Here is a 240,309-nt window from a genome sequence, read left to right as displayed (position 1 = left end):
AATGGAAAAATTGAGATTGCTTACTCTGGGGAAAGCTGCAGAAGAGAGGACGTGATTAAAAAATAGACATAAAGAATATTGATGAGAGAGACCTTATACAAGGGCCAAATGATGAAAAGAATAAAATTCAGGGTCTGACACTGTTAACAAAAATAGCTGCAGTTGTAGAATAATGTAATAATCAGGAAATGAAATGAAATTATGTGCTGTGAGGCTTAGCCAAACCTGAGGCTAACACCAGTTCCAAGCAGATCAATTCCCTGTGAGCTTCTTCTTTGCCCCTTCTTCTGAAGCCTACTGCCCTCAGTGGGTCTCAGACTACCTCAGTCCAATGAGCCCAAATTCCTAGAAAAGCTCTCCAGTGCTCACTGGGACATAGTAAAAGGCACTGAGGCAAGGCACAAGGTGAAATCCGAGCAATTTCTTAGCAAGGCTACTAACAGGCACTGGGTGAGGCTTCCCTAGGAGACTGGTCTCTGACAGGACAGGAGGAAAAAAAAAAGGTCACATATCGCCCACTCTTCAGTGAAACATGATTAATGCATCAGACATCAAACACACTAGCAAGCTGTCTCTTATGCTTGTCAGACCCAGATATTCTTCTTAAGAACTTATGATTTGGAACTAAATTTTTAAACAGATCAGTTGGAGTTCAAGACTTCACGTTTTCAGCTTTGTGTTAACTATGAATAGCCCAAACACTCTCCCTTTCAAGGCCAGTTTGCAAGGCAGCAATAGGAAAAATTACACTAGTCAGTCAACAAAACACTTGAAGCCAACCAAGCACAGTTCCATTTGCTGTGAACCCAGCACAGCTAGTCATCAGGAAACACAGCCAGCCGTAAAGCCATTTCTGCGCTTGATATCGTGTGCAGAATTCATTACAGAATGATCCCAGCAGAGGCCGGTAAAATTCAACATGACATGCAAACATACTGACATTTTATTTTTGTCTATATATAGTTAGATCCAACCACTTCAAAACAATCTTTGCACTTTCTTTTAATAAAATATTCTAGCTCATTTCATGTGTAGAAAATTCATTAGTAGTTTGTTTTTAAATTACAAGAATAAGCATGTTTTAATAGGAATTAATTTAAATATTGTGCTTCAGCAATTAATTATTTCAGAGTTCTGCAACCATGCTTCTTTGCATCATCCGGCCTTTTGGAAGTTTAGCCTGGTGAATTCATACCAGCTTCCATGATACACTTCAGAAGGCAGTTTGTAATGCTGTATGCAAAAAGAGGATGGTGCTGTGCACAGACCTGTCACTGCCTGTGACACTGGTACTTGCCCTGTCCAGTCCCTGGTGTGTTCAGCCTCACCACAGGCAAGAAAGCTACATTTCACGTCTAAAGTTCCAGGTCCTGCAGATCTCCCCAGCTAGGTCCGATTTTCACTTTAACGTTCAGTTTTACTGAGAGTTTGACGGCGTTTTCCATCTCGTGCTTGACAATCTGAGCTACCTACAAGGAAAGGTATAACATTAGGGCCTACAGCGGTCTGTGCAAGGAGCAATACACACAATCTCTGTATCTGGGCTGGCCAGACACCTGGAGCACTTTGCTGCATTTACACTGATTTAACAAACACAGGAAGGAATGTGACCGAACCTTTTAATTCTGATTACAGTTTATGAATGGAGAAACTGTTTGGAGCAAGCAACGTTTTATACATTACAGAGCTGTGACTGGTGCCACATTGTTGAAAACTACTTAGAAAAAAGACAAGTGTAAATTTCCATTAAACACTTGACTCCTGCAGAGTCCCTCCCCATTCACACAGCTGCATAATTGTAAGTATTTTATGGAGTCTGTTCTGAAAACATCAATGTCCTCAAAGCAAGGCAAGAAAATTCACAAAACAGAGGCAAAAAAAAATGTGCTCCTCACTCTATCAGTGAGAGGCCCTCAAACACAAACTACAAATGCTGGGAAAGCAGATCATAATTTAATGCAGGTGTTAGATACCTCCCTGGCTCACTCTCACAATTTTGTTGAGACAGCTCCAGTAATTGCTGCTCTCAAAAGGTGTTTTTAAGAAAACACTCTTTGAAGCACACAGTTAGGGGTCCATATGATATTTTTACCTGTGACTTTTTGGATCATGGAGAGACTGTATTTCTTCCTGCCTATCAACACCTACCTTGGATAAAAGGACCCTCTTTCCTACCCCAAGACCCTCACAGTCCAGCCTGTCCTGGTTTGCTTGTATGAGTGAATCTTTCTGTCCACACTCATCCTGTGAGCCTTTCCACAGCAGAGTAAAAAAAGGAAACCTTTGAAACGATTGAGGCCCTTCATCTCAGCTAGAGGGTTAAAATGGGAACTATTTAAGCCTTCTAACCCCCCAGTGCCTTCCTGTAATTTCTTCACAGGTACCCACAGCAGAAAATTCTCCATAATTTTTACTGGGAAAATGGAGGAGGGAGATTGAGGAGATCAGAATAGAAGAAAAGTTTACAACCATGCTAAGAACAAGATGTGCCTTCCAAAACATTATACCTTTACACACCTCGTTTCAAAATGATCATGACAACCTAGAAAAATGCTTTGAAACAGGATTTAATTCAGACAAGTACAAAGTAGGATAGAAAGCAGCACAGAAAACCAGGATAGAAATAACGTACTATTCAAATACAAGATGAAGAGTAACTGGCTAGACAGGGAAAAAAAAAAGTATCAGAGATTAAAAACTGAACAGAGTTAAAGCAAGGCATACTGTTATGAAAAGAAAACATACATGATGCTGGAATGCGGAAGAAGAAAGTGTTGCCTGTGCAACACACAAATTAATCTTTCACTCTATTCAACACTGCCATGGCCTCAACTGGAAATTTTGGTCCTGGTATCTTAAAAGAAATGCGAACTGTTCAGAGAAGATTCTTGGCGAGCGGTCAGAGGCCCAGCACAGACAGTCAGTGAGGAACATCACATTAGGGCTGCTGCACCCAGAGTAAGGGAAGTTTCATCTACCAGAAAAGGCTGCAGGGGGGACACAAAACCTGGCAAAAAGTTCCTGGGGAAGCTGATGCAATGGCCACACACCAAAATTGTGACCTGGGGTTTGAGCTCTCAATTTCCTGAATGCTGAGCAAACTACCATTTCCCAGTGTTCTCAACACCCATCCAAAGCACACTGGACAGCTTAAAGGCATAAATGCAATTCTGTTGAGAACAAGCAAGCAGCTAGAGAGCATCTAGCCTTTGATTTCTAGACCAGTCCATAGTTCTGCTTTCCTACCTGACACTTCATTGCCAGGATCAGCTCAACCAGTGCAGTCAAGCTACCTTCTGCTGTCTTTGGCAATGTGGCAATGACACAGCTTCGCTGTAAGCCAACAACCTAAAACACAGCTAAGAGCAGCTGTGAAATCTCCTAACCATGCTAAGATCATCTAGAAGACTTCAAAACAGGGAGATTTCCTTGCAAAAAAACATGCAGCTAAAGTAAAATGGAAAAAGGTACGCTTAATTTAAAGCCTTACTTAATACACCACATTAGAAATGATTCAGCTATTTTGACCCCTGCTTTCCTTCTGACACTCTGCACTAATGAAAGCCCTGATATTCAAAGCTTTTCACACCTCTGACAGAAGGAAAAAAAACATATTACCTCAATTTGGTCTTCTAGAAGAAGCAAAGCTATCTTACTGATTGACTGCAAGTGAAAAGACAAAGATCACTAGAATTGTCTCTTACAAACCATTTGTAAGGATGCTCTGTTGACTGGAACATAAATCCGTAGACATACTGAAAGATATTTTTAGTTTTCTTGTATGCAATTTAACAGCTGGAAATAAGCTAGAGCCAGCATCAAGCATGTGACCAAACTGACCTGTCAGACTAAGAATTGCTGCTGCAGCCAATACTTGATTTACTGTGTAATAAGACTTTCATGCCACTAGGATGGAAAAAAATAATCTCTCCCATACACAAACCAAAAATTGCCCACGTTTTCACTAAAAGGTACTGTAGCGAGGGAGACCTCAAGAGATCTTTTCTGAACTGTATCTTTCTACTATAGGATAATTCTGAGTCTGCATTAGAAAGGAGGGCAGGCAATATTTTCACAAAGATCTTTCCTGAGCATAAAAACAATTAATCAAAAGGATTAGAAGTGAATTTCTGTCTCAGTTAGAAAGAAATCCTCAAGCAATAATCAAATTAATCCTGGAACAGAAATGGAAAGAATGAGACTAGGAAATATGCCTTGCGCATACACGCTATTTTAAGTGACTGCTCAGAAAAATCTACAGGCAGAAATGTATGTGAAGGAAGTTAGAGAAGCTGGTAATAATTCCCATTGAAGCTGAGGCTGTTCTGAATCACATAAATAATAATAATAAATATTAAGGAAATCCATGTGGTCTCAGTTCTTCTAGAGACACTATGACATCCTGGATCCAGTGTCTGAAGAAGCAAAAGTCTATACTCTCATAGGATTTCAGCCTTCTACAGAATGAAAATTAGGAGGCTTTTCATCTCTGAAACAGCCTCCCTAAACTGAAGCAGCATACATCTCAACAGCATTGGCAAAAATCAACAAATGCCAGAGGCAAGAGAAAAATATTAAACCTTTTGTTTTTAAAGAAATTACCGGAAAAAAAATGTTCGCACAAGTCACTATTATTAAAAGGTCTCTCAGTACAGCAGTTACTGTCTGCTATCAGGAAATGACCTGGTGGTGTTTCAGACATGTACCTAGAAAACAGAAGCAGAGGAAAGTAACTGCCAAGGTATGTAAACATACCTTGAGAGCCCCATTTCTGGATCTGGGCTCAGGACTTAGGCAGACACTTAGCTGCCAACATATAATGCTTCCTACTGGAAGTTGTCTCATGGAAACCAGTACATCCAGGTGCAGCAGCATCGATACAGTGGAAGAACACACACAGGGATATAATGGCACCTCTGAGGTGTATGTAAGTCCATACAGTATCTTTCTCGTACCTACCACGCTGCTAACTGCATGAAACGCTGCCAGAGAAAGACAGGTAGGTAGGGAATGAGAAAATAAGTACTGAAAGCAAAGAGTCCTCCTTACCCTAGGCAGGGTACAAACCACAGCAGTGACAACAGCAGGACTGAGATAGGCACAGAAAGACAGGCGCAAAATAGCGCAACAAAAGTACCTTGGAATAAACCCTGGGAATTCCCAAATGAGAAAAAAAAATTTCCACCTACAGTATCAACAGTCATCAAGACTTGCACAGATGTTCCACGAACTGCTGTTATAAGCAGCAAAGGACACATTTGGAACAGAAACTACGAACTTCTTCCTTGGAAATGGCTCAAGTCCAAAAATAACGGGCTCGAACATACAGACATAGTTTTTCATCCCATTTAACATTGTTTCCACAGACCTTTTGGTATGCGTCCATAGAGGATCCAGAGACCAAAAGCCAAGCCCTCAGAAGGAGGGCTTGTTTGAAACACCGCAATGCAGTAGATGGCTTAAAAAGCAACCGCACAACTGTACCTGGATGACATCGTCCTCCACAACTTCATAGAGAAGCTCATCGTGGAGCTGGAGAATAAAGAAACCTCCACTGATGGGAGGTAACATGCCTCTGCTTCTCTTCCTCTCTAGCCTTCCTACACAGGTGAAGAGCACAGTTTGTTAGATACCATTGTGTAAAGACATATTTCTTGTAATCAAAAAAGACATACACATATGCATAATGATGAGAAAAAGAACCTGAGGAACCTTAAAATGAAGAAGCCTGGGCATACAGATAAAAACACAAAACATTACTATTCTATCAACATTTGTACAGCTACTGGGGGAAAAACGTTAATGAAAAGCAATTTGGATATAAATATTTCAGCCTTAAATTATAAAGATGTGAATCAGAACAGAAACAGGACAGACAGTTGCGCCTCCTGAACCATCTGTTTTAAAAGTAAATTTTAAACAAAATTATGTCAAGTTTAATCAGAACTTGGTTTATAACATTCTCTCTGGCAACAAATTAGGATTCTGCTTTTCTTCCAAAATCATTTTAACAGCTAGTTCTAAAGAGCCAGTAAGACCCCTTCAATCCAGCCAAATACTGTTGTCTGAAACTGTAGCTACTACTTTTTGATATAAATGAGTAGTCTTTGAATAAGTAGTAAACAGCTGGCAAAACAGGATCCTGGTAGGTCATGTCTGCCAAAGACATAATGGAACAAATTATTCTATGGTAAAAACCTTTAAAAAGAAAAGAAAAGAAAAAAAAAAAACCACCATCCCCCCCCACACACACACTGAAGGTATTTATCAGGTTAGCAAACAGCAGGATTCCAGTTCACAGTTGCAGGAAGGGCTTTACTGCACCATCAACTCCTAAAATAAACCTCACACTGAGGCAGAGCAACACTGAAGAAGCCACACGCTTCAGCACACGCCTCTGTTGGGATAGGCATCTATAAATTGCTGAAAGGGAATTCTTTCAAATTCTTGAAACAGACATTATTAGAGGAGGAAAAAATCTGCCAAACGCAGATGCTCTCCTTCCTACAATGATGCTGGACAAAGCTTCTGGTTCTGGGGAAGGTGGGAAGCTCCTTCAAGCACATGCCTTCTGCTTATAGCAAAGGTGAATCCTTTGCAGACCTTTGAATCTTGCCTCTCTAAAACAAAACTTCCTGGTATATTCCTAGAGGCTCTACAATTAATTACTGTTTTCTTTCCCAGACCTAAGAATCAGATTCTTTAAGATAGCTTCACGTTACAAGTTGAAGCACATGAACTGTCAAACAAATGCAGCACTCTATCCCTTAAATTATCTTTCTAAAAATATATGACAGATGATGATGCTATGCTACAGAAGGTCTTCAGAGCAATCCTCTAGGAATGAGTATCCCAGCATAGCTCTGCTAACTGCATCCAGAACAAATTCATGCTGATAAACACTTCATATATTATTATCATGGAGTCTCTGAATATAGGTCAATCAATATAGGTCAACAAATTCCAGACTTAATTCTAACAAAAAACGTGCTGTTTGGAATAAGAAGTTGTTCCACTATCTTCTCACTGCCTTTGAAGCCAGAGCATCTGGCTCAATTTCTCGTTCTTATTTTTGAAAGAATCTGTAGTGGCATCACAGAGTATCACACACATACTCCAATTACCAACTTCTGTAAAATGTACTTTGAGGCAGCTGGGGTTTTTGATCAAGCATTTGCTTTAGTTTGTGTGTTGAGTGGACATTCTCCCTTCCTCCTTCCCTCCCTCAGACTGCTCTGCCTGTTCAACAAGACTTACTGCTGTCAGGAAATAAAATCTGTCTTCCACCCCTAGCCCAAAGCCCCTAGCTTTGGGGGGCACTTTTCTTTTAATTTGTAACATCAGCAGTTTTACTCTGGGGCACATGGTAGAGGTGAGCATACCAGTCTTATCTCTCCAGAATGAGCTCTCCAGATGTCCATGAGACTTGATCACAGAGGAGAAACCTTCTAGGCGCCTTTGAATGTTCACGGTAGCTGTTTTGACAATGTCAGCAGCAGATCCCTGAACAGCAGTATTCACAGCCTGTCGCTCTGCCTAAACAGAGATACTTGTTCTCAACATCCACCCAAAAAACTAAATCCAGCATTTCACATATAATTCATCAATAAAATCAATCCCTGGCCAAGTGCAGGCACACTAAAACGTCCAGAAAAAAGGTTAATTACATCTGCTCGAGAGGAAAAGACATAATAGTTTCATATACAATTTTTTTCCAGGTGAATAAGAAAAAAAGGATTTCCACAAATTTAAAATGTACTAATATCACAAGCAATAACCTGTAAAAGTCACAAGATGGAGAAGCCTATGTCCATGATAACAGAATTTCATGAACACAGGAAAAAACACAGTCAATCCAAGTATCATGAGACACTTCTTTCAAAGTGTCTCACTTTGAGAGTCTTTTCAAAACTATCAGGAATGGACCAAAGGCAAGAAGTTGGAATTCACAGACTAATAATCTGAAATACTGCAGTAAATCTTGACTGTCAGATCATTACAGCTGTGCAAAAACACACCATACTACACTATTACACAATGACATTTTTCCCCACACAAGAAATCTCTCTACCAGTCTTCTCCTCAGAGAAGTAAACTGTCTTGAGAGGTTCTTCCTTCTCCAGCTTACAACTGAAACATATGCAATAAAGTTAGGAGGAAGCTGAAAGAAAATTCATTAACTGGTCTTCAACATAATTTTAAAGAATAAATGGAAGTTAAACAAAAGGTGCATTCATGAAGCCTTATGTTGTAGTATCCTTCAGATTAAATAACCAAATCTCGAAAAAAAACATTATTTTGAAAGTCTTCTGATTCACTTTTCAATAGCTTGAGGTACAAATTCCTCCACCTCTTCCCTCTTCTTTAATTCCACATATTCTGATTCAGCTGCATACTGAGAAGTACAACGTATCCTCCCCACAGAAATATACCATCTCCCCAGGAAGTCAATTTGTTCACCGCATCTGACAGACGCATCCAAAATGACCTTGAAAAAAAAATAATAATGCCAATGCATAGGTGTATATTAAGTAAATACTTATCTCATCGGTTACACCATTTTTCCTTTAAGGGAAAATGGGAAAAAAGAAAGAATAAATTCTCAAAAAACAGGACTTAAAATGCCCTTTCTTGTTCAAGTGCTGACAACATAACATGCAAAGACTGCTGAGTGGGAGCAACTCAGCCTGAAGAGTTAAAAACATTGCTAGGTGGAGGCTTTTTAAAATCATGTCCACTTACATCAATACATTACTCATTCCAGTTCCAATGTGGGTGTTATGAAGTGAGGTTAGAACAGTGATGACAGCTGTACACCAAGTCACGGAAGACTTACGTCAAACAAATCACGACAAAAAGCTTTGTTACTCAGAGAACAACCGGGAGAATGGTGAATTAAGTGAGAAGTGGAAGGTCATGACTAAAATGGGCAACAGACCCTGTAAAGCTGCAGTTAAGGATATGCAAAAATGGATGCTTAGAAAAAAAAGTGCAGAGTTCAACACACATGAGCTTTACTGTAGGGGTTTGGATCTCTGATAGCTGGCAGGTATCTCCGTCTACCAAGAATGGTCTGCACAAACCCATCTCTTCTGCAGCTCCTCACTGTCTCCCTCAAGAATTTTTGAATCCCTGTGAAAGGAAAGAGGAAAATATTCACCAATACAGCTGATGTTTCACGTTAACTCTTCACCAGGGTCCCTGGAAGAGGTCTGGAAAACCTAGAAAGGACAGAAGTAGGTAATGCTTTACATTTTCTAGACCCTGTCAATGAAGGAGACAAAGCACAGGATCACTCACTCAGCCTATTCTCCGCTCTGCTGGATAAACACAGTAAGACTTTGAGGTGTAAGAAAATATGCAGAGTGTCAGTGTATCTGACTGTGCACAAGGTGGTAGGAAGTCAGTTCTGCAGTGGCCAGACACAGAGCATTATAGAAGTATTGCTGATAATGGAGAGGTCAGGACCCAGAGCAGCACTGGAAAGGCAAGTAGTAGGAAGGGAGTAAGTTGAAAGTAGAAGTCAGAGGCCTTGATGCCTCAGGCTGCCCGACTTCAGACTGTCAGTTCAGATTCCAGGATGAAACAAACTCACCCAGCTGTGTTTTGTAAGGAGAAGAGCAAATACATCAAGGGTGTTAAAAAGAAACATAGGTCAAAGTATGGTGAGACAGGGAAAAATCCTTTTCATTGTAAATTCAGATAATAACTGCACTGAAGTAGAAAAAGTTAACTTCAGATAGTTTCTTTCCAAGGCTTACAAAATGTAAAGTATAAAAGAAGCTATTCAATACCGACAGCGTTAGTTAATTTCTTAGGTATGGAATTTAGTATGTCAGCCAGGCATTATATACAAGTGAAAATTAACAGGAAGAGAAGTTGCAATACAGTGGTCCTTTCACACTGCAGAGTGTGTACTCACGAGTGTGCACATGCTAAAATGGGGGAGAAGGCAGGAAGTAATTTCTAACGGTCTTCAATGGCAAGCCTATCGAGAAGTTACTGGAGACTAAACAGACTCTTCATGGGACAGCATTTCTCACTTGAACAAACAAAGCCAGAATCTTCAGAATTGTATTTTCCAGCTCTTTACCAAGTTTTACAATTAGAGTTTGACCTCCGTTCATTTTCTGATTGCAACCGTTCTCTTTCTGTAGCTTTCATAGAGAAAGCTAACAGTCTTCTTAGAAATGCAACGATGTCTTTTTACAAAGTATTGCAGAGCTACTCTGAGTAGTTGGGTAAAAATGTAAGGGTTATATAAAAAACATTTTCAAATTCAATGAAAGTAGAAGACAAGAACAGAAGAGATAAATGGTTGTACTTAAAACAATAACAACTTTGGTGCAAAGACCTATTACACATCCTTTAAAGCCATGTGCTTTAATTAAAAAAAAGAATGTTTCTTATCCAGAAAGCTGAATACTTTAAAATTAACCCCCCCAGGTTGATTAATTATTGAACAAAACAACAAGATTATTAATTTATTGAGCATAATTTATTATTTATTGACATAATGATGTCCTAAAGATGAATAAAATAAGACTTAGAGAACAACATCATGGCGTACCAAATAGCTCTGTTCATGCATAGGACCTTTTCAAAACTTCCTAAAAAATGGGGGAAAAAAAAAAAAAAAAAGGCAGAGGGTAGAGACGAATTTAGGATTTGAAGACATGTGAAGGGGGAAGGAGCCCAACTCCTAAACACCCATATCCTAACCTGTGTATCTGGATTTGAAGGATTCAATGTAGTTGGCAGCTTCATTTTCGTCAATCCCCATCTGCTCGCCCAAAGATTTTGCACCTATTCCATAGATGATTCCATAGCAAATCTGCCAGAGGACAATCAGAAGAACCACAATCATATGGTGAGCCATGCAGAGAAGCAGAGCCAAAACAAAATGAGAATCACTGGAAGACAAACATGTTGGGGCAAACGCATGCACTGAAGAAGGGACACTGCCTCCAAGTACAAGCCATTCCTCCTTCCACCCTTATCCCTCAAAACCTAGTCACAGCATTAATTGAAACTTGCTGAGACTGGCAGGACATATAAAGCAACTACTAAACAGCTACTGGCCTGAACAACTGCAGTCACACCTGAACTCAAACAGAAAATCTTACTCTTGTGATTCCCTGATGTTTTAATCACTAAACCTTCCTGCTCTGCAAGTTGGTGCATAATTACTTTTCCTAAAAATTACCTGCTTAGCTTGTTGCCTGATGTTATCTCCAACAGCCTCAGGATCCATCATTTTCCATTCTGCTGCAATCCTTTTAAAGACATCAATACCTCCATTTAAGGCTTGAATGAGTCGGCAGTCACCAGACAAGTGAGCAAGGATCCTCAGTTCAAGCTGAGAGTAATCAGCAGCCAAGATTAAGCCACCTGAAGTCAACAACAAGTTAGCCTGAAGCAATATTATTTCAGAAATTACTCCAAACACACTCCAACCACATGATCATCCATCCCCTGAGAAACAGAAAGCCTGAATCCCATCTTCTTGACTGTTGCCATCATTTATGTCTGCGTGATAAGAGTGCAAATAGGATATAGCCCATGCTTCTAAACCAGAACTCTCTCTCACACATCGGAAGTAGCTTCACACAGGCATAAACAGCTACACACAGCGAAAGGGACTAAAACTTCCTAGGTGCTCTACTTGAGACCTTCTGCTCTCAAAGTTTTCCACATCCATTTCTACGCAACTTTCTACATGCACACCTGGAAATGCATGACATGGGATGAAAACTCTTACTTCAGCAAGTCTCAATCTGTTTTCTTGTGAAAACCTTATGGGTTGCTTCTGCCACTACTGAAAGTCTTGCCAAAGAGCAGTAAAAATGAGTCTTGCCTGTTTCCCCAAAGCCTGAGCCTGCCTGCTTACCATCTAGCCCCTACATCTAGGCCCCATCAAGTACTGCCAGATGGGGGTCTGTTCAGGCTTCTGTGAAAGACTCTAGAATCTCATACAAATGATCAGCACAGGGATCAGATCAGCAGACTTGTGCTGAGCCAGGACAGGCAATGTGACCAACATTAGGAACATTTCAACAAACATTAGGTAAGACTGCAATGTGTCTTATTGGCTGCGTAAGTATCGCTCCTTAAAAACTATATTCTTAAAGAGAGAATGAAAGTGCAAGCATTTGAATTATAATATTTGAATGCTTTTCCCAGTTGAAATGCTCTCCTTTGCAGTCTCGTTGAATAACTCTGAGGGCAAACCATGTAACTACAGCATTGGTTTTCCAGATAGGTGGCTTAAACAGATGTATTGCTACTTTCTTTCATTCTTCATCTGATCTAAATTTTTGTTAGCTATATTCTTAACAAATAGCTGGCACTATTTAGCCAGCTGACACGGAGCAGAATCTGGGCATTACCTGGGAAGGGAACAAAAGCATGCCTCATGCTAACAGAAAACGGGATTCCTCTTTCTTCAGCCTGAGCCTTGGGGCTATTAGGCAAAACACTCGAATGCTTTCTACCTCTGTGGAGAAAAAGAGAATGACTGTACTTCACTGCATTCAGAAACTTTAAAGTATTTAAAGATGTTTAATCGTTTTTTTCCACAAAGAATTAGTGAAGACAGAGATAATAGCCTCTATTCCATTCTTCTGGACAATCCATACCTAATCTGACCATGGGAGAAGTAGATGGAGGCTGCAGGCACATTTGAAGGGAATTACTGATTCTGAATAGATTTAGGGGTAAGTTTTCCTAGTATATTCAGTGTTTGGCCCAAAATTGGATAATTCCACTCCAGAACAGATAAGATGAAAGTTTGCAAACCTGTAGTGGGTACAGTCCAGAAAGGTAGTTAAGGAGTCCTACAGGAATTCTAAAAATTCAACACCCCAGCTTGAGTGCCAAGTCTTCTCCCAATATTGTTTCCATGCTATTACCCACATCAAACCATACCTAGTTGAGTTAGAAAAGATTTCCCCACAACACCAGACAGTGCGCACACACACACACACATACTTGCAGAACTTGTAAAAAACGTTTAGAATATATTGTACTTCTTTTCTCGAAAGACTGAGCAAAGTTTCCTCAAAGCCAGCTGATTTTCTTCTGACCTCAAGTAGCCATTCCAGTTTAGCTGGATGAATAAGAGCTTTTTACAATGATATAATTCAGCTACACTCCCTTGGTCAGAAGCTTCTTAAAACAAGAGGAAGGTGAAGGGTCACTGACAGCTGGGCATGTTACCAAGACAAACAACAGTTGGGACTGAAGTTTGGAAGGTGCTTGTCAGCTGCACACTTGGGCTGGTGACTACACAACAGCTTCTTTTGTGCTAGCAGTTAGTTTGGTACCCAAGGAGTACAGCTAGCACTCCACTTCTCCAGTGGACTGCTTCTCTTCAGGGAAGTCTCTAAGAACCTAACACACTCTCCACTCATCCTACAAAGCTGCTGCAAGCTTGACCACTGCCAGAGTAATTCCTCTGACACTTTTGCCTACACGGCCAGGTCTTGTTCTTCTCCTGAAGAATAGAGACAACAGACAAGATCCTATTACTATTGCATTCCCTTCCTTGACCCGTTCAAGGCATGAGGATGCACAGGGCACATAGCGGTAGGAGAAAAGATACAAAAATTCATCTTGATAGATCACCAGACTGCTATGCAATCCTTCAGGTATTTGCATGTAATGCTGTCAAAACAGGGTGCTTGTTTAGCAGAAACCAGATTTAGAACTGCTTTGCAATCTGGCTGCTTTTGCAGGAGGTGCTTTATAACAAGAAAGATTATTAACAGAGAACAAAAAATACATTCACCCATGCTCTCTGACACCGGAAACTGCACTGTACAAAACAGCTGTACTTTCTTCTGCAAAATATTCCCATCTGCTTTCAGAGGAAGTCCTAAAAGGTGGAACTAGATTCTGACTTCAGTTTAGATTTTCTTCACTCTCAGGCTTTCCATTCAGTAACAGGGAATATACTGCTAATTTCATCTCTGTAGAATTTCATAAAGAACTTCAAAAAGCAAACGGCAACATGGAGCCACGCACTGTTATTTAGTCTTATTAGGCCTTTCATGTGTTGCTGATACTTAGGTATTTCTTCCTCTGAAATTGTAAGAGAAACATTGAGTAATGAGTCACACAGACATGACCACAGTTGTCGGAGAAGTCAGAAAAAAAAATGTGACAATTCAACAAAATTAAGACGAGCAGAGCAAACAGAGGCTTTGCCAAGATCCTCCTACCTGCCCCTAGAAACAGCAAGAGAATAACCATTTCCCTGGGCTCGGGAGGGTGGGCTCTCTTCCACCACAGTCGGCATTTCGATCTCAAAATCTCTTGGCACATTCTGGATATTTGGCTCCGTGAAGGTTATTCGACCTGAGCAGTAAGACAAGGCAGAATTAAGAAAGGGCCCAAAGGAGCCTCTCTAATCTAATATAGCAGAGCACATACCTGCATCTTCAACAGCCAAGTGGGCAAAAACAAAAACTGAGGAAATAGAAGTATTGTTCCCAATGTGCTGATTTGTGAGGTAAGAAATTTGCTGAGAGAAGCAAGACCAAAAACACTGCCTGTCAAGCACCTTTAAAAACAAATCCATTTTCCTGCCTTACTATGCTATGCTTTCATTCTAAACCAGAATGTCTTTCTCTGGTGATGGATGCTTTGCAGTTTTGCTTTTTCCACAGAGAATTACAGCTATAACAGCCTCCTGGATTCTGTTTTTACTTAGCCAGTATCTTTACCCATGTTGTCATAATTCTGTCCCTCTTTTGCCTTACTTTAAGGCAAGGATATGTTTTTGTTATTTCTCCATAAGATAGTGAGCAAATTTAATTTGGATTTAATGGGTTTGAGATGGTTTCCCCTGCAGCATATTCATATCATTAATAAGAAACCCCAAAAGCCTGGACCTGTTCTGAGATCAAAGATCTACATGCCAATATGCGCAAAGAATTAGTAATACTACTCCAGGAAAACAAAAGCCATGGATTATAATGCATCTGGACTTTTAGGGCAGATTAGCGTGATACAGCTGTTTTAGTATTGTCACTCGGTTTGAAAGACAATAGGCTTCATTTCTTGTCCTTCCCCCTTAGGAAAGCTGCCAAAAAACAAAGAATCAATGACAAGGGAAGATTTTACACATAAAAGACATCTCTTTACCTGTAGCTGTGTGAGTCTGTGACATTGGATATATCCTCTCCATTCCTAGTGCAGAATTGAAACGCTTTTCCCTCTGTAGTGGGAACACCACTTTAGCAATAGCATTGTTGATCCTTCTCCATTCTAGTATCAGCCCTGGCAATGGGTGAAATGCCTTTAATTTCTCCAAAATATCCTTGAAAGGAAAAAGGGCTATAATTAGCTACCTTAAAAGCTTAATAATTAAATACAGTTTTTGCAGTTCTGCAGGGAAAAGCAACTTCTCCATCCACGGTGAATTTCCAAAGTCATTGCTTCAATATCAAACAGAGATTCCCCCACTTACACTGCCTACACCTGGGCAATGAAAGCACTGTACGAAAGACATAACTGCAGTATATCACACACAGTAAGGCAATCACCTCTCTCCGGACTTTTGAGACCTTATCACCATTCTTAGTCTGCACCAACAAATAAGTCACGTGAAACGGTCAAATAAAGTATCACTTGCCATAGGTCCCCTACGTTGTCTCCTCTCACTCAATGCTAACGCTGCTCCTCCTCCATCTTCTTGCATATCTCTCTCCCTGTTCTCTCCTATCCGTAAGCTAGGAATACATAGAATAAAACCCTCGACCATGCTCCTTGCAAGACAAAGCTAGCAATAGAACTGTTTTAGTTAACAACAGAAATATGAAGGGATTAATAAGAATTTCAATCATTTGCACAAGATCATTTCTCAGAATAACCTTTTGTATACAACAGGTAGCTAAAGCCTCAGTGCTCCACATTGCAAAGAGAAGGAATCTTCACTTTGCCTCTTGCTCCCTGCTATGCCAACACTACACGCTCACTCCTTCACTGCCACTTGCGTTTGAGATCAATACTTGCCTTCCAACCACTAACTATATTGAACAAGGGAAAAACTAAGAAAAAAACATAAATGAGTGAGTCCTGAAAACAGCAACCTTAAATGCATCTGCTAATATCACCTGTCTGACAACAGCAGCCATTAGCCTGAGGTAATTGGTACTAACATACCAATATTAATATATTTAGTAACTGGCAAGCATGTTGATGGCTTTCAGATATATACAAGCTTCCGATATGTTGAATTTTGTAGGTCAGATTAACCATTCTGAAAACAGATTTTCTGAAGCATAAAACATAGATACAGTACTAACAGCCAAGGAAAATATTGTATTTAATGACCTTATTTAAGTATCTTTCAAGCTGATGTTGAAAAATTCTTCTGCTATTGGCTTTACAAAATTACTGTGCTATTTTGGTCTTATACTTTGTTCTGCAAACCAAATTCTGTCTGATTTATTCTTACTGAAACCCTCTATTTATAGTTATGTCCTCACTACTTTCAGGCCTCTGAAGAGTAGGAGGAGTTAGTAACTCCACTAACAGAGAAGGCAAAATTCAGTTTGGATTTTCAAGGCTATCTGGAGGAGCAGAATGCAGCAAGAGTTTGCTATCATTTAAATCAGCAAATCTAACTCCAATGTACCCAGGGAGCAGATGTGTGAATTAAGAGGTAGTTATTTTTACAGTCACTTTCAGACTAGATTGAGACTTTACTGTACCTTGGTTGTACTGAATTGCTTGCTCAACCTAACCCTGCTCCCATTAGCAGTCGCTCTTCTGGCACAACCCAGAGTTTTCTTGTTCCCTTTAACTTTCACATCTCCATTTTGCGGTAACTTCAGCTCCAGGAACAAAACCTGAAAAAGGGCAGCATTTCCAATCATTTTCTGTATGCTGCTCTCTGGAGAAAACAAAGTGTGACTGAGCATTTAAACAGCTTGTATTCTAACCAAAGGACAGTATTAATCCTTCAGGTAATTAAAAAGCTGATTAAAGATCTGTTCTATCAAAGTCATTCCTCCTCCTTTTAATTAACTACAAAACACAATCTAAAATCTCATTTTCTAAATACTGTAAGTTTGAGTTCAGATATATGTTTTTAGAAAAAGTAATTAACTCCATCCAGTAAGTGAGGTTACTGCTGAAAGCCAAATGTGATGAAGTATGGAGTTAAAAATGACTGAAAATGGGAAAAAAGTTCACAGAGAAGAGAAATCTTAGTAGGGAACAGGCTTCAGAGCAACTCAAATGGCACAGAAGAAAGTGGTCACACATTTTTTTCAAAATAACGTGAATATTAGTTTTTCTAGCAATTTGTCAGGAAATAGAAAATGAAGAATATGTTTACTTGTCAACAGATACAATACAGATCTTCATTTCTCAGGCTATGTTTGTGTGTAGCATAATACACTATTTAACATCTATTCTATTTCATTTCACAAGTGGCAGAAGGGAACAGTAGTTATCCTCTCATACAACTGCATAGCACAGAAGTTTTACAGACACAAAATTAGAAGAGGATAAAGCTCTACTAATTGATACAAGATTCATCACACGGTTCCTAACAAAATTTCTATATGAAAACAAGCTTTCACACTTCAGAGAACAGCATTCCAGAAAAGCTTTTCTTCCCCTTTTCCACGAAGCAGAGAAATTAGAGCACTACTTCAAGAGGTCCAAACAGTCTTAGACTAATGTTATGGAGCAAAACTTCTGCATTTATATTGAAGGAGGAATATTTTTGTGGAACTTCTAGCAATAGCTGCTTGTAAACTTTGCCTGCTTGGAAGCAAAAGCAAAAAGGGCGCATAAGGAGGTACCAAAAAAAAAAAAAAAAAAAAAAAGGGGCCCTCAGAGAAGCTGTTACAGAGAATTGAACCATACCTGTCACAACACCTGTAAAACAATTCTAATTTATTGCTATAAACAGTATACATATATATGTGTGTGTGTGTGTATGTATTATATATGTCATATATACATATGTATGTGTGTATTTTTAGGAAAAAAGAAATAGAAGTATTAATTTTAATACAAATGTATCTGTTTCTTAGGCTAGTTTTAAAGAATTCAGTTCAATACCCAAGTCCACAGGTTCTTAAAGACAGACAGTACTTGATTCAAAACTTTTAAATTAATCTTTCCTTCTCTTTCATGCCTGCGCAAGGACAGGAGCAACAAAGCAATTTATTCAGAACAATTACTTTTAGGCTCAAATCGTGCAATGTTGCAGCTCATGTATGCAAAATACTGATGTTGCAACACAGCAGCTCCAATCTTGTCCTGTTAACTCAAAATATTCCAAAAGCCATACAACTGGTAGATCTCATGTACCACCAGAAGCCAAGGTCCTAGAAAAACAACATATTTAAGTTCAATGCTTCCCCTCTTCTTTATTTCTGGTGAAGTTAGTGGAAACTGCAATGATCAAAAACAGGCAGGAAATGCCCTGCACTTTGCAAGTGAGAGGCTCATCATGAGTATAGAGAGAAAGCTTGGAGGAGAGTTAAATTTGGATTTTGTCTTTTCTTCTCCGCCCTCTAGGGTTTTCTGAACAAAGGCCTCATCAGGGAAACTTCTCAGAAAGTTACTCCTTCCCCCTCCCCGCCCCCCTTCATCTTCACATACCTCTGCAACATCATCAGGGCTGGTTAAGGAGAAGCTGTGGCCGGCCAGCTGATACGCCTTGGTCTCGATCTCATTCAGTTTAGCTTGCATGACTTGTTTCTGAGTTTCATATGCTGCTGTGCTAAAACCAATGCCATTCAGCTCCAGCAGAGCCAGGCAATAATGGGTGGGCATCTCCACTTTAGAAAACACATCTGCAGTAAGTGCAAAACCCAAGAAAAAGTTTATGGCATCAAAGCCAGGTCAGTTATAGCAGATTCATAAAATGCAGTTGGGGAATCCACCTAAATTTTAAAAACCTGAATGTCCTGGCACATTGAAATCTTAATACAGATTTAAGTTAAATACTTTTGTTTTCAGAATATTTTAGAACAACAGCTTGTGCCAAAAATGTTTTAGCTAAGAAATACCCATTTCCTTGGATCTGAACATCTTATAAACTGCAGACCAGTCTAATATAAGGCTTTCTAACTTATACATTTTCATTCCAGCACTAGTAACATTCCATCATCTTTTAAAGACCGACCAAGATTTATATATAATGACCACGAACGACATTGTAAACTGGTGGTATAAGCCTTTAGTGAGCCTGGACCTTAACCTCAGGGGTTAGATACAATCTAGTGGAAATAAAAATCACAAGGTTCAAGAATAAGGTACTTTTTTAAAAAAAACAAAACAAAACAAAAAAAAACAGGGACAAGCAGCCAACAAATTTTAGTGGAAGAGTGCTGGACCATTCACTATGGGATCACAGAAGTTTCATGGATACAATGCACACAGAGCAAGGAATGCCACATGAGCAGGCCAAAGAACAAAAAAAAAAATCTCCTTCTGAAAACATTTGTGGACTTTAGAAATTTCTTCTGACAAGGAAAAGCAACAGCTTTTGAAAGTGGTCATGAGAAACCACAGAGACACCCACAAATCCCCTCAGAGCGGTCAGAGCATTTGTTCGGGAGGTGGGAGTCCAAGTCTTTGCTCTCCTTAATTAAGAGACTTAAAATAGGCTGTGCTACTACCTAACCTAAGCAGATGCCTTAACCAATAGAACTGTTCAGTACTTGGGGCAGAAACACCTCTTAAATCCTCTCCTGAACCCACAAACCATCCCCCATTTAATTTTTTGACAAATCAGATGTACTTCCAAAGGAAATTCCCTTTTTCTTCAAAAAGGGCCAGCATTTTGCAGTACAGTACACTTAGATAAAAACTCCCAAATTTCCTCCTTTCCCCACTGGTCGTTCAACTTGTGGTAGCATAGCTCCCCTTACCCTCCACCTGTGCCCTTAAGCAGAAGGGCTCTCTTTACCTGTCAGATTTTCCTTCTGTAATTCACTACGGAGTTGGTTCATGACATTGAAGATAAGCACAGACTCTATAGCTGCTCTGTACCGCCCAGAACGATCTGTAGTGGCACTAAGCCCCAGGCTCTGCACCCCTTGGCCAGTGCCTACCCCTTCTAGGAGAGGTAGCTCATGGGGCAGAAAGTTTGTCACCATGTTGTGAAGTGTACGTTCCTTAGAGCCAGAATCAAGCAGCCAACACGCAACCTTAAAAGAGAGACCTTCCATGAGACCTTTCTGCCATTTTAATCATAGTACAGTATAAATAAGCAATGGTAGATTCATGCTAGGTTATAGAGCAGACCACTTTTCTTAATCTGCCAGCCAGATTGGAATCATTCGTGAAAAAAAAGTTACATCATTTCAGACATAAACTTCAGGAGGGTATAAGTCACTGAAAAGCTTCATTCTCACTGAAAGTTAATTCTGCACATTTAAAAACTTTATCCTCAGGTCAACTAAGAAGTGTTGCCCTTGGTTTTTCGTATATTAAAACTTGCACGAAAGGGGTTAAATATGAAAATCAGGATTAAAACATGTTTAGTCTGAAAATTGACCTTGTAAAAATCTGGATTTGCTTTCAATTTAGAATACCAGTCAGGCTGGGCTCTCCTCCTATTTTTTACATATCAGCACTAGCAGTAAGAATTCTGCTAGGAAAGTTTTACTCTTTGTAAGCACCATACCTCCCACCATCTTCAAAGTGATTTGGCTCTTCACTATATTTCAATTTCCTGAGTCAAAACAGTTCAAAGCACAGCTTGCTACATTGTTTCTGCCATGCAGGCAAAAGAAAAACCACATACGTGTATGTAATATACACATACACATGCATATATTTGTGTGTGTATGTGTATATACATGTAATATACATAGAAGTATATATATACACACACATGCACATATATGGAAGTACATTCCATCACTAAAATGATCAAATATGTCTCAATTTCATACATGGAAAACAGTATGGGAAACAGTGCTACTTTTCTTTATTTTTATCCTAAAACAAGATCTCTTCAAATTCTGAGCTTTTTCTTTTATTGAACAACTTAGATACTTACCTGCAGACTTCAATACTGCAATCACGCTACTCAGCACGTGTGATACAAGCTTTAAAAACCACCACCAGTAATTTCTATGCCTCTAAAGCTTTTCTTAACCAGGACTAGAAGGTGTTTTCACTCTTTCTAGTGCTTCATTGACTTACAAATGGTATCCCTACCTCTTAAATTGTATGCAAATTTAATTTTGTTTTGAGGGACTTGTGCTGGTAAGGGATAGCCACACATATAGCAGATAAATTTTGTTGTCACAAAGTCCTCTCCTCTCATAATCAATAATCTGGCCTGAAGCACTTTTGCCATTTCAGTCCCAGGCTCCTTACAGCAGCAAAATAGGAGTTCAGCCCTGTCCACTCGGACAGGGAGAGATTCAAACTCATCCTCCTCATCCAAGTATTCAAGTGTAAGAGATTAACATGTTAATATACCACTAAACCCGCTCCATTTATTTTGCGGATATCACAGACACATAGCAGAAGTCTTCTCTAAATACTGTTCTAGATTTCCCAATGAAAGAAAATTTCACTTAATTTCCTGATAGATGTGTGTAATCAATTTAAATAACGCAAACAAAACACTAAATAATACTCTCCTGTCTTTCCACTTGTGTGTTTAAAATAGGAAATTGCTTGGGCAAAATTGCTAATCCTACAAACCTTTGGGTCCTCAAAGCTTCCTTCCAGGGAGATGCCACAAGCCATCACCAGGGTCTTGTAGTGCTGAATGAAGTTATACATGACAAGTGAGCGGTCTTGCTTTGTTGTCTTCTGCAGGTACAACTGCAGATGATACAGTCTCTCTGTTACAGACAGATTTTCATCCAAAGGTGGTGGTGCCAAACTCGTACTGATTTCTGACGCAGGAAATACAAGTAAAAATCATCTGTTCACCCATTATAAGGTAGGAAAGGTGAGAGAAAATCTTTAATTCAATCAACTAAAACACAAAACAAAATACTGTTGGACTGTGAACAAATAACAAGAAAACTACGCTGATTTTATGTAATTCACCAAACCAGACATAGCACTCAAAAAAAAAAAAAAGAAAAAAAAAAAACATGCTGTATCTATACTACTAAATAAAGAAGGTACAGGAAGCAAACGCTAGCCATGAGGCTAAGTAGCACAGATGAGGTGATGCCCGGCATGCTAGTAATCCCCAAAGACCCCTCATTCCCACAAGCAGATTTGTTCCTGAAGAGAGAAAGTTGGAAGACGTTGAAAGAGAACAAGGGCGTAAATTAACATTTAAGCAGTATGTATGATAAGAAGCCTAGTGCTTGAGCTCATTATATGCCCCTCTTGTATAGCAGTACAGATACACCCACAGCCATTGGTTCAAGGGTGTTGAACACTTAAGAGCGTTGAACAAGTAATATAGCTAATCACTCCATCGCACAACAGAGCTGTGGTAGGGACATTCAGAACACTTCAAAAGAATCCACCTCCTGCAGCTTCTTTCCTGAAACATAGCTTCATGAAGTGCAGCACAGCCCGTCTGTTCACTTACCTGTCTGGTCTTGCTTTTGCTGCAAAGAGATATAGTAGGCATCTTTCCCACCCCAACACACTGCCAGTCCAACTACTAAGATGTCTTCACAGCCTTGGACAGGAAATCCGTCATCTTTAACTTGCGTCCACTGAGGAGATTTTACTAAGGGAATATTTTTTGTTACAATTATAAAATGACATCTGTAAATACAAAGTTGGATTCTGAAAATTTAAATATATACAGTTGTGTCTAACTTCCTTATAAATGAATATATATCCTTCATTTTTATCTATACAGAGAAATTTGTGCTTCTTTCTGAAAGAAAGATGTTTAGAATAGCAAGATCTTCTCTTATACTTTAACAATCACTGGTACAGTGTACCCGATAAATTCTGGCCTTCTCTAGCAATCTCTTGAAGAGTTGAAACATAATTGTATTCCCTCCTTTCACTCTGTAAAAAGCTTCTTATTTGTTCATCAAGATTATATTTTCATAGCAAAGATTTGTTTTTGTTGTTATAACTATATAATAGCAAGTAATCTAACTCTGCTTAACCTTGTTATTTTACAGGAAGAGTATGTTTATATAGCAGCAGCAGGGAGCAATACAAGAACACGTCTGGCAGCAAAGAAATGAAGTAGTGTTAAAAAAAATCCAGGGACTGATCTTAATTTCATACACAGATGAATTATGAATTAACTTCTTGCAGACTGGAAAGTATTTAACCTGGTCTCAGATAGCTATCCTATAAGTAACACTGCTTGACGGAAACCCTGGACAATCTGTATAGTATATCATCAAATGTACTATTGATTTAAAAATAACTTATTACATGGAAAGAAAAAACACAATAAAGGGACTGCACAACACTCTTCCAATTCAAAGTCAGAGATACAATGAAACTTGTACGTTCAGATGCTCCCTGACAAGCAAACAAGCTTCACTTCACTGTCATGACCGAAGACTAGCAAGACAGACTTACTCTTCTCAACTCTATCCTACCAGTGCAACGCTTGACCCCAATTCATCCTCTGCCAAGACCCAGCTCTTTTGCTTTACAGGGACCAAAAACATTCAATTACCATCAGTAATTTTCCTCCTTTTTTTCTTTCCTTTTTTTTTTTTTTTTTTTTTAAACAAATCCTTTCCTTCTTCACTCTCCTGTCTTAAGCTGAAGAAGCCACCCTGCTGCTTGGGAAGTAACACACCGGAACGTGCAACTGACCTTGTTTGAATCTGCCACCAATTGTTGATCCAGGAGACAAAAGACGCTTTGTTCTTTCACATGCTACCGAGATGGAGAATCTGCTTTTCTCTCTCCATTCTGCAATAAAAGTCTGGAAAAGTGCTTTGTCACTTGCTACATCAATAATAGTGAAGCTTTCAGCACTTGATGGAATGAGTGGCAAAACATCCTGAGACAGCTGCAGTGAAAAGCCTTGGTCTATAATGGAATCATCTTTTACATCATCCTCAACTGGGTCTGCACTCACAGCATTCAGCTGAAGCGCTTCTACCTGCTGCTCTGCATCCTCCTTCCAATTCTGCTTTGACTGAATCCGCTGTTCCTCATCTGTGGAGGTGACATGTTGCTTCTTTCCCGATTTCACAGAGAGGGACACAGAAGTCTTTGGAAAAGGTTCTTTGGGGGGCGTTGGAGGAATAAACCCATTAACACTATCCAGTAGTGGATCAGATGTTCTGTTGCTCCTCTTGAGCGGAAGGGTGATACAGTCTAATTTCTGAGCATCCAAGGCTCCCATTTTGTTTTCTTTAACCTTGAAACAGTTTTTTAAGTCTTGGCCTGTGGGCAAAGGCTCTGGCTGACAATGGTCAAATTCAAAAACCGGAACTGCCTCTTGATTAGCATTAGAATCAACTAACTTTCCTTTCAAACAGGAGCTTCTTGAACTTGCTGAAACTAGTTCAATGCCTGAAGGGCTAGGCCATTTGTCTAATACATCCTGCAGTCCTGGGCTTAGTTCACACGCGCAGTCAGTCCACAACACTGGATGGATTTTCTTGTCTAAAGCTTGTTGGCTTTTCTGGAGCATCTCACTTTGATCCCCCACTAAATCCATTGATTTGGGGTCATCATTACATATCACTGGGTTTCTTAATCCTGACTGAGCATGAATTGTAGAAGGAAGATCTCCATGAAAAGATGGGGAATTTGCATGATCTAAAACTTCATCTATTAGATCAGAGAATGCTAGAGACACATTGTTACACTGTGCAGGATCCTCATCATCTTTCCGATTGACATCGACATCAAGTTTATTCTGAACAGGCCATGGGTTCTGTAAAAGACTATCTGGGGGAAGCAAAGTCCTCTGCTTTCCCACAGGTTCTTCTCTGTCAACATCCATGACAGGAATAGCTGAAAGATCATTGTCATTGCTGAAGCTATCATCAAACAGCAAGCTATCACTCATGTTCAGGCTTGTTTCAGGGACAGGATGGCATTCTACTTGTACAAGGTGCTGTCTACTAACAGGAGAGGTCATTTTATTAAGGCCTTTAGAAGTACACTCCCCTTTCACTGAATTTTGGGTCTGGTAATCCTGTAGAAAACTGTGCAGTTGGGAGTCAGTCACTGAGAAATCATTTCCTTTAAGGCAAGGTGCAGATTCTGTTTCTTTTGCCACAGGCTGTAAATTAAGGCTTCCAGACTCCATAATTTTGTTACTGCAGTGGTGATCTGTGGTTTTTATAATGTTATTTGTTACGGCAAGACTGGATAAGCCCAGTTTCCTAACTGCGGCAGCCAGCCTTTCGTCAGTAGCATTTTCAGTTCGTGAAGTGCTAACACAGCTCAGTTTCTTGGCTATTTCCTGCAGTGGTAATGCTGCCTGCTCTGAACCTTGCTCTCCCTGCTCTCCTGCAATTCCAACTGCTATCTCCTGTTTTATTATCCTCTCAGTCTGAGTATCCAACTGGAAGCTGTCTTCAAAGTCTCTAGAACCAGAGAAGGGGTCAGAGAACGGACCATTCTGAACATTCTCTGCATCACAAGCAGCTCTGGATTTTAATAGAGAGTCTTTCAGAAAATCCTCAGAACGACTGTCAGCTTTCTGCACTCCCCCAGCTTGTAACAATATTCCACTGGGCTTTTTGCTCCTATTTTTGCCACTGTTCTGAATCTGAAAGTGGCAGGATTTATCCTTACTAGGACAAAAATGCACAGACTTCTGTTTCCTGCTATCATTATGGATATGTTCATCTCCAGAACAGGTAGCAGTTACATTGCAGTGATCTGTGTCTAGAGCAGTCTGCTGCTCACCAACCATCTTGTCAGTACAGCTCTTACCTGCTTGTATTTTACTGATTTTATTCCACTTATCAATATTTTCATTTTTCAGTGTCCTAGGAATAGTAGATATTACTGGACTTTCTATGATATCATCTGTCTCCATATTGACATGTGAAGTATCTTGCATTATAATGGCTGCCTGAAAACATGCTCTCTCCTTAGGCATGCCTTCACTAGTAGTGGAAGGCTCTGTAAATAATTTTGCCATTTCATTTCTGTTCCCAAAGTTAACTTCCCCTATCTGTATAGAATTTGAGGCTTTATGAGTCACAGACCCTTTTTCTATAAATTCCTTATTATTTTGGTCATGAGAAAAAAGATCTTTAGAAACACGGTGGTAGAAAGTAGAAGGTTCCTGTACACCTGTGCTAAGCATATTTGAATCTTCAAGCAGTGACCTTCGCAGTTTTGATGCAGTTTTTGAATTAGTTTTGTTCCTAGTCTGGTTTAAATGTGTGTCCGTGCTTCTTATCAATCTAGAAGCTGAAGACATTTTTCTCAATGCTGGTGTCTCTCCCTGCTCAGTAGGGAGTTGTAGAACTGCTCTGCTGGAATCTGTCTTGGTTTTGAGCTGACAAACACCTTCCATGTTTTCCTTATCTTGACTCATATTTGGCCTTTTTCTAGCACTCTGCACAACATCACCACTTCCTTCCTCTGCCTGAACCTGTTCACTGCCTCGGGCTTTGCTCTGAAAACTGGTGGTTGCTGTACTACCACTTAGTCGCCTTTTATATCCCTTTTTAATATTTGATAAGTTCCCAGCCTCAGAACCAGGGCCATTACACCACTGAATTCTGTGCCACTGTTTGTTTAGTGCCCTAAAAGACTGAGAAGGCCGTTCTCCATTTGATCCACACTGTCTGTCTTCCAGCTCCAATTCATTGCTGGTCACAGAGGATGTATCAGACTCAAGAAAAGACTGTGGGTTCCACCACACTCCCATCAGCGCCAAGTCCTGTTGAAGAAGTCCCCGGGCTTCCTCCACAATGAGGGAAGCTGCTTCACTTTCACTTAAGCCCTTCATTCCAGCCATCCAGATGCTGCATATAGTCCGACGTTCCTCTGCTGATTCTTCATCTTCATCCACAGCCCTACGAACACTACAGGAAAGGTAACACAGGTGTAAACATTCATACAGGTAATAGCAAACAATGAAAGGAATTGGCACTATTCTGCTCCACTCCTATTCCAATTAGTATGATAGTTTCACAGAAGCATGACCAAAACATACTACACTTAAGAGTAAATGAATACTGTAGTTTTGTAAATGTTACAATGGTGTCAATGAAAGCTATCAATAGCTATATCTAGACTGCATACCCTAAAAGCACTCCCAAATTTTTTTCATCCAAATATGTCCCCCAGATGAGTTCTAACTCCCTACTAGTGCAAGATGCAGGTCTGAATCAAGCACCCTCCATGCATTAGTTACCTAGGAAAGGAAACCTCAGGAGTGAGAGTCAGACAGGTGTCATGGCACACCCTGAAAGGTACTCAGTCCTGGAAGTTTGTCATTGCACTAACTCAAGATCATAAGAGAACCTCAAATGATATACTGCAATACTTCATGAATTCATTTGATCAAATGGAGGAGCAGAAAAGCATTAACTCTTCTTTAGAGGCAGCAAAAAGTCTGCAGAAAGTTTTAACAATTTGCCTGGGACGAAGCAATAGGTCAAAAGGAGGAGCAACAAGAAAATGCAGACCTCCCAAAGTTATGCTGCAAATACAATATGCTTGTATTAATTTCAAAATAATCATAGAATTACTGTGAACAGTCACAGTGAGCTACATATTATTTTTAGTTAGCATTTGGCACGAAGTCCCAAAAGGCGCAATACTTAATTACAGGTTTCTTCCCGTAATCCTTCACCTTACAAACAAAGTTCTTTGAGTCCTGGACTGATCTCTCACCTTTTAAATGGCACTGAATTCTTCAGAGCAGTTGCCACATCACCAGCACTGGCTTTAGCAAGATCAGCCACTGTGACAAAGCCAGCGTTGTAAAGCATCCTAGCACACTGTGCATTCAGCAGAGAGATGCGTACCAAGTCACATAGCTCCCTGTGAACACCAAAAGTGAGTCGACTCTGGAACTGTGAAAGCAATTGTTCCATGTTGTGCCAGCCCAGTCGATTAGAGAAAACTGTTACCATTCCTAGAACATAAAAGTTGCAGAGACTTAACTCTAGGTTCAGTTCTACTAAGATAGATCCATTCTCTCCCCGCATCTGAATAGATATTATCTTTACATTTTTCACCCACCCAGTACATATGAGAAGTGCTACCATTCCCTAACACATTCATATTATGTCTCAGGCTAAGAGCTGCTCTTGTAGAATTCAGTTTAAGGTAGAATTAATGTCTTTACAAGCAAGGCAAAAATTCTGAATGATATTGCTGGTTTTTCTACTTTCTTTTCCTCACTGAGTTTTGTTCATGTGGATCCTGTTATAGAACATGCATAGATTTCATACTTGCAAGATTAAGATCCTCAGAAAAGCCATGAAAGGCACTAAAAGGAACCACAGATCTTTGAGGAAGGTAGCCACTGATTTCCAGCAGAACTTGGCCTGCATAACTTCAGTTACTGAGAGTACCGTAGGAGATGGCAAAAACTATGATACATATTACAGCTGTAGTCCCCACACCATGGGAGGAGGAGGGAAAAAAAATAGAAAAAAAGTTTCATACTCACAGTTTCTACCTACGGAATATGAAAATAACTGAAAGACACAGTATCCCTCAACTCCACTTTTTTAATAGTGATTATAGAATACAACTTTTATCATACCTCTTAACTATATCTCATATCAACAGATGAACTTTAGTACCCATATTATTTTTGTTCCTGTACTAATCCACCTGACTACTGAAAATGATTAACACGGGGAAGAGAGAATTGTGAAACCACTACAACAAAAAGTTATTTATACTGCCAGAATTAATTTAAACAACTCTGCATCAGTTGGCGTGGCCTTTTCATTTTGGGCCTTTGACTCATGCTGCAACCCACATATGGGGTTTGGCAAGTTGAGCTAAAACTGTCTTCCAAATTGAAGACCCAGTTACAGAGTAATGGAAGACTTAGGTGACAGAAAAACACTCTTAGTCATACGGTTGTGTTGTTACCTCTCTTCCTGCATAGTTCCCTTTAATAAGTTAAGTTAAAGGTCAAAGTGCTCTGATCTCTCAATAGGTGGAAACAAATAACCTGGAAACTACCTACTCTGTTTTGAAACTTCAAACTTTCTGGCCAATAAACTTTGTAACTGGGAAACAGCTATGGTGAGGCTTAGAGACCCCGAAATTCACCCATTCTGAAGGTACTTTTTGCTGTATAGCAAAGCTTCAGAATGGACTTGTACTTAGTTTGCATACTTAATATTGAACAAAATACATTCCTGCATGATAAACAAAAATCGTTTACACAGACCTCAGCATGCTACAACACTGCCTGATTCCTCTCAGCTCATCCCCATTCCCATAGCACACTCTGTAATTCCATCTCACAGTTTAAGTTACAAAACTGCAAGTGGTTTTACAAGACCTATTGTTGTTCATACCACACTGCAGCCATCTTATCCTAATTTGAAAAGAAAAAAGACTAGCTCAAGATTCCTAAGAGTTTTGCTCATACAATTCACCTGCATAGGTAGCGGCAGACTGCTGTAAGGACTGAAGCTGGCCACGACTACAACCATATTTCTTGGTCATATCTTTTAAGGGAACCTCACTGACTAAATCCAGGAGGGCAAGACTGGTGAAAAACCTGTAGAAAAAGCACACATAGACATAAAATCATCATCCAGGGCAGGTTAGCGCATGGGCAAAATGCACTGTGATAATACAGGACAGAAGGGCAGTAAAGGGCAGCACACAGAAGGAACACAGAAGATGGCTTCCAATAGTATCAACAGAAACATCTTAAGACAGCACCATTAGTCCAGAGCAGATCAGGCCCAGGTTCTCTGCAAATGCACCTGAGCAACTAGCTCACTCAGCAAGAGGGCTAGTTCCAGAAAACAGGCAGACACAGAACCTGTCCTCTCCATGTGTTACAGCTTCTGGTCTTCGTGCATTCGTGTTCAGCTGTAGCTACCTTTTGTGGATGGCCATTTGTCTGTGCTGTTTCTCTGTTTTAGCTATGATTTTGCCCTTTACAGAGCGAGCCAGAAAGCCTTCTTCAATTCCCACCAGCTCAGCTACACGTTTCATTGAGGCAGGCAGCTTCTCCCATAGGCAGAAAAACTGGTACCAGTCAATTGTGGTCCACTCCTCATACACGGGGGTAACCTAAAGAAAACAGAACAGTGCAAAAATTACTTCAGAGAAACAAACAGAGCAGAACTTTCAAATATGAGGGTGAATAAAACCATGATCTAGGGAATGTGGTTAGAGCATCCTACATGCTACTCAGAGGCACTGAATCATAACTATGTATCCTGAAGAAAGTAAAAGCTTTTCTAACCCAGCTTTTTTATATTTGTACTGATATGATCTGACTCATGTGGGTATACTCTAACGATTAACCAGTTTGGAATCTTTCTCAGATTGCTCCCTAAATGCAAGCACTAAAAGATTGTTTTTAAACTATCTTTATTTATTTCCCTGTAACAAAACTGACTAACATCTGTCAGCCTATTAAAACCGATGTCAAGAAGATATTTTTCCTGTACATTGTGGGAAATAAACAAATAAATAAATAAAACATCCAATAATAGCTACCACACTAACCACTGCCATGACTTCTGATCAAGCAGAAGGGAATATAGGTTTTCTGCCAGGGTTTACTGAAACTTGCATTCATCTTCAGCATAAGAAATCACAGCTTTTGCTAACTAAAGTGACTAAAGTCACCCAAAGCATTCACACAATTCTAGATAGACAAACAACTCTGTTATTATTCAATCAGTACAGAGTCAGATTCAGCACAAGACAAAGTATCTTTGTGACACACTGCAAGATTAGTTATTCTGTTAATTACTTATTTCAGTTCTCTGGGAACATTTAATAGAAGGTAGATTATCAGATGCCTGGACAGTTGCAAATTGTCCATCCTCTTATCTGCTGATATCTTGCTGAAGAACAAGAGTTACTGAAAGTTTTGTGTTTTTTTAAAAAAGAAAATCCTTATGCTAATTCAACAAATATTTCATCTTTTTAGCCAACTTTGCTAAAACACAAAGCCTTGAAATTCAGTCTCATACTTGTATAGATAAAAGATTCAAGCCTAAGGGAACTGAAAAACTTTATACTAGATAATTTCTCTGTAATCCATCTAGAGAATAATTCTTAAAAATAAATAAATAAAATCTTCCTTAAAAATGAACAGACTTTGCAAGGAAGTGTTTTAGGCTAGGTTAATAGAAGAGAATGAGAATCTCAAGAACATTTTGTTCAACAATGTACTTGACACTAACATTAGTCAGGCAGTGCTATGATTAAAAGTCCAGGGCAAAAAATAAGTTACCATCATTGTCACTACCATAGAACATGAACAAAATTCATCTTTTTTCCCTTTTTGGAGATGCAGACAGAGAAAAATTCTCTGCTGCATGAGACAAAACATTTCACTCTGCCTAGGAGGAGCAGAACAACATAAGGGAAGGTGCCAAGGGGATGGGGCTAAACTCTTTTCAGCTGTCCCATGTGACAGGACAAGAGGCGATGGGCAGAAACTGAACCACAGGAAGTTCCACCTGAATGTGAGGGGGAATTTCTTCACTGTGAGAGTGATGGAGCACTGGAAGAGGTTGCCCAGAGAGGTTGTGGAGTCTCCTCCTCTGGAGATATTCAAGGCCCACCTGGATGCAACCCTGTCTAACATGCTCTAGGTGACCCTGCCTGAGCAGGTGGTTGGACTAGATGATCTCCAGAGGTCCCTTCCAACCTCACCGATTCTGTGATAAAATGTCATCTTCTGGAATATAGACACATCAGCAGCTCCATAAAAAAAAAGATATCAGTCAGCAACCAGGTTAATGAACACAGTAAGCAGAGACATACAGAGGCAGGCATACTCAATCCCGCACACGCCCTTCCCCAAAGATTCCTGCACATTCCCTTTGGAACAAACATTTTTTTCAGGTAAGATTCACAAATTTTGTTTTTTAATGTATCAGCCTAATAAAGAAAAAAACGTATTTACGGAGGCTAAAGACAATCCAAATTTTGTATGATGTTTGAATGATAGGCCTGTCAGCCTGTGACTCTCAAGATGTTCAGGGGAACTCCATTTTGTTTCCTCACTAATCTTCACAGGTTCATGACTTCCTCTCCATAGGTCTTAGACAGCATTGGTTAACTTTTCAAGTGTATACGCACATAAATCTTAACCAAATTCCCCCTCAAAAGACTTAGCATACTCCTTTCTTTAGCCACGGTAGGATCCTCAGACACAAATAAGCTAAATCAGAGAGATTTTCAGTATTACAGAACCCAAGATTCATAGGAAGAAAGTGGTATAGTTCTGCAAGGCTTTCTGTAGGCAAAACAGATGCTAAAACTGCAAAAGTTTTCTGAGCCTCCAGAGGCTACCTGAAATGCAGCCTGCTGAGCCCAAACTTTGACACAAATCAAAATCAACCTGACTGGTCCACTTCAAATACTTGATAAAAATGATCATTATCCTACATTTAAACTTACAAACTTCTGAAATCTTTTTTCTGAGGTTTGGAGTAACAAAAATGGGTTTAGATAGACATGATGCACCTGCCTAGATACTACAGGAACAGACTGATTCAAAAGAACATTCAGTTCAGAAACTTTTCTTCAGGAAGGATTATCTAGACAAAGCACAAAAAGATAAAATCCTGGAGCCTTCGAGTCCCCTGAGCTGTGCTTTCTCTCCTTTCTTTAAATCAGCTTATACTACAAAAGTTAAGGGAAAAAAAAAAAAAAAAGAAAAAAAAAAAAAGGACTGAGGAACCTACCAAATAAACAATATGTAGATCATTCTCCAGAACGAAGCTTTTCATAGCTCGCTGCAGGTCAGCAAAGATTCCCATGGCTTCAGTAGGTGAAAGAGAAGAGGAAAGAGTAGCCGAGCCAAGATGTGTTGGACGATAAACTTTTGCTATTAAAAAGAAAGAAAGAAAGAAAGAAAGAAGAAAAATATATTTAAATGCAAGCTTGTATCTCACTTTCAGGTTGCAAGGCATAACTTGCCTAAGTCTAAGTTAATCTTTTCGAGAGGTTGGTTCACAAATTTGGCTCCCTTAAAACTGTACTCAGAGTAATACTTAACAACAGTTATTTAAACTAGAAACACTGGAATCCTATCTGCCATCCTAAGTCCACAAGTTATCATGTTCAGTATTTCTCTCCTAAGAGAATCAAATATCTCATATCGTCTTTTCTTATCAGAAGATACAAAACTGATCTTTAATGGGAGGTTCTTACTATTACTGTAAGAGCATCATCCTGAGACACTTTAAGAAAATAGTCAAAAATAAGAAAAAGCACAACCATGTGCACCACAGTTCTAAAAGTAACTGTCCTCTCTCAGAATGTACCAGTTTCTCTTCAGAAAAAACAAAAATTATAGCCTACAGTCAATGCGCACAAATCTTGTAGTATTAGTTCACCTTCTTTAAACACAGTTTGGGAATTTGTAGACTAGGACACATCAGTCTTAGAGATGACCTCCAGAGTCCTTCCAAAGAGAAGGTGTGCAAATAACAATGTTAAAGCAAGAATAAAGACACCCCTTAAAACGCTAAAAAATTCCTGATACACAATTTAAAACAAAAAACAAGCAAAAAAAACACAGCAGAGGTCTTCATCACAAAATTACATTCAGCATCAGTTGCAGAAGACTAGTTGATTCAAAAGCATTAATTGCAATCATTGGAAAAAAGACAGAATATTGAGCACCAGTGTTACCTTTCTCTTCGTTGCCAGAGTCCAGAACCTGAATGAATTCATTCTCCAGCAGCCATTCCACACAAGCCTCAATAGCTCCAGTTTGCGTTTTATCTCGATCCTTCTCATTTCCCCATTTACTATCTTTCAAGCTAGACGCAAGAAGAGTGCAAGCAGCATAGGTCTGTACATCATCCGGAGTGCTGGCCACTCCCCCCACGATGATCTGTTGAAGAAAATATCCTGATCATAATGCAAGAGAAACAGTAAAATGGAACATCAGATCTGAGAAACAGAGATCGATCCATCCAACCCACCAAGTTTTAAAGAACCAGTACAAGACAGGAAGACGCAAGCAAAGCAACTGTTAACTTTTAAGGACACACAGAAAAAAATATTTTCACACTTGTCTCAGCAAAGAGTTAGACACTATAAGTAGCAGTAAAATGACAAAGCTACGGGAAAAAAGTAATTTTTAATACTTTGAAATAATTTTAATACTTTGAAAGCAGAAATACACAGAGAGGCAATTTAGAATTAAGAGACTAGCCATCAGCATTTTGCTTAACCAACACTGAAATACCTTTAAAAGTTTAAAATATGGACTGTGATTTTCTGAAGATTAAAAAAAATAGGAAAGAGTTGTCCCACAGCTCTCCAACCTACTGAAGCTTTTTCTAAGTAAATGCGAATGCTATAACCCATCATTGCTTTCCTGGTTTGGAGCAATTTTTCCCTTAGGCTTTCTGTTTTGCTTTTGTTTTTCAGATAATTGCTTTTTTTCTTGTAAATCAGTTACAAGGACTAACAGCACAAGCCTTTCTTAGCTGAACAAGATAGCAAGACGCATAAATAAAAATTTCTTTCAAGCTTTCAGTGGATTTTTTTTTCATGTAATAAAGCACTGCCACCAGGAGAGAAGCCATCTTTTATACAGCTCCTGTGTAGGAAAGTGCATTTAGAAATTACATTGGTCTGGTAAAAATTCACGATCTATGAATCACAACCAAGCTCTAAGTACAACAAGAGCTTCCACAAAAGACTATCAGTAGCACAACTAACAGAAAAACTAGATTTAAAAAGAAGTCTAAGCTCAGTTCAAGCCCAAAAGCAACTCTGGAGAAGTAGATAAGCTCACCTACATGGAATAACATCCTCTTCTTACTTTTTACTCCTGGAAACCCTATAGAGCAGGATCAGCTAGAGTGATCAAATGGGATTCCATGCCTGTTTCTTCACCAAAAACTTATTTACAAAGCGTCAATCACTTCTAGGCAGAAGAGGTAGACAAGCTGAGGTGTAAAAAGAGGACCACAAGGTTCTACAAATGTCATTATGGCCCAATTCAGTCTATAAAGTCTCAAGAATCGGTAATATACACGCATCTCCCAGTTAGACTGTCAGATCACACATAAAGATTAAGAATTATGCATGCTTTTGCCTGCAGTGTGAGTACACATTGAGACAAAAAGCAAGCTTAGTAGCTTTTTTTGAGCTGTGCTCATGCTGTATCTCCCAACAAGCGCATGCTGCAACATACAAATCAAAATGCTAAATACTAAAGCAAGCTGGTAGACTCGTATAATTTTCTTTGAAGCTGCTTGTGATGGCAAGAGAGGAAAACAAGGAACAAGAAAGTGCACAGAAAGCATCTGATGATATAATTGTAGAATGATTTCTTTTGTGATAAGAGCATGAGTACAGTTCCACTTCCTCTCCACATGTCCCATACCTCAAGTATTGCTCGTTTCATGCTAGAAGCAACACCTTCCCCTTCCCTTCTAAGCAAGCAACTGCAAACAGGCTTGAGAGATCCCTGAAGTAGAGCAGTTCCTTTTGATCTTTCTGAGGGCTTGCAAACCAAAATGCTCTCACCTATACAGAAAACAAAAGAAAGTTAAACATTAATGAGCTTTAGCATTCCATCTTAGCTCTGTAATAGCTACATATATCCCACTGAGAACATATTATTGGAAGAGAATCGTGGGGATTTTGGGGGAAAAAATTAAAAATATAAAAACCATTTGCTCTTTGCAAACTTCAGCAGCATATAGTCATTGCTATGTAAGAACTCCGTATATGTGTAACATTTAAGAACTGAAAGTTCAGAGAAGGACAAGCCTTGAAGTTACATTAAGCAGTTTAGGGTCTTGTCAAATCGACTTCTGAATATCTCCACAGACTGAGATTCCAGAGTCTCTCAGCACATGTTCTAGAGCTGGACTCCTCTCATTTCTAGTTATGGCATTGACTGGAGGAAATACAGGCAGTTATTTTCTTCTGAACTACATTGTTAAAATGAAAGGATTCTCAAAATCATGAAGAAAAATACAAACTGCATGGCACATTGTAAGTTTGCATCATGTTAATCAGCTTCAGTTTCCAAAATAAAATAATAGATACCAAAGCAATACAGAAATAAAAAGATTAATCCAAGTAATTATGCATTCTCTGAACTTTCATTTATGTGTGTATATAAATGCACACATACAAAATTCTAAGTATTCTGAATGGTTTCCACTGGAAGAACATCTAAATGCATCTAACCTGACACTCCTGATATAGGATTTAAAAGTTAATTCCGAATACTGAAATTCTGTGAGAGACAAAAAAAGATCCCAAAGCTATGAAACAAACAAAAATGGCTGCCAACATAAAGGAGGGTTTTTTTCAACAAAGCTATTACAGAGAAATTAAGTTCCTGAGAGGCCTAGTTAGTTGGAAGCTTTGCCAAATGGTGCAAGATAAATGAATTATGAGTAGGACAAACTTGCCTTTGACAACGAAGAGAACATTATGTCTGGATTTGGTGGACAGTGAATGCCAGTTTTATGATAACTTGCTAGATTTAAACATGTGTAGCCTGAATACCATATTATTTTGGTACTGTGTATTAATAGGATCCTAGAAATGTTAAGTTATGATAAAATTGTAGCCATGGTAATGCTGCTAATCCAGAAGTAATGAAAACACAACTACATTTAAATTTAATGAATGTAATAAATACAAGTGTACTGCGTGTGAGTAATCATACACAGCTTAAACATGATTACATTAATGAATGACAGGATAAGAGATATGCTCAGAGAATGTCTCTTGGAAATTTTTTACACTGTCATGTAAAATCTTTGACATCTGTGGGCCATCTACTTCAGCCAAAGCTGGAGTACATAAGTTATGACAAACTGCCAGCAAGTATCATTTTGTGAAAAGAAAACTTACCTTGATTTTAGCAATAAAGAACATGAACTCATTTCTTACATGATTCTCTATATGATCCACAATTCCCTGTGATAACTTTGACTACTCAATGTGATAAAAGTAACAAAAGACAAGTATCCACTTGACCAGACCTTATCTGACAGACATTAGGGTATGGGGGGGGACCCTTCCCCAAGATGTCAGTGAGAATTTAAAGGCAGTAATTATAACCTGTCGAAGAGTTTTTAAAAAATAAAAGGAGAGCAAGACACAGACAGACAGAGCAAGACACAGACTAACCTGTATTATCTAATATGTTTCTTCTTTGATTTTGCACATACTGCTATATCTAACACCCTCAATCTACAGGAAAAGAACTTAATCTGCAGCCTGGTTTCTAGCTTTGGTTCAGCAACATTGAACAGTTTTCCTTTTTTTACCCTAGAAACATGATGATTTTGATGAAATCAAAAATAAAAATAGCTCAATTTTACTTCCTAAAATAATATTTTTCAGTTTTCATCAAATCAGAAAAAAAATCAAAACCTGAGACAATTCAACAATACAATATTTGGAGGAGAAAAAAAATCACCTAATAGCAATTATCTTCTGCCTGTCAACTGAATTTTGTATTCATACACAGCTGCCTATTTTTTTTTTCCTATCCTGAAGTTGCTTTTCTCTGGTATCCCTACTCTGTGGAAAAAGTAGCAGCTGGTTATGTAGTTTTATGCTCTCATCCAAAAGACTCTTCAGAGTGGAAAAAATTGAACATTTATGAAGCTCATCAGCATAAAAATCAACTGCTTACTGTGCAAAACATACAATCACATCAAATCTGTCAAAAAAGTACTACTACTTGTAACTTGAGGGGGTGAAGGGAGAAAACTTCGGCAACGATGTAACTTTTACACCTGCCAGCTACATTCAAATGATAAGAAGTCCAGTAAATTTTAAAATGTAGTATGCAACTGCCCTTTTCTTTAAACACACAGGGATAGTTCACAGGGATATAGGTTGCAAAATGCAGGGCTGCTGTGTTACTCTAGTAAAGATAGAATGTTAAATACAATTACAGTCTGCTTACGAAGGGTTCCAGCCAGCATCAATCAAGCCATCAGTAGAACAGTCTGCCTTCCTGCATCTGTTGAACTTTATAATTTCTCCAAATGTCATTCACAAACATAAATTTTCATTACAAATTAAACTAACAGGCAGCGTTAGTTTGTTGGACATCAGTTAGTGCCACTGGCCTCACAAAGATAGCATATTAGCTATGATCTACTGTTTATATTCCTATGCACCTCTACAACATCACTACTTTCAGGATCCAAAAGTATTATTGTTTAGTAGAAATTTAATAAATCCAAGTTAGAACTTCAGAAGCAACTTTCAAATTATTATTGTAGGCTTTAAAATTTCTCAAAATTTTAAGCATGTCCAGTGGGAGTTTACTATAAATTTTCAAACTAAAAACTGTAAATGCTTTAGTATATTAACCATATACCACAAAATTAAGGCAAATAAGCAAGGTCTTAGAAGCTACCGAGAATTTAAGGAAGAAAACAGACTCTTCCCAAAGTAACTGACATGCAAATATCAAAACAAGCCTCATGCAGTGAAAAAGAATCCCCTGGGAATTAAAAATTTTACTCCATTAGTACCAAACAAATTCATCTTGATTAACTTAATCATACTGAATACCAAAGGAATTCATCATCATTAGTCACTAATTGCAAAGCACTGTCCTGGATTTAATTAGGTTAACATCATTCTTGGAGAATGTTAATAAAGCCTCCACTTACCCACTGTGTCTACTCCTTTCCTGCCAGCCCTTCCAGCCATCTGCTTGTAAGTGAGGATGTCCAGCAGTTTGCCACCAAACACAGGAGTTCGTATAATTACTCGGCGTGCAGGCAAGTTCACTCCAGATGAAAGCGTGGAGGTTGCTGCTAGAACTCTAATCAAGCCCTGGCGAAAGGCTCCTTCAATGATGTCTCGTTCATCAAAAGTAAGACCTGGGAAAAGATGGCTTTTAGTGAACCACTAATGATAAGATTGCATTTAAAAGCTAACAGTATTACTGTCAAGCAAGAAGAGGAACAAACAGACTTAATGAACCATTTACCATTCAGTTTTTTGAAATACAGTCACAACACTAATCTCAGTTACTTCTTCCGAAACATTACCAAAGCGAACTTTCCATGAAGGTTTCATCATTTAGTCAACTATAACATTTACAAACTAGCTCTTCTACTTACACAAATTGTAGCAAGATGAACAAATATTTCTACATGTTTATAAATGAAATAAAATAACATACTGGATGTAGCAATCACAGTAGGGAACTAGGATTATCCTTCAGAGTTTCAGGTCAAGTTCATTCTTGAGGAAAAAGCCCATATCCCAGGAGCATTTTTGGTTTTTCCCCGCCTGTATTCAATATCATTGCTACTGCTCTTTCTTCCACTAGTTAGTCCTTCTTCCTCCATGGATGAACAGGTGACATACACTGATACTTAAAGTCAGAAAGAAAAGATCTAGCCAGAAGTGCTAACATCACGTTTTTCTTTTATTTCTTCATTGTAATATTGCTTCTATTTACTCATCTATTTCAGAATTAAGTTGAGGAAATTTGCTCCAAGAAGCCTAGCAGCTTTAGGACAGCTTGAAAATGCTTTGGCTGTAAATTAGTTCATATTTCCAGGATTTCACAAAGATTTTTAAATTATATTTAGAAAATTACTGTTATCCCACATAACAGAAGATTTTTCATTACAATTAGTTAAGTCTTTGGCCAACAAAGAATTTCAAGTTTACTTTTGTGAAATACTCAAAGTATCTTAATTCAGTCATAAGCTAGAGAAGGCTTCAAAAAGCAACTGGTAAATACAAACCTCATGACAGCATTAAGAATCCATATAACCCGACCATTACAAAATTCCAGACCAATATACACAGGAATACCTGCATGATGAAATGCTACTCCCCATGGTAAAGTACGTTGGAGCACAGAGTCCAGGCCTGAGAGAGAATGCTTTAGCTGATTCAGAACATCGTTTATCCCTTCTCTGTCCACAACAACTGGAGAAAGGGCTGAGTTTTTTGCAGAACCTTGAAAGAAAATATTTTTATAGCTTGTATTAAAAATACTTTGCATTAAAACACCGTGCAGGTTACAGTCTTCTATTAACTGCTTCCTCTTACTCTCAGCTTGCTGCAAATTGTAGAACTCCCTGGCAATGACATCTGCCAGCTTCTCACACCAGTTCTTGGATGGACAGAAGAGCAAAACTGAATGACCATCACAAACAGTCTCATAACACAGGCTCACAACGTGGTCTTCATCTCCCTGAATTGAGACAAAATATTTTCAGAGCACTGTAACACTGAATAGAGTTTGTAAATGCTGTCACTGTTCTCTAACATAGGAATCATCTTCAATCAGACAGAGGAGCAAATGAAGATGAAGCACTGTCATCTTAGGTTTTTTTCTTATTTTAGGAAGTCTAGGCACTAGTATGACTATATTGTTGATGGCAGCCCTAGATCTACACATGAATAAATAAGGTTTTATGTCTTGGTTTCATAAATCTATAAATCTGAAAGAAGGCCACACAGTAAACAAAGTCAATGCAACCTCCACACTGCAGCCTGCCATAGAGGAAAAAGAACTAGGCATATCATAGAGGGTTTTACAGGTTGTGGAGTCTCTATCCTTGGAGATATTCAAAAACAGAGTAGACATGGCCCTGAGCAGCCTACTCTAGCTGGCCCTGCTTGAGCGGGGTGCTGGACCACATGATCTCCAGAGGTCCCTTCCAAACCCAACTATTCTACGATTCTGTGAAAGACTCCACAGAAAAGAAACTAGAAATGGGAAATGCAAATTCTTCATTTCTACCTGTTTAGTACTTCCCTTTGTGTGGGATTCAAGTCGTTATAATACATTACCCTTAACTCTTCATATCCTTTTCGGTACTTGAAAGTACTGAATACTGAAGATAAGCTAAGAAGAATAAGAAGGGACATCTGTCTTCTAACTACTGACAAAAATATTTAGCAGTTTAACATAAGCAAGTTCAGCACCATATTGTAACGCAAATGCATTAATTGTTGGGAGAATGTAAATTCCTCAACCTAACTAGGAATCATTCACCGTTATTTATAAAAATGAAGTAGATTTGAGGACACAGCACTGGATAGAGGGCTGGGGGGTGGGGAGAGGGAATTTCAGATACAAGAAACATCAAGAACTCAAATTCATGAGTTTGCGTATTTTTAAGCTTCGAGTCAAAAGGCAAAAAAAAAAAAATAGAACGTTGTCCTTGGTTTGAGTATACAGTCTGTGAAATAAAAAAAATGAAGTTGGAAATATCACCTAATCAAAAAGCTAAAAACATATCAGTACATATGTCATTTTACATTTAATGGTAGAAAAGCTGTTATCCCAAAGCCGCTTACTTAGTTTTATTACCTTCAGTTGAAGCTTGGGCTGGAATTCTCGCACTAGATTCATGGAAGAGTCATAGATGTTGCTGCCAATTTTCACCCACTCCATGAGGGGCACAGGACGAAAGTCTGTACAATACAGTTCTGCATCCAACCATGAGGCTAGGAGTCCCAAGTTAGGGAGGGTAGCACTCATGCCTACTATCTGTATCCCACTAAAACCAGGACTGGTCATCTTTGCTTGTCTGTAAGTGGTTGAAAGAAAATAAAATTAATAACTACACAGGCTACTGTCCTAGAAAACAGCAATCAGACAAACACAATCTATTTTTGGTGTGCAAAGCTATTCTTTGCGCTCCTTGAAAAAGTAGTCAGGCACACTCTACTTTTTGCAAAAACAATGACAAGTTATAAATTAATCACAAGATATTCTAAGCTTTTGATCATTTTGAATCTAACTTCAAGTTTCTTTAGGTAACAACAGCCGTAAACTGGCTGCATATTTGAAGAAACTGTAAAACAAAAACAAATAACTATTTCCTCACCATTAACAAGCACATGGAAATAAAGGAATGGATCTGTCTCCACTGCTATCTTCCTAAACTTAAATGCCTCAATTAAGTCACCTCCATTTGTTTCAATTTCAGAACAAATAACCCTAGACTAAGTTTTTCCTATAGTTGGGAACCAAAGTATTTAGTTCAGCAAAAAAGAAATCAGCTTTAATTTCCAAAGTGCTGAGCAGCAGGTTCCACTAAATTCAGTGGGAATTAATCGACTCTTAACAGTCCTGAAAACTCAAACTAATTTAGATGCCTAAATGTGGATGTTGAAGCCTGAATTAAAATATACATGATCTTTCTTTATTCTCTTACGCTTACAACAAATCGTCTACAGTTCCTATCCACACCCCTAGCCATAGAATGGGACTCAAAAAAAGGGGAGGGGGAGACACGAAAAAATACAATTTCTTGTACACCTCTTATTTATACTTCACTATTCTTCCTGAAAGAGGGGTTATCTGCTTGTATGCCCAGTTGGCCACTGAATCTTTAACACAGACAATGCTATATAAGCATGAGACTGGAAAAAAAAATTGTCTTTACAGTATCCATTGGAGCCACATTCATGCCCTGTCCTCCTTTTAGTATGTAAAGCAGAGATCACTCGAGTTTCCTCTCAATTGCAAACTGCCAAACACTAGATTTCTGAAAGAACTCCAAGATAGGCAAGTTAAAGTACACGGAGACGACACATGCCAAAGATCCCAGCTTCAGCAGCTTCTTCAAGGCAGCTGAGACAGAATATTCCAGCAGTCTCTTCCAGCCACGGTGAGCAAATGTGGCAGCAAGGTGCACTCTCCCCAGAGAAAGAATATAAACACTTTAAACTCTAAAAAGTAAACTAGTCAAACCAACAAAAACACCCAGGCTTGGGGAGAGTGATTTGGATTATCAGGGCAAAAGCCTAACCAATTTAGCCAAGCAAATCTTTGTCATAGAGGCCAGTACGCAACTAAAATAAAACTTCTGTTACCTGGGAGAAGGAGAATGCTCTGGCAAATAGCCAGCTAGCATACACAACGCGAAGCGGAGCACGATATAATAGCGTTTAGTTCCAATTCAGCATGTCTAGGAAGAGAGCGAGCTCTCAGACTCCTTGAGTCAGAAGGAAGAAAAATTTCTAAGACAAGAACCACTTGGGCCAACCCAAATCAATGAAGTTACCTATAATTCCTCTTGCTTTGCTTTGAGCAGAATTTGAAATCAGAAGAAACAGCCCTGGAGTTACCTAGACAGTGTCAGCAAAAGGTAGGTGTTCAATGCAGATTTGCTAGTCCATCAGAAAACTGAAGAATTTCAGCCAGGAGGAATACTGCAGCAACATGGTCAGATGTTCTTCAAATTGTCACCTATGTGCTATCTGCAAAAATGTCTGAGAAATCGATGTGAACTCAGGGACTGTCTGAACCTTCCCAAAAGATATTGCTAGAGGCAAGACAGAGGAAACAAGACTTCCCAGAAGACAGAGTAAAAAAGCCTGGTCATCAGCAAGACAGAAACAAGGAAGACAGGAAAAGACAGACTCTTACCCAAGCCATTCAAGCGTTTGTTAGTACAGCTCCCAAGTCTTAGTTGCCAGCTTTTTCCCTAAAGCAACATTAATCATGAAAAGAAGGAAAAAAAAAAATGCAGTTCCAGATCACTTCTTCTCAATGGAGAGGATAGAAATCTGCTGCAGAATTTTGGCTAGCCTGCAGAAGTCTCATTGGAAAACAAGGGCACCCACATTGGCAATGGCTCTCAAAAACATTTTGCTGGTATGCTGGTACAAAGACACAGTCCCCTATTTCAGTGAGATGTCCAGCTAACCACTTAAAGTGCTTAAAAGCACTGCTGGTCATTCTGATAACAGGCAAGGCAGGACAATCTTTAAAGAATTTGGATAAAGGGTCTCTCAGTTTAAAAAATAAAAATAAATTTTTATAAAAGGCTTAGGAGGATGTTTGAGAGAAATAGTCTTAAACACTAGGAGTCTCAAGTGAGTACCAAAACCAAGAATTGGACATCTCATTCCCCTTACTACTTACTGGCATGAAGGATGGTCAGTCTGATCACAACAGAGAAGAAGTATCTGAGCCCTAGTACCTATATTGTGAAGGCTGAAGTATCCTGTCTTCCCAGGAGCACTCCTTGATGCATCTGTCACTTTTTCCCTGATAGATGTTTTCTCCCTCATGCTTCTCAAGCGTATGGCAGGAAAGCAGAAACAGTACAGCGTCTGTGTTACAACTCCAAGATAAGCCAATGGTAGATGGAATGGCAAAGTAACTCACACTGCTCTGAAGTGCAGTGGCTTGCTGGAGTTATGGGGAGAGAACCAGAATAAGAGCTGATTAGACACAGAATGCTGCTAGGTCCTGGAAATCAGCATGGAAAATATTGGCTAGAAGATCCAGTGGAGAGCCAAGTGTGAAAACGGCAGTTCCCCCAGAACTAAATGGGGGGTCTGTGCTTAACCCAGCACTAATATGACTCACCAAACAGGAAGCATCAGAGAAAAGTTGGAGAAATCTGGCTTTTAGCGCTCAGAGAACATTTGATGTAGACTCTTCTCTCAGCGTCACTAGTAAAGATTAAGAAGATCAATGCACCATGCCCTGCATTTGTCTCTGGCTGTGTTCTGGCACTGTAGAACAGCTGCATGGTTTGGTGTTTAGGATCTAGACACTGAATTCTTATGAGCCTCTAGAGTTGTCATTAACATCTACAAGATCTCATGTCAGCTGACCAGAGCAGCAAGGAGAAACAAGGACTATACCATGACAGGTATGTCTGTGAAGCAGCCTGCAGCTCCATCTGTAGTCTGGTACCAGAGAATAAGCAGGTAGTAAGTACAGTGCAGTGGGATCAAAAGACGACAATGTTGTCTACTAAAAAATAAATTATTGGCACTTAAACTCTCTTTCTCCCTACCCTGCCCTTCCCCTTTTCTGTCTCTCCCCCGAAATGGCCTTCAACGACTTGTAGATCATGCAACAGTAAAGAACATATCCTTCATCTACACAATAAAGACTCCTGGAGCCTAACCCTGGTGGAATGGGACCAGTTGCATAAAGTGCTGAGCCAAAAGATGATCTTTGGTGTAGCTACTGGGATAAAGACATTTAACAAGAACTTCAAAGAAAAAGCAAGAAAAAGTAAAAACTACCAGACAAGTAGCGTAAGTAATCATACAGTGAAACATTCAATTTTACCAGCTGGTAAGAGAAACCAAACCATTACTATGTGCTCTCTGATTAGTAAACCCACAGACTGAACAAAAGGGAGAGCAGGGAATAAGAACACTCTCTATAGGGAATGCTGTTTAGGAAACTTAACTAACATCACTGAAATTAGAGTAGCTTCCCAATTTGCAACTTGGTCCAACATTACAATCTAGTTCTGAAACATTTAATCAGCTTCCCAGGATAAAATCAGCTGTGCTAAAGGTGAGAAGCCATGCAACCACATGGCTATCACATGGCACAACTAAGAACACATATCACCCTCAGCAATACTAATTAACCCAAGTTTTAAAAAAATTAAATAGGTTAAAAAAAGTAAACGAAAGTTTCATCCTTATTTCTGCTCCTGAGAGAATTGAATCCCATGGCAGAACACAAATTAAAAACACAATGAAAAGAAGTTTTGACTACAATGGCAGCCTCCAGAGAGGTGGTATGCTGAGACCTTAATAACCAAAATATTCTAGGTCATCGCTCTCATAAAAACCCTGAAGCTAACCCAAATTTCCAGTCACCCAGGTAACAAAATATTTAAGCCATCCATAACTCAGAACTGTTAGAAGACAAATATCCTGGTCTACCCACCGCTTTGCAACCTTCTCTGTAAGATATCGAACTTTGGTCAGAAGGAGTTCCAACAGATATCCTCGATGAGAGTCTCCCAGCATATGCAACTCATCCACAACCACTATTCCTGATTAAAAAAAAGCAGCACACAGGTTATATTTGTCAATGTCTTTTCACATTCCACATGATAAATTGAATTCTAAATGCATAAATCCAATGGTGCTTACCAAAACCTGTTATGGCTTCATTCTGTCACAGATTCTTTTAAGAGACGAATCATAATCAACATCATGACATCTCACCCCCCAGCCCACCACTGGTTTTAAAATAAATAAATAAATAAGATGAGTTATTAGAATTTGGCCACGTCCCAAAAGAGTATCACTGCATCTTTACCACAACCTGTTGGCAAGTAACACCCTCCCCCCCAACAGGCCTCAGAGTATCTGGGAATGAACATTACAGTACTCTTACAACCCAGTCAAAACTTCTGTTGAGATCGCTATCTTGGTAAAACACGACTCCTTGCCAGTTCCGTGAGGACAGAAAAATAAAGCCTAGAGCAGATGCAATTACACTGGCATAGAGTGCTCTGCGAATACTTCTCCGCCTCTACCCCCACTTACCAAACCAGGATAAGCTTTACTATTTAACTTTGGCTTCTTGTAAAAAAAAAAAAAAAAAAAAAAACTAAAGAGACCACTCTATCTGTTGTTACCCTGTCTCCTTCAAACAATCCTTAAATCTATCAGCTGCCTCCATGAAACCTGCAAGATGAGTAGAAATACTGAAGAGAATAGTTTCTAAAAAGTTTTGTGAATATCAGCAGCGGGGTATCACATTCCAGAGGAGGTGTCAACCCCCCGGGGGGCGAAAACAGCCACTGCAACTCAGCCATTACATGTTCCCTCTGGCAGTAACAACCCAGCACACCTAGCAGAAACATGTACTTTCTCTGGCCATCTGGCAGTTTCAAAGGGACATGGTCTTCCATGGCTGAGGGAAAATTAAAAAAAAAAATTAAAAAAAAAAAAAAAGGCAGAGAATAGAGGACAGTAGGCTTCATTAGTGTTGCTTCTGTAGATTTTTTTTCCTTTGGTATAGCTATATAAAAAGATCTTTCCGGTACTTCAAAAATAGCAGGAGCTTAAGGGTAAACCTGACCTTATATTATCTATCTCAATGCAACTTTTCATTCTGTTTTTTTTTCCTCTCCTTCCTATATACATTCTTTCTCTCTCTGTCCATCTTCTTCTTTTAATTTCAAGGCACGCAAATTAGAAGAGAGCACAGCACTGCCTCATCAGTCTCTTGTACAAACTCCCACCCCTTCCGCTCCTCCACCTTCCTATATTTTCCGCTATTCTGTGCTTCCTTATAAAGATCAGTAATGCGTTAGTAGACAGCGAATTATTCAGCTGTCAGAAAAAGTTTCTCCCTGCTTCCCCATTGAACAATCTGACTGAACACTTCCAGCAACTGAGACAGGGCAGGGTAATGGGATGTCTACCAAAGAGAAATGCATAGAACGTATCTTTCAGTCTTTGCAGCCAAAAATACTGCATTTTACTTCCTAAAATAAAGTTTAGGACACTAGTGGTATCTACAGGCCAAAACCCAGGGAATGTCACTATTTTTTGGACGGGCAACGTTTCTAAACTTTGTATTGCTACTCAGCTATAATAAATACTCAAACCCACACAACATCTGTCCGTATTCCCCTGACTGCATCACCCTGAGCAGACTCCAAGCTCACAAGAGCTGACTGTCACACACGCACAGTGCTTTCCTCTCTTCAAGCAGTCTTCTCAGAAGACATGCTGGGATAGCATAGCTGGAGAAAGCAGGCAGCCAGTACTGTTCACAAACATATCCTCACCTTAAGATGGAAGTGCAGCCAAGGAGGACTACAGGTCCCAGCATACAGTTGTCTTTTTGACTCAGCAACAAGCTCAGGACTGTGAGTAGGGTTGTAATTTCATGGTACCGCATCGCTACTGAAAATGAGCCTAGCTTTGATCTCCTCCCTCTGCCTGCAAATTAGGCATGACCCCAGAAGGCTGCTGAAAACCTAATAAAAAGTACTGACAGCTTTTGCATATGTTTATTTGAGAATAACTAGGCTGCTTTAAATCCGCATTCTATTTAAATCTAAACAGCTCTTAATAGCAGGCAGAGAGGACTTTCTTTTTTTAAAATACAATGAAGCCAGCAATTTCTTTACTTCAAGTTTAAATTAAGAAAAAGAAGAGGTTTAAATTTCACGACTGACTGCACATTACAAATCCATTCCCAGCTGACATGTTGCGAAAGTAGATTCTTCCCTAATATGCCTTCCTAAAAACATCTTCAGCATTAGTGTCAAGAAACAAGGTTGAATAAAAGAACAGGAGGAATACCTTTCCTATCTACCTGGATGTTCAAAACCAATACACGTTACACGATAATTAGCAAAATCAAATCGCTTTGAACTGCTTCATACAGCAAGAGAGCTCTGCCAGGCATATGATCTGAATTACTCTCAACAGTTTCCAAAGGCGATCTGAGTTAACAGCAGGAGGTTGACACCAATAAAAGGAACAGCTCAGGCTTGAGATGGAATTCAGCCAGACTTGCAGTCATCTCCCAATAATTCATCTCAAAACATAAAACATCCTCATTATAAAGTGGTCTAAATTTAGAATTAATTAGGAGACAAGATACAGTCTTGCAGTATCAGACAAGCTTGCTTATCTGATAGTTAAAAGGCACTTCCAGTCCATTCCTGTATTTTGCAGCTTTAAAAAAAAAAAATATATCGCCAAAGAGGAAACTTGTCATCTTTTTTGCTTAGAATATTTTTTTTTAATTTGAAATAAGCAAAAAAAGATAATTAATTTACTCTTATTTCAATTACATAGTCATATTGGGGAGCAAGGGAAAAAGTTGCAGCAGAGAACATTTCAAATGGTGAAAGAAAATGTCATGCTTTAAAGAGATATCAGTGCTGGGGACACATTCCAACTCAAATCTTGTATTCACTTAACTGTTTACACTTATACGACTCATCTCAGGCATCTTCCTCTTACAGAGCCCAGCAGAACATAGGGGTGGATGTACCAACCAAAAGGATCTGGCATAGTTCCACCTTCTGAAAGATGTTAATATTAGACAACATATTTTAATACATTGGGTATGATTCCAAGGTATGCAAGCCGACCTAAACAAGAGTAACTTGTTTCTTTCTCTTATGCTGGCACTACAGCTTGTACACTGTGGTGACCTAACCTCATACAAATCCTGTTTAAAACAAACCAGTGAACCTACAAATAGTACCAAGCTTTGAGCTGTATCCTGAAACAATTCACTGCATCACCACCATTTCTCTTGTGAGGGAAGGGATGAAAACAACAGTCAACAATAGAGCTGGACTGCATCATTTCAGCTCACATGAACTTGAAATGCTGCACAACCACGGTCATCTACTTCTCCTCCAACCTGCTGAAAGTCTTCAGCATTCATGGTAAGCAAACCACCTGAGATCCACAGGTGAATGGGTTATCCCATGATCTTACATTCTGAGAAAACCTGCAACATTTTCTTTCGCTTATTCCCTTCTGTCTTTAAAAGCAACCGGTATATAACGCTACAGAAAATTGTGACAACAGGTGCATACCAAACAGCAGTTTTAATGTTGGAAGTCTCAGAACAGTTTGATATTCATCTAGGTTTTTTTGACTTCTATAAACTTGAAATTGCATATGCTACAGGTCAGATGGGAGGGACTGCTACACAGAATAAAGTAGGATATAGCTTTATTGAGAAAGCAAAGAGAACAAACTTTTGATTGTACTAGGAAAACAAGTCTACCTTAAAGTGCACAATAGAAACAGGTTCTTCTCCTGGTTTGATATCTCTTCTCAAACACTAAATGAATACCATCATTATCTAGTGGCCATCAGGGGCATGGTGACCCAAAAGCATATACTACAAGGACAGAAGGCTTTTGAGCAAATTGTAAGAGAGAAACAAACGTCACAGCCCTACCAGTCACCACATCTACCAAGAAGAACACTAACAGTTCATTCCACTTATCTGGACCCAGACCAAATGCTGCTCCTTCTCTTCCTTGAGCTAAGTGAAGGTTAAGAACAGACGCCATACAGAGTCCTCCGTCCCAACCCAGAAAAAAGACACGTCCTTGGACTTAGACATCCCAGATCTCTAACTCAATTTCATTAATTTATAAGACATTGTCCAGCTATGGGAATCATTGCTCATTGCAACTTATCACTATCCATGGACTGTCATCCATATCAGACAAACTAAAGCTGCAACTTTGACTTACTCACTCCCCAGTTACTGAGCTATGTATAGAAGTCCTGACTGGGTTCCTAAATCCAAAGCTGTGGTGATTGCAAGGAAGAAAAGTTGCTCAGCTTTCCTATATGACATGTCAGTCGCATACAGACCTGAACAAATATCTCGTTTCCCATGATTCTCACAAACACTCATATTATTTAATAATCCTCATCCCTCCAGTGGTCAAGCCCTAGCATTTTACCCAGTAAGTCCATTTGGTTTTCTTCTATGAGTCTATTGATTAGACTATTGGCTTTCTCAATGGTGCAGACAGCAACATCCAGGGCAGAGAAACGTCCAGCAGGAGAAATGCTTCCCATGTAGCCTTCAACTTGCACACCCACCTCCTGAAACAGGGCCTGTTTTCCAAGGAGACAGAATGTCGTGCCAAGAGTCAGAACCCTGAAATTTTCTGAAATCACTTCAAAGCCTGCATCCTATAACCACAACTCATGGTACTTGTAATGCCAGCTAATCATATTAAAATCATAGCTCAGCCAGTTATTATTAATTGTTCCCTATTCCACTGTATTTTTTTTTTTTTTATGTCTACAGCCAGAAGCCATACAGTCCATAATTGCAAGATAAAGTGCGTATAACTAAGCAATAAATGGGGAGCACTACTGGGCTATATAGCAGCTTAAGTTTACTATTAAGAAGCTCAGAGAGCATGCAGTGCAACATTTTACGATACCAGTGGGTTATGTACAAAGAAGCCTTGCTCTTGGAAAATCTGAGGCAAAATTCAAATGGTGGATCCCAAATACCATGATGCTAAGCTTCCCAATAAAAAGACAAGAAACAGTGACTACTATAGTGCCAAAGTTTTGGCAAATTATACACTGCATTAAAAAGAAGTATAAATATTTGAACAAGATGGCCAGGATCCCATACGACTTCAAGCATGTGCAGCTAAAGCCAAACACTAGGCCAGGAGTAGTAAAACACAGCATCACAAATGCCCCTGCCCTGTGAGATTAAAGCAAAAGTGTATCTTTTCCCATTATCAATCATGACAAAATAGCTTTTGCATTCAACTTGTAGCATTTCCTAGCAATCTGTGAGGTTAAGATACCATCTCAGTTTATTAACATCCAGTATTTCTCAAATGTCAGAAACTACAACAAAATACTTGCTATTTTTACATTTGCTTTTAGTAATTGTTACTACTTTATCACATTACCTAATGAAAGCAATTATTTGATACGAAAGTCTTCCAAGGAAAAGAGTTTTGTTTTAAAAAGGCTGTTTCCATTGCAATTTTGTTTTTAAAAAGCTGAGGTGAGGAAATCAAGACAACCACATACTGCCAAAACATATTTTTAGCAAAATCCAAGTGAAAGCAAAAAGCACAAAATTCTGCTGGAACAGCCCAAGGAAAGCTAAAATAAAGATTATTTCTGATAATGATGAAATCTCCCCTTTGTAGGTTTTCAGACACAAACTCTTATTTGAAAATTACTTCTAAGTTCTTATAATATAAAACATACAAATAAATGCAAATAATCCTTTAAAAGTCAAAATAAAATGTTTTAATCAACTTAAAATTTTTCTGAGTTTCTCTTTTTGGTTAAAGCTCTCAATTTTTTTTAACTTACAATGCAATCACATTTTAAATTATCTACAAATCCTTTCAGAAACAATTCACCTCCTGCAAAATTATTTTTTCCTTATATCCATACAAAGACTAACTGTTTAAAAAACGCAACTCAAAAACTATAATCCATATATTCTCCCTCCTGAATGCTACTTACCTGCAGATAGCGTTTCTTCTCTTTGGCCACAGAGACAAAGGGGAGGATCAGAAGAGCTTTCTTACGAGTCTCCAAGACTCGCTTCAAAATGAGCAATTCAGCAACAAGAGTCTTGCCAGCACTGGTAGGAGCTGGAAGAAAATTTTTGTAATTATTTTTATTAAAAAAAAAAAAAAAAAAAAAAAAAGAAAAAGTTAAAGAAAAAAATCTAAAGGACAAGCATCATAAAACTAGTATAAGAAAACAGTTACTGGAGAGCTTGGGCCAGGGGTCTTCAAGTAATGCCACCTCCCACAGCCACAACTACATTTGCAATTAACTCCACAAAGGGCCATGGAGGCAACTGTAGAGTATTTCTCTGAAACACTCTTCCAATCTGCTACCAAGACCTGTGTTTTCACATACGTTGCAGAAGAAACAGCAGCTCTGCAAGCAAGGAGAAAAAAAATAAAAAAAAAAAGCATGCTATAGTTTTCTGGTTAGATAGGAAAGTGTAGCTACCACACTACTGACCCAGCTGCTGAATATTTTAGTCTCTACTGCTTTCTGACAATTGCTGTTTGCTATCTGTCATTCACTGAGAACTGTGGAGCAGATACAACATCCTAAGGCCACAGCAAGGAATAGCCATCAGCTGGCATTAAGGTCCCATGTTTTCATGAACTAAGTAAATAAAGTGCAGATCCAAGCCCAAGAAACTCACTCCTCAGAGCTCTCCATCATCCCAGTGCCACTCTGAGACCACCTTCTTCACAGGCAGAGTACACAGATTTCTAGTCCAACTTTCCTACATTCCCCACCCCCATAAACAAGGTGAAGAGCAATGATGAAGGGGTTGAAAACATCAGATAAATAAAATTTTCAAAAGTATATATATTATTTAACATTGCTGGTGTCATTCAGTTTCTGCTTGACATATAACTGACTGATAATTATCAGTCTCAAAAGGAATACTAACAGAGAAAGTGGAAAGAAGTTTCTCATATCTGAAAAGGAGACCATCAAGCCAGGTCTACAATACACTGACAGGACAGAAAAGAGAAATTTGCACTTAACGTGGTCTCTCCAAAATAAAGAATATGTTGACTTTTGTATCTAGCAGATCAGCACCATTCTGCAGCAATATGTCTCTTGAATGGTGCTGGGAAAGTTAGAAGTACTGGTTCTGTCAGATGTTTGCATACCTGAGTAAACTAGGTTCTTCCCTTCCAGAACTTGTCCAAGCATTAGACACTCTGCTTGCCATTCGAACATCTGTACCACTCCCAGACTGTGATATTTCTCCAGAACTGCTTTGGGAAGACCCCAGTTTGCAAGGAGCAACTTGTCTGCTTGGTCTTCAGGAATATTTACCTTCTGATATTGCCCTTTCAAGGGGGGAAAAAAATCAGCATTATTAGATACACTCTCTTGAATGTGAGGTCACTTAGGTCATAACCTAAATTTCAAACTCCTCCACAAGTCCTTGCATTAAAAGAAAAGATGACAAGAAAGCCCTGATCTATATATTTTATCTATATATTATATATATATTTTATATATATATATAAATAAATATATGTAGATATATATTATCTATTTATCTATATATAATAAATATATATAGATAAAATATATATTCTATCTATATTATCTCTATATTTTTCAGTACTCCCTGCATATGTTGTATCAATTCTCTTATCTCTTGGCAGCATCTTTTCAATTTCTTCTCCTGTAAGATTTGCCACATTCAGATCATTTCTTCACTGTTTCTGGCTCTGGTATTTGCCTTTGAGACAGAGTAGCCATTACCAAATACAGCCTCAAAGTGAGTTTCAGCACTGATAAATATAACAGTATACAAAGTATTTTCCATTTCATCCTTACAGACTACTGTTTCCTTTTTAGATTATCACTACAAAGCTTTCAGTAACCTTCACAGATTAGAAAACTACTTGATGTTTTCCTTGCTTTACCATGAATTAAGAAAACAAATGTAAGATAAACAGGCAGCTCAAGCTACTTTGCAAAACATGTTATTTCTTTTTATGAACACTGATTAGTATCTTCATCATGTTGCCAGTTCCCCAGGTTAATTATGTTCCTTGATGCTTATATCTTTTCTTTATAACCCTAAACAATTTTATGCCAACTACAGATATTGTCTTTCTCTGGTTCTCTCTTTTTCCAAATCATAAAAAAGTGAAACTTTATTTTCCCCTTTTGTCATTTGAGACATAAAACAGGTTTCTGATCCACAGTAATGCCTCCCCTCTCATCCATAACCACTTAGCTCCTGTAAGAGTATTTTGTGAAGGACCTTGCCAACACATTTGAAAAACACGTAATTGTATGAACTTACTCTACTTTACCCATTTTTCTGCTGGCATATTCAAAAAATTCTAAAAGAAGTTTCCAACCATTGTTGCAGCATGAAGTCAGACTAAATCAGTAATATAAGCATATGTAAGCAGCCAGTATCCTTACCTTCAACAATAATAAAAATCACACTTCCTTGCTTATGGTAATTCCAACACACCTGGCATTGGTGCACAATCATTCTCTCCTTGCACATGTTAAAAATCTAATACAGACTTAGCTTTGAAAAGCTCTTGTATAATCAAGGTGCTATCGAGACACTAAACAAAAAGTTAAACCCCATCTAGAATAAACAGCAGTGTCCCATAATGCAGAACAGACTTCCCAAAGGACATTTGGGGGATGCCAGATTTGTCTGTCCTAAAGTGTGACTAAAATGGCAGCATTATCATTCATATTACAAAACAGATGGCACAATAGGATCTCCAAATTCTTTCCTAACATGGAAAGCAATAAACTACATGTAGACATGTATAAGACAGCGTAAGTAAAGGACTACACGATTCCGCTGTTTGCGGAATACCTGTAGATGTAGCACCAGACACAAATTTGAAAGCTTGTGCATTAGGGGATCATTAAAATCTATGTACTAAAGTATATCACTGCACTTGAATCTTTTTTACCTACTAAGAAAGAGTTAAAATTAGGAAGATATGTATCTTTGGTTAAAAGCACTGGGCATTAGATCTACTTAAAGAAAATCCTTCCAACATCCTGAGTCAACTGGGGCATTTAACGCATCCTCTTCTAAGTGTCTTAAGCAAATATTTACCTTGCCCCGCTCAGCCTCATCTGCAGGAGCTGACAAAACCATATCTTGCAGAACATATTCACATCAGGGAGAAGGTGCTACATGACTGTGGAAGAGGCTGAGACATGTAAATATTTTCCTTAAGAGCCACAAAAAGGAATGAAGATATAAGATATGTTATATAAGCAAGATGGCGTATAGAAAACTACCACACTTCACTGCATTTGCAGGTATTAGGGTACTAACCGGGACCACCTAAAGCAATGCCGCTAGGTGTGACACACCTCACCAGCCCACTGGCCTCTTAAATCAATTTAACAACATAGGTGAACTTCACCTCATATACCAAAGAAAAGGGACTATACTGATTTCTGTGTTGTGGCAGCACCTAGAGGCTAAGTCAAGGATAAAGCCCGCTGTTAAAGAACTTACCAAAGGCACGAGCCCGACTTCAAGAGACATATATAGGGCAACATTTTCTTTCCTTCCTCAGCTAAACATTAAAGTAGCACAGGAAGATCCTCTACACGTGTTTGCGCGCTACCACCCGCTTTAGCACAAACACGTACCTCCGCCTCCCTCAAGGCGTTATTTACACCCCTCAGGGCAGACACTAACAGCAAGAGGCCGGCGCTTCCCCTCGCCCGAGGGCGGCCACGGCAGAGCAGCCCCCGGGGCAAAGACCCTGCAGCTTCGGCAGGGAGAGGCTCCGGCGCTCGGGGCCCCGCTCGCCCCCTCACCCTCACCCCCACCCCCGGGCCGGGGCCAGCCCTTCCCCGCGCCCCATCCCCGCTTCCCGGCCGCCGGTACCTGGCAAGCCGGTGCCGGGGCTCGCGCTGCCCCACACGGAGAGGTCTAGGCCGGGCGGGGGACTCAGCACAGCCCGGCACGGAGCCGCGGGGCCGGGCGGGGCAGCGCTCCCCGCCGCGACGGGAACGGCCGGACCGTCCCGCCGCCCTCCGCGAAGGGCCGAGGCGGCGGCGGCGGCGGCAGCAGCAGCGCCGTTAGAACCGCCGCCGCCGCCATCTTCCCGCCGAGCCATTCAAATCCCAGCACCGCCCGGAGCAGGCGCCGCCGTAGCCAGAGCGGCCGCGAACCGCAGATGCCGCGCGGCGGCGCCCCGCCCCCTGGCGGCTGGCGCGAGCGGGGCCGCGCGGGCACGGGAGGTCGCGCGCGGGCCCGCGCGCGCTCCCGCCGGCCGCCCGAGCGGCGGGGACGCGACAGCGCGTGCGGGGACGCCGGCGGCAGCGGAGGCGGCCCGGCTGCCCCGGGAGAAAAGAGAGGGAGAGGGTGCTTCCAGGCGCCAGAGGCAGCTGCAGCCTTCTCTATCCAAAACTGCCGCCCACCGCACAAACCCTAGCTCCGTCAGATTTCTCCCCCAAAGTCAGTTCGGTCCCCGTTACACGTTCCACGCTGCCTCCTCCTATAGCAGTCTCCCCCTCCCCCTTAACATTTCACTGCAGCAAAAGGAAGGATTATGTGCTCCTCCTGGCATTCCTGAGGCGTTCGGTCAAAATGAACGCTTGGGGTCTTCCCACATGGGCATTTTCAATTTCAAGACACCAAGTTTCCTCTAATTACGTTGTTTTCACATTGTTGGTTTACACTAACTCCAGAGGCTTTATTACTGTTCTCCACCTATACAAGACTGGCCTTCTAAGCTTCCCATCCATTTTTGGCAAAGCATTTATTTAAAATAAAATGCCAACACAGCAATTTACCTTCTAAAACAAGATAAAAATCACCCTAATCATAGACTATTTTTTTTTTCTTAAAAATATCATAAATAAGCTCTGGCATTGGTTAAGTAACACTCAGGAATGCCAGCTACTCATGCTGTAGAAGTGAAAGAGGTAATGAACACTGCAAGATAATAGTTTGCTTCAGCCAAAAAAGCATGTCACAGCCACACAGGCTTGCTTTTGTACAGCTCTTCATCATCCTTCCAGAAAGACAGACTGAAAAGATAAGAAGTAGAGAAGGGCACAAACATCAGACAGCCTTGCTTTCTGCATTTTTAATAGCTCAGTAAGTTAAAAAAAAAAAATCTCTTCAGATTCTAAAAGCGTAGGACTATGTCCTCGCTAACATTAAGTTTCACTTCTCCACAGTATTCTACGAATAACGGAAACAGCCCTGTGCAAATTCTGTGGTTTTAAGCAAAGCACAACTCATTAGTTCTAGCCACATACAAGCCTTTGTCCATCATCTTCAAGAGAACTGCTAAAAAGCATGATACACAATGCAGGTCTACAATACAGGAAAAAAATAAAGCTTTTCTGATTTATTTTTCATTACAATATGAGAAAAAAAAGAACATACTAATATTTCCAGAAGCACTGGTAAGTCTGGCTGAGTAATTCAAAGTGGTTCCAGGAGCACAAACAAATGTAGTATTTGCTTCTGTCCATCAGGAGTGTATCTTTTATTTTGGGTATCGCACACCTACATCCCACAACAGGATCATGCAAACAACATAGGCAACACAGTTCCTCAAGAAAAGCCAGTGCAGAAGTCTACACACAGACAAACAATCCACTGAAAGAAACCAAAAAGACATGAGCAAGAAGTATTTTCCCTTCATGTTCTGTAGATCTCAAAAGAAATGGATCACAGCTTGGGAGCCAGCTCTATTTGATGTAGTACCAGTGCTCATAGTCTCAAACACACACAGACAAATTCCCTCTGAAAAACCCCAAAGATTTATGTCCCTCGACCTCTCTTCTCACAGGAAAGAGATCATTGGCCCAGGAAACTCTGAGAATGTAACTGGTGACAGAGAAGATCAGAGTCATACGTGAAAGCAACAGCCTTCTTTCCAGTCATCTTTCTTCATAATAACCTAAAGCATCTCTACCCATATTCGTCCTGCACAAGCAATTTCTGGTCTACAGAAAGATGAGGACGTACTCTCATCCCTGCCATTAAAGCAATCTTAAGATTAAATGGAAGCAAAATCCTTTAAGAGTAATTGTCTGAAACTATAGCAGTATATTTGCACAGGTTTAAGGAAAGGCCTAATGGAAAGGTTTAAGGAAGAGCCTAATGGAACAGACAACATAATTAATTTCTAAAAACAGCTCTAAACCCAAACAGCTCAAAGAATGTATTTCTTTCTTAAAACTATATTATGAAAACAGATGCTCAATAACAGTAGGCGCATCTGTGCTTCAAAGCCAAAGCACCAGAAAAGTACAAAAAAAGTTATTTCTAAAGTGATTATTTTAATTAATCGACACTTAGAGGAGGTATCCATCTTTCACTTTGTACATCAAAGGTTAAATGCAAAGGTTAAAAAGCAAAGGGAGGCATACTTAATTCCTAAACTGAGGACTGCTAGATGCAGAAGACAATTCACAAGATAGAAATGTTTCCTGAAACATTTTCTTCAGTACTAATGCAGGAAATGATTAGTCTACTTAGGAACAATACTCTATTGCACCAGGAAGACCAGAATGAGCAGTTGCTATTTAAAATAGTCACAGAATAAATGCATTTAACTGGAACGCAGCATCTATTACTTTCCCATCAGTTCATGTTCAATGTACTCCATGCAGTTTTAAAAAAAGCTATTTAAAATACAAAAGAGGACTTTAATCTCTATTTTACTATAGTTTTTAAAGGAAAAAAAATGGAAAACAGCTTGTGCTAGCTGAAAGTTTTAGTCAGTTAAAAATAGCTTAAAAAATTTGGGGTCTGGTCTATTTTACTACGGTAGGAAAAAGGGCTAACTAGCAACCAGTCGAAGAATCTGGTTCCGTAAGTATGTGCACAGCTGGTTCATCAAGTCTCTGTTCTGCCCTTCAACCCAGTGCATTTCTACTAATGCATCATTTTTTTCTTTCTTCACATTCATTAAACACTTAAAGAGAAAGCATCTACTAGTTTCTTTGGGACTTTGTCCTTTTTCAATTGTTAGATTGCTAGCTTCCTCTGAAGGGTCAGATTCCTCCTTCACATTACTGGAACCTTTACTATGTGACATTTCTGCCTGATTTGCTTCTACATCCTCCTCCTCCTCCACATGCTCATTGTGTTCTTCTTTGGCAGCAGATTCTTCCATTGGCTTGTCACCTGCAGTCAAGTGGACATCCTCATCAGGTGCCATTAACCCCATTTCAGAGTCCTCAGTCTTGGATTTTTCACAGTCTAGATTGCTGCTCATACTTTTCTGGCTGTTTTTCTCCTCTTCCATTGCTTGCAGAACATCTTCAGAAGCTCGAGGAAGTTCTCGTAATTGCCTTACTCTCTCTCGTTTCTTTCGCCTCAGATGAACCCAGGAGTTTTCGATTGCAGTCAGAAACAGGCTAACTTCATCTTTCCCACAAGGAACACGCTTATGTTGAACCTATTGCAGAAAACAGCAGAACTTCATACTATCCATTCATCATTACACTTTAAAGTAAGAGGCTGCTGTAACACATAACACTTAACACTGTACCTTTAGATCATCAAGAATCTTCTCTACCCAGGCTCTAACCACAGCAATGGCACCTACAGCATCCCAGCCCACAGCTGTAGCTTTGACTGATAACTCTTTGACTGTAGAAGCCAAGACCATGAATGTAATTGGTTTTCGGGGTTTTTCTAGTTTTCTTCTTTTAGAGGGAGGCGACTAGAACAAGCAACAAAAACAGAGCATCACCAAAAGGTTACAAAGCTATGCAATATTACTTTGCAATATTACTACTATTGCATGTGCTTTTGTACTCAGAATACATATTAAGTATTCTGTTTATATTAACAGATTAAAAGTATAAAGTAACCCAATAAATATTCTCTCTGATATGGGCTATGTTTTACTTCTCCTTAAAGAGTTATTTTAGGGAACATCACATGAGCATGCATTTTGTGCTAGCCTGATGGGCAGAATGGGATTTTAATCTTCACATGCTAGGCATAAAGGTCTATCAGTTCCTTCAAATTCTTGAATTACAGAGAGCTACTGAAGTGTGGCTGCCTTCAGAACTAGAGAGAAATTTTGACCCTAATCAATGAAGTTTAACTTGCATCTTCTACTGCATGGCTATTGCATATACCTTTCTTACAACATATGTACACCTGGATCTAAAAAAGCAACCGGTTCACCTAAGTTAAGATGAACAAGTTCCACTTATAACTGTGCAAGCAAGTATAGAAGAGCTAGACATGTTCATATTTATTTAGTAAGAGAATTTATATGATAAATTAAAACAAAATTCTCAAGAGGGTAGCTTAAACTTTAAATCTAGTCCAAAACTTAGAGATTTAGAAGTATATAAAACATATGCTACTTGAAGTATGTTAGAAAACTTCCTAAAGCCCGCAAGAAGTCCCTGTAGATTTCATTTTTCATTCCTAGTCATAAATCATACACAAATCACAAATAACAACTGCTAATGGATTGGAAGCCAATTAAGAAATCCCATTGTCCATGCAGCCCTGCCCATCAAAAATTCCACACTGAAGGAGAACAGTTTGTTTCATAGCAGTTTTATTATAGCCCATTAGACACTTTCTCAAATATGAGGTATAGACAATTGCAAGCAAACCAAAATGAAGCTACTTACAGGCACTTGTACATCATCATAGAAACTCCATGCCAGTGCCCATCTCATGGTACGCCCTTGACAGAATTCAGTATGGGTAACTTTAGGAACCTATGTAAAGAAGCAATACAAAATTTTGTTTCATACTAATAAATAACTTACTGTTCTACATATACTTTCAAATTAAAAAAAAAATAGCATAGAGCTATTTCCTCCTGATAGTAAGAGATTCTAACAGCTCATAGGTGTTAGTGCCAGATGAACCTGATCAGTGCAAGCCTGGTACAAGAGCCCAGGATTTCTCATCTCTACCCTACCATGCCTGTGCCCCTCGAGAGCTCCAAGTTCAGCAATACTCAACACTGCCTTTTTTCGGCAGTGACCCAACACTACCTACAGCACACATCTGTCTTCTGATTTGTAAAAGGCACATCCTTTCCTCCTTGTTCAGAGCCTACTCCCATTCCAAATTTGAATGCTGAGCCCATTGCTGCAACATAAAAACACGGAACAAAGTGATAGGGGCCTGGAAACAAAACCACTCACCTGTCACCAGATGTTTGGGCTGCTTTCACACTTGCAACACTGCTGAGTCCCCTAGGCAGACCTCTATATACCACTAATAACTTTAATTAGCAAACAGATGCAAAAAAAAAGCAATCTTAAAAGCAAAGAAGTGTTTTGAGTCACTCCTACAATGGCGATAGCACAAATAAATCCTCCTTAAGGCCTTTAAGTCTTACCAAATATCATATCACAATCCTAGCTCAGTCAAATTACTCTAGTCAGTCATTCTTATCTTTAATCTTATCTTTTCAGTTAGACTTAACAGTGAAGGCTGCTGGAGAATATTCAGATAAGCCCAAGACAAGCAGCTAATTCTAATTCCAGAGAAAATCTGGAGTACTCTTCGCATTCCCCAGTTCTCAAAAAATTTTCCTTAGGGAAAGGGATGAGATATTTTAAGGGAGCGTTCTATTTTTCTTGTGCAAAAGATGATACTTAGTTGGTAATAGGTGTTAGTATTCATTTAAACAGTAGTCATCAATACACTTCTGAGGTTACATAGCACTACCAAACAGGCATGAAAGATTTCACTTTCTAATCTGTCAAATGCAGGTAACTAAAAATTGCTTATCTTCATGAAACAGAGTAACTTTCCTAAAACAGCTGGAAACCAGATTCAGCCCATCTTCTCCTCACTAGCCTCTACAAGATTAAATTCTTACTACCACTTTGTGTACTATAATAGACCAGAGCTTAAGGACTGTACTTTTAATTGTGAGGCATGTAGCCACCCACAGAAGTAACTAAAAAAAGTTACACTTCCACTCCAAAACTCTTCTCTCCATACATTTCTTCCCTTGCTCCATGCAACACCATTTCCAGCTGAGCTCACATTCCTTTGCTGTTCCTTCAACCTGTATTTCCATAGAAGCATATAAGAAGCTTCCTCTTGCCACCTTTCTCCTACTGCACAAGTCATGCTTTCCAGACCAAGCTCACCAAGCTGGGCTTCACAGTGCTAGCCCTCTGCATTTCCTTAGTCCATCCACCATCTCTAAAGCAGCTCTGTAATACCACCTGAGGATGATAATGCTAAGTAATTTTTTCCCTGAAACACCTACACCCAGTTCAGGCACATTTGCAGAAGCAAAAAAAGGTGAAGTTGACAGGGTTTACTGCCCTTCATTGTCCATCGTTTCTGATGCCACTCAACAATCTGACTTGACTCCACATCCCCTCCACTCTCTCCTTTCACTCTGTTATCCCCAAAAAATCTCAAACACTTTCTCTCCATAGCTCACCAATCCTTAACTTTCTCTCTAAACTGAAAAAATGTGCAACCTGGTTTTAGTTGCCTCATACATTTCAACTACACGTCTCTAAACAAAAATGACTGACAGAAGCATATTGCAGTAATGTGCCTTCAAACATTTCTGCATCTTTGCCAAAATTGAAGTCTGAACTTATACTGTCCTTAAATGTAAAATTCAGATCCAAAGTTAGCATTATTTAGTCTTTTCATACATGTATCCATTGAGGCATTTATATAAAATATTGATAAAGTGCTATAAAGCATCCTAGTTGATTCCAAAGTATCATCAGCTCCAGGGCTTAAGCCACAGGTTTGCACAGAAAATTCAGACAAAAATCTGGTACTTTTAAGAAATGCCTTCAAAACATAAATAAGAAAAGGTGAGTAAAAAGATGTTTCTATCTTTCCCACCTTTGGGTTCCTAGTTCTACCTTCCCAATAAATACAGAAAATGTCAAGACTATTTGAACTATGAGTGAATTTTAGAACACTTACACTGCTTACCAACCTGAATCAAAGCATAGCAGGCACTTGACTACAATGAACACTATCTCAGCTCTGTTTCAAGAGGTTCTGAATTTGAACAAAATGAAACTGCTAATTTCAAGAAGAACAAAATAGAAAAGCTCAGTTTTTCTCTGCAACATTCAAAAGGATTTATCTTACTTTATTAATACTGGGGTGTAACAGTGAGAGGATAGCAAAGAAAGTCAGGTACTTCAAATTCTGTGTCTAGCTCAGCATCTGCTTTTGTCATGAAGTTTTGAGATTTTTCTCTGGGTAGCCGTTCAGATTTTAGGGAATTAATTCACCATGCATTCTCTTTCCTTCCACTCTCAACCACTTACAATGAGATATCTCATAAACTTTTTCTCTGTAAGCAAATTATAGAAGACCTAAGTATCCTTGGGAGAGCCAAAATAAGTCCTTTGCATACCCTTCTTGCATCAGAAGAGCTTAGTGCCACAAGGTTCTAGAGTTTATTGTATGTCAGAATTGAGCATGAACAATAACATACATAAAATGTTAATATATAGTTTGATACTATGTGTATTGGTTGACAAATGTATCCCAACATTCAAAAGGCAATTCAGTGAGAAAAGGATAGGTTGTAAAAGACAAGTGTCAGAGTAAGACAGGAAACAAAGAATGAAGAGGATATAGTATTGGCTCAAAGAGATAGGAAAAAGTCAGAGGCACTAGTAAAAGCAAGCTCTACAATATACAGGAGACCTATTGTCTAACCGAAGCTCAACCTCGTCAATATTTTTTTTTTTTTGCAAATATTACCAGATTCGACTGTTAGTTTAAAATCTATTTTGAAGAGATTTACTATTACTCTTCTAATTCACTTTTTTTTTTAACCCAAGCAAATTGTTAGATTTCACGTTAGCTAAGAGGAAAGAAAGATAAAAAAAAATTTTACAAAGGATCCGTTAGGCTATTTCAGAACAGAAGTCCCTGTATATTCTAAAAAGACATGTACTTTTGACATGATTCTAAACATATAGACACAACAATCTGAAGATGCTATAGCATTACATCAGTTTTGAATCTTCAACAATTAACTACTTTGACTGCTTCCCTAATAAGGGATCATAGTTTATTCTTGTAAATAATAATTCAAATAGCACATACACTCTGGAATAAAGTATATACTGCATTGAACACATACAGGATACACATGGAGTGTATGCAAACTTACCCCCTGGATTCGAAGTTCCTCTTTCAATGGTGCTAAACTGCATTTCTTCCCCAGCATGCAGCTGTACCATCTGCAGACAATATATTAAACAAAGCGTTTTACAAATACAGATCATCTGAAAATGGCAACTAACAGAAAGAACTACCTGAATCAGAAATCTGCAAGTGCAATAAGAGATTTAAAATCCGGATGCAGAAAGGGTTATCTCTAAATATAATGTACTAAAGAATGAAAATTAGAGTTCCTATGTTACGGACAGTTTCCTCAAGACTTATTGTGCATCTTCATTGAAGACAAGCACCTTAAATTGATCATATATACGTGTTAAATAGTATCAATTCTCACAGTGTGCAGCAAACTAAAAAATTAAGATCATTGGATATTAAGCAACAATCATTTATTTCCTGCATAATGCAATATACAGAGCTTCATGCAGCAATACTTTTGTTAAACTCCAAAATCTCTGTCAAAACTAAAACACGCATCTTTCCCAAAATTTCAAAACACAGAACCTGCAACTCCTAGGTGAGCAATCAGGGGAAGAGAAGAGAAGGAATCACATATTAACAACATTTCCTTGCCCAAAGTTTCAGTCTTCTGTTCTACTATTCATTGGTTCAGCTCTTTGGTAGAGCTGTCAAACCTCAAAATAGGAAACCAACACAGTATTTTAAGCTATTCTTCCTATAACAGAGTCTCCAAGTCAGCTTATTCAAAAACATAAACCAAACCACTTCTGCCCATGAACACAAATAGTGCTTATTTTTCCTAAATATGATACATGGTTAGCACCTGGGCATATTCTATACTTTGTGCTATCAGTTTATCAGATCAAGAGATACCCTTCTCCTTCCCTGTGGAGAAGTGTTACCAGGAGAAGTAGTACAGGGAACAACACATTCGTCATAATTCCACATCACCTTTTCAAGACAGATTTCTTGCCTGAGTAACATCAGTCTGTTCTCTATACCTTTGCCACCTGGATTCCTTCCAAGGTCTTAAAATAGCACATTTCTCCTGAATCTACACACACCAGGTGGGATGAGTAACAAAGTTGCTTTACATTTCCAGAACTCACCACAGACCTATCCCTTGTCCTACAATACAGAACCACTTAAGTCCTAAACTGTACATGTCCTTCCAGATCTTTATATTTTACACAATATACTGTATGGTCCCACGGAAACTACACTGGTGGAATAAAACCACTACACATCAGAAAGAAGACTTACACAGGACAAAAACATTCAGTTGTAAGTGGAAGAACGTTTTTAAAAAATAGTCACTTCCTCTCATCTCCCAATCCTGATGCTCAAAGAGAGCCTACAAAACACCTCAATTATTTCCTTAGTTGCATCCTCAGATAACTCTTCTAACACAGACTCTATTAAGTGATAGATTTATTAGTGTTGCATGAAGATGCACTTCTGCATCGACGTTTTGCCTCCTCCCCATGCTACTGCTGATTAAACTCAGAACTGTTTCAGCTTGTACTTAACTTTGAAAAAAATCACTGCATTTATTTCAGACATGAAAAAGATCGTGCAAACCTAAAAGTTTGTCTACAACAGCTGCATTAAAACAGTATTTTACCCACTGACTTTGACAGGAACAGCAAGTATTTTTTAGTGTCTTTGCTGGCATAAATAAGATTGCTCTAAGTTGCAATAGCTTAACTCTTGTGGCTCCTAACTACTTCTAAATCTCAAAACTTCTGGTATACTATTCTGCCATACTATATATCCACTTCCTGTATGTCCTAAGATTTCAAAGGTAAAGGAGAAAGGAAGGATATAAAAAGTGATTTTTAAACATTTGCAGAATTGTAGCCTATGCAAGCCTCCACTTTTCTTCTTCAAAGCGCTACACAATGGAGGCATTTATAGTATAGTCAAATGCAGTTTTGTTTTGTCTTGTTTTTCCAAAACTGGAATATATTCTTCATGTTTACAGATCTATCACTGGAAAGCAAACATTCTAAAGAAAAGATGTGGTATAGGAGAGATGAAGATGTACCCCTAATATAGTGCTCTGGTTAGAATGGCACCCAAAAAATAAAACAAAAAAAGCCCTCTTGAATGTATAATAAGGAAGCCTGCATTATCTTTGCTTAGAGCACTGATGAAACCCTGGAAATACAGCTGCTAAAATTTTTTGTGTGTTTTTCAGAAGAATAGTTAAAAGAAAAAATCTGTGAAAAAAAATGAAGACATGCCATCTGTTTAATCTTGTTCAAAAGAAGGTCTGGCTATGCTTTCTAACACAGCTTATACTTACCCAAGGCGGTATTCAGTACTATATTGCCATTTAGCAGACAAAGCAGTAAGTTACCAAATTCAACCAAAAAAAGGTGCAAATTTAGGTAACAAACAGATAACTAAGCACTGTGATAAATCATCCTATCCCAGAAGCACTTAAAAAAAATAAATCACAGAATCACAGAATGGTTGAGGTTGGAAGGGATCTCTGGAGATCAGCTAGTCCCCCCCTGCTCAAGCAGGGTCACCTGAAGTGTCTGGGCAGGTTTTGAGTATCACCAGAGAATGTGACATTCGTTCTCTACTACAAAACAGAGAGAATGGAAGTGAGAGGGAGGGAGGGTCATGTAAATTACTTCCAATCAAGTAATGTTGCGACTTAAAGGGGCTGCCAGTTTAGGCAGACCATTAGATCTAAACTGAATCGGAAGAAGTAGGCAGCTTTACTGGTACTTCACTGTCAGTGCAGCTCACAGCAGGCTCAGGAAGCCATCAATGAATTGATTTACTCCACTGAGGAATTTGTTGCAAGTCAAAATGCCTGCCCATTTCAGTTTCACCTCACATGAACGTTTTGCAGGAGTGGCCCTATCTCTAGATAGGCGTTAGGCCCACAAACTTTACCTCCCTGCAGATTTCCATTGCACCAGCACACCACTTTCCAAATATCACATCCTCGTCAACAGATAAAAAGCCCTTGTTTCTGGATGCGCAAGGTGGCAAGGAGGCACACATACATTTGGAACTGTAATAGGCTATCAGACTGTATCAATTTCATGAGCACTAGCAACGCTATTAGTCAGGATCATTGACTGGCTTCAGCAAAAGTGTGTTAGTTTAGCTGCAGACTACAGCGGTCACTTGTACTGGTTTAAGGTCCTCACTTTTAAAAACCTGTAACTGACAATGGGTTGTAATTTGCCTGATGCTGATGAACAATTAACTTTCTATAAACTGAGACTAAATTACTAATGTATAACACTACACAAAGTGAATACATATTGCTGGACCACATTCCTCACTAAAAATGTCACTGTCACATGACCACCGCCAAAGAAGTGGATAAAAGTTTGTTTAGCTGGAACAGAGCACTTACCGTAACCTCTTTTTAAGTTGTAGACTATCATGGATAATTCTTTTGACAAATTCTAGTTCTCCTCCCTCAGCCATGATTTCTGTGATTCCTCCTGTATTTACAGAACTGGGAGGAGGTCGCCGTGGATTTCGAGAATTTACTCCCTGGATAACAAAGAGTGTTTGAGAACAAACATTTCATTAAATGTTGAGTTTCTTTACATATTGCTTCCTAGCTCAACCTTCAGCAGGTAGCAAATGTCAAAACCTCTAGTTGTCTTCCACCCATCATAAACACAGACAATAGACAAATATACATTAAAATACACGTAACAGCTGATACTAACTGCTCTCCATTTTGTTGTATCTAACTTTGTACTTGAATGAAAGGCAGACATTCTGGCAGACAAACTCTTCCCTTTGCAAGGGGGAGGAGATTAGGATCACGACTAAGCCTCCCAGTGTTAGTCATACAAATGAATAATATCCGAGCAAATTCCCTGTATCTCAAACACAGATAAATTACTTACCACACATCAATATCCTGCTAACATGCAATATGTAGTTCCACTACACTTAAGACATGCTGACAAATAACACTTAAATCTTTTATAGTGCCCCATATTACAGAGGCTAAGTTTCTGACTGTATTTACTAGGTACTACAAGAACAGTTCGGAGCTGTATAGTATTGCCTAAATCACTAAGAAAACAAAAAATTACACAGAAGCATGATTCCAGAAACTCATTCCTCTCACCATAATCAACTAGCACTTGATTTCAGACAGTGAGTACCTATTTACTTTCAAAACTAATTCTCTAAGATAGAAAGAACTTGTGAAAAAAGTTCTTCACTTCTGTAAAGGTAACAGTTGAAATTTTTTAATAGTTGGGGCAGGGGGGGAAACAAATTTTAATGCTATTTCATAATGATTTGGGATTTTCCATTGAACTTTCTGCCAGGGAAGAGGTTAAACTATTGCTACTCTCCCATTCACTAAACACTGGAATAAGTGCACACAGCATTTAGTTTGTTAAGTTACCTTCGCTTCCAATTGGTTGGCAAAAAAGGGAGGGTTGCACATGCAAAAATCATAAACAATCTCAGATTCTTCTTTCAGTGCGTCCATTAGAAGAGTCTTCTGTGGTACCTTAACCACTAACAGAAAACACAAAAGTTTAGTCAGTAAGGAGCTTTATAATTTAGCTAGTGTGCCATAGTTGTTTCACTGAGGTGGTTTTATGACAATATATTCTACAAAAACTCTATTTTGTAAACATTATTATACATAAACAATAATAAGTATCAACATAATTACATTGCAAATAATGACTTTAGGCTTAGCCTACAAACAGATTATATATGTGTGTGTATATATATATATATGTATATATACACACACACATATACATACACATACAATATATATATGTGTGTGTATATATACACACACATACAAATATATATGTATGTGTGTATATATATTGTGTGTGTATATGTAGACATACATATATGTGCATATATATAAATATATATACACACACATGCAGACGTACATTCCACACATATGGAAAACACGGTTACAGGTGAAGCCCAGTTCAAAGATCTAAAAAGACTAACACAAGCAGGACTTCTCGTAGACTTAATCAGTGCTGCAGCTTACAGATAAGCCATCCAGGACCAATATATTTAGAATGACATCAAAAGGCATTACACTCCTCCTCTCCTAACATTTACTACTATATTTTATTACCATCCTAAAACAGAAAGTTATTAGTATGGTAAGCAATTACTAATTTTCAGGTTATATTATCTGACATAAATGACTGCTAGAATACCCCCAAACTTTAAAGCTGCACTCCTAAAAGTCACAACTACTTGTCATTTCCAGACAGCAGTTGGCTACAGGTACCATCATTGGTAGGCCCTTGCCCATGACTACCCATCAGCAATGGGGCATTTATTCAGATTATCACCATAGCCACTGCAGCTTCACCAGAGACTCTTTTGCCAGAGGTTTTTCCAGTAAAGCCAACCCTTACACCAGTAAGAATCCTATGATGGCAACAGCAACAGTACACTGCCATTGTTCCTCATATCAAGTTCTGGATCTTCAAGACTGACGTGAAGGACAGACTGAGAGGAAAACATTGTGGTTAAAAGGATACTACCAAAAAATCCAGCAGAACTAAGGTTTTTATTTCAGGGCTGAAGGATGAACCTGCTTTATATCCCACAAGAAATTTTCCAAGTCCATCCACAGAGCAAGTTTGGCATTTGGCAACTGCCAAAGGCATTGTTAAAACCTAATTCAGAAACAAAGACTAACTATTTGAACAGGTACATGGCAGTATCATGCAAATTTTCTGGGAGGAGCAATTCATTCCTCTTGGTAGCAGAAACAGCATGATCTCTAAGACAAACATCAGTAACAAAGAATATGAAGAAAAAAAATCTCTAAGATGAAGCTGAACTTTCACATTCTTGTATGGATGGTTCTTCATCCACATATTCCATCCCTGACAAGCTGTGCCTTTCTGGCTAAAGCATGCCTGGGCCTTACTAAACACTCTGCTAAATAAAATCAGTGGAGCAAGTCTTTGGCAGGAATATAAGTTCTGATTTGCCACTGAATGTGGCAAAGGTATGTCACAACATCTGTATGCTACTCAAATATCTTATATTATCATACCTTTTATAAGATCAGACAAGTTATTCTGTTCCACGTTCTTCTTGGCATAATTGAAGCACATATCATCCACTTCTGTTGCAAGAAAGTACCAGCCATTCAAAGTTGCCCCAAGTAATGGGTATATGCAAGATGCCCCTGTCCCTGTAGAAAAGAAAAGTCACAGAAAAAGGCAAAATAAATCTCTGGTGTTATACAGAGCGTGTCTGTTAATTACATAATGTTTACAACATAAACAACTATTTTCAAGAAAACTGATTATAAACCACTAATCAGCATTTTAGTGAACCTTATTTTCTTAATTTAAAATAGAGCACAGTCAAAGATGCACTTTCAGTAAAGAATATTTCCATCCTGCCTGGAAATAAGTTATCTAGTAAATGACAGACTTCTTTGTTAAATCAATCATTGTCCTATAGAAGAAGCAGTTTATACAGTGAAAGCCAAATATATTTTGACTTTCTAAAAAAGATGATTACTGACAAATGTATTTTTCTGTATTCTTCTATTGCAAATAATTTTACTTCGATGCATAGAGCAACCATAAAAAAGAAACTGACATCTCTGTAATATCTGACTTTTTTCCCCTAACACTTACAACATTCAAAGAATCCGGGGTGCCAATTAAGCTATTTAAGAAAACAGCCTGACAGATGCAAACTTGTTCACAAAGAGAAATACACACTAACATAAAATGTCACTTTTTTACAATTATAGCATATACGATATCCTTGTTTTATTTCTAATGAAAACCAAATGATTCAGATCAGTGTACACCTTACACATTCACACCTCTACCGAATAACTAAGCTTGTGCTGATCTGCTGGTTGATCCAGATATTATCAAGTGAAACTGAAAAAGCTGCAATATTCCTAGACAGCAACTACTGAAAGATATCATCAGTCTGTGGATGCCTAGTCTAGCTTCAACAGTACTTTGCTTTCTACAGACATACAGGAAATCCTGATCATCTGCAATGAAAAGGTAGTTTTCCTAGTATTTTCCCTAATTTTTAATTAAACTTCTTTTACAATTTAGCTCATTAATATCTCTGCATTGAAAAAAAAAGCTTAAAAAAAGAAAAGATAGAACAGTCATCTATCAAATACACCTGAAAAGAGAGAAAAAATAACACATCAAAATACAAGGCTAGAAAATATTGTTATGCAGCCTACAAGTATCTCTCACATAGATGTCCAAAAGCAGAAAAAAATGTTAATATGATGTAACGCACCAGTTGGAAGACTGAGAAGAAATGCAATCAAAAACTGAGAGACAAAGAGACACTTCTTTTGGAATCACATTTTTATCTGTTACTAACAGTGCAATTTTGAATACAAAACAAAGCCACATTCAGTGCCACCAAAAGCAAAAACAAGAAAAAAAACACACCTGCTACAGTCATTCTTATGTTTGTGCAAAGAAACACAGTCCAAGAAAGTCATCTGAAATACCAGTACATTGCTAGCATCACGTTCATGTTTATCAAATTTAAGATTTCTCTCTTGATGTATAACCAGTTTTATTAGCTAATTTCATCGATAGTAAATAACTTAAATTTTTGTTAAAAGGCTTATTCCAAGTACCTATGTCAATTCCCCGTCTAAGAACTTGCTTATCGACCTCCTGATGGCCGATAAGATCTTCCACCCAATGGATATAATTCAGTCGCAAAGGAACCGTAGGAATAAGCCTTTCCAAGGGGATGTCGATTGTAAGTCCAAAATCTTCTTTCAGGAGGGTGCACGTCAGAGCCCTCACCGCTTCGGGGTCCTTGAAGTTTAGGCTGAAAGATACAACAAGCGATTAACAGAAGGGTACGGCTTCAAGCCCTGCGTGCCGACACACGCGGAGTCGTGTCCCGTCCCGTCCCCCCCCAAAACACACACACACACACACACTCTGACGCCGGGAGACCGAGAGCCGTTGAGCCGCCCCTCCCTCACGGCGGCTCCGGAAGCAGCCCCCCTCCCCCCTCCCCCCCCCAACGGCCGCGCAGCCCTACCTCACCCTGCCGGACAGGGTGGCCTGCACGTGCTGCCGGAACTCGGGGTACTTGGAGGCCAGGTAGGCGAAGTCGGGCGGTTTGTCCTTGTAGCGGTTTCGTGCGTGCATGGACTTGCTGAGGGCCATGGCGACGGAAGGGAGAGGGGGCCGGGAGGGGGGCCGGGGGGCGCGACGCCCCCCCCCCCGCGGAGCGCGAGGCGAAGTGAGGGAGAGGAGGGGACGGGACCTGCCCCGCGGCCGCCCGCCTCAACGCCCGCCCGCGCCGCCGTCACAGCTCCCAGCGCGCACTGCGGCGGCCGGTTGGGATGTACCAATGTGGGGCGGGCGGGGAGGGGGGACGCTGAGGGAAGCGGCGGCAAGAAAGCGGCTTCGCCGGCTGCATAAGGCGCCTCACGGTGCCCGCTCTGTCTAGTCGGGCTCAGGACAGCATCTGCAGGCTGTCTGCGCTCCCCTCAGGGCTGCTGCCCCAGCGAGAGCTGCTCGGTGGGCGGCAGCACCCCCTGCGAGGGCACCAGTTCCCCTCCGCGGGCGGCCGCCCGGCCCGCTACGTTTTTTAGTCAGGTTCAAGCCCACGCCGAGAGGGAGCTTGATAATATTCCCGCAGGTTCCCTTCGTCGTCGCTAACAGCGTAATTTTCCCTCACCAGTTTACCCTGCCTAACGCACAGTTAGCCCATCGGCTTATTTTGGGTGTTAGGAATTAGTTGCGTCACCGGGCCTTTATCCTACCTCCTAGAAATTACTCGATGCGTATGGAGTTGGGTTTTATAACGCTCTACAAACGGAACGAGTTTCACAGGCATTCTTGAAATCTGACTTTGGAGTTTCACATAGCAGATGTAATAATTTGACTGAGGACTTTGAGGGAAAACGACGCTAGTAGTGATAAAAGCTCTTACTCTGTGTACTTGTTTGCAGACGTATACCACAGAGAACAACAACAATCTTACTTTTTACATGTGCTGCTTTCCCACCGGGAAGAAAAAAAAAAGGAAACAATACAATCAAAACTAATACAATTAAATTTTTTTCAAGTTAGGGAACAGGAGGAAAGTTTTTCATCACTTTTCATATTCTATATCTCTTCATAAAGGGGAGAAAAAAATCAGAAAAATTAATTTTCAAGACTTTCCTATAGTTATTTTTATGAGATAACATCTGATATTTCTGACAGCAGCAACACTCTCCTTCCTTGCAGAGGCTGGCTGATACCATCTCTTGAAACACCACCACAGAATTTCTTAATTTGACTTCTCACTCTTCTATGGCTTTAGCTTTTGAACTATTAATATTAAACCTTAAACCATTAAATGAGGTATATAGGATAGAGCACAAATAACTTCAGTAACTTTTGTTATTATGTTCATTAATTATGTAATTATGTTCATATGTCATTAGTTTTTACAGCAGTAATTAGAAATGGGACCCTATTAATTTCTTCTTTGACACAAGAATCACTTACATGGGGTTAAGGGTAGGTTGTAATCCCACCCTTGCTAAGAGAATAATGTTTCTGTGGATAAATTTCTTAAAATCTCTATGCAATCAGCTCAAACTGTCACTCTGTATAATTCAGTGGCCTGCTGTGGAGAACAACTTCATTAAAAAGCATAGCAAACAAAGCATTAAGCAGGGAATTAAAACTGACTTTGGTTCCTGGCTTTGTCCCTGACTTTTGTGAACTTGGCGACATTTCATTTCTAAGTTTCAAGGTTGTTTTGTATGTAGTAGCAATGGTCATTGCTGCCCTAATACAGAGTTTTGATTTGTCGGTAAAAGCATATCTTCATAAGATAATAATAATAAATTATATTTTAATATTAGTTTCTTAAAGGCATTTTCCTCTTTAAAAATCCAAATATTAATCAAAACGACTCATTGTGTGTTGTTTAAAAATTCATTTAAAACATGCTAGCATCCCATTTGAATCTCAAATATCTGAAAAGACCTGCAACTGGGCCTGTTTTCAGTCCTATTTCCTGCCCTCAGCCAGTTTCCTCTGACTTAAGGGCAGCTGAGTTTTATCTACAAAAGTTCAGAGCCTTCTTCTCCCCTGCCCAAAATCCCACCACTCTCAACACATGTAAGTTTTTCCCCACACTCTGCCCCCACTCCAGCCCTAGGAGATGACATGAACAAAACCAAAATGGAGACAAAGTTAAAAATAAGGATTTTATTTCAGAGCACTTAGTGTATTTACAACTCTCCCGCCTAGAAACAAGAAACTAAAAACAATCCATGTTCACAAGTGTGTGGATGACCTGCACCTCACCCAGGCTAACTGCTTTTTGCTACTTCTGCTTCCTCCAGGGTAATACCTATGAAAAAGCAGTGATGTAAGCCCGGAGATGGTATACAACACGTCTCTTATACGCAAGTGTCACTCACAGGATGGAGTCTTGGAAGTAGTGTGAAGTTATTCAACAGTTGCTAAAAAATTATATATACACAGTCCCATTTGCAGTTAGATCAGATTCAGCACATCACTCAGGAGATAGATAAGCAGGTGGACACAAGCCTACTGACATCCGGGCAAGCACAGATTTGCAGACAGCTCATGCTATCAGGTACATAGGTACCTTCTCATTCACACACATACGCATTCTTTCCCATTCCTGCACTTGGACAAACACATAGGCAAGTGTTTTGTTAATGCTAACACAGTTTCAAGGTGCAGAAAAGCACTTGAGAAAAAGCACCAACCTCCCAACTGACCCACTGGCTTGTAATCATTCCTCTTGAACCTGAGGGAAATGGGGAGTGTGGAAAGGGCATCTTCCTATTTCTCACAGGGCTACCATTTCCAAATCTCCATTACTCTTTTGCCACAGGAAGAGGGCTGAAGGTGCAGGCTGACCTGCAGCAAAGCCAATTTGATAACGTGCTGATACCAACAGGGGGCAATCTTCACCCACTCCCAGAAATAGGCATGTCCTCCCTCCACTTCCCTTTAGTCAGATTTAGCAATCAAAGGGCTGCAATGTGAGCCAGTTCAATTATCTGATCTTGCAGAAAAACAGATCTGCAAAAAGTGGATACTTTACCATTTGAAAAGCCAGCTCAGCCAAGTCACTCCACTGTTACTGTTAACCTGCCACATTGCGATGAAGGCACCTTTTTCAGCAGCAAATTGTCCGTGGAGTAGCTGAGCTATGAAGTCACATAGCACTCCAACTTCCCCTTTGCACCTTGGTCAGAGTCTACACACCACTTCCTTTAAAAGGTACTTTCCCCTTTTGGAAAAGGGCTTGTTGTAGAGATCTCTCCTCGCTTGAAGGTGTTGAACAATGTGATGGTTGACAACCAAACCACAACCTTTCTCTAGCATTATCTGTTGCTGCTTCCAACAAACCCACTTGAGAAGATTTAGAGAGGGGGGGGGGGGGAAGTATGGAAAAAGGAAGAAACAAAAGGAAGGGAGTTATGATCCTCCTAACAGACATAGCAAGGGGAACTAAAACAGAAGTTGATTAAGGATGGCTGTGGAGGCTGCAAGGTTGAAGACAGTTCTGGTTTGGCAACGCCTCTTGAATAGCTTCACTGCAACCACTCAGCTCCATCTGGTTGAGGACACAGCTTATACGTTCCACAGTTGCTGCATGGCCCATCTGCAATTTCCACAGTCTAAGCATTTCATACTGGGCATCTCGCATACGCCGATGCTCCATCTCAATTCGTTCCAGATCACAGTCACTCAGCCCCAGACGCCTCACAAATTCTTTCCACCGAGATGGCGGCACATGATCCACCACAGTGTACAGAATAGCTGGATCTGAGAGAAGAAAAAGTGTAAGAACCAGAATTCTGCAGCCTGAAGAGTGTTGTGAACAATCCACGACTGGGCAGTGCCTTGCCCTCTCCTGTTCAGGTCTTCTACTGAATAGTCACACAGACAAACGTAAGTAACATTGAGACTCACTCTTACTAACCAACAGTGCGTTACTTCCATATGCTCTTGTGCAAGGTTATGAGCAGAGTTAAGCATGCATGCAACAGGGCCCTTGCTTCCACACATTCCTGCAAAAAAGTTGTTCAGGGGGCCATCCCAGAGGCATTAGACTGACAGCATGTCGGCACATATGACATATTCCTGACATGCCTTGATGCTGGCAAGTAAAAAAGCAGCAGGTGGGCCACCTGCAGATGTTTAGCATATACAGGCTCTGGGCCTGCTTCTGCCTTTGCACGGTGCTGCACCTGAAGCATATACACATCAGGTACACCTGGCAGAGTTTCTCATACATACTCCTAGCCAGATCTGCAAGGCCAAGTTTTAGTTTGCCTAGGGAGGGATGGGGGAGTTTCACTCACTGTCTGGAAGCTGTGTCTTTCTGGCAGGTCTGACACAGTCTGGTAGCTCATGTGAACTTTGTGGCATTGATGCTGATGGTGGTGTTGCATTCACTAACAAAACCGTTTCCTTATGGGATTCCGGAAGAAGGATGGAAGTCACATTTCTTTTTACCTCAACCTGAAAAAGATACTGTTTTTACTTTGGCATCACTCCATAGCAACACAATGCACCTGTCTCCTGTAAAGAACCAGTACTTTTATATACTAAAACGTAGCAAAGATAGCTGTGGAACAAGTGTTGAGGCTTTAATCCTTCCTATATGGCTTGCTTGAGCACAAGACACCAAACATTTCTTTCCAGCACAAACTGAGGAGTTCAACTCTTTTGGAATCAGAAAATGGCAATCTGGAAGAAGTACTTCTGTGCAAAATTGAATCAGGCTGAAGACAACCAACGTGGTGCAATCCCCTAGCAGCAACATGAGGCCAGGCCCTGTGCTCCAAAACACCGCTCTAAACATCAGACTGGAAGCCTGATTCATTGCTATTCCAGAAGCTTCATTTGCCACCATTCCATCATCCTTCACCACAAGGTTGTGGGATCACCACCTTGGCTATTGCCTGGGCCCTCTTAACTGCAGAACAATATTGGACCTGAGAAAAGCAGCAATGGAAGGCTTGTGGAGCCAAGACATAAAGTGAAATTCAATGAGTTAAATTCTCTCAGCTTGTGATATGTAAGGAGAAAAAAAGGACTGAGGAACAGATGTCTGAAAAATTGCATTCAGAAGGAAAAGAGCACAAAGCCAGGAGTTTGAAAAGCACCCACTAGTAGAGCGGAAACAAAATATAATGGCTCCATCCTCTAAAATAAAAGGCTCACATTAAACAGCCCTATTACTCAGCTTATTTGAAAGTACAAGCCTTGAAAAGAGCCCCCAGGGAACAAAGTTACTCTGGACACACGGTTAAAATCTAAAAGTAGAGGAGATGCTCTTGTACCTACTGTCTTACCTCAGATGCTGGTTCTTTGCTTGTCTGTGGCAAAGGAACTTTAAAGAAAAAAAAAAAGAGACAGAAATTATTTTCACTTCCTCTCTTCCCAGAGAAGACAGGAAAGCAGCTATTCACAATCCTGACCTCACAAGATTTTACAGCAAAATGCCCATCTCTTAGCAATGAGCTCACATGCACTTCCAGGCACAGCATGGGTGTGGATGCAGAATTGCAAGAATTGCACCAGTAAGCTTAGCTGTTGACTATTCATGTTCCTCTGGCTTTGCACCAAAGCAGAGTAATGGGATCCCACCGTTTCCCTCACACGCACTGTGATGTCCATCCCAATTAGTATCAGTGTATAGTTTGCTATACTCACCACAGGAGTAAAAAGAAGAAGCTATGCCATTTTTATGCACCACCTTCACCACTTTATTTACAACGTAGAAGACAGAGATAACTAAAAATATCGCAACGATGATGCCAAGGACGAGGCTGCCATCTGAACAAAACAAAGAAGGCAAACGAGTGAGCGAATGAGAAAGGAAGAGGTAAATGTAAATGCTAGAAAAAGATAAGGAAGCGAACCCGTGCAGTTGGTAATGAGAAAAAGAAGTTATACTGGCTTGGGAGAGTAGAGGAAGCAGTAGCAGGTCGACAGAAGGGGCTGACAAAACAAAAGCACACATTGAAGAGATTCCACTGTCCCTCAGTTTCCCCAGTACTCACGCAGACCAGACGGAGTCGGTGAGGTAGACACTGGGCTATGACACTGCAGGCATTCTTCTTCAAGGCAGCTGAAAGAGCACATCAGAGATCTGAGCACGTGTGGAACAAGACAAAAGGCATTTGCAACAATTCTAAGAACAGACAGTTCAACCTGAGCCAGCAAAGCAGAGACATGCACAGTGCCTACCGAAAGTGTTGTTCTTAGTGTTTTGATGCCTGCATGGAGAAGGCTAGTGGGGGGACCCCATTCCTCAGGAAGGCTCATATTTTGGGAAGTTATGTCAAGATGAACAGACCTCTGAGGAAAATTCATTCACTACACTGTTAGGCTGGTGTCTGCTGTCTCTCCTACTCAGCAAAGAGGCATACAGAGACAAAAACTCACCTGTTGCAAGGCTTGCAAATGTTACTACTAAATGTCAGGAAAAATCCAGGCTTACACCTGCATATTGTGTCTCTGTTTTTTGAGCCTGTAGAGAAAACAGGAAGATGTTGCTGTAGATAGGACAGAGAAGGGAAAAAAAAAGGGGGGGGGGAATTCACTCAGAGATGAGTGGAAAATAATCTCACTTTGAGACTGGAGAACTACAGCTGGAGAGAAGAAAGAAGACTCAGTCTGTGTTTGGGGACAGGGGAGGGAGGAAAAAAAAAGTGAGGGTATCACTGTCCTGGTAGGTCAGGAACCTTTGCAGAGTCTGACAAAGGGGAAAAAAAATGCAGTGCAGCTGAGATTGGGCTGAAGGACAAAAGTAGTTCTAGTGCAAATGAGGGGAAAAGTCACTCTAGTTCAAGTGTGACAGGAAGGGGAAATCACTTTAGTCAGGCAAAGCTGAGGGAGAAGTGGTTCCTGAGCAGCTGAGACTAGTGAGGAAGTCAGTTCAGGGCAGCAAGAAATCACTTCAAGACACGGGACACACACATTCGCTACTGTGATATGTTCTGCTGTGAACGGAAGCGGAAAGAAATGGAGAAGCTATTGCTTCTAAGCAAGTCACAGGATGGAAATTGGGTAAAACAGGTGTGGGAGGGAACAGACAACTTAAGAGAAGTGGGTGAAGGACATAAATTACATGAGGGGTGATAAAAAGGCACTAGAATAAGCAGGATGCTTTGTGCATTAAGAGAGGGACAGGACTAAAACAGTTCTACACCAGACAAGAGGGGATGAAATTGCTTAAGGACAAAGTAAGACAGTGACTCCTGAGGATGAGCACTGAGATTGTGACAGAGAAAAATCACTAAGCACCAAGGGGAAGGCATTCACCTGTGAGACAGTAGAAGTCATACTAGGTAGGGAAAGAGATGTGGAAGTGGACAGGAGAAGCAGAAGTTTCAGAAAAAAAAGAATAGTATTTGGACATCAAGGTGAGGAGCATTTAAGGGACATGTACAGAATTATACTACAGAGCAAGGTGGAAGGTAGCACAGGGGCTAGGAGCTTCGATTCCTGAACAGAGATCATACAGTTTGGGACAGCTAACATGTGTACTTCTCTCAGATCACAGTAGTGATGAAGAAGTGCCACTGGGTACATTCTGGCATTAGCTGGGCAGCTTTTTACTTTAAAACACTGTACCGTACATTGTGGTGGCTCAGCAACTGACTGACAAGTGGTTCACCTGGGCACTAGGACCAGTGGCACTTTCAGACATTAGAAACAGTGATATCCCTAACTTGTGAATCAGAGCTCTACATTTCCACATGACACACATTTCTACAGCATGAGTGGGGAAGTGGGGAAAGAACAAAAAAACAACAACAACAAAACAAAAAAAAAACATAAAACATCTAAGTCACAGAAATAATCAGAAAAATTAACATGGCTGCAGATCTGGGCAAAAGATGGAGGTGTAGCATAAGGCAAGAGGGAAAGGCATCAAACCAGGGCATAAAAAATGCAGTCTTCCTATAATAATAACAATAGCAGTAGTCTTCCTGTACACATGGAGTGAAGGGTAAGGGACCTGCAGAGAAGACTAAGCCAGCTTCTTCTTAGAGTGGCCAGACAAAGTACAAGAGGCAATGGACACAAGTTGCAACAAAGGAAATTTCAACTGGATATAGAGATTTTTTTTGTTCCCGAGATGGTTTGGCACTGGAACAGATACCCAGGGAGAACGGGGAATCACCTTATTTGAGGATGTTCAAAACTGAGCTGGACTAGATATCCTCCAGAGGTCTCTCCCAACCTAAAACTTTCAGTGATTGTATGAACGAAGTGTATGCTCATACAATTTTTAAGGTCCTTCCAGTAGTTGGTGAGTGAAATGCAGTGAAATTCCTTCAGGGCACTGGGAAAAATATCCACACAAAGACAAAAAAGGAAGGCAAGCAGGAAATCTGCTCTCGAACACAAGACCTTGCTTCAATACATGCAAGGCAAGTAGAGGTATTGAAATTAAGTAAAAACTTTCCTCTCAACAGCCAAGAAGAGAAAACATTCAAGGACAGAAAGAAGGTAAAACCTATGACAGAAAATAGGGATTGATGCCAAGGCAGGCAAAAAATGATAAAATTCTTCTGGAGAAAGAGGCCAGATAAAAAGGAGTAAAAAATGTTCTGAAATTAAAATCACTTCAGGGCAAGGGGCTGCAGTGCAGAGAGGGCTCCCAAAGTCTATTCCAGCAGCAGCTGCCTGTACTTATGTCTATACTAGAGCCATATCTGTGCCATACTTACAGTTGGCAATAATCCCATTGACACATGTGCTGCAGTTCCTACACAGGAAGAGATCAAGCAGGCCAACCTGATACTGATTCTTCCGACAGCCACACACAGTATCTTGCTTTGGGGTGCATGGGGTCTCTACTATCTGCTGGAAATCTGAAAAAAGAAACAAAAAATGATCACCTTCCTCTCTCACCTTCAGCTGAGACACCCATTATGATGGCCAATATTGCTATTCCCTTCCCTTGGTATTTTTCCAGGAGAAAGACAAAAAGGCCTGCAAATTTTGCCTCTAACTGAAGTTTACTAACTTTCTAACCCTCATTCCTGCTGTCCCCAATCCTTTTCCATACATTCTTCTTGTGTCTACTCAGATGCTTACTTTTTCAACCTTCTTCCTCACTCATATTGTCACCCTCTCCAGCCCCTCTCCCTCCACCACCAACAACTTTTCACAGGTCCTGTTAGATGACTCACCTGAACGGCACTGTGTACACTGGAAACATTTAGACATGGTATTATCCACAGCTGTGAAGGTGCCATTAGCACATGGAAGACAGATGGGTGCCTGGTCAGGCCGTTCACAGTCTTTTAACTTGTAGGTACCTGCAAAAGAACCACTTGAAAGTGATCTCACAGGGGAACAAACACTTTTGTCTTTGGGTCAACAGAAGGCACAGATTCCTCAGAGAAACATTAGAGTTGATGGCAAAAGGACAGGGTATACTTCATCTCACCAGTGTGAAAGGCACTAAGGGAAGAAGAGATATGAAATAAGAATTTCTCTGGGTAAAAACAACTACCAAAGAAAAGCAGCACTGAGCAGGACCAAGACAGCTTGAAAGTGCAGGACATGCGAAGGTGTCAGGCAAAAGTCACTATTGCTCTAATTATTTTACTGTAATATACCTGCATGGCACCTCATACAGCAGTGGGTCTCTCTGGGATGTAGGTATTGTCCTAGTTGACACTGCACCTGCCTTTTTTCTCTCCTGAAGGGGTTAAAGGGGTCTCTTCCATCCAAAGCTACCTGACGGGCTTGCAGCGTATATGGCACTGGAGCAATTTCTATAGATTCCTCAGTCAACACACAAACAAATGTTAGGATCACCTGTAAACAAAGGGAGACAGAGAAAGGAACAAGGTGAGCAAAACTCACATGCCCTGGCAGACTGCACAGTTGACTTCAGCACCGACAAGTCAATCCTATCCTTACAGTGAGTTCATTTGACTTGACCAGGACCTTCACCTGACAAAAACGTGGGGGGAGGTTATTTAGAAAAAAATAATTTTGAAGCCATATCTGTCATCTGTGTTATTAATATGCCGTTCAATAGTCTCTATGACAAGCTGACTGCATATAAAGCAAATGAGGTATGATTTACGGCCAAAATGCCTTGAAAATGCTGCAGCTTGCAGGAAAGTTACTCAAGAGCAAAGGAATGCTTTTATTAAGGAACACAGGAAGACTCTCAATCTAGAAACATTTCCAGAGAGACAAACACATCCAATGCTTACATTTCTAATGAATAAATAAAACAGAGGAGAAGTTTGGAATTAAAAAAAAAAAAAATCTCATTGTATGCAAAGCAAAGCTTCCAAAACTTTTCCCAAGGAAGCCAGTCCTAGAAGAAAAGTGGGAAAGCTAGGTTTTTAACTTCTCCCTTTTGAACCATATCTTTTTTTCTTTTTAACTGAAGCTATTAACTTCCAGTCTGAATAGCCTGCTACAAAAAAAAAGTACATTCTATTTCTTTTTTTAACAGCCTACTACTACTACCAAAAAAAAAAAGTACATTCATTCTACTTTTCCCCCCCCCCTTTAAGCTTTACTTGTTATTTTTAATTTTGGAGATGACTGTTGTAGAGAATTTTAACAGAAATATGATTGGTGTGACTGTAGTATTTATGTAAATGTGTGTGTGTGTTCTAAAAGGAAGAGCAGGCAAATGGTTAAAAGAACGGCCTGTACTGATCATGAAGCACACCATTCCCTGGACGCTGTTCTCAGGACACCATTCCCAGCAGCGAAATTGAGAAATGCACTGTTTATGTCAAGGCCCACACACTGGTAGGACTGCAGCACGGATGATTCACCAGCAGAAGACCCTGCATCCCGACACCAAGAGGATGGCAACAATATTGCAGCATACCATATATATGATTCCTTTCCCCCGTTCCTTTCCCCACTGGTCCAGCAGTAAAACAGAATCATAGCCATGTATTTCAAACGTGCATTCAAACATGAGGAAAAAAAAATAAAACATGCAACAACCTGGCTTAAGTTTTACAGAGCCTGAAGTCAGCAAGACTCTAAAGTAGCAGCCCAGTCTCTACCAGCTGGTGACCCCTGAAAGGTATAAAAGAGTTGTCCAGAAACTAGTTTGCCGTTGGCAATCAAGAACCCTAGAGAAGTGATAAGGACTCATCAGCTGGCATCCCTTGCGCTCTGCATTGCACACAAATGATCCTGGCCACACCATCAGGATACATGCATCCTGGTGCCTCTAAGTGTGCTGCTGAGTGTGTGAGCTAATTAAATCTATGCATCAGGTCATGTGAATGCATAAAAATCAACTCACGTTTTTTGAAACCTCCCTTCCATGAGATCTCACACAGTTTTATTACACTGCACTATAGTGTTTTCCTAGCTTTCTTTTTTGAAAGCTGTAAGGTCTAGTTATACAGGCATAGCTCAGGGGTTCGTTTTCTTTTTGCTTTTTTCAGCTAGGAGAGATGTAACAAAAGAAAAGTAAACCAGTAAGGGTAAACCACAATGCTGATACCAATTCTGTGGTTGCAATTGTAAGAAAGGATATGCTGAATGAGGTGGCTGTGACAGCTCTGTGCTCTCCTGTTTCCCTCTCAAAATTAAAGGTTTGGGGGAAAAGTTAGGCACACACAAGCTATTGCAAACCTCAGAAAGGGTAGGAGTTTCCAACTCTGACAAAGAAAGAAACTAGTTTTTCAAGAATTTCAGAGCACTATGACATACAGAGAACATATTTTGTACATCAGCTGCTAAAACTGAACAGGGTGGGGAAGAGCGAGCAGGTATTTAAGTAACTATCACTTGAGGAATTAATTCACTGACAACAGAGCGATTGCTCCAACAGTAAGTTGGTAAGAAAGAAAACTCACTTCAGCAGCTGACAGTCTTGCAAATGCTTTGCTTTGCAGGAAAATGGGTGAAAGATCATTCACGCAGATGGTCCGACAGTAACAATTAAAAAAAGGAAAAGAAAAAGAAAAACTTGCTGCTGCAGCCAATAATTAATTCCCAACATGGGAATATACAGCTGGCCCAGAAGTCAACTAGATCAGTAATATAAACAGAGGAAAGCGTGGAAGATCTCAAGCCAGAAACATGAGATGGTTCAGATACATCTCCAAGCACAAAAGAAAACCAGAGAGGCATTTTCAGTGATTCAGATTAAGCGAAAGCACAGCTTTAAGTGTAATCGTGCCAGAATTAATACATTCATTATTGCTGATCAAGATCTAAGGCACAACAAAGAGTCACAGACCACAAGTGACTTACAACCAACGACTTGGCCTTCCAGAAAAATCACTCACACAGGGGAAAAAAAAAAAAAACACCAACAACCCCCACCACCACCATCTTAGCTCCCTAAACCATCAAGCAGTTATGCTACTTTATACCCATGATAAACTCCACAGAATTCAGGAAATACAGAAGCGTATCAAGCACTGAAGCCCTTCATGGCAAATAACAACTCACTAAGGCAAATTTAGTGAATAAAGTGATTTCCCACCGTCAGATTCACAACGCGACGTTCGGATTACACTCTTCAGGAGGAGTGAGTACCCACTAACCAGTGCTGTTTAGAACAGCGGACAGCAAGTATTTACCATGGCAAATGATAATTCAAACCACCAAACCACATCATGCACACCGGTGATTCACATTGTTTAGCAGGGACTGCCCAGGAAAAAAGAGTCAGCAGAAACTCTAGGCTTCCCCTCTGAAACTGCTGCAGAAATAAACAAGATCTTGAAGATGAAGACAAGAATGCCGTTTCCTTGAATTTTTCCACTCATTGGGGTGACAGCTAGGTAACCGGCACATTCCTGGCATTAGCGGGAAGCAACTCCAGCTCCTTTTCCCATCCCCAAAGCACCTCCAGGCTGATAGCTATAACAAAAAAAAAAAAAGCTGCACAAGCCCCCAAGCCTTTCTACGCAAAATTTTTGCAGTGGAAGCAGAAGTTAGGAGCCCCTGTACCATCTTCAGCCTCAAATACGCTTGAGGTGCTGCCGCCAATACGATTCACATCCCTGCTACTGCTGCTCCTGCCTCGCTGGACCGTGCACAGAGAGAGACCTGCAAGGAGGGGGGGGGGTGACACCAATGCTGAGTAAGTTAAGGGAAGAAACTACGAGTGAAGAAAACAAGAGGCAAGAAAGACAAAAATAGGGGGGCGGGAAAGGGGGAAGTAAGAAGAGGTATTTGAGATCACTGTTTCAAGGCCTGGGAGAGAGAAAGTACTGCAACTGAAACAGAGCACAACGGAAGGCAATGGTATCAGCCCCTGCAAGGCTAGGTAACACCAAACGCCGCAGCCCTGTATCATCTGCCCTGTCCAGCTCAGCCTTGCACTGCCTGGCCCTCCCAGGCCTGTTTCCATTCCCCTCCCTGCACGGAGCTGTGGTTAGGAGGCTTACTCCTGTTTTGTATGTATTTAACGTATTTTTTCATGTAATGAAGTATTTCCCACCCTAACAATTTATGCAGTTGCTTCTCTCTCAAGAAGATAAGCTCCCATTTTGCAAATTCATTTTGTAAACTAATTACGTATCTCCAAATAAAAGGCATTACAAGTCACCAGAATTTCTTAAATGTTTCTTAAGAAAGTGTGAAACTGTCCTTTGCTTAAGAGTTTGACGTGGTATACACCAACGCACAAGTAATCTACGTATCGGTAATCTGTTATTCTTTTTGATGAGTCATTAGAGAGTTTGGAAGGAAGCAGAGATCCCTCTCAGACTAATGAACCATGGAAAAATTAGGATACAAGATTCCCTTAGGTTCTTTGATTGCTTCAGCTATTATCAAAAGCTCTTCAAGGCTCACATTTTTTAGTTAAATATCAAGAGAGGCACGTGAAACCAGTACTTCTGCTTTAAACATTGAGAAACATATATTAAAGCAACATTTACAGGAAGCTTTTCTCACTGCTCGCTAAAACCTGGAAAGGTCAAAGGAAGGATACAAGAGCTATCACCATAAATAATCCTCCATTTTATGAATATTAGATGCTGGAGTACTTTATTTGAGCCCTCACCTAAAACCAGGAGACAGACAATAGCTTTCACACGATGGAGAAGGACCTTATAAAATCTTATTAGAAAAAAAAAGTGATTTATTTTCAAAGATCGTAAACTTCACATTTTAAAATGCATGCACGTGTGAATAGGTGTGTGTGTGTATGCACGTGTATGTGCATAAAAGTGCTTATTTCATATTAATACAGACAAGGAATAGAGTAAAAAAAAAAAAAAAAGGAAAGAAAAAAGCCAGGAAGCGATCAGGAAGCGATTGCAACTACGAGAAATTAACTTTCTAATTTTTTTCATTAAAGGACTCCATAGTGAACACTACGTCAGGGCCCCAAGCGCGCGTGCACATGCCTGCACGCACCCTCCGGGGCTGGCAGCAGGGGCACGGGCTGAGTCCGGCAGTGCGGCTGCGCAGCCCTGAACGAGAGGGCAGCAGGAGCAAGAGCTACACGGACGCCTCGGCCAGGGCCGCCACCCTTCACTGAGGAGCTGCTGTCAAGCTGGGCACATGATCCCACCCTGCGAGGCCACTGCCTCTAGCAGCCCACTTTGGCAGCTCGCTGCTACACTATGTGATTTTTTTTTTAAGGATTTAGACAAGTGTCCCATGCTGAACGCTACTCATCAGAACTGACAGATTTCTGCTAGTTTTAATAGAAAACACGCAGTGATATTGTTTTAAGATACTCTTTCTATCCTAACGCTCTGAAGACTGCAAGAGAAAGGCCTGTGTTACCAAGAACTGGAAGAAAATACTCAGTTATCCAAGGGACAAGGCCAAGAATATGGAACAGAATACCAGACATCTGTCCCAAATAAAAGCAAAGCCATTTTGTAATGACTAAAGAAAGAAACAGCTAAGGAGTTAGATGACAAAATTTTCTACTCCAAATAATAATGGAATACAAGGACTACTTAAAAAGGAAATGCATACAAACTGATGAGAATGAACACCTATGAGAACTTAATTATAAAGTAGTTGAAATTGTCATAGGTGCAGATAAGATCGTGTCTCACTTGGCTAGAAGTCAGTCAGTCATAAAAAGTATAAAATTAGACTAATAAGCAGACAAAAATGGAGGTAACCTGGTTGGACAAAGCAATTGGAGATGCACTCAAATGCAAGGAGTTACTAGGAAAGGCTTTGAGTACAAAATAGAAAATAGTTAAGCCAATGTATAAATTCATAATGAACACATGCACTGAGTACTGAACGGAGTTCTAGCTCCTCAATCCTTAAAAGGACATGGTTAGCCCAGAAAAGATACCGAGAAAGGCAGCAAGACTGACCAGTGGTACAGAACGGCTGCCAGAAGAGGAATGATTAAAAACATTGGTCTGCAAAAGAGAGAACCAAGCAGAGGATACTACACAGGGCCCTAACGTCACAAATGCCAGGAAGAAGATGCAGTGGGATGGCTATTCTCTGTCTCTTCCAAAATGAAGCACAGAAAACAAGCAGGAGGCAGGTTCAAAACAAATACAGTGAGGTACTGTTTTAGCCAACACTCAACTGAGGTGCGGGACTCCTTGCCAAGAAGCGTTGGGGCTGCCGGCAGCATGCCTGGCTTCCAAAAGTAATCACATCCATCGACAGCAGAAAAACATACTCAGAGATCCTAAATACAAGGCATCATTTTGATTCAGAAATTCTTACAGATCCCTGTAAGCTGGGGAAGAATATTTATTTTTCATTACTGCATGCTTGCCCAATTCTAAAAACCTTGGTACATCTCCTGTTGATCACTGTCGGAAGGAAGATACTAGACCAAGCCATTCTTACAATGAACTTACTGGCTTGGTTTTCAATTTTTATATAATATGGCTTCTAACTTTAAAATTGCAACTCCTCCCTTTACCTTCAAACTAAACCAAGCCAGAAGCACCCTTACAGCTATTTTGTCCTTCTTCCTCATAAGAGTGGGACTGCCATTATAAATTATCAGAATGAGACAGAAAGCACACTGACTTTAGGGACAACAGTGGTCTTTCTTTCCCCCTCTGCGAAAGTTACGGGACACATAAGCGAACAGGGGATATGAGGTTAAGGACATGCAAAAAGAAAAAATTTGTAGAAAGGAATTACAGGAAATTCTTAAGAATCAGAGGAAACATGCAAGAATAAGAAGATTAAAAGGGAGCCATCAAGGAAGTAAAAAAGGCCTGGAAGGCTAATGTAGAGGATATGGAAAGTAAACGGAAGACAAAAAGGCATACCACAGAATGCAAATTGTAAAGCTAAAGAAAATAATATGATTTTATGAAAAAGATAGTCTGTAGTATATGGTGTAATCGAGAACTTGGGACCATATGCAAGCATGAAAAAGTCCCCAAAAAGAAAATCATACTAAAGGCCACCCTTCCTGCAGTCTATCACTTATTTGAAGACCACGAGATTGGAAAACCCAGTGGTTTTTGCACATTTTGTGGCTGATGTATCTTATCTAGATCCTGCGATCCACAGTTAAGAGCTGCATCTCACACCAGCAAAACAGCAGAATTCAAACTATGAAGTAGGAGTACTCTACACCTTATTACCTGGTTTCCAAAAGCTCCAGAGTGGGGGGGGGGGGGGCGGGGGAACTAGAAGAAAGGAACTTCAAGTAGTCAAAACTTTTTGTCAGCAAATTAACTATTTACCAACATTACAGTTCTCGTGCACTCTCGTGTAGAGCCAAATCTGCATCATCGTGGTAGTTAGCATGAACTGACGCCACCCCTACTCTTCCCAGTTTTATCCTCTATCTCTTGGTACTGGGTGGTCTTTCCCCTCTAACAGTCAGACAATTCATAAAATTTCCAAATCTCTTTAAAAAAAAAATAAAAGAAAAAGTCATTCTCGCTATTACAAAGAATCGCTTAAAATTCTCGACCTATGACACGCAGGAGGGCTACAGAAAACTTACCAGCAAACCTAAGGAAAACCTGTCTTTTAACAAACGGTTTGGGGCGTATGGACAACCCCTAACATATATATATATATTTTTAAGCCTGCAGCGCGGCAATAAAGCCTTTATTGCTCCAGCAACGCCGCCACATCCACGCAGCCCCCGACGGCAGGGGCCGCGGCGCGGCGGGCCGGGCACGGGCACGGGGCGGCGCAGGGCAGGCAGCGCGGCTGCCCCGCGGGCGGCGGGGTGACACCCTCCGTCCGCCGGCGCGATCTCCTCGGCGGGCGCCCGGAGCGGCGCTCGCCTCGGCGTCCTCGCAGCTAAGGAGTTAAAAGCCGCCTTGCTAACTCCAGGAAGCCATCCCCGATTCCTGTAAATCCGACTGCGTTTTCACTGACTCAGGAGCAAGTCCCGGAAACAGCCCGCCGAGGCAAGGACCTCGCCGCCGGCAGGCGGGGAGCACCCCGGCGCCGCGGCAGGAAACCCCGCCGGGAGGGCCCGAGCCTGCCCCCCTCCCTCCCTCCCTCCCTCCCTCACACACGCTCCAGCCGCGGAGCTCCGGGGCCGCCTGATTAATCCCTCGGCCGCTCCGTAACGAACAGGTGACCGGAGCCAAGGCGGGGGCCGCCCTGCTACCGGCTCCTGCGGCCGTTACAGCGGCCCCCGCCATGACCGCGGCCCCCGCCGGGGCTCCCGCTCCGCGGCAGAAAATGGCTGCGCCGCCCCCACCCCACCCCCCTCCCCGGCCCCGCACCGGGGGCGGCCGCGATGGAAGCGGGCTCTTCGGAGAGCGCAGGGGCAGAAACCGAAAGAGCGAGCCAAGCTGCCAGCAGAGCCGGAACGATGGAGAGCCCTGCCAGGGAAAGGAGGCGGCGAGGGAGAGCTGCCCCCGCAAGCCCCAGGGAACGGCGGCGGGCACCGAGCCGCCCCGCAGCCCCGCGACCGGCCAGCACACCGCGCCCCGCCCGCGGTGGCAGCGGAGAAGCCGCGGCGGCCGGGCGGCGGCGAGCTGCCCCCCGCTCTCCCTGTCTCCAAAGCGCCGCATCCCGCCGCCTCCCTCCGCGGCGGTGGCGGGGCGCAGCCCGGTCCCGTCCCGTCCGTCCCCCATGGGGGCGGCAGGGCAGGGGTCCCGCCGCCGCCGCTTACCGTCCCCAGCGAGCCGCGGGGCAGCGCCGGGCCGGGCATGGCTCCGCGGCCCGCTACGTCCCCATGGCAGGCTCCGCGGGTGCAGAAAAGCCGCCCAGCCCAGCCCAGCCCAGCCGTGCCGCGGCCGGAGCAGCGCGGAGCGAAACTACCCCGTCTCCAACTTCCTGCCGCCTCGCTGCTCTCCGCGGCAGGAAAGAGGGCGGTGAGAGCAGGCAGGCAGGGAGGGAGGCGGCCCCGCGGCGCTCCCTGCCCTTTCGCCGCGCCCCCTACGCCCAGCCCCGACCCCCTGCCCGCTCCGCCTTGGGGGGCCTGCCGCATGCGTCGGGGAGGCTCCCCGTTACCCAGAACACGAGCACCGAAAGCAGGATTTAGTTCACTGGGAGTCAGTGACAATGCGCTGTACGTTTTTTTTTTTTAGGATCACGGCTGTGTTCCCTGTACTCACCATGTTAGTTTAAAACCAATAAATCTCCCAGCTTTCACGGAGTTTGCAGAAAGCTTTCAAAAACATGACTGAAGCGAGTGTTGTGTGTACTAAATACAAGCCTGCAAAGCTAACTTCTGCAGCGACGAAGCAATCTCAGCCACGGACGGGCTGTCTGTGACAAGATCTGCCATTTCTTTGGTACCAACAAACACGAATTCAAAGTACGTTCTTGGCGAATTTAGAGAACATCCTGCTACTGGGCAGATAGTGGAGGAAAGTGATTCACGCTTCGTCAATCAGTGCTACTGAATGTCAGCAATGTCATTATCAATGTCATTGTGGTATCAGTGTCACTGAGGACAGCGGGAAGCTGGCAATAGTTGTTGGGGTTCTAATGATTTCTATGATGCCTGTAGTTTGGGTTAGCTACTATTAAAGATAGCTTTGACCCGAATAATAATCTACTGATAAAAAAAATAAATTAGTAAATGTCTTAAAAAGTTAACTCCAAAGCTAACAATATTCTCATCTCATGGCATGTATACACAGTGACTGCGGACAAATTTTGAAGATTAGCAGTGCCCTGCATATCCAAAAATGTTAAGTATTGTTAAAATTGGCAGGCAAGTACCTTTCTTGAAACCAACATTTGCTACTGATTCCACAAAATTATGTGATGTCTTCAAATACTGAGCCCTGATTCACTTGGAACATGCAACGATACATAAAACTCTTCCTCATATACACCTTAATTTGCAACTACCGTTCTTCCTTAAAAAAATCAGATGGACAGTCTGAAGAAAAATGACTCATGGTATCACATGACTAAAACTATTATAAAATAGAAAGAAAATGAGTCAGATATAAGAGGTTCCCAGGAATTTTAAAGTTACCTGACAAATGAGTGTTTCAACTTTCCTCCTTTCTTTTATTGCAATTTCATGTGGAACCGTAATTAGGTAGTTGTAAGAAAATACCTCTTTACATTATGACTACTTTGTGAGCACATACACCTTTTAAGAAAGGTAGTATCTATCAAAACTAGAATAGGTAGAATATATATTCTCATCCTATAGTATTTAAAAGATACAATTTCTTTTATACACTTTAATGAAACAGCTGCTTTGATAATGCAAAGTAATTTAACAGCGTGGTGCATGTAACATTGTGGATGAACTCTGCTTTAATATATGCTTTTAAAGATAGCATTAAAAATTACACAGAGTAAGAAATAAGTGGCTAAATGATAAAGGCTGCTTTATTTGTTGTCCATTAAGACCTTGCCCTCCTGCTGGTTTTAGAACTATTTCTGCTCTTGACACAGTTTTTTGAGTTGCGCATATTAGTTATCTGCTCTTGACTTCTTGGCTGCTAAAGGTGATCCGAATCAGCTGTTTGCTTCTTCAAGGTCCAGCTGTCACACATAGAAGGGACCATGAATGGAAGCAGCTGCAGCAGCTGTATTTTTTCAGGGATCAGTTTGTGATAGGGAACAGTCCTTCTGTTTTGTGCGATTATCTCTGTACTGCAGTCAGGTATCAAACTGAGCCACCAAGCACTATTTTTGAGTATTCCTGTTTCATGTGCTTATACTCAAAAGTGCATACAATTCACGCTATGCATTGCTTGAATTTTGTTACAGTGAGCCAAACATGTCCATAAGTTGTGGATTTTTTTTTTTTTTTTTTTTAACTTTTGAAGTTGCTTATACTTTGTGTAGAAGTCAGTAATGGTGCATGCACAGGACAAAATAACCAGAGCCACATAGCTATATGGTTCCCTTCTGCACTTAGAATGTGGAATGACTCTGCCTTTTCAGCTGTGGGTTTCTGTTGATCTGGGAAGGAAGGAAATAGCAGAGTAATCTGGTGTTATCAGACTCCAGCCATCTGAGAGACGGAAGAGACTTGCTAAGTTTCGTCTAGTTCATTCCCCTGCCTTGAACAAGGCCAATGCAAAATTATTCCCTAAAGAAATGATGAATACATTCCGTGGTGATCACACCCTTAATTGATTCAATTTTATCTCATACTGTCACATTAGTAGACCAGACATACTTCTCAATCCTCATGGACCTTCAACCTTCCAAAAAAATTCTTAAAAACTGCACAAGTTTCAGAGAAATCCCCACGAACATTCACATAAGCACTTCTGGCCCTCCTCAACGCTTTGCAGATCTTTGGGGAACGAGTGGGGGCGTGCGGGGAGGAAAGAGATTTTACAGCCGGGAGCACGTTTGACATTTAGACTAATGTCATACTCATCAGCATACATCCACTTCCCAGCTTTCACCAGAGCGGGCAAATCCGGTTTCTCTCACGAGTCACCTCAGTTTACTGCCTGCCCCGGGGCTCCAACCGCCGCTCCGCTTCGAAAAAACAGGCTCTACAGAACAGCCCCAGCCCGAGTCCCTCCCCGCTTCGGGACCCCTGTATCTGCCCTCCGCACCGCCCCGCCGGCCACCGCCCTAACGGCTGAGACTCGGCGAGGACGGCACCAGCGCAGCCCCCCTCAGGCGCCGCCAGCGCGCGGGGAGGGGGGATGACGTGAGCGCCGCGCGGGGGCGGCGGCGCCGATTGGCCGGAAGGACGGGAAGGGGGCGGAGACTAGGGCCCACGGCGTCACGCTGGCGAGTTGGCCGGGCTCCGCCGCCGCGTTGCCATGGTAACGCCGCGAGCGGAGCGGCCCGTCCCGGCGCTGGCATGGCGGAGCCCAGCGCGGCGGTGAGTGACCCGGGCGGGCTCCGGGCCCTCCCCGCCTCGTGGGAAGCGGCGCTGAGTCCTGTCCTCTCTGCTTCTCCTTAGGAGCAGCGCTGGCTGCAGGCGGCCCAGGCCTTCGCCAGCCGAGCGCTGCCTGCCCGCGAGGGGCCTGGCGAGGCGGCGCCGGTGGACGCGGTGCTGCAGTGCCTGCGGGGCGCAGGCGGCGGGGACCTGCCGCTCGGCTACAGGTGACCGCGGGGCGGAGGGGAGATCGGGGGGGAAGGGGAGGGGAGGCTAGGCGCCCTGCGGCTGTTGCGCGCGAGGGCGCGGGTCGCTCGCGCATGCGCAGCGCCTGCCGGCGGAAGCCGTTCCCCCCCCCACGCACACACTCGCCGCTTGCGCGAGGGGGGAAGGTAGCGCCACCCCACGGAAATCCCCTTGCAGAGGGCCCACTCGCGGGGAGTCCACGCGCGAGGCCCTCACGAGCGCTGGCAGCGGCCCGGCGGTTGGAGGGGGGACACACGCTCCTTCCGTCCTGCGCTGCCTGCCCCGGATGTGGGGAGGGGGCTGCCGTTGGGGCCGGTAACCGCGCGCGCTGGCGGGGCGGCCCCGGGCGCGCTTGCGGTGCGATGAAGCGCCGGCTCCGCTGGTCTGTGGCCGGCAGGGTGTGCGACCAAAGTAGGGCACCTCGCTCGGAGCCGGCTGCGGCGCCGCGCGGCGCCTTCCCGCTGGGGTCCTGCAGGAGACTCCTCTCTGTGCCCGGGCTCGTGGGCTGTTAGTCGGCCAAGCTTTGCCCTCGGGCGTGTGTGCACACGGAGGGAGAATCTAGGATACCATTGGCCTTGATTTAGCTGATGAAAGGCTTTTGAGTGCCTACTGTCGTGAGAAAGGTGCAACTTGCTGAGAGTATGTTAATTACTCTCTTGCTCCAACTAAAATGAGGTACTTAGGGTCTGCTAAAACCCCTGACATGGCTGGTATTGGGACAAAGTCAACTGGAACTGGTTAGGGACTTCCAGCCTTTAAATTTCAAGTAGCAATCCATAAGCATGCATGGTAGATCTTCCACATCAGCTACACTGATCTCATTTCATAGCTTTTTTTTAGACTATATTTTATAATGTCAAAACCATTATTTGGTTTTTATTCAGGGCAATTCATAGAGAAAAGCTAAAGGAAGTTGATATTTATTTTGTATGAGGCTGTTTGCTTGTAAGGATATTTTACCTGCAGCTAGTCATCAAGCTCCGTAGCATCATAAGAGAGACCAATAGTTTTTTGTATGTGATAACCAAGATTCAGTGTACTGCTCTAGTTTTAGTCTTTAGTCTTAGTCTTACCCAAGAAGCAATCGACATATGCAATGAAAATGTGAGCAGCACTGTACCCTGCTTGTAGATATCAGCATTATTCCCAGTGGTGCTCTATCTCTAAAGTCCTTCGCATGGAGAGGTTTGCCTCTATCCTTTTCAGGTGATCCTTCTCAAATTAATCTTATTTAAATTTGATTATCTCCCACTATTGAGCAAGTGGCTGTTGTGAGGAGAGCTAGTTTTACAACGTAAAATTGTCAGATAACCTCACTGGAAACAAATACTGAAATTACTAGCTGGAGACCAGTTTGTATTAGCTCTGTCAGTGTTGATATTTAGCATGGAGAGAAGGCTTTTGTTAATTCTCTAGCATAGACAGCTAAGACGTAAATAGTGTAAAAAATGTAAATGCTACCACAATCATACAAATGCTGAAAAGGCTGAGAATCTAGTGAGGATGCTGTCGTGTTCTCCCATATTCAGTAGTTTGGCTGGTTTAAGCATAGTAGATGCTAAACTGGAAACAGCGTCATCTATAGTTGTTATTTAGTGTTAAAACCCTTTCAAAAACAAACAAAAAAACCCAAACCATCAAGAGAGTAGGCTTAATGTTTCAAGGGGTTAGCCTGGCTGTGTTCTTGGAAGTGAAGGCACAGCCTAAAATTGCTAGCTGGGTAACAGTCTGTTTTTACCAGTGTTCCTTGCTGACAAGTAGACTGCCTTGAGCTGGGATTTTCTCATGGTGTCTCCCATTCAAGCTAAAAATGCCTGAACTGATAACTGTTCTACCCATGCATGCTTGAAAACATAGTCTATTTGTTAACCCTCAGTTGTTTTGTTTTGTTTTTCCTCAAGTCTTCTGCATCCCCAACCAGGTGACTGTAGTACAAAAGGGTGTCTGTTTTCAAAGATGATGCTCAAGCAGAACAGACATGCTGACTGAGCTCAGAGAGATCCTTAAAAAATGCAAGTGAGTTGCTTCTTGCCACATGGTATTATCAGACCATGCCAATAGCTAAGGTTTCTCTGACTTAGATAGGCTCTGGGCCACTGCAATGATCACTGTAATCTTCAAACTCTGCAGGCTGGGTTTCTCCTACATCATTTTATATCTTAATTTTTCTTTTTTTTCCAGTTTCATCTCTGTCTCTGACTTACAGCATCAGCAGAGAACACCATGCTGCAGCCACCTGACCTGGAGCACTAATGAATTTAAGGAATGGGCTCGACAAGGACAAGGTGCTTTACCTATGCAGAGCTCTTTGCCACGGGCTTATCTGATCTTGGTTGGCTATTTAACAGATGGAACACAAGAGGACAAAATGAAGTCAGTAGATGGTTGCCTATATGTGAAAGACAATACTGGGATAATTCCTTGTGAGGTATGTCCTCAGTCTGATGGATTATGTGTTTATTTCCACTTCTGGGAAGTGTCACAGACCACTAGGGGCTTCAGATGGTCTACCAAAGACATAGCTGGGGAAGAACACATTTGTGTTACAGATGAGAAAACAACAAGCTCATGTTCTGGGGAGAGGATAGACCATGTCAAATTTTACATCCCTAGGAGTACAAATATTGAATGTACTTGCTTGGGAAAAAGAGATAGGGAAGCCCAATGTCCAGTTCTGTTAAATTCTCAACAGTATGAGGTGTCCTGGGAGACCTGGAGATGATAGCATTATTCTCTGTTAAATTTCAACCAGTGGAGGAGGAATAACTTTCTGGGAATTTACACTGGGCATTCAGAGACATACTGATGACATGTTTTCATTAAATAAAAGCTTGAATGACAGTGGTATTAGATTGAAAGCCTTCTTAAGGTCATAACAAGGGGAGTCTAAATAAGAGGCTATGGACTCTAGAATGATGATGGAAGAGCAATGAAATTGTGTTTATCAAGGAGCTGAAGATTAGGTGCAGGTGTGTTAGTTACACTGGGATGAGTGTCAAACTGAAAATGGAGAAAAAAAGCAGGTGAGAAGATCAGAAAAGTAGTCTGGAAATAACTAAGCCTTGCAGTGAATTAATTCTCACCTTGATGGGTGGGAGAGGCCAGAACCCAGGAAATAGTAGCCCTACAGTTCAGCAAATCTGTTCCAGATTTGCATATGGAAGCACAGAATGTCTTGCAAAGTAGGAGAGTGGGCAGAAAACACTGCTGTCATTCAGTAAAGTACTCCCTGCAGTAGAACAAGAGCTCATGGTGCATGTGGAAGAGGAGATTAACTTTGTAGGTAATAGTAGATTAACACTGTAGGTGGCAGTGAGAAAATGTACTGTAGCTTATCTCAAACTACAGTGTCCTTTGTCTTAGATCCTGCGTTTTGAACTTGAGTGGCTGGAATCACTGTTCCTCTTCCCAAGCTGGGCGTATATACCACAAACTGACCAGGGCACAGTAGGGTATCTGGAAATCCTGGTGGATCCAATACCAGTAAATCTCCTGCCAAAGAAAGTACTAGGCACTGTTCCTGTCATCTACCCAGCTGCAGCTGAGCCGCTGCTTGCCTCCAGGTAAATGCGTAGTTTGCTTAACTGCATCACAGTGCTGCTGCTGTTGTTTGGCAGGCTTACTTGCCAACATCATGAGGAGCATGTGGCTTAGGAAGAGCCAAATTATGTTTCTGTCAACGGTAGAAGCGAAAGGGCGAATGTTGGGAATAAGTTACGCAATAAAGCCACTTTCTGGTAATCATTTGTGTTTTCCAGTAGTTTTTTTGGAAGTTTTTATTCTGTATTTTAACACAATAAAAAAATTTGTAGATTATTTTCTGGTGTATTTTGATAATCTAGAAAAGGTAGGAAAAGAAATTGATCATTCAGAAGAACTTTCATGTAAGTTGAAATTCATTATTTTAAGTAGCACAACTTAATTTTTTGAACCTACAGCAAACAAAAAGTATTATTGAGAGGTAATTCTAGATTCTAATATGAGTATAAACCACTGGCCAAATTCTAATTAGATTGTTAGATAAAGACTCTGATAGAATAACTTGTTTTTAATTCAGATAAAACCTACAGTATGTCAAAATGTAGTCAATGGAATTGCAAATCGTATTCAAGTTCACAATTTCAAGCTGTGCTAGATAAAATATTATCTTTTCAAGCAAAGAAGTCTTAATGTAAGTTGATAACACTAAAATGTCATTAATGAGGTTGCTTTAGTTTCTTTTGTTTTAATTGGGTTTATCTACTTTTGAGAAACTTACTTTAGAAACTTATTTTAAGCAGAAATATTTGGTTTAGCTCAACAGAATTTTCTAAACAAGGAAACTATTTTCCTATTTTAGTGTTCGCTATTATGCTCTTGTTAAATTAAAGCTCCTCTGCCTGTCCCTAATATCTGACCAATTGTCCACATTAGTTTTAACTGTGCTCTGTAGCGATGTGTCTCTCATTTGAGTTTAGTGAAATCAATTTTTTATGTAATAAATATTTGCATCACTATCTAAACCTTGATTTTTTTTTATTATTATTTTTTTACAGTAGTGAAAATACAACTTGTGTTACTGCTTAGTGGCTGTATATGTTGTGCTGAACGGATGTATGTGCCCACAGTCAGATTACTAAATAGACATGATCCACTGGTACTGAGTTTTGGTAGCAGCACTTCTCTCTGCAGCCACTTCTCTGCTCTAACTGTACCCTAGCTGTAGTAAACCCCCCGTAAGGGTTTTCTAAAATGGCAGACCCAAATTTGAGTGTAACCTCTTCCCTATATGATAGGAGAAATCTATTGCAGATACTAGTTCGAAGAGCCTATGCACTGCGTAGTTGCTCCAGCTCTCTGTTGCTGCAGAGTTAGTAGAGAATTTTGTACCTTAACCCTTACTCTGAAAAACAAGGCTTCGAAAATCTCTGCCTACTTGAGAGAAAATCCTAGTTGTAATAACACTGACAAGGCAGTGCTAAGCAGCAGCAGTTAATGACAGATTCTTAATAAGAGAGTTTCTTAAACATTAAATGGGCAAAAATAGTCTTTAAGTAGAAATGTTTTCATATGGACAGGTTTGCATGGTTTGGACTCAGCTTCATAACTTCAGGCTGCACTTGACCTTGATTCTACTCTGTATTGCAGTATCTCAAAATCCTTGTTGTAGATTGAGGCATGTTTCGGTGGAGTACAACAGATTTCAACTTCTCATTTAGCTGTCTGTATTGACAGTTGTCTTGTTTACCTGTCTGTCAAAGATTCATCCTAACCAATGCTGTAGTTTTGAAATTTGTGGCATTCTTACTCGTCTGATATTTTACCTTAGGTTTAAGGTTTTTATCTCTGCAGCACAAGTTCTTAGGCTATGGGCTTTTTTTTTACCTAGCCACATTTGACAACTGGAGAGAAATTAGGTAAAAGAACATGTGATGAACTTTTCCTTGCCCTCCTGCTGGGGCTGAGCTTCTTTGGCCATCTGGATGTACTTTTGTCATGATTTCTATCCTTTTAGCACAGCAAAATCTAATGACAAACATGAGCTATGAATTTTTATCTCCACCTGTAATCAGCTGGCAGATAAAACTGAACCTTTAGCCACACCTTGACAGATTGCTGACATCTTTAGCCTATGCTGGAAACTGGCGAGCACTTGAGAACTACTACAAAGGCATAATATAGAGCCTCTCACCTTGGTTAAACAGTACCTTCTTGACATGACAGAAAAGTATGATGGCAGGTTAGGAGATCAGCACTCTATTTGCTGTCAATACCAGGAACTGAAAGGTACTAAAGCAATCTCACCCTCTTTGCCCTTGTGTAAAAGTATGAGGAAACACAGAGCCTGTGTGCAATCCCAATGTATATTTAGTGAGAATCGTGTGGCTTTGTGCACATGAGTGTATGCCCAACTATAGTGGAGTCTATAATAGATTTAACAGTTTAAAGAACCACAATTACTGCAGGATAAACAGAATCAAAGCTGGCATGTTTAGATTCTGTTGCTCTGCTTGGTTGCTCTTTTTGTATGTGTGATGTGTCCAGCTTCCTTGTGCATCATTTGCTCTATTGAGTACAGAAAGAAACACTGCAAGTAGTAGAAATTAAAAATTTACTAGAAAAAAGATTGTAAGAATTCTGCATAATTGAAATTTGAATTGTACGGTGGAAAGTATCATGCAATTTAAATGCAGTGGTTGCAACCATGTACAGATGCACTATGTGTTATTAAGATATGTATCTGGTTGGTTGAGATGATTCTTTAATGACTTGACTGATAACATCTTTAATGTTGTTCTTGGTACTTGTGTGTGTTGAGGTTTTTGATATCTCTTTAAAAAAAGTCGTAAAGTTACATAATTGTTTTTATATCTGAGAATGAAGAATGTGTTTGTTTAGAATAAGTGGGATGCTTATATTTAAGTCCAGTAGGAGTTGAAATGGAAATTTGACAAATAGAAATGGCTGAAGAAATGTTTTTCCTCCCACTCTTTCCCTCTCCTCCCATCCTATCTGCTTTAAGTTTTGCTGTTCTTTCTCCCTGTGCCAAGTTTGTCAGGAAGACACTATTGTTGCTTTCCAGTCATTTTTGTTTCTAGACTTAGAGTTTCCACAGTGTCACATTGCATGGATCTAAAATATCAAGTTCTGTTTTCTGCTGAAGAATTGCTTGTGACTTATTTTACTTTGTTTTGACTTATTATTAGCTTCTCCTTTGTGCTAAAGCTTTTCATAATCTAACCATTGTCTTGGAACATGTGAATTTGTTGAACTAAATCTTGCTGTCTTCAGATATTAAGGGTTTAAAATTGTCTAAGGGATTTAGTATATAAAAATTAAGGTAATCATTTTGTAGCCAAGTATTGTTTTAAGAACAGCATGCCTCTCTGAGAGAGATGCTTTTTGTTACTCTGTAGGATCCTTTATTTCTAGAATATGTGTGTTGCATATTTGCATACTTTGTTTTTGGCATACTTTTAAGTTCTTCTTTCATGTCTGATTTTGTTTGCTTCTTCAATTTCCCTCTAGGATTCCATGTAAGAAAAGATCAAAGCTCAATGTAGCAGGTGAGCTGGCCAAACTCAGCCCTCTCCTTTGTATTCACCACAAGACATTCTTCTTTCTGTTTCTGAAGTGCTTCATTTCAGCTGTCACAGTCCCTGTGCTGGTGCAGGTAAGTTCTTGCAATTTTGCCAATTTACCAACTGTATCTGTGCAGGTGCTGGTTAATCCATTCATTGAGGCTTGCCCTTGACTTCCCAGTTTGGTTTATTAATTGTTTTACTATTGATGCTATTTTTATATTCCATGTGGCCTGTAACAGTCCTTGTGCATAAGAAGTCTAGTGTTAATGTCATGCAGAAATACAGACCTCCTCCCTCCTGCGGTTACAGTGCCCCTGAATCATTTGCAGATTTCCCACTTATGATAGAGTGTGATGCAGTTGTCATAGCAGAAAAGGTTTTGAATTGGGTTATCAGGGCCCAGGAAGGGGGAATTTTCTTCAATGAAGGAGATGCTCATGTTGTTTTTGGTTTCCCTGCTCTAGAAACCCAACCAGCAGGCATGGCACCATGCCCTCCAGCTGGGCCACAGGTACATAGTAACAGGCCTGAGTATGTCCAGTCTGAAGAGATCTGGGCAGAGGGTGTTTGTCACTGGTGTCTCTTCGTGCCTCCTGCCCTACTGTGCCGAGCAGGTGAAGGAGCAGCCCCTGGACAGTGCTTGGCAAGGAGAATTCCCTCAACCTGCTTCCCCTGAGGCCGCTGTGCAGTTCAGTGACTCCTCAGAGCTGGAGGTTAAAGAGGAAAGGCTGGAATCAACCAAAGAGTCCAAGATCATCTCGTATGAGGTAAGAATTTGCAACGTTAGCCTTTACTCACTTGTGCTCTTGGGGCTTCAGCTCCTGATCTGTAAGGCCTCCTTTGCCTCGCAGATAAATTTCCCTGTGAGTCAGGCCATTGGGTCCCTTATATTCTAGGGCTCTGTACACTCCTGTAACTATTCTGTTTGATAACTGATTGTTAGTAGTTTAACTGTTTGCTTTTTATCTAGGGGACTGTCACCAAAATCCTCAATGCCCAAGCTGGTCTCTTTGAACTAGATAACAAAGTCTGCTTGTGCCTTGCTTACCAGCAGTTGTTGAACTGTGCACATGGACTTCGACCAGGAGCATGTGTGAAGGTAGTTTATGAGACTCATGAGAAATAAAGCATTCAGTGAATAAGACCCAGGCTCTGAGGATGGCTCATAAGAATGTGGGAATCTTTTTAACAGTAACGTTAAATCTTTGTCAGCAAGTGCCTACACAAAACCAGGGATCTGACTGTCTGGGCTTGGCCATATGAGTTGAAATGATGTGATTCCTCCTCTAGCAGTGTCAGATCTTTCAAGGCCCATTTGGCTTATCATTAATCCAATGGAGAGCATTTGGTGTGGGGTGATAGTTTTGGTGAATGGTGGCAGAACAGTCATCTCTTCTCTATTCAGTTGTGTGTCTGTGTTTCTTAGCTCGTCGACGTCCACCTCCTACAGAAACCTCTGGTATCCTTCTGTTCCATTGTACTTGGTGCTTGCCTGAACAGCACTGTTGTGCTGAAGAGTTTTTCAAGGCTCAGCACTTTCTACCAGCCAACTGTCTCTTCAGGAAATCTCTACTTACAGCTGCTCTTCCGCTATAATCTTGATCTGCCACTCTACCTCTGGCTGGTGAGCCTCCTGGAGACATTCGAGGAGAGGTGAGGACAGTCCTTCTGAGGCCAGGTTATGAGGAAATATGTTCTGTAGGCTATCTGGGCACCTCTAGACCGGGTGTTCACAAAGTTGCTGTGCTTGAGTACTACCAATGGCAGCAGCAATTGCTTCTGGCTTAGTAGCATGAGGTTAACATACATCTAGATTTCCCATCCGCCAGTAGTCCAGTCACTTGTGCCTTGCAGTTGCTCTTACCAGGAAATTCTGTATGTTTTTTCAAGTGCATGTACAGTAAGCCCACTGTTCTCTGAAGCTGCAGTGCCCCAGAGCATGTGCTCACATACTCCTGCCTGAGAACTTTTGTCTTGAAATATGGAAGCCCTGTAGGGATGTGCACCTTCCAACCTGGTTTCCTGGCAGATAAAGGTGGGCACTGTGGCTGGAGCTAGAAACTGCTGTTTCAGTCAGATTACAGCCAATACAGAGAACTGTAAGTACTGGCTTTTGTGAGGAGCTGGGTCTCAGCAGCAGCAGTGGCTCTGCAGATTGCCTTGAGATGTTTTGAATATTGTCAGTAGTGTGAGCATCCATTTGAGAACCTCTATTGTAGCAGGTTTTCCTGTACATGCTTATCCCTCAGCCTCCCAGATGGCATTGTGCTGAAGAGCTCACTCTCCCTGATGGCTACACTGTCTATTTGCACTGTAACTCTAGGCTGGTTTCTGGGTTTACTTTTAGGTTCTATTAGTGAAAATATTTGTTTGTTCTAGTATAATTATGGTTGGTCACTGTAACCCCTGCTACAGAGCTTGACAAACAGGTATATGTTTAATCTCAGGCAGTCAATTAATAACATTTTATAGAATGCACTGTCTTCATATGCTTTACTGGCATCGTGGAGTTTTTACTACACTTGCTAATAAAACAGTTTCAATTCTGCCTCTGGAATGAGTGCTAGCTACAAGTTTCATTTTTTGTTATTAACTTTTTCAGTTACTTTCATTGTGCTTGCCAAGTCCTTTCATTGCTTCAAAATTGTTCCTGTAAGTTAGTTACCTTTTTTTATTTGACTTCACCTTCTATTAGTAAGCTTTTTTTATTATTATTATTTTATTTTATTTTTTGACTGGCAGTGTAGCCACTTCCAGGCATGCAAAAACAGTGAGCTAGACTTCTGAAAGGAATCCAATACAAGGAAGAAATGAATGAGAGCAAACTGTGTATTTTGTTCTACCTTGCGATTTTCATCCTGTGAAAGAAAGTCAGGTATACCTAACAATAAGTGATCAAACTTAAAATGAAGCTTAGCCAAAATGCAGGGAGGTCTGTTTGTGTGACTTAGAGGGAGATTATCTCTGGGTGGGTTCTTTTGTACACTTGTGTTCTGGGGTTTTACCAGTCTCCCCATTTCTGTATATCTTCCTGTTCCTTGTCTGGTTGCCTTACATAAATCTGCATCACCCTTAAATGCTCCCCCCCCTTTTTTTAATCACTTCATGTTCTTTTTGTACTGTCTTTAGCTCTGCTCCTGTACCCCATATTCACTTGTAACAAATCAAAAGAATCCCTGAATTATGCGCAACCCTCCTAAAAGTGAAGACTACTAATGCGTCTAACTATAACGTTTTTCAGGTTTTCTTGTTTCTTTGGACGCCGGCAACTGTTGCGTAGCTCTGTGCACCAACGCTGTGGAGCTGCTGAGAAGTTCCTTGTCCCACTTCTGCAAGGAATAGTATCGGGCAGAGAGGAAACAAGAGATATTTATAATGAAATGCTAGCAAAAAGACACCATTGTCCACTGCTGCAGGTGGGACAGTGCTCCACAAGCTGTTTGATGGGAAGAAAATTGGATTGTTTTGATTCTCTCTCTCTCTCTTTTTTTTTTTTTTTTTGGTCCTCCTCTCCATCCCCCCCTTAGTATTGTACTCTGGACCCCCCATGCCAGACCCCATCTCTGTCTGAACTGTGTTGTGTGGCGAAACAGAAGAACTGGGACAACTTCTGTCCATCACAGCTGCTGTCCCCCTCAGAGGCGCAGCACATGGGCACTCAGGAGCTGAATCGCAGACTGGCCTGGTCCTACTGCATGTTCTCAGCAGGAAGTTTTCAGCCCCGAGTGGTAAGTGCCTTGTTCCTTTTACTATCTCTGCCCTGAGAGCTCCCTGTTGTTCCCATCCTTTCCAGCGCGTGTGCTCTCCTTTGCCCATTTCTTTTGGGGGATAACACTGCGTTTCTTGTCTGTAGTGTGCTGAATACAGGCTGATTTCAGGCTGCTGTTATGCCCTTTGATTTATGGCCTTCAAAGCTGGGAATTGTTTGATGCTCTTTGCAACTTCCTTTCTGTTGCAGATATTATTGGGTGTGCTGAGAGTTTCCTCCAGGAGCAGCTCCCTCCATCTGCAGGACAAGAGCAGCACACTTCCCTGTGTGATAGCCCATAAAGATGGTAGCCCCTTTGCCAACACAGCTCTCATAGGTATGTCTTGCTAAGCCAAATTTGAGTGTGCTGGGCTTTTATTGTTCAGCTATCCTGCTCCAAAACAAGGAAGAGGAGATTTGGTATGGAAATGCTGAACTGTCACTGCCTAGCCTTGTGACTTTAAAATGAGGAAATCGAGCTTGCTGTTTTTATATTCTCCTATTACTCGCTCATCTTCTTTCTCTGTTGTTTTTGCAGGCTCTCTCTTGCAAGTGGAAGCCTACCAGCTTGTAGTGGAGAGATTCCTTCGGAGCGATTTTCCCTCCTGGAATCAGTTGGCAAATCTAGAGCATGTGAGGGAGAAAAAAAACAGGTGAGTGCCTTTATTCATTCCCTGGGTAAAATCCCTTTACAATTCCACAGTTATTTAGGATCATAGTAAAGCTGCTTATCAGCACAGTATTTCAGTGCCAAAGCAACTCTCCCTTGCTACTCAAAGGAAAGGAAATTTGTATCAGCAGCAGATTGCTTTCTCTGTTTTGTTGAGAATATATCAATACCTGCTGGGCAGTCCCAACTACCTGGTTTGGAAGGCCACATGTCAGCAGCAGGGAATGTTACTGCTACTACTTCTCGTTTCAGTGTGTATGTGCAGTTCTACTTTGAGGATGTGCTGGTTCTCCAGACTCCTGAAGTACAAATCCAGAGGAGTTCTAGGAGCAGAAACAGCTCTTCTTTGAGGAAAAAGGATGATGGCAGCTCAGCATCTGAGCTGGAAATTCCAGAGGCGAAAGTGCTGAAATTGGAAGATCCCAAGCCAGATATTGAAAGAAATGAAAGCTGTCAGAGGGACCAGAGCGACATGGGAAAAACCAGCTGTGTATCTCGCCTGTTCGTGGTTACTCAGAAGGAAGGGCTTATGTTACGCAATTACCAACTACCCGGTGAAGGAAACGGAGAGGGGCAGGAGCTGCAGTGCAGTTTCCAAGCTACAGTGCTGTGGATGGACAGACCTCAATTGTGGAGCCATCCCAGAAAAACTGCCAGTCTGCCAGAGCTGGAGGAGACCAACTATCATGGAGAAGAGGGCGTAACACAGCAGGAAGTGAGGCATGAGGGGTGGTTTGGGGGTGGTTGGCTTAGGGTGTGAGCTGGCTTCTGAAGGAGCCTGTCCGATAATTTAGAACCGAAATTTCTAATCAATGGGAGGATGATTTTTGCCTTGGGTATAGATGTATGTTTATGCAGGTAACTTCCTTCCTGCGACCCCAAGGAAGTTCCGTCTTCTCTCTGTCAGTTTGCTGTAAATGCATCTGCTTTCCCTCAGCCCTGATGGTGCTAACCTCACTTCTTGCAGAAGACATCCTCTGCTGGGCTCACTCTTTTTACTGTGTTTTTCATTTTCTCACTTTTTTTTTTCTCCCAAGGCTCTACTGCTCTTTATGGGGAAATCGCTGCGATGGTTTCCATTTCTGCACTTGGATGGACTGTATCGCTTCATTGTCCCCCACTGCTCGGTAAGGGGGAGGTTGTCCTGCTGTTTCCTGTTGTAGAACTCTTACAGAACTACGTCTGGGAGATGAGGAGTCGCAGAAGTGACTAAGCTCTTTTGAGGCTTGGAGTTCACCTCCATCTTGCCAGGGATCTGCTTCAGTTCTGTGCTTAGTTAAAATCTTCAGAGCTCTGAGTTCAGCATGTGTTAGTTTTTTTATCTATTTATCTATCTATATATTTTAACCATTATTCCTCAGTGGGCCTCTTTCCCTGAACAGTTTTCATCTCCTTTCCCTTAATGATTTTCTCCTTTGCCTTACACTGTCGCTGCTCTCTTAGGACTTAGAAGTGTTTGACAAGCTCTGTTTTCCGCCTGTGCCAGCAAGATTCCCGAGCAGATCCTCCTGCCCTGGGTGCTTGCCTGTGCCGGATACCTGGCACTTACAGCATGAGATGTGGATCTCCTGTCTGACTGAGCATCAGGTATGCAGAGTCCTATTGCTCTGAATTTTTGTAGGTGGCTTGTAGATCTCTTCAGAACTAGCTCAGAAAACTCTAGCTAGAGAATGCTGTGTTGATTAGACCATTCTGCTGTAAGCTCCATCAGAGGCCATCAATGGGCTTGACATTTTCCTACCTTAGAACTAGTTTATACCAAGCAATTGATGCTTCCTCCCCAAATCAATTCCAAGTGTTTAGAGCTTGTCTCTGTTGAGACTGGCTGGTCACAACTCTGCCAACTGGACATAGCTATAAACTGCAATCATTTTGAGTCTGTCTCCTCCACTTCTAGCTGGCAGCCAAGTCGGTGCTGACACGCATGGAGCAGAGAATTTTCTCCATTCCAGAAGTACTTAGCAGCAGGTATGTTGGTTTTCCTCATACTAGAGGTGGTTGAGCTTTAGAGAATTGAGAAGATACCGCATTAAACCAGTGGTGAATTATCCATCTTGGAAATATTGTTTGGAAATCTTCCTATGTGCATGTAGTCCCAAACAACCCTAACCAGTTTATGAAAAAAAAGGGGTTGTAGATGACAAGACTGACAAATCGTATACAGAAAACACTTGAGCTACTAGTAGTGTGAACTAGGTGCCAAAGGTCTCTGCTAAAATCCAGTCAGAAGTGGAAGCGGAAGCAGCGGGTGGAATAAGGCTTTTTTTTGGGGGGGGGAAGGATGTTGCAATTTGTTCAAACAAGTGCTAGGGTTAGAAACTTTTCTTTACAAAGTATATTTAATCTGGGGTGATATGCCTGCACACTGAAATCTTCACCGGTGCCTTGTAGTAAAGTGAGTTCTCCTCTGTTTGGCTTGATCTAATCATGGAAAACGAATAGGAATTAGGCAAAAAGGAAAACTGATGTCTGCCCTCTTTTCTTCATTGCTGAGTCTGAAGATGCAGAAGGCAAGATCAAGGGACTTGCTGGGCAGGGCAGGCTGCAGCAAGCTACCTTGAATCCAGTATTTCAGGTGTTCAGGGGCAGGTTCCCCTACAGGCAGTGAGGTGGACTGTACGCCATGTCTAGACTGTCACAGCTTCATGCCATATTTTGGGGGGAAGCTGTGCTGTTTCTGTCCCCAGCTACTCTGCACTCCTAAGCTACTGTGTTGTGATGAGTACATGGCCTGTATCAGTCTTTATATCTGCTACTCTTAGCTATTGTTTCAGGGCTTCCTTGTGGAGGAGTAGGTGGGTTGTGTTGGGCTGTTATGTGCTGGAGAACATGTCTGTAGCTTGCTCTATGGCCAGGCATGGGCAGCAAAAGCTGGGGAAGTCGAGGTCAACTGTGATAGCACTGCACTTCCTCCTGTCCTTTGTAGCTGCAGTCTGGGTCAGACCTTTATCTGCTCCTTTTGCCTCCAAAGCAAGGCAAAGACCCTTGATTCTGATGTGCTCTCAGATTCACAGGTTCCCTTGTTTCTTTCACTGGTGAGATAGTGGAGAGGACCTTGTGTGCCTCTCCCAAGAATGAGAAGCCATCGGTGCCTCTCAGTAGCCTACAGCAGAAAGGTAAGGATGTGACAGCCTGTGTCAGGTAACAGATCTATTCTTGCATCTTTCCATTCTAGGGAGCTAAAGTACTTGGCTAACTCTGCTTGCATACCTGAGAGTAGGTGGAAGTATGGCAGGATTCTGCATCCCATTGCATGCCACAGGGTTGGGAAACTTCACTTTCTTTGTGCACTGGGGATGGGAACACCACGCTTAAAAAGTTTGTGAAGTGGAGCAGTGATGGCCTCACTATCCAAGGAGGGAAAATACATCTAGTAGAGACAGGTCAGGGGTGGACTAGCCCGTTAGCTGTGTGTGAGCTCATGGTATCTGTGGTTGTGTGCCGTCTTAGGGAGTCTGCTAGCCAGTGATCACAGCGTGAAGCTCAGCGTCTCTGTTGCCCCTGGCTCCCCTGTTGTGCTGGATGTTTATATTGCTGCTGCCTACCTGCAGCATCTCTGGGGTTTGCTGCCTGGGGCCAAGGTCCTCTTCCAGAACTTGGAACGCAAGATCTCCAGGTATTCCTGTCTTTTAAACCTTGACCCAAACCCCAGCTCTGACCTCCATTACTGTCTTTGAAATTGTCTCTTAATCTCTCCTCTCACAAAGACCTGTCACTTTTCTCATCCCTTGTCCTTACTTTTCTGTCTCCTCAGCCCTTACTATAAATGATTTTCCTACAATGTTACAGATTGTTACAGAAAATCCATCCCAACCATCCCAAGGAGACCGGGTAATTTTGTTTCTACAAACTGTTTCTGATATTTACCCTGTCATATTGCAGATTCCATAATGTTTATTGCACATACATTGCCTCCAGCTGTATAAGCATCATGTCTCTGCCAGCTTCTCACTTACCTCTTCCTTCTAGGTGAGTCTAGGGTCTGTTTCCACCTTTCACTGTTTCAAGAATTTTTTCTCTGTTGCAAGTTTGTCTCATTCCTGTCTCTTCTAGTCCTGCAGGAGAAGCCTCATCGCCCTCATTAGTGTTTTTGTCCAACTTGCAATTTCAGCTACAAAATGTGCCCCAGGCACGGATTTTATGCCACTTGTCCTGTGTACTGACTCTGTCCCTGCAATGGGTTTGCTCACTTTGCAACAGCATCTTCAAAGAGGTACTCAAGCTGCCACAGGGATAGTATGGGAGGAGCCGTTCAGTTTTTCTACTCGGACACATCCTATGCTACCATACAGAAGAAACAGAGTTCCTCTCCCAATTCCACAGCCTCTTCTTCCAGTGTGTGAAAAAGATTTGCATGATAGAAAGGGACCAAAATGGCAAACTATTAGAAGTGTGCAGCTGATACCAGGCAAGGCTGCAGCTAGGGCTGGAGGGAGGGGGAGGGTATTCAGGGGAGAATCCTGCTGTGTTAATGTTCTGCTTGCCCTACATTCATTGCTGTTGGGTTTCGCCACCTTGCAGCAGTTCTTTCTCTCCCCATACAAACTATTCCCAAGACATTCATTGGAGATGAAGTTCCTTGATCCATTGCATACTTCTTTAGGAGGCTTAAAAAAAGGCACTGGCCCTTCTTCTTCTCTCTCACATACCCACCATACACAGCTGTAGCTTTACTCTTCCTTCAGGGGAAGTGCACCCGGCACAATCCACCCTGCCCATCGCACATAGGAGTGAGACAAGCCAGTGCGCGGTAAGTGCTGGAGAGAGAAGAGGTGGGAAGATAATACCATTTAAGGGTGTGTAAAGAAAGGCAGGTCAAGGATGGGGTACGGGCGGACTAGCAAAGGTAGAAGTTAAAGTTCATGTCTTCCCAGGTGTGAAACAGCCTTCCCTCTCTATTCCCTGAGATCCATTCCCTCCTGAAAGAGCAGAGCCTTGCCCTTCTGACCTCCCTCCACTTCTTACTTGGCTCATCCTGTCTGTAGGGTGCTGGTGGAGGATGGAACAGGTGAAGCGCTGGTGTTGTGCAGGAACCAACATGTAGGGGCAGTGCTGGGTCTTAGCCCCCTTGAGTGGGAAGCTGTGCAGAACTGTGTGCAGAGCAGAGGCAGAGTGTCCATCCAGCATGGGGAAGCTACGGGGACAGGGGTGAGTCGGTCATTTTGGCAATGATTTACAGTGTGCGAGGCTTGAGCCTCGGTTGGGCTGGATTTCCCCCCCTTTGCTGCAGGCATTCCTGTGGCTCTCTGCCTCCCTCCACAAATTCACTGACAGCACTCCCTTTCCTTCCTCAGTGTGTTGAGGAACCTGAGGATCTCATTGCCTGCTACCTAAGGAGCCTGTGCAGGAGTCCTCTTATCTGTCGCCCTATCCTGCTGGATTTCAGCCTAGATAGGAAGCCCTCCAAGATTTCACAGCCTGGTAAGCACTGTGGCTTGTGTACTGCTCAGCTTGGGAAGGGAGGAGCAGCCTCATTATGCTGGAGAAGGAGAGTGCCCTCACTACCTACGAAACAAAAACTTTGGAGGGTTTCTCTGGTACTGTGAATTCTGCAGCATAGATCTGAGAGGTCTTAGCAGAACAGTGGCTGCAAAAATATAGCACATACAAAAATCACTTTACACAAAAATGTTATTTATGAAAGTTTATTTTACACAACAACATGATACTGAATGGTCCTCCCAGTTGTGAGGAACTTGGAACTCTTCTATTCAAATTCCAGGAAAATACATCAGCTAAAACTACCAAGATTAATTGTTCTAAGGGGTACAGGGGGAGGAGAATGTGTTTTGCTGCCTTTCCTCTCTGCCTTCCCACTCTCCAATGTGGAAACACATAGCCCCCTTTCTTTCAAAGTAACTTTCCTAGTCCTGGGATGAAATGGTCTCTTCCCAAACAGAGTTATTATGCAGGCTTCTCAAATCACCTGGCCTCATCCAGGACAGTAGGTAAAGTCAAGACTAGGCCTGGAAATCCTCACTAAGATCCCAGAATTTGGAGTCTTGAAGAGCTCTGAATTCACAGTTGCTGGTGTCCGAGCTTGTTGCCGCAACTGTGCAAAGGCAACTTTACTGTGTGAAGTGGACAATCTCAAGATGCTTGTGCTAACATTACCGCTTGCGTACAGGTCCAGGCACTGTAGGAGTTAAATTGTTAAGCTCACCAGAGGATGCTCTGCTGTTGAGACAACATCTTTAGAGATCATATAGCACTGTCTGTAAGACCAGGGTGCTGTTGGTGGAAAAAGATACATGGCCCAGTGCAGAACAGCACATAGTTCAATGATTCACACTGTTTCCTCCTGCTTGGAAGTGTCCTGGCCAAATGCACTAGTCTGCTCTCATACTGCATTCCTTAATCTTCCTGTCCTTTGTAGTTTAGCAGATGCCAAGCAGCTGTTGCAAGGCCTTCCCTTCCCTGCCCCCAGTAACTTTCACAGTTGTGTGCTGGAAGGAACCTTGTATGGAGTTTTTACAGTTTTTATCCTTCCACCTCAGCTCCACTACAGCTGATAAATTTTCGGTGTGGTGAAGTGGAGTTTGTGTCGCAAGTACAACCTCGACCGAGCCTGCTGTGCCTGAACGTGGAAGAAGTAGAACAGAAAGCCTTATGCTGTCTGAACAGTGAGAGGATTAGAAGGACATCTAGCCACTACTGAGTTGGAGGCGGTATTTAACACTTCTGCCAGTGAGAGAAGAAATACGGAGATGCGTGAGGTTGGGAGCTCTTTATTTTCCTCCTTTCTAGTGAGAGCATGGGCCTGCGAGCAGCGGGTGAAGGGTGTAACCAGGAAACTGCTGTGAGTTGTGGAATTCCTGAATGGTCACTCTGGACCATTGCCATCAGGGCTACATTTTGAGGGAGATATATGTTCAGTATCTCCTACATAGTAACTACTGCTTTGGGCCTATAAAACACAGTGTGTATATTTTATATAGTAATGTCTACTGTAAATAAAGCTATTAAAATGCAGTTTAAATAATACAGTGTTTGTTTTAATATTAAGGTTTCCTTGCTATGTGGGGAGCTGAGGCAGAACAGGCATCCCTGATTTATGAGCCCAAGCCAGACATTTTGCAGATTATTCATTGTCTTCATGGGAAACAGTGCAGTTTCCACAGAGGAAATTCTTCTTAACTCAAGTGGAACAATTAGGCCAAAGAGTGATTTTTTTTTTCCTCCGCCATTCTTCAAAAAGAGAAGGGAAGTGAGTTAGTTTGGGGACTAAATCACAATACTAAATCACTGTACTATAACGGGCTTGTTTTGCAGCTTAACCAGTGGTCTAAACATTGCTTGAGAGTGGTAACAAGAGGAGGGTAGTGAGCTATGATGTAAATTCAAACCTGCTACAGACTTGTCCAGCTGTTACGGAGTGGGAAGGGAATGACTGCAGTGGCACGTGCTAGTATTCATAGTGGAATGGCAGACTAGAGCATCTGCAGGACATGGTAGATCACCACTGAAGAGACTCTACCTTTGCCCACTTACAGTGATGACTAAGTTGTTCTGCACTTGCTTTTGGAAAAATAATACCCAGATGCTTCAGCCTGTGCTTTAGGTTAGTAAATTCCTATACAATTAAATACCCATGCAATTACTTCCCTGCCTTATTCTATGTGTAGTGCAGATAGTGCTTTCTTTTGGGGGTTTTGTTTGTTTAGTATTTTACATGCATGCAGACTTAGTCTGAGCCTGATAATAAAGTGTACGAGATAAGTGGATTGAACATGTATATAGTACCTTCCTTCTCAGGGTTTGCTGGCTGCTTCTAGACCAAAGGATGAGTGGCACAAGACCTGACAAAGGCCACCCCATCCTAAAAACAGTTTAAAGTAAAGGCCTACATAAGTTTTGCTGTAGTCATTCTTTTTTGCTGTAGGTACCTTCTGAGTAATGGTAAAGATTTTAGCTGAAGCATGCCAAAAGAAAATAAACTATCTCTGCCTGAGGCAAATGCTGGCTGTGATTGGCCTATAATGAAGTGATCAAAGTTTGATTTTTTAAAAAGAGCAACTGAAAGTAGCCCTGTAATATGAAATAGCATAGTAACAGACAATGCTACAGAAAGATAGAAAATGCCAGTTAACAGAGACTTCTTTAAAAACAAAAAAGCAAATTTATCTCTGTAGTTCAACTATGTTTAAAAATTGTATTTATTTCTGAACTTGAACTTTCTAGTAGCATCCTACTAGTCTCCCTGTTTTCCTCCTCAATTCTTGGCCATTGTTCTGCTGCCACTTTTAACTGCTCACCTATTCCTCTTCTATTTCACATTACAAACGTAATCTTCCATCCTAATACAGGAATTTAGGCTCTCTGCTTACCCTTGTCAGAATGAAGACCTAATACTTGCTTCTGGTTTGTTAGCTAGTTTCTAATCCATCAGTGTTCTGCTGTTTACAAAATGTTTTTGAGCAGGGGAATTTGATTATAGTCTTTTGAGAAGACCAAATAGATTAATTAGTTCTCCTATTTAAGGGTTTACTTAGTATATTCAGTGAACAACAAGTCAGGAGACAGATGAATCAAATTTATTTGGAGGTTTTAAGATTTGGTTGTCTTTAGTATTCTGAGTTTGACAGATCAATTCTTAGACCTATTGGAGGAAACCCTTTTCCTTTTTGTCTGTGAGATTCTGCCCATGATCAGAGTTTTGGTCACTGGGTTATTTCATATAAGGTAACTCGTTTTGTTTCAGTGATTAGAGTTGGAGGTTTTTTTCCTAGATATATGCAGCTACCATTATCACGTTCCTCGATTTCTTTTTGAGGCCAAACAACGTGTCCTTTTGTAGACATGGGTAAGAAATAATACAAAAGTGAAATCAATAGCAGCCTCATGTTTGTGCCACTGCATGCTCCAGGAACTGGGAGATGGTCTTTAAAAGTTCTCAGCCCAAAAAGCAGGAACTGTGGCCTGTAGTCAAGGTAGCTGTAGTAACTATTCTGTATGGAAAAACAGAGATTTTCCTTTTAGTTGATTTTCTACAGCTCTCCACTCCATCACCAGTTTACCTCTAGAGCCCACCACTTGAAGGAGCATAAACGCCTGCTAGGCCAAGGCTGATGAAGACTGAAAGCAGTTGTCCTCTCCTTTGTGACTGTCCCCAGCAGCCCTTTTTCCGTGTCTGGCTGGGGCTGCTCAGCCTGGTGTGATGCAGATACCCCGCTTTTAGTGGCATTTACTGAAGGCAGTGCGCTAAGCAATAAAGGTGTTCACATAAAGTGCATGCAATCAAGGCTCATACCACAGCCGGCCTTGTGGAGGAGAGGGAAGAGTGCACATTGCATTACCAGGACTCAGAGGGTGCCCAACCCTCCGTGAGAAGCAAAAAGGTTTTAGGTAGGATGAGAGAGAAGTTTGAACAGAGAAGGAAAAGAGAACGAGGAGAAGACTAAGAGATAGAAGCAGAGAGTATAAGAAAAGACTAAAGTTACGGAAGGTGGTGGAAAAAGCCAGCAAGGAGCTTGCAGTTGGGACAAACCAGTGGTCCAACCTCAAGCTGGGGTTTAGGAAAAGATAGGGGCCAGGGAAAGGCATGTCCTCCCAGTCTGGCAGGCTTGAGATAAGCCTGCTGCTGTAACAAAACTCAGCAAGAGAATCCACAGGTGCTTATAACCAGTTCCCCCCTCTGCCTTTTCTTTCTAGTCTATGTCCAGGTCCAGCAGGGTTTCTAACTGCTTTACAAAGGCTTTATATAGACAGCAGATACAGAGGGAGTAGAAGCATCCAGTGACAGGCTGGAAGGGAGGAGGACTTTGAGTCTATGTTCAGGTTCACCAGCTGCAAGTTGGTCCCCCTTGTAATGTTGAAATCTGCAATGGAAGAACAGTGAAAGACTTCCAGGAAGGAAAATAAAGCTAGCATGAAAGATGAGTGTGTACATTTATTCCTCCCCATTTTTTTGAGTATTGATAAAAAAAATAGGCCCTTCCTGTTATGCTGGAGACCCACTGCTGTAAAGCACTCATTAAGGATGAGCTATGACCCTTTTTATGAAGAACAGGCTTTTTTGAAAGTTTGCTTTCCTATGAATAAGGCTTTTTAAATAAAAGGGATAGGCTGGAGTCAGAGAAACTATCACTAGTAACTAGGCTAAACCAAGCTGAAGGCCTGCTGGTTTGTTAAGAAAATTGATCTGAGCTGAACTGGCTAAAGAATGTGCCAAAAGCCTTTTTTTTTGGGGGGGGGGGGAGGTTGAGGGGGGTGTGTTCTGCTTCTTAACATATAAATGAGCATGTTCTTTTGAAGTGTGTCCCTCCTTCTTTCCAGTCCTCAAACAGTTCTGTCCGCATGCCCATGGAACAATTGTGACCATGAAAAATGTCTGAGATAGCAGGACCAAACACAGATCATTTCCTCAGTTCCAGAGAAGAACAGACCTGGACTGGCCACAGATTTCATATAATCAGCAGACTCATTCCAATAACTTTGAGGATCATCTTATTCAGAAGAGGGATAGATTTTGCTGTTTTGCATCTGGAAGATGAAAACAAGCAGTGTCCCTCTGCCTTCCCTTCCTTGACTGAAACTACTCACCAACACAGGGAAGACATTGTTTAACCCACCTTCTCCCCCATGTATGTGGTCTCTGGGTGGTATTAGACCCTACCTGTCACTTTGATGTCACCTGTAGCCTTGGCAATGTTGTTTTCAATCACGCAGGTGTAGGTGGTGTTAGCCATAATGTTGTGTAAAAAAGAGACCACCTTCAAGGTGATGTTTTCAGAGTTCAGCTCATAGCTGGTGTTAGCAACCTGGGGCAGGTTGTTTCCTGCGTTGCCGTCGGCGGTCCAGTGCACTGTGGGGCGAGGGAACCAGCGTGGTGCTTCACACTGCAGAGTGTCCCCACTGCTGCTTTTCTCCACATGGACCTCAGGCATGCTGAAGGCTTTGCAGGAGAGAAATGGGGAGAGGGTCAGAAATAAGGCAGTTTGCCTTATTGCAGTTTGCAAACTACCTGCCACCATGTCTCAAATACTTCCAGAGTACTTATGCTCGGTATCTCAGCACTACGTTTAGCCCAACTGAAATCAGAAGCTCAGATAGCAGACAGAGGTCCATACAGGTTGGGCTACAGTGGTTTGAATATCAAATACTGATGACAACAGCATACAGCTTGCTAAGTTCTGCTGAGGTAGTGGCACAGCTTTAGCCTCTGAGTAATGCTGCTTAGCAATTATGAGCTTGGTCTCAGGCCAATAAGTCAAGCTTTTTGTATGAGATCTTGGTCACCCAAGCGCCCAGGGCAGGCAGGGCTCAGGACCTTGCAGGCCTATGAGTGCCAGCATCTGTAGGACAGACAGACAACACCCCCCATCAGCACTCACAGCGGGTAGGACTCAGCTCACCTCTGCCAAAGCCTGGAGGCTCAAAGGAGGCACCTGCGGTAGGACAGGGGAAGTGACTCACCGCCGACAGACAGCTACAGCTTGGTGGCCTAACGCTTACATTAAAGCTGCTGCAACAAAGGCAGCTCCACCTGAATCTGCAGGGGCCGAGGGCAGCCCACCGCACACAACAGCCCCGAGCTACAGGACCTTCACCAACATTCCTCGGTGAAACAAAGCGTTTGAAGCCTACTGCAAACACAGCTGTGTTTAAAACCAAAATCATCTCAGATAAAACTTTCTGTCTCTTTTAGCTCTGGTCTTCTAGAACATACGCCTTTCCCTATTCACTGTATGCTTGAAGAGAAACAACAGCTTTAAGGAGGGCAGATTTCACCGATTTTAATAGAAAGAAATGTCAATACTGCATTTCTTGTGTTACCTATGGTAGCCCTAGTGTTTGAATTACATTATGGATAGAACTAACCAAAACAAAAGGAGGCAGATTCACAGGTTTTCGAAGTGGGACGGGAAACTGAGTCCCCAGGGAACTTAAGCTCACCTAAGCAAGCCAAAGCATGCAGCTTGCACACCTACTGTAGTTACAAGCAAGTCTTAGATTCTTTCAATTGCAAAATTATGGGAGCTGTGATACAAAGCCATTTTTTCACTGTTTGTGCAGGTTCTTCACATGGCAGAGTGAAAAATATGCTTTCCATAAGAAATGGAATGCTGTGTAAAGCAGTGCTACCCAAATGTTCTTAGACATCAATTCTGGTGTTGCCTGTATGTCCCAAGACAGGCTCCCATGTAAGTTAAATGCATTCAGAGGCAGCCAGGTGCTCCAAGTCATCCACCACAAATTTCTGCGCAGAAGCTGATGCCCAAGTCCTGGGGCTTTGGTTCTGCTGGGCCAAGGCAACCTGGTCTTGCAGAAAACCAGCCTGTCTCATTCAAGAGCTCTGCTGATCACTACCGTCCTGCCTATGACTGGCCTGAAGAACTGGCCTCCTCTTCTGGAGGACTGACTTGTTGAAGGTTTGAGAGCCAGGAAAGTTTTTTTCCTTCTCTAAACAATTCTTTTGGTTATGTTAGAAAGTTCCTCCAGAAAAGCATAGCCCCCCTCCCCCCCTTCTGCCAGGCCCCATCAAGAGATGTGCTGTGACCTCAGGGATGCCCAGGTAACCTGGAAACATTTCATATCCACACAAATGCAAAAGCCAGCCAGAAAAACGCTAGGTAAGACCACCTGCCTGTGTGGACTCATATTGTCTACACCAAGCATAGTCAATATAACCCACTACAGTTTCATCAGAAAGTAGCAGAGATGGCAAAAACAGATTAAACACTGCTGAGTTCAGTGGAAGTCTAGTGCTTTCTGCTAGTTGTGGCCACAGCCAGAATTTCCAAAAGAATTAAACACCCTCAAGTGAAAATTGAGCTGTAAGTGCACATGTTGTAAGGTTGGTCATAGACCCAAGCATGTTTTTTTCATAACATGGTGACAGTTAAATCTCAAAAATACGTAATACTTTATATAGCTGTGATATGAGCGGTTGGCTGCTCTGAGTTTCATATTTAAAACAAATTATTAAGACAGAAAAAGGCATTAAATTGGATATAATTTTTTTGCTATGAAGCAGTTCCCCTGGCTGGAGATATATCTTAATTTAAGTGAGAAGCAGCTCTCGTTTTAACAACTGTAAAATCTGGATCTTTAGCAAGTATAAAACTTGGTCTTTATGAGTACTTTATGAGTATGAGATATTCCCATTCTACAAATAGTCAGTTAGTTTTAGTCAGTTGAGTAACTAGCGGATTATATATGGAAAACAGAAGATAAAAGTACATTTCTGAGAAGAACATTAAAATAAAAATCCCCTTTTCTGGGACAAGGATGTGGAAAGAGAGGGTAAATCCATAAACACCTCTGGAAAAGCGAAAAATAATCCACTCCTACACATATTCCACATACACGTACTTCCCACTCTACACATTCAGATAGTTTACCTACGCATGAGCAAAAACTTCAGTAGGCCCATGCAGCATTTCCCATCCTTAATGATTTTAAAGTGGGAGGGGAAAAAAGCAGTGTTGTTTTTTTTTCAGATTATGTGAAAAGCAAGGAAGCGACTGATACAGTGATTTCATACAACCCAACTCTGGATTCCACCGAATTAACGTTCGAAGAATACGCAAGCAGTTTTCATTTCTACTGGTCGTTGATACTGTGGGTGCTCCCTCCTGGCTATAAACGTGTGTATCAAATTCCTTGTCCAAGTCTGGTGTCACTGAAACACTTTGACGGTAGGACTTTATTTTTATTTTTTTTTTTCCTGCTCTTTCGGCAGCATTTGCTCACCTCCGGTCCTGTACTGCAGCACGGCTGCGCCACTGCCCCGGGCTGTGGTGACGGCACAGCTGTAGGCGCCGGCATCAGCGAGCCGCACGCTGCGCAGCAGCAGGGACGCGTTTCCGCCAGCCACCTGGTCCGCGAACACCGCCGTACGGCCCTGGAACGAAGCATCCTGCTCCCGTAGGTGGTCCTCCCCGCCTCTGAATTCATGCACCAGCCCCGCCAGGCCGGCCTTTGCCCACCGAATCGCCGTGCTGCCGCGCTCAACGTCGGGCTCAAAGGTGCAGCCCAAGATGCTGTTCTGGCCGATGTTCCCAGGGGATGGCAATGTGGTGACACTGATAGAGCGCTTCCCTGCAACGAGAAAGCGCCCCGTTAGAAAACGCAAGTGTGGCGAGAGGCCGGAGCAACCTGAGGAAGGAAATGAGTTCTTGCTAAATTGTGCCTCGCGAGCCCAGAGGCAGATGGGGCTCGGCCAAAGCGTGAGTGTGCCAGCAGCAGCTACTGGTGCAGCTGGCGGAGGTCACCTCCTGCGGCTCATTTCCAGAAGTAAAGCACAGGAGCACGTCTTTAGCGGACAGGCTGCTTCGAAAAGAGCGGTTTCTCGTATTTGTAGGAACAAATTGAAAAGCACTAGCATGGTCTTAACTTGCTTGCTTATATATAAGGGATTTTTCTTATTACATCTTCCAAAAGAGTGTATTTGGTGGGGGAGGGAATGTCTTTTTTTTAGTTGTGACCCTTTTTACTTGAGTTGTAGGCAGAGAAAAAAAAATGTTGCTCTTTCACTGTTGCTGGAAGCAAACTTGTTTGCTTTTGTTTAATAAAAATCAGCGTTTCCCTTCTTTGGGGGTGCAGACATCTCCCCAGGCTGAATCCTGACCAGTAAGCCTGAGAAGTAGCTCCTTTCCTGATGCAGATGCTCTTTCTCATGCCCTTCCTTGGAAGTTCTTTCTAGCATGCTCAGGGTTGCATTTTGTCCAAGATCAAGCAATAACTTTTTGTCATCTTCTGTGACCAGGGAAATGTGCCCCATCCTGGCAGATGTTGCCTGAGTTAGCAATAAATACTATTTTTTCCTTCTGTCATGGACAAGGACCATTGTATGTTTAGGATTTTATGTTATGTTTAGGTTTAGAGCTCCAAGCCCAGCTAACAGCGCTCCAGCGACACAGGCTGTTGTACACTTACTTACAAATCCCTTCTGTAGCGCAACAGATGGAGCTGGATGGTTCGGTTACTACCAGGCAGCACTCTGTTAGTTAGTTAGATAACTGGGGAAAAAAAAAAAAAAAAAAAAAAGCCTTAAATTCTACTGTGAAAGCACAAGTTGCAGGAGCATGATGGAGCTGCCCTCCAGCAGCTGGGGCTCGCTTGCACCTAAGCCCTGGTACAGCCTGGGGCCAGCCCTCTGCAGAGTTTTTGTAGAAATTAAGAGCCAACACAGATTTCTTGATGCTCCACTCTGAGCGCCAAATGCTGTTCTTCAAACCAGCCCTGAGCACATGCGTGGTGTATAAATCTCTGCAGTATTTAAAACATACAAGAGCTCATATTCTTCTTCTGTGGTGAAAGGCAAAATTGGCTAACTTTTGAGAATGCATGCAGATCTGTAAGGATGATGGTTATATACGAACGTGAATCCCCATCTGCTGACCAGGTACCTGCTGTTTCCCAGAATTTGCTCCCCAGGCGCATTTTTCGCACAGCCGATGCGCCAGGCAGTGCCATCATGCTACGAGCTCCAGCAGCGCCCTGAGTTTGCGTGGTGGGCTGGAAATCCTGGGTTCAAGGGTAGCTGATGATGCCTTGCAGGTGGCTGCTGAAGTGATGCACAGATGGTGGGTTTTCTTTTTTTTTTTTTTTTCCTTTTTTTTTTTTTTTTTTTTTAAAAAAAACTTTTCCATATGTTAGGAGGCTATAGGAGAGCCAACCGTGGTTTAATGTTGAAGAGTGATGCTTTGCTAAGAAATGCCAGAATTTAAGTCGTCTGCGCCGTCCTAAATCAGCCATTTTGCACATAAGCTTTGTGAAGCCAGCCTTAATTAAAGGCTCATAGGCTGCATCGCCACACAGGATCCCACCTCAGCCAATGCCCCCACGGAGGAATGGAGTCTACAGATGGGGGTAGCAGCAGGTCGAATTTTGTCATGCCCTGGTACCAGCAAGAAATCTAAACGGTCACGTACCTGAGACACCAAAACCAATGATCAGGGCAATCACCGCCGCCAGGACTATAATGACAGTAGTCATGCTGTTTGGGGAGAAAAGAAAGGACAAGGTTATTGTGCAGCCCAGGCAGCAGAGTTGCAGTGCGGAGCAAGGTGAAGGAGTGAGGAGCAGGACCATAGCTGTGACAGCCGGGGAATGCGCCTCACCAGAGCTAGAGACAGGGAAGTGGGAGGAGATGAGATCCCAGTTTTCTCTTTGGGAAGAGCTGGCTGGTCCCAGCTGGGAGTACTCCTACTTGCCTTTCCCAGTGCATAAATGCAGCCCATCCCTTCTGCCCTGGCTTGTGAGGGACCAACTCCCCACAGAGGTGAGCAAAGCACCTGCACCCAGGGGGGATAACCCATAAGAGGCAGGGAGTGTGCAGCTGGGTGTGGGAAATAATAGGGCTAGCTTTGTGTGGACTGGCAGGATCTGGGTCTCCTCACACATGGATGGAAAAATTACTTCTGAACCAGAGTCTGAGGAGGAGAAACCACCTGCCAAGTGTAACAGAGATGGAGCAGCCTTTGGCAGAAGAGGCTGGAAGATCACTGGAGGAATCTTGGGGGGATGTATGAGCCCTGGCTTAGCCCATCCTGGCCAAGTACAGACTCCCGCCAACCTCAGCGGAGCCATCACGCATAATCGCAGAATCACAGAATCGGTAAGGTTGGAAGGGACCTCTGGAGATCCAAGCCTCCTGCTCAAACAGGGTCACCTAGAGCATGTTAGATAGGATCGCATCCAGGCAGGTTTTGAGTATCTCTAGAGAAGGAGACTCCACAAGCTCTCTGGGCAACCTGGTCCAGTGCTCCGTCACCCTCACAGTAAAGAAATTCCTCCTCACGTTCAGATGGAATTTCCTGTGCTTCAGTTTTTGCCCGTTGCCTCTTGTCCTGTCAAATGGCACCACAGAAGAGTCTGGCCCCATCCCCTTGACACCCTCCCTTCAGATACTTATACACATTGATAAGATCCCCCCTCAGTCCTCTCTTCCCCAGGCTAAACAGGCCCAGCTCTCACAGCTGTTCCTCATAGGAATCATACTCCTCGATGCATTTTTACATGTGGTGATGGGTTGTGGCAAAGGCCTGCGTAAAGGCTCTTTGATGTCAGTGGAACCACACCGAAACCCCAGTTAATGTGCACTTGTAGCAGCTTCTTACCCAATCTTGGCTGCATCACCGGAGATGCCACAATCACAGGACTGATAAGCAGTGCTAGGGAGATCTGCAGAAGTTTTGCTTGCCCTCCCGCTGCCTCTCATCTTCTCTGACCTCACCCTGAAAGCCTGTGAAAAGTTGGCTGAGGGAGCTCTGCCTGCACATGCCGACACGCTTAGGAGAACAGATCAGAAGTATATATTTCATCATGAGTTTGTTATAATTTCAAGTCTGTATCAAGCCAGCTGGCAGCCTAGAAACTCAGAGCTGAAATGCTTCACACATTTGACTTGCTCCATGTTTTCATCAGGTTTCATTTATAATTAAGGGTGACAGGACTTCCAGCCCTGATGCTCCCAATGACACATCCCAGTGTCCCATAGCTGCCATCACAGTTAATCCTATCCAGGAGGAAAGCGGTGGGTGTTGAGTATGGACACCACACAGATATGGACTGGTAGCTACTTTCTCTGGGGACCTGCAGTAAGGAAACTGCGTTTATTTGTAGGCTCAGTTGGGTCATACAGTGTGACAATTCCAGCTGGTGATTTGGCATGTCCCACAGGGCACAGCCTTGAGTCACCTGGGCTCTCAGCCAGGCTCACCATGGCACAACCCTCTGCTTGCTCATCTCAGAGCAAATACTGAGCCTCTTGCCCATGCTGAATAGCATCTACCTCCTCAAGTAGCTCCACCAGTTTCTATGGAGCTGATCCAAGACCTGGCCAATACTTGTTATGATGTTAGCCAAGGTTGCCATGGCCTGTTTCAGCTCTCACACAAGACACAAGGGCTAGATGCAAACCACGTACATCTTGAGTAAGCAATGGCTGCACCACGCTGTGTCAGATGCTGTGACTCACTCAAATGGCTACAGACGAAAATACTTCTGTCTGCAAGCAGGCAGGTAGGAGAAAAAACAAGGCAGAGGGCCCATGCTGGTAGCACACTGCTGTCTGCTCCATAATGCAATGAATGGTGCCAAGGAACTGAATGATGATGGGGGAAACTGCTGAGATTCAGGACTCCACCTCAAATCCGCTCAGGGAAGAGCCCCAGTTAAATCTATGCACCTGACCCAAGCATTTGGCTAATCCATGTCCTACTCCCCTCTCTCTGGCAGAAAAAGAAAGAAGAAAAATCACTGAACCCATCCCAGCGCAGCACTCATTGCACAGACACCTCTACACACATGGCTCCAAGCAGGTTATGGGTGGGCTTCACAGGTAAACGCCGGCAGCTTCTCGGCATGAGGGGGCGCAGCAGAGAGAACGGCAGAGGAAGGGCCACTGGGCCTCCCTCCTGCAAGGGCTCTGAGCCAGTTTCTGCAGATGCCACCACATCTTGTCCTTGAAAGGACTCTCCGGCCCAGACACCACTTCTGCCCTATAGCTATGCCCATCAAAACTGTCTCTGGCTCACAAATACTGTTAATCATCACTGTTGCTTTTGTCCCCCTCTGCCGTCTCCTTTCTCTCTAGCATGCTGTATTTCATTAATGCTAACGTTGCGTCCGGAGAGATTCTTCCCATTTCTTACTTGAGGGGAAAATAGTGCCGGCAGAAAAAGCTGCTTGTTAATTGCAGAGGACGTTTTTCAGAAGGAAGTGGTGATTTTGGGTACCACAGAGTCCCAGTGCCCACCTCAACATCCTTTTCTGGGGGCGAGGTGAAACCATGCCCTTTCGAGTTTCCTATGTGGATGCCGAGAGCCTGAAAATCACGGATCTCTTAAAAATGTTTGCACAGAAGCCTTCATGTTTTGATCCAGAGCGCCGGGTGACTAAGAGGAAGCTGGTAACCCAGCCTTATCCTGCCATTAGCTCTGTTTTGCAAGAACTCAGCCTAACAGTTCGAGTGGAAAGTAATTTTCATCGTTTCATCATCCGCATCCCTTGTGCTTTTAGCGTTTCAGAGGCGTAGAAAACACCTGACCCGGACGTGAAGACGTGTCCGGCTCTGCACGACGGTGCTTCGGTAGCGTGCAGGCACCCGAGGACGCTCTGCACGTCGTCTGCTCCACGGGAGCGCTCCCGCTTAGCCGAACGGGGGACGTCCGGCGCTCTCGTTACGCAGTCGCTTCCGCCGAAGAGCCCCGAGGCCACCCGTGGACTGAGCTGCATCCGCTCCCACGGGGGTTCGCGAGCTGAGCTCTGCGAGGGACGGCGAGCCCCTCTGTAGCCAGCAGCAGGGCTCAGTCCTCCCTAGCCCTAGCTCCGCAGGGTAAGTTTTCCCTCCAAAATAGACTCTGGAGGAGCAAAAGACCTGCAGGGTTGAGAGCTTTAAAAAGTCCCCTGGTCCTCTGCCTTCCTCCCCATATAAGAGCTCACTGTGATAAAGGGAGAGTGCGGCAGGGGTAAGGAAAAAGGAAGGGGTTTTGGTTCCGATAAGCAGTTAAGGACTGCAGAATTTGACTTTTCTCAGGGTTTCAGTTTTATTTGTTGAGGGGGGTTTCATTTTGGGGGGGGGGTTGAGAGTGCTTTTCCCTGAAATAACAGGAACCTCCCGCTGCTCCTGCGAAGTACTCTGGAAACTCACATCTCTCTCCAGGCCGTTTCTGGATGAGCCGGGAGAGGCAGCGGCCGTACAGAAGCCCGCTGTTTCCAGCGCTCTCCTGTACGACCTCAGCGCTTCCTCAGCACCTTCGGCGAGGAGAGCTGGAGCACGGCTTGCGCCTCGGAAATCTCTCCCCTGCACGCCCGGGCCGCCCCTAGCTGCTCCTCGGCTCGGGCTCGACCGAGCCCCTGGACAACTGAACTCTTTCCAGCAGGGTAAATGCAAGGGCAGGCTTCTCCCGTGCCTCCCCGGTGCCTTTGCCCGGGTCTAGCTGGGAAGAGCCCCCACCCGGGAGGCGGCGAAGCAGCTCATCAGCCGGCTCTGCCCAACCGGCCAGGCTTCGCGGCAAGGCTGGCCCACGACCATCGGATGCCGAAGGAAGTTTGCCAATTAATTTAGCTCTTTGCGGGGAGTCATTTTCAGCTCCGGCAGATCAGGAAATACAGATGATTCTGGTGTCTTCTCCCAGGTGCTCAAAGTGAGAGCTACAAAACAGCTCCCCCATCTTCCCAGCTCTTACTCACAAACCTCAGAGAAAGCAAACTTTCTACGGGACGGCTTCTGCTTTTCTGCCCACAACACCCGGACGTGATGGAGGCTTAAGCAACCGCCTAAGGTCTCACAGCAGGAACAACGAGCCTTTCGCATGCCATTGACACCATGGCCTTCAACAACATTCGGACCTGAGATGGCCTAACCCAGCCACACAGTTTCCAGTACACACATCTCCACTCTGGCTGCAGTCCATGAACAGCACATGGGTTTCTGACAGCTATGTGGCCTTATTGATTAAATAAAAAAGCCATACTGGTATATAAGCAGCCTGGCTGAGTGCAGTATAGGGTCAAATTGCAAAGAATTGCTTTCCTGAAAACTCTTTGCAGCAGAGAGATACAGCCTAGGGTCCTGGAAAAAGAAAAAAGCAGTTCCCTCCCTTCCAAAGTAAATGCAGATAATACCATACCTCCAGAAAACGACCTGGCCTTGGGATGCCATGGTCACAGCACCTATGAAGGCCAGCCAAACACCAGGTGCGTGAAGGTCCCACACCGTGTGCAGCACAGCCCCTTTGCTTTACGCGATACATTCTCCCAAGTTGTCCTGCTTAAATAACTGAACTCAGCCAAGGAGTGGTAAGTCCAAGCGCTGAACTCTCAGGAATGAGGAAGCAGTGAATATCTAAGCTTCCCCCACCAGGCTAGTCAAAAGTAGAGAGGCCTGGCTAGTCATTGAGGGAACAGCAGAAACCTCCTACACCATCCATTAAAGAAACATGCCTGATCTTAAAAAAAAAAAAAAAAAAAAAAAAAAAAGTAGTCGCAGCTGACAGTTTGATAGCTGGCTCATCCTGGGGCCGGAGAGCAGCAGCGGCCCATGTAACTCCACAGCTGACTCATCGCTGGGGGGTTGCACTGCACCCAGGAGGGAGGTCTCCCTGCTAAAATTTCGGATCGCGCTGTTGGCACTGGGCATACAGCTCCAGGCTACAGGATCTTTCTGCTGTGCCCATGGGCTCTCCTGGAGCCAGCAGTGCCATTAAAAGCACAAAGCTTTGGCAGCGGCCGCTCTTCTGACCGCTGTTTTCTTCCACTGAACTCCACCAGGCCGAACCATTTCTTTTCCCTGAGCTCCTGCTTTTTGTAGATTTGTCATTATGGTGGACATCGGAGTCTTTAAGAGAGAAGAACTAGCACGGACCCCACAATTTTTTTGTCACTGTCCTTGGTCTTACTCAAGACTAGGGGTAGAATGAGTAGCTCTTGGAGGTAAGAGGCTGAGAAGGGCAGAGATTTTGTGGAAGAGCAGAGCAGGGAAGGCAGCTTGCACTCCCATGTTTGGTTTTCTGGAGGGAAACCTGTGTATCCTGTCATCTGTATGTGGGCTGCATTCCCAGAAGGAAGGTGAAAGGGGAATTTATGGCAGTCCCTAGCCATCTCCAGGGAGTTTGCATGGTTAGTGGGAGCGTAACAGCTTTACTGTGCAGAGGTGAGGATGCCCGAAGGAACAGCGAACAATGCGGCACCTTAGCCAGCCTAATAAAAAATAAGTTACTTTCTCTGAGACAATCAGAGATCCAAATCAAGACCCAGGCTATAATCAATACTGGTCAGTGATGACCAGACCAGCTGCAAAGGCTGAGTAGGATTCAGGAGGGTTTAGGTTAACCTGAGGGACATAGTTGTGTCATATACACAGTAACCATCTCATTATTCATGCGCAAGATTCAGAAGCATGATTTAGTCTCTACAAGGGATGAACGTATCTAGTTATTGTGCAGGACACATAACTGACTTTTCTGGACAACAAAGATGGGGTTGGAAGGGGCTGTGGCTGTTGTATGAGCATTGAAATCTGCAACCTGTTATCCAAAGGCAGGTAGCACCCAGTACTCGCTACTTCCAGCATCCACAAATGAGGATGAAGTGACATGTTGAAGCTTGTGGTCAGTCTCCTCCCACACCCTGCCACCCATGAGATGATACACCTGAACCTGCACTAAACCCATTCACCTGATGGGAAACAATAAAATTAGAAAGCAAATGGTTTCCTGCTGGGTTAGTGAGTTGAATTGGTTCCTCAAGCAATCAGAGGAGTATCATACCCAGTGCAGGGGTGGAACAGGACCACCTGGCTTACAGCAAGGGCAGAAGAGGCCTGGTGGGACCTTCTCCTTTCAACACTGACAAGCTCTTGGGTTTCTTCAGCCATTCACGTGCAACTTCAACTTGAGTGCTTGACTGTGAAGCAAACTGCTCTATGTCAAGGGCCCCTGTTTGAATACTAGGTGACTTGAACATGCTGTGCAAGGCCTGTGGCAGAGATCCGAACACGGCTCGCTCCTAAAACTCTAATCTTTGCTGCGATTGAAAATACACCCTTCTTCCTACAGCCTCTGAGTGATAGCGAGGAGTGGAAATGCTTCATCTGTGAACTGCTGTGGCTCTCTGTTGCAACCATTCAAGCCTATAAAGCAGACTTCACATGGTTTTCACCTTTTCTCTCCACTTTATCATAGAATAACCTTTCTTAATTTGAAAAAAAGAGAAGTCTGAGGTTTTCTTATTCTACTGATTACTTAACTGACTGTAAATAAGCAGGGCATTACCAGAAGCTAAGATAACTCCAGGCCATAGTGGAAACGGTGGGAAATGATCTTTAAGCGACATCCTGTTGGCCTTAATGACACCTGATTTACAGCTGCCTGTGACGCAGCGCACAGCCTAGTGTCTCCTTTCGTAACTGGATCGTAACGGCGGCGGCACACCTCGTGTCACAATCAGCGATTGAGTTTCATCGACTTTGCAAAAACAGATCCGTTTCTCAGGCACAGGCAGCACTGTCAGGACCAGGGCAAGACCTGTCCACGCAGGACAGTACTAAATTCAAACGTTGATCAGCTCTCATGCTGGAGACTGCCCCTCTCCATGTGTTTATACTGTAGAAATAAGAGATACTCGGTGTATTTCCCAAAGATATCAAGGTTCTGTGGTCTGTGACCATGTGGTCTGCCCAGCTCTTACTGCCTTTGAATCCATTATCAAATCCAACCAACTGTGGCAGCAGGATCATGGTCCCACGCAGGCTGGGAAAACTGGTAAGTGCCTGGAGGAGAGAGACTTACATCAGCTGCCCTGCCTGAGGGAAAGGCTATAGCAGGCACAAAGAATTAGTGGTTTTGCTGGGCCTGCCAACCTGTGCCCTGGAGCTGGCTGCAGCTTGTGCTGCCTCTTGCCCAGACGAGGGAACAGTGTGGGACTGGAAGGACTGAAGGAGAATCAGGGAGAAGCAGCCCAGGGCCCACGAAAACATTCAGCGCCCTGAGAGAGGCAGGGGCACAAAAAACAAACTGCCCTTCATGACACAACCTGTTTCTTTCTTCATAAACCAGTAATTTTGCCAGAAGAGCACTCTTACTTATGGCAAGTTCGTGCCTTATTTCACTCTCACTGAACTGCGGAAGGAGACACCTGTGAAGAAGAAGAATCAGAAGAATGAGTCATGACAAGCTGAAAAGCAACAGAGTTTCACAAAACATTCTAGAGACACGTAGGCAGCCAATGGGCTGGAAAAGATTACAGCTGTCCCTGGGATTTGGCCAAAAATGTTGGAGACCTTTCCATTTCCTTTTCTTACTCAGCCTTGAACCCCTTCATCAGTAATGGAGGTGTCAAGAGGTGCTTGAGAGGCACCAGAAGAGAGAAATACCAGCGGTCCCACCCTGAAAGCTAGAAGGAGGACACCTGGGAGCTGCCTTACCAGCCCTACCTATCCTTGGCCTCACCTGCTCTTGAAGGGAACCAAGAGGCGACAACGTTCAAAACACCCTCTCAGCTCTTAAAACAGGGAGATAACAAGCCACCGTCTGTTGGAAATAGGCAAACTCCCTTACATTGCCGGCGTGACACCACAAGAGTCCATCTTCTCGTGGTACCTCAGATTGCCAGCGCACCCTTGCGAATCACCTCCTGCCTTAGGAAGAGCAAGAAGCCCTGCTGAGCCAGCCTCTGCCCTGCTCCTGCAATCTGCTGGGGACAAACAAGGCACTCATGCATGGGGCTGCAAGGGCAGCCGGGCCATCAGTGTGGTTTGCGCCTTCTGAGAAGGGAGATACCCTGGCATCCTTCGGCGTGGAGTCTTCTAGGCTGCAGGGCCTGTTATGGGTCTTTATCTTGATGTTCTGGTTGCATTTTTTCTCCAGGCACACTCTCATGTTTTCCCTGACAGAGCTTTTTCCCCCTTCTCTTGCTTCCCCAAACCCCTCCTCATATTTACCACTGTCTATTTTCTATTTTTGCAAACTGGAGCCAGTCACTTTTTTCTTTATCAGCAAGGGTATTTATCTGGGGGTGGGGGGAGAATAAAATCATGTATCTTTACCAGCACAGTCTGTCCACACTGAATGTGCATATGTCTTGAAAAACACCTTTGTTAGCTCAAGGATCAGCCAGTCGGAAATAACATCAAGTGACGAGCAAACTAACTACACGTCCCACTACACTAGTTGCCCGAGGCCAATTACCGACAGAATACTTGAAACCATTCCTGGGGCCGGCTATTGGAGACCAATGTGAGGCTCCAATAGATCAGTAGGACATACTCATTTCACAGAGCACTTTGAGCTATGAGTAATGGTGGCAGAACAAAGCCTGCTTGCAAAATGTTGGGAGACTCTCACACTTAACCCCCACAAAGCGACTAAGGACATTTAATGGCTTTTCGGCACACGATTCTTCAGGCCATCCCTATGCACAGCCCTCTTCATCCAAACACGGTGGTAACAGGTCAATATCGTGTAATTCTGGAATTGACTGAGCCTTCAAGTCTAAAAAAAGATCAGTACGAGTTCCTGACCCTGGCAGGATCAGCACCCTACGCTGTCTGTACAGCTGCTCTCCCCATGCCAAATGCAGAGCTTAGCGCAAGCTGGCCGCAGTTCCCTGAAGGTTTCTATGTTCTCGGGCCCAATGCTCACAAACAACTTCTCAGAAAACGTCAGCTGCAGGGCGTGTAAGGGATCCCTAACATGAAAACACATTCCTATGTCTGAAAGGAGTATGATATTTGTAGACAGAAATGATGTACCTAGAAGGTAGTGCACTGCTTATGTGTCACACAACGTGGAAACTCTGATTATGAAACAACACACATGCAAGAGGCAAGAAACCGAGAGACAGAAAACAAGGTATTATTTCCTTTTACATGGCATACTGTACTGAGCACTGACACGCTCATAGCAGGGATAGGAAAGAGTTACCATTTGTTTCATTAAAAAATAACTCAAGCTGAACTTTCAGTTTGAAATTTCAGAGTCAGCAACTTGGAGATTTAAACTGCTTAACCTTTGCCCATTTGTTTAATAATCCTTTCTGGATGATTAACGGAAAGCTATGAATAGCATTTGCTTAAGGATATCCATCTCCTTTGCTGGGAAGAAGAGGCTTCAAAACCGGCTTTGTCAGAGCTAAGAACAGGTGAGAATCTTTTGAGGTTTGAACAAGCAAACAGACAACACAGATTCCTACTATCTACAACCCAGCTACTATCAGTCAGAAAGCAAGAACCAGCCCCTACTGTTGACACTAGGGCAGCATTCCTCCTACCAGATAACCGATGGATGGACCCTTGTCTCCACCCCACCTCCCCAGGCTGCAGGATGAGCCCCTAGCAACATACATCTACAAGCAGGGGGTTACCACCAGGACAGTTGCATTCCCACTGTCAGTGACATGAATTTGTTTTGTTCAGGAAGTCATCCAAGGGGTCTGCCTCACCTAGGGAAGTGGCAGGCAGTAATTTGCAGGTTAGAAGTTGCCCTTCCAAGGAAAGGCCTCTTCCTCCTCTTCACAAGAGCGTATTTCCCCATGACTGGTAGTGTTGGCAACATATGAGCCCACAAGATGCCCCACTCACTAGGGAAAATGGGACAATCTCTTCTATAAATACCTAAGAGTGTCCAAGACCGTGCAAGCATAATCCAGAAGTTCTGCTGAATTCCAGCTCCTTCTGCTGCTCTTCCCTGATTGCCTCAATCACGACAGAACTCTGCAAAGTTGTACAGATGACTCCTACAGATGCTCGGACTGCAACCAAATCAAACCAAATGCGTTCTTCTGGATCTCACATTGCCCCGAGCAGCACGACGTCCCACACAATCTCCATGGAAAACACGCACACAGGGTGAATGACACTCTGATTGCTGTTCCGATCAACGCCATGGCTTTTCCTTGGATTTCTTTCAAACACATTACTAATATGCCTTACTCCTATTTTTCAGGGAAGAGTAACGAGACCACAGACAACATGGAGAAAAATTAGGAGTTGAAAACAGCAGCAGCAGCTCTGGAGAGCATGACTTTGCTATATACAAACACACAAGGCTGAAATCCAGCCCTGCATCTGCTGAGAGGCAGAAGCTGTATTCAGGCTGCCAAGCCTTTCCAAAGCACGAAAGCAAACCCGCTGGAATGTTACCCAACCGGCAGCTTCAGCTTTTTTGAGAAGAGCAAAGACTGTTGATCCTGCAGAACAAGATGCATCTTGATTCTCTGGGAGGTAACTGCTCAGACCAAGTGTCACCTCAGAGCCTGATCCCACAGGCCTGACATCCTCAAAGTGTGGGTGCTATGACAATTCCTAGAGTTTGCTCCTGTTTAGGCACAAAATAACTTTACACACTACCCCCAAGTAGAATAAGGCACAATTTTATTTTCCCACTTCCCCCTCCCTTTTGAGGTTCACACCCGTTGGGATGCTGTTATCTGGCAACAAGGGCTATGCAGTGATTTGGAGGATCTTCATGGCTTGTGCTTATACAGCAGTCAGTAGGATGGCTCTGGGTTCCGAGGGGCTCACTTTGCTGCTCACAGAGCCACTGTCCTGAGCAAACTCCTCTGCGAGGTGTCGCTAGGTGGCCCCCCCAAACACTCAGAGCTCTCCATGACTTGTCCACAGCATGACCAGTGGGGGCAGCCAGGGTGACCTTTGTGTCCATGGCCACAGCCTTGGTATCCACCTGCAAGAGAAGAGGCACCATCAGCTCCACCAAAAACTTATCAAAGAACCACAGCTTGTCAGAGGCTTTCAGAGAGTGCTTTGGCCCCAGAGATGAGGAGTATGTGCTGATAAGAGCACAAGATATTCAAGGCCAACACTACCAGGGCTCCTTAAAAAAAGGAGAACAAGCTGCTGGGGGGTGAGGGATGTCTCTCCTTTCCAGTTGCTTGGGAAAGGTGAAGATCTGTCTCCTGGCTTAGCGTGTAAAGTAACACATAGTCCTGCAGAACCTCTTGCCAGGCACTGGTAGCTCTGGCTGTGCCCTTAACAGAAGCAGATACAGATCAGGCACAGAGAAGGGAAAAGGCGGGTTCTGTACTTAGAACATGCAAAACTCACAATGACACATGCAGCTCAAGGACAAGGAAGATGACTGAGTTAAATAAATATGGGAGCAAATCTATCATCCTTAATGAGGAAAAAGATTTCTCTAGAGGACAGCATAGGGCACTGTATGACACAGCCAATATGCTCCCCAATGTGTTGACTCTGGAAGAGGATCAGCATAGCCAAACGCTGCTTAGCCTCACTGCGAAGGGATAAAAGTAGGATCCTTGGACAGAGCTGCTCTGTCCCATCTCCTACAGAGTTGATTCAGGTCTCTGTGCAAGCAGCACATTACAGAGACCCTCAGTGTGTCCTGCTGCATCTCTCACTGCTGTGGTCCCATCCTACCAGAAAATACATACAAGCAGGTTGTCACAGGTCTGATATGTGTGCAAGGCAGGAGTTGGGCCTACAGGAGTTATTCACACTTACATACATGAGGTGGGACTAGATGCAAAAAACCCGCCTGATCCCAGCAGCACAGGAAAAGCTGAGCCCTCACCTGGCATGGTCCCACCACAGGCACAGCGAGCAGCTTTCTGGCCTCCACTAGAGCAGAACGTGCAGCAGTGAAACACACCTTGGTGCTTGCGGATCTTGTTTTTCACAGTCAGAGTGAATGGAGATCCCTGCAGAGGACAAGCAAGCAGAGAGGCTACTGCTGTGAACACTATCAAATGCTGTGTCTGCATTTTTAAAAACCAGCTGGGTGATCCTGTCAGTCACAGGTCAGTAAGCCCAGCCTTAAACTGTCAAGTAGCAAAGGCAATCCTTAGAAAGAGTTAAAGAAAATACTTAGAAAAGCAGATAAAGAAGAACCAGCACAAAACAAACAAGAAACGCTACCTGTACGTGCTGCCCTTTCACACAGACGCAGACAGCATACAAGCCTGGCTCCTCAGGGTTATAGGAAATATGGTAGGTCCCATCACCATTATCACACACTGTTGCCTTGACTGTACTATGAACACACACAGAAAAGACCAAGAGGTCAGTGACTGAGAGAAAATTGCTCTAAGTGTAAATGACTGCTTGGGCTAGATTTGTAGTTCGCTCCTTATCCCCAGCCTTGTTCAGCAGCTGCAGGTCTCAAGCGAGCTGAACAGGATGCATGAGCAAAGCTCAAGCAGAGTGTAGCTTTCACACATACCTGCACTGGAAGCTGCAATAACTGTATAAAGGAAGCCACACAAAGCTAGCTGAACTGCAAGGATTTGTAACAACCCAGACTGCTGAGAAAGAGTACAACGACAGTGTACTTACAGGGCAGATTATCCCATCAGATAAGAGCCCTTAGAAATGGCTCGCAGCTTCAGAGAGTAGTTACCTCCAGAAGAGTCCATGACTAAGACAGGGCACAAACAGGGCACATCTGAATCACTTCAACCTCTGCCCCAACTACACTGACCTCAACTCTTTCCTCTGATACTCTGAGTTCTAGGTCTTGCTGGGAAATTCTTCCCTTGCAAAGTAAACCTCACAAGGTACCTTGGCAGACACACAGCCAAGGCGAAAGTGTCAGGTAGTTACACTGGTACTCTCTGCCCACTTCACAGAAAAATGAAAAGAGCTTTCTATCGACAGTTATTTTGGAGCTCTGCACAAAGGAAGGTATTCTTCCTAATCCTCACTAATCAGTCTCTTAACACCCCATGACATGAGACTTTATAACTTTCCAGATTTGTAGGGCATGTTCCCCATCCCCCATTATTTCACACCAGTACAGCTGCCTACATCATTTCCTGCCCTGAACTGTGTGGCAAGGCTTCAGGCTCTTCAGCAGCTGCTGTGCCTCACCCCAGAGTCACATAGCTTTCAGCAACGGACGTAGCCACTGCATGCAAACAAAAATAAGAAACTGAGTTAATGTGGCCACAGCGACCTCTACCCCACCAAGCAAATGCCACATAATCCTAGTGTGTACTCCACACATTGTACTTGCACTAATGAAGGAAGGTACGTTGGAGCAACATCCTGGGGCAATGCTGCTTTATCGATAGTCATCTGTCCACCCAGTACTATTTCTGTATGCTGTGTCAGTACTTTCCCACAGCAAGGAGTTCCAGCAACCCATCCCCTTACTCATCACGTCAACCCACCAACAGCTACACTGGCATCTTGCTCCAGCTGCAGTGCAGCTAATACAAAACATGGTAGATGTTTTCCTTAAGAACTGACCCCCAAATGGTTCTGCATTTGCACTAACGCCTCCCTGTTTTGTAACAACAATGATGGCCTGAAAACAGCTTCCAAAATAATTTGTTCTGGTTGGTCACTTTCACTATGGAAACACTCAGGGAGACACTGTGGTCTTCCCTGCTTTTGCTGGAAAATCTCCAAACATTTGAAAGTGGTCAACATTTGTAACTGTAGGAGACAGCTTAATGAAGTCACAGCACGGATTCTTTCCCCAGAACATGAATTAATCAATTCCACCTACTCTCGGAGACTCCTGTGCTTGGTAGTCTGACACAAGATGGTCGTTTTTGCATTTCTTTATTTTACATGCATTAAATGCTAACAAAAGCAGGTGGCCTGGGTACCTGCTGGGAGAGGTGAAGCTCCAACTGCTCACTCTGACCATGATTAAGACCCACTGTGAACTGAATCTTTTAAGAAGCCCCAAACCACTGAAAGATGCTATATGAATCTAAGCCTATCTATCAACTTCCATGCAGTGACATATGACAACTAAGAAGAATTCCTATACTAGGGGGAAGAATAGCTGTGCCTTTTCCTCTATAGATCCTGACCCACATGCTAGGATACCTCTTCCCGCCTGCCCAAAAAAGGAGGGAGCCAGGCTAAGGGAGCCTGTAACAGAGACAGAAAGGTAAACCCCAGAACTGGGGAGTTGCCAGGAGAAATACCCACCAGTCCCTCTTGTCCTTGTGCGTGATAGTGACCCGCACAGCCTCTCCTCCTCTCCTCATCTGCTCCCCCGTGGTGTCATTGCAGAGCACTGTAAAGCCAGTCAGCTGGTTCTGACGGGCATTGTGGAGACCTGAAAGGTGGAGAAATAATGATAGAAAGAATTCATACCAGACGTAATCCCCACTTCCAATACATTTTGCAGTGCTCCACTCCCATCAGAGCACAGCCAGGACTTTGCTGCTGTGGTGTAACAGCTCCTCCCCACCCACAGGAAAAAGTAAATACATCACCAGGGACCAGGAGACAGCAGACAGCCGCAGGTGCTTGGAGATGTTGGCCTGTCCCTCCATGCCCAGCATGACTCAAGGAGTACCATACAACAGGAGAGACAGCCCCGCTGTGCAGTGTGGAGCTCTGCTCCCAAGACCTCAGCAATTCCTCTTGGCATGGAAGGGATGGAAGGGGCCCCAAGCCTGTCTCTTCTGCCTTATACAGGCCACTGTAGGGACTGCTACCATCTACACTAAGAAATCTCACAGCAATTCCAGCAGAAGCTGCGAGGGGAACGTAATTAGTCAGCTACAGAAGGGATCTCTCTAGCCAGATGCTGCAGAATAACCAGGGTCCTTGTGAAAACAGTACATTCTCCTATGGAAGGCAACACTCCCAACTCATGAGAAAACTGGTCTTTGGCCAACTGTGGTCACCCAACACTGAGGCCAGTAACACTGCAGAGGGCACTTCAGTATGCTCGGACAATGGCTGGACACAGCTCTGGCTCCCCGCTCAGCATAGCTCTTGTAGCCTCTCAGTCTCTAACGGGGCTCTACTATGCTGTGCATCCCCCTCCCCCCGCTGCCTTTTCCCCTAGTCAATCCCTGAACAGCAGGGAGCCAACAGTGCCTTGAGCTGCGCCCCAGGTGAGTGCTGAGAATGGAAAGGCAACTTTAGGGTACAGCTGGCTCCCACTAGGCTGTTGCACAGCACTCCATTACCTTCCCCTTGCAGAGTACATTTGGCTGGATCGACCACTTTGTTGAGAATGGCCCCAAAAACTTCATAGCCACAGCACTGCCCGGCCTTTTCCTGGGGAGAGAATTGGATCTCACTGTCCACGCTGGGGTGGGTGCTGTAAGCAATGCTGTTCAGCCTTGCCAGTCGGCTTGCCACTACCCCTTTGGTGATGAGGATCTCCAGATCTGAGCCACTTGTTAGCAAGTGCTCCGTGAACTCCACACCAGTCCTCATGTCCAGCAGCAGCTGCTCCAGCTGGGCCTTCTGCAAGTGCAGGAGGTTTTCCTTCTGCACCTTCAAGTCCTCCAGCTGCTTCAGCAGCCGGTCCCGATGCTCTTCAATTGCTTTCACATACCCATCAGCAAACAAACAGATCTTTGCGGCCACAGTCTCTGCGCGACTGCAGATGGCATTGCCCATGTCATCGATCTGGTCTAGAACATCCTCTAGGGTGCCCACGTGCTGCTGGGTGCTCTTCAGCAGCTCCCGCAAGGAGTTCCCATGCCTATGGATGACATTGCCAGTGAAGTCGCAGGGGTGCTGCCGGTGCCTGTCTACAACGCAATCCCGGCAAACGGGCTGGTCACACTGCTCACAGAACAGCCTTAGCTCCTCTGTTGGATGGGAAGGGCAGAAGAGGGGCTTCCCAACTTGGCTGCAATCCTTGATGTTCTCCAACTCCGCCACAGCATGAGAAGCTGTCTTCTTCTGTCTCCTGGAAGGGAGTAACCACATATAACCTCATGCATACTGGATGTGAAATACAAACACCCCTGAACACCCAAGACCCCTTGTGAATGCCAATCTGTACAGACTACAAGTCATGGTGTGCACTGTTCCCTCCTGTCTCTGCTGAAATTCATGCTGCACAAAGGGACTTGCAATCTCCTGGGGACATGGCTCTACACAAAAGAGGACAGTATCTGCAAACAGCTCATTACAGGCTGCTCTCAGGCTCCCTGAGTGCTGTCAACACTTATTTTCAGACAGAAGAACTGTGTGCCCCACCACTGTCACGTCAAGACCAGGGAATAGGCTGTCAGGTGGCTACTGCCAGCAACCCCTTCATGGAACCTGACAGAAGTAGGGTAGTTGTGATTATCCCCAGAGCCTGCTGTGACGAAGACAGCAGGAGGGTGGCGTGTACCGCAAAGTGTGAGCTGGCAAGAGGTGTCTAGAAACTAAATTGTTCACCAACAGTCAATTCTGCACAAGCACAGGAGGCATCAGGCTCCTGAGCTGTCAGCCTGATGATTTTTACCAACTTCAAATTTGCTGAGGCAAAGAAGCTCTAATACCTTGTAGAGAAAAATCTAGTTCAAGCAAGCGCCAGATGACCATCTGTGGTACAATATTTAATATTCCAAAAGCCAAACTCCATGTCCTTCTGGGCTTTGGATTAGATTCTGCTCGGAGATGCAGATGTAAAGAGCCTGGGTACGATCCAGCCATCTACCAGGTCAGAGTAGCACTAGATTTGTTTCCATTCTATGCTATTTTGGACACTGGAAGCTATTTAGTAACAAGAACATAAAAGAATTGTCTCCTTTCTTGCCTCCTGCACTAGTGATTGCATATGCAGAAGCTGACATGTGGCAACTGCGAAGGGAGCTTCGAGCCATAGGCAGAGAAATACTCTGTGGGGGAAGCTCTACAGTTGCTCTGGCAACACAAAGCAGCCTTGTCATGGGGCAGAAAAGGGTCATTACACTCTGTCTTTCACTTCCCCACAATCTCCCTTGGGTCTAGCACAGTTTTTAAGCTTTCTAGCACCATTCACATAACACCCCTCATGTTCACACTTCCCTGACTTCAAGTTGTAACACTTGTTCCAAGAAGCAGGACAGCAGCACTCTGATCTTTAGAAACTTCCCTATACCCCTGGAAAGTATTTCAAAATGATCTTTCTTGGCTCATAGTCTGCTTTGCCAACAACAAAAACCAGCTGCAGGTTTGCAGATGCTAATGGGGCAAAGACATTACTCTCAGTAAATAAGGAAGGCAGCAGGCAGCTGGGACAAATTTTCTACTGCTTTAAACCTTGTGCAGTTACTTAAATCAATGCAACACACTGCTATTCAAGGTCTCAAGTTTACTACTGTTCAGCAGCTTGCATGGGGTATAAGGCATTAATTTATCAGAATAAATTATTTTTGCTGAAATTTTGAGCCCCAAATGAAAGGTAGCTAAGAGTTTGAAACCTTTTATGACAGGTATCAGTATCTGTAGGTGGGCAAGGGCTGTTAGGAATATGCCCCAGCAACTTCTAGAGAAAACAACTTGTTCTTAAAAGTGGAAAGGAATAGTAAGTCTAAAAGGAATAGTCAAGTGGATTAACCCAGACTTCTTTGGCTAGTGCTGCTGGATGTTTTCCCTACTTCCTTTCTTCAGAAAGCCCTTTGGATCTCCTGTCGCTTTTCTTCCACAGTACTGCTCTCTTCTGCCCTGCTCAAAGACCACTGCAGCCTCCTCTTTAGCTCCTACCTCTGCTGCAGTCATCTCTTCTTCTCGCCCTACTGATGGGATCATCTCCGCAGTAAAAAGCTCTCTTCTGCTGACCTTGCTTCAGCGTTCCTGTACTCTAACAGAATTAAGTTCTGCAACAGCAGATGCTCTGCAAAGAGACAGCATCACTGCTCCTCACAGGAACGCGGCAAGCGCATGCAAGACACATGGACACAGCAGGAACGGGCCAGCACACGGGCAGGTCCCGTGACCAGACCAACGCGGCAGCCAAGGGCTGCCATGACTTCCAGTCAGGCCTTTTCGCTCCACCCAGCTCCGGCTCTCCAGGCGTGGTCCCTGCCGGCAGCTCCCATCCCATCCCATCCCATCCCATCCCATCCCATCCCAACCCTACCCAACCCAACGTCCCCCCCCACCGGCCGCGGCGGGCCGGCCGGGCCCCTCACCTGTGCGCCTGGGAGCAGAAGAGGCAGAGGTGGGCCCCGCAGGTCCGGCAGCGCCTCACGGCCGCGCCGTCGGCGCACAGGTCGCACCCCGCGGCCGCCGCCGCCGCGCCGCGGCGCAGCGCCAGGTAGTCGGGGGTGAGCTGCGCCACGCCGCCCGGCGGCAGCGCCACCTCGGCGTCGCACACCGGGCACAGGGCGCTGCTGAGGGCCACGGCGCGGCCCGGCGGCCCCAGCGGCCCCAGCCGCCGCAGGCAGGGCGCGCACAGCGAGTGCAGGCACGGCAGCAGCCGCGGCGCCACCCAGGGCTCCGCGCACACCGGGCACCGCGCCCCGGACGACATCGCGCCGCCGCCACGAGCCCGGCGCGGGCCAGCGCCGCCGCCGCCGCCCCCGCGACGCGCGCCCCCCGCGCCTCCTCACCTGTCACCGCCCCCTCCCCTGCTCATTGGTCCCGCCGTGCCGGAGTGACACCAGCGCCGGCCAACCGCCGCCCACAGCGGCCGGGGGTGTGCGGGCGGGGGAGCGGGAGCGGGGGGGGGGGGGCTCCCTGTCCCCCTCCCCCTCCCGGCGGCCAGCCACTCGCGGCCTCGCGCGCCGCCTCAGCCGTTGGGGCGGGGCCGCCTCGTTGCCACTGGCGACGGCCGTTGGGATCGGCGCGCTCTGGCCCCTGGCATCGCCGTTCTGTTGGATGAAGCGGGTGAACCCGCCTCCATGTGCTCGCCGTGAGGCATTTTCTCAAGGCTTCTTTTCTGCCCACTCACCAGCTGCATCATTTCTGTAAAAAGCGTGGTCTCCAGCACAAAATGGAATGCTCTAGCAAAGATCTTGCCAAAACCACAAAACCCTGTTACCGCTCATTTCCCTCTTCCTCCTGGTCCAAAGCACTGACGGGCCTGCTCGGCTGCTTGCCTGCTCTGACACCTATTATCTTTTCAGAAGTCGTGATCTAGGAAACAGTTCCCTGCCCCACGGGTAGATTTTGCATTTCCAGTTCTTAAATGTCAACCTTTGAGGTTTACCATCTGATCTAGATTGCTCTGCATAAGTACAGCAGCTGCTGGTCCGCAAGATGTTATCAGGAGCTCTTTTTTTTTTCCTCCAATAATGGGTGACATTGCTGCACAGTGTAGAACTGGTATCTGTGCAACTTCAGTAGAAACACTGCAACCTGTGACTGCCTTTGGCAATGCCTGATAACTCTCCTTAATTCACTTTACCTGAAAATTATGGATAGTGTAGAAGACAGGTTTTGAAAACAGTATCATGAAGTCCTACATGAAACTACTTAGAAGCTGATTATATCTACACAATTGCTTTTATCAGTCTGATCTGGAATCTTATCAATAAAACCTGATTTTTTTAAAAAAATCCTCTTTTCTATAAAACCACATTTACTGGCTCTAGTGGTATTCATATAATGTGCAGTATCCAACAGTTAATGGCCAAATTTCACATCAGCTTTTCCTTCAGCTTGCCTAAACCCACAGGTTTCTGATCCTGGTGTCCCTTGTGAATAGCAATGTGACATGAGTATTGTTTGAGGCTTCTGGATTTCTTTTTAAGTGCCTTATGATGTATTAAAAATCAACAAACAAGGAAGATCTTCAGGTTTTCAAAGGCTGCTTAGTGCAGATTTATCTAATCCTACCAATTTGTAAATACTTGATCTGTAGCAGATCAAGTGTATGCTAACACCCTTTTGGATGCATAATGACTTGACAAAGACATAATTTCTCCAAGTGATACAAGGATTTGAGTGCATCTTTTATGCAGTAATATGAAATCAATGTTATAGGTGATGATCAGGTGTTCAAAACCTTGAAGCTGATCAGAAAATGAAGATAAATTCTAGTAACCTCCTTTGGATTAACTATTATCGAGTAAAGTGGTTGCTATGAGCATTAGAGAGGATAAAAGCTACCGTAACTGAAAGACAAGATGGTTTGATAAAGACATTAGACATTGTTACAGAGAGGAAATGTTAGTTCTTTTAATCTTTTTTAGTAGAAGAAATAACAAAGGGTATTGTAAGTGTGTGCTTGGGGATAAAGAGGGAGATGAATTATAACATAGCTCTTGTGCAGAAAAGGCAAGCTACGTAGAGAAAGGCAGCATCTGCCATCTCCGCAGAGAGGAGGTGAAAGGAGCCAGAGTTGGTAACTGTGGAGGAAATCTGAGGTTCCACCTCAGCTGATCAGAGGCCAGCCAGGTTGGAGCACCAGGCAGATCACTGCTGTGCATCCGTGAGTCAACAGCACATAGCAACAGCAACCTCTGTAGGACTAGAGGAATTTGCAATGAAATGGGCTTGAGAGAGCGGTCACAAGAGCCCTGCAAGACTCTCAGAAGAAGAAAAAGACTGCCAAAAGAAACATTAACACAGTGGTCTACAGGAGCAGAATCTGTACAAGCTCCCTTGGTGCTTTGATTTTCATCACTCTCCCAATAATGCTGCTGTCTTAGCTATTACTAGTCAGTGGAAGAAGCTGCTTTCACACAGGCCCCTATAGCACCAAGTCCCAAATTGCGGTAGGCAAGTTTGTATACTCAATAGCTGTATGTTGGTGCAACATATTGGGCTGCTAAACATTGCAAGAGCTGGATTGGATCGCCCTCTCACTTTGTACATTACTCAAAGTTTGGTTTGTAACTGGACAAAATATAAGGATAAAAAAAGAACACCTTAACTTATAAACATCCTGGCAATATAGGAACATAGTTACAAAAATGAAACAATGAAAATGTGTCATTAAAATTGCACTAAACAATAATGATTTCCTTTTGCCACATTTCACAGGCGTTGGTGGCTGGCTAATTAGCTTCTACATTTGACCCAAGATTAACTCAAAATAGTCCTCTTCAAACTATCTTTTTCCTGCTCCTATCGTTAAAAATGTCTATCAGAGTCGCTCAGAGTACTTTGCTCTGGCTCCCCTGTTCTTTCCAGAGCATACCTCCCCTACCAGCTTATTCCTCTTTTTCCTGTTTATCCATTTGTTTCCTAACATTAAGCACTGGGTCATCACATAGAGACATTGAAAATGAAATGTTTTCCTTCCCCCTCCCCCTCAAGGACTCTTGATTAATATTTCCATTGTATCTGCTAATTAGTCCATCCTTTGGAGAACTTTATGATTCTCTCTTTGTTTATAGTTTTCTGAAGAAATATTGGTAAACTTTTGTATGTCATGTACCAAAAAATCTTGTTTCTTTCCTAAATGCATTGTCACTCTCTCTGAGTAGTGTGAAAGATTAAATTAGGATTGAGTGCCTCATGCTTCCCTGTACCTATAGACTCTGATCTCTTACTGGGTATCCTGCCATAAGATACAAACAAAAAAAGACAATAAAGCCAAAATCATTAATAAACAGCACAGCTAGGAGCAGGCCTGAAGTCTCTAGGTTTGCAGAAAAGTCAAGATGATTAATGATACAGAAGAAACTCTGAAAGTTGGTCAGAAATAAGTTACTAAAGATCTTGTTGACCGAAAATGGCACCTGTCAGAGTGTGAAGGACTGGGTTAATAACAGCAGAGGTTGGTGGAAAATGGCTTATTTGGAGAGTTTATGGGTAAAGAGAAGTACAGCAGCCAGTTAGCTGCTTCCCAGTTGATAAGTCCAACTTTACTATGGATTTGTCAGTCCTGAGAGCTACCGTGTATCAGACTTCTCTGAACATGCAGAGAAGCCATGAATTGATTCTGAGTTTCTAAGGGGCAGATGCAGGGGTGACAGGGCAGGGAACAGCCAGCCAGAGGGGGGAAGAGGTAAAAACTGTGAAAGCAGGAGGTGCCGGACGATGCATGGACCTTGAGGTGAGGAGCTAGAGAAATGGAAAGGAAGCTTGACAAAATGAGATTGGGAAACGAGGGTGGAAGGGCTGGAGGGGGAAAAGTTTGTTTCACCATCAGCAGAAGAAAGAGAGTGTAAGTGGGTGACAGAATCAGAGGGGAGAAAGTAGAGGAATGAGGTGGAAAAAGGTACAGAATTACGCTTTAAAAGGAGACGGGGGGGGGGGGCGTGCATGGGAAGAACAGCTTATCTTCAACCTTTGCTTCCATGACTCCCTGGCAGATTGCAACATTCCTCACATATTTGAGGAGGACTTTCCAGGACACACCACAGAAAGATTTTGACTCTAACCCCCCTTTTCCTCACGCTACCCTCTCCCCTTCTCATCCCCGAGTAACTCCATCAGGTCTGACTCCTTACAACCAACCAGGATTTATTGCTGGTGAGGGAAAAGCATTCAAGTTGCTCAGCTTTGCTGACAGGGACAAGGCATTTTAAAGGCTCTTCTTTCTATGCACCACAACAGTAACTGTGCAGGTCATTTGGTTACCAGATAGTTTGGTTCAAGATAGTCCAATGTAGCAGTGGCACCGCACTATAACACCCTGGCATGCTACCATCTTGCTCACCCCACCTCTCTTGCTTGCATATACAATCTACTATTTCACATGTTATAGTACTGAAGAAGCTGTGAAGAGAGTTGGGATCTGCCCTTCACTTTGATTCTTGAAAGGCTTTTGAAAATATAACACTTTCCGTGGTTTAACTTGAATCATAATCTCTATAGCCTTTTGCTTATCCTAAGCATGAAATCAAAACCAGCAAAAAAATAATCACTCTGTCTCAACAAACATACAAGTGCTTTGTATGGTGCCATGACTTTAGTCACTCTTTTCCATTGCTTGTCAGTCACACTCAGAAATGATCTCCCAGGCACTAGCATGAATGATTGGACCAACAATACAACAGGTCAGATCCTGCAAACATTTGTACAGAAAAGAAGATAATAATTTTTCTGTAAATTTGACACATTAGTGTCGTAGCACTTCAATGGCCAGGAGTGAAGTATGACTGAAATGCTCTGAGGTTTGAAAACTGTGAAGGCTATGCCCTACGAACTCAGAATTACTTGGTTCATAAAGCTCCAGTAGTGAGAATTTTTTCTTGTACTGTAACATCTGGGGCTTCCAAACACCCCTCTGCACACCATAGTCTGTTTGCTGCTCTGCTGGGAATACTTGAATCATTATTTGTTTCCATGCCAACTGTTTTGTGTTGTGTATTCTCCAGACGCCCAGCTAACTGCTCTTCCTGTTTATATCAACCTCACCTAGAAAATAAAAAGCCCTAGTTCAACCAAGAAGGCATATACAGAATCTGGGATGTAGGAGTAGGCTTAGACCCACCAAGAGTAACTCAAAATTGGTCCTTCTCTCTCTCCTTATGCTAGTGCTCATACAAGCCTGCCCATAAGCACAGGCTCTGAAGCAGGTTTAGACCTGTGAACAGGTTCACGGTTGGGTATAAAGTAGATGTCATTAAAGTGTTTTCTGTGAAGGAGACCCTCCTCCTCGCTCCAGATTTTATACGTACATTATCTCAGCGTTTTTGTGTGTGTCTTAGTTATGAAGAAAACTGCAACACAGATCCACACCCTACACACTTTTCTGGGTTGTTTCTGTTGCAATCAAGCATCAGTCTTCTGGGTCAAGCTCTAGAAGTTCCCTGTTGAATGTCCTTTCCAATTCTGCAGATGGACACAGCCAGGGCTTGTGAGTGAATTGCCTTAGCTTGAGCTCGCATTTCCCTGCCTCAGCCCAAACTTCTGGGCTGAGTTTGCACCTCCTTTAACTCTGGAGCAGTGTAGTTACTGAACAGTTCCTTATAACCTGTGGGGCCACACAACTGCCATTTTTTCTTTCTTGTTTACCAGGTGACGCAAGTTACTGCCAGTCTCAGGAGTAGAACCACTCTCTAATAGGCAGCGTCAAGCTCCAATTAGCAAGTTGGCCTTTGGAAAAGGAGGTGCCAAGTTGCCTTTGCGCTGTGCTTTGCCTGGAAGGCACATGACAGCATTGCCCAAGGCAAGTTTCACATGATAGAATTTTTCTAAGCTGATGCCATGGAGGAATCTGACAGCTGCTGCAGAAAGGCAGCACTGACCACATGCTTGGAGGCACTGCCTACGATGGAGAAAGAAGGTCTTCTGCCCTGGGAGCTCTCATAGACTTTCAACACAGCATTTTTGGAGGCAGTCTAACTCATTCTGTCTCCCTCTCAAATCTTCTAATAGCTTTTTATGTCAGGCTGGTGTTGTGCTTAAGGGATAAACTGAGACTCAAGTGACCTTATTTAACTTAATCCCAACACTTCATTTTCATGCAGGAGTGTGAATTACAATTCTTTAAGCACATATCCAACCTACAATCCAGTGAGAAGAAGCATGAACTTTAACCATTGCATTTGACCTGGGAGAGGTGAAGGAAGAAGGCAGCAGAACAGCACACTTAGTTGTGTCATTCACTGACTAATGGAAGAGGCACAGACACGACACACAGGTAATGCACAAAACACAGAAGGAAAGCAGCAGAGAAAACATGATCTCGCTTGCCTTCATGATTTGCAACAGGAAACAAAGAATTCAAGGTGGTCAGGCAATATCCCTCTCAGCCAACCGTGGCTCTCTGAAGACATGAGAAGCTGCAGTTACAACACCCAGCAGCACTGGCTTTGTTCAGACTTGCCCTTACTGTGGCTTCTGATCAGGCATTCTTGTTTTCCCCTCCTCCCGGCAGCTTTTGAGCCACCTGCTGCCTCTTTCAGATTTCTGCCAGCTATAAATATTCTTTTTAATCCTTCCTGAATCCTCCCTATATTTTTGGAAGGGAGGATGATATCGGATTTTTTTTCAATCATGGTTTGCAAAGGAAACAAGTTTTATGTGATTGGCCTGACAGGCCTTTGTAACTTTTGATCCTCCTCTTTCAGCCATATTTGAGACAGGGGTAGTGATCTGAAAGCTAGTTAAGTTCCTACAAGCTGGAGAGCATCGGTAAATAAGTCACAGCTCACATTTAGTAGGCAACAGAGCTATTTCCCTTCACAGTTGGGACCGTGAGGGTGACATGAGGGTATTACAGTTGGGTATTATGTAGGGATGCAGGTACTGTGGTAGTGGCAGGGGCAAAAGGGAAAGCAGGGCCACGATCCATAGAAAAATAGGCTGAATTCATTCTGCTGTGCACAAAGCAACTATAGACCACACAATTGAGGGGTTTGTGGGGAGAACAGATCCTGCAGCAGTGGTGAGCATGTATTAATAGAACGTGCCTTCTGGTGAGGTTACTTTGAGACATCATCCCAGCACTAGTATCATGTCCCCACCTGCAGCACCTGCCATGGCTGCTTGCTTCCTCCATGGCCCAACAGACCAAGCACAGCCTGTGTGTGTACACAGGGGAAAGGCATCAGAGCACTACAAACAAAATCCTGGTCTCACTGTGGGGCAGTGAGAGTAGAAAATCCACTTACCTGACAAAGCTTTACGTATATATTCATGCATGCTTAGACTATATATATATATATATATATATATATACTATATATATAAATTTATATGCTGACTGCATGAAGGAAAATACAATGAGTAAAGAAAGATTAGCTACTGGTAGGAGTGAATGTCAAGCTAATGGGAGGAGAGTCACCTTTTTTTTTTTTTCCAAACTGGTACAGGCTGCTGTTCTTGTGCATAGGCTGGCTTGTTCATTACATTTGTTAACTGGCACAAAAGCTTGAGTTGGGGTGTATGCATCTGCGTTCAGCATAACTCTCCTGCTTCCTCATTTGCCTGAGTTGTCCCCAAGCTCCTGCACTCACCTTCACCCAACTCCTTTCCTCTGTCTCTCTTAATGCATTGCACCCACTCCTGTTTGCTTTGTTGTCCAGAAAGCAGCACAGCAAAGTGCAGGGGCAGCATGAAACTCTTCGATTTTCCTCAGTTGCCATTTAGACCTTCTGTTGAGTTAAAAACAAGATGGAAGAAGGAAGATGAGCATAAAGCTTTTTACTCAGGTATCACAGCAAGAATTTAGGCTGTCTTGGATCACCTCTCTGCTCTAGGGTGGTTCTTCCTAAGCACCTCACTCTGTACTCCAACCTCAAAAACTCACCCAGGCCAAGATACCTGTGCAGGGGAATACAGAGGAGGTAAAGACAGTCTCTGTCAGAGACAAGGGTCTTTTTCTGTTAAAGCTTAGGCTCCACTGAAACCATGTCCAACTGGAGCTGGCATGCTTGCTAGGCAAGCCTACAGGAGAGGCACTAGCCATTAGTGCTCAGTTGCACCCAGAAATTCTCAAGAAGACAGGGCTAGACTGGAGCTCCTGACTAATTAACAGTGAAGTAACTGCAGTCCACAGCTTCAGGAAGGGGAGGAAACACAAGGCTTGGCAGCTGTTTAACTCAACTCTACCCCACCCAGCACTGGAAGTTTTGCTATTTTTTTTTCTTGCTATCTTTCACTAGCCTCAGAGTTGTAAGGGTCACAGCTATAATCTGGAGTCATGTGCTCTTTTTTGTGCTGCCTTTTCATGTCCTTCTCCTGTCTTCCTACTAGTCTCCCAAAGGACTGGTGAGTTGAAGACTCAGAACTACCAGTGTTTTCTGTGCTCCTGAGACCTTAATACATTTACTTCAGTGTCTAAGAAGTGAAATGTGGAAAGCATATATATTAATATTTATATTGGCCTGTTCATACGAGAAAGAGACAGAAATCCTCTTCAGACTACTGGGCTCCTCTTCTCTGTCACACAAAGCCCCTTCCAGTAAGTACCCATCTGTTCAAGGGTACTTGGAGGAAGAGACTAAACAACAGGCTTCTGAATCTTGCAATGGTTCGGGGCCAAACAGCAGAAAGCTGTTAGGATGGGGCTGAATGTGTGCCTACCTGAACGCTAGAAACTTAGGTATCATGAGGATTTCATTGATCAAAACTTATGCTGCTGAGAGCGTAGGCGACCCAGGACTCCTCAGTCTTGTATCTGGTAAGATACACCTCTATCACAGTGCTGGGGTGCAATATCTGTGCAATCAGCCCAGTGTAAGTATGTTGTAGTGGTGAGGCTAGGATTAGGGAACCTGGAATTTTCCACATCTTGCTCTGCACCTGTCTCTCAAGATGAAAAATGAGATAAGAAAACTTTTGTGAATCTCTCAAGTTCTTGCCTAACAAACACTATGTATAGCTAAATATGCATCACGTAAAGGGCAGCTCCTCCAAACTGTAATACACCATCCAGTTTCCCAACATCAGTTTACTACATGAAAAATGATTCCCCTGCCTCTTTCCCAAATGACTATTCTGGCACACAGCGGCAGTTCCAAGACAGCACAGATGGGGCTGTGGTAGCTGGATGCCTCTCAACCAGCCTGCATTTCCTTGTTTTCACTGCATTTCCTGTCTCCTCGCAGCAAAATGTAGTGCACGTGTTATGCAACACATCTTAAGAAAAAGAGCTGGACGATATGCCCAGAACAGCAAAGATTTCACAGCTTTGAGGCATTCCCCGGAGCTCTGCTCAGCAAGGCCACCACTGCTGGTTGTGGCGGAAGCGGGGGAAGAGGAGCAGAGCTCCAACAAAACAAAGGCAGGAGCATCCTTGGAAGGCAGAGCACCTGACCGACTGCATGTGGCAGCTTGCTCTGAAGCTGTTTGTCCTAGCCAATAGGCCGTGCTTTCCCCCCACCCCCAGGCCCCACCTCGTTTCTCATTTTCAAGTATTAACATCTCTACTGTTGCTTTGGGAGACAGTGCCTGCAAGTAGTCTGCTACACGCAAAACAGCTGCTGTCTGCAGAGTTTTACATCACACTTCTGTAGCTCTTTGCCTTGAAATTATTTTCGGTTCCCTAGTAGTTAGGAAGTAGATACGCACATAAGATGCAAGAGGTTTTAAATATGCTTGCTTTCTTGACAGATACAGGATACAGGAAGCCAGAGTCCATCTTCCAGTTCTTCTTTTCACGCTGTCCCCTTAGGATTCCTGTCCTATTCCTGTGAACAAAAAGGCTCAGAAGCCTCCATAAGATGCATAATGAAGTGATCAAAATAACTGCAACCAAAACAAGATGGCTGAGAAGCATGCCTTCAGTATGATCAAATGTCAGTACTGCAATAGAACGTCCGTATCCTGTTCTACAGGAATTGCAAAGCAGCATATGTATGTCACAGCTGCTGATCTCAGTGATCAGCTAGTTTATTTCAGCTCTCAGGAGGAACATCTTTAAAATTGTGTGCCCAAAATATTCCTTACTACATAAAACTCCTTATGTCTCGCACCCTTAGAGGGAACAAGTCACAAATAACATTTCAAACTCAAGCAAAAGCAAAGCACTCAGATCCCCTGGGATTCAGCTAGCCTCAGGCATTTAAAAATCCATCACACTGAAAATTTCAGCCTCAACTTTTTTCAATACAATTTTTTTGAAGAAAAATAAAGCAGCAATTTTTATTATTGAATTAAGCATCTCTCACCAGCAAAATATTCCGAACCTATAGAGTTCTGCACTTTTCTCTTCCTTTTGATAAGAGCATAGCACTAAAAGCATCCTTTAAGTAGGCCTTGTTTTGCTAACATCCTCACAGTTGCCTACCCCTCTCTGTGTTGTCATCACACAGGTTCTTCAGGCTGTGAGAAGAGTCCTCCTTATTTACCTTCCACAGCTAAAAAGGGTCAGGTATCTCAGTAACACTCTGCCATGTCAGACCTAAAGGGCTACATCACTATTTTTAGCAGAAATCTTAACGCCTGCCTAGACAACATGAATTAACAGTGACAGACTGCCTTCTTAATAGAATTGGCAATTCTGTATTGCTAAAGTTTTTAAAGGGAAATATTCTCATCTGAGATTTTTTCAGTTTAAAAAAGTGCTTATGGCCTTTCTATGCCTTCCTAAAGTCTAATGTGAAACAAAGATCAAAAATGTCTGACCTTTAAAATTTTCAAGAGATTAGAACAAATAGTAAAAGCTGAAAACAGAGACCAAGATCCATTTATAGATTTAATCCCTCTGTACCTTACCTTCAGCTTTTCCCACACTGCTCTTAATTTGTCAGATTTTTTGCACAAAACAACAAAACAACACAAAACAAAATCCAAACAAGGCCACACACTTGCACAGAGCCTCCTTCATGTAACTACAGAAGAGTTGATGACTATGAAAGAGGAAACAACCCAAAACGCAAGAAAAACCCCTAGAGTTTTCCCATTTCCAAAAATAAAATAAAACAATGACTCTTCTTGCAATGGAATTTTTAGTTCAGAGTTTTCTAATCAGAACTTTTATAGAAAACTTTGCCATGCTTTCCCAAGGAAACATTTTCAAACAGAAACCACATTTGATACAGCTGTTAAAAGAAGAGAACAAGGAAAAGCAAGGGCTAAAACTCTTCTACCTGCTCCTTATTTTCATGCTTACTGTGGTCTGTGGCCAAATGTCCTTCTGCTGATACTTAAAACAAAAAAGCAGAAACTTGAAAGGCCTGGAAAAAAAGGAAGCAAGGTGGTAAAATGTTTATGATGCAAAATCAAAAAGTCATTGGCAATAAAAGACACTGCATAGACAACACTATGACTAGATGATTCCAGACTTTCCATGATTTTACAAAAACAAACCAACAAACAAAAAGCACCCTGTAACAACAGCAAAAATCAAATGAAGCCCTAAAACTTTGCCCTTCAACGGATAGTCTGTTAAAAGTAAGATGTGTTACTAGTGGTGACAGCTACACTTCGTTGCTTGATCTAGAACAAGCAAAAAACCCCAAACAGTAATGCAAATAGTTTTTCAGTAATTGCCTTCAGCCTATACTATCATACAGAGTTCCAGCAAACAGTTCTGTTACAGCAAACACGCTTCCACTAAATCCCAGCTACAGCAAATTTCTAACCACAAAATACTGACTGACCCATGCCTGAGCAGTAAGAGGCTGCCTGCCTCTGGTCATAGCATGCAGAGGAGTTTGTGGCGAGGCGACCTGGGACACCCAGTAATGCTTGCCTGCCTTCTGAAGCCAGCACATCCATTTCGCCTATGGTGTGAGGGAGCTCTCGCACCAGAGCGGCTACATCTATGCAGTGGAGCGCCTGAGCTAGTTAGTTAGCTGTGCTAAGTTGAGCGCAGTTCTTCACTAATGCAGCTGTTAAGCTTTGGGGACCCAGCCTGTAGCTTTGTGTGGTCTGTTGCTTCAAATGGGCCTAAGCAGGGGGGCTCTGCACCACACACACTGTTTTGTAGAGCGGAGAGGTCCCTCACTAGTCCTGACTCCAAAGCGAATCAGCAGTCCTCCTGAACCTGAGTTCAGTTACTGATTTCAAGCAGACGAGGATTTCACTGTTAAGAAAAAAACAAAACCCAGCAATATTTCTAATCTCAGTGGCTTTTTTAAGACCTGCATGCAGACAGACATCTCAGCTTATGAACTGATAGTAAGGGTAATAGAGCAGCTTGCAATTTAAGGAAGCCAGATAGTGACTCAAAGGTTAATTCCGATTCTTTATTTCAGAAAAAAAATCTCTGACCAAATAAATTAATTAGGAAGAAAATAATTATTTTTTTTTTCCTGTAGTTATGAAACATTTGTAGCATGCCAATAGTTTGGAAGATGTCAGAAATAATAGTATTAGCGTGGGGGCACTATGTTTATGTAGTCCATCCCATCTTTGGTATTCCTTTCTCTGCATGAATTGGGGGATTTCTTCCAAGCAATTTTAAATGTTAACTAACAAAATTCAGGACTATGAGCTTTCTTCACTTCTCAAAGTTAACTCTGGAAAAATAAATTGCAGAGATTTCAATATGCATTTGAACAGATCCCCTTCTGAATCCAACATTTTTGAGGTTCTGGAAATCTGTTTTTAAAAAATGAAACAAAAACCCAGCATTTTTTAGAGAAGTATCTTATTTTCATTCTCTTAAAACTGAAATGATTGAAAGGATATGGACTGGCCCCTTTTTATCACCTCTCCTAAATATCTTTTAGGTCATCAATCCTGGAGATTTAACAGTTATAAAACAAGATTAAAACAGTGTCACTGAGAATCTCAACAGCTTTGCTCAAACTTCACTTCTTAAAACAGCTTCACTCAAAATCCAGTTTTCAATTTTTCAGAACTTTTGTCTCCAGAACAGAGGGTTTTGCCCAGGGTTACTACAATGTATGGGACAAATAAACAAGCATTTCGTAGATGTCCTACATTTTATTGTTAATTGTTAATATTAAAATAATCGCTACTTTAAAATGTCAAATAAAAACATACGTAGTAAACATTAGAGTATTATATACACAGCCATAATACAGAGTAGTTTAACATAGCTGAACTCATATCACATAGCTGCTTATTTTACCAAAGAGACTATACTCTAGCACACAGCAAATAGAAATTCTGACATCGACTTCAGATAGCCACTTTATTATTATTAAAAAAAAAAAGCCTTAAAAATTTTAAAAAGCAATCCTCAAGTCTGGATGCAATCCCTGGTATGTTGACTACACTGAAAACACAATGCTCTTAGGATTTTTGGGAAACTGCAAACACAGAAGGAACAAGTTATTTCTGACGCAAGTTCTTATCCAGCAGAAATAGACTAGCTTCCTAATCTCCAGGCTGCTTTTGAATGTATGTACATTCCCTCATCTCAGTTTTTCTTGTTCTTTTTAATCCCACATCTTGTGCCAATATATGCTCCAGATATTATCAGTTTCACACATCTTTTTAAGAACTTCCTTTCTCCAGCGTATCTAACATGGATATCAGATAGATCCTTAGCCCATTTATATTTCTAAAGCAGCCTCACTTTACAATCTTGTGAAAGATTTACTGGGTAAAAAGGGGTAATGTCACAGCAGCGTGTCCCATTCAGAAACCCATTCCCAGGACTTCTGTTGTGTTCTGCATGGCACAAATACAATAACTGTATGGAGCTTTATCTATATATAATGGCACTGACACAAAGGCACTTCAGAGTTACATGGTACATGTGGAAAGGGTACTACAGTGATCTAATTGTAGTTCATGAGAAAATTTCAAAAATAAAGCAGGACTTGAGTGCAGCTTCCTTCACATAATATGCATTGACAATGCAAACCAACCTTCTTCTTTTTGCTTCTCCACCTGCTAGAGAGAGGAAAAAAGTTGAAACTCATACATTGCAAACTCCCTAGACTTGCCAGTTAGTGTCAGCTTCTGTATGATTACCCAGTTCCCTGATATGTAGCAACTGTCTGACATAGGCACTATGGAGGCAGGAACACCATCTAATTTAGACACTTAGCTTAAGCAACATCTACCTTAAGTATTCTGTATTTCCCCACTGGAGACATTTACTTTTCTATCAAGATAGGGAGATTTGGACATTAACTTTATTTTTCTGTATCACTCCTACCTTAGGTTATTTTAGACATCAAAAAAAATAGCATTAGTACAATGAAAGAATTTTAGTGTAGTCTCTTGGACAATCAGGTATCAAAAGTCTGGAGTAGCAATTTTACTCTATGTTTACATTATTTATCTCTCAGCAATTGCCTTGTGCAATGGTTAGGTAAGCAACAGCTTGCTTGCCTCTTATATGTAGCTGTACTAGTGCATCATAATGTTTACCTGAAATTCTCTGAAGCCACCAGTGAAAGACTGCAAGAGGTTCCCAGTTATTACACATATAGCTGCCACAGTAGAAACGTCGTTACAGGATTATTCACACGATTATTGTAAATTACAGCTCTCTGGCAGCAAACAACTAATGTCCCTAGCCCTAAGGCCTCCCCTTACCAATTGGCCAGAATATACAATGGTATGAATTGATAACTGTTAGCTCAGTGTATTTAGGGTAGGACGGAGCTCCCTCTCTTTTATCTGTCTAGCTTTCTATATATGTAAGTATGACATAGCAATTAAGTGCTCTGATTGAAGATTTTTCAGTCTTACCTTTGGCCTTTGACTGACAGGACTTAATTTCACACTTTCTGAAGTGGCACTTAGAGGTGAACAAGGCTTGCTAGAGGAACCTGCAGATCTGCAGACATTCAAAATAAGATTGTAAAAAATGAAAATTGGGACAATTAGATACATGTCTCATATTTTGATCCAGTACCCTTCATCAGTGGTCTCCAGCAACTCACATGATCTGTGTTATGTGAAATTGCAGGTGTTTTAAATACAAATAATGAAAATTGTGAAGAAGCTATCCGAACTTTGTTCCATCTCTTCAGATTAGACTGCAATGAAGCCAAAGAAAGTCAGCGAAGCTGAAGAAAAACATGGCAGTTTTTCCATTGTGTTAAAAATCTTTGCCATTGCTGCTACATATACACCCAAGCCACTACAAAATAAATCAGTAAAGTAGTCAAACATTTACCTTCTTATACTGTTCACACTGGCAGGAGAAGGAGTATCTTCTTTGGAGCTGTCCATAGCAAATGCCACTGGAATAGACACTTCAATTGTCTTCCTTGCATTTTCTAGATGATAAATAATAGCTTGATTCTGATGAGAACACAACAACATTCAGTACATTCATTTCATTTCCCCATTTTTTGGGGAACACCCCCTCACTCTTCACAATTACATAGAATATAAAGAACAGACAAAAAATATCAAGCTGAAGGTCCATTCAACCCCATATTCACTCTCTGAAAATGACCCATAGTGAAAGCAGATTCTCAGAGAAACTATGGACAACATGCATAGATATAGAATGATTCTTCTATGGATAAACCCTCCGACTTTGGCAAGCAGAGGCTTAGAGACTTCAGATTTCTCTTTGCTGGTCCTTTAGATTTATATATTTACTTTTCATGTTGTTTTTATGTTACAATGGCAGTAGACATGCTGAAAGTGTTAGGGTCCCACTGTGTGAGTCACTGCATATGCACCTGCGTGCATGTGCACACACACATGATCTCTCTTTCCTCTTCTTTCCTGATTCCTTCCCTTTACACCATCTCTGTGGTTTAGGAAGGGGGAAAGGGTGGGTGGCCTAGATAGAGCATGTGTGCACATGCTCATGCAGTTCTACCTGCTATTACAATAACTCCGTGAAAAGATTAAGAAACCCTCATCTGCTAGAGAATGTTTTTGTTTATAGTTATATTCAGAAACTAATCCATGGATCTCGAATCAGCAAGAACATTCTCTTCACTAATTTGTCTCTTCAGATTATTTTAAGCTTGTTATTTCTTTTTGCTAGCACTGGCAGTAACTCAGCAAGCTATTTTGATGGAAAGAGACCAAAAGACCAAAAACTTTAAAGTGTGGTTAAGAATTGGATAACCATTTTTCTGTGATTTTTAGAGGTCTGATGTAAATGCTTCATCTTTTCCTAAAAGATTCCACAGTAGATAAGCCTGCTTAAAATGCTGCAAGCATTTAATAATTAAAAAAACCCAAACAAACAACAACAAAAAAGCATATAAAATTGTGAATTGGGAACACTGGGCATTACAGACACTCTGGAAATCTCTTGTTGCCCGTTAGCAACAAAACCTAGTTCTGCTCTTAAGTGACAGTGCAACAGTTCTGCAGACAAAGGCATAGCAAAGAATGAATTTACCACATAGCACGACATTTGCAGCAAGCTAACTAAGAAACTAACTTTAGGAGAAGTTTAGGTGGTATATTTTTAGCTCTGAAGCCTGCCACCTCTAAAAAAAAGGACTGTTTGTACCACACAGTCATTAAGAGCAAGTGCACTGACCACAATGGCTGATCCAATCAGTTAAAGAGAACTCCCAAAAGGGGAAAAACATTATCTTACTAGTTTTTGTTTCTCCTAAAGCTGAGTACTTACCAGTATAATTTAAGGATGGGGGTGGAATAGGAGATATCATTGGAGACACCATATTGGCAGCAGCTAATTTTTGCTGGTCTATTAGCTGCAACAGTTTATCACGTGCTTCTGCACTCTGACGATTCAGCTCTGCTATTCGTTCCTCCAAGCTTTTTGGTACTGCAAGATGAGTCTACATACAGATAATTACTTTTAATTAAAAGCTTGTAATTTGCACCTTCAGGGACAGCATGCAACATATTTCAAGTACTTTTACACATCTAACTTTTCAAACTGAAAACCAGTTCCTTAAGTAAATACAATTCTTCACTGTGAGGGTGACGAAGCCCTGGACCAGGTTGCCCGGAAAGGTTGTGGAGTCTCCTTCTCTGGAGATATTCAAGGCCCGCCCGGATGCAACCCTGGCTAACATGCTCTAGGTGACCCTGCTGACCAGGGAGGTTGGACTAGATGATCTCCAGAGGTCCCTGCCAACCGTACTGATTCTGTGATTCTATGATAAAGCACTTCTTGTGGAAAAGATCTCAGATTTTCTCTCTTTCACTGTCATGTATCTAAGTCATTAATTGACTAAATACAACATCATATGAATTAGGTCTTAAACCAACTGAGAAAAGAGAAGAGATAATCTCAAAACATGAGTAATCTGTCAGAAAAAGAGATAAGCAGAAAGGGGGATCCACCCTTTCTTTTCTATTAAATTCTCACCTGTCCCTGTGAAGTATCTAGACTAGGGTTTATATTTTGTATTTGATCTGGCTGATGTAGGCCATCACCTCTTTCTTCAGAGCAGCCTCTGAATCTGCTCAGCTGAGCTTTAATAAGAGAGTTCTGCCGCGTTAGCTCAGCTATCTGTCCCAGCAGATCACTGCTTTGAGAGAACTCTTCAGCTGCACTCTTTTTTCCAGAATCACCCAGGGAAGACAGATTGACTTTCTCTTGGGAACTCCTCAAGTCTTTGTCTGCAGGAGGAATTGGTTGCCTTTGAGAGAAGAGACATTTTTCCTCAGTTGTGCTCTGTGTTATCAGGGAGGAGGGTGAGGTCCTTTCCTTGCATGGTTCTCTCTCAATGTTTTCAGTGGACTGAGAGATGGTCTTAAAGACTACAAACAAGAAATAAAGGAACAGTAAGAAAAGAAACATGTGATCTTTGTCAAGGAAACTAGCAGTGACTTCCTTCTATCAGGCTAGGAATCTACAAGAGAAGATAATCAAGGAGGAACTGTAACATCTAACCTGAATGGGGTACATTATGGAGTAAAATTCCTTTATGCAAGAGTGCTACAAGGACTCATCATTCCAAAGATTTTGTATTTCCCATTGCAAATTGTCTTATATTTGCATGATTTCAGAGTTGAAGAAAGAAGTCAGACAGAAGAGAAATAGTTTTGAATTTCTTAGCTGACCGAGAAATGAGAACGCTCATTTTGTCTTCCATTTCCCGAAATCCAGTTACCTTTCCTAATAAACTATAAGTCTGCCTTTTTCTTCTTTTATTTATGCTTGGCTGGCAACAAAGCAAGTAAACATCTGGAATAATAATCAAATGCTATTTATTAAGCCCCTAAGAACAAGGGCAAGCATTCTGGCCCACAGAAATAGTTAGGTATTTTTAATGTTCATCATTAGCAAACTGATAACACATCACTCCTCCCAAAGCTATAGCTTTTGAGTCTTGCACAAAGCATGACATTCAAAAATTTATATGTAAATCTACAGTTTTATGAATTATTTTCCATGAAGAAGCATTCTCAAGAAGTTTAAAAACTGTCAGCCCATTTATCAGCCTCAACAGTAGTAAAGAATAACAATACATTTCACACATAGCTAAGCTACAGTGAAGTCTATGGAAATAGTTTTATATTCTTGTTTCAAATGACAGTCAGTGTCTGATAGTTCTCAATGCCACTGAAGCCAGATGCTACTCTTTGCAGAAAATTACCTTTAGCTCACTTCCTCCTGAGTTCCTTCTGTGCCTCCTCACAGCATACCAGACTACCAAAAGCATAAACTAGATAGATCCAGCCACTCCTCTTGCCAATTCCTTAAATCAAAAGTACTTTTGAGTTATTTTTCTGACTGGGAAAGACTTGCAAATCAACGTTGCAGAAAGGAGGGGAAAGGAGGAGAGAAGGCCAAGAACTTCACTGCTGTGCCTTACTTACTGTGAACAACTGTCGAGCTAGCCATAAACAGGATTATCTGCCTCCCAATACACAGGTTTACAGGGGCTTAGCACACTTGGTAATATGCATGTGGTTATAATGGCAATTTCAGTAGGAAACAGTTAATTTAGAACAGTCACAAAGGGTTCTCCCTCCTGTTCACTTCAGTAAGTTTAAGCTTAAGTGAGTTTAATTGAGAAGCTGTTTTCCTAATCATTTCTGAGAAACCTTTCTCCTGAAAGCAACACGAACTGAGCTACCTATCTCTATAAAACTCCTGAAACCTACAGATACAGAAAGAAGATTGTGAGCTAATCTGGTTAACTGGCACCTGACCATAATCTTACCCAGCACTTCTTCACCCTCTTCTTGTGTAGTACATAAAACCCATATGGAAACATGCTCCCAAAGCCTTTAGAAAAATCTCTGCTGGAAAGATAAGAGTATGCAGTTTGTCTGCATTGGCTCCAGAAATACCTGAAGGTCCAGTCTTAAGCAGTGTCACCATTACAGGTGACAGATGCTGGATTACATCACCAGCAGATGGAGATCTGAGACGACATGCTCTAAATCACAGACAGTGAGCTAGAGCAAACCATACAGAATGACAAGTGGAGTACAAGATAAGAATGGCAGTCTGGAATGCCACTGATAGGGCTACAGAGACTAGACAGACAATTGCAAGGAATGATGACAGAAAGTATACAGACTAGCTACAGCAACAGGCACAGAAAGAAAACAAATGCTTATCTGGATGCAGACGCAGGAGATCCAGTTATAGGGCCAAGGTGTCTAGATGCCCAAATTAAAATTTTGTGTAAAAGATACATCTCCAAAGAGAACGTGAGCCTAACAGATTCAAATAGTAACACAATACTAGAGCGAAAGAGCGAGTGAGAGAGCAACCATCAGCTCACCATTCTGGAGGAGAGATGACTCCTGACTGCTCTTCTGCCGAGGTGGTGACAACAGTATAGCTGGCTGGAAGATGTGAGCTGGCAAGCTTCTACCTGCTCCCACACTATCTGAGGCACTTGGTCTCTGGGGAAATTTGACAGGCATTTCCTCAGGTGGGAACTGCAGCATATTGTCCCCATTGCTCGCACCAGTCCTGGGCTCAAAACAGCTCAAAGTGCTTTCCTCTAAAGAAGGAGACAAAGCAGAGATTGAATATAAAAATAGTGCAGCAGCAGTGTAGGGAAAAATCTCAGTAATGGTCACCCTTTCATTCAGGTGCCTGAAAAGACAGTCTAGATGCATGTTCCTTGCACACTCCTCACTTCCTTTTAATTCCCAAATACAGAAAACTTTCACTGGAGTGTAACACAAACTTTTATTGGACAGGAAGAGCTACCACATGTAGTCTCACAGCCTCAGGATACCACTAAGAGGTCTGTTAGTACCCCATGCACAAAAATTACAGACATATGACTTGTGAGGCATCAATATGTAAGTGAGTTGAATTCAGTAATATTCCCTTGAGAAAAAGCAGACCTACATACTTGCCCTAATGCCCCCAAGTTTAATGGCAAGAATGGTGGGCTGGAAAGAAATTCAAAACTCTTCAGAACATGCCAATGCTCTCACTATGATTTCATTCAAGTCAGGCTTCTCTCCAGAAAAGAGAGAAGCTATTACTCTACACTTAATTACCACTAGTGTGAGTCTATCTTGCCATCTGTTTTTAACATAGCTGGGAGGCACAGAAAGAAAAGCAAGAAATCAAAATTATAGCTAGCAATGCACCCCAGTAATTTTAATATACTTATATCCTTTGCTCCATTACTACTGTCTTTGGTTTCTTCATTAATAGTTTTGTTTAAATCATTTGTTCGCAAAAGAGAAGCTGTTGGAGAATTAAGTGGGACATACCTGATCCAAAAATACAAGAGAGAAAAACTCTCTTCAAAGGCAAAGAGCCAAAAGACATTGTTTGAGGATATTGCTTGTGTTCCATATTACTGAGATTGCATTAAGACTATTCAGTGACCCTGACAAGAGATGTTTCACCTTACAAAACTGTGCTTCCAAGGCACTGTCCTTGTATGCTATTTGTCATTACGATATTGTCCCCACCCCTTCTTCAGCCACTCTCCTCTCTCCAGTCAAGTTCTATAATATAGTTAACTTATGGTGGTTTCTGCAGCAAAACCACCTAGCAGACATCAAATATTTCACACCCAGACAGAAACCTTAAGGTACATAAACTCTCCTCCTGAGGGAAGTGGAGGAGGAAGAAATATTTTTGCAACTTTAGGAAGCTTCTTCTCAGGAAGCAGTCTTTTTCTAAGACAACAGATCAATAAAGAAAGAGAATTTGGAACAGTCCTGCAAAATTGTTGAACAGAAGGGTTTTGTTTGTTTGCTTTTTTAATTTTTCTTTTATTACAAAGCTTTTTTTTTATCCCCAAAAAGGAATCTGGTGCATGGGTTCTCAGGAAGAGAATCACAGAAACAGTTAAGAAGAAAGCTGTTGAATTTAATGTTTACACAACTATCGTTTAACTAAGGAATACAAATAGCTCCAAGTAATCATAGGATTCACTAGGAATTACTGATCTTGAGAGCAAAGCTGAGGCGTTTAAACAGCTCATGAGTGGAAGAGAATTGGGAGCAAACTCAATGGTAAAAGAAGCTTAAAACACAGGATGAATCACATTTTGTTAGTTTGGCTATAGATACTACTGGCTTAACTTAGCCAGTATCTTTTATGTATCACCTAACTGATCATTCACCTCTGGTAAAACCCAAACAAAACAAGTCAAGAAACAGGCTTCTGTCTGGTCACTTAAGATTGCCAAGTAACTGCCATTTCTGGTCAGCAGCGACCTCCAGCGGCTTGCTGGAGAACCAGTCTCATACTATTTGCCACCTCATAGCACAGAAAGGTGTAATCCTGCTTCAGTTGGATTTTTTAGGACCCTCAAAATAAACCTGACTTTAAGACATCTTAATGGGAAAGAAAAAAAGGAAATCTCCCATGCATGATGAGAAGCTATTTTTTACATTATGTATCACTTAAAAAGCTCCACCCCAGGATTTAACTATACAGCTAACCTTGAAGTCCAGATCCAGACAGAAGGATGTCAGTGGTGAAGGAACAGAGTTTATATATTAAAAAATAAAAAGAAAAAAAATCAGTTTAAAAATGATTGCATTTTTAAACTGTGCTCAAAGCAGAACTTTGTTCTGCTTCAGAACTTGCCACAGTTTACTGCGGCACATGAATTCCCAGAAGTCTGATCCAGGCTCACAAAAAGGGTGCTTATTCAAGCAGACACCAATTAAATACTAAGTTTTCCACCATGGGAATAAACTCCCATCTCCCTCCTCACACATGCATACACACACCTTGGCTGTTCGCTGGACCTTTGCTTGCAATTCCAAAATAATTTGGAGTTTGTCCTCTTTTAGATTCTGCTAAAGGGAGACCTTTAAATGCTTGCACAAGAGAGGTCAGCTGTTCATCTGTTGCTATCATGTATTGCTGAAGTTTCTTCTAAGGGAGAAAGGGAGAAAAAGAGATACATAGAAATGTATATTCAAGGAACATAAATTAGAAAATTATATACAACAATCAGCACTGAGAAGAAATTCTGCCCTCTTAGTATCAATTCCTAAATTTGTAAGATTCCAACAAGGGTTAAATACAAAATTTATTATTTATTCTCTCTCCTGCCTCAACTACATGGGTTTTTTTTTTTCTTTTCCTGACTCTTTACCTCCATTTCCTTTCCAAAGTTGCTTTACTGCTTCATTCCCCAATGTAAACATTATACAAATCTACCACTGCAAACTGAGAAAATGAAAATGTAGTATTAATGTTAAGAAAATTTCTACTATACTCTAGTTTTGCAGAAAAAGAACATGCAAGGTCATGCACCCTGCAAGCAGAACATCTTATTGGATCTTACCTGCTTTTTATACAAAATTTAAGAACTGCAAAGAGGCCAGTTTAATCCAGCCAGCAGTACAAAAGTTGTTCAAAGGTAACACCAGAAGAGGTGCAAAATCAGCGAATGAATAATTTATAAGATGGACAATTTAAGGCTGGCACGGAACTATCTCGCACTGTAGCATGACAAGAGAATTGAAACTAAGAATCGTGCATAGATCTGGTTGGTTAAGTATTGAATATGTAACAACTTGCTATTGCTTAAAACTTGCAATAAAAAGCTGCTCAAGGTCCCTTCTTGTGCTCCCAGCCAAGAGGCACCTTATTGCTTGCAATAAAACTAGAAGACACTTTGAAAGCACTTTGAAATCTGACTCCTGTTGCTCATTACTGGTGCCCACAAATGAACAAAAGAGAATAGTTCATTTTAACATTACATGCATTCTACTTTGTTGCATTAATATTATAGAAGCGTGGAGAAAGATTCTTAAATGTTTAGATTGTACAGCCATAGTCACTAAAGCGAACCTTTAGATTGTACATACACATCAAGTAAAGCTCAGTTTCACAGAATTTGCATTTACCAGGCCTTAAAAGTTAAACATTTTAAAGGAAGACAAAATGTTGACTTTCGAAACATTCCTTCTCTTCCCTGCACATTGCTTATTACTATTCTCAGTTTCCTCATTTAACTTTATCATCTTCTTTCTCTTTACTGTTAAAGTCTCCAGAACATATGACAATACATCTTAGCCCGCTTCTGCAACACTACTTACTGTTCTCAAGACTTATCCTGCAGAAGAAATGTTTTTAAAACTTCCATGACATCTGTTCCTGCAGTAGACAAAAGGAAGTAAGAAAGGCTCAGTAACCCTCAGTACCTGTATAGTAATGTTTTCTTCCCTCACCAGAAGGATTTCTGCAGTCAAAGCATCAATCAGTTCTCTATGTTCATTCAGCATCTCCTCATGTTGTTGCCTCATCAGCTCTTTCTCACGCAGTTGCATTTCACTCTAAAAAGTGAGAAGTTATAAACCCACTTTAATCAATAAAGATTCATAGTTGAAAACAGGAATAGCTCCACATCACATTATACTGAAACAGCTCTTCCCACTACTGCTAAAACAACTTCTACATTTTTGCTACAAAATCTGATTTTCAGGACTTGAGAACTCTCAGTGGGCTTATTCTTCCTTCCTTGTTATTCCATAACACTGCAAGGAATCCTTTAAATTCTTGTGCTTCTGCCTTTACAATTTTTGTAGCCTGCAGCCACAACCACTGTCTCTTTATGGATATCAGTTTTTAACCCACTGATTTTTTTCTAAGTATACCAGAAACCAGCCATCCATTTTTTAGTTCTTTTCCAGCTGTTCCAAGCAATGCAGGCTGACTGATTTCAATGCTGATGAATAGAAATGGAAAAACCACAGATATTCTCTCATTTTTATTTTTTTAAGTTTTACAAGGCTTAAATGTAATCTTATTTAAGGAATGCCACTGATCCTCAACCATGCACTGCTATAAGCAGTACTTCTGATCATTCTTGCTTATTATGATGTTGCCTCTATGGATGGAAAAGGAGAGCTAACAAAATACTTTAAAAGAAAACTGAGGATTTGGCCACTAATCAGATGACAATAGTATCTCCTTTGGGATGAGAAGCATTCAGTTCTTATCATCTATGCCTTGCCTGTAATTAGCTCATATTCATTGTTAGAGATACCTTACCGAAACATGCATACCGTGTTAAAGCTAACATTCAGAAAAACTAGAAGAAATCAAACACAGTTTGAGGAATAGTCACTGCAAAGGTTCTACAGCCAGACTGGTACTTAGAGCATTGCTCTGTAGCAAAAATATTCTGCTTATTAAAGCCTTTATATGTTTTTTTTTTGGTTACTCAAAGAACTAAAGCTTGCAGCCAGATGAACAATACCATTGAAGAAGCATTCCTTCAAAAGGGACTTTTTAAAGCCAGCTCATATAAATACACAGATTCTCTTATTTCTCAAGTTTAATGCCACTATTAAGAAAGATTTCATGTATGTGCTTTCAAGCAGCCTAAAGTAAAGAACTTTATATTAAAAAGCCAGTTTATCTTTGATTGACACTGGGATGATGAACTATGGTTTATGATGAGGGGTAAAAGTAATCTTTTGAAGAAAGCAAGACTATTACAGAGGGTGAAATTAACTTCAACTTTACAAGTTACTCAGCTATTAAACTTTCACACAATCTCCTACTTATTAAAAAATACTTTTCTTTTAGAGGAGTAAAATGTCTAAAATAAACCCCACTGCCCTGAATTTGCATCTACTTAGTATATAACTTTAGTCTAAGAAGGGCTAGAAACTTGAATTTCAACAGTTCCTCCTGAGAGAGTCCTTAAACAGGGAAAAGGATGGCTGCCTGATAGGGAGTAGCTTTTGGAAGTCATCTGCAAAGAAATTTAAGATCTAATACAGTCTTCTCTCTAAGATGAGTGTGGAGAGGAAGACAAAAAAAAAAAAAAGAGATGCTCAAATTCTTCCCTTTCTCTCAAATAATACTATGGCATATCTCATGATAATTTCAAACTGCAATTCAAAACTTCAGTTTAGTCACTACAGTTGTCATTTTTGCCATGGTTTGAAGAATATTCTGCTGGCAAGGATATTCTTGAGCTAGTGTTTCTTGGATAAGGGAATGGAAAATAACTTTGAAAAAGCTTGTAAATATTACAACCACCTATAACCTAGCTGTATACATTCTTACACATTCTCTATAGCTTAATCAGACTTGGTATTAAATAGACCTTTCCCTTTAAAGTCAAAGTGATGGTGGGTGGGCAGAGACAAATTTCAAAAGTGCATCTATCACCATTCCTTTCAATTTTAAGTGCAGTCCTAAAGATTTGAGCCTAGCCTAGTGTCAGAGATAAATAGCCTCTGAGGACTCTCAAGATGCCTGCAATGCAGGCTCTGCTACTTTCTGGCCTTACGACAAAATTTTTTTTGTTCACCTAGTAGCTTAACAAAAAGACATCACAGTGATAAAAAGTTGCAAGGCTTGATAATTTCCAACTCTTACATTCATTGTGAAAGGGAAGGGAGCAAAAAGCAAAAAATTCCCTCCTAGAACATGCCTATCTCCTTCCATATCTTTATCCAAAGTAGAATGAAAAAATCACCTTAGGTAACTCCTTCCATTAGTAAGGAACTTAGTATTAGGAAGAAGGAAAATAATTAAAGTATTTCTTAGGATACAGTATACAAAATTGCTTTCCAGGACACTGAAGACATCAAACATTCTGGATGCTACATAAGTTTTTCTGTAAGCACTCATACTTTGGTAGAACACTGAACAAACACAGTAGCCTCTCCGACTGGTAGCTCAGGATAGAGGTTAACTCAATGCTATTTAATGAAATTAATCTGAAGTTGTCAGTGGAAAAGCACTATATGGATCTCAGATGATCAGGTGTGACTGTCAGCATATAAATCTTGAAATTTCTGAAAGGCCTTTTTTTTCTTCCTTGAAATCACGAACTAGGGAAAGAGAATGGTTGGCTTCATTGACATGATCCAAGGAAGTATATTGCTTTAGATATGAAAGCTCAGTTTTGTTAACGCCAGGCAAATTCTTAGCCTTCTGCAAAACACAGCTTGCAAATGATGACAGCTGTCTAATACCTTTCAAAAGAGAAGTACTGTGTAATACAAACTTCCCAGTTTTCCACAGAAGAATACCTAGTGCTCCCAGAATGAGGACTGAGACAGCAGAAAAAAAGATCCAGAGAATCCTACACTCAGATCAGAGGTAGAAACCTTAAAACACAACAGCAGAAGACATCTTGAGTCACAGCATCTGATAAACACATGATGTTACAACATCACGTTACCAGCAGTTACTGCAAGTTACCATATACAACTGTTTGTCCTGCTAGTCTCCCCAAAGTCGCTGCTCCTAGCTGTGGGGGCTAGAATGGCAATACAACAACTTTTGCTGCAGTTTACAGATCTGCATGTTAAAGGAAGCCAGAACTAATTTTGTGCTATTTTAATATACAAATACATACATTGCAGCAGCTCAGAAGCCACTATACATCTGTTAAGCCATCCCACTACTACAAAGAAGTGCAAAACAAGCAGCTGGTAGTGGTGACTGCTTCAGTCATCTTTGTTCAATCTGCCACTGAATAAGAATCATCACCTTTACTTCTCAGATAAGTGAGGGAATACTTGCAAGAAATTCAGGTCTTCAAATGATGTCAGGGCCCACAAGCAAAGGGAAGGCAAGGAAGAAAATCAGTTTGCAAACAAAGATATAGTTCATAACATGCTACAACTCTGAACATATTTAAGCAACAAGTTTCAAAACTATTTCACTAAGTTCTGATATTAGTCCCTGAGAGACTTTCACTGCAGTCAACTCCTCCCTTTTCATTAGGGAGATCTGTTTCTAGCAGATGAAAAGTTTTACCTCTTCTTACCATTCTACAGAAGCAATTCAAAGTCTTCTCACCTCTCTGAGGTAGCGCATTAAACGACAGAGAACATTCACCAGTGACAATGTAAATCCAGTGAGGCCTTCATTTTTCTGAGTTTCCTGAACCTCACGGCCTGTACATCGCTCATATTCCTCCAATTCATGCTCTACTTTGCTTATCATGCAATTGAGAACACTCAGGCTGGATTTATTGTCCCTTGGAAGGTCAGTGGGGATTGAATTAGTATAAGAATCACCTCTCTTCTGTCTGGAAGAGTTCTGTGCAGCTTGTTTCCTTTTCACTAGGAAGGGGAAAAAAAAAGGAAGTCCTTGAAATTTCAATTTGTACAGAAAGCTTCTAATCCCAGTGAAATTACATTAAGTGTTTGTTGAAGTAAGTCAAAGGAGAGGCCCTCTCTGACCCTGAGCTATAATGGACCATCAAAGAATGTCCTCAGTCTTTCAAGTTATTTTCAGATCTTCGGGGGGAGGGAGGGAAAGCAAAAAAAGAAAACCACCTTTTCTGCCACTATACTAGTAGCTCCCAAGAATCATGGTTTGCTGCTTTTATCTCAGATACCTGCTTATACTTTCACCTTTCTCAATTAAAAGCACAGAAACGTTTTGCTGGTGAACTGCTAGCGAAAAGTGAGCAGCTGCTTTCAGGTCTCACATTTAGCAAGTGACTCCTCTATACCAGTTTCTCCATGTTACAGGTTTTGTTTCTGATGTCAATCCCCATATGCAAATACATGCTGATTAAGTAAACTGAAAATCATCATAAATCTGTGCAACATAGCAAGGAGAAGACAATGGGAGAGAAAAAAGCACATAGGAGAGAACAGTATGGCTAACAACGAAATGGGTAGCATCAAAGAACCATATATATGGTTCCCAACTTCCCATGGACTTTGTCAATGAAAATGCAGACTACACTGGAATATATTGCCCAAAGGGGTTATGGAACGTCGACCCTTGGAGGTGTTCAGAACTCAGCTGGACAAGACCCTGAGCAACCTAACCAAACTTTGGAGTCAGACCTCCTGTGAGCAGGAAGTTTGACTAGATGATTCCCAAGGTCCCTTTCAACCTACATTTTCCTATAACCTAAGGATCTTGGTCAAAGGCAGGTATGTTATTTTTAAAAGTATTAAACCTTTTGCTGAAATTTGCTTTTGTTTCCTTGAGTCTGGGTTCAGCACTTGTCTCACAGTGTAAGTGGAGTCCACAGTTCCTTCTCCCTCTTCGTTCAGAAGCCTTGAATGAATTCTCTTGACTTCACTGGTAGCATTAAGAGCTGATTTAAAAACAAAACGAAAAACACACATAAAGAACTTCAGGTATGTTCCCAATAATAAAATGTCTCAAAGTAAGTATATGGAAATAATGCCTTTTTTGACTAGAAATTCATCTGAGCTAGATTAGCATGTGTCTTTCTCTCATCCACACCAAAAAGAATTCCAGATAAGATCCTGTTAACAGCTTAATATCCATTGAGAGGCTGTGCTTTGGCAAATCCAACCTGAACGATCCAATGATGGAGAAGCAGTTGTTGGAGTCAAAGGTACATTTGGTTCTTGTGATAACGTAGTTTTTTTCATTTCTTTTTCAGCCCATAACTGAGAATTCTCTGAAGAATTTTCTTCTCTCAATAACTGGAGTAACCTATATTCAAAACAAGCATAACAATGAGTTGTAACATGATAATAATGTGATTGTAGGTAAAAAGCTTTTTAAAAATAGCTGTAACTGTTCACGAGTTCCTCATTCACAAAGAGTCTCAAGATTACAACAAAAGCTTTCCCTGGAATTCTGAAGTTAGGAACATATCTTTAATTCATGAAGGAGAACAAAAAAAGTAACCTAACTATTCCTACACAAGATCCTTTTAACTGTATGTCAAATGTTATGGAGATGGAAACCTGAATGAATATATTTGCACTGACCTGTCAGAGTTCATGCTGGACTTGAAATTCAGAGAGTCATGCTGTTCATCTTCTGATTGAAAGATGGATGATGTTTCCTCTTCCACCTCATTAAGAGCCTTTTTTAGGAAACCACATAGAAAACAAAAGGGATCTCAGCATTTTCAAAGAAGAAATACTAATTTGTCATTAGGAAGAAATACTAATTTATTTCATTTTCGTGGAAGTGCTTCAAGGAAAAAACAAAACCAAAACAAAAACGTGTTTCGGTCCCCACCTCCAAAACAAAGCTAAAACCTTCCCACAGAGATTTGTGTTTTTGAGGAACTACATCGTATCCGAGAAATACTGATACTGACAATTGTCTTGGAAAGAACAAAACAAGTGCAAGTTCAATATCCAATATTTTATTTAGCTAAGAAAGGCCATACACACTGCAGGATTATAAAAGAAAAAAGAAAGCTTTAAGGCCTGTACCGTAACAAACATAGAGCAAGAGCAGTCAGAACTTGGAAAAGGTAACCTAAATTATAGTATTTCTAAAATTTCAGTCATTTGACTTTAGAAGCTAATCAACCTTGGAATGAAATCTACATGATTACATTTACATTCTATGCATAAAGAAGCAACCAGAAGGAAATATAGTCCTACATATCACATTCCTAACAAAACTTAGAGGACTAATGTTTGGAATTAGAATTCCTGCAACTTTCAGTCTCAGTGGGTAGGCCTCACCAGATGGCCTTTAACTAGGATTTTCATAGGCATATAAGGGAAAGCAAATCTCACAAAAGCTTAGCAGAAACCTACCAATAGTGTTTTCTTTTAAAAATCTAAGCCTATTCTGCCACATGCATTCACTGATACCACTCTGTACATAAAATTCACAGCTTACAAAAATAAATCTTCGTATTAAAAAAGATATATACACAAAAAGACACGACAGAGCAATACTGCAACTCAAATTGCACACATTGTGCAAGCCAATAGGAAATAGGATTAGAGAATCATGAGAATATGACAACAGGTATGGTAGAAAAGGCACTTTCACTGCGCAATCCTTTTGATCTTCATCACAGTGAGCTACTTTTCAGAAGTTTCATATACCTCTTCTCAGCCCAAAGTAAGCATTCCTGGTATAACTCATGTCAGAGAACACTGAAACAATCTAAACAATAAGACTAAAAATTTACTTCTGAAGCAAATCTAAATAATTGTAATATAATGCGAAGTATTAAAAGTTGAAGGACTATCAAGGCTGCAGAGTCAACTGGGGTACATTTACAGATGCACAATCAGAAATACATATATGATCATATGAAATGATCGTATCATATCATCATAGACCAGTTGGCTACGCACCCAGATATGCTGACACAATTAAACCTCCCAGGCGTATCGCAATAGCTGGCAATTAGTTAAGTGGCACTCAAGTTGTTTTCTTCAGTCTGCAATTAGTTTGTTCTCTTTCTGAAAATTCCCACTATTTAAAAGAGAGAGCATGCCAGTATGATACATAAGAAACTTGTCTCAAAGGGTAAGAAATCCAAAATCAAGATTCCCAGACTCACACAAAATAAATTCACCTCCATTTAATGTAGTTTTTCTGTATGTTATCAACACAGCATACAATACACCAAAGAAAGGTTTAGGTCTGCTTGGAAACCCTTCCTTTGAATATCCTCATTTAGCGCTAATAAAAAAACCCCATAGGACATAGATGGAACTGAACATACGTTACCTGGGAATCCATGACAGATTCACTAAGCATGGAAAGCCGAGTGGGAGGATCACGTTTCTGTACAACAGGTCCTTCAGAAGATTCTAGGTCACAGTTAGGAGCCATTGTTACATTAGGGAAACCTAGAGGAATCAGCCAAAATAGGGAAATATGATACAGTCCTGTCTGTACAGGACTCAGTCTGCACTATGCCTCAGAACTTCGTACCAAAAAACAAGTTTGTGCACTCTGCACAGAAAGGGTCCCAGGGATGTATGTTACGTCTGAGTAACTGCCAAAGACCACACACAGAGTTATCTTAACACATTCAGTCATGTTCTGTGGTTCTTTCTTTCTCCCCTGCTTAAATAAGCTCATACAGAAAATTCGCGTAGGATGAAATAATCATTATAAGCAAAGGAGAATGACAGCCTACAGAGAAAAGAATCTAAGCTTAGAATCTTACAAGCAAACTGCCAGTCCTGCCTTCCAGCCCAATATGGACTCAATGGACAGGATAAGAAAAGGAGAAGTCTTGTTCATGAGTTACTGATAAATCCTCAATGATATCCAAGAGCAGGAAGTCAACGCACATAGTAATGAACCAGAACTACAACAGTGGATCAAACTAGTTCTCTGTATAGGCTAGTACCTTGACTGTAAAAGTGGCCAATGTCAGATATTTCAGAGTAAGCGACCAGAAATCCCACAACGGACTGATACAGTGGGATAACAGGCCACACCTCACTCTCCTGTGCCATGTTAAGTATTACCCTCACCTGTGTGCCATCCAGCATCAGCAGGATTAATTCTACTATTTTAGCTCACCAGAAAAAAAGATAGCTAAAAGAATGCTCAACATACAACTTTGTAAAACAAGACTATTTACCAAAAAAGCAATGAGATAACCTTAAATGTACTACCATATATAAATGAGAAGATCTACCTGCTCGCCTGCGAGGAGCATCCCCAAACAAGTCTTTCACCACAGCCATAACTTGATCAGATCGTTCCAGCACATCTTGCAACTGGTACTGATCAGAGAGTATCTGAAAGCACAACATATAAGGAAATATTTCATATTATGCAGACTGATTTTTCCTCTGAGTTTTGGTAGTGTTCTTCTAAGCAGTTTGTAAGGGAACAGCTAAAAAGCCAATGTTTACTAAGTTTGCACTGTGCAATTAGATCTTTATTCAACATAGATCAAAAGACCATACTTCATTCTGAGTGCTACAATCATTCATCTTATTTTTCTGAAAAATAAGGTGAATAAACAGTTATTACAACTGAGGTCCCAATCAGCCTTGACTCTTTCTTATTACAACCACTCCACTCATCTCCTCTCACTCTTTTGTTCTGTCCCCAGCCCAACACAAACAAGACGCTGAGAGTTTAGGACATGCTCATCAAAATGAAGACATACACTTGGTGATTAGAAAGTCAGGGCACAGCTTCAAATCAATTGATCTCAATGCTGTCGAGACAGACACTTATTTACCTCTGACAAACACCCAAAAACCATGAACCATTTTTATTAGATCCAAACCAATTCAGACAGATTTTCTTCATATAGCTTTGACAGTTGAAAATCCTGCCTAAAAATTAAACCATGTAACTTCATAAAAGCTTCAAAAGATATGAATACAGCTGCTTACACCTGGCAACAAAAGACGTTTTTGAGAGTCTCCACTTCTTTCTCACAAGATACAGCTTCCTATCCAAGGTCTTGCTCAGAGAAGTCCATCACTATGACCTGTCACTGTGACAGGTCAGCTTAAGGAAGGAGGTCTTTGAGTTTAAAGAAAAAAGCGATCAGCTACTGTGAGCTAATGGAAGCTGCCTAGAGAAATGACTCCCACAGGCAGAGCACAACTCAAAGCTCCTCTTTCACCTGTAGTTTCTTGCACAAAGTTTGAAATGGTGACATCATAAAATTATATACATAGATTGGGAGGAAGGTATTTACTTTTTAAAGACCTGAGAGGAGATCAAATGTGTAAATGATCTCCACTTCATTATTGTTTGTGGAATTTGTCCAGAGAGACTGTAACTACTTTAGAAGTTGCCATAGAAAAGACAAGCTCACTTATGCTCTCCCACACAAAATCTGAGAACAGCAACAATTTCTGCTCACCCAGGAATCACAAGAGGGACTGGATTGCTGCTCTTTCAAAGCTCTATATGCTCTATATTTTCCTTCAGTGTCCACTGATAAGTTTGCCTATGTTTTATATTCAGCCTCATTCAAAAATTCTAGCAATAGCATTTCACCTGTCAACTTCTCATTCTGTTATGCCTTGCTATGTCAGGAAGTTGCCCCATATATTGTTTCCATTCTGGACTGGACTTTTGAGCCTGAACTTCACTGCAATATATCACATTTTTCCTCACAACCAACTTAGTAAAGCAGCAAATATCCATCTCTCTTAATCACCTCATGTAATCTACTCTGCCAAGTCACTATTCCATTTTTTTACACTCAATATGAACTAAATCTATGTTTTTTGTTTAGCAGTTTCATGTCAAAATGATGCAGGACTTTACTCATTTCAGACCTGCAGAAGGAAAAAAATTACCTGCTCCAAAATGTGATTTTTTTTTTGCCTAAGGCAATTAAAACTATGGCAATGTATGTAATCAGCCAAAAATAATCCCAGTTAATTTGTCTTTACCCTCTCTACTAGATCTCTTTCACCATCAGCAGTTTCCTAAGCTTCTCCTTCCTGCTGAATACATTACAAACATTTTTAGAGTATTGTTCCCAAGGTAAATTAGTTTGCCTGCTTGTGATTGGTAGTAAACAAAGTGACATTACCCATCTAATCTCACTAGGCCCATCTACATATCTTTGCCGTATTCACTGACAGCTACAGCTTCTCCTAGTTTAATTTTAATGCAATTCACAGGTGATACTAATCTTCCCTCCTGTTTCAGACTGTTATTAAAGAAAATTAAATGGGACTCCCCATTATGGGAATCAATTCACTATCTACCCTTTACTGTAATACACTGATGTTATTTTAAAGCAAAGCATTGTTATGGAACCAACCAGTGGTAACTACATATTCACAAACCACAGCTATAGAGACCAATTCAAATTATTTTTTCATTTAGATTTTAGACAGACAAAGCCCCAGAAAATTAAAAACACTATTTCACTCACCCATTCACAACTTTTACTCCCCTTCTCTTCAACTCGCAAGTACAAGAAAAAGCGCACTAACAGCAGTATCTCCCTAGTTTTCTCTTGGACTTCTGCAATTGAGCAGGAGTCAAAAGGCTTAAGAAAGCTGAGCTCTCACAGCAGTAAACAAGGAGAAAATACTACCAAGACAAGACAGGCAAGCAGACAATCCACAGTGGCTGAACTGTACTAGCAGACTCAGAAGGAAGAGTCTCTCAGTTACTCTGAATGCTAGGACCCAGCAACAAACAGGATTTAAGCTGGGGATAGGGAAAAATGATGACTCTTCTTCATATATCTTTTCTTCTGCACACAAGGAAAGGCCAATGTTTCTAACAAAAAAACTCAGGCGCATTCCATCTTGTCTGGCATTATTTCCTCTTCCTACACTGAAGTACATCTGCTCTCATTAAAAAGTAGAAATAGGGTATGCTGATAAAAAGCTCTCTCTTAAAGATGAGGTGGAAAGATTCAGGAGGAATTAAAATTTGTGCATCAGCATTAGAAATGACAAAAAATACAGCAGATTGTTTCCTAACCATGAGTTTTACATCTCTAATTACAAAGTCATGTAATAGGTAATCCAACCACTTCTTAAAGCTGATCTACCTTAGTGATATGTAATTTGCTTCTAAATGGAAGTATTATTGAACCTGTTGCTATTACACTAGGGAAATTCGTATAGTAGTCCACAGTTTTATTTGAATACTCCATTAAAATGCATTTGGAAGAAAAATATGAAAATAACAAATGTCAAAATTAAAGTTTGATGCTTGATTAGTATGGTATCCTTAACAAAAATTCTGCTGTGTTTATGGAGAAACAGACTTCAAACTGTTATCTAGTTGGTGATCTTTAATTCTAAGTACTTTCATTTGTTTTGAAGCTTGACTCCCAGATGACAAGCTTGTCTGCTAGCAACCGTAGCTTCTTAACCTTTGTTTTGTCAATTCTTCTTGACACAGGTGGTGGAGAAGCCTATGAAGAAGGATGTCCTGCTGGACCTTGTCCTAACCAACAAAGGACTGGTTGAAGATGTGAAGGTTGGGGGCAGCCTTGGCTGCAGTGACCACGAGATGGTGGAGTTCAGGATCCTGCAGGAAAGAAGTAAGGCAACAAGCAGGATTGCAACCCTGGACTTCAGGAGAGCGGACTTTGGGCTCTTCAGAGACCTACTTGGAGGAATCTCATGGGTTAAGGCCCTAGAAGCAAGGTGGGGTCCAGGAGAGTTGGCTAGTATTCAAGCATCACTTCCTCCAAGCTCAACAGCAGTGCATCTCAAGGAGAACGAAGTTCAGCAAAGGGGGCAGGAGACCTGCATGGGTGAGCAAGGAGCTACTGGCAAAACTCAGACAGAAGAAAGTACACAGAATGTGGAAGAGGGGACAGGTTACTTGGGAGGATTATAGGAATGCAGTCAGAGTATGTAGAGATGCAGCAAGGAAGATTAAGGCCCATTTGGAATTAAATCTGGCAAGGGATGTGAAGGACAACAAGAAGGGATTCTTCAAATACATCAGCAGGAAGAGAAAGACTGGGGAAAATGTGGGCACGCTACTGAATGGGGCAGGGGCCCTAGTGAGGAAGGCTACAGAGAAGGCAGAATTACTGAATGCCTTCTTTGCTTCAGTCTTCACTGCTAAGGGCAGCCCTCAGGAATCCCAGAGCCTGGAAACAAGGGAGAAAGTCTGGAGAAAGGGAGACTTTCCTTTGATTGTGGAGGATTGGATTAGAGATCTTCTGGGCAAGCTTGACATTCACAAATCCATGGGACCTGATGGGATGCACCCATGGGTACTGAGGGAGCTGGCGGATGTTGTTGCCAGGCAGCTCTCCATCATCTTGGAAAGGTCCTGGAGAACTGGAGAGGTGCCTGAGGACTGGAAGAAAGCCAATGTCACTCCAGTCTTCAAGAAGGGCAAGAAGGAGGACTAAGGCAACTACAAGCCAGTCAGCCTCACCTCCACCCCTGGTAAGGTGATGGAACAGCTCCTCCTGGATGTCATCTCCAAGCACGTGGAGGACAAGAAGGTGATCAGGAGTAGCCAGCATGGATTCACCACCAGGGAATCATGCTTAACCAATCTGATAGCCATCTCTGATGGAATAACTGGCTGGGTAGATGAGGGAAGATGAGGGGAGAGCAGTGGACGTTGTGTACCTTGACTTCAGCAAGGCTTTTGATGCTGTCTCCCATAACATCCCCCTAGGCAAGCTCAGGAAGTGGGTTAGACGAGTAGACAGTGAGGTGGATTGAGAACTGGCTGAAAGGCAGAGCTTAGAAGGTTGTCATCAGTGTTGCGAAGTCTAGCTGGAGGCCTGTGCTAGTGTAGTTTCCCAAGGCTCAGTACTGGATCCCATCCTGTTCAACTTATTCATCAATGACCTGGATGAAGAGACAGAGTGCTTCCTCAGCAAGTTTGCTGACGATGCCAAGCTGGGAGGAGTGGCTGATACACCCGAGGGCTGTGCTGCCATTCAGAGAGACCTGGACAGGCTGGAGAGTTGGGCAGAGAGGAACCTCATGAGGTTCAACAAGGGCAAGTGCAGAGTCCTGCACCTGGGGAAAAATAACCCTAGGCACCAGTACAGGCTGGGGGCTGACCTTCTGGAGAGCAGCTCTGCAGAGAAGGACCTGGGAGTGCTGGCGGACAGTGCTGACCATGAGCCAGCAATGTGCCCTTGTGGCCACGAAGGCCAATGGTATCCTGGGGTGCATTAGGAAGAGTTTTGCCAGCAGGTTGAGGGAGGTGATCCTGCCCCTCTACTCAGCCCTGGTGAGGCCTCATCTCGAGTACTGTGTCCAGTTCTGGGCTCCCCATTACAGGAAAGACATGGATCTACTGCAGCGAGTCCAGTGTAGGGTTACGAGGATGACCAGAGGGCTGGAGCATCTGCCCTATGAGGAACGGCTGTGAGAGCTGGGCCTGTGTAGGCTGGAGGACAGAAGACTGAGGGGCAATCTTTTCAATGTGTACCTGAAGGGAGGGTGTCAAGGGGATGGGGACAAACCCTTTTCAGTTGTCCCATGCGACAGGACAAGAGGCAATGGGCACAAACTGAACCACGGGAAGTTCTGCCTGATCGCGAGGAGGAATTTCTTCACTGTGAGAGTGACAGAGCACTGCAAGAGGTTGCCCAGAGAGGTTGTGGAATCTCCTTCTCCGGAGATCTTCAAAGCCCGCCTGGATGCAACCCTGTCTAACATGCTCCAGGTGACTCTGCTTGAGCAGGGAGCTTAGACTAGATGATCTCCCGAAACCCCTTCCAATCCTACTTATTCTATGATTCTGTGATTCTGTTTTTGTGCTATGCATCAATGTTATCAGAATGCACAGATTTCTGAAAATCTGTAAAAAACAGAGGAAAGGAAGAAGAGGTCTTTGATTATCAACCTACTGCACACTCACAGGACTAGTAATCATATTTATTTTAAGTAATAGGTGAACATTGTTCATTTTCATTTTTCTCCAGCAAAAGCAATTCTCAATTTGACCAAATGTTGATGAGGTCTGAAAGCTCATTAATAGCATATTTTGAGATGGGTTTTCATAGTATGTGGCAAGGAATCGCTTGCTATGTGAAACAAAAGGTTGATCTGAAGCAGTGATAAGCTACTGTCTCTTAGCTAAGCTTGGGTTTGCTGATACAGTGAAAAATTCAAAAGCAAATTAAATAATATTAACATTTCCAGTCAGAGTGCTTCAGACTTGCCTAGAGAATAAGAAGCTTGACTCCCAGATGACAAGCTTATCTGCTAGCAACTGTAGCTTCTCAACCTTTGTTTTGTCAATTCTTCTTCCCTTACCGATTTCTTACCAATCCTTTTTGACCCTATGACTCTGCCTTTTCTCTCTTTAAATGCAGCAATGGCAGGTAAAGATCTATCCCCTACCCCGCAAAATAAATATTTTTATTTCCATCAAACAAAGAAATATATGTAGGTAGGGAAAGGAGGAGGGCAGACAACAATAAGAGCACAAATAATGCTCACCTTTTCACAGCGCACAGTTCTTGTTCAACAGACACAAACAAGAATGCAGTGCTAGACAGGGCACAGCCAGGCAACAAAAGAGAAATCACCAATTGTGTAGCTCAGTTAAAATGTTATACAGCCTATTCCAATCACTGCCTTACTGAAAACAGCACACAGCATGTAGAGGAGGGAGCATGTCTGCACACTTGGAATCCAGTTACGCAGTAAGAGCAAATTTTGACCTATGTGCAAGAGCAGATTTCCACAACTACTGCAAATTATCTGGAACAGGAGGAAAGGTGTGTGTTTGGTCAAGCTTCCTACGCTGACAATGCACATTTAGCTCTCACCTCACGCATCAGAGTCAATTTCCTTTTCTCCAAGGAACCAGGAGCCACTTGTTTTTGCTTCTTCCATTTTCTTTTCAGTGCTTTCTCTTGTAGTTCCAGATGCACTAGTGCTTTGTTTTTTGACTTATGTAGTTCATGACGACGCAGCTACAAAAACATTAAAGAAACCAGTTCAAAATCAAAGGACAATCTAAAGCAGAAGCAGCAGGACAATGCTAGCATGTACTTTTTCTTAATTTTATCACTCATGCATTGAATACCACTTATTACAATTTCAGGGTAGTAACAATGATCATCTCATAAACATCCAGAAGTGTCAAATCCCATCAGTATCAACCAAATTAATATAGAAATTTTAGTTACTCCAAAGGTAACAGAGGAGAAGTCTGTTTTCCTCTACCCTATATTACTGGCTTGGCAAGAGTTTTCCCAACTGTAGGGGAGGAAAAAAACTCCCACCTACAAGATAGGTAAAAAGACACAATGCATTTCCCTAATTTAACACCAGTGTCAATCATCAGTGACGTTCTCACTGTTCTTCCAATAACGAGACACATATGCTCAGTTTTAATAAGTAAAATTAAATGTGAGGTGCTTGTTAAAGGCTATCAAGCCAATAACTTACAGAGTCAAGTTTCTCTCCCCATCATCTCCATCTGTCCCGACTAGCCTCTCAAAACATACAAATTGATATCAACAATTGCTCATATGGCCTATTTGATCCTCGCAATAAGCGCAACCAGCAAAACTTAGGTAGGATGCTTTTATGCTTATGTTATGCTTTGTAAAGAAGAAGTCATTCAATGTAAAAAAGTGATGTAAAATTGTTTAAAGAAAAACTGAAGATCCTTAGAACCAGAGAATCAGAATAAAACATGTTTTTCAGTCCTTCCAGCAGAGATGAGACTTAACTTTAGACTAATCCCCTGGAGTTTTGTTTATTTTATGATGGTAAATACTTTATTGAAAGAAAAACATGGCTAACACTTCCTAATGGAGACAGGAGACTAAAACTCTGATTGCCAGAGGGATAGATGTAGACATAAAACACCATAAACAAAGATCTAACACTAACAACTAAGACTAACATTTTCAAAAGCTTTAAAAGAGAGATTAAGCATCGCCAGAAAAATATAACCATAAATACAGTACACACTTATGTTAGATAACCAGATAAATCACCTAGAGGAGGAGCAATGATAAATTTTTAACTCACTATGTCTTCAGGAGTTGCACGATGGACTGTCAAATCATGGACAGTGCTCTGCAGAAAGGAAGAAGGGATCACATCAAAAGCAAGAACAGAGGAGGAAATGGATTTCAGTTTCATTAAAAAGCCTTAAATTACAACATAAATAGTATAAAATTATATAACTATATTTTTACAACATTGTAAAGCATTTGCTAGCAAAGCAAACAATCAGCAAAAATGATATCCCTATCAAGACTGTGCACACTCTTCAGTCTAAAGCAACAGCAGGTTCCAAATTGCAACAGCAGGTTCCAAATTAGAAGGCTTAATTGTAAGCAGACCGGGGAAATGAAGAGTCACAAGCCCCACAGATGTTAAAATTAATCAGCCATGACAGCAACAAAAGTAGTCTTCTGTCTGTAAGCAAGTCCACTGTAAAAAGGCTCTGAAAACTACTGGGCTTTATAATCATTGCAGTCATACCTATGCAATGCACACAAAATTCCCTGTCATGGTATCCTCTCCCCCTAGAATCCACACAGACACACAAATTGGCCATCTCTATTTGTAGCTTCCTATACCTCTGTGTTTACATGCTAAGGCTGTTAAAAACTGTAGGTATCGAAAAAAGTACTGCCTTTTCCTTCTCTTCTTTTCACGCAGGCCAAAGTTGAACAAACCTATAAATCCATCCTTAATGCACCTGATACCAGATCAAAAGTGCCACAGCCACATAATACAAAGTTTCATGAACATCAATTCATCCTGCTGGTTCAAGGCAGGTAAAAAAGGTTGATGGGAAAAAAGAAGAAGAAAAAAAAAAAAAAAACAAAAAACAAAAAACACAACCCAAATCTTAGAACTCTGTATTGACTTTATACCATGTTAAGTTTTATTCATCAGAAGGGTAGTGCAGCCCTAGAAAAAGGTACCAGGAGACATGGTCCACCTTCCTCAGAGGTTTCCAAGCTTCAGCTGAAGACAGGGCTGATCTACCCGACCTAGTGTGGGTGACAATCCCACTCCAAGCATGGCATTGGTGATCTCTAGAGGTTCCCGCCAAGCAATATGGCTATGGATACAGAGAGTCACCAGTCTTTCTATATCTGGTGAAAAGCCAGCGTGCATTGCATGCCACCCCAAAGGCACAATACATGCCAGATCCAGATCAGACTCGCCTTGCTGCCCGACTCGGCCCCAAACAGACCCGACAGGAACTGCTATGGGGCAACAAACCCGGAGGAAGGACCAGGTTCACCATAAGCTTTTTCAGAAACCCAACTTGGGGGCAACCCGGTAAAGTTTCGGGCCTCAGTGAACGCTATGCAAAGCCTGAGCCAGCAAGGATGAAGCGAGACACAGACAGTAACTACGGCACTTAACCGTGAGACCTTCAGGTGCCCTCTCCTCGCCCACCAGCCCCAGGCTCCGAGCCCTGCGCGGGTACCGGCTACCCGCCGCAGGAGGAGGAAGAGGCCCGGCTCTCTACTCGAGAAAGAGAAGCACTTACGTCCCAGTCTCGCTTGGCCGCCGCCGGCTTCCTGGGGCCCTTCCTGCCCGCAGCCCAGGGCCCGCGGGGCCGCGGCCCGCGCAGCAACGACATCAACGGCGGCGGCGCGGACAGAGCAGGAGGCGGAAACGGCCGCACTCCGCCGCGGAGGCCCGAACAGCCTGCGCGCGCCCGCCCGTTGCCGAGGGGACGGGGCTCTTTCCCCGCCCCTGAGGGGAGGAACGCGGGCGACGGCTCGCCCCGGCGCGCGCGCCTCTAACGGTCGCCGCGCGGCTCAGCCCGCCTCGCGCGGCTCTAACGGTCGCCGCACGCTGCCCAGCGAAGCCCCCTGAGGGTACGACAGCCGCCTTCCCCAGGGTAACCTTCCCGCGCTGCCTCCCTCCTCCGCCACCACCGTGCCCCGCTGACGCCCCTCACCCCAAACCATTTCCCCCTGGCCCTGCGGTGAGCCTGACCGGGAACTCCGATCTCCTCCGCACGAAATGTGGGTCCCATACCCCGCACCCCGGCATCCTTATTCACCCGCGCCTCGCTCCGTGCTCTCCTCCAGCTTGGGCTGATACCGGCAGTGCCTGCAGCTCCCTCTCCGCTCGGCTTCTGCGGCAGGGAGGCAGCAGTGAGCCGCGTGAGGGAACATCCTCTCTCTCTGCTGGCAAGGTCTGCCCGTCCTGCCTTAATTTTTCTGCTCATTTATTTCATTAATATTTCTCCCTGCTGACTCCAAGGCCATCCTATAGTGTCTCTGCAAAGAAACCTGGGAAATTTTCCCCACTGAAAATGTATTTCAAATACTATGAAGGATGATCACTAACAGAATGTCACATGGGCTAATGAAATTAAGGAAACATCAAATTAAAGAGTGGCCTTTGATTGTGTTTCAACAAATAGAGAGTTCATCATCTCTGTCACTGAGGAAGTGTTTAGTTCCCTGTCCACAAGGAATACTGAGCTTCCACAAAGAGATCTGCTGTTTCAAAAGAGTTACTTAGCTTACAACGGAGTGCAATATCTTTCCTATAGACTTACCCCACAAATACACGACAGACCCTCCACTTATCTAGGCCACATGTATGGAGACAAGATGTAAATTACTTCGAAGGGTTTGAAAGCTGAACAGTTTTGTTCAACTTTGGCCTGACTGAAACGAACACATTTTGCATTACAGTGCGAGCTTAATATTTTATCTCTTAAGAGGCGGAAAGTGAAGATGTAGGTACTATCACCCTTTAATTCTAAACTTTCTTGCTCAAAAAGAAAAATTCCCTTTCACCAAGATTTCCTAGTTCTAGGTTCCTCATCAATCTAGTTGTGGGCTTACCAACATCACTGTAAAAATCCTCTTATGAAGATGCTTATGCTAATGATCAATGCACTGAGGGGAGGAATTGCTTTGCATGGGAAAATAAAAAAAGAGAAGAAAAGGAAGACTGAAGTTATGAAGGGAGAGAAAAAGTGATGGGAAAATACCATTAGCAAATGACCTCACCTGAGTGCTGCCAATGTGGCTGAGTCACTTATTATTTGGGAGGTTATGCCTGAACTTCAGTTTCCATCGACACATCCCCATAGATACCATATGCATATGCAGTCTCAAATGAACGTCGGACTTCAGCCTTAGGTACAAATCGTGGTTGTGAGCACATATGCAAGGCAAGGCACTGGAAAATTTGGAACCCAAAGGAAATGAATTAAGGACACACTGAGAATTCTCTCCTAACGTGGCTTTAAATTGTCTTGAAGAATAAGGTCTTTTGAAAAGGGTAAAAAAGCAATAAGGACACAAATAGATCAATCCACTTTGAAGTCTCTTAAACCTCAATGCTGTTACTAATTTACAAACAAATATAAATGTTAAATAGCTAATATAAGCTAACACAATACAAGCCAGAAATATTTCTCATTCAATTAGCCTATTCTCCAACAGTTCAGACACCCCTAAGAAAACGGGAAGCAGATTACTGTGTTTCTATCAGATGTTTTAAAAGCCCACCTACTTCATTTTGTTTTTCATACTACGTTTACAGCAGAGTCTGCAAATGCTCTATTAGCTCTGCAGAAGCCAGCTGAACATCTACAGCATCTACGTACTCCCGGTGGAACTTACATAAGATGGAAACCATATAGTCAGACAAACAGCTGTGATTTAAAACCATCAGGTTTTCCAATCAGTTTGGTTGATTATACATTTATACTCTCTTTTTTTCTCTCCCAAACTAGTATGATTTGGGAAATTCCTTTGTAATTAAGATCTTTTCTCCGTCCTGCATGTTTTTATAGCACTAATTACGAAGAGAAATGTCATTTCCCTACTATGTTTTTTTTTTTCAATAGCAGTGTGATTTTCTGTTCTGTGCTATGAAAAAAAATACCACACTTTTTTGAGCCTTTAGCTCAGTATTTTTTCTCCTTTGCACACAGCCACTCACAGCCCTAGGCTTTGCTTATACTGGGAAAATGAGCTGTGTTAAGAAATGTATTAGCTAATGCTTTAACTGCTGATAAACTGTGTTAGCCTAGATAGACATGTTTAAAATCTCATACATGCTAACCACAGTGCATGACCTAGAGCACACGTGCTGCCATCAGTTCAAACCACTGCAGTTAGCTGGAGAGACTACTGAACATTTTGTCCAACTCAGAACATGCAATGCTGTTTAGACCAATTCCAGAATTACCGTCAGCCTCCGACATGGCCAGATGTAAGGGCCCTGAGAGCCTCCCCCCTCCTGGAGGTCTGGCACCCCAGGCTCAGTGCACATGAGCAAATCCACACCCACAGAGATGCTTTCAAGCTGAGGCTCTAGAGCTCAGTCCCTGTGTGAGCTACAGCAGCAGCACAGCAATGTGGCCTCCTTGATTTAGACCCAGACCACGGCCTGCAGACTGACTTCTTGGCCTGGCCGCCAACCTGCCTCTTTGCTACAGACTTGCCTGGTGATCACCAGGTGATCACTGACCTTGGTTACTGTCATGAGACCTGACCCTGACTTGCTGACTCACATTCCTGGCTTGACCTTGGACCTGTCTCACCACCATAGACTTGTTTGGCTACCTGGACTCTTGGTTGATCCTGGCCAACCAGGCCCCTGCTGTGCCAGTCGGCATCCCTTAGGGAACAGCCAGCCTTTGTTGATCCCTGACACCAGAGTACTGTGGTACATACAAGAATACCTAAGTATTTCCACTAGTCCAGACCCATAGTCCACCTGGACCAGCATCTTCTCTTTTACAGTGACTGCTACTAGTTCTTCCTTCCAAAACATATGCTGCCATTCAAGCACAAGATCCGGATGGACTTGAGAAGGGAAAACATGATACTTATCTTTATCAAAGGGGTCAAGTGAAGAGTTACGAAACAGCCAACTTCTGTTTGTTATCTGGAAAGGTAATCAAACAAACTGTTCAACAATCGGCGTGCAAGCAACTGAATAAGAAAAAAATGTTGAGAAACAGGCAGTGTGGATTTGTCCAGAACAAATCATGTCAAAGTAATCCAATTTATTTCTTTACTAGGATAACTAACTTAGTAGGCCATGAAAGCAATAGATAGAACATTTTTTGACTTCAGTAGAGCTTTTGATATTGCCTTGAATACCAGCCTCATAAAGACAAATACGGCCCAGATGGAATTTATGTGAGAGGGGTGGATGACTGAAAAGCAATACTCAAAATGTGGTTGTGGATAATTCCCTGTAAATAGGAAGGCATATCAAATTAGGAGATCTGATCTGTTCCAAGATTAATTACTTTCATTAGTGACCTGGATGATGAAACTGATCTTTGCCTTTAAATATCTGTAAATAATATTGAGTCAAGCAGCACTTCAAGCACTTTGCAGGCGAGGATTTGAATAAAATCATAACATTGCTAAATTGCAGAAAAGCTCTGGAAACAGTAAGATGAATTTCAACAAAGGCAAGCAGAAAATATTACATTTTGGAAACTTGAATTCTCAAATTCAAAATGAGGAAAAAATGTGTAGGGTACCAAAACATACGTCAGCTCAGGGCAAGTACTTGAAGAATTTTGTAATTCTGCACTGGAAAGTGTGTACGTGGGCTACCACTTCTGTGTCATGAGGACAACACAGCTAGAGAAAGACAATGTGCAGATACCGTAGTGATCTCCTGCCTGGAAATACACACAGCACAAAATGACACAGAAATTATTAGTAGGTGCCAACGCCAGCTTGGAATGCAGAACACTAGTCCGGCGCCATCTGTCATATTGCTCTGAGTGACCCGGCATGGCCCAGGCATACTTTTCCTTTGCCTCATCTCCTCCTGTTCCAAGTCTCCCTCAAGTCTCTACTCTTGGAGAGGCATGAGAAGCCAAATGTGCTCCCTGGACTCCTCCCTGTGGCTGGAGTTATTCTTAAGTCTGGTAAGTACTAGAGGGCTGATGGCCACATAGGGCCATCTGTGGCTACATTTTGCGGGTCTGAAGAGGGATGTGGATGAGTACAGAGCTGCACAGGTCAGGAGTTCAGGGTACTATAGGTGCAGAAGGGTATCCACAAGCGCAACTACTCCTTGAAGTGCCTCAGAAGAGGTCACCCCATGTCATAGTAATAGGCAAGAGGGAGTTACAAGAGCTTGGGGGTGACATCACCAAGTCTTCTGGTCTGCAGGGCATAGCACAACACTCCAGGCTAAGAGACAACCATCATGCTGGATAGTCCATCTTGGAGGACATCTCACATGGGAGTTTTGCACTTGCTGCCACTTTGGGGGACTCTGACAGAAGGCAGGGTGACCTGAAAAGCAAGTCAGCTTCATGACAGACACAAGAATCACCGACAATTGTTTTGTTTGTTCTTGGCAGAGATCACGAAAAGGCTCACAGATCAAAATGATGGCAGAATGCAAGCTGAATTGTTCTGCTGAGCTTTACAGCAGGTTTTCATCTATATGAGAAGAGCAACCTCAGGAAACATCTTTCCATTTTGAAAACAAAATTCCCAGCTGGGAAGCTTCTGTGGCCAGACTCAACATAGTCAAAGAACATGGGTAGGCTTCATGAAATTGCAGCTTCTACAAGTTTGCCAGTGGTCTGGAAAACATTCCAAGCTATTTTCTAGCTATGTGCTGTCTTCTCTGATGTAAAAATGCATCCCTCTACCCAAGGATTTGACACATTTCCCAGACATGTTTTCAACAGAAGAGCACACATGGGGAAAGCAGTGAAAGAGAGACCCCTGGGACTTTCACAGCCCAACAGTATCACATTCATCTTGCTGAAAAGGCTAACAGCGTCACCACATTTTTAGTATCACAGAAGACTTAAACGATATACAATGCACCAAGCCATGCTTGACTTGACCAAATTCCCTTTTGCTCCAGCCTTTTGCACCCTGAGAAAAAAAATCACCTTTGGACCAAACTAAAAGATGGGACCATTCATCCCAAAGTTACGAACGGCCAAAAATAACTGCTGGGGACGGTCTTGCACAAGGCACGTCGCCCATCGCATCGTGACGCCCCAACCGCGCTGGTGCTCCGCAGGCACCACGGGGGCTTGTCAGGCAAGCGGTGCGTGAGCCACCCGGCCGCGGCTGTCACGGCCCCGTCCACGAGGCGCTGCGCGTACGAAGATGCTGGTGCGAGCTTCCACCGGGGCCCTTCGCCTCTCGGCACGGCCTCGGCACCTTCCCAAAGGGGAAAAAAGCTCCCTGACGCCCAGCCGCGGGGCCGGCCCGGCGTTTGGGCCCGTCCGCCTGGACCTCCCCCCGCCGGCGGGTCCTCCCCTCCGGGGGCCCAAGTTGCGCGCTGCCCCCGCAGCGCAGCGCAGCGCAGCACGCTGCACCGGGGGCACCGAGGGGAGGGAGGGGGGGATGTCCGAGGCGCGCTGCCTCCTCGCCTTCCCCACCCCCGTGCGTGCCGCCGAGCTATTTATTTAAATTGCAAATACAGCAGCTCGGCGCCCGCCCTGCCGGGGTAGAGGCAGCCCGGGTGCCGCACCGGGCGGCGCGCACACAGCTCGGCAGCGGCAGAGCCATGCTCGGGGCCCCGGGGGGCAGCGGCGGCGCCCTGCTCTGCGCCCTGCTCTGGGCGGCGGCGGCGGTGGCCGCCGGCCCCGGGGGCAGCCCCGCTCCAGGCGCCTTCGGCCGCCTCTACCGGGGCGCCGTGAACGTCAGCGCGGAGCGGGTCTACGCCTTCGCCTACAGCAGCCAGCCCGGGCAGGTAGGACCGCGGCGCCGGCAGAGGCACCGGGCCCGGCTCCGCCGTGTGGCGGGGGGCGCCTCTGCGGGGAGCCGGGGCTCCGCGCCCGCGGCCCGCGCCGCGCTGCCCCGCTGCCCTCCGCGCGTCCCCCCCCCCTCCCCGGCTCTGCGGGCACCGGCGGCCCTATGGGGGGCCGGTCGGGATGCGGCGCTTCTGGCGGCAGAAGGGGTTTCAAGTGTCCAGGAGAGGATATGGAGAATAGTAGCACTTTTCTTTCTTTCTTTTTTCTTCTTTTTCTTTCCTTTTTTTTTTTTTTTTTTTTTTTTTTTAGGAGGTGTACTTAATGAGGCTCGTTAAATACTGTGCTCCCCACTTGCATGCTTCACAGTGAGGTGGGGAGGGAGGGGGGGAATCAGGGGCTCCCCCGCGGGGGCCCGGGAGGTGCGGCAGGGCACACGGGTGACTTGTTGTGCAAGGTGACGGCATGCTGGAGGCACCACTATGTGAGAGGGGGAAATGCACCCTTTATGTGTGCAAGCCTCCCCCCACCCCTGGCATTTACTGTCATGTTTATCTCGAGCAGCCAAGTGGTACCTTGGAAACTTGGTCCCCGTTATTTGGGTTGGGTGTTAATTATTTGGTGAGATGCTTTGATGTTCTAAAACACAGGCTGATGAATCCTTTCCCTTCTTACCCTCAGTTGCACAGGATAAGAGAAAATGGAAAGCATCTCTCTTCCATGCTATATTTCTGATGTTTCAATATGGAGGGATTTGGTAGAGAGCATGATAACAAGGGGAGAAAAAAAGGCCTTTTTAATAATCCCTTGTTTGACTTTGCTTTGAAACACAAACAAAATCCAACCCCCCCTTTTTTTCCCCCTTCTTCTTCTTGTGTGTGTTACTATATAATAAAACATGCTTGGTATTTATTGGGGCAAGAGTTCTGGTTTGGGGCTGAGAGGCAAGTGAACCAACCCAGCTTTACTTTCCTCTTGGGTGTCGCCACTGAACACAGGAGGTCGAATGCAGATTTATGGCATAAGCTCCATTCTAGAAGCTCATGGTGATGTAAGTTAGGGTTCTTCGGGTTCTTGGAGTTATTGTGATGAGGGCCTGTCAGCAGACCAAATAAAGTTTGGGGCTTGTTAGCTGAGACAATGCACACAGTGACTTCAGTTAAAATGAATCCAGTTTGCTGGATTTAACTGTGCTGTTTAAAGCCCCAAGTTTTGTTGGATCCTTCTAGGAGAAAGTAAGCCTACTTCTCTCTCTCCAGAAGAATAACTTGGGTGATGGGGGGGGGAGGATACACAGCTGCTTTGTGGGGTTTCCAGGTATTTATATCCACCTTCTGCTTAATGGCTGCTCTCAGAGACAAGCCTGTTCCTGTGGCTTTGAAAAGCCCATAAGCCCAGGCTATTGCTGCAGTCAAACAGGAACTTTAGTGTTCCTCTCCATGTTCCTATGTGCTGAAACATAAAAATCTTTGTAGTGGTATTGAGCTGACCAAGAATATATCTAAGAGAGGAAACTTCAGATTTCAGGCTTACCTTTCCTTCCCCTCCCCTCCTTCTTTTTTCTTTTCAAGGCAGAACTCTAAGCACTGAACTGCCATGAACATGTTTCAAGAGGGCCATGCAGCTGTATCTTTCTATGAAAGCTAATTTGAAAGAGAAAACCTCTTGCAAAATAAAAAGGAGAAATGTGCTAGGAGGCTTTTGGGTGAGAGGTGCTCAAAACAGATCCTGAGGATAGCTCAGTGGGAGGCCCTATAGATGCTGCTCCTGAGATGAAGCAGCAGAAACCTCCAAGAATGTGTCTGGTGTGATCAGTGTAACTTGCTGCAGCTGTGTGCAACCCCCCATCCCAACTGTGGCCCTGGAAGTGGAGAGGCGAATGGAACTAGGGCTCCTCTTGCCAGCCTGGTCAGAGCTAGTGGCAGGTCTGTGCTGACAGTCCTGCATCTCCCTACGGGTGATTGTTGCTCAACATTTCGAAGCTGGGTGGTGCAAATCTTGACTTTAACAGGAGACCATGCTCTTGTAGACAGGCTTCTCTTGTGCAAGAGTTATAAAGATATTTAGCAGCATGCTGTCCACCACCACCAGCTTTGAATCAGAGTGCCTGATTCTGGGTAGTTGTTGGACTTTCTGAAGGAATATAATGTCTGCAAAAACTCAGTACATTAATCCTTTCCTCTCACTGCTGTCTTCAGCCCTGAACTACTAGTGAGCGAAGAGTCAGCCATCTGCCTGTCACTTGTAAGGTCCCTGCCCTTCCTGACCCATCTAGACTGCTCCCGTTTCTGGGCTGATGGCAGGCCAGCCAGTAGTCCCTTGTACCTTGAGGCAGATACTGCATAGACAATTAACCTTAGTTATGGGAAATTTAATTGAATAAAAAGAGCATTTTCCCCGTGGAAAGGCTGCAGTGGGTGAATGTAATTGCTTTCTCTCTGAAAATTTGAAGTGGTCTGGCTCTAAAAGGGTTTTGTTGGTCTTTTGGGTTCTGCTGGTACCCTCTCTGCTACCTCTCTCCTGGGGGCAGGTCTGCAAGCAAGGGACAATTTGGAGCCAAAGACAAGGCATGAGGGCTGGTTTGCGACTCCATCTATCCTCTGCAAATGCTCTGGTTAATTGTCTGCTATGAATGCCAGGGCATGTCTCAAAATGCAGTAGGATGGAGCAATGATTGAGTGATGGACTAAGGCAGGGAAGGAATGAAACAATTATTCTTGTTTTGGTGCTTCAGAGACCCAGCACTTTTTCTAGGGAGAATTATGCCTGCTTGATCTTAGAGGATATTCTTCATCCACATAATTTTCCTTATTACCTGGGTATGGATATGCCTGTGCCAGGAAAGGGGAAAAGCAAGTCTTACAACATCACTCGGAGGCAGATGTGTATAAATTGAAGTGTTCCCAGTGCAGAAAGTGCTACTTCTGGCTCTGGAGCAGAGCTGATTTGAGATAGGTAGATACTTCCCTTCTTTGCACCTCCTTTTCTGTGTATACAAAATTTTTAAAAAGGTGTTTATCTTCTGGCCAGATCTCTTAGCTGAAACTCCTGTGGATGTATACATCCCCTCTTCTGGGGATGGGTGGGGGGGAAGCCCTAGATGCTTTGCAGAAATACTTCACCAAGCATCTTAAGGCAGGAGAGCTGCCAGGCTGCTTTATACTTGGCAACTAGGATTTAGGCCCTAATTCCTGAGGTCAAACTGTAAAAGCAAAGCTGTGACAAAAGAGGAGGACACAGCCCCTCTGCTGTGAGGGGCTTATGGACAGAGGGAGGCACCAGGAACTCCTTCCTCAGTCTTGCATGGTAGAAAGTCTTAATTCATTGTGGAGTCTTTTTGAATGATTTTCTAGCTTCCTTTTTCTCCTCCTAATTGCACTTTGAAATTTCCTTCTCTGTACAGCTGTTTGTTTAATGTTTAACTGGATATGCAGAGAGGGGAAAAAAATAAAATCAGTTGTTATTCCAGTCCCTGTTCACCCATACTCTAACAACAAAGCCAGATGTGTGCTATTTAGGAAGCGGGTGATCAGTTAATTGGGCAAACAGGATTATCTTATTCTAGGGTTGTTTAAATTGGGGACATCCAGGACTGGGAAAAGGTGAATGTGGCACATGCACTTGAGTGTCTTAAATTCCACATATTCCGCATGTCCCTAGTTGGGAGCAGAAGGGTGTGGAGGGGAAATGGATATGCTGGAGTAGCCTGTGCGGCCATATGCGTGCCTAGAAGGCTGAACTTAAGTTGCAAAGTATTTTTGCTGGATTTACATTTGCTAAAAAAGGCTTTATGAAACAAGTGAGAAAGCCTGTTTAGTTCCACAATTGGAATAATACAAAGGCTTCCAGAAATTAAAAAAGGTTGGGAGGAAGCAATGAAGGAATTCAAATTGAGCTACTCTCTGCACTGCTCTAAGGTCTGACAGGCACTAATGATTATTTTGCTGGAAAAAAACAAACAGCACTCATTTTATTGTGCTTATGGGTATTTCCTGTACCAAGTCCTAACAGATGCAAGAGAGTATCTTGAGGAAGACTGCTGGAGACAACAGAAGTACTTCCTGGTCAGAGTTCAGATCAGCTGAAAGTGTGCATTGAAAGATGTTTGGACTATATTTAGAAAACCAAGTATCTGTGAGAAGAACAACTGTCTGCAAGTTTCAAACTTTCCTTTCTTAGGCAAAGCTGTTGCAGCCTAAACACTGCTCTTGGACATGCTGTTTTGCATCTTGGTTGTAATGTGTCCAAAAGCTGAGCAGTGGGCTGCACCTATTTTGGGAGAATAAGTGGGTGATATTTTCCTCCTACTCCCTTCCTGGGACTAGGAACAGATCCCCAGTCTCTGTTCCCATATGGCCCAGCCTTGCAGCAAGCAGTGATTGACGGTGGAATAAGCCTGGCTTCCCATGGCTGCATGGCTTCTCCATGTAGCCATCATGCCACGTGAGGATGCATGGCTCTGGAGCCACTGTATTTCCTATGTGGAGTCTATTTGAGGGATTAGGAGTAAAAACTGCCCTCAGTGAATGAGTGAGAAAGGTTGTGTACTGCCACAAGGCTTGCTAACACCACTACCATTCCTTTTTTTTTCATGATTGTAGATGGAAAAATATTGGCTTGTTTAAGGGAAGAGGGGAAGCAACACTGGTGAGAAGGATGGAAGTCTTTCGGTTAGATGCCTCAAACTGTATGACACCCTCTGATGGAGACAAGGTGCCCCAAAGAGTGTGAAGCATTTGGGTTCCTCTGTCTCCTAGTAAATAGAGTCTTTTATAATCCAGTTATGGACAGCAGTTGTGCCTGCTTTGCTCTAGACAAGGAGGCAGAACCCAAATTCATCCATACATTCCTCTGGGACTGTGTAACGAGTTATTTTTTTCAGATGAAAGCTATTTGTCGTAGCTGCAGGGAAACTCCTTGCTGTGCTACGCGGAGCAACTTCGTTTAATAAGTTTCAGTGATTAGATCTGTATTTACCATTCTCTACTTATTGTATATAAATGCAGGTCCCCCTAGAGCAGCACCTGTGTCTTACCTGAACTCCAGAAACTCCCCTTTTACCTCCAGCTTCTGAACTGTTTTTAAGCTGGATGTGTAGGACTCTTCTGGGCTGGAACAAGACTTCTTCAAAGTATCCCCTGGATCTCCTACGTGACTTCACTGTAACGTTAGTCTTGGTGGCCAGATTTTCACCCCACAGTTATGCCATGCATACAGTAAAACTTCTTGTTCCTGTTCGGAGATAGCCCAGCCTGAGCTGTCTGACATAGTGGGGGGAATAGGTTAGCATCTCTCTCTGTAATGCTGAGTGGAAGCCCACCCTTATATCCACAAAGATGCAGGCAAAAATCAGGTAAATTGGGAAGACTATAAATAGTTGAGTGTGAAGAAGGTCTAAGTTCTGCAAAACTCCTGTTACTGTAGGATATCCAGGAACTGAAACTGCTTTTTAGTTACTGGCTTGAGTCTGTTCACCACAGGATACTGGAAAGGCATTGCCATTTCTGGAGCTTAATGTTAAATGCCTTGCGAGGCAGAAGTTCAGGCACGGTGTCAAATCCAGAGAAGTTGAAGTAAAGGTATGGTGTTTGAAGTTTAGAGGGGCAGGCAGAAGCCCTGTGGAACAATTCTTGCATATTTAATAAGGTCTGGCTTTTTGAGAGGTGATAATTTAGACAGTGTAGAACAAGCTGTGTTTGGGATAGTCTCACTGCTGCTTATTCCCTCCCCGCCTCCCTTGCCTTGTCTGGAGTCATGCCAAAGTTTTTCGTTATGAAAGAAAGCACAAGTAAATTGAGGGAGAGATGATGTGGGGATCTGTTGAAGATAGGAGCTTGGCCTTTGCTTTCTGCAGCAGAAAATGTACTGTCTTGAAGGCTTTTGCTCTGGTAGAAATGGGATAGTTTAGGTGGAAGAAAAGTATGGGAGACAGCTTTGCAGAGGATCTGATCGGATAATCTCCTGAGGTCCCTGAAGACTTAAATTGCTCTGTGGCTTTCTGTGGTCTTGTACTGTGTTGTTTCCTCTAAGCAGAGGAGGAAAAGGAGAGCATACCTTGAAGGAGATGATCTGTTTGCAGGCTTTCCCCTAAAGCCTGAGGGGGTTTGCCCTGATTTCTTGTAGAGTGGCCCTTCAGATGGTGATATTTTTGTCTATTTTCTTTCTACTGTGTGAGCCAATGAGGTCGAGCCTAACATCTTGTCGTTGAACTGAAAGATGTCATTTGAATATGGATGGATATCTTTCTAAGTCTTAAAAATAAAAATGATTCTTTTCTTTTTGGGCTACCCTACTATTTAAAAGTAAAGCTGGTCAGGGTTTGTCATATGTTGTTTTCTGCCCCCTAACCCCCTGACTTTTAGATTAAAAAAAGGAAAAAGTTCTGAACAAGAGTAACTTTACCAAAATATGTTTCCTGATTTTGAATTCTTTCCAAGAACAATGCAGCAATTTATAATACAAACATTTACATTGTAAGTGGAGGCTGAAATGTCCTTAAATAACTTGTGCAGAAGTTGTTGGGTAAGAAGGTACATCTCTTCCTATGCAGACTTAGTCTGCTATTTCAAGGCATATGCAGGGAATGAAAGTGCAGTCTGTAAAAAAGCTGTATTGCAAGGGTGTGCCATCTGCTTAGCTTGAGAATATGGTTTAGTATATTTGCATAAGCAAACATTATTTCCCACTGGGTATATTTACAGAAACACAGAAAATTTCATAAATATTCCTCCTTACCTTCCCTATGCTGCTGCTTTTTTTGGAGCATACAAATTAGCAACTTCAGTACAGTTTGCAAAAACAAACAAAGAATGGTTAAAAAGAAAAAGCATGTAGGGCACAGAATTCAATCCACATCAGCACTGACAAGGAGAAATTTATGAGTTGCTGCAGTGAGCTGGGGGTGGCAGGCAGTTTAGAAAGGTTATAAACCCTTTGGTTTCAGGAGTTGTCCTAGCCCAGAGTTCCTGCTGTTGTGGACTTGGAAGACACTGTGTACTGAAAGTAGGTTATTTGTTCCTTAACTAGCTGTTCGAAAAGGATTTTCTTTTGTTTTCTGAGATCTATGAGGGTAGTCAGAAACAGGTACCCATTTGATCAAGCATGGCAGCTCCTGGATTATTTTTCTGGCTGTCTTACAGTCTCCCTGGTGACCTTGGTTTGAGGACTTTTTTAAAGATAAATATTAACATGTCTTATATTTGTCTTTCTTCCATTTATGCTGCACAGATACGCTGGCAAACAAGTGAATGCCTGGGAATGTCTATGGCAGACCATGAGTCCATTTTCAGCATATTTGAACGAAGTAGAAATTTTAAATGAAAATACTCATTCTGGAACAACTGCATTAATGTAACTGAGGCTATGCTTGACATATCCAGAGGCTGTCACTTTTATTCAGTATCCAAAGCAGTATAAACTTTCTGGCAGAATACTAGAGGGAAACTATGGGCCAATGTTATTTGGCAGATTGCTTTGAACAGCAATTAAGTTATTGACATTAGAGCATGAAGACAGGGAAAGGCTTAAAGGGAATGTTCCTTTGAGCTCTGCTCTGCTACTTTCCTGTTGGACAGGAGTGAAACTTGCACCTCATTAGAGGGCTGGAAAGAGATTCTGTAACTCCCTTGGTGTCTCGTAATTATTTTCCCTCAGTGGCTCAACATCCCCTGTTGCTTGGCAGTGGGAAGAGCGGCAGAGTTAGGCACTTGCAGGTACGTGGTTCATTCACTACCTCAATTGCTGTAGCTCATCTGACTGAATTCTACATTACTTAATTTCAGGGTTTGCATAAAAATGAAGCTCTTTTTTTTCTTGTGCACCAGCAAGCTGTAGCAATTTGATGGCTGCTGTAGATGTATCCTGCACTGAGACCTTGCATTGTAACTAACTGCTTGTGTGCTTGCTTGCCGGATGTGCTCCATGCCCACTGGTTTGGCTTGGTGCCTTATCAGGCTCACAAGGAAACACTGTTGCAACGTGGACTGATAATCCCTGAAGGCCTTGCAAGGAGAGGCTGCGTGTGGGTGCGGTGGAGGACATGGCTAAGCCTCAGTGTAGTTCCAAGGTTTTACTTAGCATCGAGCGGTGAACAGAAATCCACAGTAATGCTCTTGAAAACCTTTGCTCACTGCAGAAATTGTTGTTGCATCCTCCCTCTGCCCTTAAATTTGCATCCGCATGGTCTTAAACTGATGTGTACTCTCTGTGGGAAATGTAGGCTTAATTATCAATCCAAGGACTCTCTCATGTCAACAAGAGCCCAGTTTATTTTGCTTAATATTTGCAGCCATGTTGGTCCTGCTCAGCTGTGCGGATTTGGGACTGGCTCCTTCTGTCTGTTCCCATCTCGAGAAAGGAATTTAGTTGCTTTCCTTTCTTCTTCCCCTATCTCTGGGGAGGTGATAGAGCTGAACTGCAAATATTTGTCTTTCCTATTCTAACACATTTTTATGTAGTGCTGAGAGCTCTGTCTTTATTCAGCTGTCTAACTGCTCTGTCCACCTTGAAATGCAGGAAAAAAGCTCAAGTTCAGTGATCTAAAAAACAAAATTTTCATTAACTTAGCCAGTGAATACAGAGATACACATGACCTCAGCTTGGCAATGCTTCAGCTCCACAAAGGAAAAGGCAATAGGATGGTTATTGCTGAGAAATATCATGCAGGGCTTAGTGCTAAAGAGAGTATTTGGTACATGAGGTTATTTCCCTAGATCCAGTCTGGACTATCCCACCTGGAACCTACCTGCAGATTTCTGCAGGAGGCAAGGATTTCTGCATGGAGGATAGTGGTGAAGTAGAGCCTGTTGTCGTATTTGTGTACAAGGAGGGTGAAGAGAGACATAACCAGTTTTCTGTGGGGCTGGAAACCATCTGCTGAAAAGTGAAATCTCTCAGCAGTGTTGTCATTGCAGGAGGGGCTGCAACGTGGCAGACTGTCTTATTGCCCAGGCAAAGCTGCTGCTTCATCTCTCTATTAAGTGAGGAAGTGTGGGTGCTGAGGGATCTCACAGACTTTTACTCTAGTGTGGGGGATTTTTTTAATTAAAAATTTTGTTCTTTAGCTGGAATTCCCCTTGTATTTATGTGCAACACGGGTAGGGTCTTATTTCTGTGTTGAGAGAGGGGTGTGTGAGATCAGAATGGGGAGACCTTCTGTCAGAACTGCTTGTTCTTCAAATCTTTGGAGGGAATGGGGGGAGAAGGTCACTTTTTTCCCCTTCTGCCTGTTGCCCTCTGCTCTGGAAGAGAAGATGCTGGAGTTGATATCATGGAGGGAAACAACAACTCTTGACTTTAAAAGGGAAAGATGGGGCTACTAGCACTACCTCAATAATGAATTCATTAAATCTGTTGCACAGAAATGTGTGTATATAGTCTATACCATACAATAGTAATGCTTCTATACAATATAATCTAGAAGCAAAACATGGACTAAGAGTTTAAGGTAGGTTAGTTGGGATAGAGTCAGAAAAGCACAAACATTATTTGTTCATAGATGCTACCTTATCCCCATTCCCTGTGATGCTCTTGCTAGACATAGTTCACCCTGATAAGCAGTATGTTTTTCACTAAGGCACTAAATAGGGTTCCTTCTGCTCTGTAGCACAAAATCAGTGATTGACAGCAAATAAGACAAGCCCTACTTGCAGTTTAATGTTAACTTGCTGCACTTTCCCAAGATTCCTCATAATCGCATCTTAATTCTGCTGAACTCCTCTGCTCTAATGCCCCCAAGCTCAGTTGCAAGTGGCGGGGGGGGGGGGGGGGGGCGGTCTGGAGGGCCCTTTGATTGGTAACTTCTTCTGCAGATTTGGCCTACAGGCAAAAAAATGGATGTAGGTTTTGAGACATCTGCAGATTTGAACCTCAGCATGAACACTGCAGAATGCTACCTTGGAGCAGAATTTCTTATTTTCCTGTCACCTGTGTAAACTTATCTTGCCTTCAGATATTCTCTTGTTGATACAAATTTATTCTGTAAAATGCAACAAATATCTAGTGGCTGGCTGTAACAAAACTGTCTTTCTGACCTTAGCCTTTGGGAAGCTCCTGTTCCTTACTCCTGAATCTTGCCTCCTGTCCTGAAAATCTTACTTTTTTACTAGGATAACATAAGAAATAATACAAGAAAATGGAAGCAGCAGCAAAGCTGATTAAATACTGTAGACTGCTCAGCTTAGTTTTGTGGAGAGATAGAAACTGAATTATAGGTCTAACAAACCTCTGCAAGGGGCAGGGACCTCCTGTCTGCTCTCTGGCCCCTCCCCAGCAAAGCGTTAGCCACCAGAACTCTTGCTTTTCCCTTCCCTCGCCCTTCTCTAGGATAGATGGGAAGTGCTTTATAGCGACATCCTTCTGAGAGGCACAGTATACACTACGCATCTCAGTGACCCGCACCTTTTCTGTTGCGGTTGAGAGGTGCCCCAGAGTTTAATTTAGCAATGAAACCTTTCCTGTAGTAGGATGGAGGCTGCAGGATTTGCCTCCTGAAGTTGGCCTAGACACAGATCGGAAAGTGAATCTAGCCCTCAATATCTGCTCTTCAGTGGCTGTTGCTCTTGATCCCACTGGGGAAATACCACAGCCATTCTCTGACATAAGGTACAGGAGGAACAGGTGAGCCGTGCACTTGCCCTCTGGGACTCAACTCACACTAGCTTTGGTTATCAAGATCAAACGTTAGATATGGAGGTGTCATCTTGGGGAGGTAAGTTCTACTAGTTTTATAATAAGCTTGAGGTTAGTAATTCTCTCATTTGCAAAAACAAGAACTGTGCACAGACGAGCCCTTAACCTGATGTGCCTGACGGTTGTGCAGCAGCAACTGTACAGGGAGCAAATAACAGGCTTTGAACGGTCAGTAGTATTTGTCCCCAGTTAAGCATCTGATGTGTTTACGGCCTTTTGCCTCTTTTTGCATGCTTGAGTCTCTGCATCTGTAAAATGGAGATGATTACTGCTATGGCCATATAGTATGTCGTTGCAGTATCCTGAGGCCTTTCAGTGGCTGTACTTTAACTATACAGTGGAAAGTAAAAATTGCAAAAGTCCTTGGATACCTGAGTAGGCCCTGCAGGCAACTGGACTGGCAATTGCCACAGCAGCAGAGCTGCCTGAAAATAGATGATCTGTCCTTAACAGAATGAATTAAGCTGGGCATTGCTTGTTGTTAGTTAAGTAAACAGCTGATAGCCTTGGATTCACAGGCAGCTTTTTTTTTTCGTCTTCCTTCTGCCACTCCTTAAAGGAAAATTGCCTGCATTTAGACTAACAGAGCATCTAAACTTAAATTGGGAAAACCTTAAGCTCTGAAGAAAGAAGTGCTGAGTACATTGACCTACAGGGTAAGGAGTGAGGAAAAAAGTGATAATGTTGACAGCACAGAGGAGGAGATTTGTAACTCTGTGCCTGTGCTTGTGACACCTTTTGCTTGGGGACATTGCTGCCATGCTGGGCAAGGAGCAGCAGGGACTGGAAGTGGAAGGTGCAGTGGCAACAGATGGCCTGAGCTGACTGCATCTTTGCTGAGCTCCATTTGCAAAATGTGACAGCGGCAGGATTGCACCTGCAGTCATGGTCTTAATGAGCTTTCCTTGGCCAGGAAACTAACATGCTAAGTCCTTTTGGCTAGATTTAGGAATCGGCATTGAGCCTGGCAGGAAGGCATAAAGGTTAAAACCTGTGTGAATGGAGTGTTAAACTTATCATACAGGAATTTATTAGTGTGCAAGACCTGTTGGGCTTGTCCAGGAAGCTCTTATAGAGGTGGCTTTGTCCTGTAAAGACAGGAGGGCTTGTGCTTTGCGCAGTCAACTTGAGCAGGTACGAAGCTGCAAAGCACACCCTATTTCTGGGCTTACCTTAAAGGGAGATGAAGAAATATATAGCACAGAGCTCATTTTCAAAGAAAACAGACTGCGTTCTGGTGTTTCCTGAGCAGAAGGCTGTTTGGTGGCAACTCCTCACTTACAGTTGCAGCTTCCCTGCTGTGACTGGAACTTGTCCCTTTTCCACCCAAGTGCATTTTTCCATTACATTGGCCTTGTGTGAGAGCTCTTGCATTCCAGTGCATACAGTGGGACCAAAAAATTCACCAGTGTGAATTGGACTCTTTTCAGAAAGAGTACACTGGAAGGGCTATGAGATGGCAGTGGTAGAAGCAGCCAGACCTGAGGAAACCAAAATGAAACTTTGGTCTTGTAATGGCTTATTCCTTTGAGAGCAAAGATGTGAAAGGACTTCAGGCTACACTCCTTAGAAAGCGTTTGGAGGGGCAAGGGGCATCTTGAATGACCACCCTTGTCTGTGCAGCTGCCTGCCCTTTGGAGAGGAGCATCTGTGCTGGAGAAGGGAAGGAACAGAAGGTATCAAAGGGATCAAGGAAATGTAACAGGGCTATAAATTGAGGATGAAGGAATGACTCCCCATGTGGAGACAATGCCTGGCTCTCTGAAGATCTCATTTGCCATTATGGGCACACCACATTACTTTAGACTAATCCAGATAAACCAGACTTTAAAAGCTCATCAGATCAGGTAGGTAGGAATTGAAGCAGAGCTGAAATTGTGAGCATCACTTGTTGCCTCAGTTCCAGCTCCTTATCAGTAGCAAGGATATGTCTTTATCCTGCTTAGTCCCTCTTCATCTCCCTAGGGTCTACCAGCCAGGCAAGGTAGAATACAGGTGCACGAGAGCTGTGAGCGTTCCTGATCTCTTATGGGCTGCAACGTACTGAGACTACTCTGGTGGCTCCGATTATTTGTCCCACCTAATATCTGCAGGATTCAGCTTTCTGAAGCTCATAGTAGTATTGCCTTAGAAGGTGACCACAAAGTTTAAATGACTTTTAAATGACTTTTCTTTTTTAAATACTGCTAATTTGTTGGATTTCTTCCCCTCTCCTCTTTGGTATAGCAGGCCAGTTACCTGATTCAAGTTCATTTAAAAGGCATAACAAGGTGGGAAGGAAGGAAGGAAAATTGTGTAGTTCGAGGAACTTGTTGGCAAAAGGATGTGGTGGCTCTGGCTTTGGTACTTTTTGCTTCTAAATAGACATAATTGCCTTCCCTAGAGGAGTTGTCTGCACACCTTGACCTCTGGGAGAGAGCATTACCTGTGGTCCTAGATCCATAGAATTGATAAGGTTGGAAGGGACCTCTGGAGATCATCTAGTCCAACCCCTCCCTGCTCAAGCAGGGTCACCTAGAGCATGTTAGACAGGGTTGCAGCAACAAGGACCCCCCTTGCTGAAACCTGGGCTTGAACCAGGGCCCTTTAGATTGTCAGTCTAATGCTCTTCTAGCTGAGCTATTTCAGCCTCCTGTTAAGGCTGTTGCTGCTCTGTAGTGCTGTTCCAGTGAGGGCTGGTTCAGCTAGAGCAGCCTGAAAGGGAAACAATTAGCCCAGCTGATGTACCATGTAAGATAAGGGAGGGTCACACAAGCTGAGTGCTGGAAGCTTGTGTCCTGCTAGACACTGAACTGCTGACTCCTACAAGAGTAGGAATTGTCGTTCAAATTGGATATTAGGGCTTTCCAAGGGAAACCGGATTCAAGACTTGCCCTCTCTCTTTGGATTTAAGACCTTTCTTGTCTGGCAGTGAGCTATCCTATGCAGGTACTGACTGCTCCCGGATTGTGAGCTGCATTGGCAAGATGTGATGTAGGAGTTGAGGCTGAAATGGAGGCGTAACACTGGTTGCATCCCTCTGCTGGGATTTACAGTGAGTACGGGGGAGTCTGGATAAACCTGTCAGCTGGGGTACTGATGCTCTTCTCCAGTTTGGGTTGTAGGGTGGACTGTGCATGAAGAGCCATGGGAAGAGTGCTGCAGAGCCTTTGCAAGAGCTGTTTTGTCTGGTCAGTATTAGGAAAACATTTCCTTGAATAATATATAGAAGTGTTCAGAGATGTGGTCCTGGCATCGCATTCCCCTCTCCTCATTAAAACTGAGGAATTCCACACATTGCCCGAATAAATATCTATGATCATATAAAATGTTTAGTGAAAGACTGGGACTGAAATACCAGCACTAGAAGTAGGTCTGCAGTCTGTGTTCACCCTGTTGTGCTTGTCTTCTTGTGAAACAGTATTTGGGGATCCATGGCTATATAATCAAACAATAAACTGTAGAATGCAGGCAGCATGTATTACCTGTATATGTCAAACAGCATAAGAAATTAATATAGCAGAAAAATAAGCTGTGCCAATGGAGATGAATGACTTGCTGCATATGCAACATAATGTAAATCTCAGCTCTTCCCACTCTTACAACTAAACTGTAGAATTATCCCTAATGTATCTTAATGTGCATCAAAAACTGTTGCTTTTTTTTGGTTGACTTTTTAAAAACTGCCAATGAATTTCTATATATATTTGTTTTCTTTTAGAAGCAATGTAGAAAATACTAAGACTTAGTTTGCTGCTGAAAGGGAAGATCTAAGGTGGAAAAAAAGAGGCATTCTCACCTTTATGCAGCACTCACATTTGCCTGTGTCCAAAGCTTGGACAAACTGTAAAAGTATTTTTTTTTTTTAAATACTACTCAGCACTAGCATATATGTCAAACAGTTGTATGTATTTCTTATGTGCTGAGACCTGGAGAGTTTGCTGGGTTGTGTCCAGCCAGAGCTAGTGTAAATTATTCCATCTATGCAGGTGGACTTGCTTTGACTGTTTCATGGGCAAAAGCTGCTTGTCACACAGCTAGAACATGTGTCCCTTTTGCAATGATACTTGGTTTCCCTGTGGACGAAGAATGGCTGCACATGCTGGCTGTCATAGCCCTCACGGGACTTAGACATAAAGTTGTATTTTTTTTGCTCCTTAGATCTTAGTTTCAATGTCCCCTTGTTGTTCAAGTCATGGTTTCTTATCTCTATGACTACTGCTGTGTAAAATCCACTTACAGCTAATGCCTGTGAGTGTAGGGAGCAAGCTGACCAAAGTGTTGCACCTGCATTCCCTGGTTTTACTGGCACATGTTGGCTCAAGTTCCTCTATCTGAGCAAGGCAGCTACAGAGAGAGCAAGGAAGTGGCCAAGTAACCTGCTGTCTGTTGGTGATGGCCTATTGTGTGAATGTCCTTCAGGGGTTATCCATGATCTTGTGTTATGTCATGGTTTTTTTCATCTCCATTCTGGGATCCCATAGTGGGACCATACTCACAGGGCCGCTACTTTGCTTGGAAACAACTTGCAGTTGTAGTTTTTGTGGTCAGAAGGAAAAGCTGGAAGGCATGCCGAAAGAGTATTGCAAAGGTTCAGAAACCAGAAGGCAATGGAAGAAGATTTCGTTGTTTGCTTTTATATCTCACGTTTTTTTTTTTTTTTTTTTTTTAATTAAATGATTTTTGACTCTTTAAAGACTATCTTTCAGGAATTGGTGGTTGTAGACTCTGTATGCTGATGATGAAATGGATAATGATTAGGGCTTTCAAGAGGGAAGTTTTTTGTTCCAACTCACAAGTAAGCCTGGAAACACTAGGAAATTCTTATCTTTAGACTTGCAATTGCAGATGCAACCCACACTGCTGCTAAACCTTATTTCTGATGTCCTACAACCAAGCACAAGTTACCACTTATGGTAGTTCCTTTTCTGGTACTTTGTCATTCTGTTTGTTTTATCAGAAGATGGCACCCCCTTTTACACATCCATTTCTTGTAGGGTAGAAAGTTGTGTGATGCATCTTTTACTATTCTAGTGAGAATCTATTCTAACTTTCCAAGATATAGTAGGTTTAAAATATGTATGCCCTGCCAACCTGATGCACTTTCATTAATTAAAGGCCTCTAATCAAGTTCTAACTGTCTTTTCTGATGAGTTATATGTACTCATACTTTGTTTTTATGCTCAATCATATCGCTCCTGGGAGGGAGCTGAAGTGATGCTCTTTACAGATCGAAATGGTACTATGGCCAGACAGACTGCTTGGTTATTTCTCAAAGCAAATAGTAAAATTGAGGGTGTTCAACTCCACATGTCTGTCTCTGCAACTATGTGATGGCTAGACAACATAAGGAGGGATTTCAGTTGTTGATATAGTTGGCTACATTAAAATCCTCTTTTATAAACTAAGTAGCCTTCCTTGGCCTTTTAAGGGCAGTCAGCAGCGTGTTCCTGTTTTAGTAGATGGGATAAATAACGATGGTGGCTATCTTGGTATCAATTACAGCAGAATCAGGTGCTGACTGCTAACATATTTTGTCATCCCTAAGCATTATTGCCTTTTTCAATCATCTTTGACTTTCTTGTACTATTAATTTTGAGCGGGCAACAGAAGAGCACAAGCAAGAAACTTCTTAGCTGCAGCCTTGGGTGTGTGTCTGGGTTATTTTTGTTGTCGGTGGTGTTGCTGTTGTTTTAGATTGTAACAAAACACTACAAGTAATTTGGGTTGCTACTCATTGGGTAAGTAAGCTAATAAACTTTGTCTTCTATCTGCTGTGCTTGTCCACTGTGTCTCATCTGACAGCCAGCCCTGGAATGGGGGCAGGGCTGTGACTGGATTAGAGCAGCAGCAGCTAGGAGCTTCTACAAGTGCACTCTGGATAATGATAACCAGTTTGATGACAAACTCTGCTTATCCTGTGGCTATTTCCAGGATCTACATCAGACTAGTGAAGGGAATGGGCTTCTCACGGCTAGGTTTGGAGCAGTTTCCTTTTTCATCTTCTACTAACACCTATCTGTACTCTGTTTTCACAGGTAGATGCAGTGCGAGTGTATGTGAACAGCAGCTCCGAGAATCTCCAGTATCCCGTTTTGTTTGTAGTTCGCCAGCAGAAGGGGGTGCTGTCATGGCAGGTTCCGCTAATTTTTCGAGGCCTGTAAGTACGGGAGTTTCTTCCCCATAACACACTGGTCTTCCAATTGTGTCCAGCATCAGCTTTTCTCCGGTGCTAGGTCTTGCCACTTGTGTAGGCTACAGGGTTTGGTTGCAAAGCATGCTTGATCACTCAGCTGAACGTAGGAGGATCTGGATTTGGTAGGTAACATCTTATTTGTCATCCTGTTCTCATTTGTTGGTGTTTCTCAAATATGTACACAGAGCACAAGGAGGCTTGTCCACAGTGGATCTAACAGTGTCACTAGGCAGTGAGTCTATCAAATGGCATTACTGGCCTTGCTTATGGTGTGTGCAAGTACTTCCTGTCATTTAGTTTGAAGCAGGGTTTGAACCAGCAATTAGAAGAGATCTTGTAATCTGTTTTGATCTTTTGAGAATGATGCTGCTGTGTAGCTTCACCAACCCCGGAGCTAGGAAGGCTGGAAGTACTGAGACTTGGCAGGTACCTTAAAACATGAAAAATGTGGTTTGAAGCTTCCCCCTGTGACTGAAATTCTGGAGCTGGGTAGCAGATACCTTGCAGTGTCTTGTGTGATGCAGGTGATTGGTACAGCAGCTGCTCTTCTGGGCTGTTGTTGCCCTCTCTGACATCAGCAAATCGCAGATGCACTAGATTTGCAGATGGCATGGGCAGTCTGGAAGGAGGCAAAATGTTGAGACCTGGCAGTCCCATGTGTAGACCACAAGAAGCAACAGGGGAGTAGAGTGTGAGCTCGGAAGACGGCATGATTGTAGCTTCTCATGTGCAAGCAGGGTAAAAATCAGGTCTTCCCTTGACCTACAGAACAACCTTTCTTAACTGCTGGCTCTCTCTTCTGTCCATCTTTCCCTTCCCTCCTGCCCCCACCTGTTGTAGCTATCAGAGGACCTACAATTACCAAGAAGTGAGTCGGACCCTCTGCCCTTCTGAGCCAACACCTGAGACAGGACTCTCTGACCAGATTATATTTGTGGATGTCGCTTCCATGGCACCGTTTGATATTGCATATGAGCTGCTAGTCACCAGGCTCGAAAATTTCCAACTTGAGTAAGCTGGGATGGGTGAATGCAAATCTAATTGCTTTGTATATCTGTTATACAAGGTTTAGGCTCATCTAGCTATTCTTTCCCTCTCAGAAAATGTCCTGAGATTATTTAATTTTTCTGTTGCTTAATCTGAAGGTACCCTGTGTGTATCCCAAAACTGAAAGTTTTAGGGAGACTTCATCATGCTGAAACTTCTTTTCTAGGACAAACAAAGCCTTTAACTTCACTGCCAGCCCTTCACAGCCCCAGGTAAGGAGTCCTGCATGCCGTTGTTTGTATGTCTTGTCGTAGTTTTAGTTTAGTAGAGAACACCCATATACAAAACATCTATTGTAGATATTACAAGTCCTCTCTTGAATGGAAATGCCATCGGCACTAGCTAAAGTGGCACAGGAGACCATAGAACTGGGAAAGTATGTAATTTAATCAGGCTGCCCGGCAGTCGTTGTTTTTATTATTATAATCACTGTTAGTAACACCACTTAATTTTAGGCTTCCCTATATTACCAGTCATTCTAGCTAACATTCTGCTGTCAAATATCTTATGTATTTTATATGATAGGAGTATATGGAGTAGTGGTGGTTGTTTGCAAAGGGTTCTTTATAAATCTTCCTTAATTAGGATCTTTTCATTTTTGGTGTAGAATGCTGAGGATTTGGCCAGGAATTAGCTTTGACTTCAGTCTTTGTCATAATTAGTAAAATGAGACTGCTGACTTTTAATTATAGGCCAGATGTACAGAGTGCAAAATTAGTGTATCTTAATTGGTATAGTGCTGGGCTTTTTGTAATTCAAATAAAGTATTAAGCAGTCTGGAGAGGAGAGAAAAAGGGAAGGGGGGGGGAAGCCTCTTCAAAATCTAGATCAGTGTTAGAATAACTCTAAGACCAAGAAAAGTGTAACAACTGAAGGAATTGTCACCCAGAATCCAGCTCACACCTGAGGGTGGCAGAAGAAATTAAATATGCTCATAAAGGTCAGGAGTATTGTCTTGATGTGTTTATACCACTTGATGACTGTGCGTGAGGGAGCTGTAGGTCTCCATGTCCCTTATGTTAATTCTGTACTTTAGTATAGGTTTGATAAACACTGTAGAAGAGCCCTTGTGGGTGATTTCCTTAAAGACATAAAGCTTTTCAAGGGTAGTGCACCTGGGTAACTGGAGAACTCGGATCACTGGACCCAGTGTATGGCTAGGATAAAAAGTGTTCTGTTGAAGAAACCAGCTTGATGAGCTTTCAGGTTGAGTGTTTATTATCAAAGCCAGTGCTCCCTGATCACAAAGTTGGAAGGGGATGGTGGAAATAGATGGTTTTTTTTAATAGAAACTGCCAAACTTGGGAAAAGCCTGAGTGATTTTTGACTGATCTTCATCCTTCTAATGTGGGGATCTAATTCATGGGAAGGGGTGAGGGCACAAAGATCAGAAATGCCTGACCCTTGCTCTTCATTGAGGCAGATGTGGCCTAAAGGGAGATTGCCAGCTGGGAACATCTCTTCAGGAGTGGGAGCTGAGGTAGCTCAGAGTGCTTCTCTTGTTCCCTGTGGGGTGTCCATGCTCTGTGGGGTGCAGCAGCTCCGAGCAGTTTGAAGTGGCCAGACTGGACAGCCCTTGCGGCAAGCTGCTTGGAGAGGCAGGCGCAGGCAACCTGCTCACTTCAGCAAATGGCTTCCATTTCAAAGCCAGTGCATTAAACTTCTACCAGAAAATATGCAAGTAGTGATATTCCTTCTGCCATCCTCTACCTGAAAAGGCCCTTGCTGGGACAGGGAAGAGTTTTTCCTGATCCACAGACTGGGCCTGCCTCCCCCCGCCCCCACCAAGAGAAGTAAGGATATCGGCAGGCATCGCTGTCTCCCAAACTCTCTTTCAGAGAAATAGCTGGACTATTTTCAAAGCTGAAAGAAGAGTCTTGAAAGAGCCTCTCCCCAAAATCCTACAACAGTATTAGGTGTTTATATAACTTCGTACAGAGTTTGACTCTTCGACCTAATGCTTTTCACTGTTGCTCTGAGCAAACCTATCTGTGATGTGCTCCATGATAGCCCGTATGTTCCATATATAGAAATATAGCCAGCAGTGTGCAAACATTAGGAAATTCCTCATTGCAACTTAAATTGGAGTAGACTATAAAAGTGAGTTCACTTTAACTTGATCAGGTGGAAAAAAGCTTAAGAGGAGCAGGAGATATGCTGCAACTTGCATGTTAGAGGTTATCTGTGTGGGGATGAGACTTGTCTCTATCTTTTTGATCTCCTCTCTTGTAGTGTAAAGCCTTAATATTTGAAATCTGAGTCTCTGAAAGCCCTCCAATTCCAACCCCAAAGCCTAGATTAGATATGGGGCTGTGTTTGGGGAGTCTCTGAAGCCAATGGCAGGGAGCATTCTTGACCATAACTCTCAGTACCCTGCTCTCTCCTTAGTATTTTCTGTACAAGTTCCCTCAAGATGTGGATTCTGTCATCATCAAAGTGGTATCTGATGCAGTCTACCCCTGCTCAGTTGTCTCTGTCCAGGATATTGTGGTAAGTCTAAGGGATGGAGGGCAAGGACCTGGCTGCCTGCTGGGGCTCTGTCCTCCTGCAAGAGCTCTGTGCCCCAGCAGAAAGTAACCTAGGAAGGCCTTCACCCTACCATGGTAGCAAGGAAGGGGGGACTTAAAGAAGGAATGAAAGTCCTGTGGGAAGGAGGGAAAGACAGATGCTGAGTCCAAGCAGGTCATCTAGAGATTTTTTTGTTGCAAGTGAGCGAGCAAGCTGATCTTGCCCAGCGTATCGGTAGGGGATTTATGATCGTGTTCACTTGTTCATGTTTGACACCTAGCTGTCTTGTGACATGGGTTGCTCTCTCCTTGGGGGGCAGATGGGAAGCTCGCAACAGACAGAGGGGATGGGGCTGTTCCCTTAATTCTCACCCTGGCTCAAGGCAAAAAGGGGAAGATCTGATTTCTAAACATGAGCTTTTCCTCCTTTTCATTTCAGTCTTCTCTTTCCTCTCTTCACAATTGCTGGTGCCTTTTCTTGGGAAGGGGAGAATGGCTGCCCCCTGTGAGAAAGGTTGATTGTAGCTCACAACTGGGAAACAGTCCCCATTATTCCTCATTTTCCACCTCACAGAATAATACAGAGACCTCTAGTATGAGAGCAGCAAGCTGGAGACAGAGGTGGAAGATGCTGTAGCTGCTGCCTGTGAAATCCTTGCTGTGGCCTTTAATAACAAGGGTGCAGAAGGAAATGAGTAACATCAAATCCTGCTGTTTGAAGTGGTAGAAGGGCAGAAGGGGAAATTGTGTCAGGCACTTTTCAACCTATCAGAACAGAACTAAGATCTGTAGTGGGAATGAATAAAATGATGGCAAACACTTGACACACAGCATAGACCACAAAGCATACAGCATAGCCAGGGGTAGGGCTGAATGTATACACTGCTCTGTGGGAATGGCAGAGTGATTGATCTGACTGACTCCTCATCTAAGATTAAACTGCAGGCCTCTTGCAAGGGAGATGAAATGAATGAGTACAGATCACAATTCGTGTCTTTAAAATGGTATTTCTAGGTTTTGCATGAGTCCTGGTTCTTTTCTTCCCTTAGTGACCCCAAGCTGGGCTTTTCTGTGCTGCTTTGCACTATCTGTTCTCCTTGGTGGCTCCCTACAAAATTGGTTTGGATTTTGTGCCTTGTTTGATCCTTACGTGCATCTCTTTTAGTGCCCTGTATATGATCTGGATCATAATGTGGAATTCAACGGTGTTTACCAGTCCATGACAAAGCAGGCAGCTATAACGGTGCAGGTGAGATGCTGATTTCTGTCCCAGTGTTTCTCAGTGGTGACTTGTTCTATTGCTCTTTTGTAGATTCTGGTTCCTGGCTGTGAGCCTCCAGAAAGGGCCTTTACTTTTATTAGATCAGCTGATAGCTCTTCTTCCACTTAGGTTACCTTGACTACAAAACCTTGCTTACCTTTACTTAAATAGATGTGTCATATCTTGGATACGGGGGCTCTGGATCACAGTGGCTGCAGCCTTCATTGCCAGGTGTCTTGTGTTCAGACCTTGGCTCTTCTACCCCTGACTGGTGGCAGTAGAACCTTTTAATGTGCAAAGTTTAGGCAGATGGTTTGTAATTTAATACTTTATTTTTATTTTAATGTTGGTTTACTTGTACTGGGGTGCTACTTGTACTGAATGCAGGTGAGCTTGGTCAGTTTAGTATCAGCAAGGATATGGGGAGTGTACCCAGAAGCAAAGCTATGTCCAAAACAGGCAAGCTTATGTAGGGCTGGTGCCTATGTAGCAATTAAAACCTGATCTCTGGCCCTTTGGAGCATCGCCTCTATCTTGTGTAGAGGGCAAGGCTCCTTTGCTTCTCATGGGTTCCATCTTTTTCCATTCTCCCATACAGAAGAAAGACTTCCCAGGTGAGCAGTTCTTTGTTGTGTTTGTCATCAAGCCGGAGGACTATGCCTGTGGAGGTTCTGTGCCTTCCTCTCTCCGTGGTAAGTTTCGTTAGGGGACAGGCTTGGTTTTTGCATCTAGGTGATGGAACAGTGGGAATCATAGGTGGCCTTCCTGTTGGATGACATTAGATAGTCATACAACTCAATTTCCTTCAGGTAATCACAAGGAAGGCTGAAATACCAATTTGATATTGTGTTTGATAGGTTAACAAGTTTATCTGTATCTATATCTATACCCATATTCATAGCTATCCAGGAAGCAGCTGCGTAGCCCAGAACCCAACTGGCCGGGGTTATGTGCTCTTGTGAGGAATCATCTATGTGTTGGGTGATACTGGAGACATTCAAGCAGTGCTGGTTACGGTCTCCTGTTGTTGACCCCCATCCCCCAGGCTGTAATATCCTGCCTGGATGGAGGCACAAATAGCAGTTTCTGCAGAGAGCACTTTCTCCCACTGTTATCTTGGGATCTAAAAAAGCTCTAGACTTGGGGGAGGGGGAAATTTGTTAGCATAATTTTACAAGAGACTGATTCCAGTGCCTTCCCAGGCTAGAAAGCATGTGTCTCTAACTCCTGGGTAGTGGCCAGAAAGGGGCTCCACTATTCCTATGATGGCTGAAACTGGAGTGGGGATGCAGCTGTCCCCACATAACACAAGAGCTCACTTCAGATCAGGGACATCCATATCCTTGCTGCCAGTGGCTTCTCTGTAGAAGAAATGAGATTGCAACCAAAAGATTTACTGGGTTCCCATCCTCCACTAATTTGTGTCACATTCTGGTATTTCTCTTGTCCTATCATGGTCTGCAGAGCTGTACTGGCAAAGTGTATTGAGCAGTGCTGAAACCTAACAGCCAGGTAGCATGGCATCTCATACAAGCAGGAAGGGAAGCTGAGTTTTTGCTGAAGGAAGAAGACAAAGATGGTGACTTAATATCTGCAGGAGGAGAAACTGCCCTTCTGGGGACTGGAAAACGATGTATTTTGCATTCAGACATACAAACTTGAGCAGTATGTGGAAGACTCAATCAGGATGTTTCTAGTCTGAAAATATGTTGTGGCTAGAGCAAGAACAACATGGAAAAAGCTCTATATTGGCAAGTTTGGGAAAGTTTTAGAGCAAAGCTACAGGGAGGTTATAGTAAAAAGCCAGATCTTGGTATTTTTGCAAATGCAGGTGCAGAGAGAACTGAGGACAGGACCAGAGATCACTAATGTTTGTTTTTTACAATTGCTGTATACTTTGCATCTGACAGGAAATGGCAACCGTACCTGGAACCTCCAACGAACAAAGAACCTTCAAGTGACAATTGTGCCCTCTATTAAAAGTTAGTGTCTCTTCACCAAGAAGTGCAGCATTTGGGGGGAACTTGGTGCTTCTATGCAGGACAGTATGGCTGAGGAGTCAGTCCCATGAAGGGATGGTGCAGAAAGCAGCAGCAGAGGAACTGAAACTGTACCCTGGTACCTTCCAGGAGGTGCTATGTGTGGGGGGGTATCACTGGCACACCAGCCAGTACTGGAGGCAAAGAGATAATGAGAGCCTTTGCAACAGGTTCTAATAACTCCTGGTGGATAAAGTGGATGGGCCTGGCAGGTAGTTTGGGACAGGGGGTTGTCACCAAACGGTGCTGCAAAGAGCAAATGGGAGAGGTGGCTTTGAGAGCCTGCCCCTTTTCCGTGAACTGACTGCTGTATTCTTTCTCCAGAGTCTGTTTATGTGCAGGCCATGTTCTTCAGCTTCCTGAGCTTCCTCTCCTTTTACCTGGGCTCAGTGGTTGTTGCTTTCGTTCACTACATCAGGTGAGTCGAGAGTTTTTATGAGAACAACTATGCAATGTTTGTTTCTCTTAGTCATCTGAAATGCCTCACCCTGCAGTGCATCCAGCTGGGTGACAGCAAGCATCTGAACCAAGTAGGCCAAACAATTCCAGCTGTTCAGTAAGCTCTTCTGCAGAGACCTCTGTGCAGGATCAGCCAGTAAACAGTTTTTTGGTGGTTTTTTTTTTCTTTTTTTTTCTTTTGGTCCCTGAAAGGGATCATGGCACTGATGAGAAACCAGGGCTTTTCCGTCTAATTTTTTATAGTATCCATAGTCTGTGAGTTTTCCTATATAGAGATACAGGGTGGTAGGTGAGAATTGTGATGGGGCCAGTCTGGAATACAGGATGCCAGGGCACTGGGAAACAAAGGCACTCCTGAAGTGCTAGACCAAGTACTGTGTGGAACAGGGCCTTGGAGTCTGAAGGTGAACCTGGGCCCAGTTACCATAACAGGTTGCTCTTGGAGAAAGAATGTAGCTCTTCCCACCTGTCCCAGGGTCCCCTCTTTGACACTGGAAGTGGCCTAAGCCCTCTTGAGAAAGAGCATGACTAGAGGGGCAGAAGAGGGACAGCAGCCCAATGGGAAGCTAAGAGTTGTCTCCACGGGGCAGGTAACCACTAGCAAGCAATGAGTCTCAGTGGGGCAGCAAGCCAGTGCTTCTAAGGGGATGGGGAAGGTGGAGTTTCTAGGGATTAATCATTGCTGACTGTATAGGCAGTGACTCTGGTTAAAGTACATCCTTCGTCTGAAAGTGTGGAGGCTCAGGAAGCAGACGTTTCCCTCTACAGCCTTCCTTGGCCTCCAGGGCAAAGGCTGACATGAGCTGAGACGGTCCTAATCTAGACCCATGGAGAACTTTCAGCAAATAGTGGGTTGGTTTTGTGTGTACTAACCAACATTTATCAACCAACTTTTAAGACTGAACTTGGCAAAGAATTCTTGGCGGCTTGAGAGACTGATACATAGTTTAACTTCAGGACACTTCAGTACATCAGCATTTCTTTGAAACACTTCATTGAAAATGACATAAGTGTGGGGAAGGGGTTTTTTGTTTGTTTGCTTATTTGGATTTTTTTCTTTTCTTTCTTTTTTCCTCTGAGTGTACAAGCTTGTTTTTTTCTTTTTACCCTTCCCAGCTTGGCACCTGCATTGAAGGAGGCAATATAGACTTCTTGAATATCACACTGACACATAGCTCTAGCCTCTCCTGTCCCTTCCATGGACTTTCATGTATGCAGTTCCCAGAGTGGGGCAGTCAGATGTGGGAAGACAGTTTGAGAGTCTTTCCCAGCATGTTGAGCAGTATTTGATGTGTCATGTCACTGCTTTTACTTTGATGGACAGTGAGGAAAAAAGCAGCTTCTGCTGCTTTGGAAATTGGAGAGGTGGACGCAAGCAATCATATCTGAGCCATGCCAAGTTGCAACAGAATTTTGTTTGTCTTGTTTTTTATTTATTTTTTGTTTTATGATTTGCACTATATTGGCCTATTGTTATCCTAGATGCCTCTTTCATGGCTGGCAAGTGGTAGGATTTGTTAGGTATCTTATGAGAGCTGTCTGTTCCTTTTCAGGGTTCGGAGGAAAGCTTCAGCTGGCAGATACAGTCCTGATGATGGTAAGATTGGGGTGTTTTTATTACTGTTATTTTTTTTTTATTATTATTGTGTTACAGCTTTAAGTGAACAGCATGGCTTCCAGGCCGAGCAAGGGACAGGCCATCTGTCAAGTACCTTCTGTGCCTTCATCTTTCCTTGTACATGTACCGCGTGGTCTCTGGCACTAGTGAAAAATGCTAGAGCCTCCTCTCTGCCCTTCATCAGAGAGGGAGTTTGGAGCAGGCTCCCCCGAACCTGGTCCTGACCTCTACTCTGAAGAGCTGACTTTTGGGGGGGTGGAGGAAAGACAGGTCTTGGCAAGACTTGATTACAGACTGATGTTCTTGCTGCCAGATCTGTTGCTTTCTAAACAAGGAACTTCAAGTTTCTGCTAGCCTTTTATGCTTTAAAATTTCCCCTGCCTAGTTTAAACATGGGGTCTCTCTTTGGTTTTGGTTGTTTCTTTGTTTTATTTCTTAAATTTAAATCAAATTTGAATTTGTCTTTAGTGGGGAGTTTCAGAGAACAAAGTGAATGAATGATTAATAAAGTAGCGCTGTTTGTCTTATTTACTTTGATACTGGATTTCATTTACTTTATGCTGCACCATGTTTCAATGTTCTGCAGCTTTGTGTTACAAAAACATAATTGCATCTGAAAATTTACCAGTGAAAGATAGAAATTTTGGCATGTGGATGGTGTTGGGGTTTCTGCTTCCTGGGGAAGTGGGGAGGCTGATTCTTTTATTTTGTTTGAATATTTAGAGCCTGAAAACTAGTTCAAAGCATTGGTCTGAGGATGAGAAGCATCATCATTTGTACTTCTCTCCTGAGGGCAGAGGAGAAGTTATGTTTTGGCAGCAAGAAAAGCTTGAAAGAAATTTTTTTTTTTTTTTGATTTTTTTTTTTTTTTTTGGTCACAGCTTCTTCAATCTCCCCTGCCTACTACTTATCACTAGATAAGGATGCTAACATAACTGAACTCAGCTTAAAGCATCAGCCCTGGAACTTCAATCTAACCTGGCACTGTCTGGGTTAGTACTTCTGTCAAATGACTAGGGCCGATGGCTTCTCAGAGTGGCTTTTTAAGGCAGACTGAAATCCACACGTGCATTACTGTGTGCTGTGCAAGACCCATATATGTTTGAAAGGGTTTCCTTTACAAACAAGCAAGCAGGAAATTGTAAAGTATGTTTAAAATACTCTGATGCTGAGTTGTCAGAGATGGCTCCATCTGTGAGACAACAGCAGGACTTGGGACACTGGAGACAGCAGTGGAAATAGGAAGGACCTGTACACTTTGGGGGGGGGGGGAGCTGAAGGGATTGGGCCAAGGCCCTGGAAGAGCTCGAGCTGATGCCAAAGGGTCACTGTGTAAACCCAAGGGGCATGTCTCAGCAGCATGATGAGGCTGCCTCTGAGACCAGAAGTTCAAGGGAAGCACTCCTGGTGCTGTAGCTGGAGGATGGAAGTGCTGCAAGTAGCAGAGAAGCTGCAGGGTGGAAATGCTGTGCTGAGCCCAGACCTCGAGGGTAGGAGGCGGGATTCCTGGCAAGGGAGAGTCACAAGATAACATCCCAATAAAAGGACAGAGAAATGCAGTTTCTTCACCTGCTATGAGTTTCCTCCCAAATAAGCACCTGAACCTCTTATGACCTAGCCTCTCCCTTGTATTCAAGTTCAGCTTCACGTCCTCAGCACTACTTGTCTATCTGTCGCAGCCCTGTCCCTTCCTGCCCACATGCTGTTTCTTGCTCTGGTGTGCTTCCTGAGAGTGGATTTGATGTCTAAAAGGTGATAACTTGTGTCTTCCCTGTCCTCCAGATCACCCAGTGTACATTGGCTTTCTCATTTCTTTCTCTTCTTCCCACCCACTGGAATTTCTCTTCCTCTGAAGTAAAACTGGTTCTCATCTTCCCTTTTACTCCCCTTTTCTTTCCCCTGCCCTGCCAAAAAGGAATGGACAGAGGTGCCTAGGAATCTGTTTCTGCCTATGATCTCCAAATGTGCTTTGAGTGCTGTGTGCCCTGTTGCTCCCATCACCCATACTACATCCTGGTTTTCTTTTTTTCTTCCCCCCCCCCTTCCTTCTCTGGGGGACACCTCCCATTTCACATCATAATTATCCAAAGGAGAGAACAGCTGGAGGAACCACACCTTGTTCACCGCATAGCCAAGCGTTTACTTTGCTGACTCACCCATGCACTGGGAAGTGGGACTGAAATTAGTGGGTGAGTTGGAGTCTGAGGTGGCTGTTAGCCAGTGCAGAACATTTAAATCTCCCTCGCATGTTTACTTTGTCTAGATTTAAATCTCTCTTTTGTAGCAACTGCTTGGTTGCTTGGGAGAGAAAGAAGACATGTCACATGACAGTGTGTGCCTCAGTGCTGTGAGCGTGAGGAAATGCTTCTTTTGCCCTCTTCCCAGTGATCATGATTTCCAAATGCCTTTAAAGCAGCAGGAAAAACTCAACCATGAGAGAGGGAGCATTGCATTGCAGGTGAGCAGAAGGTGGATCAGAGCTGAAGTGCAGGCCAGTACCTACCAAATGGCTTGTCCCCGCAGCAGACTGGAGCGACCACGCTGCTAGTGCTGGCTCAGAGCTGATGCGATCTCTCGTGGGGGGAGCCTTCCCTCGGGCGTTCGATCCATGCAGTGTTTTCCATTTCAAGTGCTCCTCTGAGCTCTTTGTTGCCCATCTGTTCGTTCAGACAGCTGGACTGGGAGGTTAAAGAAAGCTGCAGCAGAGGACACGAGGTCCCAGCCCACAGCCCAGCAAGCACAGTGAATATGTCGGAGGGGAGAGTAAACTGAGCTTAAAGTGTCAAATGTCCTTGCTGTATAGGTCTGTCCCATACAGCATACATAGCAAGATCTATCTATGCCCTTTTCTTTGCGATGGGTCAGGTGCTGGGAAGCCAGAAGAGGAGCTTGGAAAGATGGAGGGAATTATCAGGCTGCAGTAAGGCTGAGTGGCTTTAAGTATTGATTGACAGTTGGACTTCCATGAGGTTGCATATATTCAGCCTGCTCTGTGCCCCTCTGCTGCAGACTGACCCCGCATGATGTTGTGACAAGGGCGAAGCCTTAAGAGCACTGAGCCTATCTTGCAGTTTCCTACTGTGACAGACACGGTGTTGCTCCCACTGGTCTCGCTCTCTCCCTTTTGGGGATTTGGGTGTTTGACCACCTGCCTGTGACTTTTCCAGAAATAATTTCAGGGAGGTCATGACAGGTGACTGGATCCTGTCTTAGAGGATGAGGAGGAGGAGGAGAACTAGAAATTCATATGGGTGCTCCAAATATTATGAAACTCATCCTGGAGTTAAGTCTTGCAGCCCTGTGGAATGATCTTTGCTGGATGCTGAAGTTATGCTCTTATGAGTCAAAGTGGCAGCCTGCGTGGGGACACTAAAGGAATGATTTTTGCCTTATATTGTGCAGGAGGGAAATGCTTTGCAGTATGCTCTAGAGGGAGGTAGGGTGCCATCTGCTTGGGGAAATGCTGCTTCTCCCAAGCCTGGCTGCTCTTTGAGCTGTTTGCATTCACCTCGATCTGTTTCTCACTGACATCAGACTAACTGGCTCTTACAGGTCTGTTTCCATTGCAGGATCTGGGATTATGCCATCTTCACACCCTATCACAGCCAGTACTCCCGAGGGAAGCAGCTATGGTGCTATTGGTACAGTATCTTCCACACCTAGGGGTAGAAGTGGGGGTTCTAGAGACAGGATCAGGCCCAGATTTAGTGCTTTATGGCCTGAAGGGACTGAAGATACAAGCTGATCTAACAACAGGTTACAACTACTCTAAAAGGAACTGTAGCTTGGGAAATTCAGGTTGCAAATAAAGAAAATTCTGCACCGCAAAGGTGGCATGTCTCTGGAAGAGGTGCCCAGGGAGTCCGTCCTTGGAGATGTTCAAGTCTCAGCTAAACAAAGCCGCAGTCATCTGATAAGAGTCCTGCTTCCAGCAGGAGGTTGAACTAGATTGCCAAGTGTCCCTTCCAACCAAGCTTCCAGGAGTCTGTTATTAGCTCATCAAGCCCATCTTTAGACCAAGGCATGTCCTTCTCTGGCAGGCTAAAAGATTGTATGCCCAAGGCAGGACAAAGACAGAGGTTCTTTCTGTCTGGAGGTTTCATTAGGTGAGTGATAATGTCACACTGTCAGCAGATAAACTGTGCCCTGGGCAGCAGAGGAAACAAAACTCCCTAAAATGCTGCCATCCTGAGAAGATGGGAAATTTCTTCCTTTGCCAAAGTATTTCATAGTCTCCTTGCAAGTGTTGTTGCTCCTGTGGAAGGACAGATGCTAAACGGCTCAATGCTGTGGACTTCTTGGGGCATAACCCTTGGGTCTGGCAGAATGGGGACCCAGGGTATGTGAGTAATGTGGCACAGGTCAGCGCAGAGGGTAGTGTGAGACAGTTGCTCAAATATGAGAGTAGTAGCTCTGTGTAACTTTTAGTCCCTGTTCAGGGTGTGTTTGCTGTAAAGATATCCTGACTCCTCAGATGTCACCCTGTTTTTGGACTGTCAGGATGTAGTACCTCTGAATATCTGGTGGAGAAATCCAGAACTGAGGCTTCATGAGCTCTGGGAAAATTCAGGAGGAATTAGGTCCTGGAGCAGAGTTGAGGACTCCAGGCTTTTTTCAAGAGTACGCTTTAAAAGCATTTGGAAGATGAGACTTACATGTTCTGCTCAAATGGTTGGGCAGCAAGCTGGCAGGGGACTTGACAAGCCAATAGGGAGATTACAGGCAATCACAACCAGTGGCCCACGGGTGACCAGTACTGTGCACGCAATGGGAGGAAAGCTGATGGCCTGTCTGCTTTGCAAGCTCAACTTTCTTCCTTTTTGTCTGTTTCAGATTTTTAGAAAAGATTATTCACAAAAATTAAAGACTAGGATGGCCTCTTTCCGACTCCTACACTGCCTGCTGTTTTCGCTAGAGCTTTCTGGCTTGTGTGGGACTTCCAGAATTCAGAGTCTAGGCTAATAAAGAGCAGAAAATATTACAGAGATAAAAAGCAGTAGAATAAAAGCAGGGACAAAGAGAATGCTGGGCAAGGGGGTCAGCAGTGAGATGGGAAAGGAAAGAAAAGAAAGGCTTTAAAAGTGCTTTTAATTGGCCCTTGAGGCTTTTGGGAATGCTGTGATCATGAGATGAGTTTGTTCCCTGAAATGGCCTTGTCCACTTCTCCCAGCAGAGAGCTGCTGATATCTGGGCTGTTTCCATGTTGCTGTCCATAGGAGGATTTAGTCTTTGACCAGTTCCTTCTCCCCCCCCCCCACCCCGGCTCCAGATGAATCGAGCTCCAGTGGTGGACGGCCGTTGTCTTCCCCTGAGCGAGGGCCACAAGCTGGTTCTGACACTGACAGCTCTGTTGAGGAGGAGAGCGACTTTGATACCATGCCAGAAATTGAAAGCGATAAGAACGTCATCCGCACTAAGGTACCGCTGCCATTGCAGCCATGGCCATGATGCTGGGCCACGGACACAGCTAGACCAGGACCAGCACAAAAGTCACTTGCCAGGGCGAAGATTCTGCTTCCTTCCTTGGTGGATTTCATCTAACAAAGATGAATGTATTTTTAGAAATCTTCCACAGTCTAGAAAGTCTTCCTGATGTGCTGAGTGCACTACTAAAATGGGTGATTTAGTATGGAAAACCAGAAGTGTGTTGGGAACTATCAGGAAAGAGGAAGGAAGCCCAGAGTATCCCAGAAACATCAAGGTGATAGGATAGCATGAGGGGAAAATAATGTACAATGGTTAATAGTTAACTAGCAGGAATAGCATGCTCCGGTCAATGCACAGGAATCAAACAACTGACGCAAGTTCTGTGATTTAAGTTTGCATATCTCAAACTGACTTCTTCTGTCAACCCACACTGCTTGTTGTGGGTAAGAGAACAGAGCCACTCCTGGAACTTATTAGAGGATTTTGTAAAACTTGCTCTCCGTAGAATCAAGGGACACAATGAGCATTTTTTTATACTACTGTGTAAAAACTGTCCAGACTGCATGTTGTCTAAATGCATGAAGATTTTCTACAGGCTTGTCTTCCTCATTAGTATTTTTGTTCCTTCCTTCTCTCTTTCCCATCCCACTAATGCTTTAGGTGTTCCTCTATTTGTCAGACTTGTCCAGGAAGGACCGAAGGATTGTCAGCAAAAAATACAAAATTTATTTCTGGTAAGGAGAAAATAACCTGGAAAAGCCCCAGTTCAGTATTCAATTTTTGGTTATAGATTCTCCATCTGTGTCTACATGTTCTTCTTCTGAGCCATGCTTTAGGCTTGAGGATATTCTTTGAGCCATCCTGTTACTCACTGTGACCCTGTTCCAACAATTAGCTGCAGATCTCACATACTTCAAGTGACGATATTTGGGGACCAGTGCACATAGGTCTGTAGATAGATACTGGTTTACGTAATGTCTCTAAAGTAAAGTAACAGGCAGTGCACTGGAACATACTGGGGAAGGTGGAATTGGCATTTAAACATATAAGCATGTGCTTATCCACGTGCTGGCTTTTCTTGTGCCCTTAGCACTTGCCTCCTGTTGGACAGCATTAACGTGTTTGCTCTTCTGCTTCAGAAGATCATAACTGAGCTGGCATAAAGCTCTGACTGGCAGGTTTGCTGGGAGAGAAAGATCTGTGCCCTTAGGCACTAGGGTGTATGTGCAAGCTCCACGAGCACTGTTGGGCTCTGTGTTGAGCGTGTGGTGGTTGTGCTGGTGTGTGTAACTGCTGCTGCTGCCTCCTCCTTGCAGGAACATCATCACTATTGCGGTGTTTTATGCCCTGCCGGTAATCCAGCTCGTCATCACCTACCAGACGGTGCGTTGGCCTCTGCATGGCTGTCCCTTAGCTTGGGTCTTCTTGCCTTTAAACCTGCTCTGTGGCTGCATGGTGCAAGGACAGTTGCAGCAAAATGGGGTCACTCAGGAATCCCACTTGATGTCTGAGGAGCAATTTACTTCAGCTGCTCTGCACTGGGTGCTGAGCACTGCTGCTGGCCTGGCGTGCTGAGCTTGCAGTTATTCTGCCATTTCTACCTGGAAAGTGAGGAGTTCACCTGTCTTCCTACCCCTCTGTCTCATTTGGGGCCTGTTTCGCTTTAGAGGCAGGAGGAATAACTTGTTATTTCTGAACTGTACTTTTTTCACTTGTCTACCAGATTTTCTGTGATCTGAGTGATTTTTTCCCCTCCCCCATGCTTTCCCCCTTATCGTGCTGCTATTCAGAGACCCACAAGCTACTTTAAGGTTTGTGGCTTGTATCAACCTCTTGCCCCCATAAAAGCTTCATTTGTAAATGCTGCTACTCCTCTGTGCTGGTGCTTGAGTTAGGCTGTGTCCTAGTCTCTGAAATGCGTCTTTGAGGCAAAGAAGACCTTTACACAGCTACTTTCTTCAAAAATGTTGGCACTCAGTCCCTGCTCTGCCTCAAGCACTTAAACTAGACAAAGAGAACAAAAAAGACCAGCTGGAATTCAGATCAGTCAAGGGCTTGGCTGATAGCGGCTCACCCTGGTCCTGTCCAAAGCACCTGTGGGCTGCTCTCAGAGGTTTTGCTACTTTTCAGGACTGTGGTCTCTGAGCTGTAGTGGGTTGTAAAAAGCCATTTGCAGTGTAGTGTTACAGAGCTTCAACTCGTGAGTGCCATATACACAGTATGGCATTTATACCTTGCATGCATGCTGATGCACAGAGCAAACCCCTCAGAACAGGGAGGAAGTGCTAACATCGGGTCTCCTGCCTCCTTTTTTCCCAGGTAGTGAATGTGACAGGCAATCAGGACATCTGCTACTACAACTTCTTGTGCGCTCATCCCCTTGGAGTGCTGAGGTGAGTGAGCACTGTGGTCACTGTGATATTGCCTTGTATCCTACGTGTTTGTGCTGTGCCCAGGTCAAGATTTTGTCCTTGCCAGGCTTACAGCATCCATGCTGATAAGACCATAGTGAGTTTAGGGCTCACAGCAGAGTCTCTGAGCTTTCTGCTTAGCTCAGCTATGTCTTTCTGTTGCAGTGAGGTACAGATACCCTGGAACATGTAGTACCAGGATTCCCCCAGCAAATCTACTGGGAAGCAATGTAGATTGCTCCTGGGCTATTCTGAACATGTTTGTGAGCATTCAAGGAGCAGCAGCTTTGCAAAGATGTTTAGTTCACCTGGCTCAGTGGATTTAAATGCTTTCCTTGCAAGATTCTTAACTGTAGGCTCTCTACGTTCCCATATTAGAACAGAAATGCTGCACTGAAAGGACTGAGCTACTCAACCTTAAATTGTCATGCAGCATGTAAAACTAGGAGGTGTTGGGCAACTGCCAAGGTGCAGGATAGTGAGAGAAGGAGAGCAGACAGTTTGTGGCCTGGAGTTCAGCCTCCAGGTGCTGTGCTCTCCTCGTCTTAAACCTTCTCATTTCCTGCAGTGCCTTCAACAACATCCTCAGCAACGTGGGCCACACGCTGCTGGGCTTTCTCTTCCTCCTGATTGTGTTGCGCAGAGATATCCTCCACCGTCGGGCCATGGAGATGAAAGACATTTATACCTTGGTAAGGAACATGGTTGCATGGGACCTAGTGGAGGAAGGAAGGTTAGGGAGAATTGGAAAGCTAAACAGAGAGTGAGCTGCACAGTGAGTTTCCATTTGCCTTCCTTGATGGAGGATTGAGTCTTCCTCCTTCACCTGCAAGAAGGTGGAGGTGGGATGTTTGTGGTATTGTGCACCTCAGCACTTTGTTTCCAGTATGTCCATGCTGCTGTGGTGACTTCGTTTTGGCTTGCAGGTACAGAGGTTAGCACAGGAATGATTCCTAGGGCTGTGGCCTTTTCTCCAGTGATTGTTGGGGGAGGAATTAGACCAGGTGAGCTGGCTGGAAGCATGTCTGGATACCCGTCTTGCTTTCTTATGTCATGGGACAAGTTGTAGGGAGAAGCATCTGCTTCCTAGAGCAGGTGGGAGAAGGCTCCTGCAAACAAAGAGCTGGACCTAGGTTTATAATGAAGCTTGTGAAAAGCACAGCCTGGGAGCTGATATCCTGCTCTTTTGCCTCTAGGGAATGGGGTGTTGCTGTGATGCTGTGACCTCTTTTTTTTGGACAGTAGAAGTGTACCAAGATGCTTTTGTTCATGCTGGAGTTTGTGTGTAGGTTGTTTTTTGTTTTTGTTTTGTTTCCTTACCCTTTTCTTCCCCCTCCTCCCCTTGTCTTGTACGCTCCAGAGTTCATTTTTTGCCCCCTCCTTAGCAAGAGGGTTTAGAGCAGCCTACAATAACCCAGAGGAATTTGGGTGTCCTGGGGCTCTGAATGAAAGCCTGCTATAGCCAGAGCCTCTGCAGGCTTTTCAGTACGTTGTAGGAAAGACTGCAGGAAGCCTGCAGCCCAGTCAGCAGTGATGCTGGTGATTCCTGGAGACAGCCTTGTTCTCTCTGGCTTGATAGCAAGTAAAGATCCTAGGCCAGTTTTTATGGTCTGCTGTTTATGTACTTTCAGGTGAGATCTGAGCCAGAGATAAGGTGGAGATGCCTTTTCACCTGGGCTTATGGGCTCTGTTCCTCAGGTGCCCTTAAACTCCTATTGCCCATAATAACAAGGCCACTGTTCTGGATCTATACAGTGCTCTATTTTGTGCAGGATATAGCACCACACAATGGGCAGGACAGTGAGATTTTTGGTCTCAAGATGTCAGTTCCAGGACACAGAGGTCTCCAGACTGGAAGCTTCTGTGTAGTTATTTTGGTTTTGCTCCCTGTGGATTCAGCTGGCTGTGCAGGGTGGCTAAATGCAGAGCATACAGCTGCACACAGCATCCTGTGCTGCACTGGTGGATGGAGGACATGTGTGGGGGTAGCGGGAAGGAAGCAAAGGAGAATGGAAACTTGCTTGTGATTGGCATGGTGAGGATACTGTATTGTGCAGCTCTGTTCTCTTCCAGGACTATGGAATCCCAAAGCATTTTGGTCTCTTTTATGCTATGGGCATTGCGCTGATGATGGAAGGGGTGCTCAGTGCGTGTTACCACGTCTGCCCAAATTACTCCAATTTCCAGTTTGGTAAGCTGAGTTGCCTTTCTCCTTTTCAGCTGGAGGCAGGATTGGCAGTGCTCTCTCTCCTGCTGAATTGCTGTTATTTCCCATCCTTCCATCTGTGCAAAACTTCCTTGGAATTTGGCTGTTTCAGGGCTCAGTCAGGAGGTGTATGGCTTTGGAAATCCAGGGCTACTACACTTCAGCCTCCTCTCCGGGGCTCTGGGGACTCCAGCAGTGTGCTACTGCCTGGGGCTTCCTTCACTTCTGCTGCTTAGAGTTTGAAGATGGAAAATGCATGGATGGAATGACATAGTGCTGGAGCCCTCAGTGCTCTGTTCTCTGCTGCACTGGAAACTCTATGGGAGCCTCTCTGCCTTCCCTGCCTGTTCCTGTGCTGGCCTATACCAGATGCTTATCTTATGAGCCCCATTCTTTGTTGTCCTAGAACATGGTAGATTCACTGCATGATGGCAGTACAGAAGATGGTGTTCAATGTCATGTAGCATCGGGGCTTCACGTCTGCTAGCTTTGGGTTTGGCCCCGCTGCCATGTTTCTCCTTTATAGGCAGTTTGCAGCAGCTTCAGTCTGCTGGTAGTCTGTATCTTCACTGTCTCTGTTGTGCTTCCTCTACAGACACCTCCTTCATGTACATGATTGCAGGACTGTGCATGCTCAAGCTCTACCAGACCCGCCACCCAGACATCAATGCCAGTGCCTACTCTGCCTATGCCTCGTTTGCTGTGGTCATCTGTCTGGCAGTCCTTGGAGTGGTATGGATTCCTCCCTGGAGATGGGGTCTGTGGGCTGCTGACCTCTTGGTCTCTGAAGAATGATTTCTTCTCCAGAAGTGCTGAGCTCCTATTGCTTTTCTGGGCTCTGTCTGCACTTACAGATCTGTTTTCAGTTTGAAGAATTTGGGGGTTTTATCTCTATGTTTAGTGAGGATTTCTGATGCCCCATGGTGATGTGAAAGGGGAAAAAAGGACTGGCCAACTGATAGCAGGGCTCAATTTACTCTTCATATGTTTTTGCTTTCAGGTATTTGGGAAAAATGACATGTGGTTTTGGGTCATTTTCTCAATGATCCATGTTCTTGCCTCTCTGGCTCTCAGCACTCAGATCTACTACATGGGCCGCTTCAAGATTGGTAAGTGCTATTTGAACTGTGTTGCTCTGGGGTGTCCCGGCACCTTCTCTTCTCACCTGCATAAGTGACTCCTGCAGCATTTGGTGCCTATGTGAGCCCAGTCTTATGGCCTGCGCTTGTGTTCTGGGTTAGCTCATTCTCTCCCTCATCTGAGGCTCTTTCTGGCCTCCAAAGTCTTTGTGCTGCTGCTCTGCAGATCTGTGGGAGTTGGCAGGACCAAGCTGTCCCATGGAGCTGGAAGAGGTGAGCTCCCTTTTAAGGAACGTGCCACATAGCCACAGCTCTCCCTTGCATTGTGCTCACAAGAGCAAGCTACATAAACTCCATCATGGGGTGAGGGGTCTGCTGGAGAACCTAGCTCTTGTGTGCTGCTTACAAATGTTTTTCTCCTTCCTCTTCTGCTCCCATCTGCTTCAGATGCCCCTGACTCAGGTAACTGGCAGCAGCTCCCATTCTTCTCTGGGGAAGTAACTGAGCAGTGATGTGGCAGTCAGAGCTGCATGAATGTGTGGTGGGAGGCAGCCCTGCGTGCCCTCAGCGGCTGGCTCTTGAGGAGTGAAGTCAGTTTGCCAGCAGTAAGGCTTATCCTTCTTCCTTGACAGGAGGAGGATGATCTAGTGCCAAGATCAGAGCTCTCCTGCACTGTGAGCCTTCTTAGCTCCACGTTTGTGTCTGAAGAAGGGTGTGTGGGGGTGTGGGTATGCGCGTCTACCTCTCCTCCCTGCCACTGCTGGCTCTCCAATGAAGCCTCTGGAATGACTTTGTGCGCAGGAGTATCTTGAATGCATGCTGCATGCTCCAGGCCCCTCTGACAACTCTGAGGGAAAAGGATCTGCCGTGTTCCTATTCTGTGGCAGCTTGTTCCATGAAAGGCATTTTTCCCCTTGCTACACATGCTTCTCCTCCAGAGAAGTGACTGCAGAGCCAACCTGTTTGCACATACAGACAGCCTGTTTGAATCCTGGGCCATATCAGTGTGAAGGGGCGATGGCCTTTTTAACTTGTCATCCTGGCCAAATGTCATCCGTATCCCAATCGTAGTGGCTACCCTACTGCTCAGTACAGACTGCTTCCCAAGGGCCAGAAATGAACCCGTGCACTACCCTGCTCCTCTGCAGGCTGGGTTCTCTGCCAGCCAGCAAGTGCCCACTTTTTTTTCCCTCCACATTTGACAATTTGGAGCTCGCTCTGATGGCTGCATTGTCTTTCTATCCTCTTTCTCTTGCAGACTTGGGTATATTTCGCCGAGCAGCGATGGTGCTATACACAGACTGTATCCAGCAGTGCAGTCGACCAATGTACATGGTAGGCTTTCCTCTCATCTTGGCATCTCCCTCACCAGTCACTCGCTTATTAGGTGATGTGCAGAGGAAGGGGTTGTAACTGTTTGAAAAACAGTTTTCTTTTCTTTCCCAAAATGTATGGGTGGATGTAGATCTCTAGGGGAACTGTTTACCCTGACCAGGCCTCCCCTGTTCCAAGACTTAGTGAACAGACATCAGAGCGAAGGTGCTACAGATGTAATAGGATTTGCCTTTGCTCTTGCTTTCTGGAGATGCCAGTTCAATGGGACTGGCATAAGGCTCTGGGCAGCAACTGTCTGTTATGGCTCTGGGGCTAAAGCCACAGCTATTGATGTTCCTACAGCACTTCAGGGCAGATGGCAAACAAGTAAGAAACAGTGGCTGTTACCTTATGTCCCATTCACTTCTTTCTATTTGGTACAGAGCACAAACTGGAGCTTGAAGGCAAGTGAGCTTCGTATCTGTGAGCATCTGTCTCATTAATCATCTCTTTTAATTCCCTCATCTCTAAATAAGTGCCAGACTGAATTTTGCAAGCAAACTCGGTGCTCTCAAGCATAAAATAAGCCTGGTTGGCCTGAAATAGCTATGTCATGAAAGCAGTTATAAGCAGAAAATGTACATTCCCTACATATGTATCCCTTCTGCCTGCCACAGTTACAGTGCTTTCTTAGCTAATGGTGAGATTGCTGGAAAAAGGACTCCTTGCTTTGTGGATATATGTGCAGTGCTATCCAAACCTTCCACTACTTCCTCTTTCAAGCATATCCTTCCTCTGTGGTAACTGTCCTATGTAATAGGAGGGGAAACTCTTAACTTGGAAACAGTGGAAAGTTAATCAAAGGAATCACAGACAAGTGAACATCCTGAGAGTAATTCTTAAGTGCTGGGCTTGTTGTCTTTAGATGCTTAGTCTCCTTGCAATTCTCTCCTCAAATCTGAGTGTCAGAGCAATGTCCATCTGATAAATGCTCCCACAGAGCAGATTTGAAAGCCATATGCATATGCATTTGCAGGAACTAGAATCCAAATCATCAGACACTGGTATCTTGAATTTCTGAGGCAAAGGCCTTTTGTATTTCCTTCTGCTTTCATATAATCAGTGTGGGTTTTTTTTCCTCCTCAGGACAGGATGGTGCTGCTTATTGTTGGAAACCTGGTCAACTGGTCCTTGTAAGTGTTGGGTGTATGTGTCTTATGTACTTGTACATGCACAAACCTGTCATTGTGCAGGACTCAGTGCTGACATGAGGGTGGCCTGAGGTGATGGGGAAATGCAGCGGAGTCTGCCACAACCCTTCCGTGCTTGTGCCAAAACATGCCTGCAGGCAAAGAGATGGATCCAATGAGCAGAGTCAGTAGGCAGATCCATGGAATGGTGCTGTCTCATGACTTCATGTATCTGAGCTAGCTCATTCAGAGCCAGACTGGAACCTCAGGGTTGTGTTATGCTGCACACTTACTTACCACGTAGTTGGGAGGTCTCCAGCACGGCCAAGGTGACTTGACAGAGATGCTCATTAGTCAGGCGGTCAGTGTTTGGCTCAGCAGTAACAGCATAGCTGGAAGGACCAGCTCTTGGATGAAATCATTGTCCCAAGCCCTTGCTTTTCATTAAAGCTGTTTTTCAGTAACATGTCTTCTGCTAAATATCCAGATCTGCAGCCAAGCCCTACAGAGACACATGTGTTTGGCCACGGGTGGAAGCAACCCAGAGCTTCTGCCCTTTCCTCTGCGGTCATGTTGCTTGTAGGGGCTGAGCATGGTTGAGTCTACTCTGCTTTGTTTCCCAGCAAAGAAAGCAAAGGCATATAGCATGTTTTCTCCAGGGAATTGGGAGGCTGTGGCAGTGTTGCAGTGCCCTGTAGCCTGGGAAGGGCAGCGGGCAGTGATGGGTTTGGGGACCCACCCAGTGCCGCTATGAAAGAAGCTGGTTCATCTCTATTCCTCCCTTTCTCTGCTCAGTGCTATCTTTGGACTAGTGTATCGACCCAGAGACTTCGCCTCCTATATACTGGGAATCTTCATCTGTAACCTGTTGCTGTATCTAGCTTTTTACATCATCATGAAGGTAAAGGTGCCTATCTCCACAGCTGCCCAAAGGGGAAGGGATGGGCCTTGCTGTACCTGGCTGTGGTCTGGGCTCCTGCAGAACCATGGAGTGGGGGACTTGAGCGCAGGATGAGGTACAAGTATTGGGTTGAAGGCTGCCAGTACAGCGGCCATGCCAGTACCCACATGGATTTTAAAAAGCATTGGTGCCATGATGTGGCTCATGAGAGTAACTGTCCCAGAGAGCAGCTATTGCCAGAGTTTTTGTAGTGGTGTTTGGCCCAAGGAAACTGTTAATTCCTCTGTGGCTCTGCGGGACCAGCTCCTCAGCCCCTGCTTTGAGACAGCTGTTGCTTTCCAAAGCCCAGTTCAGGAAAGCTGAGGCAGGGACACCTGTGCTGGCCCTGCAGAGAGCCAGCCCCGCTGGGCAGAGATCCCTTTTCTGGGCTCCCTGCTTCTCTTTCTTCTTGGGAAGTGCTCTGGAGGGCCCAACTCTCGTGCTGGGAACAGAGATGTCAGGGCTACGTCCAGGCTCCATGCCCTGCACTTGGGAAAACACCTGAGCTGTGGTCCCTATGGTTTCCCGGAGCTGCTGGCAGGGAGGTGTGAAACAGCCTGTGCCAGGTCCATGGGAGTTGCTGAGGCTGGCCCCGTGTGTGAGGATGGGGTGCTGCGTGCACAGTGCATCTCAGAGGTGTATGGGTTATGTCCCTGTGGGGCAGGCAGTGCCCAGGAGCTCTGTCTGTGCCTGCAGCCCTTTGGGTGCAGCCAGCTCCCAGATGATCCCCGCTGGCCCAGTGCATGGCTCTGGGCCCGCTGCGAGGCTGCGTCCCTCTCTGCAGCTCCGCAGCTCGGAGAAGCTCCTGCCCATCCCCCTGTTCTGCATCGTGGCTACGGCAGTGATGTGGGCAGCTGCCCTCTACTTCTTCTTCCAGAACCTCAGCAGCTGGGAGGTAACTCGCATTCACCTTTCACTGTCAGCCTGCCTGTCTGTCTCACCATCCTCCCTTCCCTAACTTGTTGCCACCCTACTATTCCTCTTCACAAAAAAAGACACCTTCTATGAAAGAGTCTGGGGCCACTTAGAGTAAAACTAAAAGCCTTCAACTCCTTCAGCAAATTGGAAGGGAAACACAGGAAGCTGTAGTGAGCCAAAAATGACTGTATGCATGCAGCCCTGGAGAAAAGATATGGCCCAGTTGATCCTGTGGTGACTGGTCCCAAGCACTTGCTAGGGGGTGGTGGAAGAGCTGGGGATCTGAAAGATGAAACTGGGCAAATCCTGACGAGCTCTGGCTGGCAGGTTCTTCCCTGAGGAGGGAAGCTAGCTAGGAAATAACCTGCCTAGAGGTGCAAGGGCTCTCTGTGATCAGAAAGGCTCTTAAATCCAGACTGGATGCCTTTTAACAAGATGTGGCATTTGTCTTTGGAACTGAGAGGCTTGATGCAGGGGTGTCCGGGCAAGGTTGAGCAGCTTGGGCTGCACAGAATTCCTCATACAAAGACCAGAGGGTTTCCCCTGGCCATGGCTTGTGATCCTAGATCAATTTCCAGGTCCGAAGCGCTGCACCGAGTTACTGCTTTATCTTCACCTCATGGCTTGCTAGCACAGTGCTCTATCCTGGCTTCCCTAGGGAGCGTTAAGATGAGGCATTCTCCAGAGGGCCTGATATGGCCCTGTGTGAGAGAATATTGGGCCTGATCCTCTACTCTCTGTCCCAGGAGACTCCGGCAGAGTCTCGAGAAAAGAACCGGCCGTGCATCCTGCTGGGCTTCTTTGATGACCATGATGTCTGGCACTTCCTCTCTGCCGCTGCCTTGTTCTTCTCCTTTCTGGTAAGTCCTGCTCCATGCCCCTCTCACTCTGCTGTATGGCATCACCCTCTCTTCCTCCTTGTCCTTCCTTGTCTGCATAAAGATGAGGCAGCCCCAGGATCCCACAAAAGTGCCCCAGCTCCTCTTCTCTGCTCTCTCTCTCAAGATCACCCTTGTGGTGATTGCTGGGAGCAGGGATTAGACTTTCTGGTTTGGCTTGTTCTTCTCTGGATCTCCTGGCTTCAAATCTCTTCTGGGGCTGAGGGTCATGCAGCATTTGTGGGGAAAACAGAGGCTGCTGGTCTGAAAAACCCTCTTACAGGTTTGTGAGGAGCTCTCAGCTCCTCATTTTGGGGGAGGACTCCCTTCTTCCTGGACAGTGGGGTTGCTGGTGTGGAGCTCAGCTCACTCCTGGGCTTTGCTTGATTGCAGTAGTTGACTCATGGTGTCCTCTACTTGGTCCCCTTTTTTCAGGCCTGGTGGCCTGTGTGATGCTAAAGGTGGAGGTGTCCCCTGAGATGGGAGAACAGACCAGTGTTTTGGGGCAGTGATGAGGGTCCAGCTTACACTAGGGTTTGCGTGGTAATCAGAGCTGGCCCAGGTTGGGTTGCTTGCTCAGGTTCTTGGAGCATCTCAGTCGCTCTGTGCTGCCAGAGTGACTTGTGGAGGTGGGGGTGTTCCTGTACATGGTAGAGACATGCCCCAAGTGGAGCCTTGCTGTGATGGCTATCATCAGGAGCTGTTGTGCTCCCCAGTCACAGGTCTCCCAGTGAGGGCTGATTGTGCCACCTTGTGGTTTCCTCCTTCTCAGGTCCTGCTAACCCTGGACGATGACCTGGACACGGTGCGCAGGGACAAGATTCCAGTGTTCTGAGCCCTGAGGGGAGGCATGGGGTGTCTTGAGCTGCTTGGCTGGCCGAAGGCACCAGGCTACCGATGCCATTGGGAACAAACCTGCTTCCATGCTCAGCAGCCCCAGGGGAAAGAAGAGCTGGATCCCATAGCAAGCATGAAGGGATGCTGCAGTAACTGAGGCAGGACTGGAAGGGAGGACAGTACTTGCTCCTTTCCTGTAGCACTTGCTGGGGCAGGCACCACTGGACAGCTGAGGCCAGTGAGAGCCCGCTGGCTTCTGCATTTTCAGTGGGAGCCAATGAAGAAGGAGGTAACCAGAGGTTTTTGTCGCGGACTCTGGTGTGTGGGCTCGAGGCGCAACGCAGACTCTTCCCATGTCTGCAGCTGGTGCCTGTACGCTGGGGCCTGCTGCCCTCAGAGGGTCCCCTCAGCAGGTTCTGAGGGGTGTATAGTTCCTGTCCTGCAGCCATCCCAGTGTGCAAAAGAACTGCCAAGTGAGCAAAGGACTCCAGGCTGAGATGGCAGTGGGGGATTGTTTTCTTTTCTTTTTATTGGAGATGTTTGTCCTGTGGCTGGAGGGGAGCCACAGTAACGAGAGAAACTCATGCAAGGGACTGCCCGGTTTGAGGGAGATGGTGAGCTGGAGCTGCCCGTGAGTGCTCTGCTAGAGGCAGCACCTCCTGCCTTGGCTGTTGTGGCCTCTCTTCCTTGTACACGTTGAACAACCTCACCTCTTCCCTCTGGCAGCTCCTTCCTGAGTGCTTGTCAGCGTGGTGGTCTCCTTTACAGCACCAGAAGTGCTGCCTCCGAGCAGTGTGTGCCAGCAGTGTGGTGAAGCTGCAGCCTTGTTTACAGCGTAGCTTCTTGGCCCTTGCTGCATGGTCCAGGGAGCCTTGGTAAAGGGGCAAAGTGGAACGAAGAACCTGTCCAGCAACCTCAGTCTCTTTCTGGCTCCTATGTCCTTGCTTTGGGCAAACTTGGCAAAGCAGGTTCCCTTTCTGGGTTGGGGGTGAGGAGGAGATCTTAGGAGGGCTGGGGTTGGCCTCTTTATCTAAAGACCTGGACCAAACTTTTTTCCCTTTTCAATTTTTCTGCATCTGAAATATTTTTTTAATGGTTTCTGCATTCTTCATGAATTCTCAGTTATTTAAAAAACAAGAATAAGATGTGAAATATTGCAGGCATTGCATGTAAAATGTGACCTGCTTTGCTAATTTTGAATTAAAGAGTATTCTTTGAGGCCTGCTGTCCTTATTTTTGTCATTATCTGAGCATTTTTCCTTTGGTGTATGTGCATGTATCCAGTGATGCAAAGGCTCTGTTCCAGTCATGTTTACTTAAGCAGGAGGCTGTAGTAATTTTCTATTCTGAAGTCTGTATTTTCTAGGAAGGCTTTGCACTGAAAAAAAGTGCAAATCTTTTTTCTTCCTCCTAAGTTGCAGTTTGTCAAGATGGTCAATAAAATGGATGTTCTCAACTCCCTGCTCTGCAGGTTGATCCAACTTCTTCTCACTTCATGTGTTAGGAGCAAGGAGACTGCTTTAGGCAAGGTGGCGCCCAGTGGTGTAACACAACTGCTGTCATCCTTAGGTTGCACTAAGACCCTTACAAACAGTTTCCTGAATGTACATATTGATGTCTTGTTGTTCTAACCAAATTGCCTTTGGGGGGCTAAATGGAGTAAAGAGCTGAAGTTCTTGTGTGTCACTAGCCCCTCGGTGCAGTGCTGAGAGGCACGGAGGGGCACGCTGGGTGGGAGCTGTCGCCTGGTTATCATCTTCCTGAGTGGAGCTGCACTGAGATGTAGCTGCATCCCTGACAGGAGATGCCACAACATGCACAAGGTGGTGGTGGGCCTGGTGTGCTGGTGCAAGACCAGTGGCACTAACTTGCCTGCAGAGTCTTTTCTTTTGGGGTGTGTGGCAGGGGAGAAGGACTGCAGGAAAATCCGAGAACAAAAGAGGTGCAAAATGCCCCAAACCCTTGCTGCTGACTGCATCTCACAGCATGGTCATAAACTCGCTGTGCAGATGGAGTTAAGTTTCTGAACCCAAAAGTGTGTGAATGTTTGACTCTACAGCTTCTTTTGTACCACATGCTCTGTGCCCACACCTGCAAACACAAGGGCTGCTCCAGGAGCCCATGTTCTGCACTTCCAGGTCTCTGATATAGGTTGGTGAAACCGAAATCTGTGATAATCGTTTCTGTGCTGGAGCAGGCTGAGGTGTGCAGGATGGGTGACCTCTGGAGCCTGTGGTCTTTCCAGAGCCCTCCTCAGAGGGCAGTGGTATATTCAGCACTAGCCTTGCTGCAAGTACTGTCTTTTCCTTCCTTTTCTCTGCATTTTTAGTACTAGCTCCCTTGGCAGGAGCTAAGGTGATATGTTCTGGTGATGCTGATATTGCATGTTGTTAAGGTGAGGCGGGGAGCATGCTGGACAGTACTTCAGGGCCAGGATTTGGGGTATAGCAGGAAAAGGAGCTGTTTCCATCAGAAGGAAGAAAATTTCATGCTGGAGTCCTCACTATGGGCCTTGCGCTAATGAGTATTTCATTCTAGCAAATGCCTGGAGAAGCTTAGGTCAAGCCTCATATGGGCCTACAAGGCTTCATGCGTTGGAGATCTTGCAGGACTGCAGTGCTAAGGGAAGTAGGTTACATCTTGGGCACTGGGGGCCCGTGGCAGGTGAGAACATGGCCTGTCACTGCCAGCACATTGAGCACCAACTCCTGCAAAGTGTCAAGCTGAGAGGAGCCTCTCCGAGGCAAAAGCTGTCCCACTGCTACGGGACCCGGAGGGAGAAGTGTTGCTCTTGCCTGAGCTGGGGGCCTTGTTTGTTGGAGATGAGAGACTATGCTGGAGTGAGGAAGATGCTTGAGGTAGTGCTAATACCCTGCATATGCATGAGGCTCAAAGATTAGAGTATCTGCCTCTTCATTCAATTCAAGCTTTAACTAACTGTCCAGTTTCTCTGGTGTCAGTGCAGCAACTGGACTGTGCAGTTACACTTCTGAGTCCATCAAATGTTTTATACAAAGTGGGCCAGTCTGGCCAGAGACGCCAATGCACTTTCTTACAAGACCAAGCAAACACTCCCTCTTGGCGACACCTTGACCCCTTGAGTTAGAGGTGGGGAAGAGGAGGGACGGTAGTGCAAACAAAAACAACAACTACAACAACAAAAAAAATCTTCATCTTGTGAGCTTAGCAGGTTGCACAACTGCTATCTAAACAGATGTTTTGGAGGTATTTGGGTGCCTCTGTCTGGCAGGGTGGCCTGGCCTTGTGCTTGGGCAGCTCTGTTACCAGCTGTCATGCTCTAGCTTGGCTGTGCAGTGCGCAGCAGCCAAAGCCTGGAGCCCTGCAGCGCATCCGCCTTCCTCCACATGCATTCACCTTGTGACATGCTTGCTGCGTAGCTGCGGGACCTCTGCTCCCCGACTTGCAGGCAGCTCCTGTGCGACTCAAGTACATCTTTTGTTGTTTTGTTTCACTTTTTTCTCTGTTAATTGAAGAAAACAGCATTAGACTGAGGTGTGGGGAGGAAAACAAGAGCAGCAATTGTGAAGAGTGCATGTGTTTTAGTGTGGGGCTGCCACGCCGGAGGGGGGCACTCAGGCCCTTCTGCTGCTAGTGGGCAGGTAGCCTGGTCCCTGCTCCCCTGCCACATGCTCATCCTTCTTTCTACAACCTACTCTAACAACTCTTGACTGGGAAGAAAATGGTTCAGTTTTTTCTATTGGCTTTTCTGCCCTCTGCCACTGCATTCAGTGGGTTTGTTTCTTGTGGTGGGGGCTGAGGAGACCATCAGAAGAAAGGCCAGAGGCCCTGGCTGGAAGTGGTGGTGGCCAAACTAGCATTCAGTGTTTGCGGAACCCAGATCTACACAGCAATACCAGCCCTAACCTTTCAACGGGTGGTTGCTAAACACTTGGGTTTACACGTGAAGTCAGGAGACAAGCTGGCTCTCTCTGTGAGCAGAACTATGAGTGTGGCATTCATAGAGATCTGCGGTCTGCACCTCCTGCAGCACCTTCCCCATTGCTAAACCTGCCTTGGCCTCTGAACACCTCCCTGATTAAAAGGCAGTGCAGGGCCATGGGCAGGCTGAAGCTGTTTTGGGCGATGCATGGCCTGAAAGCCAGTGCTGAGCAGCTGCTGCTTTCCACTCAGCAGGTACATGACCTTGTTGCTTTGCTTTGCCTTGGTCTTCTTTTCACAAAGCTCCTGAACAGCTGTCTACCATAGGTCTGCTGACCACAATTCAGGAGTGGCTGGAGAGATAATACAAATATATGCCTCCTCCCCCCAGGAGATCTAGGTAAAGTTGCTTTTTTGCCTAGGACAATTCAAAAGAGACAAAAAAATAGCATTTGTTTAAATAAATGCTAAAAGGTCAAAATTAGGGAAGTTGTTAGACTTGTGTGAGCTGACAGTGTTACAGCTACTATCAAAACCTCTGGCATGGTAGAAAAAGAGCCAAGCTGCAAGAAGTATGTGGCACTTTGGCGAGATGGGAAAGCACAACTTTAGCAGCTAAAAGTAGCATTTTTGTGCCTATTAAAATAGTGGCATAGACACAGAGCAGAAAGAATTGTGGCAAAAAAGGGGTCTTATTCATAAGAGAAGGACCAGGGTGATCCTGAGCCTGTACAGTACATTAGCAGGGTTTAGTTCAGACTGAGTTAGGTTGGCGGGTAAGCTCAGATTGAGCCAGTTTCACTTGCGCATTTGTATGTGGTTGCCCTCGTGTACATGTGGCTACACCACACATTTGTAGGGGACCAGCACTCCCGAGGACCCAAAGCAACTTTCAGGTAGGGAAGGTGCAAGGATGACGAGCGGGAACTCGCCGCACTAGGGCTCGGTTATGAGCTCTCCTGCCAGCAGCAGTCTCCCCCCTCCCTCAGCAGCACCTTCCCATCCTCCACGGGTAAGTACTGCAGTTGCATCGCGTGCCTACACCTTATCCAGTGTTAAGGGCAACAGCCAATCCTTAAAGGCATTTAGCTGCCTAATTTCCCGTCATCTTCTGTCAGGCAACAAGCTGGCACTGAAGCTGGGCTTTGCCCACGCTCAGCGCTGTGAAGGGCAGTTGAACAGCCCTTTGCTAAGGTCTCAGGCCTGAGCTGCCCTCAAGGTAAGGGGCACGGGCTGAGACCAGCTGGCCTGGAAGCTTGGCTTGAGGTTATCTCTGCTGCTCAGAGAATGTGAAGTGCATGCCTAGAGTCGTGCCCAGGTCTAGATGCTCTAACAAATCACAGAGATGGCACAAAGTAGAAGTTAATCATCTAACTTAGTAAAATTACTTAAAAACAAACGAACAAAAAACTTCCTCCTCCATGAAGGCATCCACAAGGATTTTAAGGTTTATGATCCAGGCTTCCTTTAATCCTCCAAAACGAAGTGGTTTGTAGCATTTCTAACTCTCCCTCAGTTCCTCACCTATTACTCAAACTCCCCAGATGCTTTTATTTAGCCCTTGCAGAGTCTCTGTAGCAGTTTAATCCAGATCACAGCCCCTAGGTCTAGAACTGTGACCAAAGAAATGCTGTGTGGTGCTCTGCACATCACGGCCACCAAAGCAGAGAGCGGCAGGTACTTCCAAAAGCTCTTTCTTAGCACAGTGATCACTGTTACCTGTACAGGAGCAACATACACCATGCATGATTTAGGCATGATTTAGATACTTCATTATGAGTATGTTTCTTCTGGACCAGGTAGTTTTATGTTATCACTTCATTTGGATATATAACTCTGGTATATACAGAGAATATCTATCTGTGGAAAACTATAATTTTCAACTTTGAGTCTCGAAAGCAAAACTTTTTTTTTTTTTTTTTTTTTAACACAGCTTGAAGAAAAATGAGTTGCGTGTGGTCTTCCACAGGAAAAAAAACTGTAACAAAAGAATATGGTACACAAAGAACATTTTCCTTTTTTTTAATAAAATACTATAATGTTCATATCTATACAAATAATTATTACAACCATTAAACAAAGTGTTACATTTAACAATAGAAATGTCAGAACTCTGAACAAGATTATGATTTGGGATATTTACACCTGAATGCAACACATTTGTAAAAAGATGTCAAAATAAACAGAACAAGATCTTATTTACACTTGCAAGATGATGTTCCTGATCATTCAGTATAATACTTCTACTGCAGATTTCCTTTTTCCATTACAAAATAGTACAGACTTCCCCCTGGAGCTGTATCCAAACAATTCACAGCTGTATAAAACAGGAGTACAGCAGAAAGTTCTGGACCAAATAAAAATAATTTACATCACTGAGGGCAACAGCGTCTGTGATTAATCTCCTGCGGCAAAATCCATATTTGCTTTCCTTCGCACAGTGAGCAGGCAGGAACATGGGTACAACACACTACCTCGGTTGTTTCACATTTGTGACAGCTGTAGCAGCATAGCTAAGTCCCATCATATTGCAAACTTGGAACCTACATGTAAAAATGCCTCTTTTAATATATATATTTTAATACAAAAATTAGCCGCCAAAGTAAAGGCCAGCCCTCTGAAACCAGAGCAAGCTATTCTTCCGGATTTATCATTTAAAAACAGGCATCAGCAAATAATAAATGGCTTTGGTGGGACAAGCGTAACTAAGCGCATACTATTAGCAGAGAGAAGATGGCTGTGTAAGGTACGTTCTTTTACCAGTTCATAGACTAATTTGCTCTTGACGCAGCCAGTGGGGATAAGGGGCTGGTGCTCTGAAGCCTCAGCGTTACGCTGCGGAGCACAAGGCAGCTTCCACACGGGCGGAAAAGCTGCCATATGCCTGGCCGTAGGTCTGCACCGGCGCTCTTGGCCCTGTAACTGCCAGGGGCACTGGATCAGCAGCAGCAGGCGAGGCGAGTATTAGTAGAAAACTTAAGTTTAGCTGAAGATACAGAGAGAGCTCTATCACCGTAGTGAACCAGACAGACTGGAACAATTTGGTGTAAACAGGTTCAATTCTACGCTGTCTTCCCACGTCAAAGAGAGCGCATTATTAAGGTGGCAAGCTTGAAAATTATTTGGGGAATGGAGGAAGCGATCACAGCTATTGACACACTAGGCTACGCTTAATCATCCAGCAACAGGTCACAGGACAAGTCTGTGACAAAGTCCTTGTGCCAGGACTGCACAAGCACCTCTGCATAAGGTGAAAAGACATCAGGGGCTTGAAATTAATGAAATAATTCCTCACTGGAAATGCCCTTTGCAGTTGCCCTGCCAAACGATTTAGGTTTTCTGCAACTGAATTACAGTCATGAATCACAGCAGCAGCAGCGGCGCAGCTTTAAAGTGCAGTAGGGAATCTGTGCAAAATTCAGGAGGCTCTACACTAGCACAGCATGTTTTTTTTCCAGAGATGTGCTCTCCCCACTGGACATCAGAGTAGGGACTGGAGCAGAGAACAGGAGCTAGAAAACAGATTACAGTATGGCTCTGACACAGGCTCAAATCACTTCATTTCTAAGTTTCTGTAGCTGCTATTAACTGAGCTCATCTTTCATGCTCTCTCTCTCCCCCTCCCCAAGAAAACCCACACACATGTCGATACTTTACTATTTTATTGCCTGCTTTCAGCTTCTGCTAATTTTGCTCTTATTTTCCTAGGTTTCTTAAAGGATTAATCAAGAATTAAACTAAAATACCTGCAATTTAGCCCTGTACCCGTTTGTTACTGTTTGCTGGAGTTGCTTCTGACAAGCTGAACGCTTCAGATGCGCAATTCTTATCAACTGTGGCAGTCCCACTCTAAGGTAGCTCTGAGCGTTTAATTTCTATTACTGATTTTGCCAGTGAACAGTACTGTGTATTTTTTCCTTTCCTTTCTTCAAAAACAAAATAAAACACTCAGTGTAGGTAACCTCCAAAAAAGTATTATGGAACCACAAAAGAGAAAATTGCATTCCACAAAATCTTTCCTCAAATATACCTTTAAAAACAAACAAACTTGCCAGGTAATTCTTAGGAGAAAAAGGATACCAAGTTGTTAGTACCATAGAGGTATGATGAAGAAAATGTATTTGCTTGTAGCAGTCTTACTATAACAAACTAAACAGAATTATTTGATCTGCAAAACTTAAAGAAACTCCTTTTCCAAGAGTTTCCCCTCTCCCCAAAGCATACAGTGGGGTAAGGTGAGCCTTGCTTAAGGTCTTCTCATCAACTTGCCACCTAAACACAACAGTTTCAATGCTAGGGGAAAAAAGAAAAAAAAAAGAGAAAAAAAAAAAGAAAGAGAGAGAGACGTAACTGTTTCCACTCGATCCCAGACTGGGAGCTGAGGTCTTGGAAATAACCAGCAGCCAAGAGCAGCTGAAACAACTTCTTCTACAGAATTAATGCGAGACACTGAGTCACGGCCTTGTCAAAGCAGAGTTTACAGTTAAGAAGAAAACCCAGAACAATGTTGCCATTAGAAACTAGCAAAAAACACCTAACAAACATCTAATTTCCCCTCTCTTGACAGGAAAGAGCCAGGCCATCAATTGTTCCTCTTCAACACATACGAGCACAAACGTGTAAGAGACTGCAGCCTGTGACAAACTCACAAATCACTCAGACCAGGGTACCTGGCCAGATTTAGCATTTAAAGACCAGCTCAAACAGTCAATTTACCAAGAGAATACACACCTGAGCCAATTTTTCTTTAACTGGGCTAAACAGCAGTTTGCAGTACAACGTTACTGCCATTCTGGAATAAATAATATCATTTGGAGAAATGCAGCTCTCAAAGATAATTAGGACCAAGAAGACAGAGTTTCATTCTGTATTTTTGCCTTAAAGCAGATAAGGTGGGAAACTTTAGGTATTATAAAGCATATGTTCTGAAGTAATCCCATAAATAAGAAAAGCCTAGATGTCTTCCCAAAACTGCCAGTCATTCCTCAAAGTGAGCAATGGCTTCCCTTTGAAAGAGAGGCTGCTTTTTTCAGACCAAGTTATCACTATACCCATAAGCCAGGCTAAGCAAAATAGCTGTTTTTACTTTTTACTCAAGAATAAGTCTAGTGTACAACAGAAGGCCACCTAGCCCACCTTCCTTACAGAATAAGCAGCTCCACTGTTAAGCTTTCCGAAGGTTTTAACATGTCTTCCTATTTTTCTTTTCATATTAGTCTTTCTGATCCCACACACATGACATCAGGATGATTTAGCATCATTTATGGCAGCAGTATGTGGTTGAACTTCAACAGAAATTGCCATGATCACAAAGGGTAAAGAAATGGTATTTCTTCTTCCTGGATTTGTTACTTTTACAGAAAATCTTGAGAAGGAGCATAAAGTGGACTGGTAATTACAAGGGAATTACCATACCTTGGAACAGCAATGGAAGATACACTCCTCTAGAAAAGACTATGGCTTGCATGGTAATTGCTTTTGAGCCATACACTGCAAGAAGGTGCAGTTCCTGCAAAATTACATTCTCTTTCTATCTCTAAAATGCCCATATTGTGATTACCTGCACTACAGGTATTCTGTGAAATGAGTTACTATTTCTGATTATTTTTGTAAGCAGAAAAGGGGGCATATGAAAGTAACTAACAAAGTTACTGCCTGTTACCATACATCAGCTCAGAAAATGAGTCACAACATATAGTAATAATAATAAAAAAAACCACAGCCAATGTCTTCTACTGTGAATACTCTGGATCACATTTAACCTTGATACACCACTGAAATCAATATTGAAATCAATACAAAAGAATAACTATATCCATATAAGCTCACAAACTCACTCCAGTTTTCAAAGATACTGTGTGGCGTTTTCCCAACACTGGAAACTAATGTGGTAATACACGAATGCCTGGAATGATGAGCAGGATTTACATTTTTATAGAATGATTTATAAACTAGGGCTTAATTTTCCAGTATTTTTTCTTGAAAACTAAATATACTTTTCCAGAAAGAATAATGCCATTAAAAAAAAAAGAAGGATAACTGTTCTGCATTCCTCCGAGAGGTGAAGGTACTATTCATACACACTGAACAGTACAGGTGCTGGTTCTCTCCTCCTGTCCTTACCATCCAGAACCAATGAAGGTATCCAATGTTATGAAAATCATTCTGCTAGCTGAGACAGTCCATTTGGGATCTACAGCATTAGAAAAATCAATTGGATCTAAGAGTCTGACTAGAGGAAAATCAAACCTGCTGTTTGCTCAGAGTTGAGGACTAGCAGCCATTCCTAACCCTACTATTTTGCATAGGCCAAATGCTGCCATGTTGGCACTAAGTATACTCTGACAGCCCGTTTTACAGTCAAACACAGAAAAGCACACTTGCTTTGAAATGAAATAAATAGTCCATCTATTATTTTTAATAAATAAGGAAAATCAAAGCACCACTTAAATTTAGTGTCCTAAAGATACCCTCCATTTGACTCAGAAAACAATTCCCACTTTGAGATAGAATCATTTTACTCAGCTTTGCAGGAAAGCATCACACCCCAGGTAATATTAACAATGGAGACATCCTCAGGATGGACTACAGTCATACCCCAGCTCTTACTTACGCTAAAGTCTCTTCACTTTCCTGGAACAGCATAACAACAAGACCTAGCAAAATAAAATAAAATAAAATAAAAGGGCCATTGAGCTATGAAAAAAAACTTCCAACCTTCCAACCTCTTTGTGGGTCCGGCTCTTGGAGATGGAAGAATATCTTTCTTTCTGCCTTTCCAAAAAACAAAAACCTATAAAACAGTGAATTGCTTCATAAAGAAGATAAGATATGCCCTCCCTATACTACACACCTGAAGAGAAGCACTAGGGAGGGATGTGTTACAGCTCCCAGAGCAGCAACAGGATGCACTGGGAAGCAATACACCAGGTTTCTAAGTTTGCCCTGAGCACAGAAGAGGCCACAGAGCAATTCCAGCCACTCCTCCTTCCCAGCTGTATCAGCTGGGCA

At 43.1% G+C, this 240,309-nt stretch overlaps 8 protein-coding genes and 1 non-coding gene across 15 annotated transcripts; 2 read left to right on the top strand and 7 right to left on the bottom strand.

The window, feature by feature from the left end:
- Positions 1-1,058: 1,058 nt before the first annotated feature.
- Positions 1,059-55,964, bottom strand: POLQ (DNA polymerase theta). The gene is made up of 30 exons (XM_062571675.1): positions 55,724-55,964; positions 52,998-53,180; positions 51,814-51,944; positions 50,262-50,418; positions 45,737-45,845; positions 41,390-41,609; positions 40,120-40,264; positions 39,880-40,026; positions 38,718-38,930; positions 35,444-35,586; positions 33,733-33,937; positions 32,781-32,923; positions 29,948-30,141; positions 29,493-29,617; positions 27,760-28,003; positions 23,755-26,945; positions 22,547-22,690; positions 21,694-21,890; positions 19,940-20,180; positions 18,628-18,821; positions 16,719-16,856; positions 15,148-15,322; positions 14,223-14,358; positions 12,390-12,496; positions 11,207-11,391; positions 10,723-10,834; positions 9,008-9,132; positions 7,383-7,536; positions 5,485-5,600; positions 1,059-1,469 (listed from the first exon to the last, which is right to left on the bottom strand). Exons 1-30 carry the CDS (start codon positions 55,962-55,964, stop codon positions 1,356-1,358), a joined length of 7,929 nt encoding a protein of 2,642 aa, XP_062427659.1. The 3' UTR covers positions 1,059-1,355.
- A 985-nt stretch (positions 55,965-56,949) lies between these two features.
- Positions 56,950-72,256, bottom strand: METTL16 (methyltransferase 16, RNA N6-adenosine). 2 transcript variants are annotated; one of them, XM_062571654.1, is made up of 9 exons: positions 72,002-72,256; positions 71,583-71,782; positions 69,999-70,139; positions 68,349-68,464; positions 67,329-67,471; positions 63,975-64,044; positions 60,472-60,561; positions 59,364-59,537; positions 56,950-59,270 (listed from the first exon to the last, which is right to left on the bottom strand). In XM_062571654.1, the coding sequence occupies exons 1-9, from the start codon at positions 72,127-72,129 to the stop codon at positions 58,650-58,652; spliced, it is 1,683 nt and encodes a 560-aa protein (XP_062427638.1). In that variant the 5' UTR covers positions 72,130-72,256; the 3' UTR covers positions 56,950-58,649. The 2 variants fall into 2 exon arrangements, with proteins under 2 accessions (XP_062427638.1, XP_062427645.1); XM_062571661.1 differs by having other exon boundaries at positions 72,007-72,086.
- A 1,904-nt stretch (positions 72,257-74,160) lies between these two features.
- LOC134150894 (tumor necrosis factor receptor superfamily member 1A-like) lies at positions 74,161-90,239 on the bottom strand. Its single transcript, XM_062595061.1, has 10 exons — positions 90,026-90,239; positions 81,597-81,798; positions 81,165-81,293; positions 80,700-80,843; positions 78,406-78,490; positions 78,021-78,088; positions 77,671-77,793; positions 77,310-77,347; positions 76,314-76,473; positions 74,161-75,774 (listed from the first exon to the last, which is right to left on the bottom strand). Exons 1-10 carry the CDS (start codon positions 90,062-90,064, stop codon positions 75,473-75,475), a joined length of 1,290 nt encoding a protein of 429 aa, XP_062451045.1. The 5' UTR covers positions 90,065-90,239; the 3' UTR covers positions 74,161-75,472.
- Positions 90,240-93,146: 2,907 nt separating this feature from the next.
- Positions 93,147-111,882, top strand: CTC1 (CST telomere replication complex component 1). Of its 3 annotated transcripts, XM_062595033.1 has the most exons (24): positions 93,147-93,175; positions 93,257-93,399; positions 95,600-95,846; positions 96,782-96,981; positions 100,427-100,571; positions 100,947-101,249; positions 101,453-101,581; positions 101,909-102,135; positions 103,724-103,898; positions 104,010-104,210; positions 104,441-104,567; positions 104,769-104,883; positions 105,153-105,615; positions 105,938-106,027; positions 106,344-106,487; positions 106,798-106,868; positions 107,907-108,016; positions 108,351-108,516; positions 108,783-108,869; positions 108,954-109,113; positions 109,586-109,650; positions 109,886-110,048; positions 110,195-110,321; positions 111,398-111,882. In XM_062595033.1, the coding sequence occupies exons 1-24, from the start codon at positions 93,155-93,157 to the stop codon at positions 111,556-111,558; spliced, it is 3,840 nt and encodes a 1,279-aa protein (XP_062451017.1). In that variant the 5' UTR covers positions 93,147-93,154; the 3' UTR covers positions 111,559-111,882. The 3 variants fall into 3 exon arrangements, with proteins under 3 accessions (XP_062451017.1, XP_062451025.1, XP_062451034.1); XM_062595041.1 differs by lacking the exon at positions 108,783-108,869; XM_062595050.1 differs by lacking the exons at positions 93,147-93,175; positions 93,257-93,399 and having other exon boundaries at positions 95,669-95,703.
- A 2,714-nt stretch (positions 111,883-114,596) lies between these two features.
- VTCN1 (V-set domain containing T cell activation inhibitor 1) lies at positions 114,597-125,514 on the bottom strand. The gene is made up of 5 exons (XM_062571641.1): positions 125,483-125,514; positions 120,779-120,843; positions 118,596-118,943; positions 115,516-115,794; positions 114,597-114,742 (listed from the first exon to the last, which is right to left on the bottom strand). Exons 1-5 carry the CDS (start codon positions 125,512-125,514, stop codon positions 114,597-114,599), a joined length of 870 nt encoding a protein of 289 aa, XP_062427625.1.
- Positions 125,515-131,704: 6,190 nt separating this feature from the next.
- TRIM45 (tripartite motif containing 45) lies at positions 131,705-139,649 on the bottom strand. The gene is made up of 6 exons (XM_062571627.1): positions 139,620-139,649; positions 136,269-137,002; positions 135,274-135,403; positions 133,246-133,360; positions 132,902-133,028; positions 131,705-132,031 (listed from the first exon to the last, which is right to left on the bottom strand). The coding sequence occupies exons 1-6, from the start codon at positions 139,643-139,645 to the stop codon at positions 131,880-131,882; spliced, it is 1,284 nt and encodes a 427-aa protein (XP_062427611.1). The 5' UTR covers positions 139,646-139,649; the 3' UTR covers positions 131,705-131,879.
- Positions 139,650-152,283: 12,634 nt separating this feature from the next.
- SPICE1 (spindle and centriole associated protein 1) lies at positions 152,284-180,334 on the bottom strand. 4 transcript variants are annotated; one of them, XM_062571588.1, is made up of 17 exons: positions 180,224-180,334; positions 178,738-178,785; positions 177,522-177,668; positions 170,955-171,057; positions 170,030-170,151; positions 168,310-168,407; positions 167,886-168,028; positions 167,520-167,660; positions 166,400-166,665; positions 162,775-162,906; positions 161,350-161,497; positions 158,916-159,140; positions 156,542-156,936; positions 155,834-156,005; positions 154,403-154,505; positions 153,973-154,060; positions 152,284-153,165 (listed from the first exon to the last, which is right to left on the bottom strand). In XM_062571588.1, exons 1-17 carry the CDS (start codon positions 180,314-180,316, stop codon positions 153,109-153,111), a joined length of 2,481 nt encoding a protein of 826 aa, XP_062427572.1. In that variant the 5' UTR covers positions 180,317-180,334; the 3' UTR covers positions 152,284-153,108. The 4 variants fall into 4 exon arrangements, with proteins under 4 accessions (XP_062427572.1, XP_062427582.1, XP_062427589.1 ...); XM_062571598.1 differs by having other exon boundaries at positions 152,284-153,162; XM_062571605.1 differs by having other exon boundaries at positions 161,350-161,494.
- A 19,314-nt stretch (positions 180,335-199,648) lies between these two features.
- TRNAV-GAC (transfer RNA valine (anticodon GAC)) lies at positions 199,649-199,721 on the bottom strand. Its single transcript has one exon. It is a non-coding gene; the product is annotated as a tRNA-Val (tRNA).
- A 4,480-nt stretch (positions 199,722-204,201) lies between these two features.
- SIDT1 (SID1 transmembrane family member 1) lies at positions 204,202-229,396 on the top strand. The gene is made up of 24 exons (XM_062571576.1): positions 204,202-204,278; positions 204,481-204,526; positions 206,703-206,804; positions 207,987-208,070; positions 208,681-208,774; positions 209,993-210,064; positions 210,446-210,539; positions 212,134-212,177; positions 215,768-215,839; positions 217,468-217,616; positions 218,286-218,359; positions 218,942-219,008; positions 219,945-220,018; positions 220,605-220,728; positions 222,110-222,227; positions 222,838-222,974; positions 223,243-223,351; positions 223,769-223,783; positions 224,580-224,656; positions 225,782-225,828; positions 226,621-226,726; positions 227,550-227,660; positions 228,430-228,543; positions 229,334-229,396. The coding sequence occupies exons 1-24, from the start codon at positions 204,217-204,219 to the stop codon at positions 229,394-229,396; spliced, it is 2,055 nt and encodes a 684-aa protein (XP_062427560.1). The 5' UTR covers positions 204,202-204,216.
- The last annotated feature ends 10,913 nt before the right edge of the window (positions 229,397-240,309 follow it).

The sequence above is a fragment of the Rhea pennata genome, chromosome 1 (genome assembly GCF_028389875.1).
Source record: "Rhea pennata isolate bPtePen1 chromosome 1, bPtePen1.pri, whole genome shotgun sequence".
NCBI classification, from domain to species: Eukaryota; Metazoa; Chordata; class Aves; order Rheiformes; family Rheidae; genus Rhea; species Rhea pennata.
Note: the sequence above shows the minus strand (reverse complement) of the source record. Positions and strands in the feature narration are given on the sequence as shown.

Bases quoted from the DNA above. Each gene is read 5' to 3' on its own strand.
- POLQ (XM_062571675.1), bottom strand. From the start codon at position 55,964: ATGGCTCGGCGGGAAGATGGCGGCGGCGGCGGTTCTAACGGCGCTGCT. The intron at 21,891-22,546 runs GTAAGTGAACAG...TTCCTGCGTCAG, and splicing joins GCAAAAGCAAGACCAGACAG to AAATCAGTACGAGTTTGGCA. The intron at 15,323-16,718 runs GTACAGTAAAGT...TTTCCTTTCAAG, and splicing joins AGCAATTCAGTACAACCAAG to GATATTTTGGAGAAATTAAA.
- METTL16 (XM_062571654.1), bottom strand. From the start codon at position 72,129: ATGGCCCTCAGCAAGTCCATGCACGCACGAAACCGCTACAAGGACAAA. The intron at 64,045-67,328 runs GTAAGTGCTCTG...TATTGTCTGCAG, and splicing joins CAACTTAAAAAGAGGTTACG to ATGGTACAGCTGCATGCTGG. The intron at 59,538-60,471 runs GTAAGTAGCTTC...TGCTTGTTCTAG, and splicing joins ATGATGATGTACAAGTGCCT to TCGCCTCCCTCTAAAAGAAG.
- LOC134150894 (XM_062595061.1), bottom strand. From the start codon at position 90,064: ATGCCCGGCCCGGCGCTGCCCCGCGGCTCGCTGGGGACG. The intron at 78,491-80,699 runs GTAAGTATGGCA...TTTTCTCTACAG, and splicing joins CAATGGGATTATTGCCAACT to GCTCAAAAAACAGAGACACA. The intron at 78,089-78,405 runs GTGAGTTTTTGT...GTGCTCTTTCAG, and splicing joins ATTTGCAAGCCTTGCAACAG to CTGCCTTGAAGAAGAATGCC.
- CTC1 (XM_062595033.1), top strand. From the start codon at position 93,155: ATGGCGGAGCCCAGCGCGGCG. The intron at 93,176-93,256 runs GTGAGTGACCCG...GCTTCTCCTTAG, and splicing joins TGGCGGAGCCCAGCGCGGCG to GAGCAGCGCTGGCTGCAGGC. The intron at 106,869-107,906 runs GTATGTTGGTTT...ATGTGCTCTCAG, and splicing joins CCAGAAGTACTTAGCAGCAG to ATTCACAGGTTCCCTTGTTT.
- VTCN1 (XM_062571641.1), bottom strand. From the start codon at position 125,514: ATGGCATCCCAAGGCCAGGTCGTTTTCTGGAG. The intron at 120,844-125,482 runs GTATGGTATTAT...CTCCCCAAACAG, and splicing joins GGCCAGGTCGTTTTCTGGAG to CATGACTACTGTCATTATAG. The intron at 118,944-120,778 runs GTACGTGACCGT...TTCTCGTTGCAG, and splicing joins CATTGGTTTTGGTGTCTCAG to GGAAGCGCTCTATCAGTGTC.
- TRIM45 (XM_062571627.1), bottom strand. From the start codon at position 139,645: ATGAGCAGGGGAGGGGGCGGTGACAG. The intron at 133,361-135,273 runs GTGGGTATTTCT...GTGTGTTCATAG, and splicing joins CACAAGGACAAGAGGGACTG to TACAGTCAAGGCAACAGTGT. The intron at 133,029-133,245 runs GTAGCGTTTCTT...TGTCCTCTGCAG, and splicing joins TGAAAGGGCAGCACGTACAG to GGATCTCCATTCACTCTGAC.
- SPICE1 (XM_062571588.1), bottom strand. From the start codon at position 180,316: ATGTCGTTGCTGCGCGGGCCGCGGCCCCGCGGGCCCTGGGCTGCGGGC. The intron at 161,498-162,774 runs GTACTGAGGGTT...TTTCTCCCTTAG, and splicing joins AAGAAAACATTACTATACAG to AAGAAACTTCAGCAATACAT. The intron at 153,166-153,972 runs GTAAGACTGAAA...TCCTCTCTCTAG, and splicing joins CTGTCAGTCAAAGGCCAAAG to CAGGTGGAGAAGCAAAAAGA.
- SIDT1 (XM_062571576.1), top strand. From the start codon at position 204,217: ATGGCACCGTTTGATATTGCATATGAGCTGCTAGTCACCAGGCTCGAA. The intron at 208,071-208,680 runs GTGAGATGCTGA...TCTCCCATACAG, and splicing joins AGGCAGCTATAACGGTGCAG to AAGAAAGACTTCCCAGGTGA. The intron at 222,975-223,242 runs GTATGGATTCCT...TTTTGCTTTCAG, and splicing joins GTCTGGCAGTCCTTGGAGTG to GTATTTGGGAAAAATGACAT.